Source organism: Trachypithecus francoisi, unplaced genomic scaffold (genome assembly GCF_009764315.1).
Source record: "Trachypithecus francoisi isolate TF-2019V2 unplaced genomic scaffold, Tfra_2.0 Lachesis_group17, whole genome shotgun sequence".
Taxonomy (NCBI): Eukaryota; Metazoa; Chordata; class Mammalia; order Primates; family Cercopithecidae; genus Trachypithecus; species Trachypithecus francoisi.
The window spans coordinates 2,803,565-3,062,353 of NW_022681462.1; the positions used below are offsets into that span (position 1 = coordinate 2,803,565).

At 39.4% G+C, this 258,789-nt stretch overlaps 5 protein-coding genes across 36 annotated transcripts; 3 read left to right on the forward strand and 2 right to left on the reverse strand.

Moving 5' to 3' along the window:
• Positions 1–17,392: 17,392 nt before the first annotated feature.
• TSGA10 (testis specific 10) lies at positions 17,393–184,018 on the reverse strand. 18 transcript variants are annotated; one of them, XM_033238979.1, is made up of 21 exons: positions 183,766–184,018; positions 155,971–156,099; positions 147,333–147,468; positions 146,345–146,560; positions 138,467–138,532; positions 136,648–136,771; positions 136,090–136,248; positions 132,467–132,637; positions 132,299–132,376; positions 130,590–130,741; positions 108,402–108,517; positions 105,889–106,043; positions 99,869–99,924; positions 98,563–98,731; positions 95,754–95,864; positions 91,518–91,703; positions 57,305–57,514; positions 39,216–39,418; positions 37,432–37,536; positions 37,091–37,240; positions 17,393–18,350 (listed from the first exon to the last, which is right to left on the reverse strand). In XM_033238979.1, the coding sequence occupies exons 6-21, from the start codon at positions 136,696–136,698 to the stop codon at positions 18,326–18,328; spliced, it is 2,097 nt and encodes a 698-aa protein (XP_033094870.1). In that variant the 5' UTR covers positions 136,699–136,771; positions 138,467–138,532; positions 146,345–146,560; positions 147,333–147,468; positions 155,971–156,099; positions 183,766–184,018; the 3' UTR covers positions 17,393–18,325. The 18 variants fall into 18 exon arrangements, with proteins under 18 accessions (XP_033094870.1, XP_033094867.1, XP_033094872.1 ...); XM_033238976.1 differs by having other exon boundaries at positions 136,648–136,815; positions 183,766–183,866; XM_033238981.1 differs by lacking the exon at positions 183,766–184,018 and adding an exon at positions 170,258–170,404.
• CUNH2orf15 (chromosome unknown C2orf15 homolog) lies at positions 170,414–180,421 on the forward strand. Of its 7 annotated transcripts, none has more exons than XM_033239003.1 (4): positions 170,433–170,561; positions 171,057–171,161; positions 176,013–176,107; positions 179,260–180,421. In XM_033239003.1, exons 3-4 carry the CDS (start codon positions 176,082–176,084, stop codon positions 179,597–179,599), a joined length of 366 nt encoding a protein of 121 aa, XP_033094894.1. In that variant the 5' UTR covers positions 170,433–170,561; positions 171,057–171,161; positions 176,013–176,081; the 3' UTR covers positions 179,600–180,421. The 7 variants fall into 7 exon arrangements, with proteins under 7 accessions (XP_033094890.1, XP_033094894.1, XP_033094896.1 ...); XM_033239002.1 differs by having other exon boundaries at positions 170,462–170,591; XM_033239000.1 differs by having other exon boundaries at positions 170,511–170,943.
• MRPL30 (mitochondrial ribosomal protein L30) lies at positions 184,017–224,508 on the forward strand. Of its 6 annotated transcripts, none has more exons than XM_033238995.1 (8): positions 207,591–207,690; positions 211,491–211,624; positions 212,122–212,276; positions 213,432–213,509; positions 215,774–215,842; positions 222,372–222,518; positions 222,738–222,811; positions 223,192–223,414. In XM_033238995.1, exons 4-8 carry the CDS (start codon positions 213,459–213,461, stop codon positions 223,322–223,324), a joined length of 474 nt encoding a protein of 157 aa, XP_033094886.1. In that variant the 5' UTR covers positions 207,591–207,690; positions 211,491–211,624; positions 212,122–212,276; positions 213,432–213,458; the 3' UTR covers positions 223,325–223,414. The 6 variants fall into 6 exon arrangements, with proteins under 6 accessions (XP_033094889.1, XP_033094885.1, XP_033094884.1 ...); XM_033238996.1 differs by having other exon boundaries at positions 207,632–207,690; positions 211,494–211,624; positions 223,192–224,508; XM_033238994.1 differs by lacking the exon at positions 211,491–211,624 and having other exon boundaries at positions 207,569–207,690.
• LIPT1 (lipoyltransferase 1) lies at positions 184,037–191,639 on the forward strand. Of its 2 annotated transcripts, none has more exons than XM_033238989.1 (2): positions 184,037–184,127; positions 190,396–191,587. In XM_033238989.1, exon 2 carries the CDS (start codon positions 190,397–190,399, stop codon positions 191,516–191,518), a length of 1,122 nt encoding a protein of 373 aa, XP_033094880.1. In that variant the 5' UTR covers positions 184,037–184,127; position 190,396; the 3' UTR covers positions 191,519–191,587. The 2 variants fall into 2 exon arrangements, with proteins under 2 accessions (XP_033094880.1, XP_033094881.1); XM_033238990.1 differs by lacking the exon at positions 184,037–184,127 and adding an exon at positions 187,500–187,539 and having other exon boundaries at positions 190,396–191,639.
• MITD1 (microtubule interacting and trafficking domain containing 1) lies at positions 197,816–207,568 on the reverse strand. Of its 3 annotated transcripts, XR_004443921.1 has the most exons (8): positions 207,272–207,468; positions 202,782–202,883; positions 202,294–202,382; positions 200,348–200,484; positions 200,181–200,267; positions 199,376–199,491; positions 198,393–198,453; positions 197,816–198,313 (listed from the first exon to the last, which is right to left on the reverse strand). XR_004443921.1 is itself a non-coding variant. In XM_033238991.1 (7 exons), exons 1-7 carry the CDS (start codon positions 207,420–207,422, stop codon positions 198,218–198,220), a joined length of 750 nt encoding a protein of 249 aa, XP_033094882.1. In that variant the 5' UTR covers positions 207,423–207,568; the 3' UTR covers positions 197,816–198,217. The 3 variants fall into 3 exon arrangements, 2 of the variants coding, with proteins under 2 accessions (XP_033094882.1, XP_033094883.1); XM_033238991.1 differs by lacking the exon at positions 202,294–202,382 and having other exon boundaries at positions 207,272–207,568; XM_033238992.1 differs by lacking the exons at positions 200,181–200,267; positions 202,294–202,382 and having other exon boundaries at positions 207,272–207,568.
• Positions 224,509–258,789: the final 34,281 nt, after the last annotated feature.

Genomic DNA, 258,789 nt, shown 5'->3' on the forward strand with positions numbered 1-258,789 from the left:
TATAAGTACTGCACTTTCTTTATCCATTCATCTGCTGATGGACACTTAATGTTGATTCCATATCTTGGCTACTGTGAATAACGCTGCAATAAACAAGGGGTATCTCTTCCACAGACATCTCTTCCACATAGTGATTTCTTTTCTTTTGAATATATACCCAGTAGTGGGATTGCTGGATCATATGGTAGAGCTATTTTTTTTTTTTCATTTTTTTGAGGAGCCTCCATATTGTTTTCCATAGTGGCCATACAAATTTACATTCCTACCAACAGTATGTTACAGCAAACTAAATATGGCCTGAGGACTATGTACTTCCATATTTGAGTCCTTGTGGATGAACTGTAACGTAATTTAGTAGGTAGACAAGATTGAACACCTAACTTAGCAGTATGTGCCTGTAACAATAGCTGAGTCCTGGCCAATCCTAGCAGCCATACTTCAACCACTCATATACTGCTCAGGGTTCAAACTGTGTTCAAATAAGACAAACAACAACTGGTAACCAATCCAGGTGTTTCTGTACTTCACTTCTAACTTCTGTACATCATGTTCCTTTTTTGTCTATAAACTTGTTCTGACCATGAGGAATCCCTGGAGTCCCTCTGAATCTGCTGTGATTCTGGGGGCTGCCTGATTTGTAAATCATTTTTTTCTTGCTCAATTAAACTCCGTTAAATTTATCTGAAGTTTTTTTATTTTTTATCAAGTGTATAAGAGTTTCCCTTTCTCCATATTCTCACCAGCATATTTTTTGTCTTTTTGATAATAGCCAAACTGAAGTGAGATGATATCTCATCGTGGTTTCAATTTGCATTTTCCCAATGCTTAGAGATGAACATTTTTTCCTATCTCTGTTGGTCATTTGTAGGTCTTCTTGGTGAAATGTGTATTCAGATCATTTGCCCATTTTTTAATCAATTTTTTTCTTTTTTTTTTTTTTGGCTAATGAGTTCCCTTATATATTCTGGTTATTAATCCCTTATCAGAAGAATAGTTTGCAAATATTTTCTCCCATTCTGTAGGTTGTCTCTTCACTCTGCTGATTGTTTCCTTTGCCGTGTAAAAGCTTTGTAACTTGATGTAATGCCATTTGTCTATTTGTACTTTTGCACTTTTGTGTTATATTTTATAAGATCTTTTGAAGTCTTAATAAAATATTTGCCCAGACCAATGACCTGAAGTGTTTATCCAGTGTTTTCTCCTAGTAGTTTCATAGTTTCAGGTCTTACATTTAAGTCTTTAATTCACTTTAATTCATTGTTGTATACAGTGAGAGATAAAGGTCTAGTTTCATTCTTCTGCATATGAATATCCAGTTTTCCCAGCACCATTTATTGAAGAGATTGTCTTTTCCCCAGTGTATGTTTTTGGTGTCTTTGTTGAAAATGAGTTGGCTGTAAATGCATAGATTTATTTCTGGGTTCTCCATTCTGATTCATTGTTCTATGTGTCTGTTCTTATGCCAAAACCATGCTGTTTTGATTATTATAGTTTTGTAGTATATCTTGAAGTACATAGTTTGATGTCCCCAGCTTTGTTACTTTTGGTCAGGATTGTTTTGGCTATTTGGGGTCTTTTGTGGTTCCATACTAATTTTAGAATTGCTTTTTCTAGTTCTGTGAAGAATGTCATTGGCATTTTGATAGAGGTGGCACTGAATCTGTAGATCACTATGGGTAGTACAGACATTTTAACAATATTAATTCTTCCAATCAATGACCATGAAATGTTTTTCCATTTTTTGTGTCCTCTTTAACTTCTTTCATCAGTGTTTTATAGTTTTCACTGTATAAATTTTTCACTTCTTTGGTTAAGTATATTTCCAGTTTTTTTTTCTTTACAAACTATTATAAATGGGATTGCTTTCTTCATTTCTTTTTCAGGTTATTTGCTGTTGGTGTAAAGAAATGCTACTAATTTTTGTATGTTGATTTTGTATCCCGAAACTTTACTGAATTTATCAGATCTAACAGTTTTTGAATGGAGTCTTTAGGTTTTTCTAAATATATGATCATGTCATCTGTGAACAAGGATAATGTGACTTCTTGTTTTCCAATTTGGATGCCTTTTATTTCTATCTCTTGCATAATTGTTCGGGTTAGAACTTCCAAAAATGTGTTAAATAAAGTTGGTGAAAATGGGCATCCTTGTGTTGTTCCCGATCTTACAGGAAAGGCTTTCAATTTCTCCCAATTCAGTATGATGTTAGCTGTGAATTTGTCATATATGACCTCTATTGTTCTGAAGTATGTACCTTCTATACTCAGTTTGTTGAAGAAATGTTTTATCATAAAGGGATGTTGAATTTTATCAAATGGTTTCCAGCATCTATTGAAATGGTAATTTGTTTTTGTCCTTGATTCTGTTACTATGATATATCATGTTTATTGATTTGTGTATTTGGAACCATCCTTGCATCCCTGGGATGAATCCCATTTGATCACAATGAATAATCTTTTTAATGTGTTGTTGCATCTGACTTGCTAGTATTTTGTTGGGGATTTTTGCATCTATGTTCATCATGGATATAAAACTGTAGTTTTCTTTTTGTGTGTGTGTCCTTGTCTGATTTTGGAACCATAGTAATGCTGGTCTTGTAGAATGAGTTTGGAAGTATTCTCTCCTCTTCAATTTTTTGGGATATTTTGAGTAGAATTGATATTAGTTCTTTAAATGTTTGGGAGAATTCAGCAGTGAAGCTGTCAGATCCCGGGCTTTTCTTTGGTAGGATACATTTTATTACTGTTTCAATCTTGTTACTTATTGGTCTGCTCTGGTTTTCTATTTCTTCATGGTTCAATCTTGGTAGGTTGTATGTGTACAGGAATTTTTCTGTTTATTCTAGGCTTACCAATTTGTTGGCAAGTAATTGTTCAGAATGGTCTCTAGTGATCCTCTGTGTATATGTGGTATCAGTTTTAATGTCTCCTTTTTCATCTCTGAATTATTTGGGCCTTCTCTCTTTTTTTTCTTAGTCTTGCTAAATTTTTGTCAATTTTATTTTTCAAAAAATAACTTTCCTTTCATTGATCTTTGTATTGTTTTTAGTTTTATTTCTGCTGTAGTTTTTATTATTTATTTCCTTCTACTACTTTTGGGTTGGGTTTGTTCTTGTTTCTCTAGTTCCTTGAGGTGTATCACTAAGTTATTTATTTGAGATCTTCCTACTTTTTTGACATAGGCATTTATTTTTATAAAATTCCCTCTTAGAACTACTTTTGCAGTATCCCATAGGTTTTGGTATATTGTGTTTCCGTTTTCATTTGTCTCAAGGAATTTTTAAATTTTCTTTTAAAATTCTCCATTGACCCATTTGTTGTTCAGCTGTATGTTCTTTGAATACCTGATTTCAATTTTTAAAAATTTATTAAGACTTGTATTGTGACATAACATATGGACTATCCTGAAGACTGTTCTATGTGCTGATGAGAAGAATGTGTATTCTGCAGCTGTTGAATGGAATGTTCTGTAAGCATCTGTTAGCTTCATTTGATCTACAGTGCGGTTTAATGTCTCTTCGTTGATTTTTTGTTTGGATGATGTGTTCATTGTCGAAGATGGGATGTTAAAGACCCCTTCTATTACTGTATTCCAGACAATATCTCCCTTTAGGTCTATTAGTATTTGTTTTATATATTTGGGTGCTCTGGTGTTGAGTGCATATATATTTACATTGTTATATCCTTTTTTTGTATTGACCTCTTTATCATTATATACTTGCCTTCTCTGTCTTTTTAAAACTGTTCTTAAGTCCATTTTATGTGATATATGTATAGCTACTCCTGATCTTTTTTGGTTTCTATTTGCATGGGGTATCTTTGTTACATATTTCTGTATTGCCTATCTCTTAACTAATTATTGTAGTTACTGTTTTTAATAGTTTTAATTCTTCATACTTAATATATAAATGGTTTACTTACAGTATTAGAGTATTCTGAATTTGCCTATTTTCTTTCTTTTACCAGTGAGTTTAATATCTTCAGATGTGTTCTTGTTACATGTTAGCATTCTTTTTTTTCAGATTGATTGAAGAAATCCTTTTAGCACTTCCTTTAATACAGGGCCGGTGTTGATGAATTCACTAAGAAGCAGAGTCTTTATTGCTCCTTCATGTTTAAAGGATTGCTTTGCTGGGTACAGTAATCTTGGCTAACAATCCCTTTTTCCTTCAGCACTTTTAATATAGCATCCCATTTTCTCCTGGCCTGCAGGGTTTCCACTGAGAAATCCGCTGAAAGCTGTATTAGGGCTCCATTGAATTTGATATGTTTCTTTTCTCTTGCTGGTTTGAGTATCATGCGTCTTTTATCTTTTGCTAATTTGATAATAATATGCCTTGGAGATTTCCTCTTTGGGTTGAATTTCATCGGTGATCTCTGAGCTTCCTGTACCTAAATGGTGTCATTTTTCTCCAGATTTAGGAAATTTTCAGCCATCATTTCCGTAAATATGCTTTCTAGGCATTTTTCTCTCTCATTGCCTTCAGAAATTCCTATCAGGTAGACATTCATTGGCTTAGTAGTGCATCATAATTCTTGTAGGCCTTGTTCACTCTTTTTATTTTTATTTTTGCTCCTCTGATTGGGTTATAAAACTCACTAATTCTTTCCTCTGTTTGATCAAGTCTGCTGTCAAAGCTTTCTACTGAGTTTTTCAGTTTAGTTATTGCATTCTTTATTTCTAGGATTTCTATTTGGTTTTTAAATTGTTTCTTTTTTGTTGTCAAATTTCTCATTTTGTTCATATTTGCTTGTGATTCCCTTACCTTCTTTAGGGAGATTATTCTGAATTCTCTGACATTTCATAGATCTTCAGATCTTCTGGGTCCACTGGTGGAGCTTTGTTGGTTTCTTTTGGCCATATTTCCCTGAGTTTTCAAAATCTTTCTTGATGCCTGCACATTTGAGAAGACATCCACCTCTTCCAGCTTTTGCAAGTGTTCTTTGGTAGTGTCAGACCTTTCCTACCTAGTATCAGAACTTAAATACCAGCCTGGTGTTTCTTCACATTCTGGGGAGGACTTATAATGAGCCCCAGAACTAAAATGCTGCCCTAGAACTAACTCATTGCCCTGCCATTGTTTCCTGGTCTGAGGAAGACTTATAGTGAGTGCCAGAAGTTAAACATTATCCAGGATCTATATTGCTGCTTTGCCATTGTTTCACCGTGTGGGGGCAGACCTAAGTGGGCATGAGAACTTAATCCTCACCTTTTAGTTATTTCCAGGTCAGTCAGAAACTCCACATGAACACCTGAGCTTTCTGGGAAAATCTGGCCAGCTACTCAAGACTTCCCACAGTTTGTACCCCCTGCAGCTCTATGACATCAGCCAGTCTCTTCAATGTGGCATCCCTGCTGATCAAAGCACACAGTAGCCGCCAAGATCAATGCCCCAGCCACTGCAGTCAGTGCCCCACTCTGTGTTCCTAATTCACCCCAGGTGGTTCAGCCTTTCTGACACTTCCAATGGTTCCTTTGGAATGAGACCAGAATGGGTTTCCTTGGAAGATTCCCAGACTGATGGAGATAGTGAATGTTCACCTTCAATTCCCTCCTCTTATCTCAGAAACTGTGAGCCTAGGGACATTCTCTGTGAGTGGCATTGTGCCAGTTTAGGGGAAGAGGTGGCACTCTTGCTGATCATGGTTTCTCTAGATTTGGTAGGCCTCGGGGGTTTCTCTACTTCTCCCCTAAGTTTTGGTGAATTCGGAGTGACATTCTTATCTTTGAATAATTTCTAATTGTATTTTTGTGAGGGTAATGATGCCAGGGATCTTCTATTCTGCCATCTTGCTACCATTAAAAAAAAAAAAAAACTGCCACAAACGAACAAACCCCCCCACACAACTTTCATCAGCAGTTGTAGCAAAAAAAATAAAATACAATCCTTTTCTTAAAAAAGAGGAAAATCGGCCGGGCGCGGTGGCTCAAGCCTGTAATCCCAGCACTTTGGGAGGCCGAGACGGGCGAATCACGAGGTCAGGAGATCGAGACCATCCTGGCTAACACAGTGAAACCCCGTCTCTACTAAAGAATACAAAAAACTAGCCGGGCGACGAGGCGGGCACCTGTAGTCCCAGCTACTTGGGAGGCGGAGGCAGGAGAATGGCGTGAACCTGGGAGGCGGAGCTTGCAGTGAGCTGAGATCCGGCCACCACACTCCAGCCTGGGCGACAGAGCCAGACTCGGTCTCAAAAAAAAAAAAAAAAGAGGAAAATCTACTTTGACATACTCTGGGAGTTTATTAAATCCAAGTCCTAAAAAGTGATAACTTTAAAAAACCAATCAAAAAAATAATTAGGGCAGGACTTCCAGAATGGAAGTGTGAGTAGCTTGACCATTTCATGGGGGTGGGGGAGAGCAGGCAATAAGACAGCTTTTTAGGGTTCCTAGATGTTGGACTTAGAAGACAAAGACTCCATGGAGGCCGGGCGCGGTGGCTCAAGCCTGTAATCCCAGCACTTTGGGAGGCCGAGACGGGCGGATCACGAGGTCAGGAGATCGAGACCATCCTGGCTAACACGGTGAAACCCCGTCTCTACTAAAAAATACAAAAACTAGCCGGGCGTGGTGGGGGGCGCCTGTAGTCCCAGCTACTCGGGAGGCTGAGGCAGGAGAATGGCGGGAACCCGGGAGGTGGAGCTTGCAGTGAGCTGAGATCCGGCCACTGTACTCCAGCCTGGGCGGCAGCGAGACTCCGTCTCAAAAAAAAAAAAAAAAAAAAAAAAAAAAAAAAGAAAATATGTTCAAAGAACTAAATGAAATCATGTTTAAAGAATTTACATAAGGTATGATGATGATGTCTCACAAAATAAAGAACATCAACAATAGGTAGAAGTTGTATTTTTTAAAAAAGAACTAACTGAAAATTCTGGTGTTAAAAAGTACAATAACCACAATGAAAAACTGCTAGAGCGACTCAATGGTAGATTTGAGCTGACAGAAGAAAGAATCAGTAAACATAAAGACAGATCAATAGAGTATGCAATCTGAAGAGTAGGGTGAATAAAGAAAGAAGAAAAGTGAGCAAAATCTCAGAGAAATGTGGGACACCATTAATCTCAAAAACATGTGTAAGGGGACTGCCAAGAAAGAACAGGAGAGAAAGAAGTAGAAAATATATTTGAAGAAATAACAGCTGAAAAGTAAAAAATTTGATGGAAAACATTAATCTATATATATATCCAATAATGTCAACCAACTACAAGATAAACACAAAGAGATACATACCCAGACACAACATAGAATATTCAAACTAAATACAAAAAGAAAAACTTGAAAGCAGCAAAAGAAAAATTACTCATTACATACTCTGATAAGATTAACAGTTGACTCCTAGGCCATTATAGGAAGCCCCAAAAGACTAATAGCTTATTTCTCATCAGAAGTAATGGAGGCCAGAAGGCAGTGAGACAAAAAATTCAAAACGCTGAAAAAAAATCCTGACAAATGAGATTCCCATATCCAGGAAAACTATCTCTCAAAAATGAAAGGGAAATAAATACATTTCAGCTACCCCAAAATGAAGAGAATTTGTTGGCGGCAAACCAGCTTTAAAAGAGATACTGTAGGAAGTTCTTTACCCTGAAAAAAATGTGATGCCAGACAGTAATTTAAATCCACACAGAAAAACAGAGTTCCAGTAAAAGTAATTATGTAAGTAATTAATTACAAAAGATGGTATAACTGTAGAGTTCTTCTCCTTCCTTCTCTGATTTATAAAGCAATTATATAAAATAATATGTATATAATTGCATTATTGGGTTTATAACATACAGAAATATAATCTATTTGAAGAAACAGTAGTCCCCCCATATCAGGAGGGAGGGGATACATTCCAAGACTACCAGTGGATGCCTGAAATCAGACACAGTACCAAACCGTATACACCATGTTTTTTTTGACGTGGCAACCAAGATGGCTACTAAGTGACTAATGGGTGGGTTGCCTACATAACATGGATATGCTAGACAAAGGAATGATGTGAGTTTTCATTACATTATTCAGAATGGCATGCAACTTAAAGCTTATGAATTGCTTATTTCTGGAATGTTCCATTTAATATTTTCAGACCATGTTTGACCATGGGTAACTGAAACCACAGAAAGCAAAATTGCAGATATCAAGGGACTACGGTAATATCACAAAGGAGTGTGTGGGAACAGAACTTTATTGGAATAAGGAAATAACACTAGTTTGTAATTTGAAGTCAAAAGAAGAAATAAGGAGAACCAAAAATAAAAAATAAGGTTAATTTTTAAAAGCCCTCTTAAGACTTGTGCTTTTCTTTTTTCCTTGAGTTTATTTAAAAGACATAAACTTATAAGAAGTAAGAATTATAACTGTGTATTACTGGGTTTGTAACATATAAATACTATATATACACATATATACACAGAGGGAAGGGCAAACAGTTATACAGGGGTAACACTTCTATAAATCATTAGACTTAAGTTAGTAAAAACGTGAAGTAGATTCTAATAAGTTAAAATGTATACTGTAAGTCCTAGGGCAACCACTAAGGAAATAACTTTTAAAATATCATGTAAAAATTAGGTCAATTAACATGTTAACTAGAAAGTATTCACTTAATGCAAAAAAAAATACTCAAGGAACAATGCAGGGAAAATAAAACATGAGATATATAGAAGACAAAATATTAAATAGCAGAGGTAAATCTAACAATATCGATAATAATATTAAGTATGAATATAGATCAAACAATTCAATCAAAAGGCAGAGATAGACTGAATGTGAAAAAATGATCCAACTATATGTTATCTACTGAATACACTTTAGATTAAAAAATATAATAGATTAGGCCAAGGCAGGTGTCTCATCTGAGGCCAGGAGTTCGAGACCAGCCTGGCCAACATGGCGAAATCCCATCTCTACCAAAAATACAAAAAGTTAGCTGGGTGTGGTGGCAGGCACCTGTAATCTCAGCTACTCAGGAGGTTGAGGCAGGAGACTTGCGTGAACCCAGGAGGCGGAAGTTGCAGTGAGATTATGCCATTGTACTCCAGCCTGGGCAACAAGAGCAAAACTCCATCCTCAAAAAAAAAAAAAAAAAACAGTGTATATGTATATATATATATATATACACACACACACACAGATATTCAATCTTTTATATATATATATGTGTGTGTATATATGTATATGTGTGTGTGTGTATATATATATATTAGACTGAAGGCAAAAAGACTGAAAAACATATTATGCAAACAGCAACCATAAGAGAACTTGAATGGCTATGAAGTATCAGAAAACATATAAATTAAAATAAAAAATGCTGCCAGAGGCAAAGAGAGATATTTCATAATCATGAAAGAACCAATACATCAGGAAAACATAACAATTATAAACATATATGCACCACCTAACAATGGAGCCCTAAAGTACATAAGGCAAAAACTGATGGATTTGGAGTGAGAAATACACAATTCCGTAATAATAATAGTTGAAGACCAATATTCCACTTTCAATAATGGATAGAACAATTGGCAGTAGACAAGGAAACACAAAAATATGAATAACACTATAAATCAACAAGACATAACCGACATCTACAGAACACTCCACACAAAAACAGTTTAGTACAGTGTTCTCAAGTGTACATGGAAGATTATTCAGGATAGACAAAATGTTGGGCCATGACACAAACCTCGATAGATTTTTAAAAGATTTAAATTTTATAAAGTATGTTCTCCAGCCAAAATGAAAATAAATTAGAAATTGGTAACAGAAGGAAATTTAGGAAATTCAAAACTATGTGAAAATTAAATAAGATTATTTATTGATTACTCCTGAATAATCAATAGGGCAAAGAAGAAATCACAAGGGAAATCAGACAATGTTTTGAGATAAATGTAAGAGAAAAATACAACATATTAAAATTTGTAGTATGGAGCTAAAGCAATAAAGGGAATTCAAAACATTTATTTAGTAGAGGAAAATTTATAGCTACAGGCATTTAAGTAAAAAAAAAAAAATCTTAAACAAATAACATTTTAAGAAACTGTAAAAAGGAAGAGAAAATTAAATCCAAAGCAAGCAGAATGAAGGAACTAATAAAGATCACAGTGGAAATAAATGAAATAGAGAACAGAACAATAGTAGAGAAAAGCAACAAAATCAAATGTCGGTTCTTGTACAAAATATCAACAAAATTGGCATAATTGTAGCTTGACCCCATTGTCTTCAGAGAAATTAACTGATCACAGCATAGTTATAACCATTCTTGAACTGAGCATTTTACTTCTACTTTAATAAGCCATAGCATTAACTTTTTTGGTATTAATTTTTGTTTTTTGCTTTTGTTTTTTTTTTCTGAGACGGAGTCTCGCTCTGTCGTCCAGGCTGGAGTGCAGTGGCCGGATCTCAGCTCACTGCAAGCTCCGCCTCCCAGGTTCACGCCATTCTCCTGCCTCAGCCTCCCGAGTAGCTGGGACTACAGGCGCCCGCCACCTTGCCCGGCTAGTTTTTGTATTTTTAGTAGAGACGGGGTTTCACCGTGTTAGCCAGGATGGTCTCGATCTCCTGACCTCGTGATTCGCCCATCTCGGCCTCCCAAAGTGCTGGGATTACAGGCTTGAGCTACCGCGCTGGGCCGGTATTAATTTTTAAGGAGTCACATTTGTACTGGCTTTTATTGTCATCTATTGGAATGTCTAGGTCATTTTTCCCTTTGAATGTTAACCTCTGTTAATTATTTGAAGATGAGCAAATATCTTAACAAAAATAAGTTTAAATACTGTATCTTTAAAGCAAAAATGAATCATATTTATGTATATTTATAGATGTGTATATATATGTACATACGAATATACATTGTGTGTGAATATAATTATATATGTATTTCTGCTGTTAGCTATAATTATTAGTCATCTTAGTCCTCCAAAAACTCCTTATCTCATACGCATGGGGAACCTGTCTTCAGGTTCCTCTAACCAGCCTCTTACACTCTCCGCTTTCACAAGGTGCAAATGCAAAGGATTCTGGGATTCAACTGGGACTCATTTCCCCTTGTCTTCTCAGTTGGCCTCAAAGCCCCTGGATTGTATCTGAAAATGTTGAACAAAATGCTTCCAATCTGGAGAGAGCATGGTACTGATTTTGAGAGGGACACATTAATTTCATGGTGTAATTTATTTAGTTATTTAATTTATACAGAAGAGTAAGTACAGATTCAGTAATAATAGACCAAACCATTCCACATAAGAAAATGCACAGAAGGAAGTGATGGGTAGACTATTAAAAAAGCAGGGCTATGAAGAAAATGTCAATCCATATTAAAACAGCACATTACAGTCTGACTTACCTCTCAGAATGTCTGAGTTTCAGCATTATGTCATTTAGTGATGATATCATTTCAGGAAATAATATTTCACATGTTGTGCTTACAAGTATCAATCTGGCTGAACCTCCCTCACGCAACAAACACTGTGGTACTGAGCCAAGAAATATGGATAAGCACAGTAAAGAGATAATACTAATATATAAGAATTTTGCTCAAAATCATTGCCTTTTCTACTGTGAGAGATTTGAGGGTTTTTAAAAATCTGATGTTCAACTTTTACACTGCTGGTGGGCGTGTAAATGAGTTCAACCATTGTGAAAGACAGTTTGGTGATTCCTCAGAGACCTAGAGGCAGAAATACATTTGGCCCAGCAATCCCAATACTGGGTATATACTCAAACGAATATAAATCCGCCTGTTATAAAGATACATGCACACATAAGTTCACTGCGGCACTATTAACAATAGCAAAGTCATCAGCCTAAAGGAATCAACCTAAATGTCAATGATAGACTGGATAAAGAAAATATGGTACATATATACCATAGAATACTATGCAGCCACAAGAAGAAATGAGATCCTGTCCTTTGCAGGGACATGGATAGAGTTGGAAGCCACTATCCTCAGCAAACTAACGCAGGAACAGAAAACAAAACAATGCATTTTCTTACTTATAAGTGGGAGTTGACTGATGAGAACACGTGGACACATGGGGAGGAACAGTACACACAGGGCACCTGTTGGGGATGGAGGGAGAGCATCAGGAAGAATAGCCGATGGACGCTGGGCTTAATACTTGGGCGATGGGATGACCTGTGTAGTAAATCACCATGGCACATGTTTACCTGTGTAACCAACCTACACATCCTGCACATGTACCCCTAAAGTTAAGTTGCAAAAAGTAAAATAAAATCTGGTGTTCAGTTGTCCACTGAAAATAAAGAGAAGGCATTTATATTTTAGCACACATAAAGATTTAAACTGATTTAAAATATACTATTTAAGACATATTAGAATTCTTAACAGTAGTAAATTTGCAGCCCTGCTGTGCTTGGTAAATTAATTATTTTAATAATTTTAAATAGTCTTTTTTTTTTTTTTTTTTTTTTTTGAGATTGATTCTTGCTCTGTTGCCCAGTCTGGAGTGCAGTGGTGTGATCTCAGCTCACCACAACCTCCACCTCCCAGGTTCAAGCAATCCTCCTGCCTCAGCCTTTCGAGTAGCTGGGATTACCAGTGCCTGCCACTATGCTCGGCTAATTTTTTGTATTTTTTAGTAGAGACAGGGTTTCATCATGTTGGCCAGGCTGGTCTCAAACTCCTGACCTCAAGTGATCCACCTGCCTCGGCCTCCCAAAGTGCTGGGATTATAGGTGTGAGCCACTGTGCCCGGCCTTAAAAAGTCTTAATATCAGGAAGTACTAACGGAAAGGGGTATGGATCTTCTCTTTTTAATTTCTCTATGGAATAAGTAAGGGAATGATACTATAAGGATGTTAGCATTTATTGAAAACTTACTATGTGCTTAGCACCATTCTAAGCACTTGGATTTAGAAGCTGTGAACTTATTTCAAAAAATTTAAATATTTGACATTAAACACAAAAGTTAAAAGCAGCCACAGACTGATATGTACATCATGCAAATTAGGTAAATATATTTCGAACTGACTTGCGTGTACATGAAGATTTGTAAATATTACATCTTAAACTACCACCTTCACCTGGAAAAAATATTCAGAAGTCCTGGACTGTGTTATTAATATCATATGTGAGATATTTTTGGTGAATGACAGTCACTCACAATTCTCTTGTCGTTTAGGATCCTGAGCTGTTTAATATACTAGTTTTAAGGATTCTTGGCAAGGAACAACTTTCAAACCACTCATGATTCTACTGCAATAAAAAATGTTCAAGTCAGTTTAACTATTCTTGAGAAGAAAACCAGGGTGAGTCAATGTACATCACATCTTCAGCTTCATTTTGAGGATGTTTTAGTTAGCAGGTAGTGAAATTTAAAGCAGTGCTATGTTACACAGGAATAAACAAACATATCAAAAGAGGAGAAAGTTTACAGGCCTCATAAAACAACAGTGCAAAACAAGTTCAAGTAACTTTTCAAGTAATCTGGATACCTTTCACTCCCAATCAAAACATCAAGCAAACAATGGAGAATTTTAAAAAATAATCTATACTGTTATAAAATACAAAATTACCAGCTTCTCTTTTTTTTTGAGACAGTCTTGTTCTGTTGCCCAGGCTGGAGTGCAGTGGCACGATCTCAGCTCACTGCAACCTTCACCTCTTGGGTTCAAGCCATTCTCCTGCCTTAGCCTCCCAAGTAGCTGGGATTACAGGCACCTGCCACCATGCCTGGCTGATTTTTGTATTTTTAGTATCGGGTTTCACCATGTTGACCAGGCTGGTCTTGAACTCCTGACCTCAAACTCGCCTGCCTGGGGCTCCCAAAGTGCTGGAATTACAGGCATGAACCACCAAGCCCAGCCCACAAAATTACCATCTTATATCCTTAAAGGGTTGGATTTTATTTTGTAAGAACTAGACCCTATCAATAATTGATTATGATACTACATGGTCAGATTAAATACTAACCTCTAAGACCTAATTCAGAAAATAGCTTGAGTACATGAGGACTGAGCATCTCATGCTTGAATGTTTCTGTCACATCAAGTCCTTTATTACCATGAGATCACACCACTCTCAGTGATTTACTATTTCAGCTAACCTATCATGGTAATATATATTGCTTTATTCAAAAATGTTCACACTTTTTTAGTTAAGAGAAACAACTAAAATTGCATGAATTAAAGTGGTTACAGCAACAATCACAAAGTACTTCGTGTTTAGTTGCTATTCAAAATTTTAAGTGCATTAGTGTAGTAAAAAGACTAGGCAACATTGTTTTCTGGAATGCTCTGGTTTATAAGAAAAAAATGTGACATTTTAATTGAAAACAGCTTCATAAATAACAGATATATTGTGTAAACACTCTGAGTATCTTACTCTGAAGAATTACACCCATACTTGAATAAAATCTTGGTAAATCCAAGAAGCAACAAAGAAGCCTCAAGGTGAAAGTTCTTCAGAGAGAACAAAGAGATGATGAAGATTCATTGCTTATTGGCAAATACACCAGTTAGTGAAAACACTATGATTGGCAGGCAATGATCATACAAATCACAGCCAAAGATAAATGAGGCAGAGGAGCAAGGTGGTTAAGAGCATGGTCACTGGCATAAGACACACACATGTGTTCAAAGACCGTGACTCAGATGCTTACTTGCTTTGGGATTATATATAGGACAATCATATAACTTCTCTGAGATTCCATTTTCCTCTCCTTATACCCATAATACGGAAAAAATCGTATCTACGCCACTGGCTGTTTGGGGAACTAATTATTTTCGTTCTCCAAAACTTAGTGATGAACTAAGAATAACTATATTTATTATTAAAGAAGAAAAGTTAAAATAAGAAAGAAGATGGCAGAGTAAAAACGGTGGGATGAAAGGTCATCTGTTTACAACAAAAACAGATCGGCAGTGATACAGCTGATGGGGTGGACCCTGCAGGGACATGATAAACAACATCCAAACAGCCCAATAGCCTCACAGATGCCCCTAAGCTATACAAAGGTATAAGAATCAAAAGAATGCTCAAGTAGGCTGCATGCCTTATAAAAGAGCAAACCAAGATTCACTCACTTCAGTTGTTTCTGAAGTTAACACCATAGCTAGCACACAAAGGTAAATCGTTCATTTCAGTAACAGACTAGAAATGACCATTTATAGTCATGTGTAAAACCTAAAGAATGCTACAAAACCAGAAAATAGATAAGTGTATTTGAGGAGCCCTCCGGTGATCCTAGAGAATCAAAGCAAGCACCATAATAAAAATGCACAAACTCTACAGGGGGAAAAAAAAAACATCTGGGCACAGTGGCTCACATCTGTAATCCCAGCACTTTGGGAGGCTGAGGTGGGAGGATTGCTTGAACCCAGGAGCTCGAGACCAGCCTGGGCGACATGGTAAGACCCCGTCTGTACAAAAATTTTTAAAAATTACCTGAGTATGATGGCATGCACCTATGGTCCTCACTACTGACCTGAGGCTGAGGAGAGAAGATAGCTTTATATCCTTAAAGGGTTAGATTTTATTTTCCGAGAACTAGACCCTGTCAATACTGGATTATGATACTACATGGTCAGATTAAACACTAACCTGTAAGATCTAATTCAGAAAATAGCTTCAGTACATGAGGACTGAGCATCTCATGCTCGAATGCCATGATCGCACCACTGCACTCCAGCCTGGGCGACACAGCAAGACCCTGCCTCAAAAAAATAAAATAAAAATAAATAAAAAGTAATCAAAAAGAACATTTAAATGCATTTGAAAGAGACAAGTATAAAATAATTTGATCGAGTAGTATAATAATCACATATTTAAGTTAAGTTCACAAAACTCAGAAAGGTGATTGGTTAGTCTTCAGAACTGGGTCACAAACTAATACTTATTACACAAGAAATGCAACTTTGAGCATGGCCTTTGGGAAGTGTAGGAGACTCTATTAAAGATGCTTTATAAGAAAATCAGTAGGGAGACAGAAAAAAGTAGCAGATTCTTATGATAGTGTTATTTTAAAATATTAATATATTTCAAGTATCTGAATTCATAATTTCAAATAATTTTTGGAGCAATAACTGTTTAGGAATCATAATTGACTTCAAATCCAGTGGCTTCCACTCATATCCTCTTTTTCTTCTTTTATTGCCCCAGGGTGAATAACTTATGTCAGCTAGAAATTTTCTTTACATCACTAACACTTTTAGTTGATTCAAATCTAAGTTTTTAGTAGCTGACATTATTATCAGAACACATTTAGTTAATTCATTATGCCCACTGGTTGCTAACCTGTAATAAGGGAGATGAACTCTAAGAGGAATAATATACTAAAGATCAAATTACACCTGCTCCTTTTGAAACTATAGCTTATGAACTTCAGAATGGAGCCTCATGTCAATGCCCTGCTCTTACTTCTAACAGAGTTTCATGATGTCTCAGATAAACCAAAGACAAGACAGAGTTCTGGTGGTGCTTGGAATTTCAAAATAGGATTAATATACAACAAATTTTAGATTTAAGTTACTCAGAGGGTTAACAATTCTTTTTTCACAAACACCCTTACTTTAGCAGAAGTAGGTGTTTTATATTGAACATGATATTTGAAAGCTGAGAACTCTTTTTCAGGAGATTTCCTTGCCATCCAAGGAAGAATATGTTTGGTATAGTTTCATATATTGTGTTTACATTAGGCAGTCTCTGCCATAGCAACAGGCTATTAAATATTTATATCAAGCAATTAGAATCTCATTTAAAACAACAAATGTTCTTGAATATTATCAAAACAAAAATCTTTTCTTTGAAATTTTAACATAGAAAATGCAGATGAGTTTTCTCCTTCCTTTAGATAATGATAGTCCCTTTATACTTACCATATAATTGTCCCTTTAAATGTTCTATAATTAATGGCACAAGGCAAGTAAAGCATACTTTCAATCAAACATGGAAATATTTTCTTACATACTTCATTCCTGCTTCCCTCAGGCTCCCTTCCCACATACTGCCCTCCACACATAATATGTATTAAGTGCATATGACAGTAAGAGTCAGCTCTTTGTCAGCTCTTCTAGGTGGATAAAGTTAATGTGATGATCCAGTACTAAGGTCATTGAGTCACCCAAGAAAGATGAATTTCTCATGTTTATCAACATCTTATTTAATAATAGCAAGGACAACTTTTTTGCATATTATTCTTTAAAATGCTTATAAAAGGGCATTTTACTTTACATTATTAATTTTTTAACCAATCTGTAATTAATGTCTTAAACTAGATGACCAAACCTGAAGGTTTTAAAAAATCAAACTAAAGTGAATATATAGCCTGAAATTATAGTAAAATATCAGCCTGCTAGTGATTAAACAAAACCTAAATCAGAGCACTTTCCTACATCACTATAGTCATATCGAATAGTGACTATATAACATGAGAAATTGTCTGCATCATATGAATACTATTAATGACAAGCCTTTTTTTTATTAAAATGGCAAGAATACAAATAGTTTATATCAGTAAAATACAGTAGCATTCAGGCTTTAATATGAACATTACATCAAAACCTATGGATAGATAAGGTAAGAGATTTACGAAATTGGGGGAGGAAGGAAACATCACTTATCTTGTTACTCTAGATTACAGACAATAAAATAAAATGCCAATTAAGTTGATTGCAGTACTTGAAATAAAACTTATTAAAAATACAGATTTTTAATAAAATCTTACATTCTTGACAGATATATCATCACCTACCTTTCTAAAAATAGTAGCAGTAAACACAATTGTAGAAAATGTATGTTACTTAGTCTTTGAGTGGTACAATACTACAGATTTTAAAGCCCTGACAACACTCCTACCTTCTGCAGATTCAGTATCAGATTATGGCATGGAATTTATGTAAGATTGGTTCCAAAATGGAATATCAGATCCCAGGCCAGTATTGGTAAATTGTACCCATTTTGGCACAGATGTTCCAGCCATGAAAGCACAAATCACAAAGAAAAAAAATTAACCAACCAATTATTTGAGATACCAAGAAAGGAAAGGAAATCAGTTTTGTAAAAACACTTTTCCCTGTTTTAATAAGTTTCTTTATTTACTCCGGATAGTGAACATAACAGTGTTCAATAGTGATGTAAGCAGATTTTACACTCACTATTTCTGCATGGATAGAAAGAGCCATATGCATTTTTGTTTTTATAAGTCATCTCAGATCACTGCAACATGGCACATTAGAACAGAGATTCAGAGACACAAAGTTAATAAATATATTTAACATTGCCAAGCATTTAAAAGATAAATGCACTCATGTCGCAAAAAAAAAAAAAAAAAAAAAATCAGTTTGTAACTTTGACCTTTCTCAAGGATGTGAAGAATCATTTCAGGTGTCAGAAATCTCTGTAGCAAAGATTCCTGTAAGAGAAAATATCATGCTGATTAATATTTTTAATTCAACTTTTTCAACATGTGTAACAAATGTATTCTAGTAAGTGTATCACTTTAGCAAAATGTAAGATTTTTCTTCAGTTTCTATGAAGGAAAACAAAAAAATATATTTTTTCACTCAGTTTTCACAAACTGTGGTACATTCATACCATGGAATACTATTCAACAATAAAAAGGAATGAACTATTGATACTTACAGCAGCTTGGATGGATCTCACAGGCATTATGCTGAATGAGAAAAGTCAATCTCAAAAGGTTATCTCAAAATGACAGAATTATAGTGATGGAGAAGAAAGCAGTGTTTCCTAGGAGACAAGGAGATGAAGAAGGGCAGGGCTACAGCTACAAATAGGCATATGAGGGAGTGAATTCTTTGGTGCTGATGGAACAACTTTGCATCTTGATCATAGTGGTGCTGTGTGTAGATTGTAAGAAAAAAAAATACACATACAAACAAATGAGTGCATCTAAAAACTAGTGAAATCTGAATAAGGCCTATAGACTAGTTAATCACATTGTGCTAATGTCAATACCCCAGTCTGTAAGATATTTCATATAGAAGCTGGGGTAAGGATATGTGCGACTATCTATACTATTTTTACAACTACTTGTGAGACTATAATCATTTTATTTTTTAATTATTATTATTATTTTTTTGAGACAGAGTCTCACTCTGTCACCCAGGCTGAAGTGCAGTGGCGAGATCTCAGCTTACTGCAACTTCTGCCTCCCAGGTTCAAGTAAATCTCAAGCCTCAGCCTAAGTAGCTGGGATTACAGACATGCGCCACCATGCCCAGCTAATTGTTGTATTTTTAATAGAGATGGGGCTTTGCCATATTGGCCAGGCTGATCTCAAACTCCTGGCCTCAAATGATCTGCCTGCTTCAGCCTCCCAAACTGCTAGGATTACAGTCAGGAGCCACTGCATCTGGCCAAGACTATAATCATCAAAAAAAAAGTACCTGTGGTACATCTATATGATGGAATACTACTCAGTAGTTAAAAGGAATATGTGACAACTACTAATACATGCGACAACCTGGATAAATCTGAAATATATTATGCTGAGTGAAAGTCAACCACTAGAGGTTGCATACTGTATGATTCCATTTATATGACAACCTGGGAAAGGCAAAACTAGAGAGGCAGGAAACAGAGCAGTGGTCAGAGGAAAGTAAATTCCCTGTGATGTCTGTTGTCTAGATAACAGGTGCCAGTCAAAGAACACCATTTGAAACTGAGAGTAAAAGGTTAAGTGAGAAAAAAGGTGATTAAGGGCATTGTTAATCATATTAATAGAAAGGTAACAACTAAAATAAAATAAACTCTTCCTAAAAGCCAAAAGAAATTTGTTAAGAAGCAAAGAAGACTGATCAAGTGAAGAAATACAACAAATATCACATAGTACAGAAAGTAATTATAAGATAATATAACTGGGTTAAGACCATTACTACTGATGTGATATAACAGTCATATCAATAATGTAAAAGATTTTAACTCATCTACTTTATTTATACTGTTCTATTCTATTTTTGAGATAGGGTCTCGCTCTGCTTCCCAGGCTAGAATGCAGTGGCACAATTATGGCTTACTGCAGCAATGACCTTCCACCAGGCTCAGTTATCTTCTCATCTCAGCCTACCAAGTAGATGGAAATACAGGCACGTGCCACCACATCTGGCTAATTTTTTTTTTTTGTATTTTTTGTAGAGATGGGGTTTCACCATTGCCCAGGCTGGTCTCTAACTCCTGGGCTCAAACAATCTGTCTACCTCAGTCTCCCAAAATGCTAGGATTACAGGTGTGAGCAACCATGCCCAGTGTAAGTCACCTATTTTTTAAAAAGATTTTCCACATGGCTGGGCGTGGTGGCCCACGCCTGTAATCCTAGCACTTTGGGAGGCTGAGGTGAGTGGATTACCTGAGGTCAGGAGTTTGAGACCAGCCTGGTCAACATGGTGAAACCCTATCTCTACTAAAAATACAAAAACTAGGCGGGGCATGGTGGCTCATGCCTGTAATCCTGGCACTTTGGGAGGCCAAGGCAGGTGGATCACCTGAGGTCAGGAGTTCGAGACCACCCTGCCCAACATGGCAAAACCCCATCTCTACTAAAAATACAAAACTGAGCTGGATGTGGTGATGGACACCTGTAATCCCAGCTACTCAGGGAGGCTGAGGCAGGAGAATTGCTTGAACCTGGGCGGCAGAGGTTGCAGGGAGCCGAGATCATGCCATTGCACTCCAGTCCGGAGAACAAGAGTGAAACTCCGACTTAAAAAAAAAAAGGTGGCGGGGGATCATTCCAAGATGGCCAAATAGGAACAGCTCCAGTCCACAGCTCCCAGCACGAGCAACACAGAAGACGGGTGACTTCAGCATTTCCAACTGAGGTACCAGGTTCATCTCTCTGGGACTTGTTGGACAGTGGGTACAGACCACAGAGTGTGAGCCGAAGCAGGGCGGGGCATCGCCTCACCCAGGGAAGCGCAAGGGGTCGGGGAATTCCCTTTACTAGCAAAGGACGGTACCTGGAAACTTGGGACACTCCCGCCCTAATACCATGCTTTTCGAATGGTCTTAGCAAACAGCACACCAGGAGATTATATCCCGCGCCTGGCTTGGTGTGTCCCACACCCACGGAGCCTTGTTCACTGCTACCACAGCAGTCCGAGATCAAACTGCGAGGCGGCAGTGAGTCTGGGGCAAGGGGATCTGCCATTGCTGAGGCTTGACTTGGTAAACAAAGTGACCGGGAAGCTCGAACTGGGTGGAGCCCAGGGCAGCTCAATGAGGCCTGCCTGCCTCTGTAGACTCCACCTCTGAGGGCAGGGCATAGCTGAACAAAAGGCAGCAGAAACTTCTGCAGACTTAAATGTCCCTGTCTGACAGCTTTGAAGAGAGCAGTGGTTCTCCCAGCACGGAGTTTGAGATCTGAGAACGGACAGACTGCCTCCTCAAGTGGGTCCCTGACCCCCAGGTAGCCTAACTGGGAGACATCTCCCAGTAGGGGCCAACTGACACCTCATACAGCCAAGTGCCCCTCTGAGACGAAGCTTCCAGAGGAAGGATCAGGCAGCAACATTTGCCATTCTGCAATATTTGCTGTTCTGCCGCCTCTGCTGGTGATACCCAGGCAAACAGGGTCTGGAGTGCACCTCCAGCAAACTCCAACAGACCTGCAGCTGAGGGTCCTGACTGTTAGAAGGAAAACTAACAAACAGAAAGGAATAGAATCAACACCAACAAAAAGGACATCCACACCAAAACCCCAACTGTAGGTCACCATCATCAAAGACCAAATGTAGATAAAACCACAAAGATGGGGAGAAACCAGAGCAGAAAAGCTGAAAATTCCAAAAATCAGAGCACCTCTTCTCCTCCAAAGGATCACAGCTCCTTGCCAGCAGTGGAACAAAGCTGGATGGAGAATGACTTTAACGAGTTGACAGAAGTAGGCTTCACAAGATCGGTAGTAACAAACTTCTCCGAGCTAAAGGACGATGTTCGAACAAATTGCAAAGAAGCTAAAAACCTTGAAAAAAGATGAGATGAACGACTAACTAGAATAAACAGCATAGAGAAGACCTTAAATGACCTGACAGAGCTAAAAACCATGGCACGAGAACAATGTGACGCAAGCACAAGCTTCAGTAGCTGATCCAATCTAGTGGAATAAAGAGTATCAGTGATTGAAGATTAAATGAATGAAATGAAGCGAGAAGAGAAGTGTAGAGAAAAAAGAGTAAAAATAAATGAACAAAACCTCCAAGAAATACGGGACTATGTGAAAAGACCACATCTACATCTGATTGGTGTACCTAAAAGTGACAGGGAGAATGGAACGAAGTTGGAAAACACTCTTCAATATATTATCAAGGAGAACTTCCCCAACCTAGCAAGGCAGGCCAACATTCAAATTCAGGAAATACAGAGAACGCCACAAAGATACTCCTTGAGAAGAGCAACCTTAAGACACATAATTGTCAGATTCACCAAGGTTGAAATGAAGGAAAAAATCTTAAGGGCAGCCAGAGAGAAAGGTCAGGTTACCCACAAAGGGAAGCCCATCAGACTAACAGCGAATCTCTCGGCAGAAACTCAACAAACCAGAAGAGAGTGGGGGCCAATATTCGACATTCTTAAAAAAAAGAATTTTCAACCCAGAATTTCATATCCAGCCAAACTAAGCTTCATAAGTGAAGGAGAAGTAAAATCCTTTCCGGACAAGCAAATGCTGAGAGATTTTGTCACCACCAGGCCTGCCCCACAAGAGCTCCTGAAGGAAGCACTAAACATGGAAAGGAACAACCGCTACCAGCCATTGCAAAAACATGCCAAATTGTAAAGACCATCAATGCTAGGAAGAAACTGCATCAACTAATCAGCAAAATAACCAGCTAACATCATAATGACAGGATCAAATTCACACATAACAATATTAACCTTAAATGTAAATGGGCTAAATGCCCCAATTAAAAGACACAGACTGGCAAATTGGATAAAGAGTCACAGCCCATCAATGTGCTGTATTCAGGAGACGCATTTCACATCCAGAGACACACACAGGCTCAAAATAAAGGGATGGAGGAAGATCTACCAAGCAAATGGAAAACAAAACAAAACAAAAAAGCAGGGGTTGCAATCCTAGTCTCTGATAAAACAGACTTTAAACCAACAAAGATCAAAAGAGACAAAGAAGGCCATTACATAATGGTAAAGGGATCAATTCAACAGGAAGAGCTAACTATCCTAAATATATATGCGCCCAATACAGGAGCACCCAGATTCATAAAGCGAGTCCTTAGAGACTTACAAAGAGACTTAGACTCCCATACAATAATAATGGGAGACTTCAACACTCCACTGTCAACATTAGACAGATCAATGAGACAGAAAGTTAACAAGGATATCCAGGAATTGAACTCATCTCTGCACCAAGCGGACCTAATAGACATCTATAGAACTCTCCACCCCAAATCAACAGAATATACATTCTTCTCAGCACCACATCACACGTATTCCAAAATTGACCACATAATTGGAAGTAAAGCACTCCTCAGCAAATGTAAAAGAACAGAAATGATAACAAACTGTCTCTCAGACCACAGTGCAATCAAACTAGAACTCAGGACTAAGAAACTCAATCAAAACCGCTCAACTACATGGAAACTGAATAACCTGCTCCTGAATGACTATTGGGTACACAACGAAATGAAGGCAGAAATAAAGATGTTCTTTGAAACCAATGAGAACAAAGATACAACATACCAGAATCTCTGGGACACATTTAAAGCAGTGTGTAGAGGGAAATTTATAGCACTAAATGCCCACAAGAGAAAGCAGGAAAGATCTAAAATTGACACTCTAACATCACAATTAAAAGAACTAGAGAGGCAAGAGCAAACACATTCAAAAGCTAGCAGAAGGCAAGAAATAACTAAGATCAGAGCAGAACTGAAGGAGATAGAGACACAAAAAACCCTCCAAAAAATCAATGAATCCAGGAGTTGGTTTTATGAAAAGATCAACAAAATTGACAGACCGCTAGCAAGACTAAAAAAGAAGAAAAGAGAGAGGAATCAAATAGATGCAATAAAAAATGATAAAGGGGATATCACCACCAACCCCACAGAAATACAAACTACCATCAGAGAATACTAGAAACACCTCTACGCAAATCAACTAGAAAATCTAGAAGAAATGGATAATTTCCTGGACACTTACACTCTTCCAAGACTAAACCAGGAAGAAGTTGAATCCCTGAATAGACCAATAGCAGGCTCTGAAATTGAGGCAATAATTAATAGCCTACCAACCAAAAGAAGTCCAGGACCAGATGGATTTACAGCTGAATTCTACCAGAGGTACAAGGAGGAGCTGGTACCATTCCTTCTGAAACTATTCCAATCAATTGAAAAAGAGGGAATCCTCCCTAACTCATTTTATGAGGCCAACATCATCCTGATACCAAAGCCTGGCAGAGACACAACAAAAAAAGAGAATTTTAGACCAATATCCCTGATGAACATCGATGTAAAAGTCCTCAATAAAATACTGGCAAATCGGATTCAGCAGCACATCAAAAAGCTTATCCACCATGATCAAGTGGGCTTCATCCCTGGGATGCAAGGCTGGTTCAACATTCGCAAATCAATAAACGTAATCCAGCATATAAACAGAACCAAAGACAAGAACCACATGATTATCTCAATAGATGCAGAAAAGGCTTTTGACAAAATTCAACAGCCCTTCATGCTAAAAATGCTCAATAAATTCGGTATTGATGGAACGTACCTCAAAATAATAAGAGCTATTTATGACAACCCACAGCTAATATCATACTGAATGGGCAAAAACTGGAAAAATTCCCTTTGAAAACTGGCACAAGACAGGGATGCCCTCTCTCACCACTCCTATTCAACATAGTGTTGGAAGTTCTGGCCAGGGCAATCAGGCAAGAGAAAGAAATCAAGAGTATTCAGTTAGGAAAAGAAGAAGTCAAATTGTCCCTGTTTGCAGATGACATGATTGTATATTTAGAAAACCCCATTGTCTCAGCCCAAAATCTCCTTAAGCTGATAAGCAACTTCAGCAAAGTCTCAGGATACCAAATTAATGTGCAAAAATCACAAGCATTCTTATACACCAGTAACAGACAAACAGACAGCCAAATCAGGAATGAACTTCCATTCACAATTGCTTCAAAGAGAATAAAATACCTAGGAATCCAACTTACAAGGGATGTAAAGGACCTCTTCAAGGAGAACTACAAACCACTGCTCAGTGAAATCAAAGAGGACACAAACAAATGGAAGAACATACCATGCTCATGGATAGGAAGAATCAATATCGTGAAAATGGCCATACTGCCCAAGATTATTTATAGATTCAATGCCATCCCCATCAAGCTACCAATGACTTTCTTCACAGAATTGGAAAAAACTGCTTTAAAGTTCATATGGAACCAAAAAAGAGCCCACATTGCCAAGACAATCCTAAGTCAAAAGGACAAAGCTGGAGGCGTCACGCTACCTGACTTCAAACTATACTACAAGGCTACAGTAACCAAAACAGCATGGTACTGGTACCAAAACAGAGATATAGACCAATGGAACAGAACAGAGTCCTCAGAAATAATACCACACATCTACAGCCATCTGATCTTTGACAAACCTGAGAGAAACAAGAAATGGGGAAAGGATTCCCTATTTAATAAATGGTTCTGGGAAAATTGGTTAGCCATAAGTAGAAAGCTGAAACTGGATCCTTTCCTTACTCCTTATACGAAGAGTAATTCAAGATGGATTAGAGACTTAAATGTTAGACCTAATACCATAAAAACCCTAGAAGAAAACCGAGGTAATACCATTCAGGACATGGGCATGGGCAAGGACTTCATGTCTAAAACACCAAAAGCAACGGCAGCAAAAGCCAAAATTGACAAATGGGATCTAATTAAACTAAGGAGCTTCTGCACAGCAAAAGAAACTACCATCAGAGTGAACAGGCAACCTACAGAATGGGAGAAAATTTTTGCAATCTACTCATCTGACAAAGGGCTAATATCCAGAATCTACAAAGAACTCAAACAAATATACAAGAAAAAAATAAACAACCCCATCAAAAAGTGGGCAAAGGATATGAACAGACAATTCTCAAAAGAAGACATTCATACAGCCAACAGACACATGAAAAAATGCTCATCATCACTCGCCATCAGAGAAATGCAAATCAAAACCACAATGAGATACCATCTCACACCAGTTAGAATGGCAATCATTAAAAAGTCAGGAAACAACAGGTGTTGGAGAGGATGTAGAGAAATAGGAACACTTTTACACTGTTGGTGGGATTGTAAACTAGTTCAACCATTATGGAAAACAGTATGGCAATTCCTCAAGGATCTAGAACTAGATGTACCATATGACACAGCCATCCCACTACTGGGTATATACCCAAAAGATTATAAATCATGCTGCTATAAAGACACATGCGGCCGGGCGCGGTGGCTCAAGCCTGTAATCCCAGCACTTTGGGAGGCCGAGACGGGTGGATCACGAGGTCAGGAGATCGAGACCATCCTGGCTAACATGGTGAAACCCCGTCCCTACTAAAAAAATACAAAAAATTAGCCGGGCGAGATGGCGGGCGCCTGTAGTCCCAGCTACTCGGGAGGCTGAGGCAGGAGAATGGCGTAAACCCGGGAGGCGGAGCTTGCAGTGAGCCGAGATCGCGCCACTGCACTCCAGCCTGGGTGACAGAGCGAGACTCCGTCTCAAAAAAAAAAAAAAAAAAAAAGACACACGCACACGTATGTTTATTGCGGCAGTATTCACAATAGTAAAGACTTGGAATCAACCCAAATGTCCATCTGTGACAGACTGGATTAAGAAAATGTGGCACATATACACCATGGAATACTATGCAGCCATAAAAAAGGATGAGTTTGCATCCTTTGTAGGGACATGGATGCAGCTGGAAACCATCATTCTTAGCAAACTATCACAAGAACAAAAACCAAACACCGCATGTTCTCACTCATAGGTGGGAACTGAACAATGAGATCACTTGGACTTGGGAAGGGGAACATCACACACTGGGGCCTATCATGGGGGGGGAGGGGGGAGAGATTGCATTGGGAGTTATACCTGATATAAATGAGGAATTGATGGGTGCTGACAAGTTGATGGGTGCAGCACACCAACATGGCACAAGTATACATATGTAACAAACCTGCACGTTATGCACATGTACCCTAGAACTTAAAGCATAAAAAAAAAAAAATTAAAAACAACCACAACAACAATAAAAAAACTCTTAACATAAAAACAAACAAACAAACAAAAAAAAAACAGCAAACCACCCATATAAAGCCAAATTTAGAGGATATGGAAAAAGAAATTAAAACATACTAATAAAAGGAGACTTTAGAACACCACCCTTAATATAAAACAGGTCAGATGAACAAATATTAAACAGCAATATAAAAGATCTACAAAAAATGAAAAAGTGGAGGTATTTACACCACTGAAATTGGCAAGTGCTACAGATCAGGGCCTCCCCCTCCTCTCCTTTGGAAAGCCAGTTTACCAGCATACCACTGAGCTATCCCTACAGAATTAAAAATACTACATAGCCTCTATAATTAAATAGTGTGGGACTGCACACGAACAGGCAGATCAATGGAAAAGAAATAGAAAGTCCAAAAAGAGATCTAAATGACTGGGACAAAGAGTCTTTTAAATCAATGATCTTGGAACAACTTGATAGTCAGTTGGAAAATGATAAAATTAGATCCATTTCTCAAACCACACATAAACTCCAAATGAATCAGATATCTAAATGTAAAAAGTAAAACTATACCAGTACTAAAAGAAAACATTCCTCTACTATCTGGGGAGAGAGAAAGATTTGCTAACTATGAATAGAAATCCAGATGCATTAAAGGAAAAGGTTTAAAATCTGACTACACAAAACTAAAAACTCTTTATAGAGAAAAAGGCAATACAGTAAAATTAAAAGACAAATGAAAAAAAAAGTGAGAAAATATTTGTAGCATGTATCACCAATAAAGAGATAATTTCTCAAATGTACTAAAAAATTTTTTAACAAAAAGATCTAAAGTCCATTAGAAAAACAGGCAGAAGAAATGAATAGCTAATTCAGAAAAAGAGATATAACAATAGCCCTTAAACTTATGAAAAGATATTCAACTTCACTCATAATATGAGAAATGCAAATTAAAACTACACTGAAATACCATTTCTCATCCACCGCAGTGGCACAAATTCAAAAGCTTGACAGTGTGTTCTGCTAGTGAGGTTGTGGGGAAACAGTACTTTCACACATTGCTGAAGGGACTGCAAAATGGAGGGGAATGTGGCACGGCCTAACAAAACTACCTGTGTATTTACCCACTGACCCAGCAATTCCACTTCTAGGAATTTATTCTGAAGATACTGCAACAACATGAAAATACATATGTATGAGATTATTCATTACAGCCTTGTTTGTAATTGCAAATTATTGGAAACCAGCTAAATGTCCAAGTTTAGGAGGTGGGTTGCATAACTATGGTACATCCATATACTAGAGTAGTGTGCACCTGACAAAAAGGAATAAGGAGAATCTCTAGGAGTCAACATGGAGAGATTTCCAGGAGACAGTGTTAAGTGAGAAAAGCAAAGTGCAAAGAAGCATGCCACTTTTTGCATAAACAAAGAAAGATATATATCTGTGTATCATTCGCATAAAACCACAAAGAAAGGAGGTGGAGGCATGGCTGATGGGATGGAAGGCATAGAGAAAGTGACACTTCTCTTAGTATTATTTTTTGCAGAGTGTTGACCTTTAAAAGCATGCTAATCTACATATTCAAAAATAAAATTAAGTTGAGCAAAAAACTAGGAAGTGGAAATATGAAAAATGAAAGCAAATTGAAACAAATGAATCCAATGTTATTTCAAATGAATACCATGACCAAAATAAAAGATGGAAAAAATTAATCCAAATAAGTTACAAACTCAGTATTTAAACATATGCTCTCAAGATTTGGGCAAGGTAACGTACAGGCGTAAGAAGGAAGAACTGCAAACAGATTCCGAACTTTAAAAAAGTCGGCCTGTTTATTGTGGTGACATCGGTGAAGAAATTTTGAAACTATTGTAGATGCATTCTGGGATTGAGTAAATTAGTAACTACATTGATATCGTTGAGTAAACATGTTAATGTTGAGCCAGGGTTCTCACTGTAGAAGAAAGAACATATATATAAGTAATGGAAAAAAGTAAAAGGATGAAACCTGTGGGCATGGTTTGGAGTTTTGGTTATATGTTTAAATGTGCCTCTGCGAGTGTGTGAGTAGGTCTGTGCAAGTGTGTGTGTGTCTGTGAAGAAACATGAAAGCATGTGAGCACACGAGCCACCACATGTGTATATAAGAAAACAAATGGGGTAAAAATTTTAAAATAATGAGTATGGGTAAAGGGCATATAGATGTTCTTTGTATTCTTATTTTTGTAACTTTTTGAAAGGTTGAAATTGTTTCCAAATAAAAAGTTTCTAGGAAATTTGTGATACATAGAAATATATCTAAAATATTTTCCTCTAAAAAACTAGCTGATTACTTTCCTAGAACATATAAATTTTGTGGTGCTATAATAACCAACATTTTGTAATTAAATAAGAAGTTAATGTTGTAGAAATAAAAAGAAAATCAAACTATTAAAATACAATTTATGGGGCAGATGGAAGACGGCAGATAGGAGACAGGACTAACGTGCAGCTCCCACATGGAAGGACAGAACAGTGTTAGAGACTCACATTGTGATCTTTTGCTCCAAGATTCACTGTAGGAATATACAAGGAAAACCCAAAGAATTCACATATCCTTTGAAAGAAGTGGCATGCTGCTGCCAATTCCATGAAACAGGTGAAAAACTGGGAGTTCCCAATGTGTGAGAGGGAAGAAAACCTACATCTGAACACATGTCCCCACTGGGGAATCTGAAAATCCACATCACAGGAGAAAAATTTAACCCTATCTAGAGATGAAAGGGATTTATGGAGTCACATAAAATATAAAAGTAGAAGTAGCAGCAGGAAGTGCCTTGCACGCACTCCCAGTCTCCAGCTCGAGCCCAGGGAAAGCCAGCAATGACTATCTCACAGGGGTCCTTGGGAAGGCAGTCAGCAGAATTGGGGAGGGGTCACAGAGTGAAGGGAGCTCCGAACTGAAATCGGTAGTGGTTTTGACTGGGCACAAATTTTCTTGAGCAGAGTCCAGGGGACAAGCGGAAGCTGCTGCAGATAGGAGACAGAGCAGGAAGAGCCAGACAGGGAAGGGCCAGGTTCAAATGCCGTGCTTGCTTTTTCAGTGGGGTAGCTCATGGCCTGGGGCAAAATCTGAGCAAGGCACTGCAGGAGCGAGGCTGGCCTCACCAACTGCGTGGGAGCTGGGTGAGGCCTCCTGCTACTAGCTATTCCCCACTTCTCTGGTGAACTATATGATACAGCAGAGGTGGCCAAGATCCCCTCTAGAACATAACCCCATTGGCCTGAGAACCATAATCCCCTTCGCCAAGGTGGCCATGTCAAGCCCTGCCCAAGGAGAGTCTGAGCCCAGACCCACCTAACCCTGCCCCGACCTAAAGTGATGCATCACTTTCCCGTCACCTCTACTACAGCAGGTACTGGTATCCATGCTGTCACCAGGCTGGAGTGCAGTGGCGTGATCTTGGCTCACTGCAACCTCCGCCACCTGGGTTCAAGTGATTCTCCTGCCTCAGCCTTCCAAGTAGCTGGGATTACAGGCATGTGCCACCATACCTGACTAGTATTTGTATTTTTAGTAGAGGCAGAGTTTCGCCATGTTGGCCAGGCTGGTCTTGAACTCCTGACTTCAAGTGATCTGCCCGCCTCAGACTCCCAAAGTGCTGGGATTACAGGCATTAGCCACCATGCCCAGCTGAAGACAGGTCTTTAGAATTAGCTCAGTCAGACAAAGAAAAAAAAAAAGAATTTAAAAAAATGAACAAATCCTCCAAGAAATGTGGGATTATGTTAAATGGTCAAACCTAAGAATAACTAGTGTTCCTGAGGAAGAAGAGAAATCTAAAAGTTTAGAAAACTTACTTGGGGGAATAATTAAAGAAAACCTCCCTGACCTTGCTAGAGATCTAGACCTCCAAACATAAGAAACTCAAAGAACACCTGGGATATTCACTGCAAAAACATCATCACCTAGGCACATAGTCATCAGGATACCCAAAGTCAAGACAAAGGAAAGAATCTTAAGATCTGTGAGACAAAAGCATCAAGATAAACTATAAAGGAAAACCTACCACATTAATGGCAGATTTCTCAGCAGAAATCCTACAAGCCAGAAGGGATTGGGGTCCCATCTTTAGCCTCAAGAAACAAAATAATTGTCAGCCAAGAATTTTGTATCCAGCAAAATTAAGCAACATAATGAAGGAAAAATAAAATCATTTTCAGACAAATGCTGAGAGAATTTGCCACTACTAAGCCAGCACTATGAAAAATGTTTAAAGGAGTTCTAAATCTTGAAACAAAACTTCAAAATACATCAAAATAGAAGCTCCTTACAATATAAATATCACAGATTATTTAATTTTATGTAATTATTTAATGCCATTAAACAATGACACAATGGGGGGAAAAAAACCAAAACAACGTATTAAGGCAACAACTAATGTGATGAACAGAACAGTACCTAATATCTTAATACTAATGTTGAATGTAAACAGCCTAAATACTCCACTTAAAAGATATGGAAGGGCAGAATGGATAAAAATTCACTAAGTATCTGCTGTCTTCAAGAGATTCACCTAACACCTAAGGACTCACATACACTTAAGGTTAAGGGGTGGAAAAAGATATTTCACACAAATGGAATGTGAGCAACAGTAACTATTCTTACATCAGACAAAACAAACTTTAAAGCAACAACAGTAAAAAAAGAAAAAGAGAGGCCGGGCACGGTGGCTCAAGCCTGTGATCCCAGCACTTTGGGAGGCCGAGACGGGCGGATCACGAGGTCAGGAGATCGAGACCATCCTGGCTAATACGGTGAAACCCCGTCTCTACTAAAAAAAAATACAAAAAACTAGCCGGGCGCGTTGGTGGGCGCCTGTAGTCCCAGCTACTTGGGAGGCTGAGGCAGGAGAATGGCGGGAACCCGGGAGGCGGAGCTTGCAGTGAGCTGAGATCCGGCCACTGCACTCCAGCCTGGGCGACAGAGCGAGACTCCGTCTCAAAAAAAAAAAAAAAAGAAAAAGAAAAAGAGAGACATTATATAATGATAAAAGGAATAGTCCAAAAGGAAAATATTGCAATTCTAAATATATATGCATATATACACGGAGCTCTCAAATTTAGAAAACAATTACTATTAGACCGAAGAAATGGGATGCACAGCAATACAATAATAGTGGGAGACTTCAATACTCCATTGACAGCACTAGACAGGTCATCAATACAGAAGGTCAACAAAGAAACAATGAATTTAAACTATACCCTAGAACAAATTGACTTAACAGGCATTTACAGAACATTCTACCCAACAACTGCAGAATATAAATTCTTTTTTCTTCAGCACATGGAACAGTCTCTCAGACTGAACATATGATAGGATGCAAAACGAGTCTCAATAAATTTAAGAAAATCAGATTTATATGAAGTATCTTTTTGTTTTTTTTTTGAGATGGAGTCTTGCTCTGTTAGCCAGGCTGGAGTGCTGTGGCATGATCTTGGCTCACTGCAAGCTCCGCCTACCGGGTTCACGCCATTCTCTTGCCTCAGCCTCCCAAGTGGCTGGGACTACAGGCACCCGCCACCACGCCCAGATAATTTCTTGTATTTTCAGTTGAGATGGGGTTTCACCATTTTAGCCAGGATGGTCTCGATCTCCTGACGTCGTGATCCGCCCACCTCGGCCTCCCAAAGTGCTGGGATTACAGGCGTGAGCCACCACGCCTGGCCTCAAGTATTTTCTTAAACTGCAGTGGAACAAAACTGGAAATTATCTCCAAAAGGAACCCTCAAAACTATAAAAATACATGGACATTAAATAATCTGCTCTTGAGGCTGGGTGCGGTGGCTCATTGCTGTAATCCCAGCACTTTGGGAGACAAAGACAGGTGGATCACTTGAGGTCAGGAGTTCAAAATCAGCCTGGCCAACATAGTGAAACCCTGTCTCTACTAAAAATACAAAAATTAAGGCTGTGCACGGTGCCTCATGCCTGTAATCCCAGCACTTTGGGAGGCTGAGGCGCACAGATCACCTGAGGTCAGGAGTTCAAGACCAGCCTGGCCGACATGGTGAAAACCTGTCTCTACTAAAAATACAAAAAAATTAGCCAGGCGTGGTAGCGGATGCCTGTAATCCCAGCTACTTGGGAGCATGAGGCACGAGAATCACTTGAACCTGGGAGGCGGAGGTTGCAGTGAACTGAGATTGTGCCATTGCACTCCAGCTTGGGCAACAGAGTGAGACTCTGTCTCAAAAATAATAATAATAATAAGCCAGGCATTGTGGCACATGCCTGTAATCCCAGCTACTTGGGAGGCTGAGGCAGGAGAACTGCTTGACCCCGGGGAGCAGAGGTTGCAGTGAGCCGAGATCATGCCACTGCACTCTAGCCTGAGCAACAGAGCAAGATTCCATCTCAAAAAAATTTAATAATAATTATCATCATCATCTGATCTTGAATGATCTTTGGGTCAACAATGAAATCAAGATGGAAATTAAAAACTTCTTTGAACTGAGAGATAATGGTGAAACAACTTATCAAAACCTCTGCAACACACCAAAAGTAGTATTAAGAGAAAAGTTCATAGCATTTAATGCCTACATCAGAAAGTTTGAAAGAGCACAAACAGACACTCTAAGGTCACACCTGAAGGAACTAGAGAAACAAGAACAAACCAACCTAAACACAGCAGAAGAAAAGAAATAACAAAGATAAGAACAGAAACAATGAAAATGAGACAAAAAAATACAAAAGATAAAAAGCTAGTTCTTTGAAAAGATAAACAAAATTGATAGACCACTAGCGAGATCAACCAAGAAAAGAAGAGAGAAGATCCAAATAAGCTCAATGAGAAATGAAATGGGAGATATTACAACCAGTACCACAGAAATACAAAAGATCTTTCAAGGCTACTATGAACACCTTTACACACACAAACTAGAAAATCTAGAGGAGATGGATAAATTCCTGGAAAAATACAACCCTCCCAGATTAAATCAGGAAGACATAGAAACTCTGAACAGGCCAGTAACAAGTAGAGAGATTAAAACAGTAATTTTAAAAAATTGCCAATAAAAAAAAGTCCAGGACCAGATGGATTCACAGCTGAATTCCATCAGATAGTCAAAGAAGAATTGTACCAATCCTATAGAACACCTTTCCACAAGACATAGAAAGAGGGAATCCTCCCTAAATCATCCATGAAGCCAGTATCACCCTAATTCCAAAGGTAGGAAAGGACATAACAAAAAATGAAAACTATAGACCAATAACCCTGATGAACATAGATGCAAAAGTCCTCAACATAATACTTGCTAACTGAATCTAACAGCATATCAAAAAGATAATACACCATGATCAAGTGAGTTGCATACCAGGTATGCAGCAATGGTTTAACATATGCCAGTCAATAAATGTGATAGACCACATAAACAAAATTAAAAACAAAAATCATGTGATCATCTCAATAGATGCAGAAAAAGGATTTGACAAAATCCAGCATCCCGTTATGGTTAAAACCCTCAGCAAAACTGGCATAGGAGGGACACACACTTCAAGATAATAAAAGCTATCTATGACTAACCCACAGCCAACATTATACTGAATGGGGATAGTTGAAAGCATTCCCCAAGAACTGTAACAAGACAAGAATGCCCACTTTCATTGCTTCTATTCAATATAGTACCTGAAGTCCTAGACAGAGCAATCAGACAAGAGAAACAAAGGGCATCTGAATCAGTAAAGAGGAAGTAAAACTGTCACTGTTCACTGATAATATGATCATATACCTAGAAAACCCTACACTCATCCAAAAAGTTCCCAGATCTGATAAATGAATTCAGTACAGTTTCTGTATGCAAAATTAATGTACACAAATCAGTAGCACTGCTATACACCAATAGCGATCAAGCTGAGAAACAAATCAATAACTCAACTCCTTTTACAATAGGAGCAAAAAACAAACAAAAACACCAACTTAGGAATATACCTAATCAAGGTGGTGAAAGAGTTCTACAAAGAAAACTACAAAACACTGCTGAAAGAAGTCACTGATAACACAAACAAATGGAAACACATCCCATGCTCGTGGAGAATCAATATTGTAAAAATGGCCATACTGCCAAAAGCAATATGCAAATTCAATGCAGTTCCAATCAAAGTACCATAATCATTCTTCACAGAACTAGAAAAACAATCCTAAAATTCATATGGAACCTCAAAAGACTCCACATAGCAAGACTAAGCAAAAGGAACAAATTTGGAGGCATCACATTACCTGACTTCAAACTATACTACAAGATTATAGTTATTAAAACAGCATGGTACTGATACGAAAATAGGCACATAGACCAATGAAACAGAATAGAGAACCCAGAAATGAAGCCAAATACTTACAGCAAACTGATTTTTGACAAAGCAAACAAAAACATAAAGTAGGGAAAGGACACCTTACTCAACAAATGGTGCTGGGATAATTGGGATGCCACATGTAGAAGAATGAAACTGGATCCTCATCTCTCACCTTATACAAAAATCAACTCAAGATGATCAAAGACTTAAATCTAACACCTGAAACCATAAAAATTCTAGAAGATAACATTAGTAAAGATCTTCTGAACATTGGCTTAGGCAAAGATTTCATGACCAAGAACTCAAAAGCAAATGAAACAAAAACAAGTATAAATAGATGGGACTTAATTAAACTAAAAAGCTTCTGCACAGCAAAAACAATAATCAGCAGAGTAAACAGAAAACCCACAGAGTGGGAGAAAATCTTCCCAAACGTGCATCCAACAAAGGACTAATATCCGGAATCTACAAGGAAGTCAAACAAATCAGCAAAAAATAAAAATAATAAAAATAATAAAAGTACTAATCCCATCAAAAAATGGGCTAAGGACATGAATAAACAATTCTCAGAAGGATATATACAAATGCCCAATGAACATATGCAAAGATGCTCATCATCAGTAATTATCAGGGAAATGCAAATTAATACCACAATGAGATACCTACCTTACTCCTGCAAGAATGGCCGTAATTTAAAAATCAAGAAATCATACATGTTGGCATAGATGTGGTGAAAAGGGAATGTTTTCTTTTACACTACTGGTGGGAATGTAAACTAGTACAACCACCATGGAAAACAGTACAGAGATTCCTTTTAGAACTAAAAGTATAACTACCATTTGATCTAGCAATCCAACTACTAGGTATCTATTCAGAGGAAAAGAAGTCATTATATGAAAAAGATACTTGCACACACGTTTGTAGCAGCACAATTTGCAATTGCAAAAATATAAAACCAGCCTAAATGCCCATCGAACAACAAGTGGATAAAGAAAATGTGGTATAAATATACCAAGGAATACTACTCAGCCATTAAAAAGGAACGAAATAATGGCATTCGGAGCAACCTGGATGGAGTTGGAGACCATTATTCTAAGGAAAGTAACTCAGGAATGGAAAGCCAAATATCCTATGTTCTCACTTTAAGTGAGAGTTAAGCTATGAGGATGAAAGTTATAAGAATGATGCATTGGACTTTGGGGATTCAGGGGGAAGGATGGGAGAAGAGTGAGGAGTACACATTGGGTACAGTGTACACTGCTTGGGTGTTGGATGCACCAACATCTCAGAAATTACTGCTAAGGAAGTAACAAAAAAACCACCTGTTCCCCCAAAACTGTGGAAATAAAAAAATATATAATTTATGCAAACAGATAAAATATTAGTCCTTTTGCTTTAGTATAATAGATATAACTCTAATTATCAAAATTCTGTATTTTTATATCAATATATCTTGGTAATCCTGTTTAAATATCACTATTAAAGATAGACTATTGAGTTTCCTTATTACCCCAAATATTCACTATACTAGATATTACTATTTGATCTCAAGAGAATGGATCCTTAAACAGACTCACTCTTCTAATGATCGATCTAGGCCTCGGTCAGGAGATCGATGGTGAGCACGTTCTGGTGAATGACATTTTGTATTTGGCTTCATTGTAGAACTCATATGATACGCATTACTTGAATAATTTTGGCGGCGAAGTTCTTGTACGGCCCTCTCCCTAAAACAAAATAGTGATGCTTTAAAATTTTATATCCAGCAAAAGTATTAAAACTATCATAAAAAACTGTAGCTTAATTCATACTTCAAAATCTAACCATCATGAAAGAACTAAAACCTATTTTTACCTAAGAAACAATGCTTTCCATGCTGAAAAGCATTGTTTTTGAGCTTGCATAGAGATAAACTTACCTTTCAAAGCGCTCTGTTCCTAGTTGTCTTTTGGTGATGTCTAAATCAGCTTCCAATTGTGTGACAACATTTCTGAACTGGGCCACATCTCTACTTTGGATGGCCCTGTTTAAAAGAAGATAAGAGTTAGAGTTGACTAAACTTAAAATATGACTATGATTCTGGGGTACATTAAATCATATTGATAGTGGTTTCTTAGCTGGATCCAAATCACATTGTGATTTTTATGGCCAGATTTATTAGTACATCTAAAATATGCCCATGTTAGACACAGTAAGTATGCAGAGTAGCCTACTTGAAAAGCCTAAGCAATTTCAGTCCCATTCAACTAGTTAATCCTTCTCTGTTTCAACTTCCCTGTGGAAACATATTATACATCATCTGTCTATACTATTTACTATAAATAGCTTTTAATGTAAGTACTTAGAGGTATTACATAAAGTAGTAGTATGACCAAATAATTAACACTGGAATTCACTAGCTCCATGATTAATATAGTCTGTTTTATATAATCTATTCAACCAAGTGCCTTATAATGAAATTTGATATATACAATCTTCAATTTAATAGATAGAATCTTTCTTAAGGCCAAATAATGCCTCACAAAACCTGTGATAAGGCACAATATCATAAGGAAGATAAACATTGATGAGTACCACTCACACAGAACATTCTATCCTCTTCACTTGTTTTCAGGACAGTATCATAGACTGCTGAAATCTAAACTTTAGAGACTAATAACAAACATTTCTCATGCTAATTCTAAGTGTTAGTATTTACCAGTCAGTCTTAAACAGAGTATCGCCCTTAGGGTGGAAGTTTTGGCATATTTCATGAAGGTAGATTTCCACCTACCATCTTGAGAAAGTGATTCTGCAAAAACAGTTGAAGGAATCATAACAGCCTAGCTACAGTAACGGAAAAGAAGGACTCAGTCACTGCCACCATAGCCTGAAAACAGTTTCTGAAGGAAACTGGCCTTGGCTCTGAAGCCCTTGCCTAGTCAGGGGCTCCTAGGAGTGGCTGATTGCCGAGACCATGCCTCTTATCCTTCCCCATGCCCTGAGCTCAGATGTGAGGATAGAGTGGAGGCTGGATGAAAAGTGTTATAGATAGGACAGGTAAGAACAGGGGTTAAGGGTCCCCCATCAGTTTTTATGAGAGGTGACCAAGTTTCATAGAAAGAAAATTCACTCTACAGGGAGGCATTTCCACCCAATTCTCCAGCCAAAGTTCTTTTAAAAACGTGCTAGGAGTGCTAGAGATCCTAAAAAAAAAAAAAAAAAAAAAACAAGAAAGAAAGAAAAAGAAAAGAAAAGAAGCCAAACTTGATGTCCTAGGAAGTCTTCTGTATTTTGTGAATGCAGGTGTTCTTCTAGGTACCCAGTACATGCAATAGTACAAAAGAAAATACAATGTGGCAAATGAAAACACTAGGCTGCAATATATTGGTCTAAATATGAAAATTCTTCTGGTTTCAAACTGGTTAATTTTTTTTCTCATTTTGTTATGTTTCCTAAAGGCAGTATTTTAGACCAGACATTCTATTATACTCAAAACCCTGTTGGAAAGAATCAATAGAGATCATTAAACTTAAATTTAGATAAGAAAAACATAATAGAAAAAGTACCACCTCTTAGGCAAATCACAATATTTCTGATCCTTAGTTTAATTAATGACAAATTACAGGAAGCAAATTCTCTAAATTCTAGCTTAAAAATCCTACTAATCTATAAAGTACCAAAAAATTAAGATGTATGACTTTATATTGCTAAACAACTCACATTTTATTTTCTGCCAAACAAAGGTGTTCTTTAAGAAGCTGAATTTCAGATTCTTTTTCTTGAAGTGCTATCTGAGACTGATATTCTTTGTCTCGATTGGCCACCAGCAAAGCTTCTAAATTCTGCATGGAGATTCTCTCATTTGTCATCTGACTCCTCAGGAGTTCAATTTCAGAACGAGCAGAATCTAATTCATTCTCCATCTGTAGAATAAGAAGAAGATATCTATACTTATTCCCATTAATTCACTTAACTATTATATTATCAGGGACTCACAAAATTTTCATAATCTGTTATAAACTGGCAACTACTTTTAATGTGATTTGAAATTGTGTCCCTCCTTCTCACCAAATAAACACACCACACATGTATGTATAGTAGCACTTTCTCCATCTCTTTGATCATATCAGAAAATTCATTAATTTAAGAAAAGGCTTATTAATTTCAAACTGCAACCAGTTTCCACTACCAGCTTTGATATTTCTTTATATACTCCTGCAGGACTGACAGGATATCTGTGAGCACTGCTTTCTCCTGAGTTAGGTGAGCTACATGCTTATAGAATGTCATTGGACTCCATAATTAAGGAATATAAGGAGTAATCTCTTATATTCTTTATAAGAGTAATCTCTTATGTTCTCTTAATATAATTATTATATATATTTAATAATATAATTAAATATAATTATAATTAATACAAGGAGTAATCTCTTCTATTCTCATGCATAAACTTGTGGAAAGCTTCCTTTTGAAAATTATCTTGAGCCTTAAAATATGCTCAGTGAGACAAATGTTTTTTAAAAAGGAGGAAGAACAGTCACTAGTATTTAGAAAAAAATTACTCCTTATCTTGTAATATACGTAACAAATTCTACATGCATTAAAAAAGTTAAATGTGAAAAGGTAAGCTTTAAATTCTAGTGAAAAGAAATAAAAATGAAATTACAGGGAAGGGAGATAGGTAGGTAGGTAAATTTTCTAAGCTAGAAACAATGCAAAAAAAAGTTGGGTCACATTAAAAAAATAAACATTTTGATAGTCAATATAAACTTAACCAAAATTTGAAAGGAAACAACTGGAAGACAAATAAACTTAGTAAATAAAATTAACAGTTTATATCTCTACTAGCATAAAGAATGCATATACACTGATGAGAAATTTGAGCTGAATGATAATGATCAGAAAATCTGCAAAAGGAGAAATATGATTAAATTGTAAATGTATGGGGAAAATTTACCCTTACTAGTAATCAAATAAACTAAAACAAGATGCCATTACCAGTTCAGGGCTTCTTACCTCAACATTACTGATGTTTTGGGTTGGATAATTATTTGGAGTGGGGGTAGCACTATGCATGACAGGATGCTTAGCAGTCTCCCTGGCCTCTGCCCAATCGACGCCACCAGCATTCCCCACTCTAGTCATGACCATCAAAAAGGTCATTATTAAATGCACACTGGGAGCAAACTCTCTTTCAGCTGAACTGGAAAAACTCTACCGAAGACACTGTTCTAGTCTATCTAATTCGCAAATGTGTTAGTTTGCGTTAATGAACATTACATTGGGCAATGGCAATCTCGTATACTTTGCTGGCAGGAGTAGAAAATGGACCATGATGTTTTTGACAATAGCTTTTTTGAAATGTAATTCACATGCCATCAATGATTTTTAGCATATTAGCACAGTTGTACAATCGTTACCACAATCTAATGTGAGAACGTTTTCATCATCCCAAAAAGAAACTCAAGGTTGGGCATGGTGGCTAACACCTGTAATCCCAGCACTCTAGGAGGCCAAGGTAGGTGGATTGCTTGAGCTCAGGAGTTTGAGACCAACTTGGGCAACATGGTGAAAATCCATTGCTACAAAAAATTCAAAAACTTAGCCAGGCATGGTGCCATAGGCCTGTAGTCCCAGCTACTCAGCAGGCTGAGGTGGCAAATCACTTGAGCCCAGGAAGTCGAGGCTACAATGAGCCAAGATGGCACCACTGCCAGCCTCGGCCACTCAAAGAGACCCTGTCTCAAAAACAAACAAACAAAAAAAGCAAAAAACAAAACAAAACAAAAAAACCAACACAGAACCTTGTCTGGCCCTAGGCAACCTCTACACTATTTTCTACTATTTGCCTTATTCTGGATATTTCATACAAATGGAAACAAACAATGTGTATGTAGTCTTTTGTGAATGGCTTCCTTTATTAGCATAATGTTTTTAAGAGTTATCAATGTTTTAGCAGGTATCAAAACTTCATTAGTTTTATTGCCTAATAATATTCCATTGCATAGATAAATCACAGAGGTATTCATGAGTTTACAATATTTGACTTATTATACTTTGGCACTATTACAAAGAATATTGCCATAAAACTTTGTATACAAGTTTTTGTATGGACATGTTTTCATTCCTCTTGAATAGATGGAAGTGACATTTAATCTAATTTTTTTTTTTTTTGAGATGGAGTCTTGCTCTGTCGCCCAAGCTGGAGTGCAGTGGCCAGATCTCAGCTCACTGCAAGCTCCGCCTCCCGGGTTCACGCCATTCTCCTGCCTCAGCCTCCCGAGTAGCTGGGACTACAGGCGCCCGCCACCTCGCCCGGCTAGCTTTTGTACTTTTTAGTAGAGACGGGGTTTCACCGTGTTAGCCAGGATGGTTTCGATCTCCTGACCTTGTGATCCGCCCGCCTCGGCCTCCCAAAGTGCTGGGATTACAGGCTTGAGCCACCGCGCCCGGCCAAGGTAATCTAATTTTTAACACTTTGAGGAACTGCCAAAATGTTTTCCAAAGTTGCCTTACTATTTTACATTTCCACCAGCAATGTATGAGGGTTTCACTTTTTCCACATTTTTGTCAACACTTTTTATCTTCTCTCTGATTATAGCCATCCTAGTGGTTGTGAAATAGTATGGTTTGGATTTGCATTTTTTTATTAATGATGTTCAGCATCTTTTCATGTATTTATTGGCCATTTATGTATGTTATGTAGAGAAATGTCTATTAATATCCTTTGCCTAGTTTTTTAATTGGGTTATTAAGTTTTTTGTTTTTTGGTTTTTGAGACAAGGTCTCATTCTGTCACCCAGGCTGGAGTGCAGTGATATGAAGACGGCTCACTGAAGCAAACCTCCCCCCTCAGGCTCTCAAGGCACTGGGAATACAACTGCACACCACCACACCTGGTTAATTTTTGTATTTTTTGTAGAGATGGGTTTTTGCCACGTTGCCCAGGCTGGTCTTGAACTCCCAGGCTCAAGCGATTCTCCTGTCTCAGCCTCCCAAAATGCTAGGATTACAGGCATGAAACACTGCTATATATTTTGACTATCAATCTCTTATCAGATATACAGTTTGCAAATGTTTTCTCACATCTTGTGCATCATCTTGTCACTTTCTTGATATCATTTGCAGCACAGAAGGTTTTTTTTTATTTTGATCAAGTCTACTTAATCTATTTATTCTTTTTTTTTGTTTGTGTTTTTGATGTGTATTTAAGAAAGCGCTGCCTAACCCAAGGTCACAAAGATTTACTTCTGTATTTTCTTCTTAGTATAGTTTTTGCTGTTACATATAGCGCTATGATTCATTTTCAGTTAATCTTTGCATGTGATCCAACTTCATTCTTTTCCAAATAGATGTCAGGTTGTCCCAATGCCATTTGCTAAAAATACTATGCTTTCCTCATTGAATTGTCCTAGCACCTGTATTTTGAAAAATCTTTTGGGCACAAATGTATAAACCATTTCTGGACTCTGAATTCTGTTCCATCAACCTCTATGTCTTTCCTTATGCTAGTGCCACACTGTTTTGATTACTTCAGTTTTGCAGCCAGTTTTGAAATCAGGAAGTGTGAGTCTCCCAACTTTGTTTTTCTTTTTCAAGATTGTTTTGGCTGTTCACTTGCACTTCCATACGAATTTTAGATCAGTTTGACAATTTCTACAAAGAAGACACCTGGGATTCTGAAAGCATTGCATTAAATTTGTGGATGAGTTTTGGGAGTAATACCATCTTAACAGTGATAAGTGTTCGGACCCACGAACGTGGGATATGTTTCCCTTTATTTAGGTCTCCTTTAATTTCTGCTGACGATGTTCTGTCATTTTGTAAAGTACAAGTATTTGTCTTTTTTTATTTCGTTTTTATTTTTTTAGACGGAGTCTTGCTCTGTCACCAGGCGGAGTGCAGTGGCATAATCTTGGCTCACTGCAACCTGACTCCCCAGTTCAAGTGATTCTCCTGCCTCGGCCTCCCAAGTAGCTGGAATTACAGGCATGCGCCACCACACCCAGCTAATTTTTGTATTTTTAGTAGAGATGGGGTTTCACCATGTTAGCCAGGATGGTCTTGATCTCCTGACCTCATGATCCACCTGCCTCAGCCTCCCAAAGTGCTGGGATTACAGGCGTGAACCATTGCGCCCGGCCGTATTTGTCCTTTTTTAGTGCTACCCTTTTTGATGCGATTCTGTTTGACAGAATTTTTTTATTTTCATTTGCAGACTGTTCATTGCTAATGTATAGAAATAAGAAATGCGATAATTGGATATCGATCTTCTGTCCTACAACCCTGATGCTCATTTATTCTAATAGTTTTTTAGTGGATTCTTAGGATTTTCTATATTTCAGATCATATCACCTGCAAACAGAGATAGTATTACTTCTTTTCCAATCTGGATGCCTTTTATTTCTTGTTCATGCCTAATTGCCCTGCGTAGAACCTCTGCTACAATGTGGAATAGAAGAGGCAAGGTAGGCATTCTTATATTGATATTGATCTTAAGGCAAAAGCATTCAATCACCACTAATACAGTGTTTGCTGTGGGTTTTTCATAGATGCCCTTTATGAGGTCAAGAAAGTTTCTGTTTCTAGTTTATAGTGTGTTTTTATCAGGCAAGAATGTTGGATTTTGCCAAATGCTTTTTCTGCATCCATTGAGAAGGCTGTGTAGTTTTTGTTCTTGATTCTATTGATATGATGATGTATTAATTGATTTTTCAGGTGTTAACCAACCCAGCACTCATGGAATAAACCCTACTTGATGGTGTAAATTTCATTGTATGTGTTGTTGGATTCAGTGTTATAGTATTTTCTTGAGAATTTTTCATCTGTATTCATAAGAGATCATTGTCTGCAGTTTTATTTTCCTGTGAGGTCTCTGTCTGGCTTTGGCATCAGGGCAATAATGGCTTCATAGAATGCACTGAGAAATGTTCTCTTCTACTTTTGGAAGAGTTTGCAAAAATTTTGGATCAATGCATCTTGAATCATTCGGAAGAACTCACAACTGAAGCCATCTGGGCCTCGGTATTACTTTATGGAAGTTTAAAAATGTCTATTTTGACCTCTTTAGGTTATAGGTTTATTCAGATTTTCTTCTTTTCCTTACGTCAGTTTTAATACTTTGTGCTTTTCCGGAAATTTGTTGATTTCATCTAAACATTTAATTTTTGGCATTCAGTTGTTCATAATAGTCCCCATGATACTTTTTTTTTTATAAGGTTAGTAGTGATGTCCCTTCTCTTATTCCCAATTTTAGTAATTTGACTCTGTCACTTTGCTAAAGATTTGTCAATTTTGTAGATACTCTGAAAGAACAAGCTTGTGGCTTCTTTGATTCTCGATTGTTTTCTCTTCACTTAGTTTCTGTTCTAATCTGGATTATTATTTTCATTCTTCTTGCTGTGGGTTTAGTTTGTTCCCTTTTTCCAGTGTTCTAAGTGGAAGGCTATGTTAGTGACTTAAGAATTTTCTTCTTTTTAAATATAGATATGCATTTATAGCTATAAATTTCCCTCTAAGTACTGCTTTAGCTGCATCCTGTATGTTTTGACACAGTACACTTTCATTTTCACTAATCTCAGAGTATTTTTTTCCTTTGTGATCTTTCCTTTGACTCACCACTATTTGGGAATGTGCTGCTCAATTTTCATATACTCGTGAATTTACAAAATTACCTTCTTTTATCAATCCCTAACAATTCCACTGTGGTGGGAAAACATACTTTGCATCAGTTCAATACTCTTAAATCTACTGAGGCTTGTATTATGGCCTAATGTATGATTTGTTCTGGAGGATCTTCCATGTTGAGAAGACTATATATTCTACTGTTGTTGGAAGAGTGTTTTATATATTTATGTAAATGCCAATTTGGTTTTTGTGTTGTTGAAATCCTGTATTTCCTCGTTGATGTTCTGCTTAGCTGCTCTCTTCATTATTGAAAGTGGGGTATTGACATCTGCAACTATTACTGTTGAACTGTTTATTTACAGCACAATACAGAAATGTTATTCCTACATAGCTGTATTTCTTCCTTCTCTCATTAGTGATATTAGTGCCTTACATTTACATCTATATATGTCACAAGTCCAATGATGTATTGTTACAATTATTACTTTTAAACGTTACAGCTTTTAAAGAAGTTGATAGAAGAAAGGACAGCAAACATATACAGTCAGACTTAGCAGCTCTTTTTTTATTTTTATTTTTGAGACAGAGTCTCACTCTGCCACCCAGGCTGGAGTGCAGTGGCATGATCTCAGCTCACTGTAAGCTCCGCCTCCCAGGTTCATGCCATTCTCCTCCGCCTCCCAAGTAGCTGGGATTACAGGCACCCGCCACCACACCCGGCTAATTTTTTTGTATTTTTTAGTAGAGACAGGGTTTCACCGTGTTAGCCAGGATGGTCTCAGCCTCCCAAAGTGCTGGGATTGCAGGCATGAGTCACCGCGCCCAGCCCAAAGCAGCTCTTTTAAATATGTTCAAAGAAGAACATATTTCAAAGTTCAAAGAAATATGTTCAAAGTTTCTTTTAAATATGTTCCTTATGTTTAAGGAAGTCATACTTAAGGAAGTAAAGTAAGGCCAAAAATAGATGAATGGATAAAGAAAATGTGGTATATATACAAAATGGAATACCATACAGCAGCAGTCCCCAATCTTTTTGTCACCAGGAACTGGTTTCATGGAAGATAATTTTTCCATGGACAGCAGAGGGGGTGGGGATGGTTTGGGGATGAAACTTTCCACCTCAGATCATCAGGCATTAGTTAGATTCTCACAAGGAGTGTGCAACCTAGATCCCTTGCATGCGCAGTTCACGACATGGTGCACGCTCTTATGAGAATCTAATGCCACTGCTGATCTGGCAGGAGGTGGAGCTCAGGCAGTAATGCTCACTCACCCACCACTCACCTCCTGCTGTGTGGCTAGGACTGGTATCAGTCTGTGGTAACAGGTATGGGCCCGGACAGGTCTGCGGCCCAAGGGTTGGGGACTCCTACTATACAGCCTTTTAAAAGAAAAAAATTCTGTCATTCATGGTGACCTGGGTGGAACTGGAAGACATTATGCTAAGTGAAATAAGCCAGGCACAGAAAGACAAACACTGTATGATCTTACTTATAAGTGGAATCTAAACAAGCTGACTTTATAGAAACAGAGAGTAGAATGGTAGGAGGAGGAAGGATGGAGAAAGGGGAGATGTTGATCAAAGAGTCCAAAGTTTTAGTTAGACTGCAGAAATAAGTTTTGGTGATTTATTACACTGTATGGCGACCACAGTTAATAATAATCTACTGTATAATTCAAAATTGCCAAAGGATAAAATTCTAATGATATCACTGCAAAAAATAAGTTGATAATCTGGTTGATATGTTATTAGCTTAATTAAACCTGTCTACCATACATACCTCAAATCTTTCTACATACATAGACCAAAACATCACATTGTACTCCATAAATATACACAATTATTATTTGTCAACTAAAAAAAGAAAGAAAAAAGTAAAAGAAGGACTAGTAACAACGTCTCATCAAATAGAGACTAATAATAAGGAAATAATAAGCTGCTCTAAAAGACAGTTTCTTTTGTTTGCTTTATTTTCCTATAGATGGGCTGCATTTTTCTGGCTTTTTGAGGGTTAAATTTTGTTGTTGAAAACTAGACATTTTAAATAACATATTGTGGCATGTCTCAATACTGATCCTCCCCATCTTGGGGCTTGTGGTGGTTGGCTTATTTCCTTATGCATTTGTCTGGACTGCTTCTGTGATGTCTCTTCCCCTTGCAGTATATAGTCCCTGATGTTGCTCCTCAGGGTATGCACAGAGTTACCCCGATCCCCTCCCATGGGCATTTACAGTCATTCTAGCCTCTCCCATTAGGATGACAATGGATTTAGCCAGGCTCTCTTTGACTGTCTCTCTCTGATCTCCCTGTTAAGTGTCTGGCTGGTCTGTCCCTACTGGTATCAAATTCAACTATTAGTCTCTCTTAATTTCTAGCTGACTGTTCTATGTATTTTGACAATCAACTGTGGGTAACGTTGCTTCACAGTCTGATCCAGTTCCATTTGATCCCTTTGAAGGGGTACTGCTTCCCAACCTAACTAAGCATTGTTGAGGTATGATTGACAAATAAAAATTATACATACTTAAGGAATATAACATGATGTTTTGATACACACATACATTGTAAAATGATTGTCACAATTAAGCTAACATATCCATCACCTCTCTCTCATCTAGGTACTATTGTATGTGTGTGTTAAGAACACATGAGATCTAGTCACAGCAAATTTCAAGTATACATTATATCAACTGTAGTTACCATGCTGTACATTAGATCTCCCAAACTTATCCACCTTGTAACTGAAAACTTGTACCCCTTGTCCAGCGTCTCCCTTCTTCCCCTACTCCCCTCGCCCCCAACCCCTCATCGCCACCATTCTACTCTCTGTCAAACTCACAGGAGAGGGGGCAGTTTTGAGGCAAGTTTTTGAGGCTTGCTCTGATCCCAGAAGGGCTCTTGTTAGCTGCTGCTGTCCATGGTTCTCTATTCAACTTCTAACTGGTCTATAGTTTCCATTTTTGTTTTCATGATGTTTCCTCTTAATTGTGAAGCAGTGGCTTTTTGAAAGCTCATTGGCTGTATGTGCCAAAATTTCCACTTGTGGGAATCCATCTTAAGGATATAATGCAAAATGTGATAAAAGTTTTATGTAAAAAAAAATTTTCCATGTTGTTTTATACATTAATAAAAAGTTTTAATTTTTTATACAGAAATGGTAAAAAGTAGAATAATCCATTTAATATATTATTTTGCAACTATGCAAAAGAACACAAAAATCTGGCTAGGAAAATAAAAGGGCCAGAAGGAAATGTAACAAAATGTCTATAGTGGGAGAAAATAACTTTATTCTAGTTTTAGGTTCTGAAATCCATTGTAGCCTAAGGTGATGACTACATTTTAAAAAATCCTTTGCTTCCTTCAAAAATTATATGAGATTTTCCAAAGCACTTCTCATATTATGCCTAAGGAAATCATCCATAGCATAAGTATTCATTAAAAGATATTAAAGGAAGAATATTTGGAATTCATGCTCTCAAAATTCCTCTTGAGAAGAGTTAGTTAATAGATATACTATTAATTTAGAGATAGAAAATCAAGACCAGGGTATATTGTATATTATGTGAATGATATATCAACAAATATAGCTCAGTAAATATATCTTTTAAAGAAAGAAAAGCAAAGAAAACTAAGACTGACAAAAAGGTCCAGATAGTGCTTTAAACTATTTTTATAGGAGAATGAAGGTGGCAATATAGATATTTTTGACCGTAACTTCTCTTTTCTTATTTAAAATTATCTGAGTGATCTCAGGGATGGAAGGCTAGTTCAAAATTCAAAAACAATCAATGTGATCTATCATATTAAGAGGCTAAATAAGAAAAATCATTGGATCTCATAATTAGATGCTGAAAAAGCATCTGACAAAATTCAACATCCATCTATGATAAAACCTCTTAGAAATATGGGAATAGAGGGAAAATTCCTCTACTTGATAAAAAGCAACTACAAAATACTAGAGATAACACTAGTGGTGAAACACTGAATGCTTTCTGTGTAATATTGGGAAGAAGGTAAGATGTACACTTTCACTGTTCTTAATTGACATAGTGCTTACGTATGAAACAGTGCAAGAAGGCAAGAAAAGGCACACAGATCAGAAAAGAATAAAACTGTCTTAATTTTCAGATACAGTGGTTGTTTACCTAGAAAACCCCATGGAATCTGCAGGAAAACTCCTAGAACTACTAAGTGGATTTGGCAAGTTCATAGGACACAAGATAAACATTAAAAAATTAAAATTGTTGGCTGGGCATGGTGGCTCATGCCTATAATCTCAGCACTTTGGGAGGCTGAGGTGAGCAGATAACTTGATGTCAGGAGTTTGAGACCAGCCTGGGAAACATGGTGAAACCCCATCTCTACTAAATACACAAAAATTAGCTGGGTGTGGTGGCACATGCCTGCAATCCCAGCTACTCGGGTGGCTGAGGCAGAAGAATCACTTCAACCCAGGAGGTGGAGGTTGCAGTGAGCCAAGATCGCACCGCTGTACTCCAGTCTGGGTGACAGAGCAAGGCTCCATCTCAAAAAAAAAAAAAAAAAAAAAAAAATTAAAATTGTTGGCTGGGCATGCTGGGTAATGCCTGTAATCTCAGCATTTTGGGAGGTTGGGGCAGGAGGATTGCTTAAGGCCAGAAGTTCGAGACTAGCCTGGGCAATATAGCAAGACCCCCATCTCTACAAAAATCAAAATATTAGCCAGGCATGGTGACACATGTCTGCAGTGCCACCTAGCTACTTGGGAGGCTGAGGTGAAAGAATGACGTGAGCCCAGGGGTTCAAGACTGCAGTAATCTATGTGCCACTGCACTCCAGCCTGGGCGACAGAGTGAGACCCAATCTCTAAAACCAAACCAAAAGAAAACAAAAAAACAAAAACCAATTGTACTTCTACATACTAGCAAGGAACACATTGACAATGACATTAAAACTAAAATACCACTTATAATAGCTCAAAAAAAGAATACTTCTTTTTATTTTGTAGGTGGAAATCCAAACATGTACAGAACTTGTGTGCTGAAAACTACACAGTCAACAAAAGAAATCAAGGAAGATCTAAATAAGACATATCACGTTCATGAATTGGAAGCCTTAGCAGAGTAAAGATGTTAATTCTCCCCAAGTTAATGCAATTTTAATGCAATTCCTATCAAAATTCAAGCAGGATTTTTGTAGATATAAAAAGATTATTCTAAAATTTATGTGAAAAATCAAAGAGACTAGAATACCTAAAACAATTTTGAGAAAAAAAAAGGAATAAAGCAGATGAACCTAAATTAAAGACTTAATATACAATTACAGTAACCAAAATTCTGTGGTACTGGGGGAAAGATAGATATATAGATAAATGTAAAAGAATAGAAAACCAAGAAACAGACCCACACAAATATACCCAACTGATTTTTCACAAGGGTAAAAAATCAATTCAATGGCAGAAAGATAGCTTTTTAAACAAATGGTACAGAAGCAGTTGGATACTCATAGGCAAAACAAAACAAACAAACAAAAAAGAACCTCTACGTCAACTTCACACTTCACACAGAATTAACTCAAAATGGGTCACGGAATTAAATGTGAAAAATAAAACTATAAAACATTTAGAATAAGAAGTAGGAAAATCTTTGGAACTTAGAGCTATAGCAAATAATTTTTAGACTTAAAGCCAAAAGTACAATCCACAAAAGGAAAATTTATAAATGCAACTTCATCAAAACTGAAAACTTTTTATCTGAGAAAGACCCTGTTAAGAGGAAAAAAAACCACAAGTCACATACTTAGTGAAAGAAAATATTTGCAAACCACGTATCTGATAAAGCAGGAGTTCCCTAACCTCTGGGCCACAGACCGCTACCAGTCTGTGGTCTGTTAGGAACCGAGCCGCACAGCAGGAGGTGAGTGGCAGGTGAGCCAGCAAAGCTTCATCTGTATTTACAACTGCTCCCCATCACTCGCATTACTGCCTGAACTCCGCCTCCTGTCAGATCTGCAGCAGCATGAGATTCTCATAGGAGTGGAACCCTATTGTGAACTACACAGGCAAGGGATCTCGGTTGTGCACTCTTTTTTTTTTTTTTTTTTTTTTTTGAGACGGAGTCTCGCTCTGTCGCCCAGGCTGGAGTGCAGTGGCCGGATCTCAGCTCACTGCAAGCTCCGCCCCCCGGGTTCACGCCATTCTCCTGCCTCAGCCTCCCGAGTAGCTGGGACTACAGGCGCCCGCCACCTCGCCCGGCTAGTTTTTTGTATTTTTTAGTAGAGACGGGGTTTCACCATGTTAGCCAGGATGGTCTCGATCTCCTGACCTCGTGATCCGCCCGTCTCGGCCTCCCAAAGTGCTGGGATTACAGGCTTGAGCCACCGCGCCCGGCCGGTTGTGCACTCTTTAAAAGAATCTAATGCCTGCTGATCTGAGGTGGAGCTGAGGCACTGATGTTAGCTCTGGGCAGCTGCTGCAAATATAGATTAACATTAGCAGAGAGGGTTGGCTGCGCAGAGACCTTAATAAATCAATTGCTTGCAGACTCATATCAAAACTCTATCGCTGACTGGCAAGTGACAATTAAGTTGCATCTGGTGGTAGGCTTTATAGTGGCAAGTGAGTTGATGTGCTTCAATTGTACAGTTGCATCTGGCAGCAGGCTTTAAGTCAGAATCTGACACTTATTTTAGTCTGCATGTGGCCCGCCCATTTTTTTGTTTACCACTTCCATCCGTGTCTCTTTCCTGCACGGAGTACTTGTCTCAGTCACAGTTTTGGTAAGGCCACAAGCTAACCCTAGCCAAAATGAGTAAAAAACAAACATCACCAGAGAGCTCCTCTGAAAAAGGCAAAAGACCCAATGATGAGGCAGCAAAAGACTCTGAGACTGTCAAGAAAAGGAAAGCTGCATTTAAAAGAAGATACCGAGTCCTACTTAAATTATGGGTTCATTGCAACAGGTGATTCACATTCTCCAAGTCTGCTTTGCATAATGTGGTAACCGGCTATCCAGCGAAACCATGAAACCTTCAAAACTGCTTTGCCACGTGGAGACCAAGCACCCTGTATTAAAAGACAAGCCTTTGGAGTTTTTCAAAAGAAAAAAAAAAAAATGTGAACACAAAGAACAGAAGCAATTATTAAAGACCACCACTTCATCGAATGTGTCTCCACTGAGAGCATCATTCTTAGTGGCTAAACACGTTGCTAATGCTAAGAAGCCCTTTGCTATTGGTGGAGAGCTGATCCTGCATACTGATAAGGATATATGTCATAAAATTTTAGGAGAGGCTGAAGTTCAAAAGGTGGCATGTGTTCCTTATTTGACTAGCACCAATAACTAGATGAACTGATGAAATAACAGAGGATATTGCAACACAATTGTTAGAGAGGATTAATGAGTCACCGTGGTATGCAATCCAGGTTGATGAATCTACCAATGTTGACAGCAAGGCAACAATGCTTGTTTCTGGGTGATATATTTTTTCAGGAGCATGTGCATGAAGATATGTTATGTGCACTTTTGTTGCCAACCAACATCACAGTTGCAGACTACTCTAGTCTTTGAATGATGACATATCAGGAAAACTAAATTGGTCATTTTGTGTCAGTATATGCACAGATGCAGTGGTTGCCATGGCTGGATGGCTTTCTGATTTCATTACTTGGGTCAAAGAGGTCACCTCTGAATGTGAGTCTACACACTGTGTCATCTATAGAGAAATGCTGGCTATCCAAAAAATGTCACCTGAACTTAACAATGTTTTGCAAGATGTGATTAAAATTATCAGCCACATTAAAGTGCATGCCCTTAACTCACGTCTGTTCGCATAGCTCTGTGAAGAGATGGATGCAGAGCAAACACGTCCTCTCTTACACACAAAAGGGAGATGACTTTCTAAAGGTGTATCACTGGCCAGAGTTTCTGAGTTACGAGAGCAACTCCAGGGATTTCTTTTAGAAAATGTCGCCACTGGAAGCACATTTCAGTGACACAGAACGCGTCTCAAAACTTGCTTACTTGTGTGACCTATACAACCTGCTCAACAAACTCCATTTGTCACTTCAGCGGAGAATGACAACTGCGTTCAAGTTGGCAGATAAGGTGGCTGCATTCAAAACTAAACTGCTGTAATCCCAGCACTTTGGGAGGCCAAGGCAGGCAGATCACTTGAGGTCAGGAGTTCAAGACCAGCCTGGCCAACATGGTGAAATACTGTCTTACTAAAAATACAAAAATCAGCCAGGTGTGGTGGCAGGTACCTGTAATCCCAGCTACTTGGGAGGCTGAGGCAGGAGAATCGCTTGAACCTGGGAGGCAGAGGCTGCAGTGAGCCAAGATCGCGCCACCACACTCCAGCCTGGGCGACAGAGTGAAAACAAAACAAAACAAAACAAACAAAGCCAAACTGGAATTTTGGGGGCAACAAGTGAATACTGGGATCTTTGACATGTTTCACACATTAGCAGAGATTTTGAAGGAGGGTGAGCCAGGGCCTTCTTTCTCCCAGTTGGTGTATGATCACCTATCTCAGCTTTCAAAAGAGTTTGAGCATTATTTCCCAATCACAAAAGACCCCTGGACTTGGAAGGAATGGATCCGCAACCCGTCTGTGATATGCCATGTGAACCGACTTCGTCAGTGCTAGAAGAGGATCAACTGCTTGAGATCACAAATGATGGTGGCTTTAAAAGTACGTTGAGACAATTTCAAATCTCCATCCGTTCTGGATTAAAGTCGAGGCAGAATAACCTGAGACTGCCACAAAAACACTGAAAAGCCTGCTTCCATTTCCCACATCCTATCTTTGTGATGCAGAGTTCTCTATGGTGACAGCAATCAAACTGAGGTTACAGAGTAGACTGGACTTAAGCAACACCTTTTGGGTGTCACTGTCTCGTATCACCCCCAGATGGGACTGTCTAGTTGCAGGAAAACAAGCTCAGGGCTCCCAATCATTTTACATTGTGGTGAGTTGCATAATGATTTCATTATATATCACAATGTAATAATAACAGAAATCAGTGCACCATAAATGTAATGTACTTGAATCATCCTGAAACCATCCCCTATCGCCGCACCCAGTGTAAGGAAAAACTGTCTTCCATGAAACTGGTCCCTGGTGCCAATAAGGTTGGGGGCTGCTGTGATAACTAGTATGTAGAATAAGGAACTCTCCATACTGAACATTAAAAAAGAACATCTATCCAATGAGAACATGGACAAAAGACAAAGAGACGTTTCACTGTAGAAGATATAGAGATGGCAAACAACCACACAAAGAGAATTTCAATTTCATTAGTCATTAAGGAAATGCACATTAAAACTACCATGATAAAGTACCATACACATTTCAGAATGGCAAAATTAAAAAACAGTGGCAACAGCAAATGCTGGCAAGGATGTGGAGAAACTAGGCCACTCATACATTCTTGGTGGGAATGAAAAATGGTACAGACACTTGGGAAGACAGGTTGGCACTTGGCTAAAAAATTAATCCCGCAACTAACACAAGAACCCAAAATTGTGCTCCTGGAGATTTACAGAGAAATGAAAACTTATGCTCATACAAAAACCTAAGCATTTCATTTGTAATATCCAAAAACTGGAAACAACTCAGACATTCTTCCGTGGGTAAATGGTTAAACGAACTGTGTTACACCAACAGGATGAACATTCTTCTGTAATAGAAAGGAATAAACTATTGATACATTCAACAACCTGGATGAATCTCCAGAGAATTATGCTGAGTGAAAAAAGCCAATCCCAAAAGGTTATATATTGTATCATTCCATTTATATAATATTCATGAAATGACAAAATTATAGAAATGGAAGACAGATTAATGATTGCCAGGAATTAAGGAAGGTTTGGGGATAGGAGAGAAGTAGACAGGGCTACAAAAGGGCATCTCAATGGTTCCTGTGATGGAAATGTTCTGCATCACCCTAAATCAATGTCAAATATCTAACAGAGTATTGAAATATATACAATTTTTCAAGATATTACCATTGGGTAAAACCAGGTCAAGGGTACACAGGATCTCTCTATACTATTTCTTACGATTGCATGCAAATCTACCATTATATCCCAAAATCAAAAGTTTAATCTAGAAGAAAACTATCTGAGTACCTCAGCTAAAAAGAATACAAAAATAAACAGGATGGTTGAGATTGTTGCTTTGAGGAGATAAAGATGCAGACGTAAATAATTAAATTCCAAAGCAAAATAAAAGAAAAAAGATTAATGTCAGGGTAACTTAAAGTACTTTGGGAACAGGAAGTAAGCTACAAAACTTGGAGTAAACATCTTTACATTTTTTAAAATTAATATAAATCATTATCAAGATGTATATATAGTTTTGCTAACGGCAATGATTTCAAAACTTTAAGAAGATTACTAGAAGATACCCTACTTGGTCATAGTACATTTTTTAATAAGCTTTCGTGTGATATGTTCTGATATTTCTACTTCATTTTGTGTCAGTTAGAGTAACAGGTAATACTTTTCCAATTTAAAAACATCAGTAAAAAAGTGTAAAGGATGTATTATTTGAATTTTTTCTTTATTTCTTTGTTTTGTTTGTTTTTTTTAGACAGAGTTTCGCTCTTGTTGCCCAGGCTGGAGTGCAATGGCGCGATCTTGGCTCACGGCAACCTCCGCCTCCTGGGTTCAAGCAATTCTTCTGCCTCAGCCTGCCGAGTAGCTGGGACTACAGGCATGCGCCACCACGCCCAGCTAATTTTTGCATTTTCAGTAGAGACAGGGTTTCTCCATGTTGGTCAGGCTGGTCTCAAACTCCCGACCTCAGGTGATCCACCTGCTTTGGCCTCCCAAAGTGCTGGGATTACAGGCGTGAGCCACCATGCACAGTCTGTTTGAATTTTTATAGTGAGTACCTATTCTTGAGTTACTTTCATCATTAAAACGTTCTTATTTAAATAAAAGATAATTTGAAGAGTGAGAATTCCAGCATATACTACTTCATTAAAACATTAACAGTGGTTCTTACAGAAACAAACTAGATACATGATTCTCAAATACATTATCCAACTGCAGAGTAACAAAACAAAAGGTTTGGCCAGGCGCGGTGGCTCACACCTGTAATCCTAGCACTTTGGGAGGCCGAGGTGGGAGGATCACGAGGTCAGGAGATCGAGACCTACCATCTTGGCCAAAATGGTGAAACCCCGTCACTACTAAAACTACAAAAATTAGCTGGGTGTGGTGGCAGATGCCTGTAATCCCAGCTACTTGGGAAACTGAGGCAGGAGAATCACTTGAACCAGGGAGTTGGAGGTTGCAGTGAGCTGAGATCGTGCCATTCCACTCCAGCCTGGCAACAGAGTGATACTCCATCTCAAAAATTAAAAAAAAAAAAAAAAATAAAGGTTCAATAGGGTTTGGCAATAACAGAAATTTAAACATGACCAAAATTTTCCACTATTTCAAATACACTATGCATCTTCTATACATACTTTAAAATTCGGGCTCTATCTCCCCAGCCACTTCCTCCTGTGCAAGCTACACTAGCCATTACAAAGTACTTATTATTCACTCCATACCCTTGCCTGTGTTGTTTTTCCTTTGGAACGGGATGCCTCATTCCTTTAGAGCTCCTCAGTATCTCCTTGTGTACTCCTCCCTGATATTCCTGGGCTGAATAGAGATTTCCTCTATAAAGCTTTTAGTGTCTCTTATTAATATGTCATTCATTACGAATTATTTATATGTCAGTGGGAAGTCCCTGAGGACAGGAACCTATATCTTTTGAAAATTATACTCCCAGTGGCAAGTACAATGTCAGGCACAAAGTAGATACAATCAACTGAGTTACGGTTAAAAGAACCCGGCCAATTAATAAATAAATTTAGCTTAAAAGAATATCATTAAAGTTAAAATTTAGCTAAATAAACCTCAACCTCATGGTTCTTTGCTGATCGCTATGTCAGTGTGTTTTATGATTCTACCGGCTAAAAGTAAATGCAAATCACACGCTCCACGGAAGAGTTTTTATTACAGTCTTAAGCTGTTTGGAATACAACTGTCATAAACTAACCTCTTGGATTTTAAAAATAAAATCTAAGTTCAAAGACATGGCTTGATGTAATATTACATAAAAAAGAACTTATTTTTCCAAAATTATACTAACTTCACAGTAACAGCCATTTTAAAGAAGATTTTAAAAACATATTACATACCATTTCTATTTCTTGATCTTTAGCAACCAGCTGTCGATTAAGAAGTTCTTTGCTCGAGTCAAGTTTAATACAGAGTTCCCTAGTAGAAGACAAATCTGCAAGAGCGGACACCTTTTCAAACTGAACCTTCTGAAGCTCCTCTTCCATTTTTACAACAGACTTATGTAAGGTAGAAATCTGGGACTTGTAAGACCTTTCTGCATTTAAGTGCTGTAAGAATAAAATTATATATATATATATATGTATGTATACATACATATTAAACTGGAAGAAAACGACAACATGGAAAAACAAAATGGGGCAAATCTAAGCATAGCGCATTTAGCTTGTATGAAGTTTTAGATAATATAGGTGGTAACAATATGTACAAAACACTCTAACATAAATTCAGGTTTTTATTTTTTTTACATAAAATTCACGAGCATGGTGGTCCACGGGTCATTCTTTTTAATGCCCTTAGGAAAAAGAAACTTTTCCCACTGAAAAGTCGCCAGCCCCAAAGCTAGTTGAGATGTATCATTTGACCAACGGTTCTCCCTCTATTAGCCAGTTTCAATTATTTTATACTACAAATGCTATTGTTGTTGTTAAAAACAAAAATGCTAGCCACTGTCTTATTCACAACACCTGCTTTTGAATTCTTGACTGGCATGTTGATTTCAATCATAATGTCATAAAATGAAAACTGATAACTCTTTAACACTAAAGGGAAAAAGACTAAGGGCAAGTATAAATGAAGTATATATCACATTATAGGAAATAAGAGCATGTTTTTAAAACTATGAGATTCAAGTTACATAAATGCTTTCGAATGTTCAAGATAATTCCACCCCCACCCTTTTCTTTTAGAAATATGTCTTATGTAAGTGCACTGCCACCTACAGAGAAGTATTTGTTTGCAATAATGTGAAGACAAGGAGAACTGAGAGGCAAATACATTTATGTGTTTTTACAAGTGATTTCACAAGTGTAAAGCACTGTAATTTGCTCCCATTATAAGTTATTTGGCCATAATTCACTCCTACTTTCTCTATCTCTTCCCTTCCTTCCTCACTCACTCTTTCTTATTCTTCAAGCCAACGTTTTATCCATCCTTCCATCCACCCACCCATTCATCACATATTTATTGAATATACACTCTGTTCCAGTCACTGTACATACTCAATGGTAAGTGGTATCTGCTCTAATGAAACATCCAGACTACTAGAGGAGTCATATATTGATAATGATACAAATAATTATATAAATACATGAAAAGAAAATATAATTAATACCCTAAGAGAAAAAACAAAATGGAATCATATAACATGCTCAATTAAAACCAAAAAAGGCAGAAGAGCAGCTGAAGAGTAAACAAACAAATGAACAGGGCAATAAGTATACTTATAAATATGGGAAATATTAATCCAACTATAATTACTTTAACTATGACTAATCTATATGCCCCAATGAAGACAAATGGTCAGAGTGGATAAGAAAACAAGATCTACTTATTTATCTATAATAAATTAATATTAATATTTAAATGTTAATGCTAATAAAAGGAAAGTTAGGGTAGCTACATTAATTTCAGACAAAGCAAATTTCAGAGAAAGGAAAATTATCAGTAATAAAGAGAGGGCATGACATAATGATTGCAGAAAGTTAATTTGCAAAGAAGACATAACAAACCTTAATGTGTATGTCCCTAACAACAGAGCATGCCAACATATGTGAGGCAAAAAAATGGATAGGATGGCAAGGAGAAATACTATTCTAGATTACTATTATAGATTATTATTGGAGAATGCAACACCCATGTATCAGTAATTGACAGACCAAGCAGGCAGAAAGTCAGCAAGGATACAATTCAGCTGAATAGCATTATCAATCAATTGGTTCTAAATATTTATAGAGTACTTTATCCAAAAACAGCAGAATACACATTATTTTCTTTTTTTTTTAAAGTTATACTTTAAGTTCTAGGGTACATATGCAAAATGTGCAGGTTTGTTACATATGTAAACATGTGCCATGTTGATGTGCTGCACCCATTAACTTGTCATTTACATTAGGTATATCTCCTAATGCTATCCCTACCCGCTCCCCATGCCACGACAAGTCCTGGTGTGTGATGTTCCCCTTCCTGTGTCCAAGTGTTCTCATTGTTCAATTCCCACCTATGAGTGAGAACATGCAGTGTTTGGTTTTTTGTCCTTGCAATAGTTTTCTCAGAATGATGGTTTCCAGCTGCATCCATGTCCCTGCAAAGGACATGAACTCATCCTTTTTTATGGCCGCATAGTATTCCATGGTGTATATGTGCCATATTTTCTTAATCCAGTCTATCACTGATGGACATCTGGGTTGGTTCCAAGTCTTTGCTATTGTGAATAGTGCCGCAATAAACATACGTGTGTACGTGTCTTTATAGCAGCATGATTTATAATCCTTTGGGTATATACCCAGTAATGGGATGGCTGGGTCATATGGTATTTCTAGTTCTAGATCCTTGAGGAATCGCCATACAGTCTTTCACAATGATTGAACTAGTTTACAGTCCCACCAACAGTGTAAAAGTGTTCCTATTTCTCCACATCCTCTCCAGCACCTGTTTCCTGACTTTTTAATGATCGCCATTCTAACTGGTGTGAGATGGTATCTCATTGAGGTTTTGATTTGCATTTCTCGGATGGCCAGTGATGATGAGTTTTTCATGTGTCTGTTGGCTGCATAAATGTCTTCTTTTGAGAAGTGTCTATTCTTCTGTTCTTCGCCCACTTTTTGATGGGGTTGTTTTTTTCTTGTGAATTTGTTTGAGTGCTTTGTAGATTCTGGATATTAGCCCTTTGTCAGATGAGTGGATTGCAAAAATTTTCTCCCATTCTGTAGGTTGCCTGTTCACTCTGATGGTAGTTTCTTTTGCTGTGCAGAAGCTCTTTAGTTTAATTAGATCCCATGTGTCAATGTTGGCTTTTGTTACCATTGCTTTTGGTGTTTTAGACATGAAGTCCTTGCCCGTGCCTATGTCCTGAATGGTATTGCCCAGGTTTTCTTCTAGGGTTTTTATGGTTTTAGGTCTAACATTTAAGTCTTTAATCCATCTTGAATTAATTTTTGTATAAGGTGTAAGGAAGGGATCCAGTTTCAGCTTTCTACATATGGCTAGCCAGTTTTCCCAGCACCATTTATTAAATAGGGAATCCTTTCCCCATTTCTTGTTTTTGTCAGGTTTGTCAAAGATCGGTACGCATTACACATTCTTTTCAAGCTCACATGCAACGTTCACTAAAATAGACTACATGTGCCCTATTAAAACACATCTGAACAAACTTAAAAGAGCAAAAATCATACAAAGTATACTCTCAGACCACAGTGGAGTTGAACTAGAAATACATTAACAGAAGGATAGTTGGAAAGTCCCAAAATATTTAGAAATTTAACAGCATACTTCTAAACAACACATAGGTCAAAGAAGAAATCACAAAAAACATTTAGAATATTTTTGAATGACATAAACATTAAAATATAACTTACCAAAATTTATGGCATGTAGTTAAAGCAGTACTTACAAGAAATTCGTAGCACTGAGTGAATATATTAGAAAAGAAGGAATATCTAAAATCAATAACCTGGCTGGGAGTGGTGGCTCACGCCTGTAATCCCAGCACTTTGGGTGGCTGAGGCAGGTGGATCGCCTGAGGTCAGGAGTTTGAGACCAGCCTGGTCAACATAGTGAAACCCCGTCTCCACTAAAAATACAAAAAATTAGCTGGGCGTGGTGGCAGGCACCTGTTATCCCAGCTACTCAGGAGACTGAAGCAGAAGAATCACTTGAACCTGGGAGGTGGAGGTTGCAGTGAGCCGAGATCCTGCCATTGCACTCCAGCCTGGGCAACAAGAGCGAAACTCTGTCTCCAAACAAACAAAAATAACCTAAGCTTCTACCTTAAGAAACGAGGGGAAAAAAGAACATATTAAATCCAAAAATAAAAAAAAAAAGCAGATGTATTAGTGTGTTTTGCATTGCTATAAAAGAATACCTGAGACTGTGTAATTTATTTTAAAAAAGAGGTTTATTTCGCTCATGGTTTTACCAGCTGTACAAGAAGCATTGTGCCAGCACCTGCTCCTGGGGAAGGCCTTGGGAAGCTTTTATTGACGGTGAAAGGCAAATGGGGAGGAGGTGTGTCACATACCAAAACAGTGAGCAAGGGAGAGAGAAAAGAGGTCTCAGGTACCCTTTATTTTTTTGAGACAAAGTCTCACTCCATTGCCCAGGCTGGAATGCAGTGGTACGATCTCTGCCAACTACAACCTCTGCCTCCCAGGTTCAAGCAATTCTCATGCCTCGGTCTCCTGAGTAACTGGGATTACAGGTGTGTGTCATCATGCCCTGCGCATTTTTGTATTTTTAGTAGAGATGGGGTTTTGCTATGCTGGCCTGGCTGGTCTCGAACTACTGGCCTCACGTGATCCGTCCTCCCAGGCCTCCCAAACTGCTGGGATTACAGGCGTAAGCCACAAGTCCGGCCCCAGATACCTTTTAACAACCAGATCCCATGTCAACCCATTACCCTGGGGAGATCATCAAGCCATTCATAAGATCTGCTTCCACGATCCAAACACCTCCGACTAGGCCCCATCTCCAACATTTAGAGATCACATTTCAACATGAAATTTGGAGAGAACAAATATCTAAACTACATACACGGAAGAAAAGAAAATTAAGAGCAGAAATCCATGAAACTGAAAACAGGAAATTAATAAATCAAAGAAATCAAAAGTTGGTTCCTTTAAAAGATCAATAAAACTGATGCACACATGGGCAGGCTAATCAAGAAAAGATTACTAATATTGAAATAAAAGAGAAGCCATTACTACTGACTATATGGACACAAAAATAATAATAAAGGAATATTATTAATAACTCTATGCCCACAAATTTGATAACTTAGATCAAATGGACTAATTTCTTGAAAACAGTACAAATGATTTACCCTAATACCAAAACCAGAGAAAGATACTACAAGAAATACAAATTATAGACTAATATCTCTCAGAAAAATCCATGCAAAAATCTTCAACAAGATATTAGGAAATTAAATACAGTAAAGTGTAAAAAGACTTATACACCATGACCAAGTACAATTTATTTCAGATATTCAAAGCTGATTCAACATTCAAAAATCAGTTGATATAATCCATCACATCAACAGGCTAATAAAATCATATACTCACATCCATAGATATAGAAAAAGCATTTGACAAAATTCAATATTCATTCATGACAAAAACTGTCAACAAAGTAGGAATAGAGGAGAATTCTCAATTTGATAAAGAAAATCTACAAAAAACCTACAGCTACTATTAGACAATGGTGAGAAACTAGACGTTTTTCCTCTAAGATTGAGAACAAGGCAAGAATGTCTTCTTTCAACAGTTCTATTCGACATATTTCTAGAAGTCCTAGATAATTCATATGATCTGGATCTGTGTTCCCACTTAAATCTCATGTCCCGTTATAATCCTCAATGTTGGAGGTGGGGTATCATGGGAAGTGACTGAATCCTTCATGAATGGCTTATCACCATCCCCTTGGTGCTGTTCTTATGATGGTGAGTGAGTTCTCATAAGATCTGGTTGTTTAAAAGTGTGTAACACCTTCCCTGCCCTCTCTCTTCCTCCTGCTCTGGTCATGTGATGTGCCTGCTCCCATTCTGGTTTCTGCTATGAGTAGTTTCCTGAGGCCTCCCCAGAAGCACAGCAGAAGCCACTGTGTTTCCTATAGAGCATGCGGAACCATTAGCCAATCAGAGTTCTTTTCTTTATAAATTACCCAGTCTCAGGTATTTTTTTAATAAGAATGTGAGAACTAATACAGAAAACTGGTACTAAGTAGGGCATTGCTATAAAAATACCTGAAAATGTGGCAGCAGCTTTGTTATTGGTTAACTGGCAGAAGTTGGAAGAGTGTAGAGGACTCAGAAGAAGACAGGAAGATGAGTTTGGAACTCCCTAGAGACTTGTTAAATTGTTTTGACCAAAATGCTTATAGTGATATAAGCAGTGAAGCCCAGGCTGAGGAAGTCTCAGATGGAAAATGAGGAACTTATTGGGAACTGAATTGCCAGAAATATCTGAATGACTAATTTCTTAATGGCATTTTCTGAATTGCCAGAAAATGCATTCAGGAGGTAGATTATTAAGCTACTCAAGAAGGCACGAGAAAAAGGTGAAAACCAACTTAAAGAAATTTTAAGGAATACAGGATATGGATGACAAAATTTCCAGAGAAATAGATAGCATGAATAAAAAACAATCACAACTTCTGCAAATGAAAAGTCAAACTCAGAAAAAGGCAAAAAAACACTGGAAAGTTTCAACAATAGACTATAACAAGTAGAGGAAAGAAATTGAGAGCGTGAAGACAAGGCTTTTGAATTAACCCACTGCAACAAAGAGAAGGAAAAAAGAATTAAAAAAAACAATAACATTGGGAAGCTGAGGCAGGAGAATTGCTTGAACCCAGAAGGCAGAGGTTGCAGTGAGCCATTGTGCCATTGCACCGCAGCCTGGGCAACAAAAGTGAAACTCCATCTTGAAAAATAATAGTAATAATAACAAACCCTCCAATAAGTTTAAGATTATGTTAAATCACTAAACCTAAGAATAATTGGTGTTCCTGAGGAAGAAGAGAAATCTAAAAGTTTGGAAAACTTATTAAAGGGAATAATTGAGGAACGCTTCCAGTCCTTGCTAGAGATCTAAACATCCAAATACAAGAAGTCCAAAGAATACCTGGAAATTCATTGCAAAAAGATCATTACTGAAGCACATAGTTATCAGGTTATCTAAAGTCAACACAAGCCAGGTGCAGTGGCTCACATCTGTAATCCCAGTACTTTGGGAGCCCGGGGCGGGTGGATCACCTAAGGTCAGGAGTTCGAGACCAGCCTGGCCAACATGGTGAAACCCTTTCTTTACTAAAAATGCAAAAATCAGCTGGGCATGGTGACAGGTGCCTGTAATCCCAGCTACTCTGGAGGCTGAGGCAGGAGAATCATGTGAATTCAGGAGGCGGAGGTTGCAGTGAGCTGAGATAGTGCCATTGCACTCCCCCTGGGCGACAAGAACAAAACTCCGTCTCAAAATGGCAATCATTAAAAAGTCAGGAAACAACAGGTGTTGGAGAGGATATGGAGAAATAGGAACACTTTTACACTGTTGGTGGGATTGTAAACTAGTTCAACCATTATGGAAAACAGTATGGCAATTCCTCAAGGATCTAGAACTAGATGTACCATATGACCCAGCCATCCCACTACTAGGTATATACCCAAAGGATTATAAATCATACTGCTATAAAGACACATGCACACATATGTTTATTGTGGCACTATTCGCAATAGCAAAGACTTGGAATCAACCCAAATGTCCATCAGTGACAGACTGGATTAAGAAAATGTGGCACATATACACCATGGAATACTAGGCAGCCATAAAAAAGGATGAGTTTGCATCCTTTGTAGGGACATGGATGCAGCTGGAAATCATCATTCTTAGCAAACTATCACAAGAACAGAAAACCAAACACTGCATGTTCTCACTCATAGGTGGGAACTGAACAATGAGATCACTTGGACTCGGGAAGGGGAACATCACACACTGGGGCCTATCATGGGGAGGGGGAGGGGGGAGGGATTGCATTGGGAGTTATACCTGATATAAATGACGAATTGATGGGTGCTGATGAGTTGACGGGTGCAGCACATCAACATGGCACAAGTATACATATGTAACAAACCTGCACGTTATGCACATGTACCCTAGAACTTAAAGTATAATAATAATAAATAAATAACAAGAAAAATAAATATATAAATAAATAATAAAATCAACACAAAGGAAGGAATCTTAAGATCTGTGAGGCAAAAGCTTCACGTAACCTATAAAGAAAAACCTATCAGATTAACAGCAGATTTCTTAGCAGAAACCATACAAGCTAGAAGGAATTGGGGTCCTATCTTTTACCTCCTTAAACAAAACAATTATCAGCCAAGAATTTTGTCTCCAGTGAAACTAAGCTTCAAAAATGAAGGAAAAGAAAAAAAAGATGAAGGTTTTTTTCAGACAAATGCTGAGAGAATTTGCTACTACCAAGTTAGCACTATAAGAACTGCCAACAGGAGTTCTAAATCTTGAGACAAAACCTTGAAATACACCAAAATAGAATCTCCTTAAAGTATAAATCTTACAAGGCCTATAAAACAACAACACAATTAAAGAAAAACAAAGTATTCGGGCAACAAGTAGCATAATGAATAGATTAGTACCTCACATCTCAATACTAACATTGAATATAAATGGTCTAAATGTTCTACCTAAAAGATACAGAATGGCAGAATTGATAAGAATTCACCAGATAAGTATCTGATGTCTTCAAGAGACTCGCCTAACACATAAGGACTCAAATAAACAAAGTAAAGGGGTGGAAAAACATATCCCACACAAATGAAAACCAAAAGCGAGCAGGAGTAGTTTTTCTTATATCAGACAAAACAAACTTTAAAGCAACAACAGTTAAAAAAGACAAAGAGGGACATTATATAATGATAAAAGGAATAGTCTAACAGGAAAATCTCACAATTCTAAATATTTATGCATCTAAAACTGGAGCTCCCAAATTTATAAGCAATTACTACTACTAGACCTAAAAACTGAGATAGATGGCAACACAATAACAGTGGGGGACTGCAATAGACAGGTCATTAAGACAGAAAGTTTAAAAAGAAACAATGGACTTAAACTATAACCTAGAATAAATGGACTTCACAGATATTTACAGAACATTCTACCGAACAATTGCAGGATATACATTCTATTCATCAGCACAAGGAACGTTCTCCAAAATAGACCATAGATAGGCCATAAAATCTCAATAAATTTTTAAAAATCGAATTTATATCAAGTATCTTCTCCAACCACAGTGGAATAAAACTGGAAATTACCTCCAATAGGAACCCTCAAAACTATAAAAATACATGGACATTAAATAATCTGCTCTTGAATGATCTCTGGGTCAACAATGAAATCAAAATGGAAATTAAAAAATTATTGGAGCTGAACAATAATAGTGACACCACTTATCAAAACCTCCGGGATACGGCAAAAGTGGTACTAAGAGGAAAGTTCACACCATTAAATGCCTACATCAAAAAGTCTGAAAGTGCACAGACAATCTAAGGTCACACCTCAAGGAACTAGAGAAACAAGAACAAACCAAACTCAAACCCAGCAGAAGAAAAGAAATAACAAAGATCAGAGCAGAACTACATGAAATGGAAACAACAACAACAACAACAAAACCACTACAAAAGATAAATGAAACAAAAAACTGGTTGAGAAGATAAACAAAGCTGATAGACTAGTAGTGAGGTTAACCAAGAAGAGAGAAGATCCAAATAAGCCCAGTTAGAAATGAAATGGGAGATATTACAACCAACACCACAGAAATACAAAAGATCATTCAAGGCTACTATTAACATTGTTACACACACAAACTAGAAAACCTAGAAGAAATTGATAAATTCCTGGAAATATACAACCCTTCTAGATTACAAGCAGCAAGATTCAAATGGTAATAATAATAATAATAAAACTGTCAATAAAGAAAAGTCCAGGACCAGATGAATTCACAGCTGAGTTCTATCAGACATTCAAAGAATTGGTACCAATCCCACTGAAACTATTCCACAAGGCAGAGAAAGAGAGAAAGCTCCCTAAATCATTCTATGAAGCCAATATCACACTAACACCAAAACCAGGAAAGGGCATAACAAAAAAAGAAAATGACAGACCAATATCCCTGATGAACATAGCTGCAAAAATCCTCAATAAAATACTAGCTAGCCGAATCCAACAGCATAACAAAAAGATAACACACCATGATCAAGTGGGTTTCATATCAGGGATGCGGGGATGGTTTAACACACATAAGTCAATAGATATGATAGACCACATAAACAGAATTAAAAACAAAAATCACACGATCATCTCAATAGATGCAGACAAAGCATTTGACAAACTCCAGTATCCCTTTATGATTAAAACCCTCAGCAAAATCAGCATAGAAGGGACATACCCTAAGGTAATAAAAGCCATCTATGACAAACCCACAAACAATATTACTAAATGGGGAAAAGTTGAAAGCACTCCCCCTAAGAACTGGAATAAGACAAGGATGCCCACTTTCACTACTTCTACTCAACATAGTACCGGAAGTCTTAGCCAGAGCAATTGGACAAGAGAAAGAAATAAAAGGCATCCAAATTGGTAAAGAGGAAGTCAATTGTCACTGGTTGCCGATTATATGATCATATACCTAGAAAACTCTAAAGATTCATCCAAAAAGCTCCTAGATCTGATAAATGAATTCAGTATACAAAATCTATGTACATAAATCATCACTGCTATATACCAACAGTGACCAAGTTGAGAATCAAATCAAGAACTCAACTCCTTTTACAATAGCAACAAAAACAAACAAACAAACAAAAAACGTAGGAATATACCTAACCAAGGAGGTGAACGATCTCTACAAGGAAAACTACAAAACACTGCTGAAAGAAATCATTTATAACAGAAACAAATGGAAATACATCCCATGCTCATGGATGGGTAGAATCAATATTGTAAAAATGACCGTACTGCCAAAAACAATATATAAATTCAAGACAATTCCCATCAAAATGCCATCATCATTATTCATAGAACTAGAAAACACAATTCTAAAAATCTTAAAATTTGTATGGGACTGAAAAAGAGCCAGCATACTGTAGAACGTAGAAAAGTTCCTCTTCGAAGCTCGTCTTGGTTTAAAAATAAAATAATAGACACCAGGAATAATAGCTCCTTACTCTGAAGACTCCTATCAACTATTAGTTCTTACACTTTAGCCCAGTTAGTTGCTTTGGCTTACTCAGGCATGTCTGGACAGACCCAGGCAAGTCTTAGTTCATAGCTTATGCCCCTTCCTTATTTGGAAATGTTATTGCTTGTTATTGCTTCCTTAAACCTTTCATAAGCAACTTCCTCTTCTTCTTTGTTCTTCCTTGCACTTACCTATTTAGGAAAGTTTTAGGTTATTAGCAAATCAGGTATCAGTTTAAGACTGTGAGGTCCAGCTCCAGGCAATGGATTCAGGACACTGCAGTAAGGATGACCCAAATGCGTAAGGGATAAATATGTCTGCTTTTCCTTTGTTCAAGTGTGCTCTCACCATTGTCCCATCTACAATGGGCACCCTTTCTACAGAAAGCAAAAATGGCCTTGCTGAGAGAATTAAATTCATGTTAAAGTGCTATTTCTTTGCGGCACCAGGGAACAAGCATTTCTAACAATACCCAAAGTAAGATTAAGCAAAAAGAACAAATCGGGAGGCATCACATTACCCAACTACAAACTACACTACAAGGCTATGTTACCAAAATAGCCTGGTACTAGTATAAAAATAGGCACATAGGCCAATGGAACAGAATAGAGAACCCATAAATAAAGCCAAATACTTACAGCCAACTGATCTTCAACAAAGCAAACAAAAACATAAAGTGGGGAAAGTACACCTTATTCAACAAATGGTGCTGAGATAATTGGCAAGCTATATGTAGAAGAATGAAACTGGACCTCATCTCTCACCTTATACAAAAATCAACTCGAAATGATCAAAGACTTAAATCTAAGACCTAAAACCATAAAAATTCTAGAAGATAACATCGGAAAAACCCTTCTAGACATTGGCTTAGGGAAGCCCTTCATTACCAAGAACCCAAAAGCAAACGCAACAAAAACAAAGATAAATAGATGGGACTTAATTAAACTAAAAAAATTCTGCACAGCAAAAGAAATAATCATCAGAGTAAACAGCCCATAGAGTGGGAGAAAATCTTTGCAAATGATGCATCCAATAAAGGAATAATATCCAGAATGTACAAGGAACTCAAACAAATCAGCAAGAAAGAAACAAACAATCTTATCAAAAAGTGGGCTACGGACATGAATAGACAATTCTTTTTTTTTGGAGACAGGGTCTCATTCTGTTGCCCAGTCTGGAGTGCAGTGTTGCTATCTCAGCTCACTGCAACCTCTCTGGTTGAAGATGACGTTTTTATAGAAAAACACGAGCATTTTGAAGGTTTGAGTCACTCACTTTTTGAGGCTTGGCCAGTGTTATCTTGTTCTCTTCACAGCCTTTGTGAGCCAAGACAGGTCTTTGAGTTGAGGTGTGCTGGGACGTGGGTCTTATGTGGTACCACATTCGAGAACAGAAATGACTGTGGGCCCTGGGGCATGCTAAAGGGGCCCCTCAGTAGGGAAGAAAGCCCTGTAGACGGGACACAGCCAACCTATTCAGCAAGGAGGGCCCAGCAGGTAGCACGGAGAAGGCCAGTCAGCTGTCTGGGGCTCTGACCAGACTTGAGATTTCCCTCACCTCAGTCAGGCTGCTTTTCGGCCACTGTGTTACGTGGCTTGAGGATGGGTGCTGCAGTAACTGTCTCTACCATCAAGCCTAGGAAGGGAACAGGAGCAGATCTCTTACAACATTTGGGGCACAGCCTTCGAAACTTCTGTCTGTGCTAGACTGACTATACATACATATGTATATGTGCAAAAGTGCATATTTACCCAAAAGAGGTACTGTCTGCATTGTTTTGTGAGCTTTTTTTTTTTTTTTTTTGAGACGGAGTCTCACTGTGTTGCCCAGGCTGGAGTGCAGTGGCTGGAGTGCAGTGGCGCGACCTCAGCTCACTGCAACCTCCACTTCCCAGGTTCAAGTGATTCTCCTGCCTCAGCCTCTCAAGTAGCTGGGATTACAAGTGTGCACCACTATGCCCGGCTAATTTTTTTTTAGTAGATACAGGGTTTCACCATGTTGGCCAGGCTGGTCTCAAACTCCTCAACTCAGGTGATCCGCCCGCCTCGGCCTCCTAAAGTGCTGGGATTACAGGCATGAGCCACCATGCCTGGCCACATTCTTTATTTTGTAAGATTGAGAAGAACACATTTTCAAGCAACCAGATGTCATATTTAACAAGCAAAACTTCAAAGAAAGCATTAAAAATATGTTCAAGGTCCTAACGACACATGGTTAATGAAGTAAAGGAAGATATAATGACAATGTCCCATCAAATAAAGATTATCAAAAAAGATACAGAAATCTTTTTTTTTTTTTTTCTGAGACGGAGTCTCGCTCTGTCGCCCGGGCTGGAGTGCAGTGGCCGGATCTCAGCTCACTGCAAGCTCCGCCTCCCGGGTTTATGCCATTCTCCTGCCTCAACCTCCCGAGCAGCTGGGACTACAGGCGCCCGCCACCTTGCCCCGCTAGTTTTTTGGGTTTTTTTTAGTAGAGACGGGGTTTCACCGTGTTAGCCCGGATGGTCTCGATCTCCTGACCTCGTGATCCGCCCGTCTCGGCCTCCCAAAGTGCTGGGATTACAGGCTTGAGCCACCGCGCCCGGCCAGAAATCATTTTTTTAAAAGAACAAAATGGAATGTCTGAAACTTGAAATTACAATAATTGAAATGAAAAAGTTGCCCAGAGGGTCTCAGCAGTGGATTCTGAATTGGCAGAGGAAACAATTAATGCATTTGAAAAAGATTGATGGAGATTATGCAATTTGATGAAGAACAAAAGCAGGATGAAGAAAAATGAACAAACCTCAGAAAAATGTAGAACACTATTAAGCACACTAACCTACATATAATGATAATACTAGAATGAGAGGATATAGAGAAATGAGCAGAAGAAATAATTGAAAAAATAATGGCTGGAAACTTCACAAATTTCAAGGAAAATTTCTTCACATTTAGCATGCTAAATAAACAAGTAGGATAAAGGGTAAGAGATCTACAATCAGACACATCATTATAAAAATGCTGAAAGCAAGGAAAATATCTTGAAAGAAGCAAGAGAAAAAATGGTTTGTCAATTGCACAGTAACTCCAATAATATTAACAGCTGACGTCTAAGTGGAAACAATGGAATCCAGAAAGCAGTGATCTAACATATTCAAAGAGCTCAAAAAACAAAACAACCCCAAATACCAAGAATTCTTGTCAATCAAGAAGCCTACACCCAGGAGAACTACCTTTCAGAATGAAGGGAAAATCTCTGCAGAAACGCTACGAGCCAGAAGATAGTGGGGACCAATATTCAACATTCTTAAAGAAAAGAATTTTCAACTCAGAATTTCATATCCAGCCAAACTAAGCTTCATAAGCCAAGTAGAAATAAAATCCTTTACAGACAAGGAAATGCTGGGACATTCTGTCACCACCAGGCCTGTCTTACAAGAGCTCTGAAAAAAGCACTAAACTTGGAAAGGAAAAACTGGTACCAGCCACTGCAGAAACATACCAAATTGTAAAGACCATCAACACTATGAAGAAACCTCATCAACAAATGGGCAAAATAACGAGCTAGCATCATAATGACAGGATCAAATTCACACATAACAATATTAACCTTAAATGTAACTGGGCTAAATGCCCCAATTAAAAGACACAGACTGGCAAATTGGATAGTCAAGATCCACTGGCGTGCTGTATTCAGGAGACCCATCTCATGTCCGAAGACACACATAGGCTCAAAATAAAGGGATGAAGGAATACTTACCAAGCAAATGGAAAGCAAAAAAAAAAAAGCAGTTGCAATTTTAATCTCTGATAAAACAGACTTTAAACCAACAAAGATCAAAAGAGACAAAGAAGGGCATTAAACAAAGGTAAAGAGATCAATGCAACAAGAAAAGCTAACTATCCTAAATATATATGAACCCAATATGGGAGCACCCAGATTCATAAAACAAGTTCTCAGACACCTACAAGAGACTTAGACTTCCACACAATAGTGGGAGATTTAAACACCCCACTGTCAATATTAGACAGATCAATGAGACAGAAAATTAACAAGGATATTCAGGACTTGAACTCACTCTGGACCAAGTGAACCAAGCGGACCACAGAACTCTCCATCCCAAATCAACAGAATATACATTCTTCTCAGCACCTCATCACACTTACTCTAAAATTGACCATATAAGTGGAAGTAAAACACTCCTCAGCAAATGCAAAATAACAGAAATCATAATAAACAGTTTCTCAGACCACAGCGCAATCAAATTAGAACTCAAGATTAAGAAACTCACTCAAAACCGCACAAATACATGGAAACTGAACAACCTGCTCCTGAATGACTACTGGGTACACAACAAAATGAAGGCACAAATAAAGATGTTCCTTGAAACCAATGAGGACAAAGACACAATGTAACAGAATATCTGCAACACATTTAAATCAATGTGTAGAGAGAAATTTATTGCACTAAATTCCCAAAAGAGAAGGCAGGCAAGATCTAAAATCAACACCGTAACATCACAATTAAAAGAACTAGAGAAGCAACACCTAACAAATTCAAAAGCTAGCAGAAGACAATAAATAACGAAGATCAGAGCAGAACTGAAGGAGATAGAGACACAAAAAACCCTTCAAAAAAATCAATGAATCCAGCAGCTGGTTTTTTGAAAAGATCAACAAAATTGATAGAACGCTAGCAAGACTAATAAAGAAGAAAAGAGAGAAGAGTCAAATAGAAACAGTAAAAAATGATAAAGGGGTGTCACCACTGATCCCACAGAAATACAAACTACCATCAGAGAATACTATAAACACCTCTATGCAAATCAACTAGAAAATCTAGAAGAAATGGATAAATTCCTGAACACGTACACCCTTCCAGGTCTAAACCAGGAAGAAGTCAAATCTCTGAATAGACCAATAACAAGTTCTGAAATTGAGGCAGTAATTAATAGCCTACTAACCAAAAAAAAAAAAAAAAGGCCGGAACCAGTCAGATTCAGAGCCGAATTCTACCAGAGGTACAAAGACGAGCTGGTACCATTCCTTCTGAAACTATCCCAAACAATAGAAAAAGAAGGACTCCTCCTTAACTCATTTTATGAAGCCAGCATCATCCTGATACCAAAACCTGGCAGAGACACAAAAACAACAACAACAAATTTCAGACCAATATCCCTACTGAACATCAATGTGAAAATCCTCAATAAAATACTGGCAAACCAAATCCAGCAGCACATCAAAAAGCTTATCCACCATTATCAAGTCAGCTTCATACCTGGAATGCAAGGCTGGTTCAACATACACAAATCAATAAAAATCCATCACATAAAAAGAACCAATGACAAAAATCACATGATTATCTCAATAGATGCAGAAAAGGCCTTCGACAAAATTCAACACCCGTTCATGCTAAAAAATCTCAATAAACTAGGTATCGATGGAACGTATCTCCAAATAATAAGAGCTATTTATGACAAACCCACAGCCAATATCATACTGAATGGGCAAAAGCTGGAAGTATTCCCTTTGAAAACCAACACAAGACAAGGATGCCCTCTCTCACCACTCCTATTTAACACAGTATTGGAAGTTCTGGCCACAGCAATCAGGCAAGAGAAAGAAATAAAGAGTATTCAAATAGGAAGAGAGGAAGTCAAATTGTCTCTGTTTGCAGATGACATGATTGTATATTTAGAAAACCCCACTGTCTCAGCCCAAAATCTCCTTAAGCTGATGAGCAACTTCAGCAAAGTCTCAGGATACAAAATCAATGTGCAAAAATCACAAGCATGCCTATACGCCAATAACAGACAAACAGAGCCAAATCATGAGTGAACTCCTATTCACAATTGCTACTAAGAGAATAAAATACATAGGAATCCAACTTATAATGGATGTGAAGGACCTCTTCAAGGAGAACTACAAACCACTGCACAATGAAGAGGAAACAAATGGAAAAACATTCCATGCTCATGGATAGGAAGAACCAATATCGTGAAAATGACCATACTGCCCAAAGGAATTTACAGATTCAATGCTATCCCCATCAAGCTACCAATGACTTTCTTCACAGAATTGGCAAAAACTACTTTAAACTTCATATGGAACCAAAACAGAGCCCATACAGCCAAGACAATCCTAAGCAAAAAGAACAAACCTGGAGGCATCATACTACCTGACTTCAAACTATACTACAAAAATTAACTCAAGATGGATTAAAGACTTAAACACAAGACCTAAAACCATAAAAATCCTAGAAGAAAACCTAAGCAGTGCCATTCAGGAAATAGGCATGGGCAAAGACTTCATGACTAAAACACCAAAAGCAATGGCAACAAAAGCCAAAATTGACACATGGGATCTAATTAAACTAAAGAGTTCTGCACAGCAAAAGAAACTACCATTAGAGTAAACAGGAAACCTGAAGAATGGGAGAAATTTTTGCAAAGTATCCATCTGACAAAGGGCTAATATCCAGAATCTACAAAGAACTTAAACAAATTTACAAGAAGAAAACAGACAATCCCATCAAAAATTGGGCAAAGGATTGAACAGACACTTCTCAAAAGAAGACATTTATGCAGCCAACAAAAATATGAAAAAAAGCCCATCATCACTGGTCATTAGAGAAATGCAAATCAAAACCACGATGAGATACCCTCTCACACTAGTTGGAATGGCGATCATTAGAAAGTCAGAAAACAACAGATGTTGGAGAGGATGTGAAGAAATAGGAACACTTTTATGCTGTTGGTGGGATAGTTTAACCATTGTGGAAGACAGTGTGGTGATTCCTCAAGGATCTAGAACTAGAAATACCATTTGACCCAGCAATCCCATTACTGGTTATATACCCAAAGGACTATAGATCATCTACTATAAAGACACATGTGTACGTATGTTTATTGCAGCACTATTCACAATAGCAAAGACTTGAAACCAACCCAAATGTCCATCAGTGATAGACTGGATTAAGAAAATGTGGCACATATACGCTATGGAATACTATGCAGTCATAAAAAAGGATGAGTTCATGTTCTTTGTAGGGACATAGATGAAGCTGGAAACCATCATTCTCAGCAAACTAACACAAGAACAGAAAACCAAACATCATGTGTTCTCACTCATAAGTCGGAGCTGAACAATGAGAACACCTGCACATGGGGAGGGGAATATCACACACTGGGGCCTGTCAGGGGCTGGGGGGCTAAGGGAGGGATAGCATTAGGAGAAATACGTAATGCAGGTGACAGGCTGATGGGTGCAGCGTGTACACCTATGTAATAAAGTTGCACATTCTGCACCTGTACCCCAGAACTTAAAGTATAATTTTAAAAAAAGAAAAATACATTCCTAGAGAAACAAAAAGTGAGAGCATGCCTTGTTAGCAGACCCACCATATAAGAACCACTAAAGGAAGTTCTTCAAACTGAAAATAACTGATCACAGATGGTAATTCAAAAACACACACAAAAAGCAAAGAGCAACAATAAAAGTAATTATGTAATTATAAAAGACAGTATAAATGCATCTCTTTTCCATCTGAACTGATTTTAAAGTCAATTATATAATATTACATAAGATGATACAAATATAATTGTACTATTGGTCCTATAACATATAAAATACAATATATTTACCAATAAATGCACAAAGAATGTGGGTGAAAGCAAACCTTTATTGAACTAAGGAAATGAAAAGAGACTAATTCAAAGCCAAAGTAACAACGAAGACACCCAGAAATGGGAGGGCGAGGGAAAGCTAACAAAACAAAAATCTATAAATATATAATGGCCCTCATTTTTCCTCTCAGCTTTTTAAAGACCACAATTATATAAAGTTATAATAGCAACAATGCATTGTTTTGTAGTATACAGAAGTACAGGTTGAGCATCCTAATATGAAAATCCAAAATACTCCAAAATCCAAAACTTCTTGAGCACTGACATGACATTCAAAGGAAATGCTCATTAAAGCATTTCAGACTTCAGATTTTCATATGTATTTTGAAAGATCCAACTAGTAAGTAAAATTCAAATATTCCATAATTAGAAAAAAATCCAAAATCTGAAATATTTCTGGTCCCAAGCATTCTGGATAAGGGATCCTCAACCTGCAATATGTATAACAGTAATAGAACAAAATGGAGGAAAAAGGAATAGAACTATGGAAGAATAACAGTTCCATATATCATCAGAATTAAGTTAGTATAAACCTGAAGTAGATTCTGGTAAGTTAGATGCATGTAGCAAACACCAATAAGTCACAAAATGCAGGGATGAAAGTCACAAAAATTTTTTTTGAATGTTTTATTAGATAATATACACTTAACGCAAGAGGAAACAGTAAAGGAGGAATAGAGAAACAAAAAGGTATAAGTCATATAGAAAAAAGTAAAATGTCAGATATAAATCCAACTACACTCATGTGACACATAATAATGTTTTGGTCAATGATGGACCAGCACAAATAATGGTGGGCCCATAAGATGATAGTATCATATTTTCACTGTGCCTTTTCTATGTTTAGATATGTTTATATACACAAATACTTATCATTGTATTACTATTGCCTACATATTCAGTACAGTAACATGCTGTACAGGTTTATAGCCCAGGCACAATAGGCTATTCCATATAGCCTAGGTGTTAGGAGATTATACCATTTGGGTTTCCAGAAGTACACTCTATGATGTTCACACAAAAAAATTGCCTAATGGCACATGTCTCAGAATATATTTTCATCATTGAGAGACACATGACTGCATATCAATAATAATATTAAATGTAAACTGATAAAGCAATTTAATCACAGAAAGTGAAAACCTAAGTAAATAAACAAGGTTTAACTATATGCTGTCTATAAGGGACACACTTTAGTTTCAAAGTAAAATAGATTGAAACTAAAAGGATAAAAAATATACCATGCAAAGAGCAACATAAGAAAGCTGGGCCGGGCGCGGTGGCTCAAGCCTGTAATCCCAGCACTTTGGGAGGCCGAGGCGGGCGGATCATGAGGTCAGGAGATCGAGACCATCCTGGCTAACACTGTGAAACCCCGTCTCTACTAAAAAATATAAAAAACTAGCCGGGCGAGGTGGCGGGCGCCTGTAGTCCCAGCTACTCGGAGGCTGAGGCAGGAGAATGGCGTGAACCCGGGAGGCGGAGCTTGCAGTGAGCTGAGATCCGGCCACTGCACTCCAGCCTGGGCGACAGAGCGAGACTCCGTCTCAAAAAAAAAAAAAAAAAAAAGAAAGCTGAAGTGGTTATGATAATATCAGAGAAAACAGACTTTTAAAAGATGTTACCAGAGATAAAGAAGGACATTTTACAGTGGTAAAGGGTCAATCCATCAGAAATGCATAAGAATATATGTATATATGAACTCAGTAACAAAGCACTAAGTAAACGAACCAAAAACTGACAGAAATGAAGGGAAAATGATAAAATTCAATGCTAATATTCAGACTTCAATACCTCACTTACAATAATGTTACCACAATAAGGCAAAAGACAACAGGTAAACAGAAGACTTAAACAACATTATAAACCAATCAGGCCTAGCAGATATCTATAGATCACTTCATCAAACAAAGTAGAATACACATTTTTTTCAAGAGCACATGAAACATTCTCTAGAATAGACACAACACTGGACAATACAACAAAATCAAGAATTTTGTTAAAACTGTAAAAATATAAAGTATGTTTTCCAACCATAATAATGAGATTAAATTAGAAATGAATAACAGAAAAAAAAGGGAAAACTATAGAAAAAAGTAAAATGTCAGATATGTGGAAATAAAAAATATAGTACAAAATAACCAACAGGACAAAGAAGAAATCAAAAGGAAAATTGGAAAATACTTTGAGATGACTTAAAATGAACATACAACATATCTAAACTTATGAGATGCCGCTAAAGCAGTGCTTAGAAGAAAATTAATACAGTATCTTTAAAAAGAAAAAAAATCTCAAATCAACAACCTAACTTCTTAAGACGCTAAAAAAGAAAGGCAAACAAAATCTAAAGCAAGCAAAAGGAAGAATAAATAAAAATATAAAGATTAGAGCAGAAATTATAATAATAAATAGAAATATCAATGAAAAAATAGAAAATATCAATGAAACTAAGAGTTGATTTCTGAAAACATAAACAAAACTGAGAAAACTTTAGCCAAACTGAGAGAAAATGAAGTCTCAAATAAATACATTTATAAATGAAAGAAGAGACACAAGAAATACAAAGGATCATAAGTGACTACTATGAACAATTATATGCCAACAAATTGGATAACGTAGAAGAAATGGACAATTCCTAGAAATATAAAACCTACAAAGATCGAATCATGAAAAAAAATTTCTTTAAGTCTAAAGAGACCAAAGCAAGTAAGGAGATTAAATCAGTAATAAAAATAAATCTGGCCGGGTGCAGTGGCTCATGCCTGTAATCCCAGCTCTTTGGGAGGCTAAGGCAGGTGGATCGCTTGAGCTCAGGAGTTCAAGACCAGCCTGGGTAACATGCCCATCTCTACCAAAAATACAAAAATTAGCTGAGCATAGTGGCATGCACTTGTAGTCCCAGCTGCTTGGGAGGCTGAGGTAGGGGAATGGTTTGTGCCTGAGAGATGGAGATTGCAGTGAGCCTCGATGGCGCCACAGCACTCCAGCCTGGGGGACAGAACCAGACCTTGTCTCAAAGATTAAATAAATAAATAGTGTATTCCTGATAGTTAAGATTGTTTTTTTTTAAAAAACTCACATCAAAAAAAAAAGCTCAAGACCAGATGGCTTCATGGGTGAATTCTACTAAGCATTTAAAGAATTACCACTTATCCTCAAATTCTTCCAAAAAATTGAAAAGAGGGGAAGACTTCCAAATTCATTTTTAGAGGTCAGCATTATCATGATACCAGAGCAAGACAATGTTTTCTACACATTTTCTACAAGGAAACTACATGTCAATATTCTTGCTAAATACAAATTCAAAAATTTGCAAAAAACAATACTAGCAAACAAAACTGGATAACAAGTTAAGAGGATCATACACTATAATCAAGTAGGATTTATCCCTGAGATGCAAGGATGGTTCAACATATACACATGAATCCATGTGAAAGGCCACATTAACAGAATGAAGGATAAAAATCAAATGATAATCTCAACACATGTAGAAAATGCATTCAACAAACTTCAACATCCTTTCATAATAAACATAAAAAACTCCAAAGAAACCAGGTAAAGAAGGTATGTACCTCAACACAATAAAGAATATATATGACAAGCCCACAGTTAACATCATACTCAGTGGTGAAAAGCTCCAACTAAAAAAGGTTAGAACTAATAAATTCACTAAATTTTAGGATACAAAACCAACAACATACAAAGATCAGTAATGTTTCTACACACTGGCAGAACTGAAATCAATAAAATCAATAAAACAATCCCATTTATAATAGCATAATAAAAAAGATAATATCTGTTCACTGAAAACTATAAAACATTGATAAAAGAAATTGAAGAAGACACAAATAAATGGAAAGATATTCCATGTTTACAGATCAGAAGAATTGATATTGTTAATGTTCATACTACCCAAAGCAATCTACAGATTCAATGTAATCCCTATCAAAATTCCAAGAGCATTTTTACAGAAGTAGAAAAAAAAATCCTAAAATTCATATGGAACCACAATACACCCTTTAGACAAAGCAAGCTTGAGCAAAAAGAACAAAGTTGGCAGCATCACACTACCTAATTTCAAAATATACTACAAAACAATAGTAATCAAAACAGAATGGTAATGCCATAAAAAGCAGACATAGAGACCAGTGGAACAGAATAGAGAACTGAGAAATAAATCCATTCATTTACAGTCAATTGACCTTTGACAAAGGTGCCAAGAACATGCAGTGGAGAAAGGACGATCTCTGCAAATGATACTGGGAACACTGCCTGTGGAGAAGAATGAGACTGGACCCTTATTTCACCATATACAAAATCAACTCATAATGGATTAAAGACTTAAATGTAAGACCTGAAACGGTAAAACTGGTAGAAGAAAATGGAGAGGAAATGCTTCTTGACATTGACCAGCATGGTGATTGTTTTGGATATAACTCCAAAAGCATAGCCTTCAAAAGAGAAAATAGAGAAATGGGGCTGGATCAAAGTAAAAAGCTTCTGCACAACAAAGAAAAGTGTGAAGAGAAAATCTACAAAATGGGAAAAAAATTTGTAAACCATACGGCTGACAAGGGCTTAATATTCAAAATATACAAGGAACTCAGTAGGAAGAAAACAAACAACCCAATTTAAAAATGGGTAAGGAGCCTGAACAGACATTTCTCAAAAGAAGTCGTACAACTGGCCAACAGGTATGTGAAAAAACACTCGACATTGGTAGTCATTAGGGCAACACTGCTAATTATTAGAGAAATGCAAAGAAAATCACCTCACACCTATTGCAATGGCTACTACAAGAAAGATGAAAGATAAATGTTGATGAGGATATGGAGAAAAGGAACCCCTTGTACACCACTGATGGGAATGTAAATTAGTTTAGCCATTATGGGACACAGCACAAAAGTGTCTTTAAAAATTAAAAACAGAACTACTATATAACCCAGCAATCCCACTTCTGGCTATACATCCAAAGGAAATGAAGTCAGTATGTCAAAGAGATATCTGTGTTCCCATGTGCACTGCATTATTTACAATAGCCAAGATATGGAATCAACCTAAGTGTCCATCAGTGGCTGAATGGATAGCAAACTTGTGGTATATAGATACACAATGAAATACTATTCAGCCTTAAAAATATAGAAATCCTGCCATTTGTGACCACACAGATGACCCTAGAGGTTCATTATGCTAAGTGAGATAAGCCGGGCACAGTAAGACAAACACTGATCTCATTTACACGTGGAATGTAAAGCAGGCGAACTCATAGAAGCTGAGAGTAGAATGGGGGTTACCTGGAGCTGATAGGGCAGGATGAAGTGAGAGAAAGTTTTGGTTAGACAGAAAGAATAAGTTTCGGGGACAACAGTTAATAACAATGTACCGTATGTTTGAAAATTACTAAGAGGCTAGATCTTAAATGTACTCACCACACACACACAAAAAAAATGGCAAGCATATGAGGTGCTGGATATGTTAATTAGTTTGATTTAATCATTTTGCAATTTATACATATATTAAAATATCACATTGTACACTGTAAATAAATACAATTTTTTATTTGGTAGATTATACCTTAATAAAACTGGTGGGGGAATAAAGCCAGGCAGAGTTCCTACTGCCAGAAAGAGAGAGAGAGAGAGAGAGAAAGAAATGAATGAAACAACCAGGCAGAGTAGCTCACACCTGTAATCCCAAAACTTTGGAAGGCTGAGGTGGGAAGATCACTTGAGCCCAGGAAGTCAAAGCTGCAGTGAGCTGTGATTGCATCACTGCATTCCAGCCTGGGCAACAGAGCAAGACACTGTATCCAATTAACAAAAAAAAAAAAAAAGAAAGAAAGAAAGAAAAGAAATTACTGAAATAAAGAAAATAACAATAGTCGGCCAGGTGCGGTGGATCATGCCTGTAATCCCAGCACTTTGAGAGGCCAAGGAGGGCGAATTACGAGGTCAGGAGATCGAGACCATCCTGGCTAATACGGTGAAACCCCGTCTCTACTAAAAATACAAAAAAATTAGGCGGGCATGGTGGTGGGCGCCTGTAGTCCTCAGAGGCTGAGGCAGGAGAATGGCGTGAACCTGGGAGGCGGAGCTTGCAGTGAGCCGAGATCACACCACTGCACTCCAGCCTGGGTGACAGAGCAAGACTCTGTCTCAAAAAAAAAAAGGAAATAACAATAGTCAACACAACCAAGTAACCAAGTTAGTTTCTGAAAAGATCAACTAAATTGACAAGTCTGTATCTAGATTGATCTAGAAAAAAAGATGCAATTAATAGAATCAGAAATGAAATAATGTAGTAATGCAATCCTCACACACTGCATTAGTAGTAATGTGACCTTACTGAAGCAAAAAAGATTATAAAAATATACTATAAACAACTGTATGCCAATAAATTAAATATCTTGGATGAAATGAACAAATTCCTAGAAAGCACAAACTAGCAAAACTGTCTCATGAAAAATAGACTATCTGTATAGATCTATAACAATAGAGAAATTGATTAGTAAATTTAACACTGCCCATAAAGAAGTAATTTGAAAACTTCCCATAAAACTTCTCTATCAGATGGCTTTACTGGTAAATTTTACCAAACATTTAAAGAAGAATCAATACCAATTCCTACACATTCTTTTGAAAAACGGAAGAGGAGGAAACATTTTCTAACTCATTCTATGAGGCCAGTCTCACTCTGATATTAAAAACAGACAACACATTACAAGAAATGAAAATTACAGACACTCCTAGAAATACAAAATATCCTTCACAAAAAAACTAGAAAGCCAAATCTAGCAACACAAAAAATAATTATATACCATGACCAAGTGAAATTTATCTAAAAATGCAAAGTTGGCTTAGCATATGAAAGTCAATTAATATAATACACCATATCTATAAAATAAAGAAAAACTATATGATCATCTCAATAGATACAGAAAAAGCATTTGACAAAATCCAACACCCTTTTTGATAAATACACTCTCCAAAGTAGGAATAGGAGGAAATTTCTTCAATATCATAAAGGGTATCTATAAAAAACCAACAGCTAACATCATACTTGATGGCAAAAGATGAAATGCTTTCCCCCTAAAATCAGGAACAAGGATGCCCTTTCTGGCCCCTTCTATTCAGTGTACTAGAAGTTCTAGTCAGGGTAATTAGGCAAGAAAACAAAATAAAAGGCTTCCAGATTGGAAAGGAAAAAGTAAAAACTATCTCTATTCACAGATGACATGATCTTAGATACAGAAAATCCTCCAACCCAGGCGACAGATATAGAAAATCCTAAGGCATTCACTAAAAACTTTTAGACTTAATAAATAAGTTCAGCAAGGTTGCAGGATACAAGATCGATATACAAAAAATCACTGTATTTTTATACACCTGCAATGGAGAATCTGAAAATAAAAATAAAACAATTCAATTTACAGATGCATTCAAAATAATAAAATACTTAAGAATAAAATTAACACAATGAGACCTAACTTATACTCTGAAAACAACAAAATATTGTTGAAAGAAATTAGAGATCTAATAAATGAAACCACACCTCACGGTCATGGATCAGAAGACTTAATATTATTAAGATAGCTCTATTCCCCAAATTGATCTACCAGCTCAGCATGGTCTCTATCAGAATCACAGGTAGTTTCCTTGTAGAAACTGACAAGCTGAAACTAAAATTTATATGAATATTCAAAAGATTCAGAATAGCCAAAGAATCTTGAAAAAATGAAAACAAAGCAGGAGGACTTTCACTTTTCTGTTTCAAAACCTACTACAAAGCAATAGTAATTATGCCAGTGTGGTACTGACATAAGGATAGACATACAGATCAAAGAAATAGAATTAAGAGTCTAGAAGAAGCCCATGTGTCTATGATCTATTGATTTTTGATAGAGGCACCAAGACCATTCAAACTCGGGAGTGGGGCGGGGTGGTGCGGGGAGAAATAGTCTTTTCAACAAATGTTACTAAGATAACTGGATAGACACATGCAAAAGAATGAATTTGGACCCTTACTTGACACCATGTGAAAAAAAAATGAACTAAAAATGCATCAAAGACCGAAATGGAGGGTTTGGTGGTGATAAAAGCTACAGTGATTCTTTTCAAAGTGATGAAAATGTTCTAAAATTGATTGTGGTGATCACTGCACAACCCTACGAACATCTAAACACTATTAAATTATATACTTTAAGTGGATAAACTATATGGCATGTTAATTATTCTCAATAAAGCTATCACAAAAATAGCAATACAAAAATATGTAGAATACAGCTAAGGCACTGTGTAGGGGAAAATACATACCTTAAATGTTTGGAAAAGAAGAATGGGCTAAAACCAATGACCTAAGCACCTACATTAAAATAGGAAGAGAAAATTAAACACATTATTTAGAAGGAAAGAAATAATAAAGAGAAGAAATCAATGAAATAGAAAACTAGTTCATTAATAGAGAAAAATCAGTGAAATTAATACTCCTTCTTTGGAAAGATAAACATAAATGATCAACTTCTGGCTAGACTGATGAAGAGAATAGAGAAATGCTACAAATTACCAATAACAGGAATGCAAAAAGGAATGTAACTACAAAGTAAGAATAAATTTGCCTACAAATTTGACAACTTAGATGAGATAAGCAAATCCTAGCAAAACACAAATTACCAAAATGACTTAAGAAATCAGAAATCCTCTTGGGCGAGGTGGCTCATACCTGTACTCCCAGCACTTTGGGAGCCTGAGGCGGGCGAATCATGAGGTCAGGAGTTCGAGACCAGCGTGGCCAACATGGTGAAACCCTGCCTCTACTAAAAATACAAAAAAATTGCTGGGCATAGTGGCGGGCGCCTATAATCCCAGCTACTCGGGAGGCTGAGGCAGGAGAATTGCTTGAACCTAGGAGATGGAGGTTGCAGTGAGCTGAGATCACACCAGTGCACTCTAGCCTGGGTGACAGAGTGAGACCCCATCTCAAAAAAACAAAAAATATATATATGCAATCTAATAATGTATTTTTGAAAACACATCATGACTTTGCACCACGAGTGCAGCCTGGGTGACAGAGCTAGAACCTGTCTCAACAAAAAACAAAACCACCATGACCTACTATCCAGGAATATATTTTTTAAAGCAATGTATTAACCAGTTTAACAAACTAAAAAATAAAAGTGATATGACCATCTCAATAGCTTTAGAAAAAGCATTTGATAAAATTTTATACCCATTCATGATACAAACTCTAAGTAAACTTAGGCCAGCCATGATGGCTCCTGCCTGTAATCCCAGCACTTTGGGAGGCCAACGTGGGCAGATCACCTGAGGTCAGGAGTTTGAGACCAGCCTGACCAACATGTCGAAACCCCGTCTCTATTCAAAATACAAAAAAAATTTAGCCATGCACAGTGGCGGGCGCCTGTAATCCCAGCTACTCAGGAGGCTGAAGCAGGAGAATTACCTGAACCTGGGAGGCGGAGGTTGCAATGAGCCAAGATTGTGCCACGGCATTCCAGCCTGGGCGACAGAGCAAGACTCAGTCTTGGTGGAAACACATACACACATACACACACCCCACACAGACACAACTTTAAGGAAACTTGTAAGAAAAGGGAATGTTTTCAACTTGACAAAATGCTTCTACAAGCCTAGCCAACATGGTGAAACCCCGTTTCTACAAAAAATGCAAAATTAGCTAGGCATGGTGGCACACCCCTGTATTCCCACCTACTGGGAGGCTGAGGTGGGAGAATCCCTTGATCCCGGGAGGCGGAGGCTATAGTGAGCAGAGATCACGCCACTGCACTCCAGCTTGGGCGACAGAGTGAGACTCCATATCAAAAAAAGTAAAAAAAAAAGCTTCTACAAAAAACCTGCAGCTAATATCATATTCAAAGATGAAACACTGAGTCCTATTCCCTTATGGCTACATATGAGGCAAAAAAATATCCACTCTCACCACTTTTATTCAATCCTGATGTTTGAAGTACTAGGCAGAAGAAAAGGGCATTCTGAGAAGAGTAAAAGAGAAGCAGTAAAACTATCTTTATATATTTAGGTCATAATTGCATATGTAGAAAATCCTTTTAAAATCTACAAAAACCTACTAGGACTAAAACATTGAATTTAAGCAATGTTACAGAATAAAAGGTCACAAAATTCTATTCTACTTTTGTGTATAGGCTATCAAAACCTAGAACATAAAATTCAAGAATAAAATATCATTTTTACAATGGCATTGTAAAAACTCATGAGATATTCTATAAGAGCCATAACAAAAACTCATGAGATAATATGGGATACATTTAACAAAATATATTTAATACCTGTACGCTGAAAAGTAAAAAACATTGTTCAGAGAAATAAAAGACCTACCTAAATAAATAAATGAGTGGATACACCATGTTTATGGACTGGAAGACTCAATATTGTTAAAATCTCAACTCTTCCCAGACTGATCTGTATATTCAAAATAATGCTAATCAAACCCCAAGTAGGGTTTTTTTCTGTAGAAAATGATATGATCATTGTAAATTTATGTGGAAATGCAGAGGAACCATAGTAGCCAAACATTTGGGGAAAAGAACATATTTGGAGGACTTAACTAACTCATTTCAAGAGATCTACCATAAAGATATATTAATCAAGTCACTGGGTTACTGGCTAAGGATAGATGTATACCCAGAAGAGAGTACAGAAACAGATCCACATATATGTGATCATTAGATTTTTGTGAAAATTTTGTAGATAATTCAATGATGAAATAAGTCTTTTCAATAAGTGGTGCTGGGTGACTTCATATCTGTATGGGGAAAAACGAACCCTGACCCTTCCCTTCCATTATACACAAGGATCAATTCAATTGCAGCACAGAGCTAAATCTGAAATCCAAAAATATAAAATTTCTAAAAGAAAGTCTATGCACCTTGGTGCATGCAAAGATTTATCAGGATATAGAAGTACAAAGTATAAAAAGAAAATTGGTAAACTGGACTTCAAAAATGTAAAACTTCTGTTCTTAGAATGATTTTATTAAGAAAACAGAAAGGCAAACCAATGACTGGGAGAAAATATCCAAAATCTAAAATGTTCAAAAAATAACTACAACTTAATAACAAGAAGATAAACATGCCAATAAAAAGATGGGCAATAGATTTGAACAGCTACTTCACAAAAGAAGATAGATTCATGACCGATAAGCATGTGAAAAGCTATTCAACATCATTTGTCATGAGGAAAAGGCAAACTAAAATACAAATGTGACAACCTTATTCATCTATTAACAATACCAAGTGTGGGAGAAGAAGATTTAGAGCAACTCGAACCATCACACAGTGCAAGCGGGAGTGTAAAGTGATGCAACCACTTTGATTTCTTGTTTGTTTTTTGTCTCCATCTCCTCCAGCATTTATCCTTTGTGTTACAAATAATACAATTATACTTTTAGTTATTTTTAAATGTACAATAAATTACTATTGACTATAGTCACCCTGTTGTACTATCAAATACTAGATATTATTTATTCAATTCGTCAGGTTTTTACAAAGTTGAGCATACTTACCATATAATCCAGCAATTCCACTCCTAGTTATTTATCCAAGAAAAATGAAAACTTACATGCACACACAGACTTGAACACAATGTTCACAGAAATTATATTCCTCATGGCCAAAAACTAGAAACAACCTGTTATGGACAAAACTGTGTCCCCTCCAAATCTATACGTTGAACCCTAATCCCCCAGGGTGACTCTATTTGGAGACAGGGCCTTTAAAGAGGTAATTAAGGTTAAATAAATGGGGTTATAAGGACAGGATCCTAACCCAACATGACTGCTGTCCTTGTAAGAATAGGACCGAGGCTGTGCATGCACAGAAGAAAGGCCATGCGAGAACGTAGCAAGAAGGCAGACATTTGCAGACCAAGGAGAGAGGCTCCAGAAGAAACCAAACCTTCCGGCACTGTTATCTTAGACTTCCAGTCTCCAGAACTGTGAGAAAATCATTCAGAGAGAAATAAACAAATCCACAATTACAGAAGAAGATCTTAACATGTCTTTCAGTAATTGAGAGATCAAGAATATAATTACAGTAAGGATTTATAAGATTTGACTGACACTATTAACAAGCCTAATCTAATATGGAAATATATATAACACATATATATGCATCCACCAAGAAGTGAGCACAGATGCTTTTCAAGGTCATGTAGAATATTATCAAATATTGATTACATAATCTGCCACTAAGCAATTCTTAGCAGAGAGCAAAGAATTATCACAAGCCATTTTATCTGATCACAATATTAGAAACATTAGACAATAAGATATTAGACACAAGAAAGTAAAAATAGGCGAATAACCTCAAGTCCCCTGTACATTGGAAAGTTTTTTAAAACTTAAGGCCAAGTATGGTAGCTCATACCTCTAATCCCAGCACTTTGGGAGGTTGAGGTGGGAGGATCACTTGAGGCCAGGAGATCAAGACCAACCTGGGCAATACAGTAAGGCTCCATTGCTACAAAAAAATTAAAAATTACTTGGGAGGCTGAGGCAGGAGAATGGCGTGAACCCGGGGGGCAGAGCTTGCAGTGAGCTGAGATCCGGCCACTGCACTCCAGCCTGGGCCACAGAGCCAGACTCCGTCTCAAAAAAAAAAAATTAAAAATTAGCTGGGTGTGGTGGCTCACACTTGTGGTGTTAGCCACTTGGAGGCTGAGACAGGTGGATCACTTGTGCCCAGGGGCTGGAGGCTGCGGTGAGCTATGATTGTACCACTGCACCCCAGCCTGGGAACAGAGTGAGACTCTGTCTCAAATAAACAAACAAACTTTAGTAATTAAAAATAAATCATAATGAAACTAGATGATATTAAAAACCAAATGGCAATAAAAGCATTACCTCAAAACTTGTGGGCTGCAGGTGGCTGCACCCAAAAAAATATAGAAAAATTTCCAGTCTTCAATGTACACAGAAGAAGAAAGATATAAAATCATGAAATATGATACATTGATTCTAAAATTCATTTGAGACAGTTTAATAAACACCAAGTACAGTCAAAATAATTTGAGGGAACATTAATTCTCCCAGATATCAAGACTCAGTATAAAATTATAGTAGCTACAAGAGTGTATTATTGACAAGGGGATAAACAGACCAATGGAGCCGAATGTATGGGAACTTATTTTTATGACAAAGTAGACTTGACGTATTTCAGAGAAGAAAGGATAATGGATATCTGTTCACAAAGATAAAAATTATATGTCTACTTCAAACCACACAAAATCAATCTCAAATAGGTTAAAGTCCTAAATGTAAATGTCAAAATTTCACATACTTTCAAACATTTACAAGAACTTTTTTGTTGTTTTTTTGAGACGGAGTCTCGCTCTGTCGCCCCGGCTGGAGTGCTGTGGCCGGATCTCAGCTCACTGCAAGCTCTGCCTCCCGGGTTTACGCCATCCTCCTGCCTCAGCCTCCCGAGTAGCTGGGACTACAGGCGCCCGCCACCTCGCCCGGCTAGTATTTTTGCATTTTTAGTAGAGATGGGGTTTCACCGTGTTAGCCAGGATGGTCTCCATCTCCTGACCTCGTGATCCTCCTACCTCGGCCTCTCAAAGTGTTGGGATTACAGGCATGAGCCACCGCGCCCGGCCTAGAGGAACTTTTAAATGAAAATACAGGAAAGTATCTCTCTGGCCTCGGGACTGTATAGGATTTCTTAAAGAAGACATAAAATTATAAACTATATTGGAAAAGACTGATAATAATTCTGAGTATATCAGAACTTAACATGCCTGTTTATATTGCAAGGAAGGTGAAAAGACAAACCACAGACAAGGACAAGATAATTGTAATATTTTTTTTTTTTTTTTTTTTTTTTTTTGAGACAGAGTCTCGCTCTGTCGCCCAGGCTGGAGTGCAGTGGCCGGATCTCAGCTCACTGCAAGCTCCGCCTCCCGGGTTTACGCCATTCTCCTGTCTCAGCCTCCCGAGTAGCTGGGACTACAGGCGCCCGCCACCTCGCCCGGCTAGATTTTTGTATTTTTTAGTAGAGACGGGGTTTCACCGTGTTAGCCAGGATGGTCTCGATCTCCTGACCTCGTGATCCGCCCGTCTCGGCCTCCCAAAGTGCTGGGATTAATTGTAATATCTTTAAAAGGATTATTATCAAGAATATATAGAGAATTCTGTTAAAAATCAATATGAAGGCAGAGCGTGGTGGCTCATACCTGTGATCTCAGCACTTTGGGAGGCCGAGGTGGGCGGATCACGAGGTCAAGAAATCGAGACCATCCTGGCCAACATGGTGAACCCCCATCTTTACTAAACATACAAAAAAAAAAAAACCTAGCTGGGCAGGGGGATGCATGCCTTTAGTCCCAGCTACTCGGGAGGCTGAGGCAGGAGAATCACTTGAACTCGGGAGGCGGAGCTTGCAGTGAGCCGAGATCGCCACCCCACTCCAGCCTGGTGACAGAGCAAGACTTCATCTCAAAAAAAAAAAAAAAAAAAAATCAATCAATCAATATGAAAAAGGTAAGTTACCCAAAAAAGCTACCCAACAGAAAAATGGACAAAGTTTACCAAAATTTCATTCCAGAGAAATTCAAGAAAACGTTCATAGAGGAAGAATCCTAAATGGCTAAGAAACATGAAAAGGTCTTCAATTTTACTTGTAATCAAGGAAGCACAAGACAAAAAGTATGGAAAAAAACTGTCTGACAATATCGAGTATTGATTCATATTTGAGAAAATAACTCATGATTTCTAATGGCAGAATGACACTTTAGAGAGCGATTTGACAAAAACTTAGAGAAGAGTTGAAATTGCACATATCTTGGATCTATTCCAGGCATATGGCTTTTTAAAATTCACTTACAGGCATAAATATAAGGAAACATGTAGTCAAGGAGAAATGTAAAAGGTTTCTTGCAGTGTTTTATCACAGAAAAAAGTGAAAAAAAATTAAATTTCCTTCAATATGGGAATGAATTTTAAAAAGGAAATATTTATACAATGAATATATGCAACTGTTTGAGTAAAACAGTACACTATATATATCAAAATAGATGTGTCAAAATTATAATATTGAGCAAAGAGGGCAAGTTGCAATTGAATATCTCCAACTATGTGTGTTATCACTTAAATAAAAACCAAAACATACAAAACAACATTATACATTATTTGTGGGTGTAAGATTGTAGAAAAAGTATAAACATATGCAAAAGAGTTAGACACACTGATAGGAAAGTTATGCACACCAGCAATTAGGGAGGTAGGAGGGAAAAAGATGAGAGAAGTTTTATCTGTAATGTTTTATTTCTTTAAACAAGAAGACATTTGAAGCAAATACGGCAAAATGTTACATGTGGGAGCTGGGGATATGTTTATCTGTTTTGTTACCTTTTTTGCACTTTTTTTTGTATGTTTGAAATAGTTTCTAATTTTAACAAATGCTAATGATTGTTCTGGATGTAGGGTAGTTAAGAGATTGTAGAAGAATCAAAGTATAAGGAGAATGGTTAACATTCTTATATTGATTAGTGTTTGTTCATACATTTATTTCATGGAAGGCCAAACAAAACTCTTTTAAATATAATGCAGGATGTATTATAAGCATATTTTTCCAAACTTACTTGCTCAACCTCTCTGTTGAGGGAATCCACTTTTTCTTTTAATCTGTTACCCTCTGCCTCGGCAGTGATAAGTTCCAGTTTGAGGGTATTGTTATCTGCCTCTGATTGACGGGCTTTACTTTCCCAGTTTTCAGCATCTTCATTGGCTTTTCGAAGTTGTTCCATCATTTGCCGGTTCTCAGACTCCTGAAAAGCAAACTTTAGCTATTACTTTAAAACATTTAAAATGTTCAACATATGATAAAATTAAACATTATTTTCCAAGTCATTGGGAATTCACTTGCCATGAGAAGCATTTATACTAGAACCCTGAGGAAATGCATCTATACTCTTAGTTTAGAAAACAGGTCATCCTGTAACTAACAAAGACAGTGCAATCAGGATCTGCCCTAGCTCCTGAGTGACACTCAGTGAACACTAGTAAATAGTAAATTTAAGTCAGTTACTCTTTTCTTCAAGACCTGAATGAATTTGTTTTGTTTTGTTTTTTTTTTTTTTTGAGACGGAGTCTTGCTCTGTCGCCCAGGCTGGAGTGCGTGGCCGGATCTCAGCTCACTACAAGCTCTGCCTCCCGGGTTTACGCCATTCTCCTGCCTCAGCCTCCCGAGTAGCTGGGACTACAGGCGCCCGCCACCTCACCCGGCTAGTTTTTTGTATTTTTAGTAGAGACGGGGTTTCACCGTGTTAGCCAGGATGGTCTCGATCTCCTGACCTCGTGATCCGCCCGTCTCGGCCTCCCAAAGTGCTGGGATTACAGGCTTGAGCCACCGCGCCAGGCTGAATTTGTTCTTATATTTCCTTTTGTTCAAAGTCCTCCACAGCCTGCTTTTCTCATATGTCTGCTTACTGACTACTTGCTGGTCTGGTTTCTGAGTCTCTGACCTTTCGTATTGGTGTATTTCCTTGTTCCTGACCAATTTACTGGGCTGTGCTGGCTACAGAGCTTGTGAGTACTTGCATATTTTAAGTGTCAACTTCTGATAATTTCCTGTCTGGTGCCTGCCTTTTATTCATAGCCCCAGCCTTAATTATCTTGATCATGAACTGTTCTATGATTATCTTTTACCTGCTAGTCTAGTAACTTTCCCTGCCAGTCTAGTAACTTTCCTGAAATTGCTCAGAAGTAAACTATCAAACCTATGCCAATAAACACTAGTTGTAAATATGCATTCATGTATAAACTGAGCATACAATAAGAACCAGAGTTTTTAAACTTTCAAAATTCTATCATGAGCAGAGTAACTGAAGTAGGGTGTGATTTCTAGTAGGGAAATAAGGAGGGGAAGAAATTCAGCTCCACAAACAACATAATTGACCAAGTAATCATTATTAGGCTATTTTTAAAAACATTTTATTATGGTTTGGTGAATTCATTCTAAAAAATTAGTTGCCATTTTGGTAATTAATTATTTAAAAGAGCTCTTTCTCTCCTGTTAATAAATAGTGCACGTCCCTATCAGAAATCCTGGGCTAAATAAAATGACCAAATTGCAATAAATAATGTCTCACTAATACTCCTTTCAAATCAGATAAGCCGTCTCTCGATTATGATTACTGGTGGAAATTCAGCTAATATTGCCACCTTGTGGCCTCTAATGTGAAAGGTCTTTGCCAAGTCTGTGTCAGTCAACAAAATACGAAACTACCTTATTGGCTTTCAAGATTCAGATACTCCGAATGTGTCAGTAGGAACCTGGTGCGTGTTTTCCATGATTGTACTAACAATAATAGTTGTGTACAGAGTATGTACTTGGAGGGTGCTTGTACAATATACTTAAAGGAATTTTATTCACATCGATTTTTACCCTCTTTTTGTGCAATACTTACTATGTCATTCACTTAAAACTGCCTTGCAGCTTTGTGTTGTTAGGTGTGGATGCAAAGCCTCCCCAATAACACCTTATATTTCTCTAAAATAGGAACCATTTTTATATTAAATTTAGTTCTGTGACCAGGTAGTACATTGCTCAAAGTGAAAAGGGATTCCACAGAATGTCTCTCCTGTCCTCCAACCACCCAGTGCTCCTTCCTTCTTGGCAAGCAGAAAGCATATTTTACCCTTTTCCATATCCTCCCATAGAGGCCAGAGAAGTGTTGAGCCTGAGAGGCAACACTATAAAATGAAACTATTCTTTGGGATTCTCTATTTCCTGCTTTCAGGATCTCTTTACTTCAGTATGGTGCCTCCCCTGTATCCACAGCTCCCTCTGGCCACCCACAAGTCTCACTGCAACACTCCATAGGACTCAGCTGGAATCCTTTGCATTTCTTGCCTAAATTATGGTTACAACCTCTTCTAACTGCTCTCTCCACTTCTAATTTTGTTACCCTTCTGGTTTATTCTTGACATTTCCAAAATAAACTTCCTAAAAGGTAATCCTTAAATAACTTTTATGGTTTAGTTCTAACAAAAGCTTCTGAAAATAGGGTTCAAAGAAGATCTTTCTTACCTCTCCTTTATCATCCACTTGTACACACTACTCTACCTACAGGATCTACTTTTTCCCCTACACCTTGCTCATGTTGTGCCCACTGCCTGGGAGTCATTCTGTTTCCTCTCCGTTTTTCATCTCTGGCACTCCAGCACCTAGCACACTGCATGAATGAGTGAATGAATGAAGTACTCCATACTTCTTCATGGGCTATCCCTATCAAAATGGATCTGTGGTTCATTCTCTCAGGGCCTGTATCCATCCAGTGTTATGCAATCTCATAAACAAATTCATACTAGGATGCTAAAATCCCCAGTACTTTGGAAGGCCAAGGTGGGAGGATCACTTGAGCATAAGAAGCTTGATGTGTGATGTCTGAAAATGTAATTCTAGAATCTAAAAGTTCTAATCCCTAATGGTGGAATTTCAGGTAATGTTACTAACAGACTAGAGAGATAAAGGGAAGTGTTTAACACTGGCTGAAAGCTTACTATGTTAAATGTTGCTCTGGGCTGGATGCTGTGGCTCATGCCTGTAATCCCAGCACTTTGGGAGGCTGAGACAGGTGGATCACTTCAGGTCAGGAGTTCGAGACCAGACTGGCTAACATGGCAAAACCCCTGTCTCTACTAAAAATGCAAACTTAGCTATAATCCCAGCTACTCAGGAGGCAGGAGAATTGCTTGAACCTGGGAGGCAAAGGTTGCGGTGAGCCGAGATTGCACCACTGCACTCCAGCCTGGCAACACAGTGAGCCTGTCTCAAAAAAAAAAAAAAAAAAAAGTTCCTCTGGATATTCATTTATTTCTAACCTATTCCAGAATAGATTCAGATGGCTCACTGTGCTAGGTGTTTTAAATTATCTCACTTACTTGGGTGTTCTTCCTGATTACAGATGGGAAGAATCAGAGAGGTTAAGTAGCCTGCATAAATAAAAAGCCTTCTGTTCATTTATGGTACTACATTGCTAGAACCTTAAAATCAAGAAGTGTAGGAAACCACATGCTTTTCCTATACAGGCTGCTTGCTGCCTGAAAGCAAGGATTGCAATTTAGGAATCCTTAGACTCTCTTCTGTCTCAAAGCCCTTAACAGTACTATGCATACCATAAATAAATATTCAAGATGTGTTTGTGGACTGATATGAAATGATAAAATAGTGTAGGTGGATTGATTATTATAATAGGTATAGTGTTACCTACATACCACTCAAACCATTAATGGGAACATCCTCCCTCAATTTTAGATAATATTTTAACTAATAGACATATTTAAAATCCTCAGTAAAGCTGCCTGTTTATTCCTGAGTTGCCACACACAAACCACACTTATTGGAGTCATCTGATGTCACATACGTGTGCCTGGCCAAATGATTGCTAACAGAGAAGTGTGAGGGGAACCATCTGCCCTGTAGTCCTAAAAAAATAGATGGCCCTATAACAGGGTAATCAATTCTGATCTGCTACATAATCAGTGGAACCTCTTTTGTCAGAGGTCTGTAATTGGAAAATCCACCACTTTCAATTACATTGTAAGTGAGGTCAAGTTGATTCTGGCCCTTCGTCCATCATCCAGTTAGGAAGATTCTGCTTGTCTAGAGTGGCAGAGTCGCAAAACAAAAGGGGCATATTCTCAAGGCATCGTTCTGAATATTCTAAATATGTAGTTAACCCATCATTGTCAAAACTAAAATCTACCATGTGTTGAAGAAAGCTTTGGTTCATCCGTCCCTCTGAGTACACTCAATTCTAAATTAACTCAGTGAAAACTAAGTATCATGAGCAAAAAGAAAAAAAAACACATACCTCAGACTTTAATATGTTCTTCAGCTTGTTAACCTCCAGATTCGTATCTTGAACCTTCTGTTTTATGTCATTAAGTTCATTATGCGTGTCATTCAATTTTTTGGACAGTGCCTATGTGAAAAAAGATAGGTACATTTGACTACAAAAAGCAAAAAATTTCTATATCTCAAAAATACCATAAACAAAATTTTAAACACTTGGAACAAATAAAATTAACATATCTAATATATAAACTCATATAAAAACAGAAAACACATGAGCCCAATAGCAAGTGGGCAAATGACCCAAACAGGCAATTCACAAAGGGAAGCATAAGTAGATAAGACCCGAAAAAAACTAAACTTTACCAGCAACCGAAGATAAGCTTAACTAAAACAATGCATTACTATGTGCTTATCAAATTAATACAGATTTAAAGCTGTTCAGCTATGGCAAAGAATGGGCATTTCCACGTACTGCTGGAGTAAATGTAGATTTGCAGAAAAAAAATCTGTGATCAGGTATCTGGTGATGTATCAAGAGACAATTTTTAAACGCTCATAAAAACAAGAAAGACAAAAATGTTGATTATTGTTGAAGGTGAGAGATGGCACATGGGGATTCATTATATTTGAAAATGTCTATTTACATTTTTTTTTTAATTTAAAAAAGAAAGCTCAACTGGGTGTGGTGGCTCATTCCTGTAATCCTGGCACTTCGGGAGGATCACTTGAGCCTAAGAGTTTGAGACCAGCCTGAACAGCATAGTGGGAACCCAACTCTACAAATAAATAAATAAATAATAATTAAAAAGAAACCTCATAATCTATGACTCAGTCTGAAATGAAATGTAATAAAATTTAATGAGATACTGTCATTAAGGCATTATTTGTTATTGTGACAATATTTATTCACATTAAGTGAATCATGCAGTAAATAACAGTATATCTACATAGTGACATAACCACATAATAGAATACTACATACCTATGAGAAACGTTTGGAATGATTTTTAATAATACAGGGAAATATTTGCCTATGTTAAATGAAAAAAAATCATGCTAAAACACAAAAATACCTCATTATCCGAATTTGTTAAAAATTGTGGTATCAAGGATAAAATTGTTTAGTTTCCACTTTCTAGTCTTCTACAATACAGGTTCTTAACCTGTGGTCCACAGAGAGAGACTTCTCTTCTACCTTGGGCCTATGACCATGACCGAAGGAGAAAACTACTTTTGAACATATGTAAATTGTTATGACAACAGTTTTCTTCTGATTATAAAAAATGTTTACGAAGTTTGAACAAGGCAGGAAAATGCTTACAATATTATACTAAGCGAATAATAGCTATAAAATATTTATTAAGTGATATACTGGACAGTACAGTAAGTGCTTTCCAGGTATAGTCTCACTTATCCGTTTTTACAGATGCGACAGAGACTCAGAGAAGTTGGTTCATATGATCACACGCAGAGAGCGAGATTCAACCCATGTGAACCTTACTCGGCTCTACTACCTCTTCATGTAGAAAAAAGCATGATATAAAATGATAGGTGATTTTATCCCACTACAATAGAAAGGTGTATAAAAATAGTGTTAAAATTTGTAAGTGCACTGAATAGCAATAAAAAAAAATACGTCAAATGTAACAGTGACTGACTGGGTGTTAAAAACATGGGGGCTTTTTTAAACTCTTAACTTTTTGTTTAGAAAAAAAGGCTTTCTATAATAAGCTTCTATTTCTAAACCAATCAAAAAAATAGAAACTAAATTTCTAGGTTTTCATAAATAAGATATATCCATCTTTAGCCCATATGCTGTAGCTGTAAAGAGTACACAAAGGCAGACCTTATAAATTCTCATCTTTTGGTTTTTATTGCTATTCATTAATTTTTTAAATAAACTTTTAGAATAGTTTTAGATTTACAAAAAAGTTGTGAAGACAGTATAAAGAGCACCTCTGTTGTTAACATTTTACATTAGTATGGTACAAATGTCACAATTAATAAACCAATATTGATACATTATCTAAAGTCCATACTTTATTCAGATTTCCTTCCTTTTTTACATAATGTCCTTTTTCTGTTCCAGGATCCTATTATTCATTAACTTTAAAAAAAAATACTTTAACATTTCAGATAATTTTTTATGATTAACAAAGTATTACATCTTTATAGCTGTTTAAGTAAATTAATAATCTTTAACAGTTAAAGAATACAGACTTTCAGGATGCAAACTAAACACACTGAAAGTGATATCAAAGTGGGGGAAATCATTTGGTCTTAAAAATTTTGAGAAGGGAAGAAATTTTCCAAATACGATTTTTAAATGTTCAAGTTAAAATAAATGTTATTGGAAATGAGAACTGCAGATTAGACTTAAATATATTGCCTTAGGAAGAAAGAGTAAGAGGAACTTTCCTAAAAAGAATCACAGTGCTAATAGGACCAAAAAACAAGGGACAGTCCATATATTCATACTTGAAACAGAATTATACGTAGTCCATTTTTTAAGAAAACCTATTCTTTAAGGGTTCTCAAGGTTTTTAATTCTCATTTGTTGATTATTCAAATATTTATCCTTCAGTAAGGAAGTACTAAGATTTAATACAAACACAGCCCTGTTCTCTCTTTTCTTTAATATTTAACCCTTTGTGTTTGAGAATTCCATTTAAAAATTATGTGGCCTATTTTGTTATAAAAAAAAAAAAAAAAAAAAAGGCTAGTTCCAGTATCTGAGCTCTTCTATAAAATGAAATGAGGGCTGTTCCTCACAAGAAATGTATATTTTTTTTTCTTGGAGAAAATGATTCTAGGAACAAGTGTACCTGGTTTTCTTGTTTAGCTTTAGCAAACTGTTCTTGGAGATTGTCATTGTCATGAGCCAAGATATCTCTTTCCCTGGCGATCTGGGCCAGCTCATCATTTGTCTCATCCAATTGCCGACGCATTCTGGAAATGTCTTGTTCACACATAATTAGGGCCTCGGTAGACTGTCTATTCCACAAATCAAAGAGTACATAAGAAGAGAATTTACTGAAACAGAGCAACAAATTCTCACAAGACAGAAGATGGACAGTTAACAGGAAAACATTTGAAGAGATTTTAAACACATTTGAATTTATAGGAATAAACACTGCAAAGACAGTGCATTAGAGTTTCTCAATGTTGCCATCATTTCACTATGAAAAGGATACTAAGTATACATAATAATCAATGATTTGCCAAATATTTCAAAACTTCTGACATCAAGTAATAGGAAGGCTTTCATCCTACCTCTGTTATGGCTTATTCTCCTTTACAGGTTCCTCTTCCCCTGCCCGCTTAAAAATTAATGCTTTTCAGGGCTCAAGCCTTAGCCTCTCAATTATTCTCACTCTAGCCTTTCTCTCAAACTCTATTCATATCCATGGTTCCCAACCCCATCTATACCCAATGACTCCAAAATAATTATCTCCAGCTTTAGCCCCTCTGTTATACCCCAGACTTATATTTAACTGCTTACTAGACATGTCTACAATAAGGTCCCAAAGGTTCTTCAAATTCAGAGGTAAAATCATTTTTTCTCCTCATACTTTCTTCATGTTCAGTATTCATCCCTGGCCAGAAACTTGGCATTTTCCTAGTGTCTCTCCTTCATATAAAAACACTTCACTCCTTCTGTCCCACAACTCTTAAACCCCAATTTATCATCACCTCTTCTGCTTGGGTATCTTTCTAACACAAAATCTCCTCAGAATTCTTTAATGATTTCTTATTGCCCCAAGAATATAATCAATACTCATTTGTTTATAACACAAGCCTCTGCCTGCCTATCTAGCCTCGTCCCTTCACTTCTTCCCTCACGCTCTAGGTTTCAACCACACTCAACCCACTTGTAGGTCAAGAGGCTTGCGAACATGATCTGTGGTTCTTTGCTATTCTTTCTACTTTGAATGCCCTTGCCTTCCCCTTACTTTACTTGGCAAACACCATCCCCTCTTTTAGTTCCCTAGACAGGCTTAGACCTCCTTTGATGAGAGAGTTAGCACCTTACATGTATCACTAAGCCCCTTGTTTCTTACTATCTTTGTACCTAACATGGTACTTGGCCCCCCAGTAAGTGCTCCAATATTTGTTGAATGACTGATTTACCTTGATGCCTGTTCCATCTCAGCAATGATATTCTTCATGCCTGAAATGGTCTTTTCCTTGAAAAATAATATAAGTATTAAATAAAAAAAAAATCTTAAGCTGTTATTTCTGTTAAAATTGAATGAACAAAAAGAAAATTTCCCCTTCCCTTTAGGTTTCCATTTGGTTTTAAAAACATGTATGTCCTATTCTTTTCCATACTTTAAAGTCTAGTATATCAACGTGAATATCTGCATGGGGTAAAAATAGATTATGTTCATTAAAGTAAAGGCTATACTTAGGTATAATTATATGAGATCAGTATATCAAATTCTTTGTTAAAAGATAGTTTGTGCAGTCACCCAGGAACACAAGAACACCCTATAACCACCTGTTTTTGGAGGCAAACCAGTGGTTTGGCTTTGGAGTATTGGCATTTTATACTGGGATAAGAACTGGTTCTCTTGATTGCATTCTTTATGTTATAAAACCCAGAGAAGCCAATCATGCATACCTAAATTTAGTATTTAAGAATAATTTTGATTAAGTGTATTATTTATATTAGCCAGCAACAAAATCTTCAAAAAGCTGTTCCAATCCAATTACATATAGAAGTATACTACTGATATTTAGGTGTGAGCTAATGAGGTGGTAAGCATTAGGCCTAGAGCAAAGGTAAGAAAAATAAGCTATCTATATTTTCCTTTTTTAAAGGTGTGGTGAGGGAGTAGAAGTAGCGGAGTCAGTCAAGGCAGAGATGGGTTTGAATATCTTAATGCCTTTAATACCATTCCCACACCTCTTTTTAAAACTTCCATTGACCCTGAACTAGTCCAACTATAAACAGATATTTAGAGCTAACATTAGCCCTAAAAAAGTAAGAAAGTTATTTCACTATGTAATAACTGGATTTCACCTTGCCCTTTGAATTTTCAAATCTTAAAAGTAACCAAGTAAAAAGATTTTTAAAAACTCAAACCTGTATTTTTCCAACCAATTCTGTTCCTGTTTCCTTTTTTTTTTTTTTTTTTTTTTTGAGACGGAGTTTTGCTCTTGATGCCCAGGCTGGAGTGCAAGGGCGCGATCTCGGCTCACTGCAATCCCCGCCTCCTGGGTTCAAGTGATTCTCCTGCCTCAGCCTCCTGAGAAGCTGGGATTACAGGCATGCGCCACCATGCCCAGCTAATTTTTTGTATTCTTAGTAGAGACGGGGTTTCACTATGTTGGCCAGGCTGGTCTCAAACTCCTGACTTCAAGCAGATCCACCCGCATCAGCCTCCCAAAGTGCTGGGATTACAGGCATGAGCCACTGCGCCTGGCTGTTCCCGTTTCTTTAGCATTAGTTTTGCACACACTTGCGTGTGTATGTGTGCATACTATCTTCCCTTATTCATGTGCTCTCCTCTAGGGTATTTTTAGCTAGTTTCCCATTCTGCTTTCTCATGGAATGGTACAGATTCCACATCTGGCAGTAATGGATACTGGTGTGTTGTTAAAATATGCATTAAAAAAAAAAAGTTAAACCCCTTCAAGAAGGACAAGCCAATGAATGAAAAACTAAAAGACAAAATACTCCTTAAAATGGAATGTTTACACATTTTTGAAATATAATTTAATACATTTCTAAAACAAATTCTGAAAAGCTAGTTGAACTAGCGCTTTTGAAAGTCTTACTTGAGGCCGAGTGCGGTGGCTCACGCCTGTAATCCCAGCACTTTGAGAGGGTGAGGCAGGCGGAACACGAGGTCAGGAGTTCGAGACCAGCCTGACCAACATGGTGAAACCCCGTCTCTACTGAAAATACAAAAATTAGCCGGGTGTGGTGGTGGGTGCCTATAATCCCAGTTACTCAGGAGACTGAGGCAGGAGAACTGCTTGAACTCGGGAGGCAAGGGTTGCAGCAAGCCAAGACTGTGTCACTGTACTCCAGCCTGGGCGACAGAGACTCTGTCTCAAAAAAAAAAAAAAGAAAGTCCTTTCTTGATTAACCTTAAAATATGGTTTGATAAGCCTAACAAGGGCTTCGCTTTATCAATATAAGTGCATTTTAAAAAAAAAAAAAGAGATTATCTAGAAACATTGTAAAGTATCCAGGGCAACAAAATTTCTGGGTTAAATCCAATAATATATATCCTCTTAGCCTATTTTTCTCTTAATATGACCTTAATACCACCATTTCTCAAGTGTACCATCATTCCTTGTACAACTTCAGTATGTTCTAAGACGTATTCCTTGTACAACTTCAACGTTTAACAATTTTTTAAAATGATATTTAATATTCCTTATTCAACCTCATATGTTGTCCAACTAGGGACGTAGATTCATGTTAACTGTCAAAATTCAGTCTGGACAGGATGGTGCTAAGTATATTTAGAAAAAATAAACAAACTATAACATTATTCAAATAATTCTGGCTTTTCTTGACCAAAAATCTATGAAGTTGCTACTGAGTTTTCTAACTTTAATTGGTAGCAAGTAGTAAAACATTTTTTTAAACCATGAATACCAGAAAAAAAGTCACTTTACTCGCTATAATGTAGACTTTACCATGCTAATTTATTTTTGTAATCTCCATATGAACAGTATTAGTTTTCACTGAGTGGCCTTTGTTAGTTCAGCTCTGAGATATCATTGCAGAGAACATTTCCTCTTTTGATTGCCTAACACTACTTTACAAGATATTTTCCCTACAGAGGATGGATGTGTTTACTTTCTTTTTTTTTTTTTTTTGAGACGGAGTCTCACTCTGTCGCCGGGGCTGGAGTGCAGTGGCTGGATCTCAGCTCACTGCAAGCTCTGCCTCCCGGGTTCACGCCATTCTCCTGCCTCAGCCTCCTGAGTAGCTGGGACTACAGGCGCCCGCCACCTCGCCCGGCTAGTTTTTTGTATTTTTTAGTAGAGATGGGGTTTCACCGTGTTAGCCAGGATGGTCTCGATCTCCTGACCTCGTGATCCGCCCGTCTCGGCCTCCCAAAGTGCTGGGATTACAGGCTTGAGCCACCGCGCCCGGCCAGATGTGTTTACTTTCATAAAATCTTATGCAAAGTTCTTGAGTTTGAAGTAGACTTGTAACTCAATATTGCTTGTGAAAGAAATATAACACTGGTACAGTTAGCAGAATGGAAGAAATGTGAAATATTAGATATAGCACAAGAAAATGAGATTTTGAAAGATGTGAAGAATTTTGTTTCTAAATGTTAGTGTTTTGAAAGGAAATCATGCTTATTCAGAAATGTTTTGAATATAATGAGAAACAAAATTCCACCTAAAGAAACCTAACATTTCAAAGACGAGTCAGCCTTTTCCACAAGTATTTACCATCTCATGTCCTTTGATGACCTCAATTATGTCCATGATTCCCAAATCTATTAACTTTAAATTTTTCTCCAAACCTAAAAATCCAAGAGCCTTTGAATATTTCAATATTTCACCTACATATCCCAAAGACAATTCAAACTCAACATGTCAGTAACTTTCCTTTGTAAGCCTGTTCTAGTTCCTGTTTCTTCCTTCATACATAGGAATTATCCATGTGATTCTTAAGCCAGAAACCACACCTTGTTAATTTTACTTCCTTAAGAGACCTATTTCTTTCACTGATACTCCTACTATTCTAATATAGGTCTCAACACTGTTTTCTTAACTAGTGTCCCTGTCACTATTCTCATTTCCCTATAATCCATCTCTCATATAAATTTTAAAATGTCAGAATATGTTATAAAATAAATACCTAATTGTAACATTTCATTATCATTATTTCAGTGACCCTCCATATCCACGATGACAGAGCTCACACTAAACATCACATGTACTTTTATGATTTTTCCTTATCTATCCCATCTCTTCATGTATCTATATCCCATCTTTTCATCTATATCTCTTCATATATCTAAATCTATATATATAGATCATATATCTATATAGATATGTGAAGAGATGGGATATATACATATATATACACACACACATACATGCACTGTAAGGCTGCAATTAGCATCAGAACAGAGAAGGGACTGTCTGCCTATCCCATCTTTTCTTTGCCCTCCCATATGTATCTCTCTACAACTTGTTCTCTGGCCAGGGAAAACTATCAGGAAGTCTCATGAAATTCTCTCATGAAAGCCACTAGACTCTCACTTAAGCTGTTCAACCTGTCTGGATCACACTTTCTCATTGTCTTCTTCCCCTGAATATTCTCCTGACTACTATCTAGTCATTTTTCAGGGCAGTCCAGGCACCATCACTTACTTAATGGAAGGTTTTTCCAGACCTTCCTCCTCCCTTAACCCAATTCCCAGGCTGAATCAGGTGAGTTTTTGCCCAACTCCACAACATATTGTGCATATGTCATTATGGCACTTGATACATTCTATCATAACAGCACCTTTCTCTCTCTCCTTATTACACTAGGGGCTTTGAGAAAACGGACCATTCACTTTTTTTTTTTTTTTTTTTTTGAGACAGAGTCTTGCTCTGTCATGCAGGCTGGAGTAGGATGGCATGAACTAGGCTCATTGCAACGTCCACCTCCCAGGCTCAAGTGATACTCCTGCCTCAGCCTCCCAAGTAGCTGAGACTACAGGCATGTGCCACCATGCCCGGCCTCATCCTCAGTTTCTTTCTTTCTTTTTTTTTTTTTGAGACGGAGTCTCGCTCATCGCCCAGGATGGAGTGCTGTGGCGCGATCTCGGCTCACTGCAAGCTCCGCCTTCTGGGTTCACGCCATTCTCTTGCCTCAGCTTCCCGAGTAGTTGGAACTACAGGCGCCGCCACCACGCCCGGCTAATTTTTTTTGTATTTTTAGTGGAGACGGGGTTTCACCGTGTTAGCCAGGATGGTCTCGATCTCCTGACCTCGTGATCCGCCCGCCTCGGCCTCCCAAAGTGCTGGGATTATAGGCATGAGCCACCGCGCCCAGCCTGCACACGGCCAGCAACATCTTTTTTCAACAACAAAAATGTGGGATGGAGGTTATCATCCAGCTTTATTCACCAGTCCTACGTGACCTATCATCAAAGCCTGAGGATTATGTAAAAATGTGCTCCTAGGGCCGGGCGAGGCGGCTCACGCCTGTAATCCCAACACTTTGGGAGGCCGAGACGGGGGGATCACGAGGTCAGGGTATCGAGACCATCCTGGCTGACACAGTGAAACCCCCTCTCTACCAAAAAAAACACAAAAAACTAGCCGGGCGAGGTGGCGGGCGCCTGTAGTCCCAGCTACTCGGGAGGCTGAGGCAGGAGAATGGCATGAACCTGGGAGGCGGAGCTTGCAGTGAGCTGAGATCGCGCCAGCGCATCCCAGCCTGGGCAGCAGAGCGAGACTCCGTCTCAAAAAGAAAGGAAGAAAGAAAAGTTCTCCTAGTTCTAATTACCACTATTACAAAGGGTAACTACCTGAAAATGTTTGTTTTGTTTTTTTTTTTTTTTTTGAGACGGAGTCTCGCTCTGTCGCCCAGGCTGGAGTGCAGTGGCCGGATCTCAGCTCACTGCAAGCTCCGCCTCCCAGGTTCACGTCATTCTCCTGCCTCAGCCCCCCGAGTAGCTGGGACTACAGGCGCCCGCCACCTCGCCCGGCTAGTTTTTTGTATTTTTTAGTAGAGATGGGGTTTCACCACGTTAGCCAGGATGGTCTCGATCTCCTGACCTCGTGATCCGCCCGTCTCGGCCTCCCAAAGTGCTGGGATTACAGGCTTGAGCCACCGCGCCTGGCCCGAAAATATGCTTTTAAGAAGAAATTAGTCTCACTACTTTATTGTCATGCTTTATATTTTGATATCTGAATTAGTTCTTGTCAGTTAATGTTAATTACTAATTCATGATAGAAAAATCAACTTAAAATATTAACTACTGGATTTGTACACATGCTTCCTAAGACTATCTTAAAATATTTCAAAGTCAGATTTTGAAGTTTCAACTCTCTAGAAAAAAAAAATTTGAGAAAATTAGAATATTTTATTCAGATTCTAGTTTTTAAATCATAGTTTAACATTTAACATTTCATTTAAACGTTCCTTATAAACCACAGTTCTCAGAACATACTTTCATTGCCAAACTCTCTCCAAGGGATGCGATATTCTCAGATTTTTTATCCAAACATGCTTGCAGGCATTCCTTTTCTTTAGCCAGATCATTGAGGGTTCCACCAAGAATGCTGATTTCTTCTCGCTGTGCAATATTTTGCCTCGTAAAATTATCTAAATATGCAATCATAAAAGTGTTGTTTTAATCAAAATAATTTTTTTTCTATTTCAAGCAGATTATCGTACTTTTTGAAGTTCTCCTTACTTCTAATGTATTATATTCAATTACTAACGAGTGCTATATCCCAAATTAAAAAATGCTTTTTTGATTAAAAACTACAGTGAATTACAAAACTCTAAATGATGCATAAACACAAAAGCACAATACCAATGAATTAGAATAGTTAAGGAAAGCTCTATATTGCAAGTTCTCAAAGTAGACTTACATGTATGATGGGAAAAGAGAGAATGGGTGGATGAAGTAAGCGGAATACCAAACAATCTGTGGCATTTCTCCCCTCTAGTTTCCCCTCCCTTCCCGCTAGCCTAGAATCACTGTTGTATAAAAAGTTGGTAAGTAACAAATCTTAATAAAATATTCAATTAAGTCTTTAAAATAAAATGTCTTCTAATATTCTGATATTTCTAAAATAGTGTTATAAAAATTCCTAGGAAAAAAAAAATCATCCCAGGAAGTATGATGCAATTTGTGAGAACTCTTGCAAGCCAGTGTCAGTGTTGAAGGCCTGAATGATTGGTATAGAAGAATAGTTTTCCAATTGTGGTTTCTCAACCAGCACCATCAGCATCACCTGGGAAATGTACATTCTTAGGCCTCTACTCCAGACCTACTGAAACAGAAATTCTGGGGGTGGGCACAGCAATTTATGTTTCAGAAACTCCTTCTTTCCCCAGTGATTCTAATACATAATGAGGATTGAGAACCACTCGTCTAGAGTAGGGGTTCTAAGGTATTAGATTTACCTACAGAAACTGATAGAGACACAAAAGCTCTGTGTCTAGCCTACTTCAAGGAGGCTGGCTCCAGTGATCTTTATTAGCTCTCAAGGATCTGACACGGATGAAAGTTTGAGAACCACTGGTCTAGAGCTCTACAAGGGTAGCTCTGTTAGACCAGACTTCAAGATTAATCCCTACTAGGTTAATACCTGTGAGGCCCATCCAGGAGCAGTGCTAAGGGAGATAATACCATATTGTCATATGCCAAAAACTTGATCTATACAGTACTGGAGAATACGCCATGTCTCTTTTTGCAGGTAGTATTGCCTTTAAGGCAACCCACGTTTCGTGTGTCCTGATATCTGATTCATTCCCACTGGCAATCAAACAATCAATACATCTCTAAAATAACTCTAGTATCTCGTAGCTTAAAAAAATTATCAACCTAACAGCCCATTCAAACTATTACCCTATTTTCTTGCTACCCTTTAATAGCCAAACTTCTTGAGAGACTGCTTTTCTGTCCCGATTTCACTTCCCATTTATTCCTCAACCCACTCTATCTTCTACATCCAACACTCCAAACGTTTATTTTTTGGTGTTACCAAATCTTCCCATGTGCCGAATCCAATCAATATTTTTTTTTAGCCTCACTTATTTCACTTCTCAAAAGTGTCTGACAATTCATCATATCCTCCCCTTTTAAAAACACTTTGCTTTCTGGTCTTCCAAAATAACACTCACTTCTGGGTCTTCTTCCTACTTCTTTGGCTTCTTCTTACTCAGTCCTGGATCCTCTTCTCCTCATTCTCTACATTTCCCTAGGTAATTTCATGGTTTTAAAATATCATTTATATGCTGATGTGTCCCAAATATGTATCTTTCTCTTCTGAGACACAAATTTAAATATTCAACTGCTTACCTTAGATCTTTATTGGGACTTAAAATACCCAAATATGAGTTCTCCTTCAATATTACCTTTTATATTTCTGTTTTAATATTTCCTGGTTTGATACATAGTATCTCCACCTACCTAGTTGTTTATACCAGACATTCTTGAACTATATAATAGCGTGTTAACAATATTTCCTCTACTTTAAAATAAGCTCTTTTATAGCCCTGACCAAAATTTTACCCTATAAGATTAAGTTATGACCAAATTTTCATACTGATCACTAATAACAAACATAAATAGGAAACTTCAAAAAAGGGAACTTTCTCTACAAACCCCAGTAATATCATAGACATAACTAGCCATATGTACACTTTCCACCAAAAGTAATATATAGATACTATGTTTCATTACAGCAGCTATGGACAAGCTACATTACACAAAAAATTCAAAGTTATCATAAGTTTACAAACAAATTTTAACTTTCACTAAGTACTTATGGTGCTAAATCTAAAACTTTTTGCTGTCAAAAAAATAAATTTTTTCTATTATTTTTTATTCATAAACTTAGTTAAGGGCTTGTTTCCAAGTTTATCTATGTTATATTGAAGAGAAGAAAACATATCTTTGCTACCAAACTTAAGAAAAACTAAAAGTAATATCAGGAGAAAAAAACTCACCAATTTTTTCATCCAAGCACATAATTTTCTCCTGAGTAAGCTGTAGCTCATATTTTTTCTTAGCAAGGTGTCGTTGAGTATCAGAAAGATCTTTTTCTGTGTTTTCATACAAAAGTCTGCGAATATTTTAATAATAAAACTAATTCTGAAATTTTTGTTTTGCCATTTTGTAGTGTGTTTAAATCTAAAAACTTTTAAGGACACTAATATACTTATTTCCTCTTAATATTTTTATACAGTTTTAATATTTTCATTACAAAACCAGGAAGTTTAAAAAATAAGCAGTAAGAAGGGATCTTCAATCCACTATTCCAACATAAGCTACTACTAGCATTTTGGTAATACTACCTTCCCTAGGTCCCCTAATGCCAAATCAGAGCAATCAGATTAGGAACTATTATGTTAGCTATCGTTGGGGTTTGTCTGCCTCAATAGCCTTGGGTTTTATGTTTTAATTCAGATAACAAGATGAAGCCATAGAGATGTCTGCAACACAAGAAATAGAACTAAGGTGTCCCACGTAAATACAGAGCGATATACCATCAGTGAGAAGGTCGAACTAGAGAAAAACACCTTGTCAATTGCTGCTAGGCTCAGGATAATAATAACAACAAAGAGTCTTAATCTCAATCTAAAACATCAAAATAAAATTTGGTTCCTGATTGGTCATATAATCAGGAACCCCTCACAAAATTCCAGAGGCATGCTCTCAACCCAAGCACAGAACTAAACCCCAGACAAAAGCCTATGGAAAATGATCTCATAATTCAAAATTTAAAAATACACCAAGAAACAATCCAACCTTAGTGGGAGTCAAAAGACACACAAACTAAATTAGATCCCTAAGAACTTCAGACTACAGCACTATCAAATAGAAACTTAGAAATACATGTGTTTAAATACAAACACATAAAATAAGTAATAGCATATATAAAAAAATCAACACATTTGGAAAAGAACCAAATAGAACTTCACAAAGTTAAACTAATATCAAAATTTTAAAGATTACAAAACTCAGTGGACAAGTTAAAAATACAGAATAGACACTGCCAAAGAGATAACTGGTAAACTGGGGGAAGAAAACAGATCAGAGGTCCTATATTAGAGCACAAATAAAACAATGAAAAAATACAAAATAAAGGTTAACAGAAGTAAAAGACAGAATAAGAAGGTCCAATATTGGGCCGGGCGCAGTGGCTCAAGCCTGTAATCCCAGCACTTTGGGAGGCCGAGACGGGCAGATCATGAGGTCAGGAGATCGAGACCATCCTGGCTAATGCAGTGAAACCCCGTCTCTACTAAAAAATACAAAAAAAAAACTAGCCGGGCGAGGTGGCGGGCGCCTGTAGTCCCAGCTACTTGGGAGGCTGAGGCAGGGGAATGGCGTAAAAACCCGGGAGGTGGAGCTTGCAGTGAGCAGAGATCCGGCCACTGCACTCCAGCCCGGACAACAGAGCGAAACTCCGTCTCAAAAAAAAAAAAAAAAAAGAAGGTCCAATATTTACCAAATCAAAATCCCAGTAGGGAGGAATAAAGACAATATTCAACAAAAATAACAGCTAATAAAAGATGACATCCAAGACTAAAGAGGTACTAATCTGTATCTACTAAGACAATTATAAATGGGGGAGGATAAAAGCACTTAAAAGGAGGCAAGATTTCTATACTTTATTCAAACTGATAAAATGTGACACCAGTGGATGGTGATAAGGAAGGGCAATTCACAGAGCAATCACTGAAAAATCTCTAGACACTCAAAAATACTACAGATATCAAAAATGGGATTCAAAAAAACGTCAAGTAATCCATGAAAAGGCAGGAAAACAGAAACAGAGACATGAGAAACAGAGGAAAGAAACCAACGAAAAACATCCCCAAAAACTAACATGGAGAATGGAGCCCTACCAATAATTATATTGAATGCATATGCTCTACCTTATTTTCCATAACCTGGAAACAATGAAAATGTCCCTCACCAGGGGAATCGCTGAACAAATTATGGTACATTCATACTATGGAATGTTACTCAGCAATATTAAAAAGTAGCAAAGTTTAATACTCGGCTGGAGGCCGGGCGCGGTGGCTCAAGCCTGTAATCCCAGCACTTTGGGAGGCCGAGACGGGCGGATCACGAGGTCAGGAGATGGAGACCATCCTGGCTAATACAGTGAAACCCCGTCTCTACTACAAAATACAAAAAACTAGCCGGGCGACGAGGCGGGCGCCTGTAGTCCCAGCTACTCGGGAGGCTGAGACAGGAGAATGGCGTGAACCCGGGAGGCGGAGCTTGCAGTGAGCTGAGATCCGGCCACTGCACTCCAGTCCGGGAGACAGAGCGAGACTCCGCCTCAAAAAAAAAAAAAAAAAAAAAAAAAAAAATAATACTCGGCTGGATCTCAATGGCAAGCAAATCTTGAAAATCACATCTGTATGATTCTATTCCTATAACATTCTTGAAATGACAAAATTACAGAGTTGGAAAACAGATTAGTGTCAGATATTAGGGATCATGGTGGGGGAAGAGGAGATGTGAGTGTAACGGAGTAGCATGAGGGATATTTTTGTGGTAATAGACTTTCTGTGTCTTGAATGTGGTGGTAGTTACATGAAACTACATATGTGATAAAATGACAGAACTATGCACACACATTGTACCAATGCCAATTTTCTGGCTTTGATCCTGTACTATAGTGATACAAAATGTAATCATTATGGGAAAGTGGGTGAAGGGTATACTTCAACTTCTCTGTATATTTTTGCAACTTCCTCCAAATTATGAAATTATTTTAAAGCAGTAAAACAAAAAAAAGAGTCCTAGATTTAGGCTGCACAATTACGCCAATTAAATTAAAATACCTGGGAATGAGAATCAACATCACTATTGTTTTTTAAAGCTCCTCTTTTGATTCTAATATGCAGCCAAGGCTGTTAAGGAATGTACCTGATATGGTTTGGATGTGTGTCCCCTCCAAATCTCATGTTGAAATGTGATTCCCAATGTTGGAAGTGGGGCCTGGGGAGAGATGATTGGATCAAGGGGGCAGGTCCTTCATGAATGGTTTAACACTATCCCCTTGCTGATGAGTGAGTTCTCACTAGTTAGTTCACATGAGATCTGACTGTTCAAAGAAGTCTGGGACCTCCCCTTTTCTCTTGCTCCTCCCCTTGTCATGTGATACACTGGCTCCCCCTTTGCTTTCCACCAAGATGGTAAGCTGTCTCGGGCCCTCACCAAAAGCAAATGCCAGCACCATGCTTCCTGTACAGCCTGCAGAACCATGAGCTAAAATAAATCTCTTTTCTTTTAAAATTACCCACACTCAGGTATTTCTTTATGGCAACACAAGAATAGACTAATAGAGCCTCCTGATGTCTCTTCATCCAGGGGAGCAACCGGTGAAAAATTAACAAAGCAGGTGTATATGAGGCAAAAAGTGATAGTGGTTTTATGGCATCAGCATGTCTCCAATCCCCCCATACCATGAACTCAAAGAGGCTGACATTTTTAGTCACCCAAAAGCATTGTTTTACACAATAACTGATATCTCCATGGGAAAATCTGTTCCAGGGCCAAAATTATAAGACATTTGAAAAGGCCAGTCATTTAAAAATGAAACAAAACAAAACACACTGATTACAAACTCAAGCAGAAGCAGGTATATTAGAATAAATGCATCCAAGCCAGGAGTGGTGGCTCATGCCTGTAATCCCAGCACTTTGGGAGGTCGAGGCGGGCGGATCATGAGGTCAGGAGTTCAAGACCAGCCTAACCAACATGGTGAAACCTCGTCTCTACTAAAAATACAAAAATTAGCCGGACATGGTGGCGTGCGCCTGCAATCCTAGCTACTCAGGAGGCTAAGGATCACTTGAACCCAGCAGGCGGAGTCTGCAGTGAGCTGAGATCGCACCACTGCCCTCCAGCCTGGGTGACAGAGCGAGACTCTGTCTTAAAATTAATTAATTAATCTAAAAAATGCATCCAAAAAAATTAAAAGAAAGGAGAAGCCAGGCATGATGGCTCATGCCTGTAGTCCCAGCACTTTGGGAGGCCAGTGTGGAAGGATCACTTGAGGCTGGGAGATCAAGACCAGCCTGGGCAACACAGGAAGACCCCGTCTCTATAGAAAATTTTTAAAAAATTAGTCAAGCACGGTGGCACGTCTGTGGTCCCAGCTACTTGGGAGGCTGAGGCAAGAGAATCGCTTGTGCCTGAGAGGTCAAGGCTGCAGTGAGCTGTGATTATGCCACTATACTCCAGCCTGGGCAACAGAGGGCGAGCCTGTCTTTAAAAAAAAAAAAAAAGTAGTATATTTTTCTGGAGGTTCTAGAAAAATTTTAAAAACTAAATAGAAGACACTGCTAGATATTATCAATATGACAAAAGATAGGGAAAAAGGTACAAATAACAGTCATGAGAAATGTAGTAGATGAAGTTAAAAATATATATGGTGTAACACCTGATAAATGAATTAGCACACTGACAACAAACTGAAGAAATTTTAGTAGAAGGATAAACAAATAGAAAACAAGCAATAAATTTAGAGGACTTACCAAAGCTGACTTTGAGACTTACTACACTATTCAAGATGGATTGGCATTAGTATAAGGATCAACACATAGACTAATAAAGCAGAATACAGAGCACAGAAATAGGCCACAGATATACGGTCAATCAATTTTCAATGAATACATCAAAGCAGTCCAATGGGGAAAGGAAACAACTGGTGCTAGAACAACTGCATTGCCCTGAGGGATGAAATATTCTGCACAACACCCATGACAGGGGTTTACCTACATAACAAACCTATACACGTACCCCTGAACTTAAAAGTTGGAAAGTAGCCGGGCGCGGTGGCTCAAGCCTGTAATCCCAGCACTTTGGGAGGCCGAGACAGGCGGATCACGAGGTCAGGAGATCGAGACCATCCTGGCGAACACGGTGAAACCCCGTCTCTACTAAAAAATACAAAAAACTAGCCGGGCGAGGTGGCGGGCGCCTGTAGTCCCAGCTACTCAGGAGGCTGAGGCGGGAGAATGGCGTAAATCCGGGAGGCGGAGCTTGCAGTGAGCTGAGATCCGGCCACTGCACTCCAGCCTGGGCGACAGAGCGAGACTCCGTCTCAAAAAAAAAAGTTGGAAAGTAAAATAAAATGAACAAAAACAAACCAAAAAAACCCAATTGTATTGCTGTATGGAAAAAAAAGAACTCTGACCACTACATGACACCATACACAAAAAACCTAACCATAAAATGTAAAATTACAATGCTTTTGGAGAAAGCATAAACATATATGTTAAAAGTTTTAGCCAACTGTAGCAATCAAATCCAAGAAAATCAGAATCTACTATGACCAAGTGGGGTTTACCCAGGAATGCCAGATTGGTTTACAATTTAAAAATTAAAAATTAATCATTAATAACTTACATTAACAGACTGATAAAGAAAAAATTATGATATCAACAGATGCAGAATAAGCATTTGACAAAATCAATATCCATTCTTTTTTTTTTTTTTTTTTTTTTTGAGACGGAGTCTCACTCTGTCCCCGGGGCTGGAGTGCAGTGGCCGGATCTCAGCTCACTACAAGCTCCGCCTCCCGGGTTCACGCCATTCTCCTGCCTCAGCCTCCCGTCAATATCCATTCTTAATAAGAACACTCAGCAAACTACAAATAGAAGACACCATTTCCAATCTCATAATAGACATCTAGAAAAAGCTTATAGCTGACATTACGAAGATGAAAGGCTGAATTGCTTTCCTTCCAAAATCAGGAACAAAACAAGGATGACTGTTCTCATTCTTCTGTTCAACACTATACCAGAGTTTCTATCAAGTAAATAAGGAAAGAAAAAGAAACACAAAGCATTAAGATTAGAAAAGAAGCAAAACTCTTTATTCACAGGTGACATGATAATCTACATAGGAAATCCTATAAAATCTACCAAAAAACTGAGGCTAGATGTTCAAGGCTACCCTGGCCAACATAGCAAGACCCTATGCGCCCTGGCTCATGCCTGTAATCTCCGCACTTTGGGAGGTCCAGGCGGGTGAATCACGAGGTCAGGAGATTGAGACCATTCTGGCTAACACAGTGAAACTCCGTCTCTATTAAAAATACAAAAAATTAGCCAGGTGTGGTGGCGGGTGCCTGTAGTCCCAGCTACTCAGGAGGCTGAGGCAGGAGAATGGCGTGAACCCGGGAGGCGGAGCTTGCAGTGAGCCGAGATCGCACCACTGCACTCCAGCCTGGGCAACAGAGCCAGACTTTGTCTCAAAAAAAAAAATTTTTTAGGCCGGGCACAGTGGCTAATGCCTGTAATCCCAGCACTTTGGGAGGCTGAGGCAGGCAGATCACCTGAGGTCAGGAGTTCAAGACCAGCCTGACCAACATGGAAAAACCCCATCTCTACTAAAAATACAAAATTAGCTGGGCGTAGTGGCGCATGCCTGTAATCGCAGTTACTAGGGTGGCTGAGGTAGGAGAATCATTTGAACCCAGGAGGAGGAGGTTGCGATGAGCCGAGATGGCACCATTGCACTCCCGCCTGGGCAACAAAAGCAAAACTCTGTCTCAACAACAACAAATACACACACACACACACACACACACACATATACACATACACATATACACACACACATACACACACACACACACATATTTTTTTAATTGGCTGGTCACGGTAGCGCATATCTTCAGTCCCAGCTACCTGGGAGGCTGAGGCAGTGCCATCACTGGAGCCTAGGAGTTTGAGGCTGCAGTGAGCTGTGATCGCACCACTGCTGTCCAGCCTGAGTGACAGAATAAGACAGTGTCTCTAGAAAAAGAAATACTAAAATTTTTGTTTATCAAAAACAAAGCGGCCGGGCGCGGTGGCTCAAGCCTGTAATCCCAACACTTTGGGAGGCCGAGATGGGCGGATCACAAGGTCAGGAGATCGAGACCATCCTGGCTAACACGGTGAAACCCCGTCTCTACTAAAAATACAAAAACTAGCCGGGCGAGGTGGCGGGCGCCTGTAGTCCCAGCTACTCGGGAGGCTGAGGCAGGAGAATGGCATAAACCCGGGAGGCGGAGCTTGCAGTGAGCTGAGATCTGGCCACTGCACTCCAGTCCCGGCGACAGAGCGAGACTCCGCCTCAAAAAAAAAAAAAAAAAAAAAAAAAAAACAAAGCAATTACAAGCAAAAAACAAGCCGCAGACTGGTTAAAAAAAAATCATACTATATTTCAGATAACGGCTTCTAGCTACAATAATGCCTACAAATAAACAATAAAAATCACCAAGTGAAAAAATGAGCAATAGAATTGAAGAGACACTTAACAAAATAAGATATACAAATGACACACCAAACAGGCACTCAACATCATTGGGAATCAAGAAAATACAGATTAAAACCACACAATTATACCTCTTCACATCCAGTAAAATGGCTAAAACCAGAGCCTGAAAATGCTGCTAAGGACATGGATGGAACAAATTAAACTCTTATACAACCTTTCTCACGTGGGGTTCTGTGGGAGAAAGAACTAGATACAATTAGTTTAGTGACTATTTTCTCAGTTCTCTCAAGGATAGCCCAAAGCTAGGACGATTCTAGATTCCTATGAATCCAGGAGAGATGGTAATTCGGTGTAGCAGCCCCTCTTATCTGTGGTCTTTCTGTGGGTTCAGTTACCCACAGTCAACTGAAGAGAGAGAGGCCACATTCATAAAATTTTTACAATATGTGGTTATAATTGCCCTATTTTATTATTAGTTATTGTTAATCTCTTACTGTACCTAATTTATAAATTAAACATTATCATAGGTATGTATATTTAGGAAAAAACAGAGTACATATAGGGTTCAGTATTAATAGCTGCGGTTTCAGGCATCCACTGAGGATCTTGGAACATATCCCCCTCGATAAGAGGGGACTACTATATATACAATAGGTATCTTAGCAAATTAGAACTCAATTCTCATTCTCTCTGAGAGGCCTGATTTAAAAGGGCTGCATTATACATTGTTACTGGACAGTAAAATCATAGAATCATGTGGAAAACTGATCATTCCTTATGAAATTAAACGCATGCTTACCATGTAACCCAATAATTCCACTCCTATTTATTCAAGAGAATAAAAACATATGCCCATAAAAAGGCGTATGCAAAAATTTTACAGCAGTCTTACTCTAAAGACTAATGGGTGACTAATCCAAATATCTATCAACAAAGTATTAATAAAAGCATATGGTTTATCTATACTATGGACTACCACTTCACAATTTTAAAAAAGGATTGTGGGGGAGAAAATGGCAGATAGGAGGCAGGACTCATTTGAAGCTCTCACTCAGACAAACAAAGCAGTGTGTGGAGACTCGCACCGTGAACTTTTGCTTCAAGAACTACTGCAGGAACATACTAGAAAAGCCGAGAGAATCCACAGACCCTTTGAAGGAAGGGGATTGTTCCCGCGGGACCTGAGAGACAGCCCAAATAACTGGAGTGCCCAAAGTGGGAAAGTGGGAAAAGGGGATCATCCACCCCCAAACACACACCTTCACTAGGGAAACTGAAGGTCCAGATCATGGGAGAGGATTTGACCTTACCTGGAGCTGAGATAATTTAGACAGCCAAGTGAAATACAGGAGGAGAGTAAGCAGCGGGAAGAGCTCAGTCCCCAGGGAAGCAATCTCTGACACAGGGTCTCACAGGGGTCCTTGGGGAGGGCTGCCAGAGGAACTGGGAAAAGACCACAGGGAGAAGGAAACCTCCAACTGAATTTTGTAACAATTCCAACCGAATGTGAAGTTTCTTGGACAGAACTCAGGGAAAGAGGTGAAGCCCAAGTGCAGATGTGGGCAGGCAGGGTGGCACAAAACCTGAAAGCCCTGCTTGCTTTCTCAGCCAGGAAGCTGGTAGCCTGAGGCAAGTTCTTAGCCCTGCTTGCCCACTGCCTGTAAACAAACCCGGTGCTGTTGGTGGGGAAGGCACGGTGGGAGTGAGACAGGAGCTGGGTCAGGCCTGTAACTGCTGGTTTCCCCCACTTGCCTAGTGACCTGCATGACACAGGAGAGACAGCCATAATCCTCCTGGAAGCATAACTCTGTTGACCTGGGAACCACATTCCCATCCCCCAACAGCAGTGGTAGCAAGCCCCACCCAAGAAGAATCTAAGCTCTGACACGACTAACCCTGCCCCCACCCAAAGGTCTTCCTCTCTCCACCGTGGTAGCTGAAGACAAAGGTCATATTCTCTTGGGAGTTCTGGGGCCCCATTCACCACCTGATCCTCCCTATACTACCACAGCTGAGGCTTTCTTGAAAGTGCCACCTCCTGGCAGGAGGCCAACCAGCACAAAACTAGTACAGTAAACAACAATAATACAACTAAGGACCCTCACAGGGTCCATTTCACTCTCCTGCTACCTCCATCAGAGCAGGTGCTGCTATCCACGGCTGAGAGACCAGAAGATGGTTCATATCACAGGACTCTGTATAGACACCCCCCAGTACCAGCCCAGAACCTGGTAGACCCACCGGGTGGCTAGATACAGAAGAGAAATAACAATCACTCCAGTTCGGCTGTCAGGAAGCCACATCCCTCTAGGAACAGAGGGAAAGTTCCACATCAAGGGAGCACCCCATGGGACAAAAGAATCGGAACAGCAGCCCCTGAGCCCCGATCTTCCTCTGACAGAGCCCACCCAAATGGGAAGGAACTTGAGAAACCATTCTGGTAATAGGATGAAACAAGGTTCTTTAACACCCTCAAAAAATAACAAATCACACTAGCTCGCCAGCAATGGATCCAAACCAAGAAGAAATCCCTGATTTGCCAGAAAAAGAATTCAGAAGGTCAGTTATTAAGCTAATCAAGGAGGCATCAGAAAAAGGCAAAGTCTAATTTAATGAAATCAAAAAAACGATACAAGATATGAGGGAAGAAATCTTCAGTGAAATAGGTAATATAAATAAAAAACACTCACAACTTCTGGAAATCAAGGACGCACTTACAGAAACACAAAATGCACTGGAAAGTCTCAGCAATAGAATCAAACAAGTAGAAGGAAAAACTTTGGAGCCTGAAGACAAGATTTTCAAAACAACCCAATCTAACAAAGACAAATAAAAAAGATTTAAAAAAAAAATGAACAAAGCTTCCAAGAAGTTTTGGATTATGTTAAACACCCAAACCTAAAAATAATTGGCATTCCTGAGGAAGAAGAGAAATCTAAAAGTATGGAAAACGTATTTGGTGAAATAATCAAGGAAAAATTCCCTGGCCTTGTTAGAGACCTAGGCATCCAAATACAAGAAGCTCAAAGAACACCTGGGAAATTCATCACAAAAAGATCATCACCTAGGCACATAGTCATCAAGATATCTAAAGGAAAGACAAAGAAAAGAATATTAAGAGCTGTGAGGCAAAAGCATGAGCTAACCTATGAAGGAAAATCTCTCAGACTAACAGCAAATTTCTCAGCAGAAACCCTACTAGCTAGAAGGAATTGTTGTTCTATCTTCAGCCTCCTTAAACAAAACAACTGTCAGCCAATAATTTTGTATCCAGTGAAACTAAGCTTCATAAATGAAGGAAAGATAGTCTTTTTCAGACAAGCAAATGCAGAGAGAATACACCACTACTAAGCCAGCACTACAAAGAACTGCAAAACGAGCTCTATATCTTGAAACAAATCCTCAATATACATCAAACAGAACCTCCTTAAAGAATAAATCTCCCAGGACCTATAAAACAACACATACATACATACATACATACATACATACGTAAATACCAAAGTATTCAGGCAGCAAATAGCACGAGGAATAGAATAGTATGTCACATCTCAATACTAACATTGAATGTAAATGACCTAAATGCTCCACTTAAAAGATGCAAAATGGCAGAATTGATAATTCACTGAACACGTATCTGCTGCTTTCAAGAGACTCACCTAACACATAAGAATTCACATAAACTTAAGGTAAAGGGGTGGAAAAAGGCATTTCATGCAAATAGACACCAAAAGCAAGCAAGAGTAGCTATTCTTATATCAGACAAAGCAACCTTGAAAACAACAGCAGTTGAAAAAGACAAAGAGGGACATTATATAATGATAAAAGGCCTTCCTTGTCCAACAGGAAGGTATCACAATCTTAAATATAGAACAATTATTACTAAACCTAAAAATTGGCACAGAAGCACAATAATAGTGGGGGACTTCAATACTCCAATGACAGCACTTGACAGGTCATCAAGACAGAAAGTCAACAAAGAAACAATGGATTTAAACTATACCCTAGAACAAATGGACTTAACAGATATTTACAGAACATTCCACCCAACAACCATAGAATATACACTCTATTCATCAGCACATGGAATGTTCTTCAATATAGACCATATTGTAGGCCACCAAACAAGTCTCAATAAATTTAAGAAAATTTAAATTATATCAAGTACTGTCTCTGACCACAACTGAATAAAATTGGAAATCAACTCCAAAAGGAACCTTCAAAACCATGCAAATCATGGAAATTAAATAACCTGCTCCTGAATGATCATTGGGTCAACAATGAAATCAAGAGGGAAATTTAAAAATTCTTTGAACAGTAATAGTAACATAACCTATCAAAACCTCCGGGATACAGCAAAGGCAGTGCTAAGAGAAAAGTTCATAGCTTTAAATGCCTACATCAAAAAGTCTGAAAGAGCACAAACAGACTATCTAAGAGCACACCTCTAGAAACTAGAGAAACAAGAACAAACCAAACCCAAACTCAGCAGAAGAAAAGAAATAATATCAGAGCAAAACTAAATGAAACTGAAACAAACAAAAAAACACAAAAATAACCAAAAACCCAGTTCTTTGAAAAGATAAGTAAAATTGATAGACCATTAGCAAGATTTAACTAAGAAGACAGAAGATACAAATAAGCTCAATCAGAAATGAAATGGGAGATATTACAACTGACATCACAGAAATACAAAAGATCATATAAGGCTACTACAAACACCTTTACACACATAAATTAGAAAACCTAGAGGAGATGGATAAATTCCTGAAAATATTCAACCCTCCTAGCTTAAACCAGGAAGAATTAGAAACCCTGAACAGACCAGTAACAGTGGGATTGAAATAGTAATTTAAAAATTGCCCACAGAAAAAAGTCAAGGACCAGCTGAATTCTATCAGACATTCAAAGAAGAATTGGTACCAATCCTACTATTCTAAAGTATTACTATTCTAAACTACTATGCTAAACTATTCTACAAGATAAAGATGGAATTTTCCCTAAATTATTCTGTGAAGCCAGCATCACCCTAAATACCAAAACCAGGAAAGAACATAACAAAAAGTGAAACTATAGACAAATATATCTGATGACTATAGATGCAAAAATCCTTAACAAAATACTAGCTAACCAAATCCAACAGCATATCAAAAAGATAATCCACCATGATCAAGTGGGTTTCATACCAGGGAGGCAAAGAAGGTTTAACATACTCAAGTCAATAAATGTGACAGACCACTTAAACAGAATAAAAAACAAAAATCACATAAACTGAATAAAAAACAAAAATCACATGATCATATCAATAGCTGCAGAAAAGGCATCTGACAAAATCCAGCATCCCTTTATGATTAAATCCCTCAGCAAAATCAGTCTAAAATGGACATACCTCAATGTAATAAAACCCACCTATGGACATACCTACAGCCAACATAATACTGAATGGGAAACACTGAAAGCATTCCTGTTAAGAACTGGAAGAAGAAAAGGATGCCCACTCTCACCACTTCCATTCAACATAGTACTGGAATTCCTAGCCAGAGCAATCACACAAGAGAAGTAAAGGGCATCCAAATCAGTAAAGAGGAATTCAAACTGTCGCTGTTTGCTGATGATATGATTGTAGACCTAGAAAATCCTAAAGACTCCTCCAAAAAGCTCCCAGAACTGATAAATGAATTCAGAAAAGTTTCAGGATACAAAAGCAACGTGCACAAATCAGTAGCACTGCTATACACCAACAGCAATCATGCGGAAAATCAATTCAAGAACTCAACCCGTTATAATAGTTACAAACACACACACACACACACACACACACACACACACACACACGAACTTGGGAAATATACCTAACCAGGGAGGTGAAAGATCTCTACAATGAAAACTATAAAACACTGCTGAAAGACATCATAGATGACACAAACAAATGGAAACACATTCCATGCTCATGGATGGGTACAATCAATACTGTGAAAATGAACCTACTGTCAAAAGCAATATACAAATTCAATGCAATTCCCATCAAAATAACACCATCCTTCTTCACAGAACTAGAAAAGACAATTCCAAAATTCAATTGGAACCAAAAAAGAGCCCACATAGCCAAAGTAAGACTAAGCAAAAAGAACAAACCTGGAGGCACTGCATTGTCCAACTTTGAACTATACTACAAGGCTACAGTTATCAAAAAAGCATGGTACTGATATAAAAATAGGCACTTAGACGAATGGAACAGAATAAGAACCCAGAAATAAGGCCAAATTCTTAAAGTCAACTGATCTTCGACAAAGCAAACAAAACTATGAAGTAGGGGAAAGGACACCTTATTCAACAAATGGTGCTGGGATAATTGGCAAGCCACATGTAGAAGAATGAAACTGGATCCTCATCTCTCACCTTATACAACAATCAACTCAAGATGGATCAAGCACTTAAATCTAAGACCTGAAACCATAAAAAGTATAGAAGATAGCATTAAAAAAAACCCTTCTAGACATTGGCTTAGGCAGAACCCAAAAGCAAATGGAACAAAAACAGTAAGTAGGTGGGACTTAACTAAAAAGTTTCTGCACAGCAAAAGAAACACTCAGCAGAGTAAACAGAAAACACACAGAGTGGGAGAAAATCTTCACAATCCATACATCCGACGAAGGACTAATATCCAGAATCTACATGGAACTCAAACAAAGTAGCAATAAAAAACAAACAATACCATCAAAAAGTGGGCTAAGGACATGAACAGATAATTCTCAAAAGAAGACACATAAATGGCCAACAAACAAATTTAAAAATGCTCAACATCACTAATGATTGCGGAAATGCAAATCAAAGACACAATGTGATACCACCTTACTCCTGCAAGAAATGGTCATAATCAAAAAAATAAAAAAACAACATATGTTGGTGGGGATGCGGTGAAAGGCACCACTTTTACACTGCTGGTGGGAATGTAAACTAGTACAACCACTATGGAAAACAGTATGGAGATTCCTTAAAGAACTAAATGTAAAACCACCATTTGAGCCAGCAATCCAACTACTGAGTACCCAGAAGAAAATAAGTCATTATACAAAAAAGATACTTGTACACATATTTATAGCAGCACAATTAGCAATTTCAAAAATATGGAACCAACCCAAATGCCCATCAATCAATAAATGGATAAAGAAATTGTGGTATATATACCATGGAATACAATCCAGCCATAAAAAGGAATGAAATAATGGCATTTGCAGCAACTTGGACGGAACTGGAGATCATTCTTCTAAGGGAAGTAACTCAGGAATGGAAAACCAAACATCTTATGTTCTCACTCATAAGTGGGAGCTAAGCTATGAGGATGCAAAGGCATAAGAATGATACAATGAACTTTGGAGATTTAGGGGAAAGGGTGGGAGGAGGGTGAGGGATAAAAGACTACAAATTGGGTACAGTGTATACTGCTCGGGTTCTAGGTGCACCAAAATCTCACAAATCACTTAAGAATGTACTCATGGAACCAAACACCATCTGTTCCCCAAAAATCTACGGAAATTTAATAAAATAAAAAAGAAAAGGTTCATATTAGAAATATTTTTAAGATTGTACTATTAATACTTTTATAAGTGATAATTCCTTAAAAAATTCTATTGAAAGAAACAAGCCAGATACAAAAAAGTATATACTTTATAAAAAAGTGTATCTATCTATAGATAGATAGATAGATAGATATTTTTTTTCAGACAGAGTCTGGCTCTGTCACCAGGCTATATAATAGTACAGTGGTGTGATCTCGGCTCACTGCAACTTCCAACTCCCTGGTTCAAGCGATTCTCCTGCCTCAGCCTCCTGTGTAGCTGGGATTACAGGCATGTGCCACCACGCCCAGCTAATTTTTGTATTTTTAGTAGAGACGAGTTTCACCATGTTGGCCAGGCTGGTTTCAATCTCCTGACCTGGTAATCCACCTGCCTGGGCCTCCCAAAGTGCTGGGATTACAGACATGAGCCACCGTGCCTGGCCAAAAAAAAAGTATATTGTATCAGTAAGTATGTAGGCAGCCCCAACTTTGACAGCCATGCAGGACCACAAAAATGACTGTACAAGTTGTCCAGGCAAAGTAATCTTTAATAATCAATGAGAAAAACTATTTTTCCATAACTTTTAAATTTTTTGTCAAAATACAACTTTGTTACTGTCATTTATAAGTGTATAGCAAAATTTTAAAAACTAGTATTTATTGAGTACGTTGTAAATTAAAACATTAGATACATTGAGAATTAACATGATTTATTCTTTATAAAAAGTTTATCAAGAGTAGTTTGAACAGTGCTTGCCACCTCTCATCAAAACAAAATACAGAGCAAGCATGTTTTTTGTCTTAGCAAATTGTTATACACCTTTCTAAGTTTGGATCCGCTTCCATGTTTTACCCTTTATGCTTTCAATGGCATGAAACATCTCGGAGAGTTCTTTTAATATAATGGCTTTTGCCAATGTCACGTCTACTGGACTGCCTTCATCCTTTTTGTCACAATCACTTTCTTCACTCATGTTGATAAGGTTGCCTTTATTAGTTTCCCTGGAGGTATATCTAGAATCTCTTTAATGGCAGCAGTGTCAACACTTCGATGACAGCTACTTCTTCCTTAATTCCCTTTACATTTGACTCAAATTTTGCTTCCAGTGTTATAACTTTTTGTTTCTTTGTTGCGTTTTCATCTTTGATGGCCAATTCCCCCTTTCAACTATCTGTGTTATAAAATGTCACATGTTTGTCACTGGGAAGGAGGCAACAGAACAACAGACTTTGCTATCTAAGCATAAACTGATTAACATGTCACTGATCAATCACCCACAGACTTTAAAAGATGTGATGTGATTGGTCACTGGTCATGATTTATATCTGTTATTTTCTTAGGGACCTGTAGATTAAAGAGCTAGCAGTAAGTTTGTACTTAATGCAATTACTCACAGTAATTACTCTGGTAACTGAAACTATGTTGGTAGAGAACTGATATTACTTAACTAAACCCTACTAACCAAATTAATGCATATAGAAACCATATAAAGTGGGGACTTCCTCTAAGAAACTCAGATACAAGCAAAATTTACCTGTGGTAATAAGTGTCAGGCAATGGGGAGGAGGAGAACTGACTGGAAAGGAGAAAGGAAACTATCTGGAGGGAAGGAAATGCTCTGTATCTTCTTTTAAAGTATGGTTACACAGCTATATACAATTGTCTACATTCATCAAACTGACCATATGTTATTGCACATTAATGACCTGAATCTGAAAATATATATATAGGACCCCAAAAACTCAAATTCAGACAAAATTCTAAAATAAATTCTAAAGGATATTTTTCTAACAGAAAATAAAGGATTCCAGATCACTCAAGGGCAACAAAAGGAATGAAGGGCAATGAAAAGAATAAATGTACAGGCAAATCTAAACAAATATTGACTGAGCAAACAACAATAAGTGTTTTATTCAGTTTATATATATATATATTTATACACACATATATGTATATGTGTTATTAAAACATTTGGCTTGAAATGGTACAGAAGTTAAGATGGGTAAATGGAGTTACTGTTCTAAGGTTCTTGCAATTCTCAGGTAATCACTAAAAGAAAAATAAATGAGTTTATGACTTCTAGAATGATTTTTAAGCTGACAGAAAACAATAAAATGATTTTTAAATCCCCATCAATCCAAAAGAAGGCAAGAATCATATAATTGATAATAACAGAAAGTATATAAGACATTAGATTTAAACCCAAAGATATAATAAAATACAAATGGACCAAATGATCCAGTTAAAATATAAAAGATGTCAGATTAAATTTTAAAAACTTAACACATGCTATTTATGAAAGATGTCTAAAACACAAGGACATTGAAAGGTTGACAGCAGGCCGGGCATGGTGGCTCAAGCCTGTAATCCCAGCACTTTGGGAGGCCGAGACGGGCGGATCACGAGGTCAGGAGATCGAGACCATCCTGGCTAACATGGTGAAACCCCGTCTCTACTAAAAAAAAAAAAAAAAAACTAGCCGGGCGAGGTGGCGGGTGCCTGTAGTCCCAGTTACTCGGGAGGCTGAGGCAGGAGAACGGCGTGAACGCAGAAGGCGGAGCTTGCAGTGAGCTGAGATCCGGCCCCTGCACTCCAGCCTGGGCGATAAAGCGAGACTCTGTCTCAAAAAAAAAAAAAGAAAAGAAAGGTTGACAGCAAAAGAAAATATTTTTCATGAAAATGAATACCGGAAGAAAATTGGTATAGCTATGTTAATATCACACAAAGAGGTAAGAAACATGAGTAGAGATAAAGAAAGTCACTTACTAAGAAAAACTGTAAATGCATATGCACCTAATAACATACCATCAAAATATATAATGAAAAAACTGACAGCTCTCCAAGGAGAAAAATTTTTACATGGAAAACAGTAAATATCAAAACTTTTAGAATATACCTAAAGAAGTATTTTGAGGATAATTTAAAGCTTTACATGTTTCTATTAGAAAAAAAGGCCTAAAAAGTAAAAATGTAAGCATTCATCTGAAGAAAATTCAAGAAAAAAAGAAATCTAAAGAACATAGAAGAAAGGAAATAATAAAATAAGAACAAAAGTTTATGAAATAATAAAAACAAACAATAGAGAGGATCAAAACCAAAGCAAAATGTTGGTCTTTGGAAAAAACTAATAAATCACCAATTCCAGAATAGAAAAACAGGAAGTAACTACAGACTCTACGTACATAAAAATGTTCACAGGATATTATAAATAACATTATACTAAATATCTTTTAAAATTTAGACAAAATGAAAAATGCTTACATATATATACTGACTTCTTATATATAAGAAGAAATTATTTCTTTAATAAATGAAATAAAACCTTCCCTTAAAGAAAAGATGAGATCCAAATGACTTTATTGGTTAAAGTTCTACAACTCCAATCTTATACAAACTGTTCCACAAAATGACAGAGGACAAAATGAATTAAAAAGAGTATTATAGGCCGGGCGCTGTGGCTCAAGCCTGTAATCCCAGCACTTTGGGAGGCCGAGATGGGCGGATCACGAGGTCAGGAAATCGAGACCATCCTGGCTAACACAGTGAAACCCCGTCTCTACTTAAAAAATACGAAAAACTAGCCAGGCGAGGTGGTGGGCGCCTGTAGTCCCAGCTACTCGGGAGGCTGAGGCAGGAGAATGGCGTAAACCCGGGAGGCGGAGCTTGCAGTGAGCTGAGATCCGGCCACTGCACTCCAGCCTGGGCGACAGAGCAAGACTCTGTCTCAAAAAAAAAAAAAAATTTATTATAGTATGAGTTTATATTACCTTGATATCAAAATCTGATTTTAAAAAGCCGTAAGAGACAGCAGGGCGCGATGGCTCACGCCTGTAATCCCAGCACTTTGGGAGGCTGAGGCAGGCGGATCACCTGAGGTCGGGAGTTCGAGACCAGCCTGACCAACATGGAGAAACCCCATCCCTACTAAAAATACAAAATTAGCTGGTGCAGTGGCACATGCCTGTAATCCCAGCTACTCGGGAGGCTGAGGCAGAAGAATCACTTGAACCCGGGAGGCGGAGGTTGTGGTGAGCAAAGACCGCGCCATTGCACTCTAGCCTGGGCAACAAGAGCCAAACTCTGTCTCAAAAATGATAAAAAATAAAATAAAAGCCATAAGAAAGGTAAAGTATCAGTCAATCTAAATTACAAAAATAGATGTAAATATACAAAACACAATATTAGTTAACTTAGACCAATAGTAAGTAACAAGCATAATATAGCGTGACCAATCCGTATTTATTCTACCCTGTAAGGTTGGTTTAGTATTACACAATTAATCAGTGTAAGTTCACATTTTAACAGAATAAGGGAGAAAAATAATGTGACCATCTAAATACATGAATAAAAATTATCAGATCAATTTCAACATTGATGCATGATTTTTTAATATCTGGGCAAAATAAAAATAGAAGAAAATGTTCTTAAATCTAATATTACATAGTTATCAAGAAACCTACAAGAAATATATTTAATAGTTAATTAGAAGTAATTCACATATAACAAGGCAAGAAAAATAAAATGTGTAAGAATTAGAGAGGCCGGAAAAGAATACTTGCAGATAACATGATTTTGTATACACAAATGAAAAAAAAACTTCCGTAGATGGGTTATTAAAAATAATGAAAAGTTAGCAGGACTGTTGGATATCACACCAAAATACAAAAATCAATTTTATTTTTATACACCAGCCACAATTTTTAAAAACAATTAATATAATCTCAAAATACTGAGTACCTATGAATTTAACAAAATAAATGTAAGACCTCTCTACACACAAAAAATAGGAAACATTATAGAGTAAAACTGAAAAATATATAAATATATGGAGAGATATACAATGTTTATGGCAGCCCAGAAGACTCAAATAATATAAAAATAAATTATTTCAAAATTAATCTATTATTCGATTCAATGCCAATTAAAATCTTAATAAGGTTTTTCTTTTTCGGGGTGGACTTTGACCAGCTCACTCTAAAATTTATATAAAAATTGAAAATGCAAAGGGCCGGCAATAGTCAAGACTTTCTTGATGAATAAAAAGGTAGATTTGTTCTTATAGATTTAACACTTTTACAGTTATAGTAATTAGGGAAGTTTTGTAATGGTACAAGAACCATGTAAAAGACAAATGGAACAGATTACTGACCCTAGAAATACACACATACATAGATATTTATTTATAAGAAAAACATCTCTGCAGAGCGGTAAAGGACAATCTTTTCAACAAATATTGCTGGGAAAATTGAGTTATCATATGTTAAAAAACAAAATAAAACAAAACTTGCCCACTGCCTCACAACATGTACAAAAATACACTCCTGGTAAATTACAGATATAAATATGAAGATAACATAGGAACGTACCTTCATGTTCCTATAACTGAGAAAAAAAAAAAAAAGCATAAATTAGGCCGGGCACGGTGGCTCACGCCATAATCCCCGCACTTTGGGAGGTCGAGGTGGGCGAATCACAAGGTCAGGAGATCGAGACCATCCTGGCTAACACCATGAAACCCCGTCTCTACTAAAAATAGAAAAAATTAGCCGGGCACGGTCGTGGGCACCTGTAGTCCCAGCTACTCAGGAGGCTGAGGCAGGAGAATTGCGTGAACCCGGGAGGCAGAGTTTGCAGTGAGCCGAGATCACGTCACTGCACTCCAGCCTGGGTGAGAGAGTGAGACTCTGTCTCAAAAAAAAAAAAGGATAAAAGCATAAATCAAATGGGAAAGATGAATAAATCTGACTACATAAGTAACATCTGTTAATAAAAAGATACTTTTATTTTTGTAGAGACAAGGTCTTGCTATGTTGCCTAGGCTTATTTCAAAGTCCTGGCCTCAAGTAATCCTCCTGCTTTGGCCCTTCAAAGTGCTGGGATTACAGGTGTGAGCCCCCATACCCAGCCCAAGACAAGCTTTCATGGAGAACATCAACAGTAGACTAGATGAAGTAGAAAAAAATAATTTGTAAACTTGAAGGCAGGTTATTTGAAAATACCCAGAGGATAAAAAAGAAAAAAGATTAAAAAGAAATGAAGAAAGCCTATGGGATATGTGGGACACCATCAAGAGAGCAAACATTAACAAAGAATTATAAAAACGAAAGGAGAGAGAGAGAGAAAGGAACAAAAAGATACAGAACTAAAGATTCAGCCTCAAGAAAGGAGGAAATTCTGTCATATGCTACAACGTGGACAAATACTGACATACTGCTAAGTGAAATAAGACAACCAGAGAAGGACAAACACTACTCAATACTCTACTTACAAGATGTCTCTAAATAGTTAAACTCAGAAACAGAAAGTAAAATGGTAGTTGCCAGGGACTGACTGCAGGGGCAAATAGGGAGTGCTGTTCAGAGGATACAGAGGTTCAGTTACGCAATATGAAAAACTCTAGAGATCTGCTTTACAACACTGTTCTTACATTTAACAATATCAGATTATACACTTAAAAATTTGTTAAGAAAGGCCAGGCCCGGCGGCTCATGCCTGTAATCTCAGCATTAATAGGAGTGTGAACTACTATTTTTCCTTCTTAATTTAAGTTCCGGGGTACATGTAAAGGATGTGCAGGTTTGTTACACAGGTAAACGTGTGCCATGGTGGTTTGCTGCACAGATCAACCCATTACCTAGATATTAAGCTATTACTATGCTTCAGTGTTCATAGATGCAATGAAATTCAACCTTACTGAATCTGTAGAACCTCTATTTCTCACATCAACAGATACTAAAAGTAAAACCACTCATGTAGAGGTCTTCAAAAACTCATTCGTCCCATCGCCCAAGCTTATTGCCGTAGGCTGCTTCAACTGGTATGTCTTCAGCAACCACACCAGTACATAGGAAAGGCTCAGTATAGTACTTGCATTCATTTAATAGATGTTCCACCACATGCTCCTATTTCTCTGTTATGGCTTTTCATTATATTCTAAATCACTTTTTCTAAGCAACTGCCAAACCTGTGCTTTGTGTTTTCTTATACTGTTCATATCCCAGAACAGAATTTAAAGTTATAAAGGTAAATTAAACAATCAAAGTCATATATATTTTGTACCCAGCAGAGCTTTGTAAATGCTATTTCAGTGAAAAGTTGAAGTTTTTAACAAATGTAAAGTAAGATTACTAGAAGTGTGATTCCTGGTTAAGTGTGGCATTACCAGTTTGTGATTGAGCTCAGGAAAATTGTTCACTGTGTGCTGAAGTTCCTACAACTGCTTTTCAATCATCCTTTCAGAAATGAACTCAACAAATAATTTTCATTATAAAATCCACTATCAAAAGCAGAGCTATAGTTATAGTAAACTGTTGGTTGTTTAAAGGTAATTTAGTTTACCTCAAAGAATTATTCTCTGCTTTTTGTCTGCCAAGTTCACTTTCAGTATCCATTGCCTTTCTTGCTAGTGATTTCATTTCTTTTTCCACAGTGCTTATGGTTTCCTTCATCAAAGTCATATTTGACATTTGCTCCATACGTTCATCATCAAGCTATACAAGTAGAATGACAAGGTTACTGCCATCACTAAAAACACCTTAGTAATCTTCCTGAAGGGACATATTCCCTCTGCACAAACTGGTTTGTGGCAAGACTGACATGATGAGATTATCAGGTTAGACCTGACTGCTGTAAAAGGTTTTACAGATAAGGTATTCTGAAGTAGGACCAAGAAGCAGTCACTGCAAAGCTTTTCTATAAAGTTTATCACAATATATCAGTCTACATTTTTCAATCTGGTTCAATCTGACTATAGTATAAATATGCTATTTGCAAAAGAATTTATTTGTTGCCCAACATTAACAAATTACAAATATAATGTAGAATTATGAAAATAAAAATTATTTTCTCCTGTCTAGTAATTTTTTTTTTTTGAGATGGAGTCTCGCTCTGTCGCCCAGGTTAGAGTGCAGTGGTGCAATCTCGGTTCACTGCAACCTCCACCTCCCAGGTGCAAGCAATTCTCCTCTCTCAGCCTCCCAAGTAGCTGGGACTACAGGCGCATGCCACCACACCTGGCTAATTTTCGTATTTTTAGTAGAGACAGGGTTTCACCATATTGGTCAGGCTGGTCTCAAACTCCTGACATTAGGTGATCCACCTGCCTTGGCCTCCCAAAGTGCTGGGATTACAGGCGTGAGCCACCACGCCCAGCCCCTGTCTAATATTTTTAACTCATTACAATAAAACAGTACAGATGAATTTATAAACATCTTCAATTATATTTGGTAATAGAAAGTTAAATTCCCTAGGCCGGGCGTGGTGGCTCAAGCCTGTAATCCCAGCACTTTGGGAGGCCGAGACGGGCAGATCACGAGGTCAGGAGATCGAGACCATCCTGGCTAATACGGTGAAATCCTGTCTCTACTAAAAAACACAAAAAACCAGCCAGGCGAGGTGGCGGGCGCCTGTAGTCCCAGCTACTCGGGAGGCTGAGGCAGGAGAATGGCGTAAACCCGGGAGGCGGAGCTTGCAGTGAGCTGAGAACCGGCCACTGCACTCCAGCCTGGGCGGCAGAGCAAGACTCCGTCTCAGAAAAAAAAAAAAAAAAAAGAAAGTTAAATTCCCTTAATTATGTTAATATAGTGACAATATCATCAATATATATTCATAGCATATCAAATCTGATTAGGAAAAAGGTGATGTTTCACATTTAAACTCAGTTTAAATATACTTTGCTTATCATTTTTATTTCATCAAAATTTTCTCTACCGTATCCACTCTTTAGGTAGAATAAACCATTTTCTTTACATCTGGCAATATTATCTTTAACAAAATATGGAGATGAGAAAGTGGATAAGATCCCTGAAAATGAATTCCTAGCGATATTTTTGAAGTACACACTTTGCAATCTACCACCAAAAAACACATTTTTAGAAGGAAATAAGCAAGTGAAAAAGTGACAATTTACACTATAAAATACCTTAAGCATTTTAGGACTATAAACACTATCTTAGAAAAATAAAAGAACTTCTCTGAACACAGAAAAAGGGAAAAGGGGAAAGTCATTGAGTGTTTATAGCCAAAAGAGATTTTTTTTTTTTTTTTACATTATGAACTGTACACTCCAGCTCCTCTATCCTTTGTTCCAGGTGAGCCTTCTCATTAAATGCTGTCTCTTGAGCAATCTGATTAAAAAGCAAAAACAAAATAAAGTGATTTCAATATCCCTGCATTTGTGTTTCACCTATGTTCACGTAAATAAAATCCTTTCCAACCTTCAGCCTCTCTCTCAAACTATCTCGTTCTGTGGTCATTCTTCGTAAATCAGTGAAGGCTACGTCTCTTTCAGTCTCCACGCGCCGGAGAATAGCATGTGCCGTGGTTGATTTAGGACTCTTACAGCTTTTCATCATTTCTCGTCGAAGTCGGGCAATTTCTTCCTGTGCCTATTATTTAAATCATAGAATTTGGTTTAACAAGCTTTATGTTCTATGTTTAGAACACATAAACATAAAAAATCTTACATCTAGCCAGTTAAAATGCAAAACTACATCCACATGCATGCAGCAGGATAATGGTATCACTTTTATTTTAAAATGAGTTTACACAAATAAATGAAAATGGATATATTTAAATAAAGTTCATGTTACAACATCTTTGTCAAAAGTCTACAATAAAATTAATTTGGAGGAAGTCATTGCAACAGAAAATGTTTTGCTAAGAAATACATTTGGTATACTCCATTTATTCATTTTGTAGTATAAATTTAAATTCAGCAAAATTTAGGCAGATTACCGGTTTAATGAATATTATCATAGTGTTTCAGTCTTCCTAAATATAAATGCACATGCCATTCCTATGTCCTGCTACTTTTGCACTGACAGAAAGGCCTACCAATCCTTACTGATAACCCAACATAGTCTCTGCACATCTGTTCAATCATCCTTGGGTCCTAAATCTATTCCAAACCTGCAGATTATTTAATATCATAGTTTGCTGCACACGTCTCTTTATCAGTGATTTTGATCACTGTCTATTCAGACAGTCTCCAAGCCCCAAAGGAAAATATATAATTTCCCAATTTCCATAGCTAAGCCTTCACCAGAACCCCAAACCACATCTCCTAAAGTGTCTTCTAAGATCTCCCTGACTCAATTATAATTATTTCTTCTCCTCTTAAATAGTGCCCTCTCCACTGGCACTTTCTCCCCTGCCTTCAGTCATGAACGGTGCTCCCTTATCTTGAAAACCTGTCACTTGATCCTACTGACCAATTTACCATCCTATGTCTCTTCTTCCTTCGACACATTAAAAAAAAAAAATGTCCGATGGTCTATAACTATTGCCAATGGTTCCTTACCATCCACTTTACCACCCCAGAATAACCTGGCTCCCACCTTCCCACCCTCTGTGGAATTTCAACTAAAGACCTAACCAAATATAATGGTCTTTTCTCAGTTCCTATTCTCCTTGATATTTCAGTGATGTCTGTTGCTGTTTACAACATGCTTCTTCTTGAGATTCCTTCCTCCCTTATAACATTGTTCCTCCCTAGCTCTCTGCATCTTTGCCTCTTTCAAAGGTTCTCTTCTACCTCTTGAATATTGTATCTTAAATTTTCTGCTCCTCTACGTACAGTTTTCTCATTCAGAGACTTCATCCACTCTGAAGGCGCGAAGCTGACTGCTAAGCAGATGATTTCCAAAGCTAACTATTTAACTCTTGCCTCTCTCTAATCCAGTCCCACAGTTCTTACAGCCTGATGGCAATTACAACCTGAATGTGCTACCATCATCTTACTCTGTCTAAAAACAAACTCACATCTTTTTCCTCAAACCACCAAAGAGTCTCCTATTTCTTATTTTATTACCATATTGCTGAGTCATTCAAGACAGAATTTTAGTCACTGTCATGTAACCCTCCTTCTTCCTAAGATCAAATGATGTCAAATCTTCCTTCACAAGGTCGTTTGCATCTGTCCCTACATGTATTTCCACTGAAACACCCTTGCTTAGTCCCTTAATGCCTTATATGTGCACTACTGTAACAGCCTTCTAAGGAGGAGTCCCTGGTCGCTCCCTCCTCCAATTCTCTCAAAGGAGAAATTGTTACATAAGAAGACGATATGGAAAGATGATGTGAAAAATAAAAATTTGCCATAAGGTTAAAGTTTTTAAATTGTAAAATGCTACTTTGGTCATATTTTGCCTGCCTTAAAAAAAAAAAGATTAGGCCGGGCGCGGTGGCTCAAGCCTGTAATCCCAGCACTTTGGGAGGCCGAGACGGGCGGATCACGAGGTCAGGAGATCGAGACTATCCTGGCTAACACGGTGAAACCCCATCTCTACTAAAAATACAAAAAAACTAGCCGGGCGAGGTGGCAGGCGCCTGTGGTCCCAGCTACTCGGGAGGCTGAGGCAGGAGAATGGCGGGAACCCGGGAGGCGGAGCTTGCAGTGAGCTGAGATCCGGCCACTGCACTGCAGCCCGGGCGACAGAGCAAGACTCCGCCTCAAAAAAAAAAAAAAAAAAAAAAGATTGTTGCTTATAAAGCAAAATATAAACCCCATATAAGGCCCATTGAACAGCCTGTACCATTTAGTCCAGAAGTCAGCAAACTATATATAACTCACAGGCCACATCTAGCCTGCCTCCTGTAGGTCTGTAAGTGGAGAAATATTTTTGCATTTTTAAATGACTAGGGAAAATATCAAAAGAATATTTTAAAACAAGTAAAAATAATGTGAAATTCAAATTTCAGTATCTATAAAGTTTTATTGTAATACAGTCAAAATTATTCATTTATGTATTGTCCAAAGCTGCTTTCACCCTACAACTATAGGGCTGATTAGTTACAACAGAGACCACAGGGCTTGCAAAGCAGAAGATATTTTTTGTCTGGGCCTTACAGAAAAAGTACATTGATTCCTGCTCTAGTGTAATCTACCTTTCAAGTCTTAGCTCTCTCCCTTCTCCACTGACACACATCCTCTATTCTAGTCTTAAACCAATTTATTTATCTGCTGATTTTCCTACCTTTATCCTTTGCCTCATACCATTCCTTTTAGTCTGGAATGTTCCTTCTAGTTCCTTTCAGCGTAATAGAAACTCCATTCATTTTTCAGGGCTCACACTTCATAACTTTTAACAAAGATTTCCTTGATCACCATACCTAAAAATGCCCAATTCTTTTGTTTCTTATAATATCTTCTAGACCACTTATAGTAATAAAAGTCAATAAATACGATATACTTTGTCTCCCTAAATAGACAGTAAATTTATAGGAGAACATGGTCAGCATCTTATCATTTTTCCATCCCTTAGAGTAGTAAGCCTAGAACCCTACATATAATAGCTATAATTTGTTAAAAAATTGTGATACTTTTAAAAGAAGTTATATGGGTAATTTATAGGATTTAATACTTGTTGGGTAGTTATTTGATTAATAAAAGCTATGCAATTTTAAGCTAGAAAGCAGAGGTAAACTACATACTCCTTTTATTCTCTAAAATTAAGCAAATTACATAAAAGTTCCCAAAGTGATGCGGTAAGGTGTGGCGAGCTCAAGGTGAAAAGGTCAGGATTTGATCTTTTTACCTTGAACTCACAACACCTTATCTTTTAACGGTTTCTCCATATCTTATTCCAAAAATAAGACTATTTTTATGCATGCGTATGATCTTTTTTTGGCTATGGGGATAACATGTGTGTACTCACATACCTACTATATTGGAAATGTATTACATTTCATTAAGAATATCTTAAAAACATATGTAATCCCCAAATGTTAGATTAATTTGATTTGCAGGTTTAAGCAGTCTCATAGATCTCAAAGAAGAATTACATACCTCTAGAATTCAATGTTATTGCTTACATAATTTGTTTTTTTATAAGTTTACCTGTTCATAAAGAAGGAAGGTCTTGTCTCTCTCAGATGTAAGAACCTTGACATTACCCTGAATTTCTGCCAAATGGCGCTCATATTTTTCCAGCATGCATTTAAGTTCTTCACGATCTCTTGTTGTTGTCTTCAAAAGTTCTACATCACAGTTTGCACCCTGTAATTATGTAAGGAATTTGAAATTCTTCTTTGATATATAGTACTGATAGAAAGGTGCTACTGATGGCAGTGACCAATTTCCATTTAGGAAAACAAGACTACATAATGAAAGGAAATTATAAAAAATAAGTTTAAAAACCACGTCTTTTTAGAACAGCTTCGTTCCAAATTATTCCTCATTTGTCTGATTACCTCCCAAGTGCTACTTATGCTGAGGATAAAGAACCAGTATCAACAGTCTACTATGCCATCAAAGAGACCTCTGTCTCTCAACCCCTTTGATACAGCAATTCACACCAAATCAAAACAAATCATTTCCAAATTAGGTAAAACAAAGAATAAAAGCCAGTGTCTGGGTTAACAAACTTCAAAATATTTATAAGTTTATAAAACCTACCCGGGCAGTTGGTGATGGGCGTCTTGGACTTTTAGACCTACTTCTCATCATCTTTCTCAAATGTTGAGCTTCACTCTTATAGTAATCTCTGTCTGCTTCCAAAGTCTTGACAAAGGAATCAAGTCTAGAAGGAGATTTATTTTGTGCTTTTTCAGTATCTAAAATTATCTTGCCAAGGAGGAAAAAATTAGACCATTATTTCAAGCTAAACGATAGCATCATTTTCTAAGTGAAATTGAAAACAAACAGGATCCTTAAAAACATTTAATTTGGTATTTTTTTAAATAGAACACTTAAAAAATCATATATCAATAATTTTTAAAAAGCAGTTAGATATCTTTCTTTTCCAGCATTTCTGAGTATGCTACATTTTAAATGAAAGTATCCTTAAATTTGCTCAAGAATTTTGGAGAAAAAATGGTAAAGAAATTTTAGAGAGGCCAGAAATGTCCACAGACCTAGCACACATCCTAGAAATGGCATGGATTTACTTTAGAAAAATATACGCTACTAGGCTGGGCATGGTGGCTCACACCTGTAATCCCAGCACCTTGGGAGGCCGAGGCGGGCAGATCATGAGGTCAGGAGTTTGAGACCAGCCTTAGTAGAGATGGTGAAATCCCATCTCTACTAAAAACACAAAAAAATTAGCCAGGCATGGTGGCGCACGCCTGTGGTCGCAGCTACTTGGGAGGCTGAGGCAGAATAATTGCTTGAACCCAGGAGGCAGAAGTTGTGGTGAGCCGAGATTGTGCCATTGCACTCCAGCCTGGGCAACAAAGCAAGACTCCATCTCAAAAAAAAAAAAGAAAGAAAAACATATGCTACTATTAAAGCATCTGTTATAACATCAAAGTTTTGTCCAATATTGTTCAATGAGTGAATACATTAACTGAATGCTGGATATTCCATACTTGTAAGCATTCCCATGAATTTGTATTCACTTCGATATATGTAGAAACACTTCTTTGGCCGGGCGCGGTGGCTCAAGCCTGTAATCCCAGCACTTTGGGAGGCCGAGACGGGCGGATCACGAGGTCAGGAGATCGAGACCATCCTGGCTAACACAGTGAAACCCCGTCTCTACTAAAATATACAAAAAATTAGCCAGGCGAGGTGGCGAGCGCCTGTAGTCCCAGCTACTCGGGAGGCTGAGGCGAGAGAATGGCGTAAACCCGGGAGGCGGAGCTTGCAGTGAGCTGCTGAGATCCGGCCACTGCACTCCAGCCTGGGCGACAGAGCGAGACTCCGTCTCAAAAAAAAAAAAAAAAAAAAAAAAAAAGAACACTTCTTTGACAACATTTATTTAACAATACTTTATTGGAAGAAAATTATAAATATACTTTCAGATAGACGGTTTTAAATATTTTAAATAACATTAAAATGTTTTAAACAGAGCAGTTTTCATTTCACATTGTTAGACAAATAAAACATTGCTTGGAATTATGTAACAAAATTTATGGCTTAAAAATATTTATTATTAAGGGGGATAAAAGTTAATGTGTAAACAAACACACTTTATATTTTGAGAATTAGTCAGTCACCATTTTAAATCAATTAACAGATAAGGACATTAACAAAACCAACCAAAAGTTGTTCTTTGCCTCTAGGAAAGAAAGGAGTAGTGATGAAAGAAGCAAAAAAAAGTCACTCTTACAGATAGGGGTTCCCCTGTGTCCCTAGCAGCTGGTGCAGATTTTAGAAAACAAACCTATTTTATTCCTCACAAAACGCATGAGAGCCAAATATATGACTTTATATAGTTTAGTGACCAAATAAAAACGATTCCTTAACACATATTTATGAAAAATGTACTTACAGATTTAAGCCTTTTTATTGTATCTTCCAATACTATAATATTATTTTGCTGGCAAATGAGTTCGATCTGAAGAAAAAGTAAAAATATATACATGTATTTCTATTAAAGATGTTTAAACTAATTGGAAAAAGAACATCAAAAAAAGGAAGTCACTTAAAAAAAAAAAACATGAAGACAGTGAATATTTTAAAGAAGAAATAACCTCTGTTTAGCGACCTTCAATGATAAAAGATGATTTACCCAGGATGAAATAACAATTCCCTTCAATTACCTAATGTTCTGTATAAAATGTTAATTGATTATATTTTACCAAATTATTCCCCATAAACTGGAACAAAATATTAGTACTAATTATAATTCTGAAGATAATAGGAAAGCAATAAAAGGATGACTAGAATAAAGTAAGTTGACCCAAATTATCCCGTTCAGAAAAGATTGCTTTCTCTTCTGAACTCAATTGCTTAGTTCAATTCAACATACAAAATACTTTTTGTATCAATTTATGACAGTGAACATACCCAGTCTTATAAGATAGGAATCTATAGTCATGTATTTAGCATATGACTACACTGTATGTTCCTACAAGACAGTGACTAAGTTTTTATGCAAAGCAGTAAAGCTCTTTGCTAATAGCATATTTGCTTAATGTATTTTGCAACTCATCAACCTTTCCCTCATTATTCTAAACTGCATCCTGATCTTGCCTACTACATTTTAAATTTGAATTCTCTGGAATTACCATACTTCATTTGTTCTTTAGACCAACGTTCTCTTCTACGATTTTTCTAGCAGTCATATTTTAAGTTTATGAAATATTAAGGGGTGCTATTATTTGGAACATTTTTCTCACAAGTAAAATACTTAGAAATAGAACATAATTACATACAGTTTGGATAACCTTATGTATAGTCTTGAATAGACAATTTTCAATGTTTTAGTGTCTACTACTAAGTAGACACTAAAATGATACAGGTCTACTTTGAATGTGTTAAGATTTCCACATTAAGTATAAAAATTCACTCTGCAAGAGTATCTAGTATGACACATTCTCATAAAAAATAAATTTATATGCAGACATCCTACAAATAAACATAACCAATAATACATAAGCTGAAGATTGTGTCTAGGTATAACAAGGTATGATTATGGTAGATGTTATTTTCTTCATTTACTTTTCTATATGGACTAAAATTTGGTATAATAAACCTGCATTAATTTTACAATGATTAAAAAAAATGTTGATTCCACTCTGACAAACAAAATAACTGGCCCAAATGAAAAACTGCTAACCCAGTGTTTTCACTTACTTAACAATTAATGAATGCTTACTACATGCCTGCCATTGTGTTATGTGCTGGGTAAAGTAATGAGTAAAAAAGACAAAAATCTCTGCCTTCATAGAGCATACATTCTAGCCAAAAAAAGAAAAACAAAATATAATAGTCAAAATATATGTTAGTGATTGCATCTCTCAAAAAATAATACAAGGAGCACTCATGTTCTAGGCACTTGAGTTAAGTAAACAAGAGAGACAAAAATTTCTCCCTTTGTGGATCCTACATTCCAGCTAGAATAGACAATAAAAAACCTAAAATATAAATTATATAATATACTAGAAAAAGAAGAGCAGAGTTAAGGATACTGGGAACATTTATGGAGGAACAGGTTGGAATTTTAAATAGGGTGATCAGGAAGTCCTCATTGAAAGGTGACCTTTCACCAAAAACTTCAGAGGAAAGGAAGTCAAACGTGAAAATCTAGGCAAAACACATTGTAGGCAAAACTTACAGCTCTAACAAAGATCCTAAGGCAAAAGAACGTCTGGTTGGTTCTAAGTGTGGAGACCAGCATGGCTGGAGCCTAGTGAGGGAAGGGGAAAGGAACAGCCAAGTGCTACAGGGAAAAATAAAGCGAGGGAGAAAGACAGGGAGTGTGTGTAGGGAATTGGGGGGTAGGTATTTCAGAGCCCGCTGTGTGGAAGACATTGTGTAAAGTCTTTGTTCGTCCCCCACAAACAAAGGGTGGGGTGGGGGACAAACAAAGACTTTACACAATGTCTTCCACACAGCGGGCTCTGAAATACTTTTTAGTGAATCACCTACAGAAGTAACAATGACAAGGACTATCAGAGATCCAGTCCAATAATATAGCCCCTATGTCAATTAAAAATATAAATTGTAGGAAGAAATAATGGTAAAATTGTAATTCTGCTTCACATTTCAAAGTATCATGTTCAATTATCTAGTAAACACCGTGTTAACACATGAATGATAAACAACTCAAGATGAGAGAATAAACAAAGGCATATAGTTGAGGTGGTTTTAATGTATGTCCACAAATTCTAATACTCCTTCCTTCAATAGCTGGAGCTGAACTTCCCTCCCCTAGAGTGTGGGTTATACTTAGTGACTCACTTTTAAAGATAAGAATATGGAGGAAGTGATGAGATACAACTTTTGAGACTGGGTCATACTAAGCCCTGCAGATCCTCCTTATTATCTCTTGGATTGTTGGCTGAGGGAAAGGGAAAGGTGGAGAGAGAACAAGCTTCCACAAAGAATACATGAAGCAATCCTAGACAGAGGTCCAGGCCGGGCGCGGTGGCTCAAGCCTGTAATCCCAGCACTTTGGGAGGCCGAGACGGGCGGATCACGAGGTCAGGAGATCGAGACCATCCTGGCTAACATGGTGAAACCCCGTCTCTACTAAAAAATACAAAAAACTAGCCGGGCGAGGTGGCGGGCGCCTGTAGTCCCAGCCACTTGGGAGGCTGAGGCAGGAGAATGGCGTAAACCCGGGAGGTGGAGCTTGCGGTGAGCTGAGATCCGGCCACTGCACTCCAGCCTGGGTGACAGAGCGAGACTCCGTCTCAAAAAAAAAAAAAAAAAAATGAGAGAGGTCCACCTGGCAAGGAACAGGCCTCCTGCCAACAGCCAAAAGCCATCTGAGTGAGCCATCTTAGAAGGAAATCCTCCAGTAGCAGTCAAGCCATGACTGTGGCAGTCATCTTTTTTTTGTTGTTTTCTGAGATCGAGTCTCGCTTTGTCATCCAGGCTGGAGCACAGTGGTTGTGATCTCGGCTTACTGCAACCTCTGCCTCCCAGGATAAAGCAATTCTCTGGCCTCAGCCTCCTGGGTAGTTGGGATTACAGGTGCCCACCACCATGCCCGGCTAGTTTTCTGTATTTTTAGTAGAGATGGGGTTTCATCATATTGGCCAGGCTGGTCTTGAACTCCTGACCTGAAGTGATCTGCCTGCCTTGGCCTCCCAAAGTGCTGGAATTACAGGTGTAAACCACCAGCCCTGGCCATTATCTTGATTACAATTTTCTGAGAAACACTGAACCAGAAAAACCCAGCTAAGCCACTCTTGAACTCCCAACCCAAGAACCTGTGAGGTATCAATATTTGTTGTTTGAAGGCATTAAGATTTCAAAGTAATTTATTACATAGCAATAGCCAATAGTTAATATGAAAATATTTTAATGAAGTAAATCATGGAAGAAGTTACTGTTGACCTTTAAAAATAAGACTAAAAGTAATTAGTTCCTAGTGAATACATTTAATATTATCTCAATTCCAGACAAACTAACAGTAGCTTTAGCTTCAGACTCTACCTCCACATACCCAGAGTATAATCTCAAACACTAGAAACCCAAACATTCTTTCTCAGCAATCAAATTAGAAATCTCGTTTCAAGTGCTACCCCACAAATAGGCAAGGAATCTCTCCCCCATAAATATAAACCTAAAATGCACATCTAATGTCTTAGGATGATGACAACACACACTGGAGTTCATATCCCCAGTGTTGGTTTTGCATCTTTCTAATCCCCATTCCACTTGGGGACATTCACTTACTGAGGTTGGTGACTTCCTCATTTCAGGGCATTCTACCAACCCAAAGGCCTATTTCCATTTTGTTCTCTCTTATAAAGTTCCTGATGTTTTCCCTGTGTCAGCAACGGTATCTCTACTCTAAGACTGCTGCTTACCTCTTTTTCACCCAATAGCTTTCCAATCCTCAAATACACCCAACATTCCATATTATTTAGGGACATCTATTTCCTAGAAATACTGTTTGTCAAGCCAGGCAAAATTTCACCTGTAAAGTTAATACTTACAGTTTTAGGTAAATCTTAGCTCTTATATTTTAGATGTTTTCCATTCCAAAAATTCTTTCTTTTGATAGCAGAGAATTCACCCTGACATAGTACTTACTCTCTCTAGAACATAAACCCTAACAACCCTTTAAAAATGACTTCTAAACAGGGTATTCTCATTGTTGGAATTCAGTCAATTTGATTTCCCGCAGTCTGGGAAGGAGTACAGTTAATTTTCAATTTGAAGACAAAAACAAGGAAGACATAATTACACTCTGCACTTCTGACAATTTTTTTTGAGACAGAGTCTCATTCTTTTGCCCAGGCTAGAGTATGACGCGATCTTGGCTCACTGCAACCTCTGACTCTCAGGCTCAAGCTATTCTTGTGCCTCAGCCTCCCAAGCAGCTGGGATTACAGGCGTATGACATCATGCCTGGCTATTTTTTTGCATTTTAGTAGAGATGGGGTTTCATCATGTTCACCAGGCTGGTCTCGAACTCCTGGCCTCAAGCAATCCACCTGCCTCGGCCTCCCGAAGTGCTGGGATTACAGGCATAAGCCATCATGCCTGGCCCAATTTTGATAATTTTTATAATTAAGACAGATGGAAATCAATTTACCATTAAACTGTGAATGTTACTTTAAAAAAAGTTACAATACATTCCACCTGAAGTGGCATTAAAAAAAAAGTTAAAAAACTTTTTAAAGTAACAATACAAACAAAAGTGTATTGAAAAATGTTTAGGCCGGCACGGTGGCTCAAGCCTGTAATCCCAGCACTTTGGGAGGCCGAGACGGGTGGATCACGAGGTCCGGAGATCGAGACCATCCTGGCTAACTCAGTGAAACTAAAAAATACAAAATAACTAGCCAGGCAAGGTGGCGGGCACCTGTAGTCCCAGCTATTCCGGAGGCTGAGGCAGGAGAATGGCGTAAACCCGGGAGGCGGAGCTTGCAGTGAGCCGAGATCCGGCCACTGCACTCCAGCCTGGGCGACAGCGGGAGACTCTGTCTCAAAAAAAAAAAAAAAAAAAAGTTCAAAATATTCAAGCTACTTTTAACTATACTTCAAATACTTTAACAGCATCCATTTGAAGATAAATAATTCAAAAGTTAAAAACAAATCATTCTTATCTAGTATTTCAAGTAGTTCTAAGGACCTGTTCCAGACAGTATGGTTTGAGAAGACTGTATCCTTAAAGTAATAAACTCATGTATTTAAACATTGCACTATTATGACCACGTGAGGTGGCTCATGCCTGTAATCCTAGCACTGTGGGAGGCCAAGGTAGGCGGATCACTTCAGGTCAGGAGTTCAAGACAGCCTGGCCAACATGCTGAAACCCTACCTCTACTAAAAATATGAAAATTAGATGGGCATGGTGGTGGGCACCTGTAATCACAGCTACTCGGGAGACTGAGGCAGAAAATCGCTTGAACCCAGGAGGTGGAAGTCGCAGTGACCCGAGACCGTGCCACTGCACTCCAGCCTGGGTGACAAATGGAAACTCTGTCTCAACAACAAAAAAGTTGCATTATTTGACTTTCCACTAATTTAAACTCATCCATTAAGCAGTCTCAATGAGAGGTTACTGCATAAAAATACATACAATCCTAGAGTTCATCAATTGAACTCATATTTAAATTACTGTAACAGTGACTTCAATAATGTTTCACCTGATAATTTATTTAATTGCTTTATTATTTGCTATAGGAGTCCTGTTACATTAAAACAATGTTTAAGAAATAACACGTAATAACAATTAGCTTTGGGCAATTACTTTGTTTACAGACACAATTTACTAATTTGGTGATTAATAAAATCAAGACAAATAAGCGTGTTCACACGCTATCACTTAAAAATTCAACAGGTTGTTTTTTGAACTTCAAATATGCTCTATCTTGCTTATCAGCCATTAGGCAGCAATGGAGAAGTGAAACTGTCATTTTATAATTACGTTTAATCTCTAGTTTCTAAATTTCATGGCAGAGTACTCAATCAAGAAATAAAATGTTGATCAAAATATCATAAAGCTACAGTAACTAAAACAACGTGGTGGTGGCACAGAAAAAGGCAAATGAATCAATGAAAACAAATAATCCAGAAACATAGTCACAGATATCTGAGAATTTAGTATCTGTTAAAATGATAAGTCAAATCAGTGGAGAAAGGACTAGGCAACCCTACCTCATATTAGAAGAAGAAATTAGCAGTATTAAAAGAAGGAAAACTACTAAGAAGTATTAAAAGAAAACTTTAGAAAGTATATCTCTAGTTCCTGAGGTGAAAAAAAAACCTTCCTGAACAAGAACCAAATGTCAGACACCAGTAAGAAAAAAAAAGATTGGCAAATTTTAAAATTTTAGTTAAAAAAAAGTTTTAAATTGACTTTTTATTGATACATAATAATGGTACATATTTATGGGGTACATGTGATATTTGAATACATTCATCAATGTGTAATGATCAAATCAGGGTAATGGGGATATCCATCACCTTAAAGATTGTTTCTCTGTCCTGGGAATACTCCAAATCTTCTCTTTCAGATATTTTAAAATAGCAATAAATTGTTAAAGACAGTCACCCTAGTGTGCCATCAAACACTAGAATTTATATCTTCTCTATAACTGTATTTTCGTACCAGTTAACCAGCCTCTTTTCATCCTCTCCTCCCCACTATTCTTTTAGCCTCTGGTAACCATCAGTCTACGCTCTGTCTCCATAAGATGGATTTTTTCAGATTCCACATGAGTGAGAACATGCAGTATTTGTCTTTCGGTGCCTGGCTTATTTCCCTTTACATAATGTCCTCCAGGCTCATTAATGTTGCTGCAAATGACAGAGTTTTATTCTTCTTTATGGCTGAATGACATTCTATTGTGCATACATACTGCATTTTCTTTATCCACTTACCCGTTAATGGACACCTAGATTGATTCCGTATCTTGGCTATTGTGAATAGTGCTGCCATAAACATGGAAGTGCAGATACCTCTGTGACATACTAATTCCCTTTCTTTTGGATGTATACCCGGCTGTGTTGTTGCTGGATCACATGGCAGTTCTATTTTTAGTTTGGTAAAAATCATTTTTAAAGTGTATTGAAATCAATTATATGTGTGAAAATAAATGAAAATAAATGTATCTATTGGTTTGTAGATACCTCCGCAGAGGAGAGAGGAATTGGGAAGTGGGAGCAACATGCGGTTCACAGAACATTCCTGTTGCTTTGAAATTTTTTACAATGACTACATATTACTTATGAAATGTTTTGAGTAAAATTTGTTTTTTTTTTTTTTTTTTGAGACGGAGTCTTGCTCTGTCGCCCGGGCTGGAGTGCAGTGGCCGGATCTCAGCTCACTGCAAGCTCCGCCTCCCAGGTTTACGCCATTCTCCTGCCTCAGCCTCCCGAGTAGCTGGGACTACAGGCGCCCGCCACCTCGCCCGGCTAGTTTTTTCTATTTTTAGGAGAGACGGGGTTTCACCGTGTTAGCCAGGATGGTCTCGATCTCCTGACCTCGTGATCCGCCCGTCTCGGCCTCCCAAAGTGCTGGGATTACAGGCTTGAGCCACCGCGCCCGGCCGAGTAAAATCTGTTAAAAGAAATAAAATGTGAGAAAGAATTTAATCCTTAGAACAGACATTTAAATATACTGTCAAATCTAAAAAGCTTCCAAATTATAGAAATGAGAATGCTACTTTTTTCATTGCATTTAAAAATTACATAATGTTTAAAGTAAAATTAAAATCCTGATCAGTGGTAAATGTGGTACCTTGGCTTCTTCAAGTTCTTTGTTGGCGGAATCCACCACAAAATTTTTCTCTTTTTCTAGTTGCTCTGCTAGTTGGTCAATTTTAATCAATTCTTTACAAAGATGCTCATTGTGGCTGGTTAAATCGTCTACTTGACTGCTTACCACCTCCTTACTATGCAAGAGTTTCCTAACATATTCTTCCAAGCCATGATTTGTCTGTTTGAGATCTTCAATCTGTTATTATTAGAAAAAAAAATCACATTAAAATAATTCCTTAGCTTTTTTCTGGGGAGCAACTATGTGACTGGAATCAGGAAGGGAGCAACTATGTGACTGGCAAAGAAACTTAACTGTATACCTTTTTGTGCCTTCTGAATTTTGTACCATGTGAATGTATTACCCATTTAAAAAAAATATTAAACAAAAATTTTAAATTTTATAGCAATATCTTTCAAGACAATTTATAGTTTATTTTAAAAAGAACTTAATTACTATTTTTAGCCAATCTATTAGAAAAATGGCCAAATATTTATATCTGCAATAAAGAAAATACAATAGTTTTGAAATTAATTTTAATACCTTTAAGAGTTCTTTATAATTAAATTTCTAATTATTGTTATTAAAATATGTTAACTCTTTTAGGCCAGGCGTGGTGACTCACACCTGTAATCCCAGCACTTTGGGAGGCTGAGGTGGGCAGATCACCTGAGGTCAGGAGTTTGAGACCAGCCTTGTCAACACGTTGAAATCCCATCTCTCCTAAAAATAAAAAAATCAGCCAGGCATGGTGGCAAGTACCTGTAGTCCCGGCTACTTGGGAGGCTGAGGTACAAGAATTGCTTGAACCTGGGAGGCAAAGATTGCAGTGAGCCCAGATCCCACCACTGCACTCCAGCCTGGGTGACAGAGCAAGACTCTATCTTAAACAAACAAAAAAAAGTATATATATATATATGTATATTATTAACTTTTTAAAAAAGTCCTTTTAAAAGTACCAGTAACTTACTTGACTAAGCTAAATATCAAATCAATCAAGCATTTGCTGCCTAATGTGGAGGAACACAGCTTTCCTTCCCAGCCCACTATCAAACCATCAACGGATGAAGAAAAGGGCCTTTTCTATCACGAAAGTATCCAAATGCCTTTAAAGGAAGAAAAAAAATTAGACCCATTGAACAATGCTTATGTCAGGAACTATATTAAATTCCAAAGATACAAAGATAGGTTAAGTACCTGCCCTTAGGGAATTTCTTGTTTACTTGAGGAAATACAAATACAATATGTTACGTGCAATAACAAAAATAACTATGAGCTAAAGTCATGGTACAAATTGTTTTCCATAGTACTCGTCTCTCATTGTGTATTTAACAAATATTTATTGAGCACCTATTGTGTCTAAGATACCGTTAGTACCCTGTAAAAGATGCATTAAAAACAAACAAACAAACAAAACACTCGCACATAGAAGTTTCAGTCCGTAAGGAGCATCTGAAATTGCTAAATCCCTCACCTCTTATGCCCCGAGGCTGCCCTTTTCAAACAGCTATAGAGGTATCGTCTTCCAAACCATTAAAATCAACAAAGTTGTCTTCAAAAAAACCTTCTAAGTTGTCGCTACATAAAAAATCCTAAAAGTCATGAATTAATTTTAACTAAATATGCCACAATGCCATTTATTGTACCCAGTAAACAGCACACCAAGAGGCATAATTAAAATCATTAGTTTAATCTAGTATCTCCTACTCTCTTCTTCTCTTTTGGCCTTCTCCCATCTACTCGCAAAAATTCTTTGAAAATGCAAATTTGAGGTCATTCCTATAACCTTATGTTGCCTTATGACATTGAGAATAAAATTTTTAAATGCCATTTATGGTCCAACTCGACTTACCTGTCCAACCTAACTTCGCACCACCAGACATACCATAAAAAAAAATCTCATTAAATTCATTTAAAAATTCATTTTAGAGGAGTTATTGAAATGTACACACTTGAAGTGTTGTCACAGAACCCTCTTTATAAGAATCTTCAAGTAAAACCCTGCTTAGGCTTCAATTTCAGGAAAATACGTGCCTTTTTTGGATACCTGGTTTGTTCTTACCCTAACAATCATTAATTATTTAACTAATATTTCTATTTGCCTTTGTCTCTAGAAATTCTAAAGCCAAATCTAAAGCCCACCTCTGGCAACACGCACAGAAACTATGTACAATTATTTGTTACTGTCATCCCAGGCTTTCATTGTTTCCTTATTTTACCCTACCCTTATTATTTCAGCTACTTTCTTTTAAAACAAACAAGCTATAGGATGTGAAACAAACAGATAAACTTCAAGTTATATTTTTCATCTTTGTTCGTGGCTTTTCCTATGCCATATTTCTCAGCAACAAAAGCACACTAAAAATGTCTGTTAACTTCCCATTGCACCAGGAGCTGTTAAATGCTTCTCCTTTCCAGTATGTGTGCCCATAAAGCCTCTTATATAAGTGTATTTCAATATTTTTAAGATGCATTAAAATCATTTATTTCCCTGTCCCTTCTACTAAATTCTGAACAACTTAAAAGCCTGTATGTCTCATTTCTATATCAACATATCACTTGTTTCTGCATCATTTATTACATATCTCACATACAATCCTCAAATTATTAAGCAAATAAAACAAATTATCAGTAATATAAATGAACACTCCCCTCACTTCTCTCATGAAATTCTACTTTCACTCAATTCCAAGACAAAAAGTACTTTAGAAGAGGCAGTCTAGAGTAATACAAAGGATATGGTCTTTGGACTTTGGCAGAGTTAGGTTTAAATCTTGTTGTTAGTTCTTTACCAGTTATGTAATTGGGGCGTTTACCATATTTTCTTGACCCTAGAAGATGCATCTGACTTCAGAAAAAAAATCAATGGGAGTCTCGAGTCTCTTCTGTTCAATGGACAGAATGCCTACAATTTGTAGAATTGTCATTAGACATTATATAAGAGCTCAAGTAAAATTTCCAGTATTATAGGTACTCAAGTAGTTTTGTTGAAAATTTTTATTTTTAAATAAGATTCACAGGAAGCAAATGTAGTACAGAGAAGTCTCATACGCCCTTTACTCAGTTTCCACTAATAGTTATGTCATAAACAACACAGTACAGTATCATACCCAGATACACCATGTGCATGGTGTTCTGTATCATTTTTCTCACATGTGCAGATCTCTGTAACTACCACCTCAAGATACAGAACTGTTCCACTACCACAAGACTGTTCTGCTGCTGCCCCTTTATATCCTCCTTCCCTGCCCTCAATTCTTCCCAACCAATAATGTGTACAATTTTGTCATTTTGAGGATGTTTTATAAGTAAAATCATACAGCATGTGATATTTTGAGATTGCTTTTTTTTCACTCAGCACAGCATCCTTTAGATCCATCCAAGTTGTTATTTGAATCAAATAGGTTCATCCCTATTTATTGCTGAATAATATTCCGTGGTACGGAATACCACAGTAACCATTCACCAATTAAGGAAAACTGGTTGTTTCCAGTTTGGGACTATAACAAAGCTGCTATGAACAACTGAGTAGGGTATAGGTTTTGAGTAGATATAAGTTTTCATTTCTCTGGAATAAATGCCCAGGAGTACAACTGCTGGGTTGTATGGTAAATGTATGTTTAGTCTAACCAAAAACTGCCAAATTATTTTCCAGAGTGGCTGTACCATTTCATATTCTTACCAGGATGGATGAGTGATCCAGTTTCTCCTCATCCTTGGCAGCATTTGGTATTGTCACTATTTTTTATTTTAGTTGTTCTTAGAACTGAATTGTTATTTCATCACGGCCTTAATTTGCATTCCCCTGATGTTTACAGAGGTTGAATATCTTTTTCTAGTATACCACACATCGTTCTGTGAAGTATCTCTTCATGTCTTTTGCTCATTTTCTAATTGAATTGTTTGCTTCTCACTATTAAATTTTAAGAGTTCTTCATTTGATACAATAGATATGAGTCCTTTAGCAAATATGTGGTTTGTAGCTAGTCTTTTCACCATCTTAGCAGGGTCTTCTGCAAAGTAAAAACTCATATATACATATATATATTTGAGACAGAATCTCACTTTCACTCAGGCTGGAGTGTACTGGTACAATCTCAGCTCATTGCAACCTGCCTCCTGGCTTCAAGTGATCCTCCCACCTCAGCCTCTCGAGTAGCTGAGGACTACAGGCATGTACCACTATGCCTAGCTAATTTTGTAATTTTTAGTAGAGATGGGGTTTTGCCATATTGGCCAGGCTGGTCTTGAACTCCTGGCCTCAAATGATCCATCCACCTGCCAAAGTGCAGGAATTACCGCCATGAGCCACCACACCCAGTCAAAAACTTCAATTTTGATTAAGTCCATATTACCAATTTTTCCTTTTATGAATCATGCTTTTGGTATCATATCTAAGAACTTTCCACCCAAGCCTAACTTCCCGCAAATTTTCTCCTACATTACCTCCTAAAAGTCTCATAGTTTTATATTTTACATTTACATCTATGGTCCATTTAGTTAATTTTTTATAAAGTATGAGGTTTAAGTGTAGGGTAACTGTTTTCTCTATATCTAAATGCTGTGACACCACTTGTTGAAAAGACTATCTTCCACAGAACTGCATCTGCATCTCTGTTAAAAAATCATATGGCTGTACTTGTATAGGACTAACTCTAGATTCTCTGTTCTGTACCATTCATGTATGTATCTATCCCTCACCAATATCACAGTCTTGATTATTGTAGTTATAAGTGTTGAAATAATGGAGACTTTTGTTTTTGCTGCCTTCCTGTGGATTACCTCAACATTTTTTAGAATTCTACATTGATTTATTTATAGTGTTTCTGAGTGTAACTCCTGTTTGATCTTTTTCTACTGGTTGTTCTAAGCATTACATTATATATACAGAACTTATCATAGCCTACATTTTAACAGTTCAAGTGAAAGTACAGAAACCTTACCTCCTGTTAGGTCCCTTTATCTTCCCCTATGAATAAAACAATTTGTCTTAAATATTTCCTCTACATGCATTTAGAACCACATTCGACAGTTAAATATAATTTTGTAAACTTAAAAAAAAATTGGCTCAGAGTAATGGCTCACATCTGTAATCCCAGGACTTTGGGAGACTGAGGCAGGAGCATCACTTGAGAATCGGAGTTCGAGATCAGCCTTGGCAACATGGCGAAACCCCATCTCTACCAAAAAATATATAAATAAATAAATACAAAAATCAGCCAGGCACGGTGGTGCATGCCTGCAGTCCCAGCTACTTGAAAGGCTGAGGTAGGAGGATTGCTTGAGCCCAGGACGCCAAGGCTGCAGTAAGCAGAGATCATGCCACTGCATTACAGCCTGGATGACAGAGCAAGACCCTTTCTCAAAAAGAAAAAAAAAAAAAAGTCTATTTCATTTACCTGTATTTTTTGCTCTATATATTGTTCTTCCTACTGCTCCAAGATTACTTTTTATCACTTCCTTTCTGGTTAGAGAAATTCTTTTAGCTATTCTTTTAGTGTAGCTCTGCTGGTAACAAATTATCTTAATTTTCCTTTATCTGAGAATGTCTTTAGTTTCCCTCAATCTTCAAAGATACTTTCCCTGGATATAAAATTCTGGGTTGACAGGTTTGCTTTTTTCTAGTACTTGAAATATGTTGCGCCGCTTCCTTCTTACCTCCAATCTTTCAGATGAAAAATATCTGCTTGTGACTTGAATTGGTGTTCTTCCATAGATAATGCATGGTTTCTTTCTGGTTACTTTCAGGATTTTATTTAGTGTCTTGGCATGGATTTCTTTGGGTGACTCCTGTTAGATATTCACTCACCTTCTTTCATCTGTTTTATGTCTTTGTGCCAAATTTGTGGGAAATTCAGCCATTATCTCTTCAAATTTTTTTTAGCACCACTTTCTCTCACTTTTTTGTCGAGCATAGTTTTACCTGTCTCTGAAGCTCTATTCAAATTTTTGTCAATCTACTTTCTCTCTGATGTTTACATTAGGTAATTATTATTCTAGTCTCATGTTCACTGATTCATTCCTTTCCTCCGTTCTATTGAGAACATTGAGTTTTTATTTTCAGTTACTCTATTTTTAAACCTTGTTTTATTGTCACAAAATATATATACATAATTTTCATTTTAACAATTTTTAAGTATATAATTCAGTGGCATTAAGTATATTCACAACGTTGTGCAACCATTACCACTATCGTATTTTCAGAATTTTTTTATTCCCCTCCCCCAAAAAACTCTGTACCCATTAAACAACAATTCTATCTCCATAATTTGCCTATTCTAGGTAGAGGTGGAATCAGGCATTATTTGTCTTCCTATGTCTGGCTTACTGTACTTAGTATAATGTTTTTGAGGTTCATTCATTTTGCAGCATGTATCAGAATGTCATTCCTTTTTGAAGCTGAGTAATATTCTATTGTAAGCACATACCATATTTTGTTTATCCATTCATTTGTTGACATTTGGGTTTTTTCTACCTCTTGGCTATCGTGAATAATGTTGCTATGAACATTTGTATGTAAGTATCTACTGGAGTCCATGTTTTCAGCTCTTTAGGGTATATGCCTAGGAGTGGAATAGCTGGATCATATGGTTAGTCTGTCTTTAAAATTTTGAGAAACCATCAAATGATTTTCACCATGGCGGCACCATTTTACATTCCTATCAGCAATGTAAGTGCTCCAATTTCTTCACATCCTCACCAACACTTGTTATTTTCCATCATAACAACTATCCTAATGGGTATGAAGTGGTATCTCATGGTTTTGATTTGCATTTCTTTAATGGTTGATGATGTTAATCATCTTTTTCATGTATTTATTGACATTTGTATATCTTCTTTGGAGAAATATCTGTTCAAGTCCTTTGCCCATTTTTGAATTACATTTTTTTGGGGGAAAAGAGGTTAATTGTAGGAGTCCTTTGTATATTCTAGATACTAAGCCCTTTTCAGATATGTAACTTGGAAATATTTTCTCTCGTGTAGTTAATAGACTAAATTTTTGGAGTAGATTTAGGTTTACAAAAAATTGATTAGGAAGTACAAAGAGTTCCTACATACTCCTCCCTCTCTCCCTCAACACAGTCTCCTCTATTATTTATATTTTGTATTAATGTGATATATTTCTCACAATTGATGAAATAATACTGTTACATCATCATTAATATTATTATTATTATTATCATCATTTTGAGACAGAGTCTTGCTCTGTCGCCCAGGCTGGAGTGCAGTAGCGCGATCTCGGCTCACTGCAAGTTCCGCCTCCAGGGTTCACGCCATTCTCCTGCCTCAGCCTCCTGAATAGCTGGGACTACAGGCGCCTGGCACCACACCCGGCTAATTTTTTCTATTTTTAGTAGAGACAGGGTTTCACCGTGTTAGCCAGGATGGTCTCGATCTTCTGACCTCATGATCTGCCTGCTTCGGCCTCCCAAAGTGCTGGGATTACAGGCGTTAGCCACCGCACCCAGCCTACTGTTACATTATTAATAGCTAATGTCAATAGTTTACCTTAGGGTTCACTCTTGGTGTTATTCATTCTGTGAGTTTTGACACACATGGGATGATATGTATCCACTATTAGTATATCATACAGAACAGTTTCACTGCCCTAAAAATCCTGTGCTCCACCTATTCATCCCCTCTCCCTCCAATTCCTGGTAACTACTGCTCTTTTTATGGTTTCTATAATTTAACATCTCCATGTAGTTGGAATCATACATTTCGTAGCCTTTTCAGGTTTGCAACAGGCTTTCAAGGTTCGCTCCATGCCTTTTCATGGCTACAAAGCTCACTTTTAAAATACACTGAATACTATTCCATTGTATAGGCATACAACAGTTTGCTTATCCACTCACCTATTGAAAGACATCTTGGTTGCTTCCAAGTTTTTGGCAATTACAATACAGCTGCTATAAACATTCATATGCTGACTTTTGTGTGGACCAGTTACTTTATTTTTTAGTTCCAAAATTTCCATTTGGTTCTTATCTTTTTTTCCTGAGACAACTTTTCTTCATTTGTTTCCAGCATGTTCATAATTGCTTGCTGAAGCATTTATATGACTGCTTTAAAGTCCTTGCCAGATAATTGTAACATCCATTCTATTTCAGTGTTGGCTTCTCTTGTCTTCTCTCAAATCTTCCTGATTCTTTGGATTACAATGCCTTTTTTTAAAATTGAGAGCTAGCACTCTGAATCTTATGTTTTAGTAAGCCTCCTGTGACAATGCTCCCACTAAAAAGGAGGGACATTGCCTTATTTATGCTAGGTCAAAGCAGAAGTCCAGTTCCTCTACCTGGCATCTGTTGATACCTGGAAAGGGTGGTGTTCCTAGATACTGCTAGGCAAGAATGGGAGTTCAGGCTCCCCACTAAGTCTCTGCCATTACACCAGCCTGGGAGGAATCCCAGAGGTGCCTCATTACTGTTCCCCACATGTCCCCCACTGACACCAGGGGTGGATGGCCTTTACTGCTGATAGGTGGTGAAAGTTCAGGTCTCCTCTGATACCACAGCAAGAAGGAGTGCCTCTTACTATAAAGTGGGAGTAGATGCCTTGGCTCATGTTGTCTCTGCTGACATCACGGGGTTCAGGGCCCCCTTATCCCCTGGTGAGGATAAAAGTCCTAGTTTCTCACTTAGCCTTCTCTGATATCACCGTGGTGTGGGAGGAGTGGGGAGAGAAAGAAAGGGGTGAGGCCCAAGCTGGGCTCCTTGTTATAGTCTGGCAAGCGTGGAAAGTGTAGGCTCTTTACTTGGCCTGAGCCAGCAGGAATGGGGCTGTAGTTTTTTCTGTGGTATTTGCTTGGAGTGGATAGTTATTGTCTTAAAAGTTGTCTGCCTTGATAGACTGCTCCTTTCCTGGTCCTCTGCCTAGGAAGGAATGGCTTTTCTTGGGTCTTTCTTTTGTGCCCACTGTTATTTCCAGTTGCCAGTTTTTCTAGCAGCCTGTCTGGGACATATGGAGAAAAAGAAACCCAGGAACTAACACATTGTTTTTCGTGTCTTGAGAGCCTTAGCCAATGTTCCTTCTTCTCTCCACCTGTCAAAGTTTTAAATTGTTTTATACATAGTGTTCAGAGTTTTTAGCTGTACTTAGCAGGAGGAATAAGAAAAATTAAGTCTACTCTATCTTCCTGGAAAAAGAAATCTCTTTTAATAGCCTTTATTAATAGCTATACTACATGTCAGGCATCAGGAGAACAGGAACAATACTGAACTTGGGGTTCAGAGAATTGAGTTCAAATCCCAGCTAACATAGGATTTTGGAGAAATCCTAGTTCTGTCACGTGTTACTCAAGTGTCATAATTATTTAACCTCTTAGAACTTCAGTTTCCACATCTGTAAATGGAATGGCATCACTTTTTCACAAGTTGGGGATGATTAAGTAAAAACTATGTACCTGGCACAACACTTGACATGTAGTTTGCACTCATTGACTCTGACTTCATGTTTATCAAAATGGTTAAGATAAAAATTGAATGATTTTAGACCCATAACATTTAAATGAGCTCTGAACTGGTAGTTATTTATTCTCTATCTTCTTGTTTCAAAATAGGCTCCCACCCCAAATTAACTCAGGAAAATATGTTGTAACTAAACGCAACCTGTAATTTCAGTGTTGAGATGAATCTGTCTTGGTTTCTCACTTCTCGTTCTAGCTGGAGAGTATTCTGGTAGTTTTCAGCTTCAGAAACTGGAGCCCCTAGACCAAAATCATGTTCTTTGGTGGTAACCTAGTACAAAGAATGGGAAATAATACAGAGGCATTCAGTTTAAAACAGCTCTGTGATTTCTCACATCAATACATTTTGAAAATTGATAATATTCTGAGATTTTTTTTAATCATTTCCCACCAGCTAAGAGGATTTCATCAAACTTTACCTTCTTAAAATTTATAAAACTTTTTCTGTGTGTTGTCCAAACGGTATGAACATGCTTTTCAAAGACATTCTACACTATCCTTTTGGCAATCATGGTTCTACAGAAATATGGGATCAGGAGCAAATTAAGTAGTCTACCTTCAGGCTTGTGTTATCCAAAACAGCTGTTAGCTAGCTACATTTGCTGTTGCTACTCTATACAAGCAAAAAGATTTGCAATTCATATCACAAAGAGTGAATTTCCCTAATATATAATTCCTAGAAATAAAAAAGATTAAAAAAATACTCTAATAGAAAAATTGGCAAAGAATGTGAACATTTACAGAAATGACTCTTAAATGTATTTTAAGATGTTCAATCTCAACCTTTAGTGACACAAATTAAAACAACACTGAGACCCCCTTTTAACCATCACATGGCAAAGATCAGTAAGATAGATATATAACATAGCATCCTTATATATCACCGGTGGGAGTGTAAATTGATGCAGTATTTATGGAGAACAATTGCATAAAATCTATCAACACGACAAATGCACATAGCTTCTGTTCAAATAATTTCATTTCTAGGAATTCATACTATAGCTATACATACACATATGCAAAATAACAAATGTTAGAGATTTTTCACTTTAGCATACTATACGTACTATTCTGCATCACACTGTTTTACTTGACAACGTATCTTAGAGATTGTGTAACTTAGGAAAATAATTTTTTCTTTCCTTGAATCAAGGCTACCATTGTGTTAAAAGAGAATTTGTTATGAGCATCTCAGATCTTTCCTCAAAACATAGCTGCTAATCTCCAAAATCCTACCTAAGGAATTACAGAATCAGGATCTCCTCAGTCACTGACCTTATGATGTACTCTGTGTAAACCAGCACTTAAACAGGCCGGCAGATTTATTTCTCTTTTTTCTTGTCTCTAAACAAGGCACAACTGTTCATTGCAACAGTTACTGCCCCACCTGGAACCTCAGCATTAGATTTCAAAGAATCAAATTATGAAGCATTTAACCCCCTAGTGGCTGGACTGAACTCCTAACTACCATTTCTTACATAGTTTCTGTTGAAAAATGTATTCCTAGTGATAAACGTGATCTAGAATAACAGAAATCCTCACTGGAACAGTACTGTTCAATTTTTATTGAATGTAAGAATCATCTGGGACTGTTGTGTGAATGCAGATTCCTATTTACAGGCTGAGATCTGACATTTCCATAAAGCTGCTTGGAGATCCCTATTTGGTTAGTACAGAGACCACACGTTGAATCATGCTGTGCTGTAATTTCTGATTTATTTGAATAGCAAGGATCTCTTAAAGTCTAAACCCATTCAATATTCAGAGTACTTTTGTAATTTTGTCCCTTCCTACTTCTCCAAACTTATCTCCTACTTGATACCTCCAAGAACCCCTCTATGAAAGACAAACTATGCAACACAAAAGGGTCTCGCTCTGTCACCCGGGTTGGCATGATCACAGCTGCTCACTGCAGCCTCGACCCCCCCCAGGCCCAAGCAATCCTCCCACCCTAGCCTCCCAAATAGCTGGGAACACAGGCATGTGCCACCACAATTGGCTGTTTTACATTTTGTAGAGACAGGGTCTCCCTATGTTGCTCTGGCTGGTCTTGAACTCCTGGGCTCATGAGATCCTCCTGCCTAAGTCTCCGTGGGATTACAGGCATGAGCCATCACACCCAGCCAACACATTCTTAATACATATATATTCAAAAGTATTTTATCATCTGTTCAACAAGCCTTGCCCTCACTCTTTTCTCCATTTAACTTAAGACATTTCTAAGGCTCAGCTTGAATTCAATTTTCTCCAGGTTTTCTCTGTCTTCTCCACTGCATAATGATCATCTATTAATTGATATTTATATATAGATTATAGAAGAATTTATGTTCTAAGTTTTTCTGGATGTCTTCCTCACACATTTATTAGACTCTTAAGAACAAAAAATGTCCAAAAACTCTCTGTATCCAATGGGGAAAGAACATGCACAGAGTTCTTTATGTAATAAAAAATGTCAAAAAAATTTCTTGAGGTTGATAATGAAGCAGTGTAATAAAGCAGACAAAATCAGACTTTCTTCCTCCTCTTTGGTAAACCGAATAAAGTGGGACTTTTGCAAAAGTACCTATCAGGCCTGGCTAGGAATTAAAAATAGCAAGAGACCACATGTCCACCTGATAATCCTAATCAATCATGCTGGAGTTGCTATCCTCCCTCCACCAGCTTTGGGGGCAACATCACTAGGGGAAAGAGACATCAGTGTATCTGGAATTCCCATGCCTGGTCTGCCAGCTTCCCCACCTCAGGCCACATAAATATCCTCAACCGTGCTGCAATCTCATCAACTAGAATGGAACTTGTGTTGTTGTACAGTTCTCAGAGAAGGCAAGTGAGACAAGGTTCCTTTTTTAAAAAATTATTTTTTCTTTTTTATGCTATCCCTCCCCTAGGCCCCCACTCCCTGATAGGCCCTGGCATATGTGTTCTCAACTTCCACTTATGAGTGAGAACATGCAGTGTCTGGTTTTGTGTTCTTGTGTTAGTTTGCTGAAAATGATGGTTTCCACCTTCATCCACGTGCCTGCAAAGGACATGAACTCATCCTTTTTAATGGCTGCACAGTATCCATGGTGTGTATGTGCCACATTTTCTTTATCTAGTCTATCATTGGTGGGCATTTGGGTTGGTTCCAAGTCTTTTCTATTATGAACAGTGCTGCAATAAACATACATATGCATATGTCTTTAGAGTAGAGTGATTCATAACGCTTTGGGTATATACCCAGTAATGGGATTGCTGGGTCAAATGGTATTTCTGATTCTAGACCCTTGAAGAATCGCCACACTGTCTTCCACAATGGTTGAACTAATTTACACTCCCACCAACAGGGTAAAAACATTCCTATTTCTCCACAACTTCTCCAGTATCTGCTGTTTCCTGACTTTTTAATGATCCCCATTCAAACTGGCATGAGATGGTATCTCACTGTGGTTTTGATTTGCATTTCTCTAATGACCAGGGATGATGAGCTTTTTTTCATGTTTGTTGGCTGCATAAATGTCTTCTTTTGAGAAGTGTCTGTTCATATCCTTTGCCCACTTTTTTGATGGGGTTTTGTTTTTCTTGTAAATTTGCTTAAGTTCCTTGTAGATTCTGCACATTAGCCCTTCATCAGATGGGTAGATTGCAAAAATCTTCTCCCATTCTGTAGGTTGCCAGTTCACTCTGATGACAGTTTCTTTTGCTATACAGAAGCTCTTTAGTTTAATTAGATCCATTTGTCAATTTTGGCTTTTGTTGCCATTGCTTTTGGTGTTTTAGTCATGAACTCTTTGCCCATGCCTATGTCCTAAATGGTATTGCCTAGGTTTTCTCCTAGGGTTGTTATGGTTTTATGTTTTATGTTTAAGTCTTTAATACATCTTGAGTTAATTTTTGTATAAGGTATAAGGAAAGGGTCTAGTTTCAGTTTTCTGCATATGGCTAGCCAGTTTTCCCAGCACCATTTATGAAATAGGGAATTCTTTCCCCATTGCTTGTTTTTGTCAGGTTTGTCAAAGATCAGATGGTTGTAGATACGTGGTGTTATTTCTGAGGCCTCTGTTCTGTTCCATTGGTATATATGTATCTATTTTGGTACCAGTACCATGCTGTTTTGGTTACTGTAGCCTTGTAGTATAGTTTGAAGTCTGGTATCGTGATGCCTCCAGCTTTGTTCGTTTTGCTTAGGATTGTCTTGGCTATATGGAGTCTTTTTTGGTTCCATATAAAATTTAAAGAAGTTTTTTCTAATTCTGTGAAGAAAGTCACTGGTAGCTTGATGGGGATAGCATTGAATCTACAAAATACTTTGGGCAGTATGGCCATTTTCACAATATTGATTCTTCTGATCCATGAGCATGGAATGTTTTTCCATTTGTTTGTGTCCTCTCTTATTTCCTTGAGCAGTGGTTTGTAGTTCTCCTTGAAGAGGTCCTTCCCATCCCTTGTAAGTTGTATTCTTAGGTATTTTATTATCTTTGTAGCAATTGTGAATGACAGCTCACTCATGATTTGGCTGTTTGTCTATTACTGGTATATAGGAATGCTTTTGATTTCTGCACGTTGATTTTGTATCCTGAGACTTTGCTGAAGTTGCTTATCAGCTTAAGGTGATTTTGGGCTAAGACAGTGGGGTTTTCTAAATATACAATCATGTCATCTGCAAACAGAGAGAATTCGACTTCCTCTCTTCCTATCCGAATACCATTTATTTCTTTCTCTTGCCTGACTGCCCCAGCCAGAACTTCCAATACTATGTTGAATAGGACCAGTGAGAGAGGGCATCCTTTTCTTGTGCCGCTTTTCAAAGGGAATGCTTCCAGGTTTTGCCCATTCAGTATGATATTGGCTATGCAGTTTGTCATAAATAGCTCTTATTATTTTGAGATACATTCCATCAATACCTAGTTTATTGAGAGTTTTTAGCATGAAGAGGTGTTGAATTTTATCAAAGGCCTTTTCTGCATCTATTGAGACAACCATGTGGTTTTTGTCATTGGTTCTGTTTATGTGATGGATTATGTTTATTGATTTGCATATGTTGAACCATATGACTTCACCCAGGGATAAAGCTGACTTGATTGTGTGGATAAGCTTTTTGATGTGCTGCTGGATTTGGTTTGCCAGTATTTTATTGAGGATTTTCACATCAATGTTCATCAGAAATATTGGCCTGAAACCTGATGCCAGGTTTTGGCATCAGGATGATGCTGGACTCATAAAATGAGTTAGGGAGGATTCTCTCTTTTTCTATTGTTTGGAAGAGTTTCAGAAGGAATGGTACCAGTTCCTCTTTGTACCTCTGGTAGAATTTGGCTGTGAATCCATCTAATCCTGGGCTTTTTTTTGGTTGCTAGGCTATTAATTACTGCCTCAATTTCAGAACTTGTTATTGGTCTATTCAGGGATTTGACTTCTTCCTGGTTTAGTGCTGGGAGGGTATATGTGTCTAGGAATTTATCCATTTCTTCTAGATTTTCTAGTTTATTTGCAGATAGGTGTTTACAGTATCTTCTGACAGTAGTTTGTATTCCTGTGGGATCAGTGGTGGCATCTCCTGTATCATTTTCTTATTGTCTATTTGATTCTTCTCTCTTTTCTTATTAGTCTAGCTAGCGGTCTATCAATTTTGTTGATCTTTTCAAAAAACCAGCTCCCGGATTCACTGATTTTTTGAAGGGCTTTTTGTGTCTCTATCTCCCTCAGTTCTGCTCTAATATGTTACTTCTTATCTTCTGCTAGCTTTTGAATTTGCTCTTGCTTCTCTAGTTCTGTTAATTGTGATGTCAGGATGTTGATTTTACATCTTTCCTGCTTTCTCCTGTGGGCATTTAGTACTATAAATTTCCCTTTACACACTGCTTTATCTGTGTCCCAGAGATTCTGGTGTGTTGTGTCTTTGTTCTCACTGGTTTCAAATAACTTAATTCTGCCTTAGTTTCATTATATACCCAGTAGTCATTCAGCAGCAATTTCCATGTAGTTGGGTGGTTTTAAGTGAGTTTCTTAATCCTGAGTTCTAATTTGATTGCACTGTGGTCTGAGACTGTTATCATTTCCATTCTTTTGCATTTGCTAGGGAGTGTTTTACTTCAATTATGTGGTCAATTTTAGAATAAGTGTGATGTGTTGCTGAGAAGAATGTATATTCTGTTGAGTTGGGATGGAGAGTTCTGTAGATGTCTATTATGTCCACTTGGTCCAGTGCTGAGTTCAAGTCCTGAATATCCTTGTTGATTTTCTGTTTCATTGATCTGTCTAATATTGACAGTGGGGAGTTAAAGTCTCCCACTATTATTGTGTAGGAGTCTAAGTCTCTTTGTAGGTCTCTAAGGACTCGCTTTATGAATCTGGGTACCCTGTATTGGGTGCATATATATTTAGGTTAGCTCTTCTTGTTATATTGATCCCTTAACCATTATGTAATGCCCTTCTTTGTCTTCTTTGATCTTTGTTGGTTTAAAGTCTGTTTTATCAGCGACAAGGATTGCAACCCCTGCTTTGTTTGCTTTCCATTTGCTTGGTAAATCCTCCTCCATACCTTTATTTTGAGCCTATGTATGTCTTTGCATGTGAGATGGGTCTCCTGAATACAACACAACAATGGGTCTTGACTGTTCATCCAATTTGCCAGTCTGTGCCTTTTAATTGGGGCACTTAGCGCATTTACATTTTAGGTTAATATTGTTATATTTGAATTCGATCCTGTCATTATGATGCTAGCTGGTTATTTTGCCTGTTAGTTGATGCAGTTTCTTCATAGTGTTGATGGTCTTTACAATTTGGTATGTTTTTGCAATGGCTGGTACCTATTTTTCATTTACATGTTTAGTGTTTCCTTCAGGAGCTCTTGTAAGCCAGGTCTGGTAGTGACAAAATCTCTCAGCATTTGCTTGTCTATAAAAGATTTTATTTCTCCTTTGTTTATGAAGCTGACTTTAGCTGGATATGAAATTCTGGGTTGAAAATTCTTTTATTTAAGAATGTTGAATACTGACCCCCACTCTCTTCTGGCTTATAGGGTTTCTGCAGAGAGATCCACTGTTAGTCTGATGGGCTTCCCTTTGTGGGTAACCCAACCTTTCTCTCTGCCTGCCCTTAACATTTTCTCTTTCATTTCAACTTTGGTGAATCTGATGATTATGTGTCTTGGGGTTGCTCTGCTGGAGGAGTATCTTTGTGGTGTTCTCTGTATTTCCTGAATTTGAATGTTGGCCTGCCTTGCTAGGTTGGGGAAGCTCTCCTTGATAATACTCTGAAGAGTGTTTTCCAACTTGATTCCATTCTCCCTGTCACTTTCAGGTGACATCAATCAAAGGTAGGTTTGGTCTTTTCACTTAATCCTATATTTCTTGGAGGCTTTGTTCGTTTCATTCTTTTTTCTCTAATCTTGTCTTCATGCTTTATTTCATTAAGTTGATCTTCAATCTCATAGCCTTTCTTCTACTTGATCGATTCGGCTATTGATAACTTGTATATGCTTCACCAAGTTCTCGTGCTGTGTTTTTCAGCTCCATCAGGTGTTCTTCTCCGAACTGGTTATTCTAGTTAGCAATTCCTCTAACCTTTTCAAAAGGTTCTTAGCTTCTTTGCATTGGATTAGAACATGCTCCTTTGGTTCAGAGGAGTTTGTTATTACCCACCTTCTGAAGCCTACTTCTGTCAATTCATCAAACTCATTCTCCATCCAGTTTTGCTCCCTTGCTGGTGAGGAGTTGTAATCCTTTGGAGGAGAAGAGGCATTCTGGTTTTTGAAATTTTCAGGCTTTTTGCACTGGTTTTTCTTCACCTTCATGGATTTATCTACCTTTGGTGTTTGATGTTGGTGACCTTCAGATGGGGTTTCTGTGTGGACGTCCTTTTTGTTCATGTTGATGCTATTCTTTTCTGTTAGTTAGTTTTCCTTCTAACAGTCAGGCCCCTCCTGCTGCAGGTCTGCTGGGGTTTGCTGGAGGTCCACTCCACACCCTGTTTGCCTGAGTATCACCAGCAAATAGCAGAAGCTGCAGAACAGCAGATTGCTGCCTGTTCCTTCCTCTGAAAGCTTCGTCCCAGAGGGGCATCTGCCAGATGCCAGCCAGAGCTCTCCTGTATGAGATGTTTGTCAACCTCTGCTGGGAGATGTCTGTCGACCCCTGCTGGGAGATGCCTCCCAGTCAGGAGGCACAGGCGTCAGGGATCCACTTGAGGCAGCAGTCTGTCCCTTAGCAGAGTTAGAGCACTCTGCTGCTCTCTTCAGACCAGCATGCAGGAACATTCAAGTCTGCTGAAGCTGCGCCCACAGCCATCCCTCTCCCCAGGTGCTCTGTCCCAGAGAGATGGGAGTTTTATCTATAAGCCCCTGACTGGGGCTGCTGCCTTTCTTTCAGAGATGCCTTGCCCAGAGAGGAGGAATCTAGAGAGGCAGTCTGGCCACAGTGGCTTTGCCAAGTTGCAGTGGGCTCCGCCCAGTTCGAATTTCCCACCGGCTTTGTTTACACTCAGTTGGAAATGCTGAAATCACCCGCCTTCTGCGTTCATCTCACTGGGAGCTGCAGACAGGATCTGTTCCTATTCAGCCATACTGCCAGCCGCAAAAAAATTATTTTTAATTTATTTTTTTTTATTTTTTTCAATGTGAAGTCTAAAATAAGGAAGAACTCTAATTCTCAATTAGGAAGTCACACAGCAGAGTGGTTAACAGCATGTATTTTGGCATCAGCCTGCCTACATTCATTATCCTAGTTCAGCCACATATTAGCTGCGTGACCTTGGGTGACTTGGTTACTTCGCTGACTATAGCTTCCTCATTTACAAAATAGGGATGATAATAAGAGTATCTGCATTGGCTGGGTGCAGTGGCTCACGCCTGTAATCCCAGCACTTTGGGAGGCTGAGGCGGGCAGATCACCTGAGGTCAGGAGTTCGAGACCCACCTGGCCAACATGGTGAAACCCCACCTCTATTAAAAATACAAAATGTAGCTGGGCATGATGGCAGACACCTATAATCCCAGCTACTTGGGAGGCTGAGGCAGGAGAATCGCTTAAACCCAGGAGGCGGAGGTTGTAGTGAGCCGAGATTGCACCATTGCACTCCAGCCTGGGGGACAAGAGCAAGACTTCGTACCAAAAAAAAAAAAGAGTATCTGCATCATAGAGTTGTGTGAGGATTAAATGAATTAATATATGTTTTAACTTTAGCACTTAGAATAGTGCCTGGCAAATGATAAGCACTTTATATGTTATTATTTACTGTTATTACTAATTCCTCTCACTGAGTCAACTTAATTGCCTATCAAGTCCTACTGATCTTTTCACTAAAAATTATCTGTTACATTTCTTCCATCCGTATCACTGTTTTAGTTCATGCTTTCAGACTGTAGCCATCACATTTATTCACTTTATAAGTAAACTTATAAATAGCTAGAATAAGAATGAACCAAAAACATCTTTCTGAGGATAAAAAGATGTGAAACAAATAGAACCCTACAATTTCAACCCTAAATGAATCTAGGAAAGTCCAGAACAAATAAATCAGAAATTACAGCACAGCATGATTACTGCTACATCAGAGTAATGCACATAGATGCTAAGGGAACACTGAGAAAGAAGCTACAAAAAAAGTATTTCTGACTTCTACTTCTTCAAAAAAGACTTAGGATCTACCCTCCATTCCAAAAGAACTATGAGCATATCCCTACTGGAGCACTTAATGCATTCTATTACTTTTACAGGATGTCCACAGCCATGGCTACTTTAACATGTCTAAAACAGACTTCCTTTTTTTTTTTTTTGAGACTGTCATGCTCTGTCACCCAGGCTGGAGTGCAGTGGCATGATCTCAGCTCAGTTCAAGCAATTCCCTGCCTCAGCCTCCCAAGTAGCTGGGATTACAGGCGCCTGCCACCATGCCCAGCTAACTTTTGTATTTTTAGTAGAGACGGGGTTTCATCATCTTGGCCAGGCTGGTGTCGAACTCCTGGCCTCCCAAACTGCTGGGATTACAGGCGTGAACCACTGCACCTGACCAAGGCTGTGCCTCTTTATGTGATCATCTTAGGGGTTAGAATTTCAACTTAAAAATTTTGCAAGGACACAGACATTCAGACTGAAGCCATACATTAGAGGAACAGAAAGAAAAAGCTATTGGGTGAACAAAGAAGGAGTACTAGATCTTTTAAGTGAAGACAAGGGCCATGACTTTTTTTTTTTTTTTGGAGACAGAGTCTCTGTCGCCAGGCTGGAGTGCAGTGGTGTGATCCCAGTTCACTGCAACCTCTGACTCCCTGGTTCAAGTGATTCTCCTGCCTCAGCCTCCTGAGTAGCTAGGATTACAGGCATACAACACCACCACATCCAGCTAATTTTTGTATTTTTAGTACAGCCAGGGTTCCACCATGTTGGCCAGGATGGTCTTGATCTATCGACCTCGTGATCTGCCTGCCTTGGCCTCCCAAACTGCTGGGATTACAGGCGTGAGCCACAGCACCCAGCCTGGATTTTATTTTTACTTGCAGTGGAAAGCCATTGGTGTATTTTTGAGCCAGGATCATCTTATTATAATTTTCTTTTTCGTTTTTTTCCCTCTCCCTTCTCCCCTCCCACAGGATCTCATTATTTTGAAGTGATTGATTTGATTTCCGTGTGGAGAATAGGTTGTAGGGTGCAACAATAGAAGCAGAAAGACAGCAGGGAATGGTTGCACTATTCTAGGTGGGAGATGATGGTGACCTGGACCAGGGAGGTGGTAACAAAAATATAGAGAAGTGGATGGATTTGTAATACATATTTGAAGATAGAACCAACAACATTTGCTAATAACTTAGAAGGGATTTATTGCAGTGAGCCGAGATCATGTACTGCACTCCAGCCTGGGCGACAGAGTGAGACTCCACGTCAAAAAAAAAAAGAAAAAAAAAGGCACAGCCTTTAGGGGATGATTAGGCCATGAAGAGTTGCTGGTATATAATAGATCCCAGAGAGCTCCCTCGCCCCTTCTAACATATGAGAACACAGTCTGAAGGTACCATCTATAAACCAAAAAACACCCACACATTGATTCTGCTGGCAACTTGATCTTAGAATTCCCAGTCTCCAGAACTGTAGGAATTAAATTTCTGCTGCTTATGTTATTTCATTATAGCAGCCTGAATGGACTAAGATATGTGCCAATATCATTTGACTTTAAGTCCTCTGCTCTTGCTTTTCCTCTCAGGAACACTTTCCACGCAGCCTTTCACATGGCTGTCTTCTCACCCTCAGCTCCTTGGCTTAAATGTCAGAGGGTCCTCCCTGACTACTTATCTAAAGTAGCCTCTCTCCCAGTCACTCTCTCAAATAAGTGATAAGCTATTTGCACTTACCACTACTTGGAATTATATCATTTATTTGCTCACTTGTTTACTATCTCCCTCAACTAGAATATAACATTCAAGAGCCCTAGGTTTTTGTCTTGTCTCTGTTATATCCCTAAAGCCTTAAAAGTTCCCAGCACAAAGGTGAAACGCAATAAAACATTTTCAAAATAAGAAAATTTAATGATTCAAACAAAGCAGTTTCCATGGTGGGTGAAAACAAGTCTGAAGGGGACTAATGAAAGAATAGTAAAGAAAAAAAAATGGAAAATGTAAACTTCTTTTAGTAAGCATGATTGTGAGAGGAAGAGAGGTAGAACAAAGGTGGAAGACGACCAAGGTTGTGGAAAGGTCATTACAGGAGGAGAAAAACTTGTTCCTTAATTCTCTTTACATAAGGATCCTCTTTCAGAATTAAAAGCCCTGCAGCCCCTCCTCAGAAAAATGCAAATACACCTTTACAAACAATTTCAGGGGATTTAAGACTCTCTCAGGTCCTTGGACTCCAGGTGAAGAAGTCCTACAGTACAGAAACATGAAGATTCCTAAGCCATGAGTTAATGTTAATTGATGGAGAAAGACAGCTGAGGTAATAAGAGGAAACCCAGGTAAATATGTATTGCCCTGAGACAAGAAAAAGAAAAGCAAGGACAGGTGAAGATTTAGACACTTGTAATCCCAATAATCCCCGCACTTTGGGAGGCCAAGGCCGGAGGATCACTTGGGCCCAGGAATTTGAGACCAACCTGGACAACATAGTGAGTCCCTGTCTCTACAAAAAAGAAAAAAGAAATTAGCCAGGCATAGTGGCATCACCTGTGGTCCCAGCTACTTGGGAGGCTGAGATAGGAGAATCACTTGACTCCGGGAGGTCAAGGCTGCAATGAGTCATGATCGCACCACTGCACCCCAGCCTGGGCGACAGAGCGAGACTCCGTCTCAAAAAAAAAAAAAAAAAAGGTAAGTGGCATGGAAATCTGAGGAAGTTTCTGTCTGGTTGAATTTTAATTTTTCAGTGAAACAGGAGATAAGATTATATAATAAAAAGTATCATCAGTGTTGAGCAAAATATGAAGCACATAATATGTATTCAACAAATTAATTTTTTGATAGAATGGAAAATACTGGACTACTTCATATGGAATTCTGAAATCTGAAATCTGGTTCCACAAAAGTTTACTACAGTTGAGGTGGGTTTTTCTTTTTAAAAATATTGTCTCCAAAAGTGTAGACTTATAGACACTGAAGTAGGAAGGAACAGCCTCACTAACAGAAGGATGTGGAAAACCATACAAGATTTATGAATAATTTTGAGAGAGGATTTTACATAATAAGTGGATAAATATTTGGGGAAACAATCACCAAACTAAATACTGAGAGCAACGATAAAGATTAATCTTTAAAAAAATGTTGAGTAAAGAAGCAAGATGTAAATGAATACTTAGTACAATCCCATTTGTACGAAGTTCAAAAACAAGCCAAACTGTAATGTGCACGTTCACACACAATGATGTGAAACATTAAGGAAAATCAAGGAAGTGGCTCTTAGAAGTCAGGAGAGTGGCCATCTGTGGGGAGGGAAAGGAACATGTAATCTGAAAAGGAGATAAATAATAATACCTCTAACTGCCTCTGTGTATGGAGGACTTCAAAACCAAATCGTCCTAAACAAACTAGTCTAAGCAACTGAAAAAGCATACAGAAAAGATCTCCCAGAGAATCTCTACACCTGATTATATTCTGAGCTACAAACAATGATTTTTCTTCAGAAGGTAAACAATACGTGAAATATTTTGGAAGCTGCCATAAAATAATGCCAAAGTTTAGGATTTAAAATTAATATTTCATTAATGTACCTTCCTAGTTATTTCCCACTAAGACTGAAGAGTTTGGCTCATTAATCAATTAAAATACAAACAAGAATCTGTCTTATCCTGGAAGCAAATTCGAATGTGACATCCTACTTCTGTAACGAACCTGTTTTTTTCTACTTACAAACCTATTGTTACTCTATTTATGTCCTTACACGCAAACAAAGTATACTTGAAATGCTGAACACCAGTACAGAGAATTTTAAACAAGGAAATCTCCCAGGATATAAGGTCCTGGAATGGAAGAAGGAAAACGTTGGGACACTGTAATCTATGCAAACCTTCCTGCAGTCGCGGAAAAAAAAAAAGTGAAAAAAAAAAACCATATTTCTGTGAGTTTTTAGGTATCAAATCCATGATCACCTAGTTATCCAATTTAAGTCTCAAATAGTTTTTCAACAAAAGCCAGCTTTCCTTGCCTTTACTGTGTATAATTTTTACTAAAATTATCAGATTTTCATGCAAATGCCTATGTAATCTCAGCCTTTCACCACCCCAGGTCTAGACAGAGGCTCAGAAATGAGCGATCCGGAGTCAGGTTAAACTCCCAAATCTGTGACTTCCAAATTCTTCGGCTCCACCAGAGCTTCCAGAGAGTTTCTAAACTGAACAGTCCCCCCAACAACCAAGCGGAGAGCTGCGGGAGGACGCCAAGCGGTGACCATAGGAACTGGACTCAAACCTAACCTCCCAAGAAGCAGGGGCAACGCGTGCTGCTAAGCTTCCGGCCGGCAGCTGTGCCTGCCGCTGCCCCTCACAGCGGCTCCCGCGGCAAGCGCCCACCTCCGCCCGCCACGGCCCCGCACCCGCCACTCCCGCCCGCTTGCAGCCGCCTTCTCAGAAACCTTCTGGCCCAGTAGCAGCGCTCTCCCCACCCTGCGCATCTCCGCAGCTTCTACCTGGAGCTCCGGGTCCCTCCCCGGGCTCCTCGGCCCGCCGTCCTGCCCAGAGCTCATCCCGGCGACTGCCGGGTCTCGGCCTCCGCGGGGAATACGAGAACCGCCCAGTCTCCATCCTCCGCCCCTTTCTCCTCCCTTCCCACCCCCAAATCGTCCCGGCCCCGCCCCGGCGAATCGGAGGAAGGCGGGAGCCGGCGGGAAGGAGGCGGGGGCGGTTAGCGCCAGCCGGCGCCGGCGTGGCCCCGCCCTCACGCTCTGTACCGGAGTGGGGCTCGTCTTCCACCTCCCCGGCGCCCCAGCTTTGCTTCCGTCCCGCTCGCCCCTAGGCCCGGTGCGCACGCGTACCTGGCTCGACCTTTCCTGTCGCGGGGACTACAAGCCGTGCGCGCGCACTTACGCACGGAGCGACGCGTACGTCCACCTGCCTGCCGTACAGGACACCTAGGAGGGACCTCTTCCTGGCCCAGCCGCGCCGCGCAGGCGCACGCCCACGCAGCGCCTAGACGCCCGACCCGAGCGTCCCGTCTCCTAGTAACCAGCCGCGAGCCCCCTTTTCCGCAACTCATTTCTTAACCCCTGCCTGAGGCTGCCACACCTGGATGGAACGCGCACGCGCAAGGCTGCCTGTCGCCGCCCCGTCTTCCCTCAGGTTGGAACACCTGCTGCTTCGCGGCGATAGGTTTGTTCCACTTTCCCAGAGCTTGGGCATCGTTCTGGACCTTCTGGACCCATGTTCGGTGAACCGGTTACTACTCCTAGAGCTGCTTTTGGGCCCGTTTTGAGGGAACCTTCCAGGTCCAGCCCTCCCACTGCAGCCTGCGGGGAGCAAGCCGGCCTGTCCCGGCGAGCGTGGGCAGCCTGGAGTCAGGGGAGCCTGGGGACCACGGCTTGGTCAGCTCTGCACAATCAGAGCTGAATCGGGAAGTGGCAGAACTAGCAACGAAAGTCCAGATTCCTGACCGATATTCCTTCTCCACATGCCAGTCCTTTTCCAAATCCTCTCACCTTAAAGTGGACAAATGAGCCTTTTGGTGAGAAATAATGAGCGCTGCATTCTTCTACCAATTTTTTGGAGCCCAGAATTGGGGGGGGAAGAAAAGTCTTCTTAATTTTTCTTAATACCTACCATGTCCCTTTCCTGCAGATGACACTCGTAGGTTTTTACAGCAATTCTCTGATACGGCAGAACGCTGTGTATATCAAGAGTAAGCTCTCGTTTGAGGAGATTAACAATTCCTGTTTTTGCCAGGTGAGTACTCATTTTTTTTTCCCCGCAAGATGTCACTGGCAGGGATAAACAACTTTTATGTTAGAACAAATTTAGTCATAAAAGTACATTTAATATAAGTGCCATTTTTTTCTATCTCTTTTCATCGTGTTATTACATAGTCTTATATTTTGTCGCATTTGTTTTCAGATAATCATATACTTTGTAAGTATAATCAGATACCAAAAAAAATTAAGTGTCCCTGTTACTTTAAGAGGCTAGAGGACACAAGGAGCACATATCCTCGGAAATATAATTATTTTTAATTGACAAAATAACAAACTGAGAAGTTATGTTAGAGGGAATAATGTATAATCTCATTTCCTCTTCAGATACTAAGATTATTTTGAATACATTACCTAGCATTATTAAAAACAAATAGGAAAGAATGTTCTAAGTTTAAAACTGTCAGTTGGAGTTGAAGACTTCAGGGGTGGGGAGATTATTAATATAGGAAGTAGGAAAGTACTTCCCTTACAGAAAGAATAAGAAAAGTTTAAGCATTTATGAATGCCACCTAGATGGTACTGAAGATTCTTTGGAAAGAATGTAAGGAAATGATCATTTTAAGGTCAAAAGAGAGTGAAAAGATTTTCCTTTTTTTCCTATCAAGAACTGTTGACTTTCTCCCCTAACCTGAGAAAGTAAAAATTTCTTTCCCTCTTTGGAAACCCAAGGGGTACTGAGTATCCGATCCTGCCCCCCTGCCCCAACTAAACCTTTTTTTTTTTTTTTTTTTTGAGACGGAGTCTCGCTCTGTTGCCCAGGCTGGAGTGCAGTGGCATGATCTCGGCTCACTGCAACCACTGCCTCCCGGGTTCACACCGTTCTCCTGCCTCAGTAGCTGGGACTACAGGTGCCCACCACCACACCCAGCTAATTTTTTTTTTATTATTATTTTTAGTAGAGACAGGGTTTCACAGTGTTAGCCAGGATGGTCTCAATCTCCTGACTTCGTGATCCACCCGCCTCATCCTCCCAAAGTGCTGGGATTACAGGCGTGAGCCACTGCGTCCGGCCTTTTTTTTTTTTTTTAAAGACAGTCTCCCTCTGTTGCCCAGTACCCAGGCTGGAGTATGTTGGTATGATCTCAGCTCACTGCACCCGCCACCTTTCAGGTTGAAGCAGTTCTCCTGCCTTAGCCTCTTGAGTAACTGGGACCACAGGTATGTGCCACCATGCCCAGCTAATTTTTGTATGTTTTTGTAGAGATGGGGTTTCACCATGTTGCCCAGGCTAGTCTTGAATTCTTGGACTCAAGTGATCCGCCCACCTCAGCCTCCCAAGTGCTGGGATTATATGCATGAGCCACTGTACCTGGCCCAAGCTAAGCCTTATTTAGTACTCTGTGCTCTCTCTCTCTCGTGACAGACACCTTCTAAGGTCTGGGTTTTCTAGTCCCTTAGTTTTTTCATCATTTCACAAGCTTCACTACAAAAACCTCTGTTATTACTTTTTTTTTTCACTGTCCTCTTCCTGATCCCCTCAAAACAATATCTGGAACTACAATTCCATATGTGTTAACCCACCTAATCTTGTTCCACAGCTCACTGATGCTGTGTTCCTGTTTTTAAATCAGATAGTTTCCTCCTTATGCTGAGGTCTGAAAGTTCTAGGCAGTGTCCATTCATAGGGCTTACTTTATTTCCTTTCTCCCAAGGATCACTCTCCCAAACTGCCTATTGTCCAATATCTAAAAGCCATTGCTTCATGTGTTTTGTGTTTTCATGCTGAAAGCAGGTTGGGCACGTTGGCTCACACCTGTAATCCCAGCACTTTGGGAGGCCGAGGTGAGCAGATCACCTGAGGTCAGGATTTCGAGACCAACCTGACCAATATGGAGAAACTCTGTCTCTACTAAAAATACAAAATTAGCCAGGCATGGTGGCGCATGCCTGTAATACCAGCTACTCGGGAGGCTGAGGCAGGACACTTGCTTGAACCCGGGAGGCAGAGGTCGCAGTAAGCCGAGATCATGCCATTGCACTCCAGCCTGGGGGACAAGAACAAAACTCTGTCTCAAAAAAAAAAAAAAAAAAATAGATGCTGAAAGCATGAGGATAAGTCTGGTCTCTGTTATTCCATCATGACTAGCAGCAGAAGTCTGCCATTCTTCACAATCCCAGGCCCCATGTCACTAACTATCCTCAAGGGAAGTGGTTTGTAATGCAAAAATTGCTTCAAGCTGGGGGAACTGTAAGTGCACAGGTCCTGGAGCAGGAGAGGGTTTGGCATAGAATATTCTTGAGGAACAGCAATGGGGTGATAGGTCTGGGGTAGAATAAAGGAAAGAGACAGGAGAGAGTGCTTGCTGGTAGAGTTGTTTGCTATGGCTGCTACAACAATTTACCACACACTTGGTGTCTTTAAGCAATACAAATTTATTATCACACGGTTCTGGAGATTTACAAGTTCAAAATGGGTCTCACTGGGCTAAAATCAACATGTCAGGCAGGTCTACATTCCTTCTGGAGGCTCTAGGGGAAACTCCCCTTTCTTGCCTTTCCAGCTTCTACTGGCAGCCCTTGTGATCCCAGTATGTTCAACACCAAAAATGGCCAGTCAAGTCCTCCTCACATTGCATCATGGCTAACACATCCTACTTCCCTCTTTCACTTCTAAAGACTCTTGTGTGGCAGGCACGGTGGCTCACATCTATAATCCCAGCATTTTGGGAGGCCAAGGCAGGCGGATCACTTGAGGTCAGGAGTTCAAGACCAGCCTGGTCAATATGGCAAAACCCTGTCTCTCCCAAAAAATACAAAAATTAACTGGTCGTGGTGGCGTGCGCCTGTAATTCCAGCTACTTGGGAGCTGAGGCACGAGAATCACTTGAACCCGGGAGGCGGAGGCTGCAGTCACCCTAGATCAGGCCACTGCACTCCAGCCTGGGCAACCGAGTGAGACTTTGTCCCAAAAAGAAGAAACAAAAAAACAAAAAACGAAAAAAAGCCCTAGTGATTACATTGGTACCACTCAATTAATCCAGGAGAATTTTCCCACCCTCAGAGTCAGCTGATTAGCAACCTTAATTCCCCCTTGCCACATAACATAACATAGTCACAACTTCTGGGGATTAGGACAAAGACATCTTCCGAGACTATTATTCTGCCTACCACAGCTGGGGACTAGATATGTAAATAACTTGTTTTTGTCTCTGAGGTGGAAAGTAACTAGAGTGTGTTGAGCAGAGGACTGCTGTGATCTGGATTTTGTTCTAAAAAGTTCAAACCAGTCCAGGCGTGGTGGCTCACGCCAGTAATCCCAGCACTTTGGGAGGTGGGAGAATTGCTTGAGGACAGGAGTTTGAGACCAGCTTAGGCAACACAGTGATACCTGTCTCTACAAAAAAATGAGCTTTAAAAATTAGCCAGGTGTGGTCAGGCACAGTGGCTCATGCTGTAATCCCAGCACTTTGGGAGGCCAAGGAGGACAGATCACTTGAGGTCGGGAGTTCGAGACCAGCCTGGCCAGCATGGTGAAACACCATCTCTACTAAAAATACAAAAATTAGCCGGGCATGGTGGCAGGTGCCTGTAATCCCAGCTACTCGGGAGGCTGAGGCAGGAGACTCATGGGAACCCGGAGAGCGGAGGTTGCACTGTCTTTGCAACTTGAATTTCTCTGATTCCTAGTTAAGTCTGAATATCTCTTTATATACTCTCATTAGCTGTTTGGGATTCCTCAGTCTTTGAATTATGTTTTTACATCCTTTGCCCATTTTTCTAGCGGGATTACTTTTTCCTTGCTAATTTGTAGGTGTTCTCTTTCTATTCCAGCCACTAAATACCATCAGCTTTGGACACAGAAAATATCTCCTTCCAGTCTCTTATCTTTTTGTTTATATTTTTGCATTGAATAGAAATTCCCAATTATGAGTAATCAGACTCACCTGGTTTCCTTCCTTATTGTTCAGGCTTTTTAGGTCTTGTTCAAGAAATCTTTCTTCACCCCAAGGTAACAGATACAGTGTCCTTCATTGTCTTCTATTGCATTTACAGTTCTGCCATTCACATTTAGGTCTTTAATGCATATGCTCTCCACTGTTTTTGTTGTTTTCTTTTTTTCTTTTTGAGATGGAGTCTTCCTTTGTCACCCAGGCTAGAGTGCAGTGGTGTGATCTCAGCTCACTGCAACTTCCACCTCCTGGGTTCAAGTGATTCTCCTGCCTCAGCCTCCTGAGTAGCTGGGATTACAGGCACCCGCCACCACACCCAGCTAATTTTTGTATTTTTAGTAGAGACAGGGTTTCGCCATGTTGGTCAGGCTGGTCTCGAACTCCTGACCTTGTGATCCACCCGCCTCAACCTCCCAAAAGCCTGGGATTACAGGTGTGAGCCATCGTGCCCAGCTCACTTCTGTATTTAAGATCCTGCTTAACTTTTGTCCACACAGTGAGCCAATGTTCACAATACTATCATACTAAACTTAGTCTGTTCTGTCTCTTTTGCCTTATAGTGCCACCTAAACAAATGTGACGTTCCTCAAATACCTAAGTCCAAGTTACAGCTCTGTCATATTCTACTGACTATTTGTTTCTGTACCTGTACGAGGTTATTTTTATTACTTTCACTTTGTGGCATATCTTTTTTTTTTTTTTTTTTTAATTTTTTTCTGATAGGGATGAGGTCTCCCTGTGTTGCCCAGGCTGTTCGCAAACTGCTAGACTCGAGAGATCCTTCCACCTTGGCCTCCCAAAGTGCTAGAATTACAGGCGTGAGCCATTGTGCCCAGCCATGTAGCATATCTTAATATCTGGTAAAGAAAGCCCTTTGTTCTTTTTGAGATTGATTTATCTCTTTACGTACCTTTATTCTTACATGTATACTCCAGATTTCTTCTTGAATGGCAACCACCCAAATGCCAGTCCAAAGAAGCCCCCAATAGACTTGTTCACCCTTCATGTCCTCAACTCTGGGGAAGTTAAGGTGAGACTCACAGGGCCACGTCTACCCTATTGTATTTGGTTCCTCCTCAGTCCTTTTCGTAGATTGAAATTTAATGTACAAATTGATAATTATATAAGTTATCATTATTTTATGTTTGTTGATTTCAAATGCAATGTTTTATAGAGTTTTGTGTTTTTTAAAAACCTTTTTTCAATTTTGTATTTTGAAAAAGTTTTAAACCTACAGAAATGTAATAATAATACGTAGAACAACTTTTTAAGCTTTACCTCCTAGATTTAACAGTTGTTAGCATTTTGCATATTTTACACTCTTTCTGTATCTATGTATCTATCTCTCTATTGCTAAACAATTTGAGGGCAACCTGCAGATATGATTCTTCACCCCCAACTATTTCAGTATGTATTGCCTAAGAACAAGGACATTGACTTATATAATTATCACATTAATAATATATAATATATAATATTATATATAATTATCACAATTATCACATTCATGGCATCTATCACATTGATCCAATATTATTATCTAATATTGTCAAATATTCAAATGTTGCAGTTATCTAAGTAATGATCTTTGTAGTACATTCCATCCCCTTCCCAAGTCAAGAGCATTGGTTGCGTTTGAAATAATGTATCTTTAGCCTCCTTTAATCTGAAACAGCTGCTCAGCCTCTCCATGTCTTTCATAACATTGACATTTTTAGGTAGAAGCTATTTGTTTCATAGAGGATACCTCTTGTTTGGGTTTATCTGATTGTTTCCTCAGGTTTAGATTCAAGTTATGCATTTGACAGGAGTATTTCCTTTCTAACAAAAAGAGAAACCAAATAATAGAATAAACTCAATTTTATTAATTTGAAGGCAGTATTAGATATTCCTTTGATGAGGAAGAAAAATTCATCTTCAAGTTCCAAATCTAAAAAACAAGTATACCCATATTTCAGAATTTCATCAGAGATCTTTAAAAATTTAGCTAAGTTCTATTTGATTCCCAGAAAGCCAAATATATACTTTTACCTAGTTGTTATATTAATATGTGAGTAAACTACTATATTTAGGCTACTACAGTAGACCCAGGACTCTGTTTTGTTATAAACACTGATATTCAATCACAAATATGGATAAATAGGGTTTCAAGATGATTCTTTAGAAATGTTCAGTCAGTAATTAGAGTTTGATGACTATTAAATTGTATACTATCAAAGATACAGTAGCTAAATATTAAAGACATAATACATTCTAAAAGTGGGTGAGGCCGGGCACAGTGGCTCATGCCTGTAATCTTAGCACTTTGGGAGCTGAGGTGGCTGGATCACCTGAAGTCAGGACTTCAAGACCAGCCTGGCCAACATGGCAAAACCCCATCTCTACTAAAAATACAAACATTAGCTGGGCGTGGTGGTGGGCGCCTGTAATCCCAGCTACTCAGGAGGTTGAGGCAGGAGAATCACTTTAACCCTGGGGGGTGGAGGTCCAGTGAGCTGAGATCACACCACTTCACTCCAGCCTGGGTGAAAGGGCGAAACTCCATCTCAAAAAAAAAAGGGGGGGGGGGCGTGAGTGCTTTCCTTCCAAACTGTGGAATCTGCTCCAGATCTCAGGTTGCTACTAGAGCATCTTGGGTAGATGACTCTTCCCCAGTAAGCCCTGGGCTTTCTCAGACCTTTACTGTGCAGGAAGCCTGCCCTTCTGCCATCCTGGTCAACTCTGCCTACCAAATTCCTGCCCATCTTTGAAAGCGCAACCCTGACCTAGGCTTCCCTCCTTTGGGAAACTTCCCAAGGCCTCCCTCCATGCTACATGATCATCTCTCTTGTTTGTTTTTTGAGACGGAGTCTCCCTCTGTCGCCCAGGCTGGCGTGTAGTGGCCGGATCTCTGCTCACTGCAAGCTCCGCCTCCCGGGTTCACGCCATTCTCCTGCCTCAGCCTCCCGAGTAGCTGGGACTACAGGCGCCCGCCACCTCGCCCGGCTAGTTTTTTGCATTTTTAGTAGAGACGGAGTTTCACAGTGTTAGCCAGGATGGTCTTCATCTCCTGACCTCGTGATCCACCCACCTTGGCCTCCCAAAGTGCTGAGATTACAGGCGTGAGCCACAGCGCCCGGCTGAGCATCTCTCTTAACAGACTGGGCATCCTTAATCACAAGTATTTTTTTTTTTTTTTTTTTTAAAGACAGTCTCCCTCTTGTTGCCCAGGCTGGAGTGCAGTGGCGCGATCTCGGATCACTGCAACCTTCGTCTTCTGGGTTCAAGTGATTCTTTAGCCTCAGCCTCCTGATTAGCTGGGATTACAGGTGCATGCCACCACACCCAACTAATTTTTGTATTTTTAGTAGAGACGGAGTTTCACAGTGTTAGCCAGGATGGTCTTCATCTCCTGACCTCGTGATCCACCCACCTTGGCCTCCCAAAGTGCTGAGATTACAGGCGTGAGCCACAGCGCCCGGCTGAGCATCTCTCTTAACAGACTGGGCATCCTTAATCACAAGTATCTTTTTTTTTTTTTTTTTTTAAAGACAGTCTCCCTCTTGTTGCCCAGGCTGGAGTGCAGTGGCGCGATCTCGGATCACTGCAACCTTCGTCTTCTGGGTTCAAGTGATTCTTTAGCCTCAGCCTCCTGATTAGCTGGGATTACAGGTGCATGCCACCACACCCAACTAATTTTTGTATTTTTAGTAGAGACGGGGTTTTACCATGTTGGCCAGGCTGGTCTTTAACTCCTGACCTCCGGTAATCCGCCTGCCTCGGCCTCCCAAATTGCTGGGATTACAGGCGTGGGCCACGGTGCCCAGCCAGTCACAGGTATCTTTATGGGATATCTTTATTTTTTGCAGAAAATAAAATACTAGCAGAGTATTTGGCCTTCAGTAGTTATTTCTTTAGCCCATTAGTAAGAGGTTTCCTAGCAAGAATGAAAGGATTAAGATAATCTCTACTATTTTCTGAAAGGTGATAAAACATAAAATCAGATAAATTCCTTTTAAAAAGACTTTCAAAGAAATCTTTAGAACCTGCAAACCCCCCCACAAAGAAAATGTGAACACTGAAAGGTGGGAGGCAATTTTACTTTACATTTCTAGTATCACCATGGCATTTCATTCCAACAAACATTGCCATGAAGTTAGGGAAATTCCTGCTGCATTCACTTACTTTTTTTTTTTTCCCCAGTAATCGAGTTGAAGAAACACTTCCACTACTTAAAAATTACTTTCATATTTGTTCAGCTATCCCAATGGGATTTTCACTTAGCAAATCTGCTACTCAGGTATCTGCTATGCATATGGATTCCAAAGTGGATGATCACTTAATACGAGGGACTGAAAAAAGCAGGTTGGAACCAACGACTCAGTTATTTCAAAACACCAAGAAAATAAGATTAGAAGACACAAATCAAGAAAACTTTTCAAGGATTGAAGGGACTGGCACAAGATCTCTTTCTGAGAAAGCCTTGGGTTCAGTGGTATACGTCAAAGAAAGCGATGGACTAGAAATGACAGATGTGGAATGAAGCAATTTGTATGTATTACCAAACAAACCAAAAACTGCCTTTGATTAAGAGGGGATGTCGAAAGAGAACTTAACCTTATTAGGAAACCCTAACAAAATGATGGAAGACTATTGCTTTATTTTTCACTATTTGTGAATCATCTTACACTGCATTTTTTGATTATGCCTATTCAAAAGGCAGTTGCTTTTAGAGTGAAAAAGCCTTCCAAAATTCAAAGCAGATTTCTCTGGTATTATATTATGTCCTTCTTAAAAACCAGAGCTTTTAAGTGCCAGTATTTGAATGGCACCAAAACATTTTCATTTTAATGTATTTCTTTAACAAGTGATTTTAAAAAGTGTCTAAGCGGCCGGGCATGGTGGCTCATGCCTGTAATCCCAGCACTTTGGGGGGCTGAGGCGGGTCGATCACCTGAGGTCAGGAGTTCGCAACCAGCCTGGCCAATATGGTGAAACCCTATCTCTACTAAAAATGCAAAAAATTAGCCAGGTGTGGTGGTGGGCACCTGTAATCCCAGCTACCTGGGAGGCTGAGGCAGGAGAATCGCTTGAACCCCGGAGGCGGAGGTTGCAGTGAGCTGAGATCATGCCATCGCACTCCAGCCTGGGCAACAAGAGCGAAACTCTGTCTCAAAAAACAAAAGAAAGGTCCAAGCAATGTGACATCAGTATTTCATAGTATTTCTGGTGTACCGGTTTTGTATGTTACATTTCCATTTTGGGATTCTGCTTTAGGATACTTTACTTTCTTACATTTTGCATTTTTGTTATGTAAAAGATCACTGCAGATAAACTGAAAAGGCCAATAAATTGCATATCTTCAGAAGGATTTCCCATTTTAAATCGTGCCTTTAAAACTGCTTTTCCCCCCCACATAGAATCCATTTTAGAGTGAGAAAAGTATTCTTTCCAAGTGTTAATAGTTTGTCTTGCAGATGATACCATTTTATGTCACCAATATTTAATATGAGAAAAACAACCTGGTGTTTAAAAACCTTGTTTTGTGTATCAGTTATGAAAATATCTGGTAGTTGGAAATCTCTTTAATATTCATTTTAAAAGAGGAAAGGGCATCTTTTCAGAGTGGGGGGGAGCTATATTTTATTAATCAGAAAAATACTAAACAAATGTGTTTGTAGGGAATATTGAGAGTGAAAAACAATTGTTGAATGGGACATAAGCTAAAAAGACAACGCCTTTTATTATTTACGGAACATAATTCTTTAGGAGAGAAAAAAATACACAAATCATTCATTTGTTCACCTAGCCTGGCACTGTGCTTGGTGCTGGAGATACAGTAGTGAATAAAATAGCCACTGCCTTGTAGAGTTTTGTGCCTATTAGGAAAGACAGGACATTATACAGTAATTATATAAGATGTCAATTGTGATATGCCATGAAGAAATGTATAGCATTCAGAGAGACATAACACAAGACATACCACATAAAGCTGATTTTTTTTTTTTAAGATGGTCTCACTCTGTTGCCCAGGCTGGAGCGCAGTGGAGCCATCATAGCTCACTGAGTGTCAAATTCCTGTTCTTAAGCGATCTTCCTGCCTCAGCCTCCTAAGTAGCTAGGATTACAGGCATATGCCACCTGTTTTTGTACTTTTTTAGAGACAGAGTCTCACAATGTTACCCAGACTAGTCTCAAACTCCTGGCCTCAGGTAATCCTCCCACTGGGCCATAAACTTGATTTTAACTGTGGGAAATGGGAAAGAATATCTCAGTATATTTTTGAAAGCAAGTTTATTAAGAAAGAAACAACAGAATCGCTACTCCATAGACAGAGCAGCCTCTGAGGACATTTATAGCTTTTGCAGTGACATGGTTGTCTAAGTGAATGATTGTGATGGTCATAAAAGTGGAGAGAAGGGGATAGAGTACAGGTGAAGTTTGACAGGATGTAGTCATGGTTTGGAAGTGGAAAGTGAGGAAGAAGAAAGGGCTTCTAGCAAAAAAGGCTAGATGCATGCAGGATCCCTGGGGGAAAAAAAGAGTGAGTTCAGGAGCATGGTTTTTAGACTTACCAGGTTTACAAGGCAGTTGTATCTATGGAACTGAAAAGTATAAATTTTGAAGTTGTATACAGAAATGGTACTTAAAGCCATAGAATGAATGAAATTGCTTAAGGAGAATGTAGTGTGAGATAAAGATCTGAGGAACTCCAACATTTAGGGGTTGACTAGAGCAGGGTAGCTGGCCAAGGGGACTGAGGAGTTGGCAGTGAGGCTAGAGGAAAACCTGGCAAAGGGGACTGAGGAGTTGACAGGGTAATGTCACCGTTGTCCACAGGAATCTCCAGGTTGAGGTAGTCAAATGAACAGTTAGATGAAGACTGAAAAGTCCACTGGATCTAGCAATGTGAATGTCACCAGTGACCTTAGCAAAAGCACTTTTGCTGGAATAATTGGGGGGAAAGCCATTTTGGAGTACGTTGAAACAATGAATGGGAAGTGAGAAAGTAGACACTGGATGTACAGCAGTTTTTCCAAGAAGGTTGGCTCAGACGGGTAGCAGGCAGGATGAAAGTGGAAAGAGAAGTGAGGTCACTGGAGGATTGTTAAAGAGTACAGCATGTTTGAGTGTCACTAGAAAGGTTCCAGTGGAGAAGCCGAAGAAGTAGGTAAAGTTGGCCGGGCGCGGTGGCTCAAGCCTGTAATCCCAGCACTTTGGGAGGCCGAGACGGGCGGATCAACTGAAGTCAGGAGATCGAGACCATCCTGGCTAACACAGTGAAACCCTGTCTCTACTAAAAAAATACAAAAAACGAGCCGGGCGAGGTGGCAGGCGCCTGTAGTCCCAGCTACTCGGGAGGCTGAGGCAGGAGAATGGCCTAAACCCGGGAGGCGGAGCTTGCAGTGAGCTGAGATCCGGCCACTGCACTCCAGCCTGGGCCACAGAGCGAGACTCCGTCTCAAAAAAAAAAAAAAAAAAGAAGTAGGTAAAGTTAAGAATAACCAAGGGACAGCGGTCCTGGAGCAGGGAGGAGGGAATGGGATTCTTTAAAACCTCTTCAGCAAGAAACTAAGGGAAGAAAACCCAAAACTGTACCACCTGATATTTCAGAGAAAGGGAATTTAGAAGGAAGTAATATAAGCAAAGAGCAACAATATTCTGTGACTGTTTTTAATAATAACCAGGAAAATTTCTAGTGCAGTTAACTCTAAACAAAATTCATTCCCACCTGCATAATACAAGATAGACGAACTCAGAGTGACCTTGGTAAAAGATGTAATAATAAAGAAACGAGGTGTCATTTTGTCTTCATTGTAGCTTTATATGAAGCCCTGGTCATTTACCGTATCAGCATCACCAAACTGAACACTGAATGATTCTTACTCCAAGAGGCAAGTCTTAGTGGTTTCTATTTTAACTGAAGGAGAGATTGATTTCTGAGCAAGAGTGAAAAAGGTGACCACCAATTCTTTGGGCTTCTCTCATCAAGAGGTGAAGTCCACTACCCCACGCCTTAACTCTGGGCTGGCTTTGTTGTTGTTGGCCAATAGAATATGGCTGAGGCGCTGCTTCCAAGATTAGGCCTCAATTGAGGTGCCCTAGCAGCCAGGCAGCACCTGCCAGAGCATGAATAAGGTTATCTTGGACCGCCCAGCATAGCCAACCCGTGCTGAATGAAGCCACATGAATATGCCCAGGAGAAACTAGCAGAGGAATCACCTTGCCCACATGTTAGAGATAGAAGCCACTGTTTGAGGCAGTTTGTTACGCAGCAATACTTAGCCGAAACTACTACCTTGCTACCTTGACTACTGGGGTAATTTCCCATCTCGTGGAGCCACAGGGTCTTCTTGCCAACTGCAGTGAGTTGGCAAATGGGAATGATCACTCGCCTCAGTATGTTTTCTGATCCACTCCATCCTGTATTATCATCTCTGTACTGCGAATACCATTTACTCCTTTAAATGCAATGTGTCTTTCAAAACTGACTTGAATTTCCTCACCTTTCGAGTTACCTGCCACTTGGACTCACTTATTTGGAGGAGATACGTAAAGACCAGCGTAACGCCTATGTGCTCAGTAAAAAGTATCTGCTGGTACTCTTTCCTGCCCGTCGTGTGACCTGACTGCTCTGGGCTTCTAGGGGCTCCCCCTAAACTAGCTCCACGAAATGCCCCCTCCAGCCTAGCACATCCGCTCTCCTACCTTCGCCCAGGGGTGGCCGTTATCTCTGTGCTGTCTGTCACGCGGGGAACGCCCATCTGAACTGGGGCCTTATGACTTTCGGTACTTTTATTCGAACGTGGCCTCCGTCCCTGCCTCGAATCTGGTTCCCGCCCTGAAGGACCCTTACTTAGCATCCCTGAGGACTGCCGCGACCCCACGACGCCGCAGGCGGAGAGGCGCAGCGCGATCCCTGCGCGCCCCTCCTGCTCCGCCGCTTCAGGGGCCGGCCCTCAGGGGGCGGGGCAGGGTCGTGCGCAAGGCTTGCCGGTTGCTCGGGGTGGTACGACGCACTTTTCCAGCTCGAGCCCTCGCGAGGCCGTGGGCAAGACCGGAAGCCGCAGGTGGGTGAAGCGGAAGCGCTTCTAACCGGGATATTGCGGGCCGTGGCGCGTGGGCGGCCGTGGTCCCTGGGCGCGCGCGGGGTGTCTGGCGGTGGGCCAGGGCCTGCGGGTCTCCCCCGCCGGTACTGAAGGGTTCTGTGTGCACGCTTTCCCCTCGGCGCTGGGGACGACCTAATTTCGCTGTTAGGAAGGGTCGACCCCGAACACTGGAGGGAGGGTAAATACCGTAAAACATGTTGGAGGCTAGCTGTGTGCACGCCCCCTGGGAGCCAAAAGGGCGAAGTAAAACATGCACACGACCGTAATGAGATTCTGAGTAAGTTGTATATTATCAGAGAGGGGGCAAAATAATAGGGTCTTGGCAAGGTCTTATGAAGAAGCTGCGCCTGCCTAGAAAGATAGATGGGATTGTGCTATTTTCGCTTTCAGTCCAGTGATGGGGAGGCGTGTTTGGCAGTGCAGAGGTAGCGAAGTGTCCAAAGAACATGGAAGATAAGGAAAAACTTTATAAAATTAGTCATTAAAGGGTAAGAGTAGAAAGATTCAAAGTGATTTTTAAGGAACAAAATTTAACCAGACCATCAAAGGCTTGACACTATCCCAACGACTGTGAAATATCCTGAAATACTGTGCATTACTCAGTCGGGGTCTGATCTGCTACTGGAGCATAGAATAAAAAAAGAGGGGCGCACCCGTGCCAGATGAATCCACGCCTCTAGGAGAGAGGGTATCCCGGCTTAAGAGCAGGGGCTCTCCTGAGTTAAGGAAGTGTTTTCCTCAGAGCCCGTTCCGTCAGACATTCAAATCATGTAACTCAGTCCTTTTGTTCTGAGTATGTATTCACCAAGCAAACTTAAGAGTTGGCTTGTCAGTAGTCTTATAGTGAATAATTGGACAGGCTCATCTGAATATCTGATGGCCTATAGTTCTCTTTGTAAATCAATAAGCTGGCAGTCAGGGAGTTTTGGACATCCCTTTGTTTTCACTTTTTTCACTCTGCGTGATTCTTTCTCATCTTTCGGGGTTCAGTTGAAATGTCACATCCTCAGTGAGGTCTCTTTATTGGTTTATGTGTTCAGGTGGTTAGAACAGCTTCTTGCATCTTTTCTCACATGACGCCTTCTTAATGAGGCTTAGCCTATCAACCCTATTTAAAATTGCAACGTAAGTTTTCTCACATACACATTTCCAATCCTCCGTTTCTCAGCTCTGCCTTTTTTTTTTTTTTTTTTTTTAAATAGACCGAATCTCGCTCTGTTGCCCAGCGTGGAGTGCAGTGGCACCATCTCGGCCCACTGCAACCTCCACCTCCCGGGTTCAAGCGATTCTCCTGCCTCAGCCTCCCGATTAGCTGGGATTACAGGCGCCCGCCACCACGCCTTGGTTAATTTTTGTATTTTTGGTAGAGACGGGGTTTCACCATGTTGGCCAGGCTGGTCTCAAACTCCTGACCTCAGGTGATCTGTCCACCTCGGCCTCCCAGAGTGCTGGGATTACAGGTGTGAGTCACCTCACCTGGCCATCTACTTTTTTAAATAGCCCTCCTTATCACCTTTATTCATTTAACTCAGTGATGAATCCCAAGCGCTAAGAACAATGTCTGTCGTGTAATTGCTGCGACCTTTGTTGAATTAATACCTTTGTTGTGTTTCATTCACACTGTATATACAATACCTGGGTGAATAGAGATATTTTGAGCACTATTAAAATACCTTCATTGGCTTAATCAGGAATTGGATCAATTCTGGAACCCTAACAAGATCACATTTTTGACCAAAGTCAATATCTTGAACTATAATATATCAAGGTAAATGCCACTTTGACGTGTCTCGGTTAGGAATCCTTGTTCACTTGAGGGAATACATGTTGTATGATAGGAACAGTAAGCACAGAATAGAGGTGGGAAAGGGGGAACCCTGTCATAACAGTCAGTGTTTCATGTTTGCCAAACATGAATGGCTTATACATACTAACACATTTAATTCTCTCAACCATTTTATGACGTCTGAGGCCACTGAAGCAGCTAGAGGTTAAACCACTTCCCTAAAGTCATTAGTAAGTGGCAGAGCCAGGATTAAAAATTTAAGTCCTTAACTACTTTGCTATCCTTCCACACTCTGCATGTGCAGACAAGAGTAAGAGCCTTAATCTTAGGAAAAGATATTTCACAAGATCTTTGACAATCTCCATACCCACAGACACTATCCAGCTTATTAGTACCCACCACTCCTATCTGTTACTTTCTCCTTTAAGGCTGCCTCCTACCTGAACTCTGGATCCCAATATCATCATTTTCTCAAGGACCTCTCTTCTCCAGTGTTGCCCTGTCTTGACTCTCCTACCAGCAACTAAACATGCTCAGATCTATTGCATCTTAAATCCTCTCCTAACTCCACATTCCTTTCTACCTACTGCCCTAGCTTTTCCACTTCACAACTAGAATACCCTCATTGTATCCACCTTGGGCCTCCTGTTTACTCAGTACATCTGGTTCTTACCAAGATCACTGATAACCTTCTTGATACTGTTTAATAGATCCTTTTCAACCCTTATCTTATTTGCTCAGTCTTTGGCATTTGGCTCTGTTAACCATCTTGTCTCCTTGAAGCTTCCACAGTAGCATATTTAAAATTTTTCTGCCTTTTCTTCTATTCTCAGCTTCCTTTGGGAGCTCTCCCTCCTTCTGTATATCCCTTAAATGTTGCTGCTCTTCAGGCTTATGTCACAGGCCCTTAAATCTTCTCACTGAACCACCTTCCTGTGACCTCAGTTACCATCCATTGAGCTCTGTGCCATTGGCTGCTAGTTCAACACAGTCAAAATGAACCAGTTATCTTAACCCCATACTTCCTGTTCCTATAAAATCTGTCCTAGGAAATTTCACCTCTTTGCCAGGCCAGAAATCAGGGCATAATATTAATAAAATAGTTAACACATATTGTGTACTTTCTTCAGTGCCAGGCGCTTCATATGTATTAGCTCATTAGACTCAACCTGATAATATGAGTCCTGTCGTTATGCACATATTAGATAACAAATCTGAGACACAGAAAAGTAATCTGCCTTAGGTCATTCAACTGATAAAGGATAGAGTTGGGATTTGAATGAGGACAATCTGGTTTGGCTTGTAATCATTATATCATAAAGGACATGATCCTTGGCTTCTCTTTCTCTCACCCTAATTTAACCTATTACCAAGTATTGTACATTCTCCATGCTTAAATCTCTAGGCGGTGTCTCTGAAGTATAAATCCAAAGCCCTCATGCCTGTAATTCCAGCGCTTTGGGAGGGCAAGGCAGGAGGACTGCTTGAGCCCAGGAGTTTGAGACCAGCCTGGACAGCAAAGTGAGACTTCATCTCTACAAAAAAAAAAAAAAAAAAGGCCAGGCCTGGTGGCACATGCTGACTAAGGTGGGAGAATTGCTTGAGCCTAGGAGGTCGGGGCTGCAGTGAGCCGTGATCACACCACTGCACTCCAGCCTAGGCAATAAAGTTCAAGCATTTCACGTGGATTTAAGGTTCTTTATAATCTAATGTCTACTTCTCTTGCCTTGTTATTAACTCCCCATTCTTGTATTCCTAAGAACCAGCCAGTAGAATTAAATTATTTGCATGGGTCCTATCTCCTTTTCCACTAAGCCGTTGCACAGTTAGAATTCTTTTCTTTACCCCTTTTATGTCTCAGCTTCAATGTCACATCCACTAATCAGAGCATTAGAGGGCCCTCTAATGTACTTAACACGTATTACAGCATTTAGGACACTATATTTTAATTATTGCCTTACTTGTTTTTTAGTATCTCCCACTAGATTGTGGAGATACTTGTTTCTTGAAGGCAAGGACCAGTTCACCTTCTTTTTTTTTTTTTTTTAAGACGGAGTCTCGCTCTGTCGCCCAGGCTGGAACACAGTGGCTCGATCTCGGCTCACTGCAAGCTCCGCCTCTCGGGTTCACGCCATTCTCCTGCCTCAGCCTCCAGAGTAGCTGGGACTACAGGTACCTGCCACCATGCCCGGCTAATTTTTTGTATTTTTAGTAGCGACGGGGTTTCACCATGTTAGTCAGGATGGTCTCGATCTCCTGACCTCATGATCTGCCCGCCTCGGCCTGCCAAAGTGCTGGGATTACAGGCGTGAGCCACTGTGCCCGGCCAGTTCACCTTCCTAATGTCACTCATATCCATCCCCTTCTCTCTCTCTCTCTCTCCTACCATACTTTAGGCCCTCATTATCTCTAGTGTGGACAACTTTCTTAGTCCGTTAACTGTTCTCCCTGTCCCTAGTCCATCCTTTATTTAATCTGTACTCAACCCTACACTGGCAGATTTGTACAATGGCTGAGTTAACACTTCCTGCTTAAAACTTCAGTGGATCTTAGCTGCCTTTAAAAAAGTCCAAATATTTTAGTTCATTACATGATTTATCTCTTCTCATTTTCTATCTTCTTATTGCCTTGTACGTAGGAGACACTTCATACATACTTGTTGAATGAATATGGTACTGTATCAAAGTCAGTCTAGCAGAACCAAGAACAAAGAGATTAATCAAAGTAATGCAATCTCGGTTGCGAGGCTTCCTAGGACAGAATAGCCACAGGCTTCAGTGGAACTCGAAGACTAGTACTGTAGCTCTTTCTCCTAGGAGGGAATCCCCAAAACACACCTCAGTATTACATGACTCTTTGTCTTTGCATATGCCTGGAATACGCTCCTCGACCTGGCAAACTATCCGATTTGGTGACTCAGTTCAAGTATTCCTTCCTCTATTAAACCTCGCCACACCTTTCTAGACAGAATGTAAACTGATTCAACTTTTTGTAGGTTAGTTTATAAACTATAACAAGAGTGATGAAAACAGGAAGACTCTTTAATCTAGGAATTGTACTTCTAAAATATTACTTAACTAAAGAATTTGGTTCCAGGTGTGGTGGCCCATGCCTGTAATCCCAGCACTTTGGGAGGCTGAAGTAGGAGAATCACTCAAGCCCAGGAGTTCACTGCAAGCTCCGCCTCCCGGGTTCATGCCATTTTCCTGCCTCAGCCTCCCGAGTAGCTGGGACTACAGACGCCCGCCACCTCGCCCGGCTAGTTTTTTGTATTTTTTAGTAGAGACGGGGTTTCACAGTGTTCGCCAGGATGGTCTCGATCTCCTGACCTCGTGATCCGCCCGTCTCGGCCTCCCAAAGTGCTGGGATTACAGGCTTGAGCCACCGCGCCCGGCCGACACCCTGTCTTAATGGAATATTAAACAGTCATTGAAGCTGATGCAAAATAGGCTTAATGGGCTGGTGCAGTGGCTCACACCTGTAATCCCAGCACTTTGGGAGGCTGAGGTGGGCAGATCACCTGAGGTCAGGAGTTCAAGACCAACATGGCCAACATGGTGAAACCTCATGTCTACTAAAAATACAAAATTTAGCTAGGCGTGGTGGCAGGTGCCTGTTATCCTAGCTGAGGCAGGAGAATCGCTTGAACCCAGGAGGCAGAGGTTGTGGTAAGCCAAGATCACACCATGGCATTCCAGCCTGGGTGACAGGGCGAGACTCCATCTCAAAAAAATGTGGATGGATGGATGGATGGATGGATGGATAGACGGACGGACGGACAGATAGATAGATAGATAGATAGATAGAATGTTGAATGAAATAATAGTGTGGTTACACTTTGGGGGAGGGAAATGTGTGTGCATACACGTGCTTAGAAATAAAATGGATTTACACCAAAATGTTCATTGTGATTAGGACTGTCAATGCTTTTATTTTCCTATTCTTGCTTATCTGTATTTTCTCATTTTTCTCGATGAACATTTGTTACTTGTGAATTCAACATAATTTGACTTTAAGATATATTCTAGGTAATGTGGCTGAGTGCAGTGGGTCATGCCTGTAATCCCAGCACTTTGGGAGGCCAAGGTGGGAGGATCGCTTGAGCCCAGGAGTTTGAGACCAGCCTGGGCAATGTGGTGAAATCCTGTCTCTAAGAGGAAGAAAAAAAAAGATATATTACATAATGTATTTGCAGCAGACTTACTGTTTGAAAACTGTGAAATTATTTCAACTGAAATTATTTGAAATTTGTCTTCATTTATTTCTTTTGAATACTGAGTTATAGCAATGCTAAAGACTAATTGTAAAGCTAAAAGCCAAAAGCAACTGCACTGGATAGTTAGAGATAAGTTTGGATTAAATACCCAATAATTGATAGTTAGAAAATACAATTTAATGTTCCTTTTTTTGATGAATTAATTTGTTTGTCTTCCATTTTTAAAGCATGTTGATCCCATTTTCAATGAAGAATTGCTTCCAGTTACTTTGTAACCGCCAGGTCCCAGCAGCTGGCTTTAAAAAAACGGTAAAAAATGGGCTTATTTTACAGTCAGTTTCCAATGATGTCTATCAAAATCTGGCTGTGGAAGACTGGATCCATGACCATATGAATCTAGAAGGCAAACCAATTCTATTCTTTTGGCGGAATTCTCCCTCTGTTGTAATTGGTAGACATCAAAATCCTTGGCAGGAATGTAACCTGAATCTAATGAGAGAAGAAGGTATAAAACTGGCACGGAGAAGAAGCGGAGGAGGAACAGTCTACCATGATATGGGTAATATCAATTTGACTTTCTTTACAACCAAAAAAAAGTATGATAGAATGGAAAATCTGAAATTAATTTTGAGAGCTCTGAATGCTGTCCAACCCCAGCTAGATGTGCAGGCTACCAAAAGGTTTGACCTTTTACTTGATGGACAGTTTAAAATCTCAGGAACAGCTTCTAAGATTGGCCGGACTACTGCCTATCACCACTGCACTTTGTTATGTAGTAGTGACGGGACGTTCTTGTCTTCTTTGCTAAAGAGCCCTTACCAAGGGATCAGGAGCAATGCCACTGCTAGCATACCTTCCTTAGTGAAAAATCTTTTGGAAAAGGATCCCACTCTGACCTGTGAAGTCCTAATGAATGCTGTCGCTACAGAGTATGCTGCTTATCATCAAATTGATAATCACATTCACCCAATAAACCCAACGGACGAGACACTGTTTCCTGGCATAAATAGCAAAGCCAAAGAACTACAAACGTGGGAGTGGATATACGGCAAAACTCCAAAGTTTAGTATAAATACTTCCTTTCATGTGTTATATGAACAGTCACACTTGGAAATTAAAGTATGCATAGACATAAAGAATGGAAGAATTGAAATTTGTAATATTGAAGTACCTGATCATTGGTTGCCATTAGAAATACGTGACAAATTCAATTCAAGTCTTATTGGCAGTAAGTTTTGCCCAACTGAAACTACCATGCTAACAAATATATTACTTAGAACATGTCCACAAGACCACAAACTACACAGTAAATGGAATATTCTCTGTGAAAAAATTAAGGGAATAATGTGATTCCAAGTAAATGTCTTAAATCAGTTTCAATTAGAAAATAAAATGTCTCATACTTGCACATTGTATGTCCAAAAACTAGTCTCTTTCAGTAACTTAAAAAAAATAAAAAATAAAAAACCTAGTCTCTTTCAGTAACTTCTCCCCATCTGAGATTATTTATCACCTATCCCTATCTGTGTATTTTTTCTGACCTCTAGGATCCTCTTTCTTCTCTTTCTTCCTTCATTGATTTTATTTTATTTCATTTATTTATTTTGAGACAGTCTCACTCTGTCACCCAGGCTGAAGTGCAGTGGCATGATCTTGGCCCACTGCAACCTTTACCTCCTGAGTCCAAGTGGTTCTCATGCCTCAGCCTCCCGAGTAGTGGGACTACAGGCTTGTGACACCACGCCCAACTAATTTTTTCTATTTTTAGTAGAGACAGGGTTTCACTATGTTGGCCAGGCTGGTCTCGAACTCCTGGCCTCAAGTAATCCACCGGCCTCAGCCTCCCAAAGTTCTGGGATTACAAGTGTGAGCCACCATGCTCTGTCTATTCATTGATTTTAATACCTGGCATGTATTTATATTTCAACTGCTGCTGCTGTAACTCTCTTGGGGCTATATGCAATATTGGACACTCTGACCTCAGAGTGAGTTCTCTGTTTTTCTTCCCTCTCGGAGATATAACCCATATTTCTTGTCACCTCTCCTCATATCTCAAACTCTAAAATTCTCCCTTTTAGTTATATGTTCTTATCTTTCTACTCTCCCACTAAAAATCAAGGCTGTTGCACTTTTCTAAGCTCTTAACCCTTCCCTAATCTCTCCTTGCATCATTTCCCTTCTATCCCAGCCTGAAATTTACTTTATGCTGTACTTTCTTACCAGTGTTCTCATTTGCTTCTCTCCTTTGACCTTCTACCATAGCTACTTTTTAATTTTGGTCTAAAGAATTGATTTTCTCTTCTTTTTGGCAGGTGATACTGGGGGGTAAGATCATATAATCATTGAAGATTAGCCCAATTTGATATTTATAATTTTCAACTTACGTATCTTTCTGCTGGTGTCAGATTTAATTCATCTCTGGTTGAGTTCCCCTCATTCTTGAGGGGAATGTTTCCACTCTTCTCAAGCTCAGAATTCCACTACGCTTACCTTGTCACAAACCTTGATTCGTAATTTGGTGAGAGTTGAGACCTTCAGAAATGAGCCCGTCCAGCCCCCATGGCCCCTCTCCTCCCCTCTCCCCTCCCTTTCTCTTTCAAGACAGGGTCTTACCCTTGCCCAGGCTGGAGTGCAGTGGCATGCTCATAGGTCCTGGGCTCAAGTGATCCTCTTGCCTCAGGTTCTGGGGTAGCTGGAACCACAGGTGCTCAACACCATGCCCAGCTCCCTCTTTTTTTTAATGAGTTATTTTCTTTTAATATATCTCAGTAGTTCCAGGCCCCATCCTTTTTTTATTTTTAGGAAGAGCCGGCATGGACACAGGGTTTTGCCGACAACTGATTATCTCAGAGTGGGGGTGGGGTGAGTGATTGTATTTTTCAAGGTGTTCTTGGGACAAACATGACTGGCAGTTTAGCAGGTTTAATGGGCAGGTCCTTTTGTTATTTAAAAGCAATATTAAATACCAAGTAAACACAACTTTGAAGAGATGACTCAAGCATATCGCACTTGTTGCCACATGTGAAAATTATTTTTTGAGAAAGGTTAAAAATCCTGATATGATGTGCTTTGGTGCAGTAATACCATTTGTTTCCCCAGAGAGAGGATATCATCAGGCAAAGGGTGTTAAGGGCTTCGAGTTCCAAACTGGAAATCTGGCCAAGTAACCCCTGAAACCGATGGACTCAAGATATGTTTTGCAGTGGTTTCCCCGGAACGTTCTGAATGTTTGAATATGGGCATGAGCGAGGAGTCAGAATGGCATGTATAGTCTTATTTTTTTGAGACAGAGTCTTATTCTGTCACCTAGGCTGGAGTGCAGAGGTATGATCTCAGTTCACTGCAACCCCTGCCTCCTGGGTTCAAGTGATCCTCCTGCCTCAGCCTCCCAAGTAGTTTTACCACCACGCCTGGCTAATTTTTGTATTTTGAGTGGAGACAGGTTTCACTATGTTGGCCAGGCTGTTCTTGAACTCCTGACCTCAGGTGATCTCCCTGCCTCAGCCTCCCAGAGTCCTGAGATTACAGTTGTGAACCACTGCACCTGCCTTTACTCCTAGATTTCTTATTTGAGATTGGATGGATGGGAGTATACATGGGGAGTATATATGAAAAGTTTGGTTGGGGTATATTATATGTGAAATGTTTGTGTGCTTCTGAGATGTCATTGGCAGTTGAATAAGAACTCCAAGGAGAAGTCTTGGCTTAATTTATAATTTTGAGGGCTAACCACATATAAATAGTACTTTAAGTCATGAGAATGAATAATTTTGGACTTTTATAATTCATCTAAAGTTCAAACTATTAAATATTCAGCATCTGAGTCCCCTTATAGGTTTGGGGACCTCTCCACCTGGTAGGAGGTAGAGGCTACTTCCTTCTGTGGAAACAAAAGTTTACTCTTTCCTGGCCTTCCTTGAAGCACAGGCGTGGGCACATGACTTAAGCTGTGCCAATCAGATGCAACTGCTCCATACTTTGAATTAGACAGTAGTGATGCAGAACATCTGGAATGATGAGAACCCTTCTCTGGAAGTAGCGACGGGGGCCTGAATTTCTGGGGTCATGAAGGCAGTGAGGCTGGCAGTGGTAGTTTCCATGCCAGTGATGTCAGTGATGTAGGCTACTGCATCCAGCCCTTGCATCAGTGTCAGCAGGGGTGTCATCTGATGAGTGCTGGGTAGTGAATCTAGATGTGATGTCAGTGATGTAGGCTACTGCATCCAGCCCTTGCATCAGGGTCAGCAGGGGTGTCATCTGATGAGTGCTGGGTAGTGAATCTAGATGTGATGTCAGTGATGTAGGCTACTGCATCCAGCCCTTGCATCAGGGTCAGCAGGGGTGTCATCTGATGAGTGCTGGGTAGTGAATCTAGATGTGATGTCAGTGATGTAGGCTACTGCATCCAGCCCTTGCATCAGGGTCAGCAGGGGTGTCATCTGATGAGTGCTGGGTAGTGAATCTAGATGTGATTTTTCACTCCAAAACCTCTATGTCTCCGTCTATAGCTTAACTACCTACTATTCTTGTCATAAACCCCTTTTTGCTTGTATCAGGTAGAAGCACTTTTCATTGCTTTTTACTAAGAACACTTACTGTGTAATCAGGGAAAGAGTGTGAATAAAAAAAAAAAGGTTACTACCTATTACCTAGCTTGGGAGAACTTCAGGATTTAAAATATAAGAAGGATGGAGGAAGAAAATACGTTTCATGAAAGTCAACAGTTTCAAGAAGGGAGTAGCCAACTGGGTCAAGTGCTTCTGAAAGGTCACATGATACAAGAGTTTAAAGTGCCCATTGAATATGGTGGTACAGAGATCACTGCTGACCTTAGCAAAAATGGTGTCCGTGGAGTACTTGGGGCGGTAGCCAGACTGAAGTGAGTTAAAGTGAATAGGTGATGAGGAAATAAGAAAAAAAAAAAAAAAAACAGCACTCTTTCAAGAAGTTTTTCATGAAGAACGAAAAAATAGGGTGGCATCTGGCTCGAGATGTGTGTACTAATAGGAACGATGCAGTACAGCAGGAGAGACAGCTCTAAGGCCCAAGTCCTTGTGGAGGCTAAAGGAGGTCAGGTCAAGGTCACTGCCAAAAATCTGGCCATCATCCTTATATATTAGGAATACTGACTCTTTATAATTTATAAATTTGATCTCTCATTTTTTTTAACTTAGTTTATGTTTCCTTTTTACTCAAGTTTTGTATATTTACATGACCAAGTCTTTTGCTCTTAACAGTTCGGGGGCTTTCTGTTATACTCGGTTCATTAAGTGGGGTTTTAAAATAGATGTATATAAATTTTTCATTAATTAGCTCTGTAATACATTTAGAATTATTTCTTTATATGGTGTCAACGTCATTATAGAAAAATTTCTTTATGCGGAGTAAGACAGAGGCCTTAATGTTATTTTTTCCAACCATTTGTTGAGTTCTTTCTCCACTAACTTAAAATGTCACTTTTACTATATATTAAATACTCATTCTTATACGTTCAATTTCTCTCTTTCAAATGTGTTTCTGGACTCTTTTATTCTGTCCCACTGATTTATTTGGCCATGCCTATGCCCATACATTTTTAAGAAAATTATTGTAGCTATGTCTTTATAGCTGGTCAAGCAAGTCTCCTGGTGTTGCTCTTTTGTTATTTAATTTATAAATTAAGTTAGAGAGAAATGACATTAAGTCTTCCCATTCAGGAATACAATCTGTCTTTCTAGTTACCCTAATTTTCTTTTATATCCTTCCATAAAGCTTATAGTTGTTCACATAGTTCTTATGCATTTCCTGATATATTTAAGCTGTACCTGGTAGGCTTCTGGTGCTCTAATTACATCTTGGGATAGAACTCCAAATATCTAGAATGGATAGCATGTCTGTAGACTCTTTTCTTTAAATATCACTATGTCTTAGCCAGGATTTTTACAGAAGTTGGATAAAAGTTAATTGCACAGGGTTGTGGATTGCTAATTCTCCATAGTAACAGATTGATCTGCTTTAGAAATCGGAATTGTTATTTTAACATGAACGTAAAGAGGCCTAACACATGTTCTTACCTTAATTAAGAGCTACTCCATTTCTACGTGGCATCAGGTACCAGGCAAGATAAGCTAAGATACTCTGCAGAAAGGAACTTCGGATCAGGCCAACACTTGTTCAGGTGTTTTCCTGAGACCCTGAACTTCCATATGATAAAGCTTAGCAAATTAGTTTGAGTCTAAAATTTTTCAGATTCAGTGTTATCAGCACCTGAACCTGAAAACATTAAAAAAAAATCAGCTCAAGCCTGTAATCCCAGCACCTTGGGAGGCCGAGACGGGCGGATCACGAGGTCAGGAGATCAAGACCATCCTGGCTAACATGGTGAAACCCCGTCTCTACTAAAAAATACAAAAAACTAGCCGGGCGCAGTGGCGGGTGCCTGTAGTCCCAGCTACTCAGGAGGCTGAGGCAGGAGAATGGCGTCAACCCGGGAGGCGGAGCTTGCAGTGAGCTGAGATCCGGCCACTGCACTCCAGCCTGGGCGACAGAGCGAGACTCCGTCTCAAAAAAAAAAAAAAAATCAGGAACTGTTCTGGAAGCCCTTCCTGGCCTTTTATGCCATCTTGTACCTACCAGCTGTCCCACAAAAGGAAAACATAGTCTCCAAGGCTTGCCCAAGACCACTCTGTCCAACCTTGTTCCCATGTCTCTACCTTTGGTCCTCTACACCATGTAACTCTGTTGAATAGTCCTCAGATGTGACATCTATATGTGCACTCTACAATACTGGACACTGGTACTATAGTTTTCCTCTTACATATGTTAGCTTAGCTGGGGTTTTTTTGTTTGTTTGTTTGTTTTGAGATGGAGTTTTACTCTTGTTGCCCAGGCTGGAGTACAATGGCACAATCTCCGCTCACTGCAGCCTCCGCCTCCAGGGTTCAACCAATTCTCCTGCCTCAGCCTCCCGAGTAGCTGGAATTACACGCATGCGCCACCACGGCCAGCTAATTTTGTATTTTTAGTAAAGACAGGGTTTCTCCATGTTGGTCAGGCTGGTCTCAAACTCCTGACTTAGGGGATCCGCCTGCCTCCACCTCCCAAAGTGCTGAGATTACAGGCGTGAGCCACTGTGCCCAGCCAGCATGTTCTTTGAGCTGTGGACTACTCACTACCTCTAGCATACAACCCCTCTTCCAGCCTGTCTCCATGGAATCTATTCTGTCTCCAGCCACACAACTGGCATCTGGATGAAAACTTACGCAGAACGTTGATTCTAAGCTACAAGGCTTTACAAATGTGCCAGCCAAAGTGAATAAGCTGCAAAATGCATTTGGATAACTGAATGGGTGGATTTGCCTTTATGGAGTTAGGTAATATTGCACAACTGCATGATGGTAAACGTTTACCAAAGACAATTATCTTAATTGTAACAAAATTAACATTTTACTTTCCTGTTTATTAGACCCCAAGCTCATCTGTCTTTTTTTTTTTTTTTCTCTTTTTTGAGACAGTCTGGCTCTGTCACCCAGGCTAGAGTGCAGTGGTGCAATCTCAGCTTACTGCAGCCTCGACCTCCTAAGCTCAAGTGATCCTTTCACCTCAGCCTCCCATGTAGCTAGGACTATAGGCAGGTGCCACCATGCCTGGCTTTTTTTTTTTTTTTGCAGAAACAGGTTGCCCAAGCTCCAAGCTGCGTCTGTCTCTTTAAAGGCACTCTGATCCATGGTGTCTTTCCCGCCTGGACTCAAAACTCCCACAGGCAAAATTCAGATCTAATTCATCTTCCTAACAGATGCTCATTATTTGTTGACATGCTCCCACAGCCAAGTAACAGAAAAGCAGGTAAAATGTTTAAATTAGCTGTATTACTTGAAAGAAACATGGTAAATCTACTGAGTAATACAGTTACAAAAATATTTAGGATTGTTCCCACAACCGAATGATGGATCCATAAATTAGTAGAAATATAAAAGTTTGTTGTTAAATTCATACATTATAAAAGTGATCTTTTAAAAAAAATCCAATATTCACATAAAATAGACATAATACAAATGAGGCTACTGCCCATCATATATTTTTTGTATGTTTCTTATGAAAAATGTCCACTGTTGTTTCATGACATGGTCTTAAATCAAAATCACAATATCCAAGGGAAAAACGACTCTAAGAAGAGAAGAAAAGAGTATCATTAAAAATGACACAAAAACAGTGCTACACATATACTCATGAGATTATATCCTACCTGTGGTTTCTTAAAATAATCAAGTCCCCTTCCAATCTTAATCATCCATCCATTGTTGAACCTGTTGAAATTAGTATATAGTATTATATTCAAGACATTAAAGTCAAACTATTAATAGAGCTGTAGTGTATTAAGTGTCAGCAAAATTTCCCCCTAACAAAGCAAACCACTTCCTCCAGTGGCTTGAGTTGAATCAAACCTGGGGTTCGTTATGAGCTGTGCCCACAGTGAAAACAGTCATAGACACAATCAATTGATTTGATTATCTGATAGTTTAACCTTGAATTTCAGCTTGTTCATCAAACTTTTTCGTGTTCTGCTAACAAGTGGTGGCAAAGTGTATTCAGGGCAACTGGTGGTGTTTCAAGAGTTCCCCTACCTAGAGATGGGGAATATGCAGGAGGAGCCCTGGGCCCTGACCTCTGCTTCAACTACAGCAGCTGCATTTTCATGTTTTGCATATTTCGTTTGTGATTAAGTTTTTATTAAAACTGAGTGCCCTTGCTATAAACATATAACCACTGTGCTAAACAAAAGGAAGATATCACTGAAATAACCGCATATTCTGTTTTCTTATAGACGCAGCAAATTGTCATGCCTACTAGAATATTTAATAACCCATAAGAAGTAAAGCCACAATAAGTAAATATTCAGTTCACTAGAAAATAAATTATCCTAATAACATAACACTATATATACAGTTGAGTAGACAGAAAAGTATTCTCTTTTTCTCTATGACACAGAATATGTAAATATTACTCCATTAGGAAATATTAAACTCACACAAAAGCACTTGGCTTACTTTGTCCAAAAGTAAGCCAAGTGTTTTTTTTCTTCTCAAAAGTGAAAAATGACTACATGGAGGTTTTTTTGAATTTTAAATATTTATAATAAATATTAAATATATGCAATTATATAAAATTTTTAAAATTTTTTAAGTATATATCGACTGCATAAAAATTAAAACATTATTGTAGACGAACCTAATTTCTCGGTCATGTATTGAAGAAGAGTACTGCACTTCCAACAGCACTCCATGACTCCTGAGTGACTCTTCTATTTCTTGCAGGCCCCTACTTTGCTGCACTTGCTCAGTGCCCTGTTAATTGCAAAAATACAATTATCTGCCTCAGTTATTATTGTTATCTTAAACTATCCCTAAGCTACACAATCTGTATCATAGGTGGATTAAGATGGAAATGTTCTATACTCGTGTCAATGTCTACTATCTCAAGCAACTAAACAATGGAGGTAGTTTAAAGAGCAATTGTTTTTATCAACATAATTTTCTTTTCTAATGTGAACATAACTCCATCCTGTCTCCTTAAATGTAGTTTGGAATAGTTTTAGTCATCCAGGTGGAGCTGACTTCTTCTGAAATCAATCGTAGAAGTCATAATTATTTAGAAGCGTTCCTATTTTAAGTCAAAATCAAGATAGAGATGCCCACTACCACATCATGCTACCAACCCCCAGATACAATAATTGGTAAAGCAACAAAATTTTCCATAGTGCAGACAGTGTGATTGCCTCCTAGAATATCCAAGAGACTAAACTAAAAACTATTTGAATAAGCGCATTTAGCAAAGTGGCCAAATACAAAATCAGCATCCTAATATCAGTAACATTTTTTCATGACATGCTATGCATTCTGTTAGATAATAAGTTAATTCCCAAGGAAATAAATCTAGCTGAAGCACTGCATCTGTGTTTTCCTTGACGGGACTACATCTTGTAACTGAATAAAGTTAATAAATTAAGAAAGAGTAAGTGCTTTCAGGTACCTACTTCATCCAGAGAGGTGAGAAGGTGAATAGTTTTTACTTTACATGGTCTCTTAATAAGCATCTCACAAAATCGAAGAAAGTTATACAGCTAAAAGACATTAGAATGGATTATTACTAACTTAGTGCATTGAATATAGTATTTCATTATATTTTAGTACGTTCACATACCTGATGAGTATGTCTAATATAAGGATCTTCTATCCAAACTTCTGTAACTGTCTCATTAAGATATTCGCGAAAAAGTGACTCATAACTGAAACCTGTTGCATTCTCTTCTATTTTAATTTGCTTGTGATATTTTCCATCTATAAAACACAGGCTTCAAGAGTAAAACCAGTGACCATTTTTTTTAAACATTTTATATTTTATATATAGTGATTAATCTGCATCAGATACACATTAATTTTTTTCACGTATTCATTCAGCAAATACTTACTGAATGCCTACTAAATATCATACACATTGCAGGATGTTACGCACACAAACGTATTTGAGGCAAACCATTACATTAGTGATTTCTGCCTTCACAGAGGCTAGGCAAGGGGGAAAATCCAGAGGTTTCCTGGAACAGGTCCTTGAGCCGGATCCTATAGACCAGGCAGTTTGTTGAAGGGAGTAGTGTATGTATAAAGGTATCCAATAACTTCCTGTCACCATAGGTAGCACCACATACTATAACTCAGTGGCTCTCTGGTCCTTCTCTTCAGACTTGTCTTTTTATGTCTTGTAATCTAATAACTAAAGTGAGTATTAAACATGAATGCAGGGCAGGGCGCGGTGGCTCACGCCTGTAATCCCAGCATTTTGGGAAGCCGAGGTAGGTAGATCATTTGAGGTCAGGAGTTCGAGACCAGCCTGGCCAACATGGTGAAACCCCGCTTCTACTAAAAATATAAAAAGTAGCCAGCCATGATGTCAGGCGCCTGTAATCCCAACTACTTGGGAGGCTGAGGCAGGAGAATCACTTGAACACAGGAGGTGGAGGTTACAGTGAGCTGAGATCACACCACTGCACTCCAGCCTAGGCAACAGAGCAAGACTCTGCCTGAAAAAAAAAGAAAAAAGAAAAAACATGAATACAGTATAATATGGAGTTCGAAGTCTTTCTTGGCACGTGTAGAGTTTTAAACAGAAATTTACAGTACTTCTTAATAACCCAAGCTAAAGACTGGGATGTCACAGGATCAATAAGATAGATCTACTGCTTTTGTTAATTCAAAATGAACATTGAAAAGTTATCAGAAACCTTTAAGGTTTTAAAAAAATACAACCCCTGGCTGGGCGCAGTGGCTCACACTTGTAAACTCAGCACTTTAGGAGGCCGAGGTGGGAGGATCACCTGAGGTCAGGAGTTAGAGACCAGCCTGACCAATATGGCAAAACCTCGATTCTACTAAAAATACAAAAATGAGCCAGGCATGGTGGCGGGTGCCTGTAGTCTCAGCTACTCAGGAGGCTGAGACAGGAGAATTGCTTGAACCCAGGAGGCAGAGGTTGCAATGAGCCAAGGTCGTGCCACTGCACTCCAGCCTGGGCGACAGAGCGAGACTCCGTCTCAGAAAAAAAAAAAGACCCCTAATGCTAGTCCCTAAATTATACGTTATATGGTAGCCCCTAAATTATACTTTACACTTTGTTTAAAAATCAGTAGTTTGGATTCTGTTCCAAATATTTCCACAGAGATAATGTTGGCAACTATGTCTTGTTTTTTAAGCCAAGATAGCCACAGAGAGGTTAATTTAATGCCATGTACTCAACACCACAATGCTGAAGGTGCTATATTTCATCAACGTTTTGGAGTAAAATTTCATTCTAAATTTCAAATTGGGGTGAAGGAAACACAATTTTATTCGTACTGAACAAAGGAGCTCAGTGGGGGATCCCCAGGGTATGTACTGGTACAGAATAGCAGGAAGAGATGGGGAAAGGGGTGTAGAAAGTACAGAGAGGAAGCCTGGGGCCTGGGGGCACTGGCTTTTCAGGGCAGCAGTACCTTTGGCTATAGAAAGCAGCAAGTATGCACTCAGGTAAGGGTGGATATGGCCATTTACAGACATTTGTAAACTGGATGCTTAGGAGCAGGGAACTCATAATCAATAGGGAACAATACCTACCTGACCTCTAATCATTAGGAATGCTTAACTCCTGAGGTGTTTTGATTCACAACAAAATCTGAGGGAAATCCCAGGAGTTTCTTTAGCTTCTTTCATGATTTTGGTCATTTCATAAAGGGAAATATAAATAAAATACACAATTTACATTCAGTATTCCTCTGTAGTATTTCTTAACATAGGGTCCACACATAAGCTTCATAGGGATTTGTGAACCCCTTAAAAATGGCATGTAACGTTCTCCAGTACGTATAGCTTTCATCGGATGTTCAAAGGTCAAAGGGATGTCTGACATTCCCACCCCCAACTAAAAAAAAAAAAACAATTAAGAACAACTCCTATATGGGAGTGGAAACGCAGATTAAATTCTGTAAGCTCCCAGGGACAACTGGTCCAGACCACACAGAGCTCCAAAGGGCAGGAGACAGAGACACTGGGTGAATGGACGATCTAGTCGTTTATGGATATGTTTTCTAAAACAGCCTCTTTACCTTCTTTTTCTTGCTCCAAGTACTTCTTTATGTTTTCCGCTCTGTCCATGTATTTGGAAATTTTTTCTCTGAGATTACATCTCTTAGTATTATCTTTGGTACCTACAAATTTAAAAATATATATCTTAGAAAGTATCAAAACAATTTTTCTATTTAATTTGGGCATTGTTTTCAGTTTCTCAAGTTTTCTACAAATATCCTATCCTTTAGTATGATTTGCCTCAGTCCTCAAATACACACGATAAGCTCAGATTTGGCTTGAACATCCAAGACCTTCATATTTACACGAAGCATGTGATGCAGCTTGGTTTGGGAGTGGGAACGCTTGACACTATGTCTCATCTCTGGGACACCAAATCTGGTGGGATGAAAGGTGGCTCATTACATGTCAAACTCATGTCTGAGCACTATTTTATCCTCATTACCCACAAGTTTGAAGTTTTTGCATAATTAAAAGATAGCAAAAAAAAAATTTATCTTCCACAAAACCAGCTACTCTTCCAGACCTCCCCATTATATAATGCACATTTTTCCAGCTACCACAAAAATGTTATTTTTGAATATACATGATCATAAAGTTTTACTCCAAGCACCCATTCTCCCAAATCAGTCAACAAATCACTTCTTGTTCCTTCCCTTCTTTCCTTTCAACATCGCTTATATTTTCCATAATAATTTCATTTTTTGTTTATTTTGAGAAGGAGCCTCGTTCTGTCACCCAGGCTGCAGTGCAGTGGCACGACCTCGGCTGTCTGCAGCCTCCACCTCCCGGTTCAAGCAATTCTCTTAGCCTCCTAAGTAGCTGGGACTACAAGCACCCACCACCATGCCTGTCTAGTTTTTGTGTTTTTAGTAGAGATGGGGTTTCACCATGTTTTGGTCAGCCTGGTTCCTGACCTCAGGTGATCCGCCCGCCTCGGCCTCCTAAAGTGCTGGGATTACAGGCGTGAGCCACAGTGCCCAGCTAATAATTTCATTTTAATCTCTCATTTTAAAAAACATTTTGAGTTAATTTTATATTTACAGAAAAGTTGCAGAAATGGTACAGATACCTCCTTCACCTGGATTCTCCTAATGTTAACATATTACAAGCCATACTACAAATATTAGAGCTAGGAAATTAACGCTGAAACAATCCTATGAACTCATCTACAAACCTTATTTGAATTTCACCAATTTTTCCACTAATGAAAGTGTTTTCTGGTCTAGATCCCATATTGCATTTAGTTATGTGTCCTTAGTCTCCTCCAATCTGTGTTCCTTAATCTTTCTCTGCCTTCTATGACCTGGACATTTAGGAATAATATTGGTCAGTTCTTTTTGCAGAATGTCTCTTGTTTTGGATGGTCTGATGTTTTCTCATGATTAGACTTGGTTTATGCATTTTTTGGCAAGAAAATCACAGGTGATGTACCTCGCTCAGTGGGTACGTGATGTTTATGTGTCTTACTACTGGTGATATTAACTTTGACCACTTGGTAAAGGTAATGATCAAATCAGGGTAATTAGCATATGTGTCATCTCAAATATTTAGTTTCTTTGTGGTAAGAACCTTGAAAATCCTTCATTCTAGCTATGTTGAAACATACAACACATTATTAACTATAGTCACCCTATTGTGTAATAAGACACCGGAATTTATTCCTCTTATTTAACTGTATTTTTTTTTTTTTTAAGAGAGACAGGGTTTCACCATGTTGGCCAGGCTGGTCTCGAACTCCTGACCTCAAGTGATCTGCCCACCTCGGCCTCCCAAAGTACTGGGATTACAAGCATGAGCCACTGTGCCTGGCATCTAACTGTAGTTTTGTACCCTTTGACCAACCTCTCCCCATTCCTCCTACCCCCTGCCCTTCCCAGCTTCTGGTAACCACTATTCTACTCTCTACTTCTCTATCAACTTTTTCAGATTCCACATATGAGTGAGATCATGTGGTATTTGTCTTTCTGTGTCTGGCTAATTTCACTTAACAATTTCCTACAAGTTTGTCCATGTCACAAATGACAGGATTTCAATTTTTATGGCTGAACAGTACTATATATATGTACCACATTTTCTTTATCTATTCATCTGCTGATAGACACTTGGATTGATTCCCTATCTTGGCTATTATGAATAGTGCTACAGTAAGCATGGGAGTACAAATACCTCTTCAATGTCATGATTTCATTTCCTTTGGATATATACCCAGTAATGGGATTGATGGATCATATGGTAGTTCTCTTTTTAATTTTTTGAGGAATCTCCATACTGTTTTCTATAATGGCTATACTCACCTCTTATTTTGATTCCAGCAGGAGCTCCTTAATTGGTCTGCTTAACTTCAGTCTCTACAGGTTAATATCTACTTTACATCCTTGCCATATTCAGTCCTTTATTCAAGAAATATTTATTGAGAACTAACGACATGCCAGGCACTGTTCTAAGTGCTGTGGATACAGCAGTTAATACAACAGACACAATTCTCCTCTATTGTTCAAGCAGGAAGAAAGAGAACAATAAAAATAAGTTGGTAAAACATGTATATTAGACTGAGATAAGTGCTATCAAATAAAATAATGGAGGACAGGGAGTACGGGGATGGGGTTATAATTTTACACTGGAGGTCTGGGAAAGCCTCACAAAGAAGGTGATATTTGTGTAAAGGCCTGGAATAGGAGAGAGTGTGCCATGCAAATAAGTATCTGTGAGAAAAGAGCACATTCCTGAAAGAGACAAGCGCTGAAATGCAACTCCAATTATGTTACTCCTTTGTAAAAACCTTAAATGGTTTCTCCTTGCCTGTGGAATGAGTTAAAATCTCCTGGTAGTCAAGGCATTCACAATGTGATCGAAGCCCCTATCGACCTTTAAACTTTACTTCTCACTCTTCCTCTTCAGACACGTGCTCAACCAAACTACTTATTTGGCAAGACAGCACAGGAATTTGAAGACTCTTAGATGAATTTCTGACTTCTGAAATTTTTTCCTCCAAAGCCCCAGTCAAACTCCACCTCTACCTTTCCACCCTCCCATGACCTTTAACTGTTGAAATCCTCATTGTGCCTATCTATAGATATCTCTCTCCTGGCACTTATTGCCTTTATTAGCGCTATTTGCATTTTGGTCTTAACCCATCTATGTCATGTTACATGTAACCTCTACTGGATCAATGAAGCACACTAGAGAAGAACTGTGATTCTCCTGCTTCAGATTCCTGGTGCAGCCAAAACTTGAGCAGTGTTCCGCCTGACCAACACAGTACACCATCTCTCTTCTGGGATTCAGTATACACAGGCCTTGGGCTCTGACTTTGACTCTACCACCTCCTAGTGGCAGAACTTGAAAGCGAACAATATTTTTTATGCTGTAAAGCGAGAACACCATCAACTCCTACTTGATAAGGCAATTGGTACGGATGAAACGGGATCATACTTTTAATGTTCTCTGCGATGCCTGGCACTCAGCACTGAAACGTGATAGCTACCCCTACTGCTGTTGCCACTGTCATCATTATCATCAGATAATGCCCCAGGCAAGGTAGAGTTTATAGTTTTGACCAAAGCACCAAACTATGAAGGGCTTCCCTCTGCTGCCTCAAAGCTTCAGTAACACTTTAATTATAAGAAGGTTAAACTAGAAAGCACAGAGGGAGCTTAGTCCAGACTGGGAGTGTCAATAGGTTGGGGAGCAGGAGTTGATCTTATCAATTTAATACATAAATATTGAGTGTCTGCTGTGAGCCAGGGTTGTGCTGGGTGTTAAGGAATATTTGGGTATTTCTCAACATTGAATAACTAAGTAATAGGAAAAGTCTCACTGTCCCCTCCACAGCCCTGGGCATTTCTCACACCGAACTTCATCCGTTTAAGAAAAACTTTTCTTCTTCTGCCGCTACATAATTTTACTTTGGCTTGCTTTAAATGCAGATATTTAAACAGAAAATTAAAAACAATCGTATAATAAACACCCTTATTACCCATCACCTAGATTTTTAAAATTAGCATTTTTGCTCAAATAGAGCTTCGATTTTAAAAAAATTTTTGCTTAAGGAAAATTAACTAAAGACGTCATAGCATCTCTTTCTAAAACACTTTGGTCTGCATCCCTAAAAATTTAGGATAGTTTTCGGGAAAAAAAATCATATTGCCTAAGAAAATAATTTTAATGTCACCCAATCTATATTCAAACTTTTCTAATAGATCCAAAAATGTCTTTCAAAGTTCGTACAAACCCAGGTCCTATCAAAGCTTATATATTACACTGGGTTCTATCTCTTAAGTCTTTTAAAATCTAGACTAGTAGCCTCCCCACCTTTTCTAGATGACATCAATCTACTAAAGGTCTAAAGGAAAGCGGCCCAGTTGTCCTATAGAATATCCCACCTTCTGTATTTAACTGCTGCTTCGTGGTGCGGAAGAATCGTTTATTAACTCATTCACTTCACCCCAGACACAGCAGGAACCAGCCCCTTTTCCTCAGGTCCTCCCCGCCTTGCCTCATTGCTCACCTTTCAGAACCTGCAGGAGCAGATCAATCCCCTCTTGGTAACACACCAGAGCCTGCGGATACCGCGACTCCGAATCTAGTTCTACCGCCCGCTTGAGCACAGTGGCTGCAGCTGTGCTGTGAGGATCCTGCCCCAGCCCGGACTTCGCCATTATTCCGGGAATTCTCCTCCACCTCAACCCAGGCTGAAGTTAAGCGGGTCTGCCGCGCTTCCGGGAAGTGGTCATGTGACACCCAGGCGCCTGCGCTCTCTTTCTAGGGACTTGCCTGAGGGGGAGGGATTTCGTCGGAACAAAAATGCCCTAGTGTGCAGGTCGCACTCACTGCGACGGCAGGCTTTGAGTGTAGCACTTGGTAGCTCTTCCTCTGTTCTGCTTCCCTTCGGTGGAAAAGTTCAGGCTGAACGTTTAGCGGGTGCTGGTGAGTGGGGAATTAGTGGCCGAGAGTGCGGCATTCTTCGCAAGGTGTATCCGGGAGCCCTCTGCAGATCCTAATTGATTTTCCCCATTGCGTTCTGAGTTGGCAGGTTACGGCAACCTAAATGGGTCTGCGCCAGATCCCGTCACATTGGCTCCCTTAAGGCCATTGGCCTGCAGGATCCCCCCGTTTCCCAATTCGCGGGATCCAGGGCCACGCGGCTTTTTGGGCCCAGACTCGGGAGCTCAAGGACGGAGCCGCCGAGGCTGGACAGCTTGGGAAAGGGAACCCAAGCAGCATTTTCTGTGCTTTATTGATAATTTAGGGTTGCCATTGGGGATGAGGGTTGCTTTTTTTTTTTTTTGTAATGAAGATAGAAAATTGTCTTTATTTTTGTATTGCTTCATTTTGTAATGCAAACATCCCAGAGTTGGCAGTTAGAATATTTGCCATTGTATTAAAATTGTGATTTGTTACCATTTTGATCGAGTCTTACCAAAAGCTGTTTGTTCTGCCCTTTTGCCAGGAGGCAGTAATGAGGGCTGCCTACTGCTTGTTAGGCACTAGGAGTGCAGAGAAGAGACACGCTTCCAGCCTTCAGAGATCTCTGGTATCTCTGCAAGAGTGATTCTATGTTTTACATTTCAGAAGTGTTTTTCTCCCTTTAATAATTATATACATTGACGGTTTAGAAAAAGAAATCGCTTTTTACCGTTCCTGTTGCATGCATGGTCATTGTAAAAAGACAAAAGAACTATCGGTCGGTGTGGGGGAGGAAAAACACCTTTCTTCATACCCCCAGGTGTATATTAATGCTTTTCTGACAACCTTCCAGAATTTTTCTGTAAATAGACACGTTCACATTTAAAAAAATAGAAATGGGATCATACTTCTGTGATGCCTGGTATTTTCCTGTTTTACAGTAGGAGACAGTAACTTGTACTTTATTAAAACGTATTCCTTGCCAGGCGAGGTGGCTCATGCCTGTAATCTCAGCACTTCTGGAGGCCGAGGCGGGAGGACCGAGATCAGGAGATCGAGACCATCCTGGCTAACACAGTGAAACCCCGTCTCTACTAAAAATACAAAAAATTAGCCGGGCGTGGTGGCGGGGGCCTGTAGTCCCAGCTACTGGGGAGGCTGAGGCAGGAGAATGGCATGAACCCGGGAGGCGGAGCTTGCAGTGAGCCGAGATGGCGCCACTGCACTCCAGCCTGGGCTACAGAGCGAGACTCCGTCTCAAAAAAATAAAATAAAATAAACGTATTCCTTGAGTCAAACGTGGTGACACCTAGCTCCAATTACTGGGAAAATTGAGGATTCCTTGAGTCTGAGTTCAATACCAGGAACTTAGCGAGACTCTAAAATTTGCAACTTTTGACTATCACACCTTCAGTAGTCTGTAAATATTTAAATTTCAGTTATTCTGCAAAAAAAAATATTATGTGCCTGCTGTAGGGCAGATACCACTTTACATAGATGCTTGGGATACTTCTGTGAATATAACAGACCCAAAACAACAAAATCTAAAAACGCCTTTCCTATGGAATTAGCATGGTATTGAATAGACATGCACCAAACAACAAACCTAACAGATCATTAAGTTACGTTAGAAGATACGCACGATAGAAAGAAAAGAGAGGAATTGGAAGTGTTGACAGTTGAGGTATGGGTGAAAATGTCAAATGATGTAATCTGGGTAGACCTCATTGAAAAGGTGAGATTTGAGCGAAAAATTGAAAAAGGTAAGGAAATTAGCCATGTAAGTATCAGAATCATTCCAGGAGAGGGAGTAGTCAAAGGGAGCATGCCTGCTTGACTAGTTCTAGATCAAACAAGGGGGCAGCATGTCTAGTGGGTAGAGCAAGAGGGTAATTGGAGATTGAGTCCTGGAGGTGGGGAAGGTTGGCAGTGGTGTACTACAAAGACATGAGGGTGAGGATTAAGAATTAGAGCCGAGGTGGCCGGGCGCCGTGGCTCAAGCCTGTAATCCCAGCACTTTGGGAGGCCGAGACGGGCAGATCACGAAGTCAGATCGAGACCATCCTGGCGAACACGGTGAAACCCCGTCTCTACTAAAAAATACAAAAAACTAGCCGGGCGAGGTGGCGGGCGCCTATAGTCCCAGCTACTCGGGAGGCTGAGGCAGGAGAATGGCGTGAACCCGGGAGGCGGAGCTTGCAGTGAGCTGAGATCCGGCCACTGCACTCCAGCCTGGGTGACAGAGCGAGACTCCGCCTCAAAAAAAAAAAAAGAATTAGAGCCGGGCGTGGTGGCCCACGCTTGTAACCCCAGCACTTTGGGAGGCCAGGCGGGCGAATCACCTGAGGTCAGGAGTTCGAGACCAGCCTAGCCAACATGGCGAAACCCATGTCCACTAAAAATAGAAAAATTAGCCCGAGGTGGTGGCGCGTACCTGTAATCCCAGCTACTCAGCAGGCCGAGGCAGGAGAATCCGTTGAACCCAGGAGGCAGAGGTTACAGTGAGCCAAGATTGGGCCACTGCACTCCAGCCTGGGCTGCAAAGCAAGACTCCGTCTCAAAAAAAAAGAATTTGGTTTTCACTGTGATCGAAATGGACAAGCATTGGAGGTTTTAATTTTTTCATAAACTTTATTTTTGAATAGTTTTGGATTTTCAAAGAAGTTGTGAAGATGGTACAGACTTCCTATATATGCTACGCTGTTTCCCCTTACATGTTTGGTATACCTGTGTACAATTGATGAACCAATATAGATATGTTATTAAAGTCCATACTTTATTTAGATTTACTTAGTTTTTGCCAAATGTCCTTTTACTATTCCAGGATACCACATTACATTTAATGGTCATGACTTCTTCCTTAGGCTCCTCTTAACTGTGACAGTTTCTCAGACTTTCCTTGTTGTTGATGTCATGGACAGTTTTGAGGCAGTTAGGTATTTGGGAAGATACTGGTCAGGTATTTTGTATGGTGTCCCTCAATTGGACTCTGATGTTTTTCTGTTAGAGTAGGGTTATGAGTTTTTGGAGGGAAGACCATAGAGATAAAGGGCCATTCTCATTCCTTCATACCAAAGGTGCCTGCCATCAATTTGGCTTTTATCAGTGTTGATTTTTTTTTTTTTTTTTTTTTTTTGCGACGGAGTCTCGCTCTGTCGCCCGGGCTGGAGTGCAGTGGCCAGATCTCAGTTCACTGCACCCTCCGCCTCCCGGGTTTACGCCATTCTCCTGCCTCAGCCTCCCGAGTAGCTGGGACTACAGACGCCCGCCACCTCGCCCAGCTAGCTTTTTGTATTTTTTTTAGTGGAGACGGGGTTTCACCGTGTTAGCCAGGATGCTCTCGATCTCCTGACCTCGTGATCCGCCCGTCTCGGCCTCCCAAAGTGCTGGGATTACAGGCTTGAGCCACCGGGCCTGGCCAGTGTTGATGTTAATTAACCTTAATCACCTGGCTGAGAAAGTCTTTGTCAGCTTTCTCTAATGTTATTTTTCCCCTTTTCTGTCCTGTACTCTTTGGGAGCAAGTCATTAAGCGTAGCCCACACTTAAGGAATGAATAGTTTTGCTCCACCTCCTTGAGTAGAGAGTACCTACATAAATTATTTGGAATTCTTCTGAATGGGATATTTGTTCTTTCTCATTAACTTATTCACTTATTTATATTAGTATGAACTTAGGGTTGTTTATTTATTTATTTATTTTGGTTTGGGTTCTAAGCCAGTAATACTTTGTAACTTATTTTGTTGCTGAAATTGTTCCAGCTTTGGCTACAATTGACTCCAGTGTTCCTTTGACATACCCCCGTCATTATGTTTTTTCCAGTAGTTCCTTTCTGGCATTACAAAGTGCTCCAGACATAATCAGCCATTTCTCAAAGGAGCACTGGTTCCTTTTATTAAAGACGGCAGCCAAGATCTGGGCACCGGGCGTGCTCATTGCCACTGAGTGCTATTGCTGTAAGTCCTCTCAGCTGACAGAGCTAACCCATGTGTGTATGCCTATCTATTATTATTTCTAATCCCTCAATATCTCTATTAAGCTAAACATTATAAGGTATGTAAGGATCATTGTAGCCTTCCGCTCTTGCTTATATGTAACTTCCCACTTCGACAGTGAGAATCCTGGCTCTCTGGAAGATTTTTGAGCAGAGCGATATGATCTAAGATTTAATGAGATGATTTATTGCTGATATACAAAAAAGATATTAGGGGAATTGGAATGGAAGCAGAAGTCCAGTTAGGATTTTGTTGAGATCTAAGTGATCAGAAAGATTTTTTATAAAGTGTGAAGCTAAATATGTTGGATTAATACCTAACCTTGATACGAGGAAGTCTGATAAAATAATTTAGCATTAGATAGGTTCCATTGCTGAGGAATATTTCTGAGGTCTGGCTCTTTTCAGGAGACGTCTTGCATTGATACTCACAGTTCCATTGCTTTATCCACATCACAGGAAAGACTTGCAGAACTTGAGTGAACTAGAATCTGCGGGACACTGAATTACAACACTTAACCTATTTTAGTGTGTTAGAGCAGAAGGCTCCAAATCCCAGGCCTCAGACCCAGACCATTTGCTGGCCAGCTAGGAACCAGGTGGCACAGCAGGAAGTGAGCTGCGGTTGAGTGAGCATTACCACCTGAGCTCAGCCTCCTGTCAGAGCAGTCCAGCATTAGATTCTCATAGGAGTGTGAACGCTGTTGTAAACTGTGCATGCAGTGGATCTAGGTTGCATTCTCCTTAGGAGAATCTAATGCCTGATGATCTGAGGTGAACAGTTTCATCCTGAAACCTTCCCTGCCACCTCTCCCTATCCATGGAAAAATTGTCTTCCATGAAACTGGTCCAGTGCCAAAAAGGTTGAGGACTGCTTTTAAGAATACTTTTAAGAGTATTCTTATTAGCTTTGTAATAATTTAATAATAATAAAAACTACCATTTATTGAGGGCTTCCCCCATGCCATGTACTGTTTTAGGTGCTTTGTAGAATCACTCATTTGCATTTCTTCTTTTCTGGGGGAAAAATTGTAATGCACGAATTAAGTAACCTGTCAAACATATACATGTAGTTCATAAACTTAATCTTTCTGCTTTCAGTATAAGTCAGTATAGTAGGCTACAGTTGTTTTGTGTCTGATTAAATAAATATGACCTTTTTAGGTTATAGAAGCAATGCGTGTGCATTGAAAATAGTTAAAAAAAAAAAACAAATAAAAATTCCACTTTTTAACAGAAAGGTGTTATGGTTTAGTGAAAATGCACTCGCCTAGAAATTAGGAAAATGGGATTCCAGACCACATACTTTATTGATAACTGAATGCCCTTGGATAAATCATTGAACTTTCTGGAATTCATGATCCTCATTCATAAAGTAAGGATGTGGGCAGTCAGTTCTAATAGGAGTTGAGATTTCTTCAGTCCCTTCAGGCTCTTTAATTTTCTGTGATTCTGTGGCAAAGTATTCTTTATCTGCCTTCATTGTTGAAGAAGACACTTTAAAATGATAGTAGTTTTGTGGAATCAGTCTAGGTCTGACTCATTTGGTGAAAATGGGTTGTGGTTAATGTGTATAATTACTACCTGTGGTTGAATAAAATATGTATAAATTAATTCATGCCCTTATTGTATTAAAATAACCAATATGGTTTACTGTTAAGTCAAGTTTACAATTAATTTGCTGCTTAATTTTTTAATACTAGAGAAGGGAAAACCTGTTCATTTCCAGGACATAGTTGACTCTTGGGTCTGCTTCCTACTTCCTACAGCCTCTAAAGAGAGCAGTCACTGCACTTATGGCTGGGATTTTGCGCTTAGTAGTTCAGAGGCCCCCGGGCAGACTACAGGTAAGTGCTTCTTTTCAAGAATTTGTCTTTTTCCACCCCTTATGATTTTTTTTTTTTTTAATTCATTACAAGGCAAGTTAAGTTCTTTTTTTTTTGAGATGGAGTCTCACTCCGTTGCCCAGGCTGGAGTGCCCTGGCGCTATCTGGGCTCACTGTAGTCTCCACCTCCCGAGTTCAAGCAATGCTCCTGCCTCAGCCTTCCGAGTACCTGGGACTACAGGTGTCTGCCACTACGCCTGGCTAATTGTTGTATTTTTCATATACTCGGGGGTTTCACCATATTGGCCAGGCTGGTCTCCAACTCCTGACCTTGTGATCCACCTGTCCCAGCCACCCAAAGTTAAGTTCTTTCACCAGTTCCTGTTCGATATTTTTTGGATATTGAGAGTTCATCTTGTTTATTTATGGTTTAACTGCTGTTTTATCCCTAAAGATCTAGAATTAGGCCGGGCGCGGTGGCTCAAGCCTGTAATCCCAGCACTTTGGGAGGCCGAGACGGGCGGATCACAAGGTCAGGAGATCGAGACCATCCTGGCTAACACAGTGAAACCCCGTCTCTACTAAAAAATACAAAAAACTAGCCGGGCGAGGTGGCGGGCGCCTGTGGTCCCAGCTACTCAGTAGGCTGAGGCAGGAGAATGGCATAAAACCCGGGAGGCGGAGCTTGCAGTGAGCCGAAATCTGGCCACTGCACTCCAGCCTGGGCGATAGAGCGAGACTCCGCCTCAAAAAAAAAAAAAAAAGATCTAGAATCAAAAAAGATCTTTTTCTGGAAAACATGCCAATAAAAAATGGCTGTCATTGATTCCCCTTGGTCTGTCTTAATCTTAAAGTTTTAGATTTTTTTTCCCCTTAGATTATGGAAGGAGTGCATTTTCAATAATACAATATTAGAAAAATATGGAAAATCAGAAGTAAGATAAATAATCTCTAGGAGACCATCAGTGTTAGTATTTTCATGTATCTCCTTCTAGGCTTGCTTTTAGAAAGTGCAGTGGTGCAGCCTCATCTGCTCATAAGGGCCAGAGCCTAGATGAGCCTATTGAGTTGACCCTGGCTGCAGATGACAACAATGTAAGGGGCTTTATATATATTACCTTAACCTCAGATTAATCCTGGGAGGTCAATAGGATTTCCTGTTTTGAGCTGAGGAAACTGACCCTCTGAGAGAGTGTCTCATGTCTCACAGCTGGTAGGCAGCAGAACTCAGCCTACTGCCTGTCTTCTAGTGGTTTATGCCATCTCTGCAATGCAGGAAATGCTAGGAGGGAGTGATGGGAATGACTGCTGCCCATTCCCACGGCAGTATCCTGGTATGAAAGCTTGGCAGTGAATCCTTTTCCTTCAGCAGCCTGAGAGAAGTGGGATTGGAGGAGTGTAGAGCAGGAACAAGAGATAGGAACTGGGAATGATGACATTGTTAGAACTAGAAAGGAAACTGGAAACTCATTTTGGATTTCTTTTATATTGTCTTGTTAAATGTGAATTATTGCACGTTCTCTAGAGCAAGAGTTGCTAAGCTATGGCCTCTAGGCCAAATTCAGCCTGGCACCTATTTTTGTAAATAACAGTTTTATTGAAAACTACCTATACCCGGCCGGGCGCCGTGGCTCACGCTTGTAATCCCAGCACTTTGGGAGACCGAAGTGGGCAGATCATGAGGTCAGGAGATCATGACCATCCTGGCTAACATGGTGAAAACCTGTCTCTACTAAAAATACAAAAAAAAAATTAGCCAGGCATGGTGGCAGGCACCTGTAGTCCCAGCTACTTGGGAGGCTGAGACAGGAGAATGGCGTGAACCCGGGAGGTGGAGGTTGCAGTGAGCTGAGATCGCGCCACTGCACTCCAGCCTGGACCACAGAGCAAGACTCCACCTCAAACAAAAAAAAAAAAGAAAAAAGAAAAGAAAAGAAAAATAGCCACCCCTGTTTGTTTGCATATTGTCCGACTGCTTTTACCCTATAATGGCCAAGCTGAGTTTTGGCAATGGAGACTACATAGCTCTAGAGCTGGAAATGTTTACTCTGGTCCTTTACAGAAAACAGTTACCAATCCATGGTCTAAAAGTATATTTATGTGCTTTTACCTTTGTATTGTGTTAGTGCTTAGATGGGATGCATTCACTCAGCTAGGGCGCTAAGATATACCTTTAATAATTACAGGGTAGGTTGGAACAGACTTCTGTTACCTAAAGATTGGTGGGTATGGATTTCTGTACTAGATAGAATTCTAAAAAACAAATGATTTATATCGTATTTTAGACGGTGGAGTCGCTCATTTGTACAGATTGGATTCGTCACAAATTCACCAAATCAAGAATTCCAGATGAAGTAAGAACAAAGTTTGATTTTTTTTTAATGTTAGTGTTGTTCTAAAAAATATGTTTTAAGTGGTACCTATTTTTGTAATATTGAAAGATTTTATGTTAAATTATATGTGGATATAGGTGGTGGTACAGAGTTTAAAGCATAGTGGGATTTATGTAAATGGTGATTATTAAAAACAAAACTGTTCTGTCACTTGTGTCACTGGCCTTCACAGTAATGGGTTTTTATCATTTCAGTCTACTTATTCCTACTTATGGTTTGTATATGTGTGTTGGTATCACCATTGTCCTGAGAAAGCAGTGGGTCTTCCTACTCAGGCTCTCACTGTGTCATTCTTCATTCTCACTTTCCGTATCGATCATTGCTACTTTGGATCTTTCAGCTTTTTCTATTTGATTTATGTGTACCTATCATTCTTTTAGATAATACTGACTAAGCTCGCCATTTATTTTTGTTTTAATTTTTTTTTTAAGAGAGTTTTGCTTTGTTGCCCAGGCCGGAGCACAATGGCGCAATCTCAGCTGGCTGCAACCTCTGTCTCCTGGGTTCAAACAGTTCTTGTGCCTCAGCCTCCAGAGTATCTGGGACCACAGGCCTGTGCCACCACACCCAGCTAATTTTTGTACTTTTATTAGAGATGGTGTTTCATCATGTTGCCCTGGCTGGTCTTGCACTCCTGATCTTGAGTGATCTACCCGCCTTGGCCTCCCAAAGTGCTGGGATTACAGGTGCCCAGCCTGTTTTTGTTTGTTTTTTAATTAGTAGTCTTTATGTCTTAGAGCAGTTTTAGGTTTGCAGAAACATTGATTGGGAAGTATGGGGAGTTCCTATATGCTCCCTCCCCGCAGCATACACAGTGTCCTCTATAGCTGATGAACCAACGGGACAGAGTATTATTAACTAAATACCATGGTTTACACTAGCGTTCACCCTTCATGTTGTGAAGTTCTATGGGTTTTGGCAAATGCGTAATGTCATATATCCACTATTACAGTATTATACAGAATAGTTTCACTGCCCTAAGTATCACCTGTGTTTCATCTATTTATCCTTCCCAACTCCCAACCCCTGGCAACCACTGATCTTTTTATTATCTCCATAGTTTTGCCTTTTCTGGAATGTAATGTAACTGAAATCATATGGTATATAGCCCTTTCAAACTGGATTCTTTCTCTTAGCAATATACCTGTAAGGTTCTTCCATGTCTTTTTGTGGCTTGCTAGCTTATTTTTATTGCTGAATAATATTCCATTGCATGGACGTATACAGTTTGTGCATTCACCTGTGGAAAAACGTCGTGGTTGCTTCCAGTTTTGGATAGTAATGAACAAAGCTGCTGTAACCATTCATGTATAGATTTTTGGGTGGACATAAATTTCCAACTCATCAGTTAAATACCTAAGAGCATAATTGCTGGATTGTATGTTAAAGACTGTATTTAGCTTTGTAAAGCCTGGGTTTTTTGTTTATTTGTTTTGGGCGAGGGGTTCCTAATATTTTTTGTTGCGGTAAAATACACATTTAACATTTACCATCTTAACCACTTTTAAGTGTGCTACTCAATGGCATTAAGTACATTGACACTGTTGTGCAACTATCACAACCATCCATCTCCAGAACTCTTTCATCTTGCAAAACTGAAACTCTATATCCACTAAATAATAACTGCCAACCTAGGCAACATAAGGAGACCCAGTCTCTACAAAAAAAAAAATGAGATGAGTGTTGCGGTACACACCTGTAGTCCTAGCTACTCAGGAGGCTGAGTGGGGAGGATTGCTTAATCTCAGGAGGTTAAGGCTGCAATGACCTATAATTGTGCCACCGCACTCCAGCCTGGGCAACAGAGCAAGATCCTGTCTCAAAAATCAATAATAATAGTAACTCCCCCATTTTCCCCTCTCCCTAGCTTTTGGTGACTACCATTCCCCATTGATTTTTCTTTCTTTCTTTTTTTTTTTTTTTGAGACAGAGTCACGCTCTGTCGCCGGGGCTGGAGTGCAGTGGCCAGATCTCAGCTCACTGCAAGCTCCACCTCCTGGGTTCTCGCCGTTCTCCTGCCTCAGCCTCCCGAGTAGCTGGGACTACAGGCACCCGCCACCTCGCCCAGCTAGTTTTTTTTTTTTTTTTTTAGTAGAGACGGGGTTTCACCGTGTTAGCCAGGATGGTCTTGATCTCGTGACCTCGTGATCCGCCCATCTTGGTCTCCCAAAGTGCTGGGATTACAGGCTTGAGCCACTGCGCCAGGCCTTGATTTTTCTTAAAAGATAAAACAGTATTACCATTGACTACTTTGATGCCTTTAATGTGCTTGATGTTCTTTTATCAGAAATCTTGTCCAGGTACAATGGCTCACACCTGTATTCCTAGCATTTTGGGAGGCTGAGGCAGGAGGATCACTTGAGTCCAGGAATTCAAGACCAACCTGGGCAACATAGTGAGACTCCATGTCTACAAAAAATTTTAAAATTAGCTAGGTGTGGTGGTGCATGCCTGTAGTCCCAGCCACTCAGGAGGCTGAGATGAGGGGATCGCTTTAGCCCAGGAGGTCGGGGTGTAGTGAGCCATGATCGGATCAGTGCACTTCAGCCTCAGCAGCGGAGTGAGACCTTGTCTCAAAACAAAATTAAAAAATCGTTTTTATTTTTCAAGTCATTGTCTTTCCACTGCTATCCTTTCCACAACTATATTGTCTTATATCTGTCCATGTTTCTTACTCTGTGTTTCTGGAAGGATAGATACAAATGTTGGCATTCATTTAAAATATGCAAGGCTAGACACAGGCAGGGGAATAACACACTGGGGCCTGTGGGGGTAGAGTGGAGGGAGAGCATCAATCAGGAAAAATAGCTAATGCATGCTGGGCTTCATACCTAGGTGATGGAATGATAAGTGCAGCAAATAGTGCAGCAGATTGCCATGGTACCTATTTACCTGTGTAACAAAGCTGCACATCTTGCACTTGTGCCCTGGAACTTAAAATAAGTGTGCAAGGCAGTGGTTTCGATCATCAGCTGTGATCAATGTGAAAACCTTTAAACCTCAGGAAAATAGTCCCTGACTGTTTGTTTTTCTGGAGAGCAGTGGTGTGATCTCGGCTCACTGCAACCTCCACCTCCCAGGTTCAAGCAGTTCTCCTGCCTCAGCCTCCTGAGTAGCTGGGATTACAGGCATGCGCCACCACACCCAGCTAATTTTGTATTCTTAGTAGAGATGGGGTTTCACCATGTTGGCCAGCAGTAATTTCTAAAGGCTCAACATGGTTGCACATGGTTTAATTTCGTCCCCTGCATTGCTTTTCATGCTTTTTTCTATATTAGCCACCCTGAACCACTTGCCTTTCCAAAATATTTTGTGTTTTTTCATACTGTTCATTTAAATATTCTCACCTTTCTTTAGTACACCTACCCCTTCCTCTGATCTCCACCATCCTTCTCGTTCTAAAATCCCTAGAAAAATATAAACAAGCAAAACTCACCAAAAAATACTCTTAATCTTACCCACCCAGAGATAACTGCTGCGAGCTCCTTCCACATCCTTCTCTGTTGTATGTTTTATTTTTTTCTTTTAGACTACTTAAGTACAGTAATGAGAAGGAAAGAGTAGAATAAGGAGTTCAATCTGTGTTGTATGTTTTAAGATGTGATTCATCTCATATGAATCACTGCTTCTCTAGCTGCTCTCTCTGTCTAGTAATATAATATGAACCTCTCACTGTATTCATTTCTTTTTTTTTTTTAAGTTCCGGTATACATGTGCAGAATGTGCAGATTTGTTGCATAGGTATACATGTGCCATGGTGGTTTGCTGTACCTATCAACCCGGCATCTAGGTTTTAAGCGCTACATGCGTTAGGTATTTGTCCTAATGATCTCCCTCCCTTTGCCCCCGACTCCCCATGTGTTCTCATTGTTCAACTCCCACTTATGAGTGAGAACATGCAGTGTTTGGTTTTCTGTTCCTGTATTAGTTTGCTGAGGATGATGGCTTCCAACTTCATCCATGTCCCTGCAAAGCATATGATCTCTTTTTTTTTTTTTTTTTTTTTTTTTTTTTTTTGAGACAGAGTCTTACTCTGTCACCCAGGCTGGAGTGCAGTGGCGCAATCTCGCTCACTGCAACCTCCGCCTCCCGGGTTCATGCCATTCTCCTGCCTCAGCCTCCCGAACAGCTGGGACTACAGGCGCCTGCCATCATGCCTGGCTAATTTTTTGTATTTTTAGTAGAGACGGGGTTTCACTGTGTTAGCCAGGATGGTCTCGATCTCCTGACCTCGTGATCCACCTACCTCGGCCTCCCAAAGTGCTGGGATTACAGGCATGAGCCACCGTGCCCAGCTGATCTCATTCTTTTTTATGGTTGCATAGTATTCCTTGGTGTATATGTACCACGTTTTCTTTATCCAGTCTATCACTGATGGGCATTTGGGTTGGTTCCATGTCTTTGCTATTGTAAGTACTGCTTCAATAAACATACATGTGCATATGTCTTTACAGTAGAATGATTTATATTCCGTAGGGTATATACCCAGTAATGGGATTGCTGAGTCCAATGGTATTTCTGGTTCTAGATCCTTGAGGAATCGCCACACTGTCTTCCACAATAGTTGAACTAATTTACATTCCCACCAATAGTGTAAAACCGTAAAAACCTTAGAAGAAAACCTAGGCAGTACCATTCAGGGCACAGGCATGGGCAAAGACTTCATGACTAAAACACCAAAAGCAATGGCAACAAAAGCCAAAATTGACAAATGGGATCTAATTAAACTGAAGAGCTTCTGCACAGCAAAAGAAACTCACCATCAGAGTGAACAGGCAGCCTACAGAATGGGAGAAAAATTTAGCAATCTACTCATCTGACAAAGGGCTAATATCCAGAATCTACAAGGAACTTAAATTTACAAGAAAAGAAAGAACAACCCCATCAAAAAGTGGGCAAAGGAAATGAACAGACACTTCTCAAAAGAAGACATTTATATGGCCAACAAACATGTGAAAAAAAGCTCATCATCACTGATCATTAGAGAAATGCAAATCAAAACCACAATGAAATATTATCTCACGCCAGTCAGAATGGCGATTATTAAAAAGTCAAGAAACAATAGATGCTGGTAAGGCTGTGGAGAAATAGGAATGCTTTTATACTATATACATTTCTACAAAACTATTTTTAATCATTGAATAATATTCTTTTTTATTAAGATACCATCTTTTTGGGGGTCAATTTTTTTTCTCAATCTGATTCCCCAGAGGTATGACTCTTGATCTAATGTCTTTGAGACCTTTATATATATTTTATATGAGTCTTAGAAACAGTATTTATAGAATATATCACATATGCACACTCATGTATTTGGTACAGATGATGCACATAACAGCTTACAACACATAATTGTATGGATATTTCTTTTTGGTTTTGGCTCAAGAATATATTATGGCCATCATTCAATGTGAAGACCTGCAAAGATAGTAAACCTGATTCATTTTAATGGTAGTATTGTATCCCATAGGATACATCAGAATTTGTGTATTTACACCGGGCACGGTGGTTCACGCCTATAATCCCAGCACTTTGGGAGGCTGAGGCGAGCGGATCACTTGAGGTCAGGAGTTCAAGACCAGCCTGGCCAACATGGTGAGACCCCCGTCTCTACTAAAAATACAAAAATTAGCTGGGCATGGTGGTGCACACCTATAATCCCAGGTACTCATGAGGCTGAGGCAAGAGGATCACTTGAACCTCGGGGGCGGAGGTTGCAGTGAGCCAAGATTGTGCCGTTGCACTCCAGCCTGGGCAACAGAGCAAGGCAAGGCTCCATCTCAAAAAAAAAAGAATTTGTATATTTGCATGATTTTACTTAGTTTTATTATTAATTATTTTATTTAGAATGGATACATCATAATGTAGTTATCCTAGTGAGGAACATGGGTTGCCTTAAAATTTTTCGGTATTACAAATAGTGTTAGAATACACATCCTTATTCGGTACATTTTGTTCACTTACAGGAATGTTTCAGTGGGATAACTTCTTAGAACCTTGTGATTCTTAGATAATTAATTCAAATATTAGTTCTGTGGAGCTGTTTCTGATCCCTCATAGGCAGAGTTCATTAGTCATTTGCCTGTATTCTCATAATACTTTGTAGATTGATCTTATAGTATTTATGTTTTATTTTCACTTGTAATTTACATGTTTGTTTTCCCACCTGACAGTCAGCTCTTCACCTGAGAATAGGGAGGGAAGAGGATGCAGCCCAGTGCCCAGCTCACATAGCAGGGTTCACAGAGTCTCCTGGCATTTAAATTATTTAGTGTCTTGGTTGCTCCTACTTTGTTCTACAGGTTAAACTCCATCTCTCTGAGTAATCAGACTGATAGAAATGTTCAATTTGAGGTTGAGGATTACATGATGATTAAGGATGAGATAATTATGGAGTTGTGTATGTGTGTGTGTCTTTTAAGAAAAAATGGGAGGTACATAGAAACTGTGTAAGCTGGAAATTTACCATTTATAATTATTTCCTTTCTAGGTGTTTCAGGCCTCTCCTGAAGATCATGAAAAATATGGTGGAGATCCACAGAACCCTCATAAACTGCATATTGTTACCAGAATAAAAAGTACAAGAAGACGTCCATATTGGGAAAAAGATATAATAAAGATGCTTGGATTAGAAAAAGTACGCAATTATTTTAATCATCTTTAGTGTTGTTTACATTTGCTTTAAATTTTATACTTTTAAAACTTTGAGGTGTATATTATTTATTGCGTATTGCTTAGGGTAATTTATTTATAAATTTGGCTTAGAATGAGCCGTCAGTTTAACATTGTACTGAAACATGGAACTATCTACTCTTCAGATTGGTTGATAACATTGCTTTGTTGTTGTTGTTCACAGTCGCATACCCCTCAAGTTCACAAGAATATCCCTTCTGTGAATGCAAAATTGAAGGTGGTTAAGCATTTGATAAGGTTTGTTGTTTCTTCTCTTTTTAAAATGTATTGCCTAGAGTAATTCTAAATGCATTTTTCTTTCTTTTTTGTTAATGTTCTGAAAAAAACTTTTTAAAAAACTAAAATTTTGTTTTTTTTAATTGACACGTAATAATTGTACGTTATTTATGGGGTACATAGTGACGTTTCAATATATATAAAGTATAGTGATCCGATCAAGGCAACTGGCATATCCATATCCATCATCTCAGACATTTATCATTTCTTCATGTTGGGAACATTCAGCATCCTCCTTCTGGCTGTTTGAAACTGTGTTATTGTTAACTGTCGTTATCCTGCAGGGATACAGAACACTAGAACATATTCCTCCTATCTAAACACATTTTCTTATGTCACAGAATCCAGCCCTTGAAGTTGCCACAAGGACTTCCAACAGAGGAGAACATGTCTAACACGTGCCTCAAAAGCACTGGGGAGTTAGTAGTGCAGTGGCATCTGAAACCTGTGGAGCAGAAAGCACATGAGTCCTAGTGCCCCAGCAGCTTCCGATTGGAAAATGCAAATTGTTTTTATTTAAAGATGGTGAGAAAGTGTTTTCATTAAAATATGTTTTAAAAACCATTTTCAGGCCGGGCACAGTAGCTCACGCCTGTAATCCCAGCACTTCAGGAGACCGAGGCGGGCGGATCACCTAAGGTCAGGAGTTTGAGACCAGCCTGAACAACATGGAGAAATCTCGTCTCTACTGAAAATACAAAATTAGCCGGGTGAGGTGGCAGGTGCCTGTAATCCCAGATACTCGGGAGGCTGAGGCAGGAGAATCGCTTGAACCTGGGAGGCGGAGGTTGGAGTGAGCTGAGATGGTGCCACTGCACTCCAGCCTGGGCAACAGGACGAGACTCCATCTCGGGGGAAAAAAAAATTTCACTGACTAAACCTGCTGCAGTTCTTTTTTACTGTAGACTTAGAGATTTTAGTTTAATTTGGTTTTATTCTTTGTCCTTTCCCTTTCACTGTTTCACTCCAAAACGGGTAAGAATGGCATTGTTTGAACATCCAGGTTCGGGTCTACTGCCACCTTAGCAAGCGTCATCAACTGTTTTATAAAAATTGCATTATTGTTGTTGTTGTTGTTTTTGAGACAGGGTCTTGCTCTGTCGCCCAAGCTGGAATACAGTGGCACGATTTCAGTTCATTGCAGCCTTGACCTCCCAGACTCAAGTGATCCTCCCACCTCAGCCTCCAGAGCAGCTAGGACTATAGGCAGTGTGCCACCACACCCAGCTAATTTTTAAAAGTTTTTTCATAGAGATGGAGACTCACTATGTTGTCCAAGCTGGTCTCAAACTCCTAGATTCAAGCCATCCTCCCACCTCAGCCTCCCAAAATGCTGGGATTACAGGCATGAGCCACTGTACTCAGCCAAAATTGTTTTCTTATTTAAGTGAATTCGACAATTTCTGTGAGTGGCTCTTTGCATGAACACTGTGCGATGTGTTGGAGAAATCCAAAGCTGACCAAAACATGGTCCCCACCTTTTGGAACTTACAGTCTGTTCTGGGGAACAGAGATTCAGCCAAAGTCAAGAAACACTGGATGCCAGCTAGATTATGTGTTTTGTGCTATAGTATCTATAAGTACAAATGTGGATATGGGTTCATTTTATCCCTAAATTTAGTACCAAACCAGCATTTGTTTTCTAATTATAAACCTAACTTGGCCTAAACTTTATTATTGCACACTGCCTGAACAAAACATATTCATGTCTATGTAAATTTTTGCTCATGGAACAAGGGTGTGAAATGAAAATATTTTAGGATTTATTCAAAAACAGACTATTCTGTTTTCAGCTTCAGAATTGTTCTTTGAATCCTAAGGAACCTCTGTCAACAGTTGAGGTTGCTGTTGAAAAGAAAAAAGAAGGAGGCAGAAATCTCTCAGGGAGAATTATTTCCTTTTTTTTTCTATTTCAGATACCTGGAGGGGTGGGGAGAAGTAAGAATTGTAAGGGGTGGGCCGGGCGCGGTGGCTCAAGCCTGTAATCCCAGCACTTTGGGAGGCCGAGATGGGCGGATCACGAGGTCAGGAGATCGAGACCATCCTGGCTAACACGGTGAAACCCCATCTCTACTAAAAAAATACAAAAAACTAGTCGGGCGAGGTAGCGGGCGCCTGTAGTCCCAGCTACTCGGGAGGCTGAAGGCAGGAGAATGGCGGGAACCCGGGAGGCGGAGCTTGCAGTGAGCTGAGATCCGGCCACTGCACTCCAGCCTGGGCGACAGAGCGAGACTCTGCCTCAAAAAAAAAAAAAAAAAAAAAAGAATTGTAAGGGGGTTTCAATAGTGGGAAATTGTGTGACAGCTGATTGAAGATGATGATGAAGAACCTCTGCATTCTAGTTGCCCTTTGCTTTCCTTTGCCTTCTGTAAAATTTGGCTTGGCAACAATGACATCGTCATGCTCATTGTCCCAATATCCATCCTGTCATAGATCTTAATGTTTTTGATCATTGCATTAAAGTGGAAGTGCCACCCACAGTGAAACCAGATCCCATTAATAAGCTTAAAGGCGATTGCAGTTTTAATTCCATAGTTATTGAATATCCAGTGCGTGTAAGGCCTGGAGGGGAGCCAAAGAACACTAACTTCTAAGAGCTCCGTCTAGTTGGAGAGAAACCTGTATGCCACAACATACAGTGTCCTTGCCTATGTGGGGTTGAAGATGTCTGTGTAAATAAAAGCAGCCTCTGGTAATTTAGTACCATCTCTTTTACTGTGCTAATTTTTTTTTTCTTTAGAGACAGGGTCTCTGTCGCCCAGCCTGGAGGCAGTGGTATGATCATAGCTCACTGTTACCTCCAACACTTGTATTCAAGTGATCCTCCCACCTCAACCTCCTAAGTAGCTAGGACGACAGATGCACGCCACCACTCCTGGCTAGTATTTTTTTAAATTTTTTGTAGAACCAAGGTGTTGCTATGTTGCCCACACCGATCTAGAGTTTCTAATCTCAAATGATTCTCCTGCCTCAGCCTCCCAAAGTATTAGGAATACAGGTGTGAGGCCGGGCGCGGTGGCTCAAGCCTGTAATCCCAGCACTTTGGGAGGCCGAGACGGGCGGATCACGAGGTCAGGAGATCGAGACCATCCTGGCTAACACGATGAAACCCCGTCTCTACTAAAAATACAAAAAACTAGCCGGCGAGGTGGCGGGCGCCTGTAGTCCCAGCTACTCGGGAGGCTGAGGCAGGAGAATGGCGTGAACCCGGAGGCGGAGCTTGCAGTGAGCTGAGATCCGGCACTGCACTCCAGCCCAGGTGACAGAGCGAGACTCCGTCTCAAAAAAAAAAAAAAGGAATACAGGTGTGAGCCATCACACCTGGCGTTAGTGTACTTATATTAATATTGTGTAAATTGAGGAAAATACCATGGTTAATTTTTACTCAAACAGTAAGAAAGTTTGAGTAACTAATTTTAACCTCAACAGCCCATAGCTAGAAGAAGGGATCTAAATGTTTTTTTTTTTTTTTTGAGGCGGAGTCTTGCTCTGTCGCCCGGACTGGAGTGCAGTGGCCGGATCTCAGCTCACTGCAAGCTCCGTCTCTCAGGTTTACGCCATTCTCCTGCCTCAGCCTCCCGAGTAGCTGGGACTACAGGCGCCCGCCACCTCGCCCGGCTAGTTTTTTTTTTGTATTTTTAGTAGAGACGGGGTTTCACCGTGTTAGCCAGGATGGTCTTGATCTCCTGACCTCGTGATCCGCCCGTCTCGGCCTCCCAAAGTGCTGGGATTACAGGCTTGAGCCACCGCGCCCGGCCAGGGATCTAAATGTTAACTTGAATATTTAGAAGTAAAAGTGTCTACAAGAAGAAAAGTCTTTAGTGAAAATATGGGCATAGGCCAGTGGCGTTAGCTTTCTATTGCTGCAGAACAAATTACCACAAACTTAGCTGCTTAAAACAACACACACTTATTGTCTCACAACGTCTGTGGGTCAGAAGTCTAGGCATGGCTTAGCTGGGTAGCCTGCTTGGGATCTCAATGCAGGAAAAACATGTCTGGCCAGGTGCTCGTTGTAGCCTTGACAGGGAAGGGATCTGCTCCCAAGGACTCTCAGGTTGTTGGCAGAATTTCTTTCCTTATGGCTGTAGGATTTATGGCAAGTTGCTTCTTCCAAAACCAGCACTGGAGAGAGACTAGCAAGATGGGCACTACACTCTTAAATAAATGCAATCATGTACCTCGCGTCACCGTTTTTGCATTCCATTCATTAAAAACAAGTTGCAGTTCCTACCTACACTCAAGAAAGGGAGGAATTACACAGAAGTGTGACCACAAGGAGGCAGGGCTCATGGAGGCCTCCTTAAAGTCAGCCAGCCAAGCCTGATAAGTCAATCCTGGAGCTTATCATAGTGGCTGTGTAGTTTAGAAGGGTTCTTCAGGTTGGCATTCCTTTGCCTCAGATCATCATTTCAAAACCCTATAAGGGCTTATTCCTCGGGCTTGACTTTGTGTCTCTGAGGATTGCTTTGTTTAGCGTCACCTGCCTTCTTTCAGGAGGTTTTGCCTGGCATCTAGTGGTGAACATGGCCTTTGGTCAAACTCAACAGATAGTTACCCAAACACTACCCTTAAGGACCACTGCAGTTCTCTTAGGTCTCCTCAATCTAAAATTGTACCTCTTTCAGGCTAAACTTTCTTCTTCTTTTTTTTTTTAATCATAAGAATACTAACTAGTATGCCTGTTATCTAACTGGCACACTTTCACCAAGGACAATTTGGAACTGCACTGGCCATTTTAGGGAGCTTTTGACATGAACAAGGTTGCTTTTTTGGGAGGTACCTTAAAACAAAAAGCAAAGAAACCTTTATGAGGAGATTGTCTTGTTTTTCTCAAAATGAGATAATTTTGCTTAATGTAAGTAGTATCCTTTCCTTTCCATTCTTCGAGGATTGATAAGTACTGGCTTTTTGATCACACAGATTGATAAAATTTTCAAGGGTCCAAATTACTGTCTAAACCATTTACCACTCTTTGTGTATATTTGTCAAAATCTGCTTTTCTGTATCAAAACTTCTGTCTCAAGACCTGAGGTAAATAATTAATAAGGAATCCTTGGAACACTGGAAATTCTAAAATAAGAGTCAGATACAAAACACTGGTCACTAAAATTCTTACCTTTATATATTAGAATGGCAATCAGTTAAACTGAAAATGTCTTTGGATATTATTTCTGTTTATTTTTTGCCTCAAAATTATTAAAATGACATGAAGTAGGTGCTCAAGAAGAAAAGTAAACAGTTCTTCATTTCCTGTTCTCTAGTTTTCTTTATTATCTGGAAAAAGGAAAATTTGTTGATCACTTTAAAGATCAGATCATATAAACAGCCGAGCATGGTGCACACCCCCACTCCACCCCACGCCCATGCCTGTAATCCTAGCGCTTTAGGATGGCAAGATGGATCACTTGAGTCTAGGAGTTTGAGGCTGTGGTGAACTATGACTGCACCACTGCACTCCAGCCTGGGCAAAAGGGTGAGATCTGTCTCAAAAGAAAGAGAAAAAAAGTAGTACAATTACTGTCTCCCAAAAGATTATTTCCATTATTCTATATTCACCAGCCCTCCATACCTCTTTTCTTTTTATTATAAAGCTGAACAGGCACTAGAGTACTGATTCAACTAAGTGGAAATCACCAGGGGTCCATTGCTTATTTCATAAGATCCAGTAGCCAAGACATATTCACCTCATCTGAGAACTATAGCAGCAACAACAAAAGTGAAAACTTCCGTTGATTTGGTTCCAGGGTTTCCATTAAACGTGACAGCTTCCCATGCTGTGCTATGCAGGATCTTCTACTGACAATAAACTCTCAGGATTTTTCAGCCACTCACCTAGCCTCCCATGAATTATTGTTGCTTTGCGTTTACACATCCCTGGCCTGTATTACAACACTCTAAACCCAGCCACTTCCTTCACCCAAAAAAGCAACCGCCCATAATTGCTTACCCCTCTTAGGGAACTATCCGTACCCTTCACAGACTGAGAGATTCCCTTGGAGAACTGATTTCATGGTGGTTTTAGATTATTCACACTTAAAAAGTGAAAGTAAAAATTGCCAAGTATAGTAAGGCGTGGTGGCTCATGCCTTCAATCCCAGCAACTTGGGAGGCTGAGGCAGGGGGATGACTTGAGGCCAGGGGTTTTGAGACCAGCCTGGGCAACACAGAGAGACCCCATGTCTAGAACCAAAAAAAAAAAAAAAAATGAACTGGGTGTGTTAGCACTCGCTGTAGTCCCAGCTGCTCTGGAGACTGAGGGGAGAGCATTGCTTCAGCCTGGGATTTCAAGGCTGCAGTGAGCTGTGATTGTGCCACTGCACTACAGCCTGGGCGACAGACTCCCCTGGGGGAAAAAAAATGCTTTGTAGACTATATCATCATAGTCAAAGCTTTTCTCAGAAATCGTATTCATTTAGTTTGGCTACATTAATTGCCCCCTCCCAGATCTGCCAAGTTACAAAAGTAACTATTTATATTGATACAATAGGAGGTATTTGATGTGGGGGTAGTGTATGACTGCAATGCTTTAGAAACAACAAAAATCACCTGACCACTACGGGAACCCCTGTAGAATTGACAAAGAATTAAAGAGCCTTGACATGCTTTGCTATTATGGAAGGAGATGGCCATGATAAAAATGGAAATTAGCAAAACTATTTTGTGATATTACCCACAATAGCAGAGAGGAATTGGCAAAAATATTGAACCAAGATTGATAGGGTAATTTAAGCATATTGCTGAGGATGTTTCGAATATGTGTCCCACCTGCCAGTGGCATAATCCTGACAAGATCATTACGACAGGACCTAGGAATGTTGAGGCCCATTGAACACTTGATTTTCTATCAGCTAGCCAAGGAGGACTTGATACTATCACAAACATTTCTTGCTGCACTTACACACTACAGGGCAAGCAAAACAGAAAATACTAAGATAAACAAAAAAGTGACCTGACTCCCCAAAAGACCCATCTGGATTCTGGGACATGTTTCTTCACCTGGGTTTTATAATCTGGGATCCCGGCATTAAGACCTGTTACAAGACTCATCATCCTGGCCGGGCACGGTGGCTCACGCCTGTAATCCCAGCACTTTGGGAGGCCGAGGCGGGCGGATCACAAGGTCAGGAGATCAAGACCACGGTGAAAACTCGTCTCTACTAAAAATACAAAAAACATTTGGCAGGTGCCTGTAGTCCCAGGTACTCAGGAGGCTGAGGCAGGAGAATGGCGTGATCCCGGGAGGCGGAGCTTGCAGTGAGCCGAGATCGTGCCACTGCACTCCAGCCTGGGCAACAGAGCAAGACTCCGTCTCAAAAAAAAAAAAAAAAGACTCATCATCCTTTGGTTTCTGGTAATGGCCTTTGTTACAGCTGGTTGATGTATGCCGTCCAGAATCTGAAATACTGCTCAGTACCCGTTGTCACGTCAAAGGTGTCAACAACTCATCCTGCAACAGGAGGAGGGATTAGCTCTAGTCCAACTACAGACCATGCTTCCTGGACATCCTCCTGGTCTTGACAGTGGTGAAAATCTGGATGTCATGGATTCTGTGGCATGACTTCACCTGCCCTTAACCAAAGACGGGGATTGAGGAAAAGAAAAAGCAGCTTCTGACAGCCAGGAACTGAGCTGGAACTCGCAGGCCTTGGTGTTTCCAGGAGCTGCCCTGGCCTCACAGGTGTCGTTCTTCTGTTGAACATAAGCAATTTCACAGAACATCAACATCGGATAAAGCTGCTCTGAATGTAATGGATCAAGGCAAAAACGAGACCACTCTAGAGTCATGTCTGAGCACAGACCAAAACGCGAATGTGGTTCAAGGCACAAAATAACCAAGCATCCACCTGTTCTGGCTAATGTGGGTCACTGCTGCTTTGCCAATCACAGCTTGAGCTTCATTTCATTTCTCCCTCCTTCTAGATAACATTGATTAAGATACCAATGACAGGGCCGGGCACGGTGGCTCACGCCTGTAATCCCAGCACTTTGGGAGGCCAAGACGGGCGGATCACGAGGTCGGGAGATCGAGACCATCCTGGCTAACATGGTGAAACCCTGTCTCTACTAAAAATACAAAAAATTACCCGGGCGAGGTGGCGGCGCCTATAGTCCCAGCTACTCGGGAGGCTGAGGCAGGAGAATGGCGGGAACCCGGGAGGCGGAGCTTGCAGTGAGCCGAGATGGCGCCACCGCACCCCAGCCTGGGCGGCAGAGCAAGACTCCGTCTCAAAAAAAAAAAAAAAAAAAAAATACCAATCACAGAATTATCTTTCTCCTGACAGCATCCAATCCAGAGCAAACCCTACTTCTTTGGAACACTCATCAAAATAACCTGATAAAAGCCCAAATCCTTTCCAAACCCCTCTTCCTGGACTGCCCCACATGGGGACATGAGGTGGTTCTCCTCACTGCAGTGAGCACTGGCCGTCACTCCTCAGTGGACCCTACCAGACCTGTTTATCACATCCCTGCTGGAGTGCCTCATGCAGGTCTGTTTGCCCACTCTGTCCCCCATCTAGGCTCCCAACAATTATCCCTCATGGTCTCCTCCTGATGAGTGGGCCCTGCCCCACCACACTTTATCCACCCCATCCCTGGCTCTCCTTCTGCCAGCACAGCCTTCTCTACTGTTGCCCCAGCTGTTCTCACTGACATTTTCTCACTCCCACTGATGGCCTTACCACCCCTGCTCCAGAGTCTCAGACCACTGTGTCCTCTTCACCATCCCTCCGACCCCTACCATGTGCTTCCTCATCTTGGCCACCAGGGTCTTCTCTATCATCAGACCCTACTTCTTTTTTTATTATGATTTTTAATTAGTGTGGATCCATAATAGCTGTGTACATGTATGGGGTACATGTGATGTTTTGATGCAGGGGCAGAGTGTATAATAATCGTATCTAGGTAATTGGGGTATTCACCGCCTCGAGCATTTTTCTTTCTGTTAGAAACATTCCAATTCAATTTTCAGTTATTTTTAATTATACAATAAAAATTTGGGAGGCTGAGGTGGCAGGATGACTTAAGGCCAGGTGTTCAAAACCAGCCTGGGCAACATAGCAAGACCCCGTCTTTACAAAAAAATGTTTTAAATGAGCTGGATGAGGTGGGGCACACCTGTAGTCCTAGCTACTCAGGAGACTGAGGCAGGAAGATCACTTGAGCTCAGAATTTGAGGCTGCAGTGAGCTATGATTGTGCCACTGCACTCTGGCATGAGCAATACAGTGAGACCCTATCTCTAACAAGTAAAAAAAAATGTATATAATAAATTATTGTTGACTGTAGTCACCCTGTTAGGCTGATACTAGATCTTATTCACTCTATATTTTTGCACTCATTAACCATCTATACTTTCCCCGCATCCCTACTACCCTTACCAGTCTCTGGTAACCATCATTCTTCTGTCTATCTCTATGATCTCAATTGTTTTAATCTTTGCATATGAGTGAGAACGTGCAAAATTTGTCTTTTTGTGCCTGGGTTATTTCACTTAACCTAATATCCTACAGTTCCATCCATATTGTTGCAAAAGACAGGATTCCATTTTTATGGCTGAATAATATTCCATTGTATATATACACCACATTTTCTTTATCCATTCATCCACTGATAGACACTTAAGTTAATTCCAAATCTTGGCTATTGTGCAGTGTAAATGTAAATCTACACTCCATGCAATAAACATGCAGTGCAGATATCTCTTCAATATACTGGTCTTTTGGATATATACTTAACAACGGCATTACTGGATCATATGGTAGTTCTATTTTTAGTTTTTTGAGGAACCTCCATAATGTTCTCCACAGTGGTTGTACTAATTTTTTTCTTTCTTTCTTTTTCTTTTTTTTTTTTTTTTTGAGTCTAACTCTGTCGCCCAGGCTGGAGTGCAGTGGCACGATCTCAGCTCACTGCAAGCTCCGCCCTCCCGGGTCCACACCATTCTCCTGCCTCAGCCTCCAGTAGCTGGGACTATGGGTGCCTGCCACCTCGCCTGGCTAATTTCTTTTTATTTTTATTTTTATTATTTTTTTATTTTTAGTAGAGACGGGGTTTCGCCGTCTTAGCCAGGATGGTCTCTATCTCCTGACCTCATGATCCGCCCGCCTTGGCCTCCAAAGTGCTGGGATTACAGGCATAAGCCATCGCGCCTGGCCGGCTGTGCTAATTTACATTCCCACCAACAGTGTACAAGGGTTTCCCTTTCTCCACATCTTTAGCAGCATTCATTATTGTCTGTCTTTTGGATAAAAGCCATTTTAACTAGAGTGAGATATTATCTCATTATGGTTTTAATTTGCATTTCTCTGATAATTAATGATGTTGAACATTTTTCACCTACCTGTTGGCCATCCGTATGTCTTTTTTTTTTTTTTTTTTTTTTTGAGAAATGTCTAATCAGATATTTTGCTGATTTTAAAATTGGATTATTTGATTTTTTCCCATTGAGTTGTTGAACCTCCTTATATATTCTGGTTATTAATCCCTTGTCAGATGGTTAGTTTGAAAATATTTTCTCCCATTCTGTGGGTTGTCTCTTCACGTTGTCGAGTGTTTGTTTCACTGTGCAGAGCTTTTTAGCTTGAAGTGATCCCTATTATCCGTATTTGCTTTAGTTGCCTGTGGTCTTGAGGTATTACTCAAGAAATCTTTGCCCAGATCAATGTCTTGGAGCATTTCCCTAATGTCCTTCTCTTCTCTTCTCTTCTCCTTTCTTCTCTCTTTTCTCTTCCTTTTTCCTTTATGTATTTATTTCTCCTTTCTTTTCTTTCTTTCAGCAAGGTCTCACCCTGTCTCCCAGGCTGGAGTACAGTGGTGCATTCATAGCTAACTGCAACCTTGGACTCCTGGGTTCAAGTGATTCTCCAATCTCAGCCACCTGAGTAGCTGGGATAGGTGTTAGCCACCTTGCCTGGCTATTTTTATTTTATTTCTGTAGAGACAAGGTCTTACTACATTGCCAAGGCTGGTCTTGAATTCCCAATGTTCTCTTTTAGTAGTTTCATAGTGTAAGGTATCAGATTTAAGTCTTTAATCCACTTTGATTTGATTTTTTATATGGCGAGAGATAGGGGTCTAGTTTCATTCTTCTGCATATAGATATCTAGTTTTCCCAGCACCATTTATTGAAAAGACTGTTCTTTCCCCAACGTATGTTCTTGGCAACTTTGTCAAAAATGAGTTTATTGTAGATGTGTGGATTCATTTCTGGATTCTCTACTGTTACATTCGTCTATGTGTCTGTTTTTATGCTAGTACCATGCTGTTTCGGTTCTATAGTTCTACAATAAACTTCAAAGTCAGGCAATGTATTTTTCCGCTTTTGTTCTTTTTGTCCAGGATGGATTTGGCTATTCTGGATCTTTTGTGGTTCCATATAAATTTTAGGATTGTTTTTTCTATTTCTGTGAAGAATGTTATTGGTATATTGATAGGGAGTGAATCTGTAGATTGCTTTAGGTAATATGAACATTTTAACAACATTGATTTTTTTTCTTTTTTCAGTCAATGAACATGGAATATCTTTTTTTTTTTTTTTTTTTTTTTTGAGACAAAGTTTCGCTCTTGTTGCCCAGGCTGGAGTGCAATGGCACACTTTCGGTTCACTGCAACCTCCGCCTCCTGGGTTCAAACAATTCTGCCTCATCCTCCAGAGTAGCTGGGATTACAGGCACGCACCACCATGCCCGGCTAATATTTTGTATTTTTAGTAGAAACGGGGTTTCACAATGTTAGTCAGGATGATCTCGAACTCCTGACCTCAGGTGATCCACCCGCCTCAGCCTCCCAAAGTTCTGGGATGACAGGTGTGAGCCACCACGCCTGGCCTATCTTTCCATTTTTTGTGTGTCCTCTTCCATTCTTTCATATGTGTTTTGTAGTTTTTAATTGTAGAAATCTTTCACATGGTGAGCCACCCTGGCATCCGAGGGATGAATTTCACTTGGTCATGATGAATAACCACTTTAATGTGTTGTTGAATTCAGTTTGATTGTATTTTATTGAGAATTTTTGCATCTCTGTTCATCAGAGGTATTGCCCTGTAGTTTTCTTTTTTGGTGTGTCTTTGTCTGGTTTCGGTATCAGGGTAATACTGGCCTTACGGAATTCATTTGGAAGTATTCCCTCCTTGATTTTTTTGGAATAGTTTGAGTAGGATTCATTTTAGTTCTTCTTTAAATGTTTGGTAGATTTCAGCAGTAAAGGAATCAGATCCACGACTTTTCTTTGCTGGAAAACTTTTTTTTTTTTTTTTCCAGACAGTCTTGCTCTGTCACCCAGGATGGAGTGTAATGCCGTGGTTTTGGCTTACTGCAATCTCTGCCTCCTGGGTTCAAGCATTTCTCCTTCCTCAGCCTCCCGAGTAGCTGGGACCACAGGTGTGTGCCACCATGCCTGGCTAATTTTTGTACTTTTAGTAGAGACAGGGTTTCACCATGTTGACCAGGCTGGTCTTGAACTTCTGCCCTCAAATGATCCGCCTGCTTCGGCCTCCCAAAGTGCTGGGATTACAGGTGTGAGCCACTACGCCAAGCCTGGAAAACTTTTTGCTATGGCTTTGATCTTGTTACTTGTTATTGGTCTATTCAGGTTTTGGATTACTTCATGTTTCAATCTTGTATGTATCTAGAAATTTATCCATTTCTTCTAGGTTTTCCAATTTATTGGCATATAGTTGCTTATAGTAGTTTCTAGTGATTCTTTGAATTTCTGTGGTATCAATTGTAACATCTCTTTTTAAAATCTCTGATTTTATTAATTTAGTTTTCTTCCTTTTTTCTTAGCAGGATAAAAGTTTCTCTGTTTATCTTTTCAAAAAAAATCAATTTTTTATATCATTCATTTGTTTGTTCATTTATTTATTTATTTATTTTAGACAGAGACTTGCTCTGTTTCTGTCACCCAGGCTGGAGTGCAATGGCACAATTTCCTTCTGGGTTCAAGTGATTCTCATGCCTGTACCTCTTAAATAGCTGGGATTACAGGTACTCACCACCATGCCCAGTTAATTTTTGTGTTTTTAGTAGAGATTGTGTTTCACCATATTGGCCAGGCTGGTCTCGAACTCCTGAGCTGAAGTGATCAGCCCTTATCAGCCTCCCAAAGTGCTAGGATTACAGGCATAAGCCACCATGACCAGCCTGTATTTTTTTTTTTTTTTTTAGTTTCACTTTTATTTATTTATGCTCTGATCTTTATTTTTTTTCTACTAATTTTGGATTTGGTTTGCTCTTGCTTTTCTAATTATTTAAGATGTATTGTTAATGTGTTAGTTTGTTCTCACACTGCTATAAATATACTACCTTGGATTGAGTAATTTATAAGCAAAAGAGGTTTAATTGACTCACAGTTCCACATGGCTGGGGAAGCCTCAAGAAACTTAGGGCAGAAGGTGAAGGGAAAGCAAGGCATGTCTTACATAGCAGCAGGTGAGAGAGAGAGAATGTGTGCACAGGGGAAGAGCCACACACTTATCAAACAACCAGATCTCATGAGAATTCTATCATGAGAACAGCCAGCAGTAAGACCACCCCCATGATTCAATCACCTCCAACCAGACCACTCCTCCAACATGTGGGGATGACAATTCAAGACAGGATTTGGGTGAGGATGCAGAGCCAAACCATATCATTTAGGTTGTTTGATTTGAAGTTTTCCTACCTTTTTTGATGTAGGCGCTTATTGCTATAAACTTTCCTCTTAGTGCTGCTTTTCTTGTATGCTGTATGGATATGTTGTGTTTCCATTTTCATTTGTTTCAAGAGACTTTTAAATTTCCTTCTTAATTTCTTCATTGACCCACCGGTCATTCAGGAGCATATTGTTTCATTTCCATGTGTTTGTATAGTTTCCAAAGTTCTTTCGATTGATTTCTGGTTTTATTCCATTATGATCTGAGAAGATAACTTGATATTATTTCAATTAAAAAACATTTTTAAGACCTTGTTTTGTGGCCTAACATATGGTCTATTCTTTAGAATGATCCATGTGCTGAGAAGAATATGTATTCTGTAGCCATGGGATGAAATGCAAATATCTGTTGTGTCCATTTGGTCTATAGTGCAGATTAATCTGATGTTTCTTTGTTGAGTTTCTATTTGGATGGTCTGTCCAATGCTGAAAGTGGGTGTTGAGGTCTCTAGCTAATGTTGTGTTGAAATCTATCTCTCTCTTTAGCTCTAATAATATTTGCTTTATAAATCTGGGTGCTCCAGTGTTGGGTACATATATATTTACAGTTGTTATATCCTCTTGCTCTGTTCACCCCTTTATCATGATATAATGACCTTTTTTGTCTCTTTTTATAATTTTTGTCTTGAAATATATTTTTTCTGATATAAGTATAGCTATTCTTGCTCTTTTTTGGTTCCCATTTGCATGTAATATCTTTCTGCAACCCTTTGTGTGTATGTATCTTTATAGGTAAAGTGAGTTTCTTGTAGCCAGCATATAGTTGGGTCTTTTTTCTTCATTCCTTCAGCAACTCTATGTCTTTTAATTAGAAAGTTTAGCCCATTTACATTCTATGTTATTATTGATAAGTAAGGGCTTAAACTGTTGCCATTTTGTTATTTGTTTCTGGTTGTTTTTTCAGTCTCTCTTCCCTCCTTCCTTTGGTCTTTATTTGTATAAAAGTGATTTTCCCTGATAGTATGTTTTAATTTCTTGATGTTTCTTTTTCATGTATCTCTGTAGGTTTTTTGAATTCAGGTTACTATGCAGCTAGTAAATAACATCTTATAACCTATTATTTTATTTTATTATTATTATAATTTTTTTTTTTTTTTTTTTTTGAGACGGAGTCTCGCTCTGTCGCCCAGACTGGAGTGCAGTGGCCGGATCTCAGCTCACTGCAAGCTCCGCCACCCAGGTTTACGCCATTCTCTCACCTCAGCCTCCCGAGTAGCTGGGACTACAGGCGCCCGCCATCTCGCCCGGCTAATTTTTTGTATTTTTTTTTAGTAGAGACGGAGTTTCACCGTGTTAGCCAGGATGGTCTCAATCTCCTGACCTCGTGATCCGCCCATCTCGGCCTCCCAAAGTGCTGGGATTACAGGCTTGAGCCACCGCGCCCGGCCTATTTTATTATTATTTTTTATTATTTTTGAGAGGAGTCTCGCTCTGTCGCCCAGGCTGGAGTGCAGTGGTGTGATCTCAGCTCACTGCAATTTCCGCCTTCTAGGTTCATGCCATTCTCCTGCCTCAGCCTTCTGAGTAGCTGGGACTACAGGCACCCGCCACCATGCCCAGCTAATAACCTATTATTGTAAACTGATAACAACTTAATTCTGATCACAAAAAACAACAAACAAGCAAAGAGAAATAAAAACTACACTTTATCCCCATTTTAAAACTTTTTGTTGTTTCTATTTATATATTTTTATACTATCTATCTCTTTAAAAGTCATCATAGTCATTATTTTTGATAGGTTTGTCTTTTAGTCTTCCTGCGCAGTATATGAGTATATAACCAATATATGTGGCTTATACATCACGATTACAATGTTGGGGTATTCTATATGTGTCTGTGTACCCTCTGTTACCAGTGAATTTTAGATGATTGCTTATTGCTTTTTAACATCCTTTTCTTTCAGGTTGAGGAACTCCCTTTGATATTTCCTGTAGGACAGGTCTAATATTGACAAGCTCTTCCCTCAGCTTTTATTTGTGTGGAAGAGTCTTAATCTCTCCTTCATATTTGAAGGGTATTTTTGCTGGATACAATATTCTCAAATAAAAGTTTTCTTCTTTCAGTACTTTGCATGTGTCATACCACTCTCTCCTGACCTTTAAGGTTTCCACTAAGGAGTCAGCTGCTGGATGTATTCGAACTCCTTTATACATTATTTGTTTCTTTTTTCTTGCTGCTTTTAAGACCCCTTCTTTATCCTTGGCCTTTGGGAGTTTGATGATTAAATGCCTTAAGGTCTTATTTGAGTTAAATCTCCTTGGTGTTCTATAACCTTCTTGTACTTGGATATTTTCTCTAGGTTTGAAAAGTTCCATTTCTATTTCTTTGAATAAACTTTCTACCCCCACCTCGCTCTCTACCTCCTAATTCAAGGCTAATAATGCTTAGATTTGCCTATTGAGGCTCTTTTCTAGATCTTGTAGGGGTGCTTCATTCTTTTTCATTCTCTTTTTATTATTTTTTCTTCTGACTGTATTTTCATATAGCTTGTCTTCAAGCTCATTAATTCTTCTGCTTGATCAAGTCTGCTATTGAGAGACTCTGATGCATTTTTTAGTATGTCAATTGAATTTTTCATCTCTAAAATTTCTTCTTGATTCTTTTAAATTATTCTAATCTCTTTGTTAAATGTCTCTGATAGGGTTTTGGATATCTTCTCTGTGTTCTCTTGAAGTTCACTGATCTTCCTGCAAGCAGCTATTTTGAATTCTGTATCTGAAAGGTCACAAATCTTTGTCACTCTGGGATTGGTTACTGGTTCTTTCTTTAGTTCATTTGCTGAGGTAATATTTTCCTGGATGCTCTTGATGATCGTGAATGTTCGTTGATATCTAGGCATTGATGAGTGCGTTAGTCTGTTCTCACACTGCTGTAAAGAAGTACCTAAGACTTGGTACTTTATTAATAAAAGGGGTTTAATTGACTCACAATTCTGCAGGCTGTATAGGGAGCATGTCCGGGAAGGCCTCAGGAAACTTACAATCATGGTGGAAGGGCAAAGGAGAAGCAAGCACGTCTTCACATGGTGGCAGGAGAAAGAGAGAGAGAGTGAAGGGGGATGTGCCACACACTTTTAAACCATCAGATCTCATCAGAACTCACTCACTATCATGAGAACAGCAAAGGGGATATCCACTCCCATGATCCAGTCACCTCCCACCAGGTCCCTCCCCCAACAGTGGGAATTACAATTCAACATGAGATTTGGGTGGGGACACAGAGCCAAATCCTATCAATGAGTTAAGTGTTTATTCTAATCTTTACAGTCTGGGCTTGTTTGTACCTGTCCTTGTTGAGAAAGCTTTTCAGGTTCAAAGGGAATTGAGTGTTGTGATCTAAGTCTGTGGTCACTGCAGTCTTATCTGTACTGAAAGGTGTCCCAAGCCCTCTATCTGTACTAGGAATAGGTGGATAGATGTATAGTTATGAGTCTCTTGAAGACTCATAGAAGTACCACCTTTGTGGACCTGGGTGAGATCTGGAAGAATTCCCTGGATTACCAGGCAGAATCTCTCATTCCCTTCCCTCACTTTCCCTAAAAGGAGTCTCTTTCTCTGTGCTGGGCTGCCTAGAGTTGGAGAATGGGTGATGTAAGCACTACTATGGCCACCATAGGTAGGACTGCACTGGGTCACACCCAAATTCAGCACAGTACTGGGTCTCATCCAAGGCCCTTGGCAACTACTGCCTGGCTACTGCTGATGCTTATTCAAGGCCCAAAGACTCTTTCCTCAGCAGGTGGTGAATTTTGCCAAGACTATGCCCTTCTCTTTAGGGCAGCATGTTTTCTTCTACCCTAGGGTGAGTCTAGAAATGCCATCCAGAAGCTAGGACTTGAATTCAGGGGCTTCAGGAATCTGCTAAGTGCCTTCTTTTACAGTGGCTGTACTAGTACCCAAGTTGCAGGACAAAGTCTTCTTTACTCTTCCCTCTCTTTTTTGCAAGTGGATGGACTCTCTCCCAGAGCTGCACTGCCTGGAATTTGAGGAGGGGTGATGCAAGCACTCCCTTGGCCAATACAACTGGTGTCTCACTGGGTCACATGTACCCCAAGTTCACAGGCTCTGAGCCCATTGCAGTACCAGGACTTGCCCAGGGACTGCAGTCCTTGTGGCTGAGACTGCCTTTCAAATGTGTTTAGGACCCCAGTCCACTTCAGTCAGCTGGCAGCGAAGCTGATCAGAACTCAGTTTCCTGTTGCTAGGGCAGAGGATTCCTCTCTGGCCAAAACTGATCTGAATGCTCCCTCCACGGGCATTAGCAGAATTCAGCTCTGTGTTGCTTTTGGCTGTGACAGGGCAGCAGGGAGTTCCAGTGCAGAATGCCATGATCACTTCATTCTCCCTTCCCTGAGCACACAAATTCTCTTTTGGCACATGACACTGCCAGGGGATGGGGAAGGGATGGTTAGGCCAGTGGTCCCCCGCCTTTTTGGCACCAGGAACCAGTTTCACGGAACACAGTTTTTCCACGGACCCGGGTGAAGGGGATGGGGATGGTTTCATGATGACTCAAGTGCTTTATATTTATTGTGCAGTTTATTTCTATTATTGTTACATTGTAATATATAATGAAATAATTATACAATTCACCATAATGTAGAATCGGTGGGAGCCCTGGGCTTGTCTTCCTGCAACTAGACTGTCCTTATCTGAGGGTGATGGGAGACAGTGATGGATAATCAGGCATTAGATTCTCGTAAGGAGGGCACAGTGTAGATCCCTTGCATGCCCAGTTCACAACAGGGTTCACACTCCTACGAAAACCAAATGCTGCTGCTGATCTGACAGGATGCACAGCTCACGTGGTAATGCTCACTAGTCCACCACTCTGTGGCCCAGTTCCTAACAGGTCATGGCCCAGTACTGTCTGTGTGTGTGTGTGTGTGTGGAGTTGGGGGTGGGTAATTATTTTATTTTACTTTTTACATTTAAATTGTTTAATATTAAACTAACATGGCCACATTAAAAACATTGAAAACTAAAGGAAACAAAGGTACTAAATGCTAACATCACTATTTCTACTTTAATGTATCTCTTTTTACATAATGTATGTTCAAATAAATATATATTATATATGCAGTGTTATCACTCAACAATGTATTATAAGCATTTATGTGTTATCACAAAGCCTTCATAACCACTGTTTTAATAGCTGCATCATATTCTATTGGTTAAATATAGCAAAACTTACTTAAATAATCTCCTATGGAATATATAGGTATGTGGTCTGAGGGTTGGGGACCCGTGGTTTGGGCAATGCAAGACTGTCTTTCCTGCCCTCTTCAGTGCATTTTTCCTTGATATGATATTAACACCAGTACTGTGATCACTCACCTGATTTTGAGTTCTTATGAAGGGACTTTCTTGCATAGATAGTTGTTGAATTTGGTTTTCCTGCAGAGAGATGATCGCTGAAGTGTGCTATGCAGCCATCTTGCCCTGCCTCCTCCCTGCTTCAAAAACTCCCTACGTCTTCTCAACTTCTCCCTTGGTCACCGTAAATTCTAGGGTTCTTTCTGTTACCTGAGCCCTATTTGCCCCTAGATCCTACAGTCTTAGTGGACCACCTCCCAACCCCCACCCCCCCCCCAGAGCACACTCAGATAATGAATCTTGTTTCTCAACTAGACCCCTACCTCGTCTCTAGACCGATCCTCCTCATCAGATCCCACCCTCACCCAGGAAATCAACCTCTCACCCAACTTGATTCCCGCATGAATTTTACTGAATCATTAGCCTGGCAACTGGCAAATGGTGGGTTCACCCCCATCAATCCTCTTGCTATGGTTTGCCTATGTCCCCACCCAAATCTCATCTTGAATTCCCACATGTTGTGGGAGGGGCCCGGTGGGAGGTAATTGAATCACCAGGGCAGGTCTTTCCCATGCTGTTCTCATGATAGTGAATAAGTCTCACGAGATCTGATGGTATTATAAGGGGGAGCTCCCCTGCACAAGCGCTCTGTTTGCCTGCCACCATTCACATAAAACGTGACTTGCTCCTCCTTGCCTTCCACCACGATTGTGAGGCCTCCCCAGCCATGTGGAACTGTAAGTTCATTAAACCTCTTTCTTTTGTAATTTGCCCAGTTTCAGTTATGTCTTTATCAGCTGCATGAAAATGGACTAATACACCTCTCTACTGCATAACTATCAGATGCCTCCATAACTCTGACTCAATCTGACTTAATTCCAGTCCAACTATATATTGTTCTAGAGAACTCATGTCCACATAACACCTGTTGGTTGTCCTCTTCTGTCCCCACAATCTCTGGCTTCAACGACTCAAGTCTGCCCAGTTCATTCTTCTTCTGGTAACAGGCATCTGCCCAGGACTTGTTCCTCCCCACCTGATCACACTGTGATTTCTAGCAAGAGCTTCTTTTCTTCCATCCATAAGAGGCTTCTCTCTGAGGAAATCCTGAAATAGTTGTGTGGAGACCAGTAGCTTCTTTCTCCCTAGCCATGAAAGCCAGGAGCTCCTGCAGACACAAGTCACGAAGAGAGAGTAGTTCACAATATCCACTAATAGTAACAGCAACTGACTATGAGAATATGTCAAAGCTCAGTGGACTTTTTTGACTCACCAATTACAAATGATGTGATCTTTACGAAAGCAGTTTTTTTGGAGAGAGGGTCTCACTCTGTCACCCAGGCTGGAGTGCAGTGGCATGGTCACAGCTTGCTGCAGGCTTGACTTCCCCAGGCTCAGGTAATCCTCCTGCCTCAGCCTTCCAAGTAGCTGGGACTACAAGTGCATACCACCACACCTGGCTAATTTTTTAAATATTTTGTAGAGATGGTGTGTATTAGTCCATTTTCATGCTGCTGATACAGACATACTGAGACTGGGTAATTTATAAAGAAAAAGAGGTTTAATGGACTCACAGTTCCATGTGGTTGGGGAGGCCTCACAATCATGGTAGAAGGTGAAAGGCACGTCTTACGTGGCAGCAAGCAAGAGAGAAAGATGAGAGCCAAGTGAAAGGGGAAACCCCTTATAAAACCATTAGATCTCATGAGACTTACTCACTACCAATAGAACAGTATGGGAGAACCCACCCCCATGATTCCGTTATCTCCCACCAGGTCCCTCCCACGACATGTGGGAATTATGGGAGCTACAAAATTCAAGATGATATTTGGGTGGGGACACAGCCACACCATATCATGGGGTTTCACCATGTTGCCCAGGCTGGTCTCCTGATCTCAAGCTATCTGCCCATCTCGGCCTTCCAAAATGCTGGGATTACAGACATGAGCCACTGGCAGCTGGCCTACAAAAGCATTTTTTAAGTAAGAAGATAAACTCTTGCACCCCCATAAAAGTGAGAGCATTTCAGGAAATATGGTTGGGACTTCTGGGGCCTTCTATCCTCATAGCTGGGGGCTGAATCCCAGCCTTGGGATAAAAGACTCCTTCCCAAAGAGATGACTCTGGCAACAGCAATGTTTTCTTCTCCCCTCTGCTGTCCAGCTCAGCCTGGGATGTGAGGTTGAGCTTGTGAGACTAGCCTTTACCCACTGGCAAGGAGAAATACAGCCCTGTTGGGTAGGGGTCTGCCAACTCCATCCAGCTCAGCCCACTCTCCACAGGCTTCAAAGCAGGTAAACTTCTATCCTGGAGCAGGTGAAATGGACAGAAAACAGGAGCAAGAGACTGTTATTATATATTACATTGCAGGATACCTTTTCTGAACTTAGGATTTCAGGCTGTCTGCTCACCACCTGTTCTGCTAATGTGCTGTTTCAATAAATGGATGAATGGATGGATGAACAGATGGATGGGTGGATGGAGAGATGGATGAGTGGATGGATAGATAGATGGATGGATGGATGGATAGATGAGTGGGTGATTAGGTAGGTAAATGGGTGGGTGGATGGATGGTTGAATGGGTGGATGGGTGGATGGATGGATGGACAGATGGATGGATGGATGGTGTGATATACTTTTTAAGTGCTGTCTGGAGCCAGGACTGGGGCCAGTAAGTTCCTTTTCTTGAGCAGGTGATTAAGTCCACACTCCCAACACCTCTCTTGTCAGAGTCTCATACTTGGGGCCGTTATCCACCTGTCCTAATCAGTCCATGGCCAGGTACCACACAACCAGGGATAGTCCTATACCCAGAGCCCACTGAACTTATTCAAATAAGCTAATCTTAAGCCTCCTTACCCTGCTTCTCCCACTCCTTTCTGCAGAAACCACAACAAAGATGCTTGCCCATGGCTCCTCCCTTCCCTCTGCCTCATGACTGACGCCAGTTATTCCCCGTGTGGCCCCCTGTGGTGTGTGACATGTACTCCCTGTCTGGGAATCTGGGAGTGTAGAAAATTATCTTTTCATTGGCAGTCATCTCCTAATCTGTTGGCCTTACCCTACCTAAATAATAATAAAAGCTACTCAAACAAATGGATAGCTTGATGGATAGATGGATGGATAGATAGACAGACTGATAGATAGATAGATAGATAGATAGATAGATAGATAGACACATAGATAGGAGAATAAACACTTAAGGAAGGAAAGAAGCAGCTGTAGTGACTGCTCCTGTAACACAGTATGGCCCTAACAGCAGCCACAGGGCACACCCCTCTTCCCAATGCACCTGTATCCTCATCACCCCAGCACTTCACCCTCATGCTGGGGCTCTGATCCAGACTCTCTGGGATGTGGGAACAAAGTGGTAGGTTCTTACAAAAGGAACTGTTTCCTCCTGAAATGAATGCGTCCCCAGGCTCAGTCAGAGCAGGACTTGCAGGAAGGGAGGCAAAGAGCAGCTGGAGTTTCTCACCTGGCTCGGGGCCCTGCAGGAAGACAGGAGCACAACACGCCTCTCAGCTTTTGTTTTGTCCACTTGGGAAATTTCTAGCTGATGTGTTTAATCTAATCAATCAGCATCTTGGTGCCTTGATAAATATGTTTTTCACGGTTCAATGTTCCCATGGGTTTGTGGCATCATATTCAACCTCAGAAATACAGATCTGGGCATGGTGGCTCACGCCTATAATCCCAGCACTTTGGGAGGTCAAGGCGGCAGGAGTTCAAGATCAGACTGGGCAACATGATGAAACCCCATCTCTACTAAAAATACAAAAATTAGCTGAATGTGATGACAGGTGCCTGTAGTTCCAGCTATTTGGGAGGCTGAAGCATGAGAATTGCTTGAACCTGGGAGGCAGAGGTTGCAGTGAGCCGAGGTAGCGCCACTGCACTCCAGCCTAGGTGACAGAGCAAGACTCTGTCTAAAAAAAAAAAAAAAAAGAAATTCAGACAAGAGGGTCAATAATTTCTCAGGGAGTGTTCACCCTTCTGAAAGAGTGGACCCTAAATTCCAGGTTCCTGTTGGGATGTTATATTAAGTATTTTTCACTGTACTTCATTAAATTCTCCCCCTTTAGTCTGCAGTCATACTCACTGAACATTTTTTTTTTGAAAGTTAAATAAATTCTGTGTTTGTCTTTCTCAGTCAGTTTTCTGCTTTGAAAAGTTATTACTTTTGGTTACAGTTGTCCCTGGGACACTTTGTCACTTATACTCACATCTCATGTATTGCTTTCTCACACTCTCTGGTTCAGAAATCTGGGGGGCCACTGGCAGGGGGTGTTGCTTTTATTAAGTCATTTTCTATATTTACAATCTTAATTTGGTAAAATCTGTCTGAATGTAGAGCCTTGACTTAGCACAATTGCAAGAAACTGCCTTCCCATAGATGGAGTGTAGAACAGAACTTGGAAAGGACCCTTGCCCAAAACATCTCCCTATCACTCTGCCGAGGGGTGACTTTCCACAGTCAGAAGTATAGTCATTTACGTAAGTTTTTTGAGATCTATTGTACAGCATGGTGGCAAAAGCTAATAATAATGAAATATATATTTCAAAATTGTAAGAAAGCAGATTTTAAATGTGCATAGTATGAAACAGTGATAAGTATATAAGGTGATGGATGTATTAATTAGCCTGATTTAATCATTCCACAATATACCTATGTCATCATTCCATAATATACAATATACATATGTCACACTGTACCACATAAGTAGATACATTTACTATTTGTCAATTAAAAATAAAATAAATTAAGGCTCTGAGTCTTTAAAATCTCCTAGGAAGGGGCAACTCTTCAGAAAAAAGCGAGGTCTGAGCCACTAACTATCCGAGATGCTCAGGCCGACATTTCAGTCTGATAGGGATGGGGGAGGAAGTGGAAGCGTGGGGTCCTCGGAAAGCAGCAGCCTAGAGGAGCACAGAGGAGATCCACCGCGGAGGAAGCCCCAGTTGGGTGGATGAGGGCTAAAGGTGCAGGGCAGATGGGACCTGGAAGGGCACATTCTGCTGACTTAAGACAGAGTATGAGTTAGGATCATTTTCGTGCTATAAGATAAGCAGTGCCTGAATCTCTTCTCATGTTTTTTTTTTTTTTTTTTTTTTTTGAGACGGTGTCTCACTTTGTCGCCCAGGCTGGAGTGCAGTGGCCGGATCTCAGCTCTCTGCAAGCTCCGCTTCCCGGGTTCACGCCATTCTCCTGCCTCAGCCTCCCGAGTAGCTGGGACTACAGGCGCCCACCACCACGCCCGGCTAGTTTTTTGTATTTTTTTGGTAGGACGGGGTTTCACCGTATTAGCCAGGATGGTCTCGATCTCCTGACCTCGTGATCCACCCGTCTCGGCCTCCCAAAGTGCTGGGATTACAGGCTTGAGCCACCGCGCCCGGCCTTCTCATGGTTTATAGCCAGAATTCACTGACTGACTGAGCCAGCCTTCACCACTCTGCTGTCACAGCCCAAATCCATTTCCTGTACCTCCCCAAGCATTTCAGAGAATTGCAGTCAGCCGCAAGATAACAGCTGCACACAGCAATGGCATTTATACCTACAATAAACTATAGGATAAGACTTCCTTGACAAGTCCGATTCACACATAACATACTAGCCTTGTTCCTGACTTGATTTTAGGGAGAAACTATTGAGCAGTTCAACATAAAGTAAGATGTTTGCTGACATTTTTGTTGGTGTCCTTTATCAGATAGAGAGGTTTCCTATTTCTCTTTCTGGATTGCTGAGAAGTTTTTTTGTTTTGTTTTGTTTTGTTTTGTTTTTTAAATCATGGATGCATATTGGATTTCGCCAAATGCTTTTTCTGCATCTATTGAAATTATATTTTTCTCTGTTATTCTGTTAATGTGGTAGATTACATTGATTATTTTTGAATTTTAAATCAACCTGAAATTACTAGAGTAAACTCCACTTGGTCATGGATAATTATCTTTCTTATATATTGCTAGATTTGGCTTGCTAATATTTTGTTAAGAATTCTGATGGCTATTGGTCTTTGACTTTCTTTTCTGTTTTTCTTTTCTTGCAATTTTTTGGATCAGATTTTGGTGTCGGGGGCTAGTCTGAACTATTAAAAGAAGTTGGAAAGTATTTTTCCTGTTTTCCAAAAGAGTTTGTGTAATTCTTCCTTTTTTTTTTTTTTTGAGACGGAGTTTCGATCTTGTTGCCTAGCCTGGGGTGCAAGGGCACGATCTCAACTCACCGCAACCTCTGCCTCCCAGGTTCAAGCAATTTTCCTGCCTCAGCCTCCTGAGTAGCTGGGATTACAGTCATGCACCACAACACCCAGCTAATTTTGTATTTTTAGTAGAGATGGAGTTTCTCCATGTTGGTCAGGCTGGTCTCGAACTCCCAACCTCAGGTGATTTGCCTGCCTCAGCCTAATATTGGTATTAATTATTGTGTAAAGTTTGATGGAAAAATCATCAGTGTGGTGGCTCACCCCTGTAATCTGAGCACATTGGGAAGCTGAGGGGAGAGGATTGCTTGAGCTGAGGAGTTTGAGAGCAGCCTGGGCAACATAGCAAGACCTCATCTCTACTAAAAAATTAAGTGAGAGAAAGAGACAGCAAGAAAGCAAGAAGGAAGGAAGGAAGGAAGGAAGGAGAGAGAGAAAGAGAGAAAGAAAAGAGAGAGAGGGAGGGAGGGAGAGAGGGATAGAGAGAGGGGAAGAAAACAGAAAGAAAAGAAAGAGAAAGAAGGAAAGAAAGAGAAAACAAAAGAGAAAAAGAAAGAGAAAAGAGAAAGAAAGAAAGAGAGAGAGGGGGAGGGAGGGAGGGAGGGAAGGAAAGAAGGAAAGAAGGAAGGAAGGAAGAAAGGAAGAAAGGAAGGAAGGAAGGAAAAAGAAAAAGAATCAGTGGAACCATTGATGCCTGAAGTCTGTTATACTGAGGGTTATGAATCTATATGTAAATATATAGATATTGATATAATTGCTCCTGTTTTATGTTTTGAGACAGATTTTCTATTTAATTTCAATTTTGGTAGTTTGTGTTTTTCACAAACTTGTCTATTTCACCTACGCTGGTGAATTTATTTCTTTAAAGTTGTTTATAATATTCCTTTATTATCTTTTTAATATCTTTATGAAATCTAGTGCTATAGCTCCACTCCTTCATTCTTAATATAAGTAATTTGTGTTTGCTTTCTTGATAAGTTTGCAATCAATTTATCAATTTTATTGTTTTTATGTTTTGAAAGAACCAACTTTTGGTTTTGTTAAATTTCTCTATCCTTCTCTGCTCTCTCTCATTTATTTCTACTATAATTATCATTGTTTCCTTTCTTCTGCTTCATTTGGTTTGATTTGCTTATCTTTTTCCAGTCTCTTAAGTTACAAACTTAGATCGTTAATTTTTTTAAAGTTTTATTTTTACATTTTTACATTTAAGCTTCTGTTGGACTTGATAGATCATTAATTTTAAGCCTTTCTTTTTTTTCTAAGAATAGCATTTAAAGCCATAAACTTCCTACTAAGCAGTGCTTTAGCCACATCCCACTAATTTGGGTATGTCATGTTTTCATTATTATACAGTTGAAATATTTTCGGCTGGGCGCAGTGGCTCACGCCTGTAATCCCAGCACTTTGGGAAGCTGAGGTGGGTGGATCACCTGAGGTCAGGAGTTCAACACCAGCCTGGCCAACACAGTGAAATCCCATCTCTACTAAAACAACAAATTACAAAAATTAGCCGGGCATGATGGCGGGTGCCTGTAATCCCAGCTACTTGGGAGGCTGAGGTGGGAGAATCGCTTGAACCTGGGAGGTGGAGGTTGCAGATAGCCAAGATCGCATTCCTGCATTCCAGTCTGGGCCACAGAGCAAGACTCTGTCTCCAAAAAAAAAAAAAAAGGAGAAGAAGAAATATTTTCTACTTTTCTACTTTGCTTTGTGATTCCTTCTCTGATCCATGGGATGTTTCAAAGTATGTTGTTTTATTTTCAAACATTTAGGGATTTTATAGATATTTTAACGTTTTTTCTCTCTCTCTCTCTTTTTTGTTTTTTGAGGCAGTGTCTCACTCTGTGGCCCAGTGCAGTGGCATAATCCTAGCTCGCTGCAACCTGAAATTCCTGGGCTCAAGCAATCCTCCTGCCTTAGCCTCCCAAGAATCTAAAACTACAGGCCCACCACCAGGCCGGCTACTGAAAAAAAACTTTTTGTAGAAATGGGGTCTCATTATGTTGCTCAGGCTAGTCTTAAACTCCCAGCCTCAAGCAATCCTCCCGCCTCAGCCTCCCAAAAGGCTGGGATTACAGACATGAGCCCATATGCCTGGCCATTGGCTCTCTAATTTAATACTATTGTGGTTACAGAACATCCCTTATAAGATTTTAATCTTTGAAATTTATTGAGACTTGTTCGACGGCACAGATTTGGTCTATCTAAGGGAACTTTCCATGTATTCATGCACAGAATACCTATTCTTTTGTTATTTGCTTGAATGTCTACAAAAGTCAATTAGGTCAACATGCTTGACAGTATCTTACGGGTCTTCTAGATCAGCACCGTCCAAAAGAAATGTAATGTCGCCACATATGTAATTTTAAATTTTCTAATAGCCACAATCAATGAAGAAAAAAGAAACAGGTGAAATTAATTGTAATAATATGTTTTATTTAAGCCCAAATATCCAAATAGCATTTTAACATGTAATCAACGTAAAATTATTCATTTTATTTTATTTATTTATTTATTTTTGGGAAACAGAGTCTCATTCTGTCACGCAGGCTGGAGCGCAGTGGCGCAATCTTGGCTCACTGCAACCTCCGCCTCCTGGGTTCAAGCAATTCTCGTGCCTCAGCCTCCCAAGTAGCTGGAATTAAAGGTGTGCACCACCACACCTGGCTAATTTTTTGTAATTTTAGTAGAGACAGGGTTTCACCATGTTGCCCAGACTGGTCTCGAACTCCTGAGCTCAGCAATCCACCCTCCTTGGCCTCCCAAAATGCTAGGATTACAGATATGAGCCACCAAGCCCAGCCTGTAATCAACATAAAATTATGAATAAAATATTTTACATTATTGTTTTCATTTTAAGTCTTTGAATATCCATGTGAACTTTACACCTCCTGGCAAACCTCACTTTAGACTAACCACATTTCAAGAGCACAGTAGCCACTTGTGGCTCTAGTAGCTATCATATCAACAGCAGAGTTCTAGATCCTCACCAATTTTTTTCCTTTTATTTTATTCCATCAGTTGCTTAAAGAGGGATGTTAAAATCTTCAACTGTGATTATGGATTTGCCTATTTATCCCTTTATTTTTGTCAGTTTTGCCTCATTTATTTGGTACATATGCAATCAAGTAGACTTCATCCCTGAAATGCAATGTTAGTTCAACAGACACAAATCAATAAATGGGATTCATCATGTAACAGAACTAAAGACAAAAACCACATGATTATCTCAATAGATGTAGAAAACGCTTTCAATAAAATTACACATCCATTCATGTTAAAAAAAAAAAAAACTCTCAATAAACTAGGTATTGAGGAACCTACCTCAAAATAATAAGAGCCATCAATGGCAAACCCACAGCTAACATCATATTGACTGGGCAAAAGCCAGAAATATTCCCCTTGAAAACTGACACAAGACAAGGATGCCCTCTCTCACTACTCCTATTTAACATGGTATTGGAAGTTCTGGCCAGGGCAATTAGGCAAGGGAAAGAAATAAAGGGCATCTAAATAAAAAGAGAGGAAGTCAAACTATCCCTGTTTGTCGATGACACGATCCTATTTGACAAAGCCCTGTAGTCTCAGCCCAAAAGCTTCTTAAGCCGATTAACAACTTCAGCAAAGTCTCAGGATGCAAAATCAATGTGCAAAAATCACTGCTTGATCGTGGTGAATAGGCTTTTTGATGTGCTGCTGGATTTGGTTTGCCAGAATTTTGTTGAGGATTTTTGCATCATTGTTCTTCAAGGATATTGGCCTGAAGTTTTCTTATTTTGTTGTGCCTCTGCCAGGTCTTGGCATCAAGATGATGTTAGCCTCATAGAATTAGTTAGAGAGGAGTCTCTCCTCCTCAGTTACATCCAAATATGGCACAGCAGAACCAAGATATGCCCTAGTGGATCTTCTGAGATCTTCTGAGACCCCAGACATAGTTATCCATGCCTCCATTAGTAAAAAGAACTCTTGTCTTCTTGAATCTTCTCTAAAGGGTTACTAGAATAAGATCTTATCTTTGCCTGCTGTTCCAACCGCACAAGAGCCCCCAGATGATCAGACGGCAGCCGTATTTTAAGTTCAGTGAGTTACTGGGTCCCTTGGTAGATACGTTCTCTACCATCATCCTCCATGCCTCTGCCCCTAGAAGCCAGATCCTTCAGACCACCCCAACTTAGTGTTGCAGGGACTGGAAACACAAATACCTCTAGTGGCTCACCAGGAGTGATGCTGAGAGATGCCGCAACTGTTTCCAATACTTCATCTCTGGAACCATATACTCTACCTGTTGAGGACCTACCATAAAATGGCTGTTGGTTCCAAGTCGTGGAAACAAACAACGACCCCTTGTTCAAGAAGCAGGGAAAAGGTGCCTTTAAAAGTAGTAAAGTCTGGATGCGGTGGCTCACACCTGTAATCCCAGCACTTTGGGAGGCCAAGGCAGGTGGGTCACTTGAGGTCAGGAGTTCAAGACCAGCCTGGCCAACATGGTGAAACCCCATCTCTACTAAAAATACAAAAATGACCTGGGCATGGTGGCAGGTGCCTGTAATCCCAGCTACTCAGGAGGCTGAGGCAGGAGAATTGCTGGAACCCAGGAGGCAGAGGTTGCGGTGAGCCAAGATTGTGTCGCTGTACACTAGCCTGAATGACAGAGCTAGACTCCATCTTAAAATAAATAAATGAATAAATAAATAGATAAGTTTTTTTAAAAATACAAAAAATAAATAAATCTTATTGGAATTTGTTGGCTTGAGGTCTCTGGAAGCAGTTTGGGTCTCTGGCCAGAAACCAACCAATTCGGCAATTGCGGTATGTCTGGTGCCCCAGTGTCAGGAGAACAGAGAGAGTAAAAGAACAGTGGGGTTTAGGTCCATTCTCTTAGAGCTACAGCTGCACAGATTAAAAGGGAATTCCCCTACTCCAGTGATTTGGGTTTTGCTGACTGCTTTTGCTGCTGCCATCACCCCTGCCAGAGGATTTTTTATGGGCCAGAGCATGAGAGAATGGAGAAGAAGTGGAACAAAAATATGTGAGATTTTTATCTGTGGCATTTTTCTATTTGGCTCCTCAATTCAGAACTAGAAAGTTTTCCTCAATGTTTCTCTGTCTCTACTCAGTTCTCACTTCTGGGGTTTGAGCTGCCTAGAGTTCATGCAGGGGAATCCTAGAAGGAAAAATAAAGGTAAATTCATCCCAGTTTGGTGGTATTCTCATATCAAATTCTGACGTTCTTCCCTGATAATCCTGCTGATATTTACCTGTTGGAGGTTTTAAACAGCTGCCCATGCGTTTGTCCAGATTTTGTAGTTGTATTTAGTGTAAGAGAAAAGTAGGTATGTGTTTGCTCCATGTTATCTGGAACTAGAACCCTTCCCTTAATATCATAACTTCAAAATATAGAAAGCAAAGCTTACCAGAACTAAAAGGGAGAATAGAAACTTTCAAAATTATAGTTGGAAACCTTAATACCCTCCTCTTAACAAGTGTTAGACAAACATTTAGTAAAAATAACACATAGAGATGATATAATTAGTTGACTATCCTATTTTTACTTACACAGGGCACTACATCCAGCAACCACAGAAAGCACACTCATTTCAAGTGCACATGTAAGATAAAAAGCAAATTCCGCCGGGCGCGGTGGCTCAAGCCTGTAATCCCAGCACTTTGGGAGGCTGAGACGGGCGGATCACAAGGTCAGGAGATCGAGACCATCCTGGCTAACCCGGTGAGACCCCCGTCTCTACTAAAAAAAAATACAAAAAACTAGCCAGGCGAGGTGGCGGGCGCCTGTAGTCCCAGCTACTCGGGAGGCTGAGGCAGGAAAATGGCGTAAACCCGGGAGGTGGAGCTTGCAGTGAGCTGAGATCCGGCCACTGCACTCCAGCCTGGGCGACAGAGCGAGACTCTGTCTCAAAAAAAAAAAAAAAAAAAAAAAGCAAATTCCAGGCTGGGAAAAGATAGTTACAAAGTATTTATCAGATAAGGAATTCATATCCAGAATATATAAAGTAATCCTAAAAAGCAGCTGGGAGGCTGAGGTGGGTGGATCACCTGAGGTCCGGAGTTCAAGACCAGCCTGACCAACATGGAGAAACCCCATCTCTACTAAAAATACAAAAATAGCCAAGCATGGTCATGCATGCCTGTAATCCCAGCTACTCGGGAAGCTAGGCAGGAGAATCACTTGAACCTGGGAGGCAGAGGTTGCGGTGAGCTGAGATTGTGCCATTGCACTCCAGCATGGGCAACAAAAGCAAAAACTCCATCTCAAAAAAAAAAAAAGAAAAAAGAAAAAGAAACCACTAAAAATTGGTAAAAGATTTTAAAGGCACAAAGCGAAAGAAGATATCCAAATGACCAATAACTAAAACTAAGACTAATAACGAAATACATAAAACTAATAACTAAAACTAAGACTGACAATAGCAACTGTTGGAGAAGTATGAAGCAACTGGAACTCTTCATACTTTGTTAGTAAGAGCATAAACTGGTAAGACCACATAGGAAAACTTTTTGGTAGTTTCTTTTTTAAAATTTTTATTTATTTATTTATTAATATATATATATTTTTGAGACAGAATTTAGCTCTTGTTGCCCAGGCTGGAGTGCAATGGCCTGATCTCGGCTCACTGCAACCTCCACCTCCCAGGTTCAAGCGATTCTCCTGCCTCAGCCTCCCAAGTCACTGGGATTACAGGCATGCGCTACTACACTCAGCCAATTTTTGTATTATTAGTAGAGATGGGGTTTCACCATGTTAACCAGGCTGGTCTCGAACTCCTGACCTCATGTTCTGCCTGCCTCAGCCTCCCAAAGTGCTGAGATTACAGGCGCGAGCCACCATGTCGGCCTTTAAAAAAATTTTTTTGAGATGGACCTCATTCTGTCACCTAGGCTGGAGTGTAGCAACGCAATCTTGGCTCACTGCAAGCTCTGCCTCCCAGGTTCAAGCAATTCTCCTGCCTCAGCCTCCTGAGTAGGTGGGATTACAGGTGTGCACCACCATGCCTGGCTAATTTTTTATATTTTTAGTAGAGACGGGATTTCACCAAGTTAGCCAGGATGGTCTCGATCTCTTGACCTTGTGATCCACCCACAATGAACAAGGAGAACACATGGACACAGGGAGGGGAACATCACACACTAGGACCTGTAGGGGGTGGGGGGCTAAAGGAGGGATAACATTAGGAGAAATACGTAATGTAGGTGATGGGTTGATGGGTGCAGCAAACCACCATGGCATATGTATGCCTCTGTAACAAAACTGCACATTCTGCACATGTACCCCAGAACTTAAAGTATAATATATATAAAAAAAGAAAGAAAACGTGGTGCATACGTTTGGAATACTATGGAATACTATGGAATACCATGGAATACTATGCAGCTATAAAAAAAAGAGAGAACAAAATCATGTCCTTTGCTGCAACATGGATACAGCTGGAGGCCATAATTCTAAGAGAACTAATGCAGAAAGAGAAAACCAAATACTGCATGGTCTCACTTATAAGTAAGAGCTAAACATTGGGTACACATGGACATAAAGATGGGAACAAGAGACACAGGAGGCTATAAGAGGGGGGAAGTAGGGAGGAGCGCAAGGGTTGAAAAACTACCTATTGGATACTATGCTCACTACCTAGATGATGGGTTCAGTTGTACTCCAAACCTCAGCATCATGCAATGTACCCTTGTACAAGTCTGCACAAGTACCCACTTCATCTAAAATGAAAGTTGAAGAAAAAAAGCACATTAGGTTCATTAAGAAGAGAATGGAGAAAGGCAGAGGGCAGGTCTTAGCATGGTAGAAAATTTTAAACAGCAATTAAGAAATAAGGTGCTTGGCCAGGTGCGGTGGCTCACTCCTGTAATCCCAGCACTTTGGGAGGCCGAGGTGGGTGGATCACCTGAGGTCAGGAGTTCGAGACCAGCCTGGCCAACATGGTGAAACCCCAACTCTACTCCAAATACAACAACAACAACAAAAACACCTGGGCGTGGTGGCGCATGTCTATAGTCCCGGCTTTCTGGGGCTGAGGCAGGAGAATCACTTGAACCCGGGAGATGGAGGTTGCAATGACCCGAGATCACGCCATTGGACTCCAGCCTGGGCAACAAGAGTGAAGCTCCATCTCAAAAAAAAGAAAGAGGCCGGGCACGGTGGCTCACGCCTGTAATCCCAGCACTTTGGGAGGCCGAGATGGGCGGATCACAAGGTCAGGAGATCGAGACCATCCTGGCTAACGTGGTGAAACCCCGTCTCTACTAAAAATACAAAAAATTAGCCGGGCGCGGTGGCGGGCGCCTGTAGTCCCAGCTACTCAGGAGGCTGAGGCAGGAGAATGGCGTGAACCCGGGAGGCGGAGCTTGCAGTGAGCCGAGATTGCGCCACTGTACTCCAGCGTGGGCGACACAGCGAGACTCCGTCTCAAAAAAAAAAAAAAAAAAAAAAGAAAGAAATAAGGTGTGTAGGCCGGGCGCGGTGGCTCAAGCCTGTAATCCCAGCACTTTGGGAGGCTGAGACGGGCGGATCACGAGGTCAGGAGATCGAGACCATCCTGGCGAACACGGTGAAACCCCGTCTCTACTGAAAAATACAAAAAACTAGCCGGGCGAGGTGGCGGGCGCCTGTAGTCCCAGCTACTCGGGAGGCTGAGGCAGGAGAATGGCGTAAACCCGGGAGGCGGAGCTTGCAGTGAGCTGAGATCCGGCCACTGTACTCCAGCCCGGGCAACAGAGCGAGACTCCGCCTCAAAAAAAAAAAAAAAAGAAAGAAGGTGTGTAAAGCAAAATTGACAGAAGTAAAACAAAGAAGAAAAAGAAAGAGGAGAGTCGTGGAACTTGTCCCAGCAGGGTGGAAAACTTTAGACGGTTATGAAGAAATGGGATGAATAAAATGGATATTGATGGATTAAAACAAAGGATTTAACACAGCACTACCAAAGGTTGAGCAGGCCCAAGGGACCCCCTGCTGGTCCCTCAACATTAAGGGGTTCCAAACAAACCTACTCTACTCCAGTTTAGAGACATTTAAAAAGCCAAAGGCAAAGTTTATCATGAGAAACCTGACCAGCAATCACTGTGACAGTTGTTAGCAGGTTCATCAAGATGGAGATTGACAAAAAGGTCACAGTCCCTTGGCTCTACCCTCCTCAGTGGGGACCCAAAGCCTTATGTACATCAGTAGGTAAAATGGTTGGGAGGAGTGGGGTGTGGAGAAAAGGTTACTGGGACTCAATACAGGAACCCCCAGCCCTGTGGTACCAAAACCTATTGATGAAGCGCTGAGGCAGGCTGCAGTTAGAATGAGAGAACAGTAAAAGGTAAGGGTTGATAAGATCATGAAAGGCGGAACGTGTAAACAGACCTTAGGTAAAGAAGCTGTGTGTCCTTTACCTGAATGTTTTATGGGATGGCTAGGGAACAGTTTTTCTTTTTGAGATGGAGTCTCGCCCTGTTGCCCAGGCTGGAGTGCAGTGGCACGATCTCGGCTCACTGCAACCTCTGCCTCCCAGGTTCAAATGATTCTCCTGCCTCAGCCTCCCCAGTAGCTGGGATTACAGGTGCACGCCACCACACCCAGCTAATTTTTGTATTTTTAGTAGAGATGGGGTTTCACCGTGTTGGCCAGGCTCATCTCCAACTACGGACCTCAGGTGATCCGCCCACCTCAACCTCCCCAAGTGCTGGGATTACAGGTGTGAGCCACCACACCCGGCCTAACACTTCTTAATATCTAGTATTGTAACACCCAAACCTGTTAATTAAGTCCTAATGGAGACCACAGTTAGGAATGTAGTGGTTGATGGAATTAAAGTCTGTAGGCGAATTGGTGTTTTTCAGCAGGCTTCATGAGAACTGCTTGCATGTGTCTCTTACCTGATTGTGTTATGGGAATGGATATTGTGTATGCCTGGGAATGTTTCCCCCACCTAGTATTGTAAAACAGAAGGCATCACAGTGCGCAGCACTTCAGTCATCAGTGTAGAAAGTGTTCTTAGAGGTCACCAGTGTGGAAGCTGAGGCTTCCTCCCCTTGCTTCCCCTGCACCACGCTGCAGAGACCAAACACCTGTTTCTTATTAGGTCACAGTTCTCTCAGCAGGTGAGGCATTAACGGCCAAGAAAAAGAAAGGATGATACTATAATCATGAATAAGTCTAGCAAGGGAAATATTTTTAGTTGTTTTTATTTTTAGTGGGTTTTCTTGTTTTGTTGTTGTTGTTGTTGTTGTTGTTGTTTTTGCTTTGGAAACTGTTAGTCCAAACTGCACCATTTTGTAAAACCCCCAGCCATTTTGCAGACCTTGGTCAAAGTGAAACATTCCACAGGGATTCGGGCACACCTGCCCAACCGCCTGACTCCCTTATTCTATTCTGCTGGAAGAAAGTGTAAGGAACCTCACACTGCATCAGAACACCAAACTGCCTAATCACGGGAACACGTTATCAACGTTTTCCCAGGCAGCAGGCCATGGCCCCTGTTCCAGACCCCTCCCACCCAGCCTATCGTTGCCCCAGCCTGTAAGCAGCGGTGGACACTGGCATTAACCTGGTCCCCCACCTCTGCAGGTCTTATGCTGGACATAAAGCCTTCATTCGCTGTAGAGCCACCACTCTCTCTGTGTCTTTCTTTAACCCTCGCCTTCCCTTAAAACCTAACAAAATCTATCTATAAGACAATTTTTCCTCATCCTCCAGTAAGAATCTAAGTTTTGTTTGTTTTGG

Excerpts from the sequence above, each read along its gene's own strand:
- MRPL30 (XM_033238998.1), top strand. The coding sequence starts at position 213,459 with ATGGCTGGGATTTTGCGCTTAGTAGTTCAGAGGCCCCCGGGCAGACTA. Across the intron at positions 213,510-215,773 it reads GGCCCCCGGGCAGACTACAG|ACGGTGGAGTCGCTCATTTG; the intron begins GTAAGTGCTTCT and ends ATCGTATTTTAG. Across the intron at positions 215,843-222,371 it reads AATCAAGAATTCCAGATGAA|GTGTTTCAGGCCTCTCCTGA; the intron begins GTAAGAACAAAG and ends TTTCCTTTCTAG.
- MITD1 (XM_033238991.1), bottom strand. The coding sequence starts at position 207,422 with ATGGCGAAGTCCGGGCTGGGGCAGGATCCTCACAGCACAGCTGCAGCC. Across the intron at positions 199,492-200,180 it reads TTCTCACCTCTCTGGATGAA|GGCACTGAGCAAGTGCAGCA; the intron begins GTAGGTACCTGA and ends TGCAATTAACAG. Across the intron at positions 198,454-199,375 it reads ATACATGACCGAGAAATTAG|GTTCAACAATGGATGGATGA; the intron begins GTTCGTCTACAA and ends TAATTTCAACAG.
- TSGA10 (XM_033238971.1), bottom strand. The coding sequence starts at position 169,969 with ATGAGCTCTGGGCAGGACGGCGGGCCGAGGAGCCCGGGGAGGGACCCG. Across the intron at positions 132,377-132,466 it reads GTTTGAGAGAGAGGCTGAAG|ATTGCTCAAGAGACAGCATT; the intron begins GTTGGAAAGGAT and ends CTTTTTAATCAG. Across the intron at positions 98,732-99,868 it reads GAGATGGAACAGGCATCAAG|ACAGTCTACCGAGGCCCTAA; the intron begins GTAAATCAGTCA and ends TTTGTGGAATAG.
- LIPT1 (XM_033238989.1), top strand. The coding sequence starts at position 190,397 with ATGTTGATCCCATTTTCAATGAAGAATTGCTTCCAGTTACTTTGTAAC.
- CUNH2orf15 (XM_033238999.1), top strand. The coding sequence starts at position 170,512 with ATGGAACGCGCACGCGCAAGG. Across the intron at positions 170,533-171,050 it reads TGGAACGCGCACGCGCAAGG|CTGCAGATGACACTCGTAGG; the intron begins CTGCCTGTCGCC and ends CATGTCCCTTTC. Across the intron at positions 171,162-179,356 it reads ACAATTCCTGTTTTTGCCAG|GTATCTGCTATGCATATGGA; the intron begins GTGAGTACTCAT and ends TCTGCTACTCAG.